General features: G+C 46.8%; 1 protein-coding gene and 2 long non-coding RNA genes across 25 annotated transcripts; 2 read left to right on the plus strand and 1 right to left on the minus strand.

The window, feature by feature from the left end:
• The first annotated feature begins 17,554 nt into the window (after window positions 1–17,554).
• FGFR2 (fibroblast growth factor receptor 2) lies at window positions 17,555–122,921 on the plus strand. Of its 22 annotated transcripts, none has more exons than XM_077877397.1 (19): window positions 17,555–17,776; window positions 21,777–22,038; window positions 22,677–22,751; window positions 45,050–45,316; window positions 46,195–46,272; window positions 56,833–57,002; window positions 68,189–68,312; window positions 85,379–85,569; window positions 86,693–86,840; window positions 90,265–90,467; window positions 99,775–99,926; window positions 103,247–103,368; window positions 105,695–105,805; window positions 107,412–107,602; window positions 114,832–114,954; window positions 115,507–115,577; window positions 117,244–117,381; window positions 118,978–119,083; window positions 122,322–122,921. In XM_077877397.1, exons 2-19 carry the CDS (start codon window positions 21,870–21,872, stop codon window positions 122,484–122,486), a joined length of 2,604 nt encoding a protein of 867 aa, XP_077733523.1. In that variant the 5' UTR covers window positions 17,555–17,776; window positions 21,777–21,869; the 3' UTR covers window positions 122,487–122,921. The 22 variants fall into 22 exon arrangements, with proteins under 22 accessions (XP_077733523.1, XP_077733522.1, XP_077733516.1 ...); XM_077877396.1 differs by lacking the exon at window positions 17,555–17,776 and adding an exon at window positions 20,990–21,137 and having other exon boundaries at window positions 122,230–122,367; XM_077877390.1 differs by lacking the exon at window positions 17,555–17,776 and adding an exon at window positions 20,992–21,137 and having other exon boundaries at window positions 90,265–90,461.
• A 43,981-nt stretch (window positions 122,922–166,902) lies between these two features.
• Window positions 166,903–172,347, minus strand: LOC144300770 (uncharacterized). Of its 2 annotated transcripts, none has more exons than XR_013367548.1 (4): window positions 172,279–172,347; window positions 169,751–169,937; window positions 169,394–169,597; window positions 166,903–167,758 (listed from the first exon to the last, which is right to left on the minus strand). It is a non-coding gene; the product is annotated as an uncharacterized LOC144300770 (long non-coding RNA). The 2 variants fall into 2 exon arrangements; XR_013367549.1 differs by lacking the exon at window positions 172,279–172,347 and adding an exon at window positions 171,986–172,268.
• A 110,890-nt stretch (window positions 172,348–283,237) lies between these two features.
• On the plus strand, window positions 283,238–285,679 carry LOC144300771 (uncharacterized). The gene is made up of 2 exons (XR_013367550.1): window positions 283,238–283,448; window positions 283,918–285,679. It is a non-coding gene; the product is annotated as an uncharacterized LOC144300771 (long non-coding RNA).
• Window positions 285,680–287,471: the final 1,792 nt, after the last annotated feature.

The following is a 287,471-nucleotide window of genomic DNA, read 5'->3' on the forward strand; positions in this document are numbered from 1 at the left end:
ATTAGTCACTGTGGAGAGGGGGACACATGGCTGCTGTGGCTGTCCCCGCACCCCTGGGCTGCAGTCAGCAGCTTTGTCTTTATGTGCTCTGGAATTGCCTTGTGGATGAGAAATCGCTTTCTGGAAATCTAGTGTGGTTTTCACATTACCGTTTCGGAGTCCTTTGAAGCTATTTCTGATACCCACACCCATCCCCCCTGCTCTTCCCAGGAATTGATTGGATTGGCCTCCTGGGCATGTGGGGCGGGGGGGAGGTCCTCAGGGGCCCAGCTCAGAGATCCCTGCCGAGCTTAAAGTCGTATCTGTAGTCCGGGTACGTGAAATCGGGCAGGGATGGGAGAAAGGAGGTTTTTTTTAAAAAAAAAAAAAAAAAAAAGGAAGTGTGTGTCTCTTTCTGAGTGTTCTTTCTCAACGCAGATTTAAATTTACGCGTGTATCCAACCCTAGGCTTCAGCTTCACTTGATTTAGATCACAGCACTGCCACATAGAAAATGGCTACTGGAACTCGTGTTTGGAGCTTGGGACTGGAAGGTGTGGAGAGCAGTGGGGTGCGGTCACTAGCAGACCAAAGTGGGCATTGACAATCAGTGAGAGCTCCTCGTTTGCATCAGGAACCTCCAGATCTAACGGAAAAGAGAAAAAGTGGCAAGGCCAGGACAGTGGGGCTTCAAAGCCAAGCCATCTCTCCCCCATTGAGGGAAAGGTGGAATGTTTCCTTGTTTCCATGACTTTGTGCCTCCAGCCATTGGTCTCCCAGCCACTTCAGTGTCAGTCCAGGACAGCTGTGTGTCTGATCCTTCCACCCAGGCTGCTGTGAGTCCTCAGCCACCAGTGGTGTCTTTCGCACCATAACAGCATGGCCAACGTGGAGTATCACTCTCCATCCCCCAACAGCGGCCTCCTGCAGTGGATTGAAGATGGCCTCAAATTCTCTGCCATTCCTCCCATCAAGGGGTGAAGTCCCTTCCCACTCCCCTTGGCTTTGGGCTGGCCTGACTGCCTTGGATGGAAGGAGGGTGATGGAACCTCTGGGGCTGGGCTTCCACAGGTCTGGAGCTCCTGCTCAGAACCTAGCACTGCACCATGAGAAGCTCAAGCCCGATGGGAGTGAGTGTAGAGAGGGAAACTGAGGCTCTCTGTTGACAGCCCACCTGAGCTCCTGAACACACTGCCATCTGTGTGAGTGAATGGGAGGGTGGGCTTTCCAGCCCAGTGAAGCTTCCGGATGAGTCCACCCCTGGTGACACCACTGGAGAGCAAAAGACCCCCCAGCTGAGCCCAGCCAACCCACACAACTGTGAGGATAGCAACCAGCTACTGTTTAAGCCACGGCATGTTGGGACTGTGTGTCCTGTAACAATGGATCACTGAGAAACCCAAAGATGGGCTTGCTAAGAGGATTTCTGAAGGCTGGCAAAGGATTTTCCCCATTTCTTACAAAGGGCAGTGTGTGGCCAGGATATACATTTCCTTTATTTTTTTATTTTTTTATTTTTTTCATGATATACATTTCCAATGAAAACCATACCTGGATGGTGAGTTCTTCAAAGTCAGAGCCAAGGGGGTCTTTGTAGACCTCATCGTCCATCTTTCACTTCACAGGCAGCAACATTCCCGGTCCCCGTGCCACTTGGCAACCTCTGTCCCCACTTTGACATCAAGAAGCCTTTCTTTTACTTGGTGATCCCCTCCAGCTATTTTTGTGATATGGATTGCACGGTACTTTCATACCTTCCTCCCCCTCCCTCCAATCAGCCAGCAACACCCGGATGCTCTTGTCAGCTGCACCATGGTGCCTATGACCACAAAATGCCAGAGGTTGTCTTTATTCATCTTTGACATGAGGGAAAGTTGGGGGAGGCTCGGGGGGAACCAGGACCTCAGTGCTGTCTCCTCTCGGTTGCACGTCTTGGGGTCCTCTTTTAGCAACAGCCCAGATGTCTCTGCCAATTCAGGGATGACCCAGAGTCCCCAGAGCTAAATGGATATTAATCCAGTTTCGTATCGAATTAGCCTGCATGGGCAGGATGCCTGGGAAGGGGAACAGCAGGCTGGGCATCTTGCCTTCCTTCTTGCCCCTGGGTGAGCCTCCCTATGATATCTGTTGTATGACCTCGACCTTGATGAGCCCCTCGACTAGCCCTATGCTGCCAGACCCAAATGCAACTTTTGCTGTTGTCTTAGGTTGGATTCCTGGTGCACAGGAAGCTTACTTTGGCATGTCCTTGGGACTCACATCCATGGAGGAGTGTAGGCAGTAGGACCAGAAAAGTCAACCGTGATGTGGTCACGGCAAATCCCTCAGCCAATGGCTCACGTGACCCTGGAGGTAGGTGACTCCTCATAGTCTCTCACTGGGTGAGGGGCTGGGCCTTCCTGGGGCCCGCTCCAACAACTAGGGTAGCCAATTGTTACAGGACTGAGGGGCTTCCTGGCATGTGGGCCTTTCAGTCCCTAAAGGAGTTGGTCACCCTGCCAATGACCAGCCATCGGATATGGGCTTCCCAGGAAGTGTCATGGCCTTGGGAGGAGAAGGGATTCATGTCTTCAGCACCATGAGGGGCCTGGTTGAGGGTCATGGCCACCAGCACTCACAGCACAGGCTCCTGGGTCCTGAGGGAGGACCAGGCACCCCTGCAGTCCCCACCATGGCCATTTGTTGCCTCACAGTGCTCCTGGCTGAGTTCGAGGAGCAGGTGAAGATAAAGTAAGAGCTGTAGCAGCCCAGGCTTCTCTCTAGGAGTTGGTGATAGTGGCCCTTCTGTGGGCACGTGTGGAGGGGTGGGAGTCAGGGTCTAGGTTAGCAGAAAGGTGAAAATCTCTGTCAAAATCATCCTTGGAAATCTCTGGACAAGGGTCTGTCAGCTGGTCTTCCAGCACCAGGCTTTCCTCTGACGGGAGCCGACCTCCAGTTGTCTGAGCACCAGAGGCAGTGGTCAGTTTACATCTTGGAGCCACATTGTCAAAAAAGGAAAAAAGAATGTGAGGCTCTTCTCAGGGCCCTGAGGTACTGTGATGTGGCGCTCAGGAGCTGGAGGTAGCGCTTCTGGTCTCTCACCTTCTGGCCCAACACCTGGAAGGGTGGGGCATAGGGCCTGCATCATTCAAACCCTCTTCCCTCCCTCCTACTCTCTTTTCTCCTTTCTTTCCTCCAACCCCCTTTCCAACACAAAACGCCGACTCCTAGGTTAGCAGGTGGGTAGGATGCGATTCTGCTGAGTGGTGGGAAGACCCTCCATACAGGCAGCAGACCCAGACTCGGGGGCTCTTCCTACCACCGACTAGGTGAGACCTTAGCCAAAACTCCCAAGACTTCTCTGGGTTTCTGTTTCCTGAAAGCTGGACTCTCTACCCCTTGAAGGCAGCCACTGTCTACAGCCAAGAGCAGCCAGGAGCAGGGTCAGGTCCCACTCAGGTCCTCAATAACCTGATGACCCCATGAATGAATGAATGAATGAATGAATGGCTGCCCTATAGGGTTCCCGGGGACTCCGTAGGGAAAACGCACTCTGCAATCTGGTGCTGTAGGAATAAATGCACTGTCTTCACGATGGCTCAACTCAAGGCAGGAGGTGATGAAATCTCCAGGTGCGTTCTTCTGGCCTGAGACTGAAAAGGAGTAAAACCCAAGGCTGAATCTCTCCCCTCCTCCTCTGAGTGGAGGTCCCACAAGGGAACAGAGGCAGGCGAGGCAGGCAGATGTGGTCAGAGATGTCTCAGGGTCGCGATAAAGACGAGGCCCCGGCTCAAAAGCCCCAGGTGGCCCCTCACCTGGCTTACCCGACCTCACCTGCTTTCAGCGGAGCTGAGGCCATCGGCAGCAGATGTTGATGATCACCTCCTGGATCGTGTGAAGAGTCACCTGGCCTGCCTGGATTGTGCCTGGAGATATACTGGAAGGATCTGGGGCTGGGACTCTCCCTCCCCCACATCCTAACAGGGAGTATTTCCTCTGAGCGGAACTTCCACACACAGGCCCATAGGAGGGGATCCATAAACTAGGTTTATTAACCAGCTGAAAGGCGAGCAGCTCAGGACCCCGGGCTCTGACGCTAGGAAGATTCAAACATCACCACGTTTGTTTATTTTTTTTAAGTTTCTGAGCGAATGTATATTTCTTTATGTTTAGAGATTGGCAGCCCTGGAAAATGAAGTTTATTTATCTACCAGATACACATCATATAAACAGCTGCAAACGGCCCCCCCCGACCCCCCGAGGCTGTGGCTCTCGGCTCTGACCCATGGGACCCCACGCTCTTGCAGCTGAAAGGTGCTTGCCTTTTCTCCCGGGCTCTGCCCTTGGCCCGGCCTTGGGACGGGGGGAGCCTGCATGCGTGGACCCAGGTAGCAGGGAGAGCAGGTCTCTGCTGCAAGTGGGGGCGGCTTCTAGAATCTTATCCGGTTGCCTCAAGTCACTTCCATGTCTACACTTACTTGTTCATTCTACAAACTGATGTGGATCTTTCTTGGGCTCTGAGCAAGCCCCTGGGGGATACAGAGATGACCAGCCCAGACCCCGGGATAGGGGGGGACCCTTACCCCAAAGGTGAGAGCCTCGGGGTGCAGCATCTTGGGGGAAATGGTGACTTCCCTCTGCGGCATCTTTTGACCCCAAGCAAGCCCACCCGCCTCTTTTACTTCCCCAGCAGCGACAGCTGTCCCATGTCCTCCCAGCCCCGTTCCCATCTGCGCTGGGGGAAGTGAGCTTAAAGACGTTTCCGGAAATGAGGAGAGGTCAGGATGCTGAAGTGTTTGGAAGTCATCCTAGAGGACGCCCGCTGAGGCCCCTGCTCTCCACTAAACTTCGCTTGTGGGACTGCTCTGGCTTTGCACGTGTTCCGATTTATTAAATGTGGAGCCCTCAACAACGGGGTGAGCTCCCCGGGCTGCTGATGGGATCCATCAAACCTTCCTCCGCTGCATTCGGAGGCAGGCGGACAGAGCAAGTGCGCGAGGGCGGTAAGCAGCCAATACCCAGAGCCTTGCATGCAATGCAGATCCCCAAAGAATTATGGCTCCTGGAAGGCTAACTTGGCAAGAGTGTTTGGATGTTATTGTTTTTCTTTCTAGGAAGAGCAGTTCACGTTTACAAGATGGATTATTATCGGGCCAGGAGCGGCAGAGGGTGCAATTTCTTGCCTGAAAATTACTCGTCTTCTGAACCTTTCAGCCACTGAGTCAGCACCTTGCTTTGTCTTTGCTTCTCCCTGGTGGGGCGGGGCTTTCCCTATCTGCATTTCCTAATAGGAAGGCTCTTTTCTTGGCCAGCTGAGCAGTGGGATTTCCAGGCTGGTGCAACCTCTCCAATCTCCCTCTTTCACCAGCACAACCTGCCCATGGGCTCAGCACCTGAGGAGTGGCCTTCCAGAACATGTGGCATTTGAAGAGTGGCCGAGATGTGGGTTTGGACAGCCCCAGAGAAGGGAGGGGGGCGTCACAGGCAAGGCGGCAGCCTGGGTAAGGGGCTGGAGGGACTGCTGAACCCCTGATGGGAAAGAAACAGTCGGGAAGGCAGGATGGAAGGAGGTGTAACTTCTCTAGCTCTTCCCACATGTGCACCAGCCAGCCCCATCTGTGCCCACTGGGACCCAGAGCCTATGACAAGACAGTGGCCCAGTGCCAACTGCCCTGCTGATTAAGCACCAGGAGAGGTCTGGCCCCACCCTGCGTGCTTTTCTGCCATTACCTTGTGTTTTGGGTTGAATTATGTCATGTTGAAGTCCTAACCCCAATATCTATGAACGTGACCTTATTTGGAAATAGGATCTTTGCTGACGGAATCAAGTTAAAATGAGGGTCAGTAGGGACGACCCTCCTGCAGTAGGACTGGTATCCTCAGGAGAAGAGAGAAATTTGGACCCAGACACACAGGGAGAAGGCTGACTTGTGACAGAGGCAAAGCTGCAGGCCCAGGACTCCGATGACTGTCAGCCAGGAGAGGAGAGAAAGGATTCTCCTCTAAGGTTTCAGAGGGGGCATGGCCCTGCTGACACCTTGATTCGGGACTTCTAGAAACCAGAACTGTGAGACAAGTCACCTGGTTGGTGGCACTTGGCCAACAAGCCTGGTTTTACGTGACAACTTCGTTATCTGACCTGTGGTTAGCAAATAATGGCCCCTGCCCTGAGATGGCCATTCTCAATCCCCAGAATCTGGTGACAGGACTTGTAGGGGACATGACATTAGAGTCACTGAGGTTCAGGTATGGCGAGCACCTGGGTGGACCCAATCTGATCTCAGAAGCCCCTGACCGTGCTCTCCAGCTGGAGCAGAAGAGACGAAGCAGAGGGTGAGGTCACAGAGACCCAGGGGGCTGCGGGCGCTGGACACGTGTGGCTCTGAAAATGGGGGTTGGGGGAGGCTACTGGGTGCCGGCCAGGCCAGGAAACAGCATCTGAGTCCTGCAGCCACAGGCAACCGCCTTCTGCCAACAGCCCGAATGCACCTGGAGCAGCTTCTTCCCCTAGAGTCTCCAGAAAGGAGCACAGCTCTGTCGGTGCCTTGATTTCAACCTGAGCCCTCCTAGACCTCTGACCTTCCAGAACTGTGACCTGCGAAATGTGTGTTGCTTCAAGCCACTGGGTTTGTGGTCGCTTGTTCCGGCAGCCCTAGGACACTCATGTACCATTTATAAAACAGACAGAAGAACCATAAGCATACAGAGAGAGGTTAGTGACCTTGCCCAAGTTCAGACGGAGGTTCAGGGGAGAAGCCAGCATGGGGACGCAGCTCCGACTGGAACCAATGTCCACGACTTACCTGTTGGAAGCCGAAGAAATTTGTGGCAAAGGTGGATGACAGGTAAAGTGAGTCCAGAGACAGTGTCACCTGATGTGACGTGACAGGGGCTTGGCAGGGGGACCATGATCCCCAGGCTGGTGGAGGGGGTGGTACCCACAGCAGATGGCCACACTGACAGGGTCAGAGAAATTGCTGGGAACCCAGCAGGCTCGAGCAGAGAGCTGGCCCCTGACAATCAGAACCAGGTAGAGTGGCAGGAACGCAGCCAGAAAAATGGGCCAAGTGTGTGAGGGCAGCACTTCCAGCAGGAGGGTTGTCTGCCTCCATCCTGCACCAGAGTTCTGTTTTCCCCATAAAGGAACTCCCCGCAGGATAGCTGAGACCAGGTGGGAAACCACAGTGATGGGAGGGCTGTTATCACAGGCTTTGTGGCCACGTCCTCCTGGATCCACGCTAACCCTGGGCAGGAAGGCGGGAGCCAGGATGGCCAATGAAGTACCATTCCTTGGTGACATGGTCACTGGGTTCTGAGAAGTGGATGGTGGCCAGGATTTCTCCCCAGGGGCGGCCACGAGAGCCTGGCTGCTGAGGACCTGCCAGGAATGACTTCTCTGTCTGGCTCATGGTGAAACTGCCTGGTGCCTTAAATGTTTGGGGACTCATGGAGATTGTTCACTGTGGCAAGACTCTGCCCAGGGAACTGACCACAGCCACACATTTCATGTACACACTAGATGACCAAACACCATAGCATCCTCATACCGCAGTCGACACCCTGCTTACTACTTCATTCAAGAGGAAACATGCCCGGGGCACCTGGAGGTCAGTAGGGAGAGCCTGCAACTCTTTTTTTTTTTTTTTTTTTTAAGATTTATTTATTTATTTATGATAGACAGAGAGAGAGAGAGAGAGAGAGAGAGAGAGATTGGCAGAGACACAGGAGGCGGGAGAAGCAGGCTCCATGCAAGGAGCCTGATGTGGGACTTGATCCCGGGTCTCCAGGATCACGCCCTGGACTGAAGGTGGCACTAAACCGCTGAGCCACCCGGGTTGCCCAAAGCAGTAATTTTTAATGTGGGTATGTCCCATGGAATACTTGTTCATACAATATTGGGGAATGGTTCTACTTAAAAAAAGTGCCTGTGTTTATCTGAAATTCTAATTTAATGGAGTGTCCTGCATATTATTAGCTCAATCTGGTACCCCACCCCAGGTGTTCTGGGTATCTTATTTGGAGGAGACAAGGCAAACAAATATCTTGATTCCTATTTTGAAGCAGAGAGGATTTTTTTTTTTAACAAAGAAAATGTCCTTGTCCTCAGAGGATAGAACAAAACAATACTTCAGTTGGATAAATGCAGAATCTGCCTATCATCATGATGAGCTAACACTGGAATGAATCTGTGATATTTAGAAGACTTTTATTAGAAAGTGAGCAGGGCACTTGGGTGGCTCAGTCAGTTCATGGTCTGCCTTCAGGTCAGGTCATGATCCCAGGGTCCTGGGGTCGAGCCCCGCGGTGGGCTCTCTGCTCAGCGGGGAGCCTGCTTCTCCCTCTCCCTTGGCCTGCCACTCTGCCTACTTGTGCTCTCTCTCTCTGTCAAATAAATAAATAAAATCTTTAAAAAAGAAAAAAGAAAAAGAAAAAGAAAGTAAACAAATCCTCTGCCCTCGATAGCTCCAGCATCTGCTGGAATCAAGACTCTTCAAGGTGAGTCTGGGATATGGTTACAACCAATACTCACAACCTATGAATAAGGTCACAGAGAGTCAGAAAGGCCAAGTAACTTACCCTGGTCACTAAGCAAAGGTAAGCAGTGGGAACTAAGGCCAGGGTTAGGACAGGGCTACAGAGAGGGAGGTCTGAATGCCTCTAGTCTGGAAATAGTGATACCAGCTAACACATACTGATCATTTGCCATGAACCAAGCACCTTACGTGAAGCTGCCCATTGGATCCACAAAAACTCTGGTAAACACATTAAACGGGTATTATTCCAGTTTACAGAGGAAGATGTGGTAAGAAGGGACAGACACGAGGCCCCTTAGCAGGTGACCTGGCCGACAAATCCCATGTTCTTAGCCACCTCAGGACAGCAGAGGATATGACCTGCAGACCCACAGATCTCAAAAAGCTACTGTCTAAAATTTGAGACAATTACCATAATCTAGATGGGATGGCCAACTTCTCTAGAAGGATCGGAAGAATGGACCCCACTGGCCTACATTCCCAGTCCTCAGCTGCTGCACCACCCTGGACCTTCCCCCAGCCCATACCACCTGCTCCGGGAAAACGGACAACATAGCTAAGGGAAAAGCACAAGCTCTGAGGTCAAGCTCCCTCCGTCATGACCCTATGACCTTGGGCAAGCTCTGAATGTTCTCACTCCCCAATTTGGAAAATTGGGGTCATAGTGGTATCTACTTCACAGAATCCTTGTAATCAATATGTGATAATTCATTAAAGGTCATGATCACAGTTGTTTGGAACATAATAAAAACCCAATAAATGTCAGTCTCCACGCACCCACTCTGTGCCGGGACCACTTGTCATGGTTCTTGCAAAGGGGGAGCCACCAAAGCTCTGAGTGACCTGATGGAGGAGCAGGGTTGTGGTCCCCCCTCTGGACAGAGTGGCTGGCAAGGAACAAAGATTAGACACAGAAGCTGCCCTCGAAGCCTGAATGACGGTCCCTAGGGAGCCAGGACAGCTTCAGGGATACTAGGGAAAAAGCCCAAAAGGATGGGGGTGCGTGGCTTTCAAAAGTCAGCCCAGATCTAGGCATGGACTGGCCTTGGTGGGAGGGAAGCTGGTCATCCTCCGCCTGGAGGGTGAAGGTAGCTCCCTGGCTTGAGGATCCAGGTGGAGAGACGCCCCGAGCTGGGGACAGAGAGGAGCCGGAGATGGCTTGGGGCCGGGCCACCCCACGCCCTGCAGGACGGCCTCCCAGCTGCGCTTCCGGAGGCACCAGGGTTCCTGCTGCGGACGCGCCTCCGCACTGATGGCTCATCACCTGCGCAGCCCGAACGAGTTGGGGGAGGGGAGGCCGGGGGCAGATGGATCGCCCCCCCCACCGCCTCCCCCCACCGCCTCCCCCCACCCCCCACCCGGGTCCCCGCCCCCGCCGCGCGCGCTCCCCGGACCCCGCGGCCACACGGGGGCGCTGACGCCCGCCGCGCGCGTACCTGCGCGGATCCCGGAGAACAAAGGGCCCCCTGGGGATGGAGCTCGGCCTCCCTCACCTGGAGCCACCTGCTCCGCACCCGGCATCTGGCCCCCGCGAAGGAGTTAATTTTTTTTGCTCAATGCTGCTCTTAGAAATCTGTTAAAGAAATCGCTCCTCCCTTGATGGCCTTTCTCCCCAGCTTGGGGACAAAATATAAGAGCTCTGGGACTCTAAAAGGGTTACTGGGTTTGTGGTTTTATGATGCGTCCTGCTCTGTATTCTCCGTCTCCTTCCCGGAGTTTACCAGGATCCTGGCAGCATCATTTTTCTCCCCTTTGGTTTATTAAAGTGAACTTCTTTTCACGTTTGGACCAAGTAGACACAGGCTGTGGGGAAATGGTCTAACAAACTAAACACAGAAATGCGGGGTGGGGGGGCGGGTTGTGGAGGGGAGGGAGGAATGCACCGTGGAAATCGGGTCATTGCAAGGAAGAGAAATGTCCACCACGCAGCTCGGTCAGCCTTGCCCTAACACGGCTTTTTATTCTCTAACTTCAAAATATACCTCATCGACTAGGTGCAAAGCCCTGAGCTAACGTACCCGGCTGCCTTAATTGGGAAACCCCAAAAGAGGCTAAGTTACAATCACCATCAATCAAGTATCTATTGAGGGCCTGTGAGCACAAAAGGAGCTTAATAAACTGCCAGAGGCTAGCCAGGCAGTGTGCCCGGCCCTGGAACAGCAAGATGGGGGTGGCAGGCTAAGCTTTCTGGGTGTTATAATTTAGTGGTCCCCGATTAACCCCTCTCCCCCCAAACTGATGCCCGTGGTCAAATTCAAAGGGCTTTTTCCAAGGGCATTGCTGTCTTGGCTCAACCAGCCTTTCTCACTCTGGGTTCACGGCTCTGAGCATACAACTGTGAGTTCCTGAGGACTTGAGGGAGCAGGAGGCCTCCCAGAGAGGAACTGAGGCCCTCCCCCTACAGTAACCCCCACTGCTTCGAGTGGACCCCAGAATCAGGAGGTGATACTACAGACACCATATCACTGACATTCAGTCAACAGAAATATTGCAGTTGTCCAACGAAGACCTTTCCTGGGAATGTCCAGTCCATGCTGAGGAGTGGAGTTCCTGCTCCTAAATTCCTCAGGTAGCATGATAAAACAGCAGGAATACATGGGAATGTGTGTGTGTGGGGGTGGGGGGTGGGGGGGGAGTGTGGGGCTTGGGAGGCAGAAGCAGTTTCTGGAGACCCTCCTAGTTAAGGAGATCCCGGAGGAGAAGAGGAAGTCAGGCGCACTCTCCAGTGACAATTGCCTGTAGTACCAGCACCACGCAATTTGGTGGCCCTAGCCACGGGGTGAAATGTGGTTGGTGTTCCTGAAAGGCTGAAGTGTAAGTTTTGTTTAGTTTTAATTGATTTAACTTGAAATAACCACACTGGCCAGTGGCCACCGTATCAGATAGTATCAGTACAGCTCTAGGTGGGGGCGGTGGGCGGAGGGTGGGAATGGAGCAAAAATTGACAATAGGACATCATTGTTAATCTCGTCTCAAATGCCCCACATCGGCTAAAAGCACCTGCATATTTTCTCTCCAGTCTGCTGGGAGCCATTGTCCTGGTGGAGGTGGTGGTTGAGTGCAGGCTGGGGGTGGCAGGAAGGCACAGAGTCTTGCAGCCAAGCAGTGACATGCCATAAATTGTCCTTAAGCAGCAATGGGCCAGGGATTAGAGGACTTGACCCGGTAGATACCTACCGTTACCAGTAGGTGACTCCCCCTGGGGTCAACAGCAAGGTTCCTAGACTATGGTTTCAAAATACTTTATAGAGGATGTTGACTTCCTCTAACCTGGTTGCTGTTTGGTGATGGGTGAATGACAACTTTTTAGTTTCTCTGGAGGCAGCGAATGTTCAGCGCTTGGAGGGGCTAGAGATCTTAGACAAATTCATTTCTAAAAGGGAGACCTTAATTATGCAAAAGAGGGTGAGGCCAAGGAGTGCGAGTGCTTAGGGGGCACGTTCAAGGACCTTCCCAGAATTGTATGGTTCTTGGCAGCATTGGGGTAAAAACCCAGGTCTTGGATGCCCTGGCCTGGTGCTGTTTCTACTGCACAATGTTGCTGGTCAAATACCCTGTGACTTTGGGCAGTGTAGACATTACATGTGGCTGGTTTGGCCAACCAGTGAACTGACCAATCAATTTTGCTTCACAGATGGGCAGGTGCCTGGTAAGAACTCGCAGCATTGGGTGAGGGGGTGGAGGTGGGGTGTACCTGGGGGCAGTGTTGAGGCCAGAGTAAAATTTCCCCAATTATTCCCCCTCCCACTACTTTTATAGCAGTGTTTGCTTTTCTTGAACCAGAATGCAGTCAGAGTTCTGGAATTGCCCGTTCATTGCTCTTTGAGTAACAGACCTGGTTACTCAGTTTTATGTAGCAAATATGGGCAGATTTTTAAGCCTTAATTCCTCAAACACAATTCTTTAGAATTTTCCATTTCTGTTTGTTTTCATAATATCACTGTTAAGAGTCATTTTATGAACCACAAACTTTGGCCCTTACCTCTCCCCCTATTTTGAAGACTGCAAATTCAGTTGACGAACTATAGGTGTGTGAAAGAGGTATAACAATCTTACGTACCTGAACTTGAAGGTTCTTGGAAACGTTAATATCAACAATGGCCCTAACCAAATTCTTAAATCATTTAAAGTAGGCCGAACCCATGGTGAGTGGGTAACTGTTCTCTTGAAATATTAACATTTGGGGAGGCAATAAATTCTAATCAACATATTTCAACTCTGCACTGGGTTGAAACCACCTAAAAGAAGCCATCACCTGGCATGGATAGATGAAAATGGTTGACTTGAGCTGATGACGATTGCAATGAATCCAGCCCCATTAGGAGACCAGACTTTGAGTTTCTCTGCCCTTAACTGTGGTGAGACCTTGAGCCCACCACTACCCCTTTCTGTACCCCACCCTTCTCCCCTGTAAAATGTGAGGTGTCAACGTGATGGTTTAACACATACTTCCTCACCTTTGGGTCTGGTTTCCTTAGGAAAACCTATGGATGTCACGGAAGCCACTTGGAAATCAAATGAACTGTGTAAGCAGAACATAGGGGCAATTTTAATTCAGGTGCTTCTCACGTTTATTTTATTTATTTATTATTTTTTTTAAAGATTTTATTTATTTATTCACGAGAGAGAGAGAGAGAGAGAGAGAGAGAGGCAGAGACACAGGCAGAGGGAGAAGTAGGCTCCACGCAGGGAGCCCGACGCGGGACTCAATCCCGGGACCCCAGGGACACACCCTGGGCTGAAGGCAGGCACTAAACTGCTGAGCCACCCAGGGATCCCCCAGCTTCCTCATGTTTATAAAGAAATTCTTTCTTTGGGGCTGAATTGTTCACCAGTGTTAAAACATCTTCTATCTGACCTTACCCCTGCCTCTCTTGCCACCCCCACTGCTGGGGAGCACTGGGTACCAAGAAGCATCGCGCTGTCTTCCATTTGGATAATGGTTTGTAGGACTCAGGCTGCCTGCCCAGGCCACATTCCATCTCAGGAATCTCCAGGTAGGCACCACCAGGTCCTTCAGCCAGGGCAGAAGGTGAGGATGGGGAATTCAGAAGTCACGGCTCCAGACTGTGTTAAAACCAACTCCATAATAATATCCTGGTGGTGCCAATGGGTTCTAGACCCTTCAATGAAACACTTGAATCCTTCCAATAGACCCAGGACGGAAATATTAAGAATGGCTAATAATAATCATAGAAAACACGTTGCATTTCCAGAACCATGAGGAGTATTTAAATAAAAACAGGTTTTATCACACTTTCATTCACTTAAGCTTCTCAGTGACCCTATTAAATAACTACAAGATAGGTACCACCATTGTCCTCTTTTATCTGAGAAAATGGAAAACTCAGAGAACTTAAGTAACTTGTCCAAGGTCACACAGTCACTGAGCAGAGAGAGCTGCACCTGGCCTATTAGAACCAAAGCTCCTTCACCTCAAAGTGAGGCAGGTGATCTGGAAAGACTTTGTCCCCAGGGAAGTCTTAGCTTTAAGATTCTGTTCTAAGTTTAGGAGCACTGCGGATGTTCGATATTCGATGCTGGGATTTATGATGTTGCTTGAGTTAAATGCCATAAGCTCCCTGAAGATGGGACCGAGCTGTCAGGGGATCAGGCCTCTCTCCTCCTCCCAGGAGTTAACTATGCTAAGCACCGTCCTTGGACTATTCTATATTTCTCCTTTCAAACGTTTCTTTTATGCTACGGACATTATTGAGATGTAGCCTAAAGAATGAAATTCATAGTTTTGCAGGGAGCTCAGAACAACATCAGAAGGGCTCATTAGCACTTAACACCAGCGGCCTTTATTCATCTAACTTTTCTATAGGGTGAAGGAACAGCCACCCATTAAAAAACAAATTATTAAAAAAAAAAAATTCAGAATCTTTAGAGGAGAATGGCCCGTGGCTGCGAGGGCTCCTACCACCTCCCCCTCTCTTCCCCTCCCCTCTCCCATTCTCCCCTCCCCTCCCATAACTGATGGGTTAGCGACACAATTTGTTTCTTGAAAGTCATGGGGCATCGGAGTTCTGGTGTCCTCATTTTTCTTCCTTCCATTGATGTATCATTACTAGAGTGAAAGAAAGAAGGGCGTCTCGAGGGCTTTTGAAAAAAAAAAAAAGGTGGCTACTCAAGACATTTTGTAAAGGGGGAAAAATTGTGAAGAAAAGGGACCCCGGTGGGGGGTGGAGGGGTGGTGAATGTGGCCTTGTCTGGCGGTTCTTTCAGCAGAAACCTGGTGCTAGCGTTGGTAGTTCAGTGCAAACTGTCACCTTTAGTTCTCGCTGGCTTTTCTGCCCTCGGCCCTGAACCTCAACAGATTGGGGCTTATTTACCTATTCACACTCGGCCGGGGAAGCTCATTAATAGGCTTATTAGCAACACCATTCACGGGAGGCCATTGACAAAAGGGGTTCCAGCCACTTGAAGAGGGAAGAGAAAAAAAAAAACTGTCCAGAGATTATTTTCTCATTCAGAAGCCTCACTGGTGTGAAAGCTTTCCTAGACCCTCTGAGGTCACTTGAAGCCTAAATATGATGACAGAATTGGTTTTTGTAAAAAAAAAAAAAAGAAAAGAAAAAAATTCCAAACATGCTTTTGCTTCTCTCAAAACTGAAGAGTTTGCTGCTGTGGGCCTGTGGGCTTTGCTCCCTTAAAAATGAACACTCTTAAGGGAATAAGGGTCTTGTGATGGATTGGTGTCTTTTCATCCCTATAAAGAATAAATTCTGCAGACTGCATCTGGACATGAAAGTAGGTGTTCTGATTTGTCATTTTCGGCGGAAGCCTGCCTTTTTATTCAGTGTACATAAAGCTATTGATGAATGGGGTTAGGGACGATGGCTTCCTGCACCAGTAATTTATGTGAGAATGTGTTAACAGCATTTTCAATGGCTGACGGATGGGTCGCAGGCTGAGAAGGGAATCAGTCCCGAGACTCTTGATTTTCCCATCGGGGGAGAATATAAAGATGTAAGGGCCAGTGCCGGGAGCCCGCAGACAGTCAGCCACCCTGCTTCCTTGTGACCACGGGTCTGAGAACTGGAAAAGGTACTGGTGGGCGTGTTCAGAACCATCCAGGTGTGAGTGGGCAGCTGAGGCTCACCTGGCTGAGGTGTCAGTTAATTAAAAGGCTTTTTTTGGGGGGGGGGGTGCAGCTGGGTGGCTCAGTGGTTGAGCGTCTGCCTTTGGCTCAGGTCCTGATTCCAGGGTCCTTCATCGGATCTCTGCAGGATGGCTGCTTCTCCCTCTGCCTATGTCTCTGCCTCTCTCTGTGTGTCTCTCATGAATAAATCAGTAAGATCTTATAAATAAATAAATAAATAAATAAATAAATAAATAAATAAATAAATAAATAGGCTTTTGGGACGGATCCAGGTTAGAAGACTTGACCTGGTTAAAAAACATAACCCAGCAGATGGACCGATAATTTTGCTTGAGATTCTATTATTTTTACTGTCGGATTTCCAAAATATAATTTCACAGCCATTTGCCCGAAGCATTTCAATGGAGTTGGTACTCCCAGCATATGTCATTTACATAAAAGTTTTCTGCGATGTAGTGTGAAGCATTATTTTCTCACGACCCGGCACCTTCAAAAAAAATTTTTTTTCCCCATCAATGTTATTGAAGTGCTCTATGTCGGTGACCCAGGAGCAACTGAATTTCTAAATGCTGGAAAAGTCGATTTTCCAGGTCAGTTTTGTACTCACTGCTCCATCTATCTCCAGGCCTCAAAAGCATTCTGAAGCACTTCTGGGCTTAATGACCTTTTCCAAGGAAAAATAATTAAGGTCTTTATCTATATTGTCTTGGACTTAAGCACCAAAGCTTAGGAGCTGGATGAGCAAGGAGAAGAGAAAGTATATTAAAAAATAAATTATCCCATAGACACAGCCACGTGAGAAAGGTAAATGGAAAATATGAACTTTAACCAATTGCAGCCTGCCATTCAGTCGAAGAATCTGATTTTGCAGTTGAAGAATCTAAGATTCAGAAGGAGGAACTGCTTTGCTCAAGGCCACACAGCTATTTATAGCAGAGTTGAGTCTTTAGAATCTTTCCAATTTCTTTTTATTGCTCCAAATATATATTACTACACACCCCCCTCCTCCTTTTTCTTTTTTTTCTTTTTCTTTTTTTTTTTTGGTTGCAGTTTTTGACTGCCGGATTTCAAAGTCAGCCTCTGCAGATAACCAGCTGTGTGGCCCTGGACACATTACTCAACCTCTCTCCTCCCGTTTCTTTTATCAGAAACTGGGACTATTACTCTGCAGGGCGGTCGTGCCGAGAAAAATACCCTGCCCCGGGGGTGCCCTGCCCAGAGCAGGGCCTCCGTTTAGTGAGTGCTGGTTTCTTCTCTCACTGCTATTGTTTTTGCAGGACAGAAAAATGCAACGCCCTGCAGACGTTCCCAGGTTGCTTCCTCTCCTGCAAAAGTTTCAGTTGCATAAAATTTCCCCGCGCACCCCCCTCCGCCGCCGCCCCCCACGGCCGTGCAGTGGCTCCGGGGGCAGGGCAGGGCAGGGCAGGGCAGGGAGGCAGGGAGGCAGGCATCCGTTTTTGGGGACTTGAACTAACACCAGGCAGCGCGACCGGCCGGCGGGGCCGTCGGTCCCCGTCCCCCGGGGAGAAGGGGCCGCGGCCGCACCTCTCGGGGCCGGGCTGCCGCGGTCTCGGGCGGCGCGCGGGCGTCGGGAGCCGCGCGGAGTCGGGGCTGCGGGGCGCGCGGCGCTGATTGGCCGAGCGGGCGCCGCCGTCCAGGAAACGGCTCGGGTTTCAGCGGGGGCGTGACCCGCGCGGAGGGGGCGGCGGCGGCGGCGGCGAGCGCGGCGAGAGCCGAGCGGGCGGGCGGCGGGTGCGCAGCGGGCAGCGGGGAGCGCGGCCGCCTCGGAGCTCGGGCGCCGCGGGGTGTGCGCGGCGGCTGCTCTGCGGGCCGGCGGGGCCGGGCGCCCCGAGGCCGCGGCTTCGCGGGCCGCTCGGAGCCTTCGCGAGTTGCAGCAAAGTTTGGCGGCGGAGGCGCGGCGGCGCGGGGGCGCGGAGCCTGCGTGCTTCTTCCTCGCGCTCCCGGACCCGAGGGCAGCCGGCGCCGTCATGCCCGCGCTCCTCCGCAGCCCGCGGTGCGCCTGAAGCCTCGGAGCCTGGGCGCGCGCAGGACCCGAGGAACGAACACTCCCCCCTTTTTCCCCCTTTTTTTGGAGTTTCCCCCGACTTCGTCGCTTGCTCCATCCCGACTCACGCCGGGCGCGGGGACAGACCGGCCGCCGAGGAGCGTTGCCATTCAAGGTAATCGCCGCGTCGGGAGCCCCGGGGAGCCCCGGGGAGCCTCGGGGAGCCTCGGAGCATCGGCCGCCGGGGAGGCAGGCGCCGCGGGAGCCCCGTCCCCGGAGCGGAGGGCGCGGGGGGCCGGCACGGTGCAGCCCGGTCCCTGCCCTCCCTCCTGGGCTGCGCGGGGGACGGGGGCGCAGGGAGCGTGCTGACGGCGGGCACGGCCAGGTCTGCCTCCCACGCATCACCCCCGTCCAGATGTTGACATCTGCCTGTGGCGCTGACACCCACCCCCCTCCCTGTCAAACTCCGGCCGGCGCGATCCCGCGACCCGGGGCGAGCTGGTGGTTCGGCCCCGCAGGTCCGGGGCCCCGGGGCGGGGGGCGCATCCTCGGGGTGCCTCATTCCGGGGTCCGCGCGCCCTGTCCCACCCGGGCCGGGCGGGGGCGGGGACCCGTCTCCACCCCCCCCCCCCACCCCGGAGGGAGCCGCTGCAGGGGGGGGCGGCGACCCCTCCGTAGGGCCGGCTGGGCACGGGGTGGGGGCACCCTTGGGGCAGGAGGCCGCTGGGGTTCCCGGGCTACAGGACCGGCGCCCCTCGCCGCCGCCGCGGCCGTCGGTGCTCCTGGCGGGAGCGCAGCGCGCCTGGGGCTAGGGGGCGAGCTGGACCGACTTTTTCCAGCTCAGCCGGCGGCAGCTCGCGGGGGTTGAAAGCGCAGGCGAGTTCGAACTTGCGCGCTCGTCCTTGCAGCGCCGGAGCCGCGCCGGGGAGCCAGGCCGGGCCCCGGGAGGCGCCGGTGGGGCTCGGGGGGTCCCGGCCGGGCGCGCCCCGCCGCCGCCGCCGCCGCCGCTCCCCTCCAAGCCGCGCTCTCGCCAAACCCTCCTGCGGGCCTGCCTTCCTCCGGCCCGATTCAATAAAACCTAGCCTTAAAAGCCAACCTGCTTTCACACTCGGGGCACCCATTATGTGTTTGGTGTGAAACGCTATCAACATTTAAAACCCCATTGTCCCCCTGGTCCCAAATCCCTGTAAATCTTCTACTGGCCGCAACTCATTTTCATCTGAAAAGCCTGTTTAGTTTGAATAGAAAAGCAATCAGGCGCCCCTCTCCCTCTCCCTCTCTCTCCCTCTCCCTCTCCCTGGAATGTCAATTAAAATGCAGATTTCTCTGAGCTCTTTAGCGCCCCAAGAAGGGGGAGAAAAACAGGATATTCCAGGCCAACAAATGAAAGAAATGCTACAATGGGAGCGGACCTGCTGGTGGTTAGGAGTTCCCCAAAGCTGCTGCAAGTTCTCACTGGCTTGCTGGCGTTAACCGAGGGGTGGGTTGTCGCCGGGGTCAGCCTGTATGTTGTGTTTTTTTGAGATTTCGGTATGTTGAGGACCCTCCTCTCCACCCCCTCTCGCCTCCGCCGCCCAGATTTGACCCCTTGATAGCTCCCTCCATTACTCAGCTCAAAAGACAAGGGGAGCAGTAGGGAGGCTTTGAGCTGGGAGATAGGTCTGCCCCCTGGGGGGGACCCCGGCATCCCAACCTTGCTTGGCACTGTTGACTTTCCTGATGTAAAATCTGCCGGGAACAAAGCGCCCAAGTGCTCAGCGCGGCTGAGCCAGCAGAGGCCAGATCACCGCTCAGTGGTAGAAGCTCAGTTGAAGCAGGCGCTGCGTCGGTTTGCCTTCTTGGAGCGTGGGGGCTTTGGGGATATTTTGGCTAATTGAGGAGCCCAGCACAAACCTGGCACGGGGACCACTTGGCCCCCCAGGCTCTCTTGCTTGTCACTTTGCCTGTCTTTGGGGGCAGGCTTGTGCCCAGGTGAAAACGGACCAGGGGAGCGGGTGGCCGTCAAGAGCCAGCCGTCCATCATAGGGAGGGTGACAGCTCCTCCCGGGGCCCAGGCTGAGAAGAGAGTTCCCTTTCAAGGGGAAAAATAAACACGCTGGGGCTTTCACTGAGGCTCAGACTCCAGGAAGGATTATGGTATTGAAGGCAGGAAGCCGAGATTGTGGCCGCCAGCAGCCTGCTGGGCCTGTGTTCCCAACACCGAGCCTCGGGACCTAATTATCCTGCCTAGGAGGTCCCTCCGTGCCTGTGTCCACTCCGGTGAGGAGTTGTGCAGACCTCTTGCCTTAGGCCTCTGCCTCCTAGAGGTTTGGGAAGGGGGCGGCCTGGGGCCTGGACCTGGTAGTGGCTAAAACTCAAGTTTCTGGTGCAAACTGATGGGCTGAATGAATGGGCTGAGATTTAGCTGATTTGGGTCACTGGCCAGCTTTCTCTGCCTGGAGCAGAGGAAGCCCCTCTGGGCTGGGACAGGTGGGTGATGAGGCCAGGGAAGCAGCCTGGGATGAAATCTACTAGGATTTAAGATTGTGCACAAAGTTGTGTCAGAGGCAGAATGTTCCCATGCATTCTGGAAATGCTTAGTAAATCAATGAGAGCGCTTGTGTACTCTCCTCCCACACGTATGTAGAAATAGATACGAGTTATCTTTTGAGGCTCTTAACTTCAAGAGGAAAGAAGATTTAGGGGAAAACAACATCCTTCAAGCAATCTGAAAATAAGAGGGTGTGCTCACATGCACATGCACACGCTTTCCTTGCTTTTCCTGTGAATCACACCGTTTCACATGTGCTCTCTTCTGAAGGCGAGGTGTTTTTTTTTTTTTTTTTTTTTCTCCTTTTCAGGAACTGGTTACAGCATTCTCTTTTCCCATTCTAATCCCTAGTCAAGGCTAACAGGAACAGTTTTTCTGATGTAGCTTCGGAGAGGCTCAGGCAATGATGAAATCTTACAGCAGGATTTGAAACATCAAGTTGGCATGCCAAAAGCCCGGGCTTTAGAGATTATTATATTAGAGGTCTCACCCTCAACACCCCCCCCACCTCTCCCACCCCTCCCACCCAGATCTTAAAATGTAGTTCACAGAATCTGTGATTCTTTTCAGCTTTTCTCAAGTTTGTGCATTTCGGTTCTGCACCTAGTAATTGCGGATAATGAACACATTTAAAGTTATTTGGAATCCTTAAGCTTGGACGATTCTCTTTGCTTTTGGGTCACATGGGTGAACAGACCAGCAAGTGGAGCAGCACCCCCTGTAACATCTACTCTGAGGTTTTAGCCAATTGGTGAGCGTTTTGAAAGTTGTCGGCCCAATCACGCACCACGACAGTAATTTACATATCACCATCCTCGCTAATAAACACCTGCGTCAGTCCTCAGAGTTCGCACCCGCTCCTCTCCTTTCGGTAACCCAGCCTGTATGGGCTGAAGACATTTTCGAGGCCCGGGCTGCCAGTAGTGACAGTGGAAGGGGATTCAGGCTCTGATCCTCTTTTGGGAATCCGCCGCCTTGAATGTATTTGCCGTCCCGCTCATTCTCCGTAAGTGGCTGCTTGGCGAACGATTGCAATACGTTTCCGCATTGGAAAATGAATCCTGACCAGTGTAAACTGGTGGGGCTTTTTGGTAGCCTTCCTGGGGTCCCTTTTATTTCGCCGGTCCCCTTTCTTGCTGGGTACTACGGTGCAGCCCCAGGAAGAAGTCTGCAAGCAGCCGCCTCCGCCGTCCCCATCCAGCTGTCTGAAACGGCCCACTTGGCCTAAGAGAGGTTAGCAGGGCCGGCTCTGCCAACCCGAGCCTTGGTCACTTGCCTTTGTAGTTGCCCTTGAAACTAAGGTCACGTTGCTTCTGCGTTCGGAGGGCTGTGGAGGTGACAGCGGATGGCAGAAGAGAGTGCACTTTGCCTAAGTGAAGTGGCCGCTCGGAGCCGCGTCCCGGGGCTACTCTTTCATCTCCGCTTCTGAAAAGTCTGCTTCCTGGAGATCAGCCCGACCCGGGGTGGGCCGGCCTGGTGGGAGCACCCGCGACCCCGAGGCACGCGTGCATTTGCCGCTGATGCAGAGGAACTGCTGGCGCATATCTATTTGAAGAGGCCCAGAAACTGTTTTAGCCCCTTGGGTTTCAATGAATTGGCCTCGGGGAGGAGGATTTCACTGACTCGCCGACTCTGTCTCCCCTAGAGGCTGCAGCGGCTGCGGCAGCACCTTGGCTCCGTAGCCCACCGCAGGCTGGAGGCGTTGCTGGCGGTCCATGCTCGCAGAGGAGGTGTGCAGATGGGAGTGACGTCCACATGGAGATACGGAAGAGGACGGGGGATTGGCACCGCCGCGGCCATGGTCAGCTGGGCCCGCTTCGTCTGCCTGGCCGCGGTCACCATGGCAACCTTGTCCCTGGCCCGGCCCTCCTTCAATTTAGTGGAGGACACCACGTTAGAGCCGGAAGGTAAGTTGCTTCGCCCCACCTTTCGGGGTGCCAAGTTTGTTTGGGGAGGTGTCTGCAGAAGTGGCACTTTAGGTCAAGGCCTGTTTGGGAATCAGCTGCCCTTGCATTGGAAGTGAGTCTCTGTAGAGCAAGGAGAGGGGGCTCTCTTCTCCCCTGCAAGTCCGAGATTGCTGCCTGCCTCCCCCCCCACCCCCAACCCCTAAGTCAGAGATTGTGAGAAAAGGTTCCTTGCTGTGACACTGCAGGCAAAACGGTAGAGTTTGGTGGTTTCTTGGTGTGTGCGTTTCTCTGCACTGGGTGAGGGAGGCAGCCGGCACTTCAGCTTTTTCCAGTGGCCCGGGAGAGCTGTGGGAGGGGAGCCTGCAGGTGAATGCCATCTAGAGCCTTCCTGCAGGAGCATTCTTAGTGGAGGGAGAGTCTTGCTTAGGATGTAAAGAATTGCTGTTTTCCTGCAAAAGGAGCCATGAAGGGAAATTGCCATCATCTGAAATGCTGACGTTTTATTTTCATTGTCTAAGGAGAAAAAAGAGGCTTCTGAAGTTCACAGAGATGCTTGACCTATTACTTTTTTTTTTTTAAGTCATTGTAATTCCCAATACCTAAGCAATACGTCACAGAAGCTGCAAATTCTGTTTTAGGTAAATTTGCAAGTGGAGGTGCATGGGCGTCTCCCACGTCTGTGAGAACTTCCAGATCGAAGAGGCCACACGCTGGTATTTCAGCTTTGGAAATTTTAATTGTAAAGGCAGAAAGCCAGTTGTGAACACTCAATGGGGCTGAATTACTCAGCTGGGCAGGTTTGGAACCTCCTTCCCGGGTCTTTGGGGGGAGACGATAGTAGCCAAGCCTCCACTTGGGGCGGCATTGAAATCTGTCATCAGCAGGGAATATTGGTAGCTGAGTTATTTTTCGAGTGGTAATCCGAGAATAAAACGGCAGATCCCAGCACTCATCGCCACTTAATGAACCTGTTTGCTGAGCGCCCACCTGGTGCTTGCTTAGCTTTGGGGGCCGCCGTGGGTCCTGAGTGGTCTGGGGTCAGCTCAGCTGTTCTGGCCAAGCACCCCGTGCCACAGGCCAGAGAAGGACAGAGAGCTGCTTGGGGACAACAGGGGAAGGAGGGCTGCGTTCCCCTTTAGATGAGAGCACTGAGAAGGGGGCTTCCAGTGAGACCCTGCACACAGGTTGTGAAAAGATAGGTTAGGGTAGCTGTTTTCCTAAAATAGCTGTGATTACCCAAAGCGGTCAAGCACCGGTGAGATTTGAGGCTGGGGGGCCCTGTGTCACGCAGAGGCTTGGCGGCTTTACCAGAACAGGTGCGGTGATGTCACAGATGTCTCCGGGAGGGGGAGTCTGGCGAGGGTTTCTGTCTGTGGCACTTACAGGCTCCAGCTACGGCGATAATGGGACAGCCACCTTGTGACATGCGCTGTGACTTGAACACGCATATGATTTGCAAAGGCGATGTTTTTAAAGGGCTTCATGTGAGAGAAAAGGGTCCTGGTTTCTGAAAGTCATGCCTGTACTTCTTTAATTTTGCTAATAATTAAAATAGATGTGCTTCCTAATTGCTGGTTTTCCCTTGAGTGCATGGCTCAGCACATAGCGAGGCAGCTGAGCCAGGATTTCCTACCGGGGGAGCCCAGGAATGGCCCAGGTTAGGAAGAAACTGTCATTTTTCATTTTTACCTTCAGGGCGGCATTATTGGGAGTTTATCTCAACAAAGTGCGAAAGGGTCCTGGAGGACTTTTTTTTATCGTCCTTAATTACTGAAGAAAGTCTAAAATCTTCAGGAAGAAAGAGGTGGGGCAGAGAGGGGAAGAAACTGTGCACAGTGATAAAGTCCCCCCAACGGTTCTTTGTGTGGAAAAAAATCATGACCAACAATGGGAGTATTGTTGAAAGCAGGTCTTCCCAACCGGGATCTGTGGATACTCTGGGGGGTTGTGGGGGAGGGGGGTTTGCGAATTCCCCCAAATTATAGGAAATAACTTTGCAAAAGTCATTTCGTGCATTTTTCTGGGTTCACAGCTTCTGTGAGGTTTGTGTCCAGGGTTGTGAGACGTTTTAAACGGAAGATGCGGACCTGCAGAGGGGTGGCTTCGGAAAAGCATGCGAACCCCTGTACCCATTTGCCTTTCTGTCATCCAATGGTTTGCTAAGATGACCATGAAGGTCTTCATTAATGTTAAATGTATATTAATGTCCTTGGGAGCTTTTCTGGTTCCTCACCTCAAAAGGTCACCAGGAGATTTCAGGGTCCCTGGTAGCAGACAGCAGTCAGCACTCGGCCTGGCATCTCCTGAGCACCCGGGACACCTTATCATCCTTGTTCCCGGTGACATGGGCACATGTGTCTGCTCTGTCCCGTGGGGGCCAGGTGTGCCAGTTGCTACAACATCAGGAAATGTGGAGGCTTTGGGGGACAGCTGAGAAGAAAGTTCTAACAGAGAAGGCCCTTGGTGTCTGCAGGCAGCTGTGTTTGCTTTCTGTAGGGTCTGTGCTGTCCTGGTCTGCTAGCACCATATTGGCAACCCATTTGACTTCTTCCATTGCAGGAGTTTTGCTTTGGTGTCAGTCTAATTCCAGATGAAAAAGGAGTTAAGTGGAAGCCGACCAACTGACTGGGACCGCTCCAGTTTAGGCCATGGTCCTGCCGAACTGGGGGGAAAGAGGGTGGGAGGGAGGATGGATGGATGAGTGTGTGTTAATCCCAGTGTGTCCTGTGTGGCCAGTATAACGATAGCTTTGGGTAACATAAATTCAGCCTTAAACTTCTACTGTGCCAGGCCCCATCTTGGAAGACTTTTTGGTTTGTTAATTTGGAGGCTCATATTAGATGATGTCTATTGGGCTGGACCAAAGGAAAATGTGTCCAGAGAAAAATGCGAGTAAGTTCCAGGAAGGAGCCTGGAGCCCTAATACTGGAGGATCCTTTTGGAGTCTTCTCGGCTTTGTACAATATTATCCTATATCATCCTATCATATCATCTATCACATACCATTTGTCTTCTGGACACTGTGAAGTGATAACAGTAGGGTTGGATCTACTCAACTGACTTGACAAGAAAATAATCTCCAGGAGATTTTAGTTAATATCCCAGATTAAAAAAGAATATTTTCAGTTGGTCATTCATTTGTTGGAGGGGAATGGCTGAAGGCTATAAACTCAGTTATTGACTCAAAGGGCGGGGTGGGGGGGCAGTCGTCAATGCCAAGTACTGTTCTGTTGATTAATATTCTAATTATTTAAAGAATAGTCAAGCTTGATTATCCTGGGGAGGAGGTGACTCTTTCAAGTTCTTTCTGACGTTGTCACCTACTCCGGTTAATTAAGTCCTTGTTGACATTAATGATATCTTTGTTTACACCAGCCCAGTAGGAGCTAAAATAAAAGGGCTTTTCCAACCCCAAACCCCTAATTACTTTCCCACCCTCCACAAAGTGTGATTCTGGAAAGCAACAACCTGGGAAGAAAGTAGTTTGCATTTTTTTCTTTTTTTAAACCAATTTTTTGGCCACCTTCTAAGAGGTGATGCTGTCCCGGCCCAATGCGAGTTGGTCCAAAGCTCAGTGGCAGAGTGGGTGAGCGAAGGATGCACACGGAGAACTTTCTAAGTCCGATTTTTCCAGCATGGCTTAGTCCTTTGTTAGAAGTCTTGTACATGCCGTAACATCAGCCATACGCATTTAATTGCAAGTTAAAAGAAAAAAAGGATATATCCGCATACCAAGAGTGAATGATTTAGAATAATCTTCTGTTTTGTATTATCTGCATCTTTGTTTCTCAGTACGAGTGTTAATATTTAAGAGTTGACTAGAACTTGAGAGTTAGTCGAGGAACGAGGACTGAGCTCTTGGTCAGCTAAACCAAATGCAGGCTTATGCAGTTACAGACACAGTGAAGTACACATTCTTTATTTGTGTATAAAGTATTTCACAATTCAGAGACAAAGAACTGTGCTTAATATTACTTCGAGAGCTATAATTGGGCAAGCTGAGAGAACTGGCGTTTGTGTACTTTCTATACTTGCTCTCTGATCTGAATTCAGTGTGTGTGTGTGTGTGTGTGTGTGTTCTGTTTATTTTAACCAATCAAAACAGTGAATACCTACTATGGGGACAAGCCCCCCCTTCATCCCCCCCACCAAGGAACCGTGAGTGGTTCTGTTCCAAGTCCTTGGGACCCAGCTGAGGGTGAGAATTCAGATAACCAGAGCCATCCAATAGGAGATGTTTCCAGTATCAGACTGAGTGAAGGATTAGTGGTTATGGAATACCTAGGCTCGCCTTTAGACAGGAAGAGTCTTGTTCAGTGTTCACATTCTGCATAAAATGTATCCAGTAGCCCTGCAGCCTGCAGTCTTCTTGTTTGGGTGTTGACTTACCCAGGGTAATTGTTAAAAGGCTACCATTCTTTCTCATCAGGGCCTGGCTTGATTTTCCATTTCTGTGGAAGCTGTCTGAATTTAGTCTTTCAAGGAGAACATGAGAAATTGGCTTTTGGGTGCCAGGTAGGAAGTACAGCCAGTGTGCTCATTGGATTCCGCTGTCCTGATTGGATTCTTAGCATGGTGACTTGCCTCGGTAGGCAAATCAGATTATTTTTGGCAAGTTTTTCAGGTGATCCCACAAACGATTCCCATCCGTTGGTTTTTACGTCGCTGTGCGGAAATACCCATGATTTTATTATTTGTTTTCTTTGAGGAGGAGGGATGACTTTAGCCTCAGGTTCTGTATTCTTTTTATCTATTTATCTATTTGCTTTATATCTTTTTATCTATTTGCTGTGTCCACTTAGATTTAGCCATGGCTCTGCTTTTCCAGCTTTAATGGCACAGAAATGCTTGATGTTGCACACCCTGCCACACCTTTGCCCCAGGTTCCTCGCTCTGATTTGCCCTTGTAGAGGGGTTTCTTTTAATTGACGGTGACCCTGTTCAAGCCTGTACATGGCTGAGCAGTGAACCTGATGTAGGGGCTGAACCTTTGGCCTCCACTAAAAAGGGGAGTTGGTCTGAGCAGCTACACTGCAGCGTCGTCATATCCAAGGTGAGCATTGTTGTATCCAAGATGAGCAAACGCCTAAGAACACAGCTTTGACATGTTAGAGGCTCTTGGACTTGAGATTTTTATCTTTATTTTATTATTTATTTTATTATTATTATTATTGTTTTAATGTAAGCTCTAGACCCAACATAGGCCTTGAACTCATGACCTTGAGATCAAGAGTCATGTGTTCTACACATTGAGCCAACTAAGGGTCCCGGATGTGAGATTTTAAAGCTATGTATAACTCATGTTCCATTTTGGGGAAAATGTTTATCTTCACACGAAGCCTTAAGGCTTTCTGGCAGCCGTGGAGTCTCCACAAATCGGCCACTTCCTTCTGCTTCCCCAGGTAGACCTGGAGTGACCCTGCTGGTTCAGCTGTGGCCTCCTTGAATTTGAGAATGTGTCAAGGGGAGGGAGGGTATGGAGCCTGAGGCCAGGCTCTTTAATGAAGTCTGGTTGAACAAGCTGTTGGCCACTTTACTATAATGATCCCATGTGTCTTGGAGGTGTCTCCTTCTGAAATTAACAAAGGTCACACTTTTCCCAAGTGTTTTTTTTTTTTTTTTCTTTTCCCCTTCCTTGCTCTGATCTGTGACTACTCTTTTCTAAAAGGCCAGGATAGAAAATCCAAAATGGTAGCCGGCTCAATGCTGTGTGATGCTTTTGGGCTTTCACTAGGCTTTATGAAAGTTATGTAACTTCAAGGTTTTACTATTTACATATTCATGCAAAAGGATATTTAATTATTGGGACAGACTGTGGTTGTGTCCTTGAAGTGTGTATGTTATGTAAAATAGGCATGCTTTAGGTTTTCCGTGATTTTGGTTCTGGGAAACTTTGCACCATGATGGAGTTGTAAGATGTTGGGTGTGAACCGTTGTCATTTATTCCACTTTGGAATACATAAGTAATTACGCCCCATTCTGGATTTTTGCCACTTCATGTGAATATTGAAAATCTCAGATTCTTTTTAGACTGAGTCAGGGAGCTAAGCTGTGACATATTCTTTCTTTTAACCCTTTGTCCAACTGAAGAATGGCGAATTCCAAGTCCTGTACGAATGGAATGCACATATTTGAAATTTCAGGTTCTAGTGAATATGTTTTATGAGGAGGTAAAAAAGCAGCCTATAAGGAAAGTTCTGATCTATTCAGGAATGAGGACAAGGGACATATTTGTATGATTTATGTATCACCTTTCTTAGAAAGAAAGAAACTCTGTTCTGACTCTGATACTGAGAAACTCTCCATGAATTGTCATATTTATATTCTAACAGAAGAAGTCCTTTTTTGTTCTATGTGGTCTCTTTTTACATATGGCTGTTTACCGTTCAGGTGTTCATACATGACCAGTTGTAATGCTTTAAGAATATGTAGACCCCATCAAGGCCAGCTTGGTGTGTTGGGTGGGGAGCGGGGTGGGCAGGGGCCATAGAATGAAAATAGGATCTTTGCTATTTTCAGTATCTTTACTGTGATAAGTCTTTGGTTTAAACTCTTTTGGAAAACTCAAACTTCAGATTCTTAGTTGACAGTTAACGGTGAGATTGCCCCATAGGAGTGTGCCTGCCTTTAAGGGCCACCTCTTTGTCTGTCAAGCCTCCTGGGTTTCCACCAAAACATGTTGCATTCCTAGCTGTGGGAGAGGTAGGTGCACAATTGATTATGGATCCTAAATGTTATGGATGTTTCAAATTTAAAATCATTCAGATCTTTAAAAGACCAAAAAGCCTCTATAAAATTAACTTAAAATTTTCAGCTGACATTGTTTCCCCCATAAAAATGAATGAAATAATTTTGAATAGCATGTATTGTGCTTTCTGGAGACAAGGAATTTGGCCTAGAGTTGGGTAACTCAGGCTTGAATCACTGCCTTATCTACTGATGCTGTGACCTTGGATCAGATAGATAATTTCTCTGAGCTTCCTTTTATCTAAAATGGTGCTGATAATGTCTATGTGAAGGCGAGATATGAAGATTAAATGCAAATAGACGTAGAATCCTTACTGTAGTTCCTGGCCTAGAAGAGGTGAGGTGCTTAGTAAATGCTACTTTTTTCTCTACCCATCCCCACTTTCTTGGCAATGTAAAAACCTGATACAGGATTAAAAAAAAAAAAAATTCAAATGTTTTATTTCTTAAAGTGGGAGGGAGAAGGCCAGAGGGAGAGGGAGAGAATCTTATGCAGGAGCCATGCCCAGTGTGGAGCCCAGTGATGTGGGGCTCCATCTCATGACTCTGAGATCATGACCTGAGCTGAGACCAAGAGTTGGACACTTAACCAGCTGAGCCCCCTAGGAGCCACTGATAGAGGATTTAAAACTAATATTTCAGGTATAGTTACCCTGCAACGTACAATGATAAATCTGATGAGAGACATTTACCTTAATTATGATCCAGGCCCTGCTTTATCCATCCCTTGTTATTATCTTGGGTCTTTGTGAGTCTGGACTTGAGAAATGTGATCTGATCACTTTGCTGAGGGCAGTCCAGATGGTTCAGGGTTGACCTATTTTTTTCCCCATTGAAAAAACACAGTTGTAGCTCTGCAGTCATGGTGGGACCCGCGCTTTGTGGAGAGCAGTATATTTTGGCAAGGAGAGAGTTTTCTGTTGGAGGCCTCCAAAAGATTGTCATTAGGCCCTGTGAAGAACGATGGAGACTGGGTTTTGGGGTCAGGGGGTGGGGTTGGGGTGTAGCATGCTCTGCCTTTGCTCAAGCCAGTGAGGGGAGCACCATTATGGACTTCCTGCCATGTTTGCCCATAGTGACTTCCCCTGGACAGCCTGCTGGGCATTGCTTGGTGCACAGGTAGCTGGGCTTCCAGAACTTAGGGAAGGTAAGGAAATTGTGAGGGGACCCTACTGCTAAGGGAGAGGAACTGAACAGTCCTTTGCATTGTTACGCCCTGATGGGGTCACTTGATAGGACAGGTGGGGGTGTGAGGGGGAAGTGGTCAGTTGGATGGATGGGGTCATATTCTTTAGCCCATTCCTCGAGAGGATAAGGATGAAGATGGTAACAGTAACTCAGTACCATTTATTAAGTGCCTGCCATGTGTCAGACACAGTGCTAGCTAGGTACCTTGACCTGCACTGTGTCTCATCTTTTCTTCCCCCCCGTTTTATTGAGATACAATAGACACAGAGCACTGTGTAAGTGTAAGGCATACAGCATGATGATTTGACTTATTTATATCATGAAATGATGATCACAGTAACTTTAATATCTGTTATCTCCTCTAGACACACACAAAATATTTTTCATTGTGATGAGAACTCCTAAGATCTATTCCCTGATCCACAGGCACATGCACGGAACAGCCTGGTGATTACAGCTGTCATGCTTGTGTTATGTGCCTAGTGCTTGTGTTACAACTAGAAGTTTGTACCTTGTGAACACTTTCCTCCACCCTCATCTCTAATCTTAATAATCCAGCTGGCCCCAGGTACCCATAGTCCCATTTTATGGAGGAGACCCTTGACCAAGACTCTTGGAGATGAAATGTTTCTTCCAAGACCTCATTGTTAGCTTGGGCCCAGGCATTTGGGTGAATTTATTTGTGTCAGTCACCAAGACTTTATCATTGGATTTTCCTTCTTTTTCCTGAGCAGGAGAATCTTTTGTGGGATATGTGGTGGCTCCCTCGTTCTTTCCTAGATCTGTCATTTGACTATTAAACGTGCAAGGAACACGCTGCTGGTCAGTTGCACTTCTCCATTGTCACTTCTCCAGACATCCACATCTATCTTCCTAAAGCTATTTAAAGAAAAGTCATGGGCGATAAAACCTCTCCAATAATTACCCCTTTGTCATTCTTCTAGAATGGCCTCCAGTGGTTATGTAGCTTATTAGTGAAAACTCAACTCTTCTCCTGCCCAGTAGACTGGAGGGAGATGCTGAGAGTCCTGGTTAGTGACCCAGGCTGAGTCACACGGCAGGAGTCTGGGCAGGTAGGGCTGGCCGCCCTGGTATTTGCCCATTTTCTGGCAGTTTGCCCTGGCACTGCTAACTGTTTGCCTTTTTGGTTGTCACTTTGATAGTATGTCAAGCTTTTCTTCAGCATGTCTGATTTTCGACTGGGTCAAGACCCACCTGCGCAGACTGGTGTACCCGAGGCTCCTACCACCTGCAGTCAGGGAAATGACAAATTCCAAGGCCTACCTACCTGGCCCTTAGGATGTCAGAAACTAGGAAAGAAAAAAAAAAGTGGGAAAGGGGGAAAAAAAATCTAAGAATGAAAGGCCAGAAGGAATAATACCTATACCTTCTGTGGCTATGAGGGGCAGCCCAAAGGGAGGAAGAGGCTGAGGAGTAGAGGATCTTGAAAGCAAACAAAGTTCATTTTGGGTGGTTAAAAAAAGGTAATTTCTGAGACGCCTGGGTGGCTCTGTGGTTGAGCGTCTGCGTTGGCTCAGGGCATGATCCCAGGGTCCTGGGATGGAGTCCCACATCGGGCTCCCCACAGGGAGCCTGCTTCTCCCTCTGCCTATGTCTCTGCCCCTCTTTCTGTGTCTCTCATGAATAAATAAATAATAAAAAATATCTTAAAATATATTTAAAAAGAACTTCTGAGTGGAGCTTGCTGGACATGGAGGTGAATTGGGGCTGGTTTTAGTCTGCTGGACTTTGCAGTGAACTTGTACAGTGACTGCAGAAGGCCCAGGGGTCGTGGCATTGAGAAGAGGGCCTCAGTGTACGACAGAAGGTTCTGAGAACTTGGCCGGAGGAGACCGTGCAGCTTTCCCTCTCAGCCTCGCAGCCCTGGTGGGGTGACACCTCTCAGAGCCTGGCAGAGACAACAGGAGCATAATTGCCGTGGCTTCTTTGACTGTCCCCCCAGATATATTTTTTGAATCCCTACTGTGTGCTGGGTTCTGTGGGGAGAGCACGGCAAGCCAGAAGTAGTCTCAAGTGCTGTTGAGTGGGTGGACACAGACCTTTGTCACGTAACTACAAAAATGGGGCTCCAGTTCCAATCTGGGATGCAGGTGCCCTGAAGAGCAGCGTGGGGAGTCTCACAGGGAGGCAGGAACCCTAAGGAGGCCTGAGTGCTGCTGCGATGGGGGCCAGGGGCTCGTGTGAGGCTAGAGAAGGAGGCCGCGCTAGGCTGGGAGGCCTGTGGGCCATGTTGAGGATTTTTCTGGGTCCTCCGACTATGCAGCTTCCTGAGGCTACTCTTCCTGGGGAGGTGGGCACCACCTTGATTGATCAGCATCCCCCCTGAACCCCACTTCAGCCCTAGTCAGTATCAGCCAGATGCTTCCTGCACAGCTCGAGAACTGTCCGGGGCTTGGCCCCTCTGCTGTCCGCTGAGGCTGTCCGCCAGCCTTCACGTGTTGCTGAGAGGTGCTCACCCTTAAAGGTAGGGCCTGTGAACAGGTGGTCAGGGCTAGCTCTCAGCCTCTTCCTCGTGTGTCTTTTCTGGAGCTGTGGTTTCTTACCAGGCTAACGTGGAAGCAGGGAGATGGTGGAGGGTAGGGGAGCCCAGTGGACCTGGCCTGGGTAGTGAACACTGATTGTGGGGCCTCCCCTGATGACCCCCGGGTGTGTCCTCCACAGCAAGCCAAGATGCTTGGGGTCCCAGCACAGATGAGATGCTCTGGTGGGTTTTGCCAGGGGCTCTGCCTGGAGAAGCGGGATCTCTTCCAGGTTTGTTTTGGAGAAGGTTTTATTTCTATGCAAATATACAGCTTAGGGCCTAGGAGTAAGGTTAATAACCCTGGTGACACCTGTCTTAATTTGGAATTTCCTGAATGAATGTGGTTTCAGTCCTGGGGCACAGGGCACAGGATCGCCCTAGGGGAACATTTCCTTTTCTCTGTCAATCACTGGAGGAAAGTATCCCAGGGCCGTGGACCTGTAGTTCTTGGTCCTGTGGGCCGAAGCCCCCTGGGGATGGGCCCCGCCCGCCGCGGAGGCTCCCTGCCCCCTCTGACTTGAGCAAACCTCCAAGAGGTCATTCGGACCCAGCTGCCTGCTAAAGAGCCCTCGGGCTATGAATCTGTGCCTTCAGCCTGAGCAGGATTTCTGCCCCGGCTGGGCCCGAACTTGCTGAGGCCTGCGTTGCCAGATCAAACCCATTCAAATGAGGAGGGCCATCTGTTTCCCCGTATGCAGCTGCTGTCTCTTCATTTGTAAATGGCCGGGATGCTGCTGGTTGGGGGGGACCGACCAGTCCTGGGACACAGCTGCAGACTCTGAACAAGTGTTGGAGCTGGGGTCCTGCTGAGAGGGAAGGGTCCAGCCCTTTAAGTAAACTTGCTGACCGGTACCAGCAAAGGCAAAGGCTCCCCCACCCCGCTCCCCCCAGCTGAGCAGGAGGCGGCCAGGCCCTCATGGAGTAACTCTTATTCCACCCTCTTTGCCTTTTCTTTTGTCCCTGGGGAACTATACTCACATATCCCAGAGTACTCCCGGAGAGAAGGCCTGGGCGAAAATGTCACATAGGATTTGGCCTCTATCTGACTTTCCAGGGACTCGCAGGGCAAATGTACCCATTTTAATGTGTACCGTGGGCTCTTGATGCCCATGTCCGCACGTGACCTGGTCCCAGAGAAGCTTCTAGGAGCCAGGGGTAACTCACGGGAGTGTGGAAAGGTGACTTGCCACCCCCGAACTCTTGCTTCTGGAATGTGATCAGCATGCTGGCTTTGGGGCATGCTCTCTGGAAAGCCGGCCAATTACCCCACTTGCTGTAACCTGGCTCCTCAGGCTCGGGAGCTGTGCAGGGCTCGGCTTGGGCCCCTTGCCCGAGGGGTTTGCTGTTCAGGGTGGGTGACACCTGGCATGCTGTGGGCTTGTGATGAGGCATCTTGGGAAGGGAGCCCTGCTGGGGCTTCTGTGCCCTGCATGTAAATATCAAATATCCCCGATTTGTTGGATGGATGAACAGTAGATGCTATTTTAATAAGCAGCGGGCCTCTTCCCTCAGTAAAGCCATCAAACAGGTGTCATTGGTGTTGCTCTTTTGCAAGGTGCTTCGGGGTTTAGTTCCATTAGAGAACATTCTAGAAATCCCCACTTAGGTAACCTATATAGATACCAGGTGACAGATTTGCGCATTTGAAAGAAAACCTGTCTTTAGGTCTGAGGACTGCAAATCAGGGTTCCCATGTGGCTGGGGAGGAAACCAGATCTGCTGCTCAGTTAGGATCAAGCTGCAACCCACCTGGAGGCACCCAGGCTGGCCCTGGCCAGAGCCCGGGGAAGAGGTGCTTTTGCTCACATGTCCCATGTCCCCCAAGCCCCAACCCGGCTTTAGGATTTACAAAGGCTTTCCTAGGCGGCCTCTTGGTTTGTCCTCCATGATGACCTTGACCAGCAACAGGCTAGCCCGGAGGTGTTTTCCTGTAAACTAGGACTCAGGCTCCACAATGGGAAGTCCATGTGGCTTCATCACTGCAAAACCGGAGTTCAGACTTGTCCTTGGACACTGGCACCGAACTTCTCCCAGGGTGGGCTTTGGACCAGCCGCATGTATGACCACTATCTGGGAGCTTGTGGGAAATTCAGTAGACCCCACTCCACGTCTACTGATGCAGAAATTGTGGAAATGGGGGCCAAGGAGCTGTGTTTTAATACTCCATCCAAGTGGTCTTTATGCAAAATAAAGTCTGAGAAGCACAGCCCTGATCCCCTCCTGCAAGAAGCTCAGTTGGAGAGGGTGGGTGGGGAGGCAGGCTGTATTTGGCTGGGTAGGTACAGATGTATAAACAAAGGCTGTAGTGTCTTGGAGATGAGAGCGGTGTTAGTGGGGATCAGGAATTTTCACAGAGGAGATGATATTCGAGCTGGGCTTTGAAGGCTAAATAGGAGCTTGCCAGGCAGAGTAGTGGAGGTAGGGTGTACAGGTCGAGGAGAGAGTGCCCATTAGAACAGACAAGTCTAGGATGTGAGGGAGAAGGTGGAGAAGGATCTGGGGCCTGGGCCAAGGCCTTATTGTGGATGATGTTCTTTGGGTTTCACTCTGTCAGAGTGGAGAGTGGTCTCTGCCTCCTCCCCCTCCTCCCCCTCTTCCTCCCCCTTTCCTCTGTCAGATTTGCTTTCAGAAGCTTACTCTGGACCATGGCGGGGAGTTGTAGAGGTCTTGGCCTTGCTCTCTTTTCAGAGCTGTTTCAAAAAAAATTTTTTTTTTTTAAGATTTTATTTATCCATGAGAGACACAGAGAGAGGCAGAGACACAGGCAGAGGGAGAATCAGGCTCCCTGCAGGGAGCCTGATGTGGGACTCAATCCCAGGACCCCAGGATCACTCCCTGAGCCGAAGGCAGAAGCTCAACCCTTGAGGCACCCAGGCGTCCCAGAGCTGTTTCAGAATTATTATTATTATTATTATTATTATTATTATTATTTAAAGATTTTATTTATTCATGAGAGACACAGAGAAGGGCAGAGACACAGGCAGAGGGAGAAGCAGACTCCCTGCAGGGATCCCGATGTGGGACTCGATCCCAGGATGGCAGGATCACGCCCTGGGCCAAAGGCAGGTGCTCAACCACCGAGCCATCCAGGCGTCCTTGTTTCAGAATTAACAGGAGAGCAGATGTGGGGCCTAATAGATGGAAGGCAGGACGGAGAAGTAGGGCTTGAGGGCCTACTTGGAGCTTGAGTCCACATTATGTGGTGATTCTATTCAGCAAGAGGCTGCAGGAGGGGAGCAAGTGGCAGGGCCCTTCCTTGATTTGGGTAGCACCTCTGTAGACATGCAGGTGATGTGCTCCCTCAGGCAGGTGGGAGTGGGAACCTGTGAGCAGGGTCCTGAGTGTCATTGACCTGGAGTGGGTGGGAAAAGCCGCAGAGATGGAGGGGAATGGAGTGTAGGGAAGGGACCACAGGAGCCAGGAGTGGGATTGTGCACATATTCGTAGATATAAGGGGTGTGGAAGGAGGAGGTCCCAGGAAGGCAAGAACTCCACCCCAGGGCTCTGTTCTTAGGAGCACTGACACATGCACATAAGCAGAAAACTGAAGGACACTATAGATGCTTAACACTAAACTAGGGTGTCAAGCGCACTAGAAATATAATAGAAGGTTCCCCTCTGTTTTCTTCCATCCCCATCCTTGCATGTTGAGAGCACCTGGTTAGGTGGCTTTTCTGTCTTTCATGCTGCGTCAGGAGCGGTGATTTCGGCTGGGAGGTCTTCCTGCTGGCGGATACACTCACGTTCTTGCTGCGTGCCGGTGCCGAGCTGGATGCTTTTTGCCTGCTCTCTCTTTTATTATGTTCTTGGTTTGCAGGTGAAGAAACAGGAAGTGATGACAAAAGCAGAGAGGCTCCTCTCAGGTCACACAGTTTGTAAGTGGCAAATGGGGACTTAGGTCTGTGCTCACTGTGTCCTTTTAACATCTCCAGCATGTCCTTGTGTGAAGAGTCACCAGGGAGGGGACAGAGATGGGCCCGGAGCCTAAATGCCAGGGCTCCAGGAAGCGCTCAGGGACCAGCTATGGGAATTGAGTATCCAGTTAGGAAGGTGGCTTAACCCCTTTATATGAGGAACAGGGCTGTGCTGTTGTCAGGGCTCGGGGGTGCTGAAAACACTGTGGAGGCAGAGAGGTTTTCAGAGCCGGAGATGATGTGCTCATTTTAGAGGCGATACCTCTGCAAGGCCACTCCTGATTTTTTTTTTTTTTAAGATTTCCTTTATTTATTCATGAGAGATAGAGAGGCAGAGGGAGAAACCGGATCCCTGTGGGGACCCCGATGAGGGACTCAATCCCAGGACCCCGGGATCACACCCTGAGCCAAAGGCAGACGCTCCACCACTGAGCCACCCGTGAGGTGCCCAAGGCCACTTGTAATCTTAAAGATTGTGTTGATAAATGATAAAGGTCAGGCAAATCCCATTCATTCCTTTACTCATTACCTTCTCCTGAAGCCCTTTTCCCCCCATTGCCCCCTGTTTCCCTTCCTGATCCAGGGAGTACAAACCGCCCCCCCTCCCCCAAGAAATGTCCTAGGATTCTGGGTCAGTCGGTAGGGCCACCAGCATCATCATGCCCAAGGAAGCCCTGAAGATCTTGAGAAACGCCTGGCAAGTGTGCTTCCGGAAGGCAGGAGGCTCGGGCCCGATGACCAGGCGGTCGAGCACGTAGACTCCTCGTTGTACATCCGACTGGGGGGTGCGGGCTCCTGTGACATAACTTGTAGTGCCAGTTTCTGCTTCAGATAATCTAATGGCATGTTTGGGAAGTGCTTTTTGACCAGAGGGCTCAGTTTTGAGGCTCTTGCTCAAGCAGAGCTGCTGGGACCTTGATGCAGATGACCTCAATCGTACCTGCATCCTAGTGGTCTGGTGGAAACTGCTCTCCCGAACAGAAGACTTTGCTGTATGTGTTGTGACTGGGGAGAAAACCTTCCTTTGGGTGTCCCCCAAATATGAAGGAAGGTGACTTCCTCTGTCTCCCCTTTGGAGAACGTGACAATTAGCAGCCTAAAACATCGGGATCAAAAGGAGAGGAGCTGCAGACAACAAAACGGGGAGTGTGACCATTTCCGCTTTGGGTCCAAATCTTGGGTGATGGTGATGACTCCGGAGATGAGTGCATTCCTAGGCACTTCGCTGTTTCTACATTTTGATTTTTCTCATGGGCACCAAACAGCATTTCTTTTCAAGCTTGGAAAGCTGTTCGCCGGGTATCTCCAAGATACAGCTAAATTATATGAGGGGTGTGCCTAAATATATAATTTTTAATGGTTACCATATTGGAACCATATGCCATCATCCCATCTGATCATGAGGAATGTGAGCCAGTCCAGAATTTCTGGAACAGGCGAGCTACTGTGGCAGAGGTAGCTATTAGTGGTTGTTACGGCCCCCGTGGAACCGACAAGGAGAGTTTTAAGTGCTGACGTGTGTCTCTAAGACACCCCGACAATTGGTCGGAGGGAGGAATCTGCAGCCTTCCAGACTGTTTACGTATCTGCGTTCCGTTGCCGTGACTTCCTCGTACCCCCCGTTTTTATGTTGGCAGTATTTCCCGAGGTAGGGAACTTTCATCTTTATATTGTGCAGCCTACTCGGCTCTCCCTCCTGCCTCTTAAAGAACAAGTAGTACCCATGCCTTATAAGGTCTCCGCTGGATGCCCCGAGTTTTGTCTTCTGCTGTTCTTGCGGACGGGAAGCTCTGAGGATGTCCGCGCCTTGGCTGTGTGTGCAGGGGTCTGCACAGGCCCCCGGGCTGGGGCCCGCAGGGGCGGCCGTTCCCGACGTCACTGGCCGCGGGGGGGACCCCGGTACCTTTATGTCGTCCCGTGGGTGCGTCTCGGCGCCAGGCAGACTGGTCTGTGCCATCGCCCTCCGGGGCTCGCGGAAAAGCTGTGCCGTGGTGCCCAGCGTCCTGACTGCCCAGACTCCCCGATTCCAGCTTGTAAAAATACTTGAGGAGTCCTGTCTCACACGAGGGGCTTGTGTTCCATTCCCGTGGACAGAAAGTTGGGTTCGGGCCAGTTACAGCTCCTTCCCCGGACCACAGCGTGGCCCTCCAGGCCATCCGAGACCCCGAGGGCGAGCCCGGGCGAACCGGAACGGACGGGCTCAGCCGCCACTTAACTTCCACGTGTCTCGTGCCCTGTGACGTTGCGGTGACATTTGCAGCTTCGGTCTGTGTGCGGTGTCCTGTCCGTGATTCTCCCTCCTCCTGCGCGGGCGGAGGGCTGTCTGGGAGAGGCCACCAGGAAGCCCGGGCTCTTTTACTGCTCTTGCCCCCAGGGCTGCTGTGACCTTCCCCGGGAGAGCCTGGAGCTGAGCCCAGCGGGGTGGGTTTGTCCCTGCAGCCCGCCCCCTGCCCCCCGCCCCCCCCAGGCCTCTGCTTGGGCCACACCCCCGGGGGTGGGGTGGGATCTGATTCTGCAGTTTGTTCTCTCTCTCTCTCTCTGTCCCTTTTTAACCCTTTCTGGGGGATGTGTTTGGGGCTCAGCCACCCGGGACTATCGGAAATGCGGGGGGCTGCGATCCAGGGGTTGCCCCTGCGCATCCTCAGAGCCGGGTTCCTGTCTCTTAGCCACGATTATCCTTTTTTTTTTTTTTTTAAGATTTTATTTATTTATTCATAAGAGACACACAGAGAGAGAGAGAGAGGCAGAGACACAGGCAGAGGGAGAAGCAGCTCCACGCAGGGAGCCCGATGCGGGACTCGACCCCGGGACCCCCCCCCGGGACCACACCCTGGGCCGACGCAGGCGCTCCACCGCTGAGCCCCCCGGGGACCCCCATTTGACTGCAGCCGCGATGATCTTGACATCGGGGAAGCCACCGTCCCGCGGACACCCCACGAAAGGCTTAACTGGCGCCGTGTGACGTCGTGGTCCTCCCGCTGGCAGAAGCCGCCTTGTTGGCCCGTCGGAGTTGACGTCCGCGTCCACCCTGCGCGCCCCGGGCGGCCGAGCGGGCCCCCATCTGTTCCCTGTTGGCCTCCGGGCGCCATTTCAAAAACCACACGGGCAAGTTTATAGGCAAACGTTATAAAAAGTGACAGTCTGAAGTGCTGCTACGGCTGGCTTGGCAACAGCGCGTTACCTGAAATAGCTCACTGTTCCAAACTCCCTCCCCGTCAGCGGTCCCCAGACGGGCCTGCTGGTGACCCTGCGAGGGGTCCAGGGACGGGCACTGGAGCACCGGGGAGTCGTGAAAGTCCCGGCCTACCTGACTTTCACGGGATGTGTCGTCCCCCCCCTCCCCTTAGGCTCTAAGCACATTCAGCCGGGATTTGCTTCCCTGGGCTTACTTACCCAGGGGTTGACACCTGTGGCCTGTGGCTAGTGACGTCAGCTGATGCTGCTGCCGAAGCCCGCGGCCCCTGCCCTGACCTGCTGAGCGCTGGCCCCTGCCTCAGTTTCCTTCTCTGCCCAGAGGAGGCCCCTCAGCTCCCCAGGAGTGAGGGCACGAGGCCTTCCTGAGGGTGGGGATGGCACAGACTGCACGCGGGGGACACCGCTCGTTTGGTGGCAAGCTGCAGGAAATGAGCAAGCTGCTCATTTCTTACCATCCCAGTGGTCATTTTATGGAGAAGAAGCCTTGTGACCACCTGCTGCTGACACTTCTCAGGGTTTGAAACTTGAGGGGAGCAAGTTGACATCGGTGCACCCACAGTGTGCATGGGGTGCGTAGAAACCAGCACGGTGAGCCATCCCAGGGCCTCATCTCATCCTCTTGCCCTTTTAGGTGACAGTGACAAACAGTGTGCGGCGCTAGAGTGTGGGTCTGTGCTCGCTTTCTCACGTCCTTGTGAACTTGAACTTCTATCCTGAAAGTTAGGTGGGAACGTTCCCTGTCTGTGAAAGAGTATTCGGTGTATGTGGAGCGGAATGGCTTCTGGAACCTTCCCCCTGTTGTGTTTTGGCAAGATCAGATGAGGGACAGCATTGGGCTGTGCGCTCCAGGTGGCTCCCCCGCCCCCCCCCCCCCCCCCAAGAAAGGTTAAAAGTAAGCTGTAGCACCAGGAAAAAAAAAATTGAGGAAATGTTAATATGACTATAAAAGGTATTGTTTAAGTCTCCCGGGGAATACTTTGCCCTATGTCAACTGTCGTGTTTTACAGACCAGGCCAAGCAGCTTGTTGGGAGTCAAGGGGAGGCACCGGATCGTGTCCGTGGAAGCTGATCGACCTCAGTGGGAGGCTACCAGGGCATCACAGATGCATCATCGAGGGTGTCAGAGGACTTGGCTCCCCACAGAGCCGTGTCAGGGAGATGCCCTGTGCAGGTGTGGGCAGAGCGGGCAGGGAGCATGTGTGCAGGGTGCGGGCAAGAAGGTCACCTGTAGGATTCAGGCACAGAAGAGAAGCCCAAGCCCCCAGTGGCCTCTTGGGGATGGGCAGGGACAGAGTGGCCTCCACAGTGCCAGCTATTGGGGTTCCAGGCAAAGCACCCATGACCTTGGCACCTTGTCCCAAGGTGTGTTTGATGCAGGAGCCCACAAGCCGGGCGGGGGTGCTCCTGGGTGGTGTGGCAGTGCCTGTGTGGCACCCCTTCCCTCCCCGTGCTCACCTCCTGCTCCCTCCCCCAACGGGGTCTTTCTTTTGGTATTGTTTCTACCCAGACTTCTTCCACCCTCCCCTTTTTATTCACCTGTTCTTTCTCCCTGAGCCTTGCCTGCAGTCCTCCTGGTGGACAGCCCCCCCCTTCCCCCCATGAACTTTCTGTGACCTGATCCTCAGGTGAGGGAGGAGCCTGTGCTTTCTGAATTTCCTGTGTGGTAGTTAGGGGTTCAGCATTGAAGTCAGGTGGCTTAATCTTACGGGTGAACATTGTTCTTGATGTATTGGGGGAGGGGTTATTTTACTATCCTTGAAGCTTTTCACCCACCTGGAAAACTGGGTGATGGTTTTGACCTGGTTTTACTAGAAATAAAAACCACTTTTAGGAGAAGTCCTCTTCCATTGAGATGGGAGCCTGTCAGTAAAACTGTCCTGCGTTCTGTGGAGATCCACTCATCTAGATGGTCTCTGAGTAGCCTCTGGGAACACTGGTGCTCGAGTCACTGCGAGCGCCTTCAGCCTTGAAGGGTGACAGCAGTTGTGCCCGTCACGGGCCCCACCAGTTAGAGTTTGGACAGTGAGGTTCCTGTTTGTTGTCTCGTTGGGTCCTCGCAGGTGACACTGTGTTCTGTGGGCCTTCCTGCTTTTCAATGGCTGAGGGACCCAGGGTGGGGAGAGGAAGCAGGAACAGAGTGGAATGGGGCCTCAGGGCTCCATCCCCTTCGCATGCAGGGTGGCACCCGTGTGCCCAACAGCTCCTGTGGCCCTTGCGGCCTCACTGTGTCCTGTTCCTCCTACAACTGGCACCTCTGGTTTCAACGACACTTAAGTGATTTACCTATTTCCGATGACACAAAGGATTCTCAGTGAAGATGCATTCCTTTAGAGACGGAGAAATCATAACTCTACCTTTGCCAGGGGAGAGATTTTTCTGCATCATACGTGCAGGTATCTTGCTTATTATTATTATTTTTTAAGCTGTGTCAGCGCATTCCACTGCCTGCATGAGATGAGGGCCAGGGCAGAGGCAGGCTGGCCGCATGGGTCCCAGTCTTTCCTGAAGAGGGGATGGGGGAGCACTGAGGTTTGGGTCCAGCTTCTCTTGCTCAGTCATCTCCTGATGACCAGTTCTGGCTCACAGGAAAGCAGATTTTGTAATATTCTCAGTGACTTGCTGATGATAAATATTGGTCATAATCATAAACATTGATTATTTTATGACCCAGGCTAATCCGCTGTCAGTTTGTTCTAACGCTGTGGGTGCTGCTTGTTAAGTATTTTTGGGTTATAGGGGACCCAGATGACACCCGATCCTTGCTCTGACCAGCTCCGAAGGGGCGTCGGGCCAGATGGCCTTTGGGACACCATCAGTTCTGTGACTCCAGGGGCCAAGCTGAATTGCTTTTTCCTCCTCCTCTTCCTCCCCCCCCCTTTCCCACATTTTTCCTCCTTTTCCTTTCCTGCTCAGGCCTCAGAGCTCAAGAACTTTCTATCAGTCCCCCCATTTAGCTGCAGGAGGCCTTCCGCAGCCTCAGGAAGAGTGGCCCAAGGACCGTCCAGCAGAGTTCCCAGCAACGTCACTTTGCCCGTCACTCCCTAGAGCATCCTCCTCTGAGCATCCCCTTAAGCAGGGGTTGGCCGTCTTTCTGTAAAGGGCAAGGCTTTACAGGACATAGGGTATCTGTCACCGTAACGCATCAGCTGCCCAGGAGATGCTTCTGGAATGAACATGGCTGAGTGCCAGCGAAACGGTTCACGAAGTCGGGCGATGGCTGGGTTTGGCCTGGGGGCCGTAGGCAGCTCCTGCTTTAGAACGAGCGCTCCCCGACCGAGTGTGCTTGTGCCGCTGTCTTGCTGTGTTTGGCTTCCTGACACTTAGGACCACCTCCTGTACTTCAGATTTTTTTTTTTGGTGATTTTTAAAAAAAATTTATTGTCTGTCGTCCCCGCTGTAAGTAAAGTTCCGCCAGCGTTGCCAGGATTTCATCGTCCCTGTTGCATCCTGAGCCTCCAGAGTGAAGCGTGGCCCATAGTCGGGGTTCAGTAGGTGTTGAACGAGAAAAACAAACTTACTTGGAAAATGTAACCTGCCTGTGAGCTGGGGTTTTCTGCCTTTGTTTCCAGGTGTGTTGATTGTTGTTAAATTTGACTTCCATTTTCTTTCTTTCTTTCTTTTTTATTTTTTAAAGATTTTTATTTTTTCATGAGAGACACACAGATTAAGGCAGAGACACAGGCAGAGGGAAAAGCAGGCACCCTGTTGGTCCTGGGTCTCGATCCTAGGACCTCAGGATCATGCTCTGAGCTGAAGGCAGACGCTCAACCACTGAGCCACCCAGGTGCCCCTGACTTCTGTTTTCTTATTTTTTTGCTGGGATTATCTTTTTATGTCTCTGTCCTATTCAATGTCTGGGCCCATCTTGGCGTGTATGTGCTTTTGGAGACACCCCTTTGTGGGGCCCTCGCCCTCCCATGTTGGCTAGTGATGGTGGTGTGGAGGAGGATTTCTAGAACCAGATGCACACGGTCCTCACTGTTACTTCAACAGTGGGCCTAAGGCACAAAGGGACTTTATTCCATCGTTACATGGGAGATGTGTCCAGACGATACACGAAAGGACAAAACAGTTGCCTTGTGAGATTTGGAGGCAGCAAATGGAAGAGCTTCCCAGAGCGGGGAAGCTTGATGTTTCCTGGGCCTGGGACTCTGGGTACCATTCATAGTTCCCATTGTGAAGGATGAAAACCCATTCATGGGTCCTCGTGGGTCCCAGCCAGTGCCTCTAGCAACTCTCCATATAGTAGGCCTGTGGCTTTCTCTCACCTCTGCTTGCACACACTGCCTGGGTGCCCTCTTGTCCTGGGGATGCAGTCATGTTCAGCACGGACCCCTTCCATGTGTATGCTTTGGGGTGGGGAGGGACGCTCAAGGACACCTGAACTCTCCGTCTAGATCTTGCCATCTCCCTGGGAGTCAGGACATGGCTGTGTGATATGTGGTGCTTCCCCAGAAGCGGGCGAAGCTGGCAGGTGAATGAAGAGGGGAGATCCACTTCACCCCAGGCCGGGGGATGGATGGCAAACTCACATCCAGCAGGATGATACGAGCCTGGAAGGATGAGTTGGGTAAATGGGGAGATGAGGGAGGAAGGAGTACCACTAAAAGGACAAGAGAGGCAGAGGCCTGAGGAGGCTGGAACCGAGGATGCGTGGTGGGGGCCTGGTGGGCAGGAAGGGACCCAGCTATGACTGTGTTGGAGGGTCAGGTGTGCGGGGCTCAGCAGCTTCCATTTCTGTGCAATATGGAAGCTACCTCTTGGCTGTCTGGTGGGCGTTTTGTTCTTTTTGGTCTTAAGAAAAAAAAAAAAAAAAACCCATGAGCGATCCAACTTACCTAGCACAGAATTAAGTCTCCAGACAGCAAAGTACTCTGAGTTTGAGAGTTTTGTAGAAGGAGCCATTAGTTTCCCTTGAGTTTGAGGCATTTCATGTTAAGAAACTCAGTTTTGAGATGACAAAGTCTAGCAAAAAATAAACACGTGTGTGTGTGCGTGTGTGTGCATAGATGTAGACACACAGCCATGCAATCGCATCGAGTGAAAAAAATGGTAAAACACACGTCCTTATGAATTAAAAAAAAAAAAAAAGCCACACAAATAGAACTTCCCGGGTGTGACAGTTGCGAGCAAGCTTTGGATGAGCAGTCAACTGCAAAGTTCTCTTGTACGCTCTCATTCCATGCTGGGTGTCGGGTCCCGTGCACACTCGGTGGGGCAGCTTCTGCTGGGGGCCTCCTCTGGTCACGTCTCAGACGCAGCCCGCTCTGTGCACGAGGTTGCTTCCTGGCTTCCCGGGTACCATTTGCAAACCAAGAACTGCCTCTCGGAGGAATAAACTGGGCCGCCACTGACCTTTGTTGGACGTTCTCTCCTTTTCCTCCTTCCCATCTGTCTCCATCTTCTCTCTCCTACCTTTCTGCAGAGCCGCCAACCAAATACCAAATCTCCCAACCTGAAGTTTACGTGGCCGCGCCTGGGGAATCGCTAGAGTTGCGCTGTCTGTTGAGAGATGCCGCCACGATCATTTGGACTAAGGATGGGGTACACTTGGGGCCCAACAATAGGACAGTGCTTATTGGGGAATACTTGCAGATAAAAGGTGCCACGCCTAGAGACTCCGGCCTCTATGCTTGCACGGCGGCTAGGCCGGTAGACAGCGAGGCTGTCTACTTCATGGTGAATGTCACAGGTGAGTTGGCCTGCGCGCCCTCTGCTCTCTCTCCTCTGTAGCCAGTTTTCTGGGTCAAATTGTATCGGACAAGCAAAATCATAGCAGGAGCTGCTAATCGGATGCCACGCACAGAGCTTCATAGTTGAAGTTCTTTCCCCGGACCAGCTCAACCAGAGGGGCTGGTCGTTAAAAATGACACGATTCTCATGTGCAAAATATAACATTCTCCGTTTAAGGCAGTATGCTTTTCTAGAAGTAAAAACCCAGCTTTCTGCCCCCGTGCCCCCTGCCCATACTGCCTGGCATCCTTGGCATTTAGAATACAGGATTAAAATTCAATGTGGAAGATTTCCGATTCCGTTTGTTAAAATTTGAGTTTCTCTCCTTGATTTTTAATTTTTTTTCTGCCGTGCAGTTGGGGGGAACTGCACGGGCCCCCTTTGTGGCCGGGGTTCAAGGTTTGCTTTCAGAAGTTAGTAAACGGATGGAAGGCCACACAGGGGCTGAGTTTGGCTAGGGACTAATCCCCTTCTCGAAGGGGGATCCTGAGCACTGAAGGGTGGTGTTGGAAAGAATCTTTGGATAATAGCACAATCAGTGAGTCTGCTGGGGACTTGAATGTTGTTTGAAGCTGAAAACCCAGTTTCAATATATCCAACTTGACAGTATGTTTAAAGAACGTGAAAGCAGAAAGCCTGGCGAATCGTAATACAGACCAACTGTCACCACGGAGAGAAAATTTAAGCCATTAAAACCATCTTCACTAAACACGGTCTCAGACTTTTTGCGTGGGCTCCTGGGTTGCGGAATGCCCTATCCAGAAGAACTAAGTTGTACGTGATTGCAGCCTTTTGCCTTGCAAAAACACAACCATGGATATATTCTTTTGAATACAGATGCCATCTCATCCGGAGATGATGAGGACGACACAGATGGCTCCGAGGATTTTGTCAGTGAGAACAGTAACAACAAGAGTAAGTAGTGGCCGTCTCGGAAGGTCCCCGAGAGAGCAGAGCCTGGTGGGAAGTCCGGACTCTAACCTGTCGTCTTGCCCACTCTTCGGGATGCTGTGTCCTGCGGCCCTCGCCTTTCTCCGCTGTGTCTACTCTCCTGACTTTCTAATCTGAGAATAAACCAGTGTTACTGTACACCCTTTTCTACTGTTTGTCCTTTCTTATTGTGTCGGAAGCCCCTCTCTTCGGAAAGCAGTCACGATTTCTCTTTCCTCGATTTTCTTTTTCTCTCTGGTTTCTCACGGTTCGGTTCGGAGACATGACCCGAGTAGAACCACATGCCATCTTGGTTTGCTTTGACGGTCTGCGGCTTGGCTTCGTGGTTCTCCCTCCCCTGGGGGACATTGGGCAATGTTTGGTTATCTCAACAGGGGGAGGAGGGATGCCAGTGACATCCAGTGGGTGGAAGCCGGGGGTGCTGCTCATAAACATCCTGCGATGTACAGGACAGCCTATAACAAAGAAGGATCTGGTCCAAAATGTCAGTAGTGCTGAGGTTGGGAAACTGTGGCCTTTTTAAACATTACTTCGTGTCGAGAGGAAGTATGGGGGAGTGTGCCTTATTTTGCAGACAGTGATAGAGAAGCGAGTCTGCAAGTGCTGTTTGCTTTTTAAAGGCGGGTAATGCCGAGCAGTGACACAGGGCGGCCTTGGGGTAGAAGCACGTGGCCTAACTTTATCACTTCTGAGTTGGGTGTCAAGTACTTCAACTTCATGCCTCAGTTTCTTCAGCTGTAAAATGGGAATAGTAACAGTGTCTGATGGGGTTGCTACAAGGATTAGATGAGTTTGTATTTGTCCAGCACTCAGAAGAGTGTGTGAGTTTGTTCAATAAAGAAGATAAAACAGAGCCTTAGATGTATTTCCAATAACATGGCTTGCGTGCTCCCAAAGTGATCTTAACACCGGTCACCAGCATTCTTGGCTCAGGTGTTAGAGTCTACATTTTTTCAAAAGGATTTTAGTCAGTTCAATACATTTAAACAAGGCCTAAACAATAAGACAATTAGTTGCTAAAATAGGCGCAGAGCTGTTTGAGGGAAGACAACGAAACTGATGCTGTTAGGGACCTGGTTAATGTGGTAAGTGGGGAATTGCATTTGTCCCCGAGTCTCCTAGTACCTTAGGCAAAAAGGGAAATATTTTGGTCTGTAGTTTTCATTGTTTTGGCAAGAGAAAACTTAGGACCTGGACCACTAACATTAGCATCATCTCTAAGAGCTTATTAGAAATGCATATGCCAAGGCCCCACCCCAGATGCACTAAATTAGAAACTCTGGGGGTGGTTCTCTTATACAGTGAAGAATGAGAAGCTCTGACTTAGGGATTCACATGTTGATGTGCCTTGAGCAGGAGTTTACTGTTAGAGCTCTTCTTTATAAAGCAGTGGGTGAGTGAAATGGTCTTCTGCTGTGATTTGTACCAACCCTCTAACAAAGTTATTATGGTTAGTACTTAATAATTAAATCCTGGTACGTCCTCACTCCCTATTAGTTCTTAGGCTATAGCAGGGGAGGCAGTGAATGACCCGGCTTTGGAGGTCCTGCTTTGGGCAGGCTCTGTGCTGGTTGCTGGCTCAGGCAGTGCCCCCCACACCCCCGACACCATAAGGTAGAGAGAGGTGCTATTCCTGTTTAATTGATCGGAAATCCATGATTCAGTGAGCAGAAGGCAAAGCTACCATTCGCTTGTAGGCTTTGTTGCATGTCGAATCACAACAGCCCTCTTCGGGTCCCCAGGGTGACGACTGGGGTGCAGTGAGATGCTTGCCTGCTGTTTACAGCTCTCAAGTGGTGCCCCCATGTCAGAATCTGGAGGCAGCTGGGTTGTGTTGGCATGCCTGCGAATTGCATTGTCCTGGTCATCAGTACCGTGTCGGATAGCATGTTACCAGGAATACTTGGGAAGGAGTAACATGTAACAGCAAGGTATAGGTTACGTAACAAGTAGGCTGAGTGACCTGAAGCTCTTTCTGGTGATTGGGAAGGATTACCTGCCATGAACCTCCAGGTTTATATCCTGAACACTGCTCCTAACTGCCCCCAGTGCCTGTGCAGACGGTCCAGGGAGTGGAGCGCGCTTAACGAATGCCATGCCTTCACCCTGCGACCAGGGTTCTATGTAATTAGCTCTCGAATGACACCAAGTCCGCCCCGAGTTGGGTGCTCTGCAGTGATTAAGGGCTGGTGTTAGCTGTACCAGGGAGATACTGCTGTCGGGAACTGCCTCTGTTTGGTGCCTGTGAAACATTAGATGCGATTTAAAGTGATAGCAGTTCTTAGCTGGCTACTTGGCCTCTGCCATCTGTTAGTGTGATTAGGCTGGTCTGATTCACAGGTGCAGCCTGGGGCAGCAGAGATTAAGCAGCTGTGGCCTGTGTGGACAGAGGAATGCCATGGCCAGGGTAATTGGCAAGGCGGGGAAGGGGATGTTGCCATTAAAACAATTTTTTGCCACCTCCAGTGTCAAATGCCTGACCTGATTAATAGGGAAAATTGTAGAAGCACCGAATTCCATGCATTTTCAGCCACCTGGAAAACACCCATGTGTCCAGATCGATTCCTTTGGTGCCTTCTGATTGTCTGGAAATGCCACTGGGGTGTGTTTGAAAGTTCCTCTTCATTGAAGTTAACAAATGATGCTCCAGTGACCCTGTGCTGACAGGGACATTTCTGGGCTTGTCTGAAGTTTTTTTTCTCTTTTTGGGTTGCTAGACGTTAGTTCTGCAGCCGATGGCTTGAAAACTACATTGCGTGGGTCATTCCCTCTGCTGGTGTGCTAGATTTTTGTTTATCTAATTTGGGTGGTTAGCTGTAAGAAGGTAAGCTTATCTGCCTGGTGGGGTTCTTAAATTTTGTACAGAGTACAAAAAGCACCGTGGCCAAATACAATGGCAAAATTAAGCCCCAAATGACGGCAAGATTGTTGAATGTTGGCCATGAAAGTAGGTCTGATCTGATTTTCATAGGAATGTTTTGCAATACTCAGGTTGACCTTACAGACTCTCACACCATTGTACAAAACACAGCTCAGCTCAAAAGTGGGCTCCCCTGTAGAGATTTCCCCGCTTACACAAGCTGATTGAGTGGCTTGATTTTGAAAATCCACCTGTCCTGTTCCCTAGTGTCTCTAGCGTCACGGGCTGGTATCACGTTGTATCTCAGACCCGCCTTTCCTGGTAGACCACTTTGGGAGGCAGGGATTAGCTTGGATGTTGAGGGAATATTTTATGAAATTACAGTCCTCACATACATCTTTTACAGGTCTCATTACAAACAGTAATGCTCCGGTCTGATCTGCACATTAAGAGAATCAGCTGGTGTTCCCCAAAGTCTGTCCCATGGAGCTCTAGTGCAGAATAATTCCGTGCCAAAAAGGAGTTGTATTTTGAAGTGAATTTGAAAAATGCCTCCTACTCTGACCCTTTCTCAGGGACTTACAGTGTCCATCAGCTAATACAAACTCTGCAGTGTTCAATGGTAAAACATCTGTTTAACTTTGGCCTTACCCAGGGTTTTCCAAACTCATTGACCATAAGATCCTTTTTAAAATACAGCATTTATTAACATCCTGTTGTACATGCTTTGAAAATCCCTGCAATGGGCAGATTTGATTGACCTGACTTTTCTCTTGCCTTTTAAGTCAAGTTCTTCCATCACAGATGTGAAGGGCATTCTCAGGTCATATTTTAGCAGCTGACTAGCTGATGACCTCACACCTTACCAGCGCTAGACGTTTCCCTGAGCGGAACAATCCCGTGATGTCATTACAAGCCTGGCTGCCAGGAAATAATGCTGCTTACATATGCCCTTTAGTGAAACAGACTTTCTCGGACAGAAAGTTAACAATTTCAAATGCTAATTTTTGAAATGCATCCAGGTTGAGGGTTTTGAAAAGTTCAGAGTTTATATGTCAGCAGGAAAAGCATAACTTAATCAGTCCTTGCCTCCCCTAGGTACAGGTAGCTTAATGGGTTATCTGGCAGCCAATGAGTAGACACTCATGTCCATTTTTTTTTTTTTCCTCCGAGTGATTTTTTATTACCCCAACCTTGTGTTGAAGTGATTAATGTTTCTGAAGAGCTTGAGACTTCGTTCTTGGGAAGGCCATGATTGACACAGTTCAGGTTAACTGCTGAACTAGAGGGAATTGATGGTGAGGCAGCTTTATCAAGATTTTTTGCTCCTGGAGTTGTTCTTTGAGTGAAGACATAGACAAGCGCAATTTTCTATTTTGGTTTCACTCCTGTTGAGACCTGCAGATAGATGCCCATCCTCCGTGTCAGGGAGAAAGGCATTTTTTTTTTTTTTTTTTGGAACTTGCTAGGGAAAATGAAGGGACTTGGCTTGAGATTCCATACTCCTTTCATTGATAAACTTGCTGATAATAACATGTTACAGTTACCTTTGGTCTAATTGGGATTTTTACTTGGTAGAGATTATATCTAAGTTGGTGAATGTTGTGTTGCAGTTTCCAGGAATTGAAAATAATAGTAGTAGTAGCAGTAATAATAATAATGATAATTTTAAACTTAACCCAAAGCACACAGGATTCCTCAATTTTTTGATGTTCCTTTGTAATGAAAATTTCATCCTGAATTGGTTGGAGTGTTTTATCACACAAGCCAGGGATGGTGTTCAGTCTGGAAGGTTGGATTGAATTATCTCTTTTGGCCTCCCCTGTGGTCAACCAGCATAACCAACAAGTGGAGGGGTGGGGGTGGGGGGTTTCTTTTGAAGGCAGATCCTAGGAGCTCCCACAGGCAGCTGGTCTCCCAGTGGGCTCAGGCATTTCTAATGAGGGTCACTTGCCTGGTTTGTTGTAATGTGTTTCTTATCAAGTGTCTCACTGGTCAGCAAGTTGTTGTTTTTAATGAGATTCTCAAATAAAGCCCGCTGCCCCCATAATCACGCACTCACTCACATCTCTGTATTTTGTTAGAGTTGTTTTCTCTTAGTGTATGCAAAACTGAAAACAGATGAACCTCAGTCTACTGGAAGGATGGGGGTAGAGCTCAGAGACATCCTCCCACCCCTACCCCAGTCAGGGTCAAAGCATTCAAATGTCCTGATTAGTGATATTTTTAAAGGCCCTAATTATAGACTTAAGACAGAGGCCTTAGTAGGGCTTTAGGGAGTTTGTGAGACTTAATCTAGGAGCTGAAACAGGCTATGTTTTTTTATTTTTGCATCAATAAAAATACAGTTGGCAGTCATCAGTGTCCACAGCTCACATAAATCTTGAACTTTTGACTTAATTACCATGGGAGAGTTCAAAGGGCAGGCTGGAATGGTTGAAAGAGCATTGCCCAGGGAGCTGGAGGCCTGGTTCTAGCCTCAGCCTGGCCTTGGCCATGCAACCTTGATCAGATCACTTGACCTTTCTGGGTGACATTGATCACATCAGCCATTAGACCAGATGGTCACTGAGGCCTGTTGGTACAGTGGTAATGTGACTCTTTGTTTTTCCTTTAAACCGCTGGGCTGTGTTCTCTTTTTGATTCCAGAAAGAGAGGAGACCATAGATCTTAGATGTCAATATTGGGATACGTAGTGGGGCATGTAAGGGCTACTGTGGGGGTAGCCCATGTTTTCATTTACATGGTCAAAAGAAACCCTCTAATCCTACCATTTGTTGACACAATCAATATCTGCCTAGAGAATACCTAGACATAATGTTAGGAGGGTGAGGGACCTTACTAGAACATTCAGTTCAACTCCCTCATTATATAGCTCAAGCTTTTAACAGTTATCTGGCTGGTACATATGTCGGTCTGTCCATCCATCCATCCATGCATCCATCCTTCCAATAAACACTTGAGCGTCTTCTCCATGGGCCAAACACAACTCGAGCTGTACCCTCCAGGTGCTCTACTCTTGTTGGTCAGCAGACCTTGAAACGGATACATTTCAGTATGGAGACAGCCTGGTGATGGAAACACATAAATGACAAAGAAGTGGCCCAGCGAAGGAATATGATGTATCTTCACTGTGAGGTGGAGGTGATGTGTCAAAGAGACTTCAAGGGAAGTTTTGTGGAGTTATACATCTCTGTTTAACCAGCACATCTTGAGAGACTACTGCTATATTAAAAGTAAAGTTTTATTAGCATTTTCACTAATAGACAATAACTGTATGGAAAATGATATTGAGTAGGTATAGTATTCCTTGATGGGATTATTTATTTATGTATGTATGTATGTATGTATTATTATTTTTTTTTTGGCTGAGTTTTACTGTTCCTTTAAACTCGCTGTTAGTATTCAATGACTAGGAGAGCATCATTCTTCTGTTACATGTTACATTGGAAGATCTGAGAAGGTCAGAGCAGAAAGGACCCACATATACTATAGTTCAATTTGTTTACCTCTGATTTAGCAGAATTCATTTTTTTATGCCATCTGAGATTTATATCACCATTCCTTTTCTGTTGAGAGAGTTTATTTTTATTTTTATTTTTTTATTTTTTTGTTGAGAGAGTTTAAATTCATTCCTCTTATCATCCCTAAGATGATGCCAGGGAAGAAGACCCATTAAGTGGGATCAAAGAAGACACTTCTTTGAAACATGTTGTAGCCTTTGCTTGCAGTTTCATCTTTTATGAAGTTGTTGAGGAAATGTTTGTACTGAACACCTACTATGTGCAAGGGTCATCTTGCTTTTGTAAATCATTGATTTGTGAAGTGAGTTCCTTCTCCAAATGAAAGTTAACACTGTTCACCAGCCACTGTATGAAAAGAGGCTGCCTCAGGTAGAAGAGCCTGGTCCTGGCGTCTTACCAGCTGCTTTATTGTGCTTGGTGTATATGTGTGTGTGTGTGTGTGTGTTGGGGGGGGCGGAGAGCAGTGGTGTCTGGCGTTTCCGTGTATCCAGACTGCAAAAATGGCAGGAAATCTCGAATACAAAGTTCGCAGAGGACATGAGGCCACTGATGAAGGAAGCGCACCTAGGGCTAGTCACAGTCTCATTATTTTTCTAGACCTTCTCGATTGTTCAGACTTCACATAAAACTAGTTTATTTCAGGAGGAGCCAGTATAAAATAATTCCTCCCTTCCAGCATCATGCTCATTAAAAACAATTCGTGAGCTCAACACCTTCTAGGAAAGCCTAGTCACAGAAGTGTGTTGTCCCGTGTGATGTTAGCACTCAGCCAGAGTGGGACGGAGCAGAGCGTTGGGGTGGCCCATCACTGCCTCTCAGAACTTCGAAAACTTGACAGCTTATCTGTTGAGTCACTATTTACAGGTATTCAGGGAAAGAGAGTGTTGCAGATGTAGGTTTAAATAGGTAACCCTGTAGGCGGTCTGCTTCTACTCTGTTGATTGGCTCGTATACTGCCCTGCCCACCTTGCATCTCTGTGGCTTTTTTCTTCTTTTCTCTCTCTCTCTCTCTCTCTCTCTCTCTCTCTCTCCTCTGTGGCTTTAGATGACAAGCTTGGTGCCCATACTCTGCTTCATGGCCGTGTGTCTATTTTGCACGAGCAGATTTTATAGGTGCAGTTTTGACGATTGAAATTTTACCGCAGGGAAGTGGCTTCCTGCCAGAAATTCCAGCAAAATTCTTTCACCCTTGTCCTTAAATCATTTCTTAGGTGCCAAGACAAAGGTGTTGGTTGCCAGTGTGCTGTTGCCACAGGCCATGACCGTACGGGCTCATGTGGTCTGGGCTGATCCCCATGTGGGTTACAGCCTCCCTGACAGCTTAGCCCAGTGAGGGAGGAACACAGCAACATTCCTAGTTCCTTTAACTAAATCCTACTTTTTAACATTTTAGGGAATGTAAAAATCCTGCCCCGTGGAATGTAAGCACATATCTGTTGATTTCTTTTATATAAAAAAGAAAAGACATTCCAAAGGATCAACTCAGCCATAATTGATGTTATCTCAAAGAGTTATTACATTAATATTTAGCTAATTCATATGAATAGGCTATTGTGTTTACTTAAACAAATGACATGAGTACAGACACCTGACAGCATGAGGTATGCTTTTCATTTAGGTCAGATTTATAAAAGTCTTTGTGTAGCGACAAAGCTCATTATTTATTTTGTGCTCTTAATGGTTTCTTTTTAGTGGCTGTGGCTGTGGATGGATTTTTCTAAGTAGAAGCTTTTAAAATGAAAGATTATTGAAATTGTTCCAGTATATGCCAGGCTCTGGGAGTCTTGTGATGAATAGCAATCAAGTACTCCCTGGTAAACCCTCAGAAGAATGAGTGTGTTCATGGGCATTTGACAGCCAAAGCCAATGGCTACCAAGTTGCCTACCTCATTGCAGATACAACTGGATTCAGAGGAAAGTGTGCAGCTCCATTCTTATTCCCTTGGCTCTCCTCCTGGCTCCACTCTGGCTTTCTCTCCTACACATGACCGACCACCTCAGTTTTGTCTTGCTTGCACTGTCTTGGCATTGAGTAGACACCATCTATATCCTACCTTGATACTTAGATAAACAAGGATAAAGAAGATACAACATGCTCTTCTTAAGAAATCTCGGCCCCACCTTTTATAGCCAGGTTTCAAGAGCAAGGGTGAGGCAAACAGGATTGGATTTTTAAAAAAATTTTATTTATTTATTCATGAGAGACATAGAGAGAGGCAGAGACACAGGCAGAGGGAGGAGAAGCAGGCCCCATGCAGGAGCCCAATGTGGGACTCAATCCCAGAACTCCAGAATCACATCCTGAGCCGAAGGCAGACGCTCAGCCGCCGAGCCACCCAGGCGTCCCGGGTTGGGTGTTTTGAATGCGTTTTTCCAATTTCTAATTCTGCCGTGGAAGTCTGGCTATTAAGAAGGGGATTGTTACCCCGCCCCCGGGAGCAGGCTGTGTCATCCACAGAATAGAGGAGACTTGTAAATCCACATCACAGGCACAACCCCTGTCTGGACCTGTTTGCCTCTGGCTTGTGAAGTGTGCGTGCTGCTGCTCAGTCTAAGCCTCATCAGCAGTAAACACAGTTATGAATCTGTCTTCTAGAGTTCCAGTGTTCTAGAATGTTCTAGAACATCCAAGGCCCTGTTGAAGTTTGTTTTAGGGAAATTTTGGCTACTAGTTTGCTGAGACAGAAACATACATGTGAAAAGTTAAATAGGTATACAAGATTTCTCTGGAACTTTTGGGCAGGTAATAAAGAAGGTGGTGTGCCTTTGGCCCGGGCTGGCTGTTCTGAACTCTGGTCTTTAACATCAGAGTGGCCGAAGGTATGGATTCCGACCCCTTGGAGCAGCTGGTTCTTACCAGCCATGGAGAGTAGGGGCAAAGACTGTGGGCTCTGGAATCGGACTGCTTTGGCTCAAATCTGCCCACACCTCTTCCCAGCTTTGTAGCTTCTCTGTGCGTCAGTTTCCTTGTCTGTAAACAAGGATTATAATAATGCCTTTCTCATCAGATTGGTGTCAGGGATAATATGTTAAACACGGGAGAGTTTTTAGAGCTCTGTTTGCAAATAAGCCCTCGGTCAATAGTGCTCGTTAGCCATTGTTGGCGGGCATAAAGAATTTATGGTGGTATTCTGGATCCATGCTGTGGTTCTTACTTAGATAAAATGTCCTTCATTTGGCAATTTAAAAAGTTCTCTCTTCTCTTGAGTTTAAAGATTTTATTTTTTTAAATTTTTATTTATTTATGATAGTCACACACACAGAGAGAGAGAGAGGCAGAGACACAGGCAGAGGGAGAAGCAGGCTCCATGCACCGGGAGCCCAACGTGGGATTCGATCCCGGGTCTCCAGGATCGCGCCCTGGGCCAAAGGCAGGGGCTAAACCGCTGCGCCACCCAGGGATCCCTTCTCTTGAGTTTAAAGAATCACTTGTATCCAGGACTTTGCAGGCCATTTAGAGGGCTCAACCTGACCTAACATGTAATCAGCAGGAATCTGTTAAATTTGATCTGTTTAGATACACGATGATAGAATTAGGGCATCCACAACCACCGAAAAATCTTTTCTCCATTTAAAAAATTAATACCTACTTAGTGATAGGGTGCTGGGAAATTAATGATGCCTCCTTGAATCATTGATCATATCAGTATGGGAAGTAATATTATTGATTATCCTTTACAACTTCAGTGGGTAAGTTGACTTGGCCTCAAGAGCGCACTTGGTGTGTGTATGTGGTCACTGTGTGTTTGTGACCACTTGCTAGGTGTGCTGATCTAAAATGATACATTTTGGAGGACTCTGCTGTTGTTAGTTACTGTATGTGTTGTCACTGTTTATAGAAAGTAGCATTTGAAAACATGATTTCCCCACGAATTTATATTCTGGCACCAGGAAGGAGGGAGAGAAGGTACCTCAAACACTTTTTTCCCCGTTAAGAGACACAGACTAACGAGCAGTGCATCTCCAGGGACCTTCTGCTGGGCCATCTGCTAGACTTCAGAAAATTTTTTTCCTAATGTAAATATTACCCAAGGATTTTTGAGGCTGTCAGCTCGCTCACATACAAAATAACATTATCTTCCCTGTTATGGAAATGAAGCTCTCCTTCTCTGTACATTGTAACGTTGTTTTCCACCCCAGGGGCGCCTTACTGGACCAACACAGAAAAGATGGAAAAGCGTCTGCACGCTGTCCCTGCGGCCAATACTGTCAAGTTTCGCTGTCCAGCTGGGGGGAATCCAACACCAACTATGAGGTGGCTGAAGAACGGAAAGGAGTTTAAGCAGGAACATCGCATTGGAGGCTATAAGGTAGAATGAAGTTTTCACAATGTTCTGTGTCTCCCATTTTTATTAATCCATTTTTTAAGGAGTTGCAAGGTAACAGGAACCAGAAGGAGTATTTAAAAAAAAACCCCAAAAAACAGTGATTATCCTAATTGGTCATTTCCATGGTTGATATTTTTAAAAAGTTTTCCTGGACTCGCACGTTCTTGAAAAGCATAATCTCCATTTGCATTGTTCTTTATGTGAGAAGCGTTTAATAACAGAAGGGTAGAAAGTTGAGAGTCTGTTTTCTATATGCTTTATAGTCTGTAAAACTGAAACTGGAGCAGAATCGGAGAAGAGTAAGGGTACTTGCCCTGATTGAGCAGGATTGTACGAGTGTGGATGGACTTGGTGTGGACGCTGGGTATGAAATGTTACTTCTTAAGAGAGAGTGCTTCTGTGGTGACAGAGGCGATCTCTCTGTCCCCATCTGCAAGGGTCTGGAGGGCCCATCACAGAATGTGGTGAAGTTTAGTCTCATCACTCGAGCGGGAGGTGGAAACGGACAACCATCTCCCTAAAGAGGCCTGTAAATGCTCCATTCAGGGTCTTGTTTATGCATTTGGACATTGCTGAGCATCCTCTGTGGCTGGCACGGTCCAAGGCGCTGGACGAGGCACAGCCCTATCTCACAGGGGTTCCTCGCCCTTGGGAAGGCCGACCAGACAGCTGTGATCTGAATGCGCCGAGGCCAGAAGAGCATGTTGTCCTGTGGATGTGCAGGGAGGGAATATGTTGGCTATCTGGGATGCCAAGGATGATAGAGGTCAGGAAGGGTTCCTGGGCTGAGTTTGAAGGAAGGGGAAGAGAGACCTGGATTCTCTACATTACTTAGCGTGGAAGGGGAGGCCTTGAGGAATTTAGTCTATGAGGAAGGCTTATGGAACTTCACTATGACATTCTTTGGTGTGTTTGGAAAGCAAGCGTAGGTGCATTAGTTACCTATTACTGTGTAACAAACTACCCCCACGGCGCAGTGGTTTTAAACAACATTTATTATCTCACAGTTTCTGTGGGGCAGGAATCCAAGAGTGGCTTAGTTGTGCCTTCCATGGCCAGGTCTGTCCTGGGACTAAGATTTCAGCTAAGTCTGGAGTCTGATTTGTAGGATCAGCCTCGGGGAAGGACCTGCTCCCAGACTCGTTCCTGTGGTTGTTGGATTCACTAATTTGCAGGTTGTTGGGCCGAGGGCTTTAGTTCCTCCCTGACTGTGGGCTGGAGGCTGCCCTCAGCTCCTTGCCCTGCAGGCCTCTTGGTCTGGTAGCTGGCTCCCTCAGGGAGAGCAGACACGAAGAGGTAGTGTGTGAACAAGACAAGTCACAGCCTTTGGTAACCTAATCGTGGAAGTGACCTCCTACCACTTTGGCTGTTTTCTCTTATTAAGCAGATCATTAGGGGAGGAGACAAATTCCCCAAGGGCATGAACATCAGAAGACCGGGGGTCAGGGAGCCATTTGGGCAATCTGCAGTGGGGCTAAAATAGATAGAGGATGCTCTAGCCCAGACTCCAGGTCATTAAGAACCAGGTAGAAGAGGATTTCTTGGTGGATGAACTTCTCTGCTACAGCTGTGTCCACCACACTGTTGTCACTTGGGAGGGCACGTGAGCCCTGACCCCATAACTCGTGTGATTAAATGGGCCTCCTCTCCACAAAAGCATGCCCTGGAGCCCTTTCCTAACACACCATCCCCAATTCTCATCTTGAAAGTGTTGTTTGCTTCAAAAATGTTTGACTTTTGTTTTAACATTTGAAAATACCAGAAGCTGAAGCCTAGTGGACCACGGGAGGAAAGCCTATGAGTAAATTTCTAAGTGCGTGCATGGGGCAGTTTGTGCGTGCAAACAGATGTGAGGCACATCTGCTGCTAGGTTCGTGCCTTGGAAGCTGTGGAAGGAGACACAGTCGTGCCTGTCTTGCATGACTCCTGCTTGTTGGCGGGAGCAGTAGGCAGGAGGGTGCTTTGTCTCTTTGCTCTTAGATCAACGCTTACACCAGGCACGGTGAGATCGGAGGGTTAGCTTGCTCTTTTCTTTCTTTCTTTTTTTTTTTTTTTCTTTTTCATAAAGGATGATTAGACAGCGATTTCCTTAGGTGGGTGCTGGTTGGAAAGGAGGAGTTAAAACCACTACAGTTGTGGCCTCAGGACTGTTCTAAGAGGCACATGCTCTCCGAGAACATACTTGATGCAGTTCCAATGGTTCATTTCAATACAACTGAAGTATAAGATCCTGGTGGTTGATGAGTTTCCTCACTTAAGACAGCCTTGGAAATAAGGAATAAGAATTGATGAGCTCCCAGAAAGAAACTCCTGGTCTCAAAATAAATAGGACCAACATCATTATTATGGGTAAGGAGCTTTTTGCAAATCTGAATTAGTGATTATAAATGCGCTAGAAGACTAAGGGTGCCTGATGAGGAAATGCTGCTTGATTTTTAACAGGTGCAGTTCAATTTTAATTATCAAGGGCGATACTGCGCTAACGGAAGAGCACTGTTCTAAAAGCAGACCTTCAGTGGAATACCTTTAGCCTGTTTCCTTGGAGGTGCAGATGATGGAATGATTTTTCTTATTTCCCATTTGAGCCATTTCCGGGGTGAGAGAGAATGGGAATTTGAGTGCATGGGAACAAAAATCTCAAGTATTTTTTGCCTTAGGGGCACCTGGCTGGCTAAGTTGGTGGAGCATAGAACTCTTGATCTTGGGGTTGTGGGTTTGAGTCCCACACTGAATGTAGAGATTACCTAAAAGATAAGATCTTAAAAAAATAAAGTATGTATTTCCATTGAGAAAAAAAGAGCAAGTTGGGCAGAGTATTGACCTTTGGACTGTGGTATGCTGGCTTGCAGTGATGAGGGCACATTTCTGGTCCTGCTGGACTTTCTCTGGAGAAGGGTCTATGAAAATGCTTAAGCACCCCTAGGGTGTGATGGGGGTGTCACTCCATCAAATGCAAAGGTGGTCAACCTGGGTTTAGGAAAGGGTTTTCACAACAATTGTGGCATTATTGGACATTGATTTGGGGATGCTGGTTCCCTCAGGAATCCATTGAGCTTCTGGGACTCGAAAGGGAAAGAGATTGCTCATCTCCTGGGAAAACATAGTTACCTAAAGCCTAAGCCTTACTATTGATGTGTTGGACTCACCACAGGTCCCCAGGTCTTGAGTCCTGGGTGGTCACAGAGGCCGGCAGCCCTGCTCCCACCATGAGTTCAAGCTGTCTGACTGGTGCTGGCCTCTTCAGGGCCTGACTGGGACAGTTGGGAGCATGGTTGCTACAGGTGGGTCTTTGTTACCTACAGAGACTTCTGCTTCTCCCAACATTCGACCTGAGGGAATCAGGGTACAGTGCAGTCCCCACAAAGCAGAGACCCCATTGACATGTGGACAGCCTGATGTCCAAATGTCCCTCTCCCCTGCCTCCCATCCCTTTGCCACTTTATTTAACGAAGAAGCAAAGTGTCAAGTTTTCCAAGATATATTTTTCCAGAAAGCAAGACCTGAAAGTTTCCACAAACAGATGTGTGTTATTTCTGTGATTTTTTTTTTCCTTCATAAATCTCATTCCATAAACCGTGGTTGCTCTGTCTAGCTCAGCTGTCGGTCTAGCTCTTTCTGCATGTTTATGGATCAGCCACCTTGGCCCTTGTACACTGTGTTACAGCTTGTTTTGAAATGGTGTGCATATGGGGGCCAGTGAAGGGAGGAGGGAACAAACATAAACATCAAAACAAAATGAAAGGGAATTATGAAATGGGACAAAGCTCATTTTAATTAAAATGACCAGTAGAGCTCTTTGGTATTCTGTGGTTCAGTCTGATTTATCAAAGACCTCATGCTGAGCCTTCTAAGGTGATTTAACAGTCATATTATTGTTTTCTTAGTATGTGGGCAAAGGCTGGTGGGATGTTATTATTTACAGTGATAAGGGTTGACTTGAAGCATAACTATATCTCCCTAATTGTAGTCATGCCTGGGCTCTTTCATCAATCTTGACTGTGGGCGAGTTGTTTAAGCTCTCCTTGTTTTAGGTCGCCTAGCCTTAATATGAAGTTTGGATGGATAGTCTTGAACATCTGATCCCTTCCAACTGTGATTTAGTAGCATAACCACCAACCATTTTTTTTTTTATCATAAACAAGAACACAGATTTTTTTTTTTTAAAGAAAGCGGTTACCTTTAAGGCTAGATATTTCAAAGGGCTCTGAACAGTAATTACAATCTAATGCAGAAAAGCAAGAAGACCAAGGTAATTAGTAGACCACCTCAGTTCCCAACTCATTCCTAGGTAATGACTCAAGCATAGAGGGCAAGAGTAGTCTTAAAACTGCCTTGCGTGCTGCTAACTGCAGAAGAACCCAGAGAGATCACAGAACACAGCACCCCCTCAAGCTGGCCATGGAAGTGGCACCTGAGCAGGTGAGCTTCAGGCATCCTGGAGCTGAGAACTCCCATGGAGCCCCTGAGCAGAGTAGGGCATTGTAGGGTCTGTACTGTCTGTTCCCTGGTATGTTTCAGGTCCAAGGAGAGATGAGGTGAAACCCGTTTCAATCACAACTAAACTGGTGGTTTTGCTGGGTAGGTTAATGAGATTTACATTTTCCAGGTTACTTAGATGTCGTATTAGAGACTTTTGATTAAATGTTATGCCTAATCCTGGGGTGCCTGAGTGACTCAGACGGTTAAGTGTCTGCCTTCAGTGCAGGTCGTGATCCCAGGGTCCTGGGATCAAGCCCCATGTGCCCCCCTGCCTGCTTCTCTCCCTGGTTTTGCTCTCTCTTTCTCTCTCTCAGATGAATAAATAAAATCTTTTAAAAAAAATGTTATCCCAAAGTGTGTTTATTTGGAAAAATCACTATTGATGTCCTTATCAATATATTTATATCTTGTTGAGCTCTTTTTCTCAGCCAAGGCATTTCAGCTTTGATCCCAGATCAGGCCATCTGTGATGAGGAAGCTGATATGTGTTGTTTTCAGCCAGCAGGCACTGACTGCTCACCTATCTTGTGATTGTACTGGGTGCCTCCCTCCCGTCTGCCATGGGTTTGGGTCCCCGTGCAGCCCAAAGAGGGGGGCACTGTTATTTCGTCCCTTTTACAGATGAGGCTTGTCACGTGGCTCCTCAGTGGCGGAGCTGCCATATGGACCCAGGTGGTTTTCCTCCAAAGTTCATGCTCTTACTAAACTGTTTTCTTCAAATGTGGTTCCATGTTTTTATTTAAAAAAACAAAAACAAAACAAAAAACAACTGTGATCTCTTAGAAACATGGAGGTAGTAGTGGCATCCTAAAGCACATGTAAGTGTCCGCCCAAGGTACACTGTTGGGAGCAAAGTGCAGCATGTAGTCCATGATCTGTGTAGGATTTTTCAAAATCGCGGTAAAATACAATATAAATTTTGTCATTTATTTTTCACCTGAAGCAAAACATTCTCCATTAAGCAATAATTTTCTATTCCTCTTCCTGCCAATCATCCCCCCGCTTCCCCGGCCCTGGTCCCTCTAATTTTTCTGTCTCTCAATTTGCCTGCTGCAGGTATTTCCTGCAAGTGGGATCCTAGGATATTTGTCCTTCCATCTGGGTTCAGATGTGTTGTAGCAAAAATCATACCTTTATTCCTTTTTAGGGCTGGATAATGTTCCATTATATGGATAGGCTCCTTTGATTTATCCATTCATCTGTTGATGGGATTTTCCCACCTGTTGGCTCTTGTGAATGATTCAGCTATGAACATGGGGGCACAGGTATCAGAGTCCTTGCTTGCAGTTCCTTTGGGTGTATACCTAGCAGAGTGATTGCTGGGTCATTGGGTGATTCTTCATTTAGCTTTTTGAGGAAGATCATGAGATTTTTATTATTTTTTTTATTTTTATTTTTTAAAGATTTTATTTATTCATGAGACACACACAGAGAGAGTCAGAGACATAGGCAGAGGAGGAAGGGAAGAAGCAGGCTCCCTCAGGGGAGCCCAGTGTGGGACTCTATCCCAGGACCCTGGGATCACGACCTGAGCCTAAGGCAGATGCTCAACCTCTGAGCCACTCAGGTGCCCCGGTCATGACGTTTTTAGAGTTAAATTTGAAAGGCAGTGACCCTGTTGGCAGTCTGCCCTCCCCCCCCCGCTCCCCCTTGCCCAGCCTCTTCCAGAGCCCCTTTCAGGCATCTGAGGACAGCCTTGCATTTTGTAATTCTCTTCTGACTCCTCTGGGAGACCCATGCATTGTTCACTGAGTGCAGGAAAGTTTCTGCAGTTGGGTGTTAGAGGGTCAGAGCTCACCTCGCCCTGTTCTGTGGACACCTCCTGAAAAGCAAACTTCGGGAGTTTAAGCATTAATCAGATTGGCATTTGCCTCCACATCTGCCTGGTGATAAGCAACAGTGAGTGCCACAAGCCCTTGAAACATGTAAGCTCGGTTTGTGCACACCTCCAGAGCCCTGGTTTAGAGACCCCAGGAACCTGCTAGAAAATGGGGTCTGACATGGGATAGTAGGGCTCTCTGCATCCTAATGACTACTGGCTTATGTCGTTTATGGGCTGCCTTTATAAAGGCCAGGGTTCAAAGGGATTGCTGCCTTTCTTTATAAATTGGGCCCTGGTACTGGTGAAAGGAAGTCTTGGGGGTATTGGCCATCACATGGGCATAGTATTCATTGACTTGGCATAGAGCAAAACTTTCCATCCAGCTTCTGGATGTTTATTCTGCTTATTATCGAACACCTAGGTATTTGGAAATGTCCAGATTTTTTTTTTCTTTTTTTTTTTTTTTTTGTTTTGTTTTGTTTTGCACTGTGGAAACCAAACATCCAGGTGACAGCCTGGGTCTTTGGCCTTTCACCTTTCACCAAGGTGTTTTGGTATCGTATCAAACTAAATCTACATTCCCAGTTGTCACCTGAAGATAGCTGGGGTTTAGACATGCACCTTGGAAGACTTAGGTAGCAGAGGAATTCTGAAAAAACCTGTCTGGGCCACCTTTGGTCTTTGTGACCACGGGTGTGGAATGTTTGTGGAATCCACTTTTTGTGTTAGGAGCAAAAGAGTTTAGGCCATTCGCTTCAATCTGCTTTGTTTCAGTATTGAAATGTTATTTTTACAAGTCTTTAGTGAACATAGTTTTGAAGCCTCATGCTCTCTAATTCTGTTCCTTGGCAGATGAAAAATAATGATGAATTCCACAAAGATTTGGCCATGGGCAGGAATGAGAAGAAAGGACTGTGCATGTGGCCGCTGGTGCAGGATTTCTCTCCTCCCTGGCCCTCGTGCTCAGTCTGCCAGAGAGTTCCAGACACGGTGGTTTTGCAGCATAGCGGTTACTACTGAAAAGGGGAGGTGGGGGGTGGGGAGCAGTTTTATTTTACTTTTTTGTCAACTGTGTGATTTCTGTTTAAATGCAAAAAGTGAAAATGAGAAAAAAGTCAACACATGCGTAATCCTACCACTTCATTATATAAAATGTACTGCTAACAGTTTAGTACATTTTTGTTCTGATTTTAGCTATGTTTAGACAGTCATGCTTATAAATTCAGGGCTTTAGGCACCTGTAGGGTTGTGTGTGTGTATTTCTATAAAACAGGATCCTGAATACACTTCTTTTTAATCCCACGTATTTCCCCCATCCCCGCCCCCCCGCTCCATGTAGCAATAACTACTAATGATATCTTACCAGGTTGAATTTAAGAATACCTTGCTCTTTTTAATGACTGTATGCTATTTTGTTGGAATGAATTAAGTACACATTCGTTCATATAGGATGAGCTGTATATTATTAATGACTCTCTTCCTGATGGGTTCATTTTTGCTGTTACAAACAGTGCTCAAAGCAACAGTCTTGTTCATGTGCCTTGAAGTAATCCTGCTGTTTTCTGTGTAGGCTAGATTTCTAGAAGTGGAATTAACTGGGTAGAAAGAAAAAAAAATGCGTTGCTAATTTTAATAGGCCCTGCCAAATTATTTTACAGGGAGGTTTTTCTCTCTGTTCCTGTTCTCACTTTGAGTCTCTGTCTCCCTACACCCTCACTAAGTACTCAATGACGTGGATCTTCCTAATTTTTGTTAATCAGCTGGTGAATAACAGTGTCTCATTATTGTTTTAATTTGCATTTCCCTGATTGTTAATGAGGTGAAGCATCTTTTCATATGTTTATTGGGGATTTACATTCCCTCTTCTGTGAAAGCAAAGAAGTGCCTTCTACCAAACTGGGACCTAACTGGCAGTAGGATTGTTGCACTAAGAAGATGAGGCATATTAAAAAAAAAAAAAAAGAAAAGAAAAAAAAATATATATATTGGAGAGGACGTCTTATGTTTTTGTTGGAAGGATAGAGTCTTTAGGTTGACACTGAATCGTGGTATGGAGATGGAGAACTTAGAAGAGAAACTCAAGAAGTCGTCTTTGTTCCCCATCTTGATAGAGTTACTGTTTGTACTCTTTGAGCTTGTCATTAAGCAACCGCTAATTAATGGTAGGATATCCCCTGTGAAAGTGTCAGACATTCCCACTGTTGGCAGCTTCGAAGGGTGTCCATTTGGAAAATGCCACAGCTCATAAAATTTGGGACTGGTGGTATGTCAAGTAATCAAATACTGGAATGATGGTGTAAGAAAATAAATATTAACAGCATCGCATGGGGCAGTATTGATCGAGTACCAAGGTCTCTGAAAGGGCAGAAGCACCTTGTTTGGTAAATGTGTCTCTCATTGTGAAAGCATTTTATAAATGTTAACTTATTAATATTTGTAGTGCATCTCCAGGAAGTAAATAATATTCAGGGAGCGCACGCTCTTGAGTGGGGAATCTTATGTGGAATGCCACAGCCCCGACGAGAGATTGGATCTGACCATATGATGCCCTGGGGTTAAAAACAGCAGTGGTATGCCGAGCGGCATATGCCAAGATTTAATGTCTTGGGCAGAGGCAGATGATGCCCTCCCTGGGCAGTTCAGGTTCAGCTCCATTTGGAGTGCGCTGTGTGCCAAATCTGGATCCAGGCGCAAGAAAGACATTGACAGTTTGGATGGGGTCCAGAGACAGGCACTAGTCATGATTAAGGGCTTACGGGCATGACATTTGAGCGGGGGCTCAAAGAACTGAATATTTACAGCAGGGCTAAATGCTGGATTACGTGGCTTGGTGACGTTAGGGCCTGTGGCTTCATCCCTAAGTTACTCTCCGTGTGATTAGCTCTTCAGAGTCCAGGAAAGTCCCATTTCTGATGCCCCTGAGAGCTTAGAGAGGGAGGGTCTCAGTGTGTGACCGTCTGCCTCAAGTTGAATCAAAGAGTTACTGCCAGCATCTTTCATGCTCTTAGCACACAGCTCCCGGGTAACACTCAGGGGGCCGGGATTTGGGCAGAGAATTCTCATTGCCCTGGAAGGCTTGGCAACCGGGTCTTCTCCTTCACAGCGTTCCCTCTATATGCTGTGCATGCAAGGCTCATTCCTCCTAAGTGGAGACCTGGCCTCTTGGTTTGGTTCTCCTACAAGTCTACGGCCCGGCCACGAGCAGTGAGCACGTCTTCAATGGAGAGGACAGACTCTCTCCTTTGGGGTCTGATGCCTTCAGATTGAGTTTACCGCCAGACTTTTCACCTGTGACAGTGAGAATGCACGTCCCATCATCAACCCCATGACATTCGATAGAAACAGTCGTCAGGGTTATTTATGTAGGGGAGGCGGTGAGAGGGTAACAGCGAGAACAAAGTGACTGTCTGCCCAGAACTCACTCTTCAGTGCTTGCACAAGAAGAGTCCAGCCCTCACCCCGTGATCCTGCATAAGACTGTCCGTGATGAGCAGTGGTCTCGGTTTTGAACTCAGCGTCAGGAACTGTCCTCTGTCACAGTGGCTCCCACAGAGCTGAACATCTGACGGGACACGAGTTGGGTGGTAACAGGCTCTGATAACCTCTTACCTCTGCTGGTGCCACTTTTCAACGTGGACAGCTGCTCTGCTCTCCCCCGTTTTTATCGTGGAGCATTCATGAGATGGTTTTCTTTATTCTCCAGTTCCTTGACTCACTCATGTGCTTGCAGAGGCTCTGCTGGCATTATCGGTTTTTATGTGATTAAGGCAGAAAACACTTGCAGTGCTCAGGGAATCATTCAGAAGGTCAGTTGAAATTCCTGAAATCATAGTTAAGACTAGTAGGGCCCTGGCTTTTTATTTTTTCTCTCCATTTCTTTAGAGTGCCTTGCCCAGAATACCTTTAAAACGTGATTTGGAGTTGGAGAACCGGCAAGATAAAATCTGCATTTTGACCTTAGTCAGGAAAAGTCATGCTTGCTTGAAAGTTTGAGTCTATTAAAATATTTTAAAAGCAAGGTGGGAATGTTAGAGTCTAGTCTGTTTGCATGTTGACAGAACTGTGGGTGGGAGTCACAATAACTTATTTTCACATATGCTGCTTATCTTTGAAAAGTCTCAAGGAGTTTGTAAGCAGATGGATATACAACTTAGGTTTCCTGAGGATTCATTGCTCCCATATTTGGAATTCTGAGTATATCTCTCAGGAATATGTAGCATCTATTTGGCCACTGCCAGAGATGGGAGGGGCAGACCTTTGTTCCCAGTTGAGACTTCTTGAGACTTCTAGACAGCATCTGAGGGCCATGGGGAAAGAAATGACAGGCTTGCAAACTGGAAGGCTCGAGGAACAATACAGAATCTAGCTTGTGGGCTCCTTGGGGGAATCACATTTGCTAAGGCTGGATGGGGGTGCTCAGAGCAGTGCCTGGCATACAGTAGTGCTCATTGGTGTTGGCCCTAAGTGGATCATTGGTGCTCTGGGGCCTGAAGGTATCTAGTGGTTGGGCAACCTTTTAGCCCCTGTGCTCTGGGGCACTGATGGGGTCGCAGGCTAATGTGCAGGTTCCTCCGGCCATTTGGTAGCTCCTGGAGGAACCCTCAAACCATGACGGTGACAGACCCACTCCACGCACTTACGTATCTAAACACATTTGTATCCCCTTGCTAGACATTCACCTTGATGATAATGATCATTTTCCTTTGTCTACATTCCGAGTACTCAGTATCTGAGGGCAATCTAGAATAAAGGTGATTCTTCTCTACCTTCCTTGTCTCTCCCAGCTTCTGGTTAAATCAAGGAAGCAAAGCATCTGGTATTTTGTGCCAAGATTGTGAAATAAGCACCTTTACTTTGATCTTTGCAGGTACGAAACCAGCACTGGAGCCTTATTATGGAGAGCGTGGTCCCATCCGACAAAGGAAATTACACCTGTGTGGTAGAGAATGAGTATGGCTCCATTAATCACACGTACCACCTCGACGTCGTCGGTGAGTGTGCTTCTCCCAGAGGGGCGGCTGTATGCCAGCCTGCTATAGCCTGACTCCTTTGACATCGTGAAAGTGAGTCTTGTTTCTCCCCGTGGTTTAAGGAGAGTTGGTCTTTTTCCTTCTTTCTTAAATACAAGCTGTCATTTGAGGAGGATTGACAATGTTCTGTTTCCCGATGAGCCATGTTTTATGCATTTTGTGTGATCCTCTTAGTTTCCTCGTGTTGGTTTCATCTTGTGCAAAATGGACATGATATGAAATGTGCTGGTGTTCTGGAAGCTGAGATTTACTCTGAGAAATGTTGGTGTCTTCAGGGAAAGGGTATAGATATGCTCTAGGAGAGCTTTGTCTTTTTTTTTTAAGTTCTTTATTTGAGAGAGAGTGAGAGATTGAGTGCAGGGGGGAGCGGGAGAGGGAGAGAGAATCTTCAGCAGATTCCATGCAAAGTGTAGAGCCCGATGTGGGGTGCAGTCCCACACCCCTGAGATTGTGACCTGAGCCAAAACTAAGAGTTGGATGCTTAACCTACTGAGTTACCCAGGCGCCCCTAGAACTTTGTTTTTTAAAAGAAAGACAACATGATCTAAAGAAGGGCAATTGTACTAGCCAGCTACAGAGTAAAGGGGAAGGTATCGCGATGCCTGAGCTCATAGCTGGCTGGAGGAAGGTCAGTGTCAAGGCGCCCTTCACTTCCATCAGAAGGAAGTCATTCAATACTGTAGGTTCAGCATTTGTTCCTAGAAACGATGTCTTCTGTGAAAAGAGAACTGTTATGTGGGGTTGTGAATACCTTTTTATCTAAGTGCTCAGATAGACTGTTTTAATTAAATATCTTAGGACCACATAGCCTGTTGTCCTGCTATACAAATTTCTTCCTGTCTTGCCTATTGTGATGGGTTTTGTTGTAACTGATAAAGGATGTTTCTCTGTCATGTTGGAAGGTTGGTGATACGTAGGGTGTATCTCACTGCTGCAGGAATGGTGGGCTAAGGTCTTTTCTTTGTATAATCCATTTTTTTTCTCTGTATTGTCATCTACCCGGACTCTCAGAATAACCGTCAGAATCACCACTTGACTTTGAGTCCTGGCTGGGGGTTAGCTAACCAGTTTGTCCTTCTCCACTTGCAGATTGCCAGCTCCTGCTAACGGTCTCCACTCCAGGCTCTCCCTGCTGGATTTTCCCTGAATGCGACCCTATGTAACTTCACAGATTCATGCCCACCCAACATGTCTATGAACAAAGGGTTTCCTCCATCATTTTCTATGCATGGGTCCCTACCATTATTTCACATGTGGGCATTTCTTCTCCTTCAAGAAACTATAAACTCTTTGAAGAGAGGCTCCACAGCAATTTGAATTTCCCAAAAAAACCATTAAAAAACCTTCCAAAAGCTTGATTAACCAATTACATAGACTTTGGTTAAGTGAAGTTTTAGGTTAACTGAATATTAAATGGAAAACCATTTTGATTGTCTATCGTAAGTCCAATGAAATCCATAAGAAACTCTTAGAAAACATGAGATCGTGTTCATTTCCATGTGTATATGAGGATTCAGTGAAAAGAGTATTTGTGACATTTTATTTTTGTTATTCAGGAGCCTTAATGTGAAATTTGGTAGCCTTGACATTATGTAGATCCTGTGGACATTCATAAAAGACTGAGTTTTGGAACATTCTTTTTGCACAGAGGTGTTTGTGGAAGGTTTCTTAGTGGGAATTACTATGTACGGATATTTTACGAATCAGACAGAAAGAAGTAACACTCAAATATGAGAAGAGAACAGTGAACATTTATTTTGGCATTGACGTGCCATAAATCTATTGATGAAGCACACAACGTGGAGTTCACATTGGGCCTCACATCTCCTGAATTTGACATCAGAGTGTTTCTATTTAAGGAAAGAGAGATTTGGGGCTAAAAGTTCTAAACACTTAAATTTGAAACTAAGTAATTGATCGTGTGAATAAAATAATTGTGTTGTAGCAGTCGGCGAGGATTCTGGCTGTGGATAGGTCCACAGATTGTTCCCTGGGATTGGTTGGGGACCGTTCCAGGAATCGGGAGTCGGCTGAGATGCCATCTCAGCCAAGGGCTCTTGCTCATAGCAGGTTTTAGGTTGAGTTGTTATGTAAAACATTCAAAAGCCCCTCACCCACCTCTCCTTTGAGCTTTCTGGCAGCTCATCTCTGTGAAGCCCTGAAATCTCTCTTACAGTTTAGGGCTGGATTTGAATCGGGCTGCTGAATAATGGAATTGTGCTGTCTAATGTTAATCCCCTGGCAATCAGTCTTGTTGAAAAGAGCGAATGATTCAGTGGTGTAATGTAGAGGGAGCATAGAGCGTATGGAGTAATGCAGAGAAAGGCCCGATTATGTCACAAATTTGGGAGATTGCCCAGCCAGACGTGAGCCAATAATGACACAATGCTGGTTGGGAATATCCATTAAAGCTCAACCCCTAATAATTTTCCAAGCCTTGAACCTTCTTTATAAATAGAAGCCAAGAGTCAGTGGAGTATAAGACATTTTCAGGAGAGATGGAGGTGTGAAATACTCTCATCTTTGCTCAAAACCCCAGTAATTGCTTTGAGAAGCACTAATAAAATAAGAATTGAGTCAGCTCGAGAGCCTCATGCAGACTTACAGGGTTGGCAGGCGGGCGTTCTGAACATCTCAGCAAGTGGCAACAAAAGGGATTCGGGCTTGAACCACGATTTTCTGGTGGCCCACAGTCCAAGGGTAATACACCGCCACATGATAACAAGCTTCCCAGCTACAGCTGTGTTTCACAGAAAATCAGAGACTCTATCCCAGTGAAAGTGAGGTCCTGCTCTCGTTCACATTCTTCGAGGGTTTATTTTTGTTGCTATGATACATAGATTGGCGGTTCAGATATTACGAAGCATCAAAATGGGTGAGATCTTTTTATTGAAATTCTTCCTTGGAAAGGCATTCCCATAAGCACTTTAATGTAAAAGCCGTGTAATTTAAGTGACATTCTTGTGTTCTGGAATTAAACAGCCAGCCATTGTTGGGTGTGAGGGAAATGCTCTCGTTTATGGGAGCCCTTTTAGGAGCCTTGCTTGCTTGATCCTCATTAAAATTGACACCATTACTTTTCAGCCATTTACTTGCAAGGGAAAATTAGTGTGAAGCTCCGCATCTCAGTAATTGTGACTGTAATAAAACAGGCTCCCCCGAAAGAGCTGGCTCCGGGAGGTGGCGAGTCTTGGCCATCGTTCATCAGCGAATGAGGCTGAAGTGCTGGATTCTGATTGCTGTGCCACCAAGAAGCCGCAACCTGGGACACGTCCCGTAACTTTTGGTGTCACGGTCCTTGTTTCTGCAGATGAGAAGGGGCCAAGACTCACCCAGCCTTCGCCAAAGGCAGCCTGGTGTCCTGGGGAGAGTGGCAAGTCGGCCAGCCCGCATGCTGGGGCACCGAGTGAATTGTGACAAGTCGGTTAGCTTTTCTGAGCCTCTCTGTCCTCCTCAGGGAAGTTGCAGTGATGGTACTTGGCTCATTCCTGTGATGGTGGTGTCTGTTTCCTAGGGGCTGCTGTGACAAGTGAGCACAAACTGGATGGCTTAAAACAACGGAAGTTTATTCTGTTTCTGTTCTGGAAGCCAGACATTTGAAGTCAGGGTGTCAGCGGGGTGGGTTCCTTCTGGAGACTCTGGTGGCGGCGGGGGGGGGGGAGGGGGTCTGTTTCACGCCTCTTCCCCAGCTTCTGGTGGCTGGTGCCTGCCCTCGACTTGTGGATATGACACCCCAGTCTGTGCCTCCCTCTTCCTGTGATCTTCCTGTCTGTGTGTCTCTTACAGGGACACCTGCCATTGGATTTAGGGCCACCCTCAATCTGGATGGTCTCATCTCAAGATCCCTAACTTAGTTACAAACACCTTCTTTCCAAATAGGGTCACATTCCCAGGCTCCAGCATTAGGACGTGGACTTATCTTTTGGGGGGGGGGGGCACAGTTCAACCCACTATAATGGTTATGAGGAATCTGTTTGGGTTACCAGATTAAAAAAAAAAAAAAGCACCAAATTGGCATCAGGTGGCCGACAACATATATCTGGTTTTCTCCCTTCAAATCTGGACTCTGGAGAGTTAGAAGGCATTTTTGTTTTTTTAAAGACTTTATTTATTTGAGAGATAAAGAGAGAGCTCAGAGGGAGAGGGAGAGGCAGGCCAGCGGGGAGCCCGATATGAGGCTCGACCCCAGACCCCAGGACCAAGACCTGAGCCCGAAGCCAGACGCTTAACCAACTGAGCCACCCAGGCACCCCTAGAAGACATTTTTAATAGCTTTTATTAGACTCCATCAGAAGTTTTGTTAAGTAAACTAGAGGCCGTGTTGGGACCGACAGAAGGGGCCAGTGGCTGCCGTTCATGTGTCCTGCTAGATTTACACCTTTGGTTAATGCGGTGGTCAAGGCCACCCCAGGACCCATCTGGTCACAGAAGAGGATTGTGGCATTTGAGAGTTCCAAGTACCTGAAGCTGGCCTCCACCCTCCCCTCTCACCCTACTGATAATTGAGGAACATCAGGTTTAGGGTGAGGGGGCAGGATGAAGGATTTATTTGCCAAGGACTTAACACCAGAGCCAGGGCCTCCACCTGAGTGTCCTGGAAACCTAGATTAATGCTCCGTGCACCTCACATGGAGGTCTCTGTTTTAGGTGTCCTGTGCTGTGGACCAGCAGGGACCCCTGCAAGACACTGAAAAGAGTGCTGCTGTTACCCCGCCCCATGCTCAAAACAACAGAGAGAGAGAGAGAGATGAAAATATTTAATGGACCGGTTGCTCCTCCTCCCTCCTAGAGACCCTTTGGCTTTGATTTATGAACTTTTTCTCCCTTTGGAGGCTCCAATTCGGGAATTCCAGAGACCATGAGATAATTTTTAGCTTTTCACCTGGCATTGGCTATTGGAGGGCAGAGTGCAGGGGAGGTTGGAAACAATGGCTCCGGATTTGCTGAGGCCGGCCATGCCCTGTCCTCTATCAGTCTGACTTGCAGAGGTTTGTCCTTCCCGGGACAAGAGCTGTAAGCACCAGAGCAGGTCTCAGTAGATGGTTGGGAGCCAGTCAACGGCCAGGCATCCCTCTGGCTGGGTCGGGGTTCCTCAGGCCTCCTCACCAGCCCTGACTTGCTCAGTGGCAGACCAGCATGGTGCTGTTGACTAGTCCTTGACAAAAATCTGCTGTAACTGGGCCCTGGACATGATGGGACGGAGCCTGAAAGCACGAAGGAATCTGTCCCGGTGCTAACCCACCCCTCTGGTGTGTGCTCACCAGGAATGAAGAGTCTTTTATTCCAAGCACAGATTGAGAAGCCTGGCTGTGGGGTTGACACCTGGCACTGAGCTTTTGGCAGCCCATCCTCAGTGGGAGAAGGAGAAATTGCATAAATTGCTTACTGCTTGGGGCAGCCTCTGTCCGCAAAGACAAAGCCTCCAGTGTGATCCCTGAGCAGAAGAGGGGCTGATGCAGGTTAGAGCCCCTCGAGCCACACTTCTCCAGGGTGAAATTTGGTCTCTTCTTTTTGGTGGTGGGCGGGGGGGAGGAGGGGTTGGAACAAAGTCACATTTAAGTAAATGAAGATGTGGAGGCCTCATTAATTAACTGGTTGTTACTGAAACTGTCAACATTAGGATCATGCCTGTTCACTCGCTCCTCACGGAAGACACCTGTCTGTCCTAGTTTCCGTCACACCAGGGCTTCTAGGCAGAGCTTTTGTTTCTGTCTGATGAGGGGTGGCCGTGATGGTGTAGATAGTGTTACACTACATGAAACCGTGCACCCAGAGATTTTAACGCCTGGAACCCTTGACTCTCATGATCAAGAGTTGCCACACTTGTGCATTTCCCTGGCATCCACCAGCCTCAGCTCCACAGAGCCCCCGACAGTTCTGCACCTGAAGCCTCTGGTTCTAGAGGTTTCCTGGCCAGGCCTTATTCATCTTCTTGCTGCCAACTGATTCTTTCCCTTTCTTGCTCTGAGTTTAAGACTTGGTGTGTTTACCCTGATGTTGGACCTGTATGCCAGCTCTAGAGTTGTGAAATCTCATTTGGGGGGGAGATAGAAAGCCCCCTTGTTGACACTGGGTTGGGGTACCATGCCAGGTAATAGGTGCCAGTGAGTGCTAAGTATGTAACCTTGTTTAGTTACCTTAGAATTAAGGGATTGGGCAGGATTGAGTAGGAAGCAAAGTCCTGCTGCTGCTTTAGTGGCCCCAGAGCCATTTCTCCCTTTTTTCCCCACCGGAGCCACTGTGTCAACCCTCATGGGACTCCACCCCTTACTGGAAGCACCTCTAGAGGTCCTCATGGGAATTACATGGTGGAGGGGGTTCCCATTCCATTTCTAGCTTGGGTAGTAGCTCCGCGGCCTTGGAAGGTGTGGAACCTCTGAGCCTCAGTTCTGTAAAGTGGGGGGAATGACCTTGTCCCACTGTGGGGTGGGGTGCGGTGAGGTAGTAAGGGGCAGTGCTTTTAAATAGCAGAACCATGTGATGGATTGTTAGCCACTCCTGTTAGGTGGTCCCATACCTCCTCTTGGATCCCTAGGCTGAGGCACCTGCACTCAGCACAGCCCTGGTTAAAGGAAGTGGTCTGTCCTCTTCTTTCCTCCGGGACAGAGATTTCAAAACTTCCTTTGAGCTACTGTTTAATGAGCAGATTTTTATACCTGTTTCACAACAGGGATTCCAGGGGCAAAAGCTGGTCAGTGAGTGGCTACGTCACTCCAGATGTACTGACCGGCAAGTAAGTGCTTTCCCAAAGGACCAAAACCAGCCAGAAGTTTCCTCCTGCCAGGCGCTGCGAGCAGGTGGTGTCTTGTGTGCTCGCACTTGAGGTTGGGGCCAGACACAAGCCGACGTGGACGGGGCATGTCAGAACCTTGCGGTGTCAGCAGTTTTGCCACGTTCCCTACAAGCCATCAATTGCCCTCTGCCCCGTACTTGAGGAAGGAAGCCTTATTGATTGCTTGAATTTCTGGCAGGGGTCCCGGCCGAGGTGGCTGGGGAGAAGGCTAATATTTGATCGCTTGTCTCATCTTTGGCATTGAGTCTATGGTGTGGGCAAAGAGGATGTGGAAGTGTCACAGACCAGTTAGTGCCTTTTGTAAGAAGATGGTGTCCCCCCCCCACCCCCCCCCCACACACACACCCATACCTGGCGGTGTTATAGGTCGGGGCAGGGGCTGGACAGAAAGCTGCTGCTGTCCAAGAGTGGGCGAGTGGTCTTGGCATGAAAATGGAAGGCGCCGATCGTAGTCACGGTGCCCAGGATGAGCTAGAACTTTCTGAGATTTCTATCTGTGCGTGCTGAGTTGGAAAAATGAAGAAAAGCAGTTTAACATGTGACTTTTTTTTTTCCTTAAAGATTTTATTTATTTATTTGAGAGAGGAGAGAGCACAAGCAGGGGGGAGAGAGGCAGAGAGAGAGGGAGAAGTAGGCTCCCCACTGAGCAGGAAGCCTGATGTGAGGCTCCATCCCAGGACCCCGAGATCATGACTTGAGCCGAGCGCAGATGCTTAACTGACTGAGCCACGCAGGTGCCACTAATGCAGGACGTATTTTTTAGAGCTCGTGGTTCTTAATCTGGTGACTCCTGAAGCAAGTCCTCATCAGAGCTTCTCTCTAAACACGTAATACAGCTTCAATTTCCAGTCACCTTTATAAACCAGAGGACCCCAGTTGGGAAGTATTATGTCAACTTTCCTTAAAATGTGAATATAGAAATGCCGTGAGATTTTCTTTCTTTTTTCAATGATACTCCAACCAGCGTGCCTTTATGGACTCCTCCTCCCTCAGAACAGCCCACTGCTGTGTGCCCTGACTTCGTATTCAGTATATTTTCACATCAAGGACCCGGGAGGCAGAATGACCTAGTATTGTAAGAAGAATGTGCTCCCAATCTAGGGAGCAGGCTTGATTAGGAAAGGGAGCTTCTGGAGTTCTGTCAACATCCTTCCACCATCTTTCCACCGTTCGTGACATCAAATGCAGGAGGAGGTGGGGAAGAGATGGCTGGGCACTGGGATTGTAATGGGATGATTTCTTGTTTCTCTTTCTGAGAAGAGAGAGGTGAGGAGGTGAGAACCTCATTGGCTTGAGCAGAGTACTCTAGAAGGGACTATCCATGTTAACTCTATTGCTCTGATGAGCCCTTGGTCTGTGAAGCAGCCTGTAGTTGGCCTAAGGGCTGGCAGGCAGTTGACTGAGACAGGGACTCTCTCATGTCATGGCACAGAAGACCCTAATACTGCCACAGTGAGATGATGATAGATAGGAATGGAGATTTCAGGATCTTTTTTTTTTTTTTTTTTTTTAATGTATTTATTTCTAAGACACACACACACAGAGGCAGAGACATAGGCAGAGGGAGAGGCAGGCTCTATGCAGGGAGCCTGATGTGGGACTCCATCCGGAAACTCCAGGATCATCCCCTGAGCTGAAGGCAGATGCTTAACTGTTGAGCCACCCAGGTGTCCCGAGATTTCTGGATCTTGATAGAACTATGTTTTCTCTCTCTCTCCCAGAGCCTCCCCCTTAGAGGGTTCTCTCACATAAGGATTCCTGTAGGAATCCTTTCCATCCCAAATAAGTGTAGAGATCAACAGGTCAGATTGTGCCCCAGACATATTTCCCCTCATATCAGGTTGAAGGTGATATTTTTTTTTAAACTTTTTTTTATGATAGTCACAGAGAGAGAGAGAGAGAGAGAGAGAGAGAGGCAGAGACACAGGCAGAGGGAGAAGCAGGCTCCATGCACCGGGAGCCCGACGTGGGATTCCATCCCGGGTCTCCAGGATCGCGCCCTGGGCCAAAGGCAGGCACCAAACCGCTGCACCACCCAGGGGTCCCAAAGGTGATATTTTGTAAGACAGGCACTGGATAGTATCTGGAAGGATCATTTGGCAGTTGTGCTTTCTTTGAAAAAAGAAGTTAAGTCCTTTTTTTTTTTTTTTTTTTTTGAGAGAAAGAGAGAGAGTGCTTGAGCAGGTTGCGGGGGCAAGTAGAGGGGCAGAGGGAGAGAGAATCTTAAGCAGGCTCCATGCCCAGCAAAGAGCCAAAAACGGGGCTCAACCTTCTGACCCTGAGATCATGACCTTAGCTGAAACCAAGATTGGACACTTAACCGACTAAGCCACCCAGGTGCCCCTAAGGGAGTCCTCATTATTTTTGGGTACTCTGGACTGGGGCTAAAAAGTAAAGGATTCAGTCCTTTGCATTTACATTTTGGCCAACAAAAAGAAAACCGTTCTGTGTATGAAACCATCACTGAATGTTCAGTAGGGAGTGGGCTGGGTGGCTTGAGGCATCCCAGCAGGGTCAGACAGTGAGAAGCAGGCAGAGCCTTTCGTGAGCTGGGTGACGATTTGGAAGCTTCTTCTTTAGGTGACGCTTACAGCAAGGAGTATCAAGAATCACTTCTATTTTCACTGTCTGAGTTTGCATCTAAGAAAACAAATGAGGTTTTACCGTTTGACTTCTCATGTGGTTTGTACTAACGGGGAGGCATTTCTTGTTTGCCCAGATGGCCGAAAGCTTTTACTTCTGCTTGAACCACCCTGGGGAGCAAAATAAAGCATCTAAGAGATTAGTGTGATAGATTTTTCTAGACTTCCTCTAGAAGGAAGGCGTTTTCATGGTGGAAGGTGATTAACTTGTGAACCTTATTCTTGTAGATCTCTTTCCATGCCTGTACATGTTGATGATCTCATTCTTATTCGTGACCCGTATGTTCTTTGGTCATGGAGATAGTGTAATTTATTTAATCACATCCCCCCTGGGTGGGCGTCCAGGTTGTTTTCCAGTTACAAAAGAGGCCAGGTCCCTGGGAGGCTCAGTCGGTTAGGTGTCCGCCTTCAGCTTCAGTCATGATCCCAGGGACCTGCGATCCAGCTCTTGCTTTGAGCCCCCTGCACAGCAGGGAGTCCGCTTCTCTGTCTCCCTCCACCGCTCCTCTGCTTGTGTGCACCTTCTCTCTCTCAAATAAATAAGTAGTATCTTTAAAAAACAAAACCGAGGCTACCATGGCAGGCTTTGTGCACACCTATTTGTTGGCCACCCGGGTGACTATTTTTCTGGGATGGATTTCTAGAGGTGGATAACTGGATCCTCCTGATGTCAGTGAAGAGCTTCATTTTCAGTCGTGCTGTCTTTGGGGGCTCCCCAGTGATTTGGTTTTTAGCTTCTTTGCAAATCATTTGAGAGAAAGTATTCTGATTTGGAGTCTAGCAGAAAGGTATGTTTAATTCCGGGACTTTAAAAAAACACTTCCAGCATGCTCTTCCCATGGAAGCAACCCAGTTCTGCAGACACTAGCTGATAATCGTACATTCCTGAAGGATGTTGCACCCCCCGTGGCAAGTGGCGGGGTGCTGAGGCCTTGTGCTGTGGCTCCCAGCGTGACCGCTCTCAGCTGTGTTTACCCCAGCGCCGTCGGAGCGCGCCTGGGGAGATTGACGTTTGAGTTTTACATCAGCGTGGAAGCCAGGCCCAGGCCCAAGACAGGGAGGGACTTTGTGCGGAGTCTTTGTGTCAGAACGGAGGAAAGCTCTCGGTAAACGCGACAAGATAAATACACGTGACTAATTGAGGAGGCAGGTTTTCCGTGACCCTAGAAATAGATCTTGTTCATTCTGTGATAGTGTCCCCTTAAAAAAAAAAAAGTGGCAAAGTATATATAACAAAATGTACCATTTCAGTCGATTTTGAAGGTGTAGTTTAGTGGCATTAAATACATTCACGTGGTTATACGACGATCAACACCGTCTATCCCCAGAACTTTCCATCGCCCCAAAGCCACGTCTTTCTTGAACTAAAGGAAAGGCACTTTTTTTTTTTAAGATTTATTTATTTATTTATGACAGACATAGAGAGAGAGAGAGAGAGAGAGAGAGGCAGAGACACAGGAGGATGGAGAAGCAGGCCCCATGCACCGGGAGCCTGACGTGGGACTCGATCCCGGGACCCCAGAATTGCGCCCTGGGCCAAAGGCAGGCGCTAAACCGCCGAGCCACCCAGGGATTCCCGGAAAGGCACTTTTGAATCTAAACTTTGACATAACTTTGTGGTCACCTCAGAGTCTTCAGTTCTGGTTTAACTTTCGAAGGCACAGAGTTCAGGGTATGGTAAACATTTGGGGTGTAAATAACACACAGCCCTGCTCCTGTAATTTGCCCAAGAAGACCTAAATTGACACCCAGCTGGTAGAAGCCACTCAGGCCCCAGCCACATAATACAGTCTATGACATTAATTAGGGAAGGCACTTTGCCTACACCTGCTTTGGTCTTCCCAGGCCGCCCAGCCTCGGCCAGCACTTCACTCCGCTCTCCACCTCATCGAGCAAGCACAAAGGAATTAGTGGTGTTTTGCTTCTAGCATTTCACATGGTGCAGCCTCCATAAGTCACTGAGGGACTTCAGCGCTGGAGGGAAGACACTTTGGCTTTCCCCAAACCGGCTCGGTCTGCAGACGTTGCTCTCTCTATAGGAAAAATGTGTATGTTTTGGGGGAAGCTGGATCCCCACCCAGCCCAGTTCCGCAAGACTTTCAGAGTCAAATGTCCAGGCAGGAGGAAAATGAGGCTCAGCAAAGCTTAGGACAGAGAAAGAGCAACAAACCAGTGACCCTCTGCAAAAAGGCATTTTGCCTTGTTTTTTTTTTTTTTTTTTTTTTTTTTTTAAGTTATTCTGGGTGCTCAGTATCCCAGGCCACTCCCATCTGTTCTAGAAGGTGACAGGCCCAGAATATCAGCTACCAGGTACTTGGACTCTCTAAAAGTGTGCTACTTCCTCTTGTCTTGCATCCAGACCTTACCTTTTCCCACTGATCATTTTTAATTCTGACCTCCTTTTGTGCTAGTTTCTAGAGGCTGGAGGAAGTTTAGGGGAAACAAAACTCAGAACCCAACTAGATCTCTCCTGTCTGTGCTGAGTGCATTAGGTAGAGTCTTGACAAGGCAATGAACTCATTCTACTAATTGTAATTAGTGTGAGGTCTTTGGCAGGTTATTGGGTTCCTCAGACTTCAGAGGGCTTTGATCGCCTCTTGCTAACTGGTTTAGTGCGTTTTTATGCAACAAAAGCAACCACTACCTACTCTTTGGAAAACAAGCTAGGCCGGGAATTCTTTTAGAAAAAGATTTCTCTGTTGTTTTCACTTGTCCTCCAAATCGTAGAACGTTCTTTCCCTATTCAGTGCCTCGGAGTTGCTAAGAAACTGCCATTTTAGAGGAAGGGTAATTAAATTTTGATTTCAATTTAAGGACAGGGCAGACAAGGTTCTCTGCACTCCTTAAATGAATGGGTGCCCCAGAGCAGGAGACGTGCTCTTTCCAGATCAATACTGGGCACTCAGTGTGATTCAAGTCTCTTGGTGTTTGGCTGCCGAGAGAACGGCTTTGAAATGGTTCTTTGTGGCCAGCTCTGCTGAACTTTTGGGGAGAAATGCTCAGGAGACCAATGTGTGCTGGGAAACCAGCAACTCTGGGCTTGATTAATTTATAGGTGTAATTTAAGAACCCGGTCTCCTTCTGATCCCCGGGATGCGTATTTACTGAGCCTGTAGACATGAGGCCTCTCTGCTCCACGGACGTTTTTTATGGCCTTTGCTATGTCAGAGCAAAAGTTGTAGATCTCTTATGAGCCAAGCATATTATTATGTCCAGAGGAGGACTGGCATGTTATAAAGTTTCAGTGGTCAATTAACAAAGATTTATTCTTTGTCACTCAGGTATTTTTCTCTTGCTCAATAATTACCTCTTGGAACGAAGCAGGCTGCTTTCTGCCTGCTTTTTTCTGTTTGTGGCTCCCAGCTTCAGGGCAGGACTTGAGAGGGTCAGTCCTGAAATTTAGACTTATAGCAGCTGGGCCTTCTGCTTTCAGAACGTGGACTTGCTTGGAGCTCTTGACAAAAGGGACACACACACACACAGAGAGAGAGGAGAGAGAGAGAGAAATCTCAGGGGAGAGAATGTGTTTTTTAAAGCACTTCAGTCTGTGTTTACTACGCATCGATTCGGTGGAACCTCATTCCAGCAGGGCAGCCAACTTGCCCCATCGGCAGCAACCGCACCCTCTGGGCTTCTTTCCCTTCTGTCTCGAGTTGGAATTCGCGCAGGGGCCTGAGTGTCGCTCTGTTAAAGGTGTGCAGGCACTGTCCTCCTGCAACCTGCTCGCTCACAGTGTGTGTTTTGAAACTCGCAGTAAGTTCGCAGGGGTTGAGCTGCTTGTCAGCTTTTCTGCTTTCCATATATTTATTTCCCGGCCCCTGGAAAGAGAAAAATCTGTTTTCTATCAGATCTGAGAGTTAAACATGCCGTAGGAGAACCTTGCCTGAAACTGTCAAGGCTTCCTGGTGGAGAAGCTGTGATTTTTGGTATCACGAAGATGGCCGAGAGATGGGCCAGCTCGGAGTGTTATTTCATAATCCAGAGATAATTCACCGGCCTCTTCTTTTTATATCAGTTTGTCGCCCGGCACTTTGGGAACCTGAGGGGTTTGCTCTGCCCAGGGTCTGGGCAGGTTCCAGGGGGAGCACGTTGGCTGTTGGGGTGGGAGTGGGGGTCGCCCATCATCACCACCCTGTTCCTGCTGTTTTCCAGGGTCCCTTGGGGAGCTGGCCACAGAGGTCCCACCCCCCGTGCAGGAGCTGCCGCCTGCACCCTGCTCTCACCCCAGGGGTTCAGGAGTTCTAAGTTCCGTCATCCCCTTACTGCTGATCACTGTTCTTTCGGGTCTGGCCGACCCCAGGGGAGCGTGATCGCCCAAGGATTTGAGAAGAGGCACACGGTGCTCTGCAGATGCTGGCATCCCGGGACCCTTTCCAAAATGTTTGGGGCCTGGTCTCTGACTTGTTTAAGGGCAGAGAATAAGGTTGCAAAGGAAATCAGAGCCTGATGTGGAGAAACGAAACATGAGGCCTACTGACTTTTTAAAAACATTTTAAATAACATTCTCTAAGGTTTCATTTTATACCGAAGGCAGCTGTAATAAGTTTTTGGAAGACGGTGTAAGGTTTCGATTACAGAGCAATCCGACTTGCAGTTTTTGTACCAAAAGTGAGAAAGGGCTGAGGGAGGGTGGGGGGTGGCTAAGAGGTTATTTTGTATAAGGTGAGAAAATTTGAAAGGATACATTCAGGACTGCGAGTGGTAACATTTGGGAAGCTGTAATTTGCAAATGCAATAACATGAAACCATTGCAGTGGCCTTTTTTTTGGGGGGGGGGGGGATAGTCGGGATAGCAATGGCCTAACTTAATAACTGGAACGTAGCAGCACGCTGACCACAAGTAAAACAAGGCCGCAGCTCTGTAGTGGGTCCTGCCAGTGTTGCCCCAGTGACTATGTTCCCTGCTGCAGGCTGGCGCAGGCCAGAGATGTCGGCGGTATGAAAGCACTCATTGTTCCCAGGGCATCATTATTTGGTATTACATGCACAATGTTTGCTTGTGAAACGATTTATTGGAAACAAGTATGTTTAAGAAGGAGAACTTGGTTTGAAATTCAGTTGATCTGGCTTATGACATTTAAGATTTTATAGTACCTTTGTTTCTAAGAATAAATGCTGAGGTCCACTGTAAATATTTATCTTAAAACACACCAACTCACACACACAAAACTGGAGAACCGAGCCAGAGAAGGAATTGATACCGAAAATTCACTTTTCTATGGGAAAGCGTAAACCACCTCAGTACGAGGTACGTATAAAGGAGTGTTATTTTGTGAGCTTGGCCGGCAGCATCCAGCCCAGAGGACAGATCCTCCACACATACACCCCACCCCCACCCCAACTGAGTCTCTTGGGAAGAGGCCTGGTGAGGACAGTTTGTGTCTGGACTTAACTCTGTTCTTCTCACGTGGATGGGGCTAGCCAGGATTAAACTGGACCTGTCCCTGCCAGCTGCAAGCTGGGTCCCCGGGGCATCCAGCTGGCTGCCAGACCAGACCAGGAGCCTCACAGTGGTCCATCTCAGGGATGGCGCGTCAGCCGAAGGGTGAGAGGCTTTCTGGTGATGTTTGAAGGGACCCTAGGTTTGAGATTTTCTGCCCACAAAAGTAGGACTTCTGGGTTCTCTGCTCAGCCTACAGGGTAATGTCGGGCAAACGAGTGACTTCTTTGGAGGCTCTGAAATCCTTATCTTTTTAACGTGAAAGTGTAGATGTCTGTAAAGTGATGGGAAGTTCTGGAAGGAAAGGTGCTAAGGGTAACCCACTAGCTTTCTTTCTTTTTTCTTTTCTTTTCTTTTCTTTTCTTTTCTTTTCTTTTCTTTTCTTTTCTTTTCTTTTCTTTTTTCTTGTCTCCTCTCCTTTCCTTTTCTTTCTTTCTTTCTTTCTTTCTTTCTTTCTTTCTTTCTTTCTTTCTTTCTTTCTTTCTTTCTTCTTTCTTCTTTCTTCTTTCTTTTTCTTTCTTGTTTTTAAAGACCAACAGGCTTTTGCAGTAAAATCAATTTGCACATGGTTTGGCTTGTGTCCAACAAATTCCACTAAATGATATTTTAATCTGAAAAGCCCAAATATAGAAGGGTTTAGATATCTATCATTGTAATCTACTGTTTCCAGCCCAGTGCATGGGGATACTCAGGTACAGGGTGGAGGCATCCTTGGAGTGTTGGGTTGGCTGAGATCTCCTTCTTTCCTTAGATCATTTTTTAAAAAATATTTAATTTATTTATTCATGAGAATACACAGAGAGGAGAGAGAGGCGAGAGGCAGAGACACAGGCGAAAGAGAAGCAGGCTCCATGCAGGGAGCCTGACATGGGATTCGATCCTGGGTCTCCAGGATCAGGCCCTGGGCTATAGGCGGCGCTAAACCACCGAGCCACCAGGGCTGCCCCTTTAGGTCATTTTTTAAGGTGGGGGTTAAAGGCAGTGGGATCTGCAGGGTGGGGAGATAGATAGGGAGGCTGGCTTGTACATGCAGGTACGTGGGGATGGGATGATACATTGTTGGGTGGCTGGCTGACTGGTTATGTGTGGCTCTTGACCCAACTGCCACATAGGAAGATGGCAGTTGGCTTGTGATTCTAGTGCCTTTGTGGACAGGATCACGCAGCAGGCTGGTCTGTTAGCAGATTCTTGAGGACTCTGGTGTGCAGTTTCTCATGTCCCTTGACGTGGCTGCCTCTACAAAATTTTTGTAGAGACCACCTCTAAACCAGAGAGGAACTTTTTTTAGGTGTAAGACAAGAGGTGTCGTTTGTTGAGAACTTTTTGCCTAGAGAGAGAGAGAGAGAGAGAGAGAGAGAGAGGCAAGGCAAGCAAGGGTGGGAAGTCATTGCTAGCATACCCTCTATGGGGCTTCCTTGAACATGGCCTAGAGCACCACCAGGATTGGGCAATTGGTGTCTGGTTGTGTTTCTTTCAGTGCCACATCCGAATAAGGATTGTCTATTTGTGCATCTAGCATTTGGCAGGTGGTAACACGTAATATGTATCAAGGAGATGAATGGGTGAATGATGAATAAAAAGAGTGAATTCCATAGTAAGATGAATCCACTTGTTCAAGTCAGGCTGTTCATAACCTTGAGCTCCATCTTTCAGTTTTTCTTTTCAAAGCAAGAAACGGAGGTCTTGTCCGAGCAGCTTAGAGATATTTCTGGAGACACCGTGTATGGGAGCCATCGTGGTGTTCAGAGTGCCCTAAATCTTGTCCCCTGCCCTCCATGTTACGCTCATGGTCAATGGGAGTCTCTGATGTTATGCCACGTGGGACAAATAAAGGGGCCCCCTTTCCCCTGCCATTTGTCTTCTCGATCGTCAAAATAACGTCTTTCCCCTTGTTCGGTAGGTGGCCACAGACAACCAATAACTTGAGATATCAGAAGTTCTTCTCTCTGTTTTCTAAATAAGTATTCTTTTTACAAGGGTCGCGCTCCAGCAGTCTCCTTTGAAGTCGGTTTTGTTATGCATTGGGCCGCAGTGTTATTTCAAAGGAGTCAGCCAGCAGACTTGAGGCCTTTTTGGCTTATGTTCACGAGCAGCCTTCTGGACAACACAACTTATTTATTCGTCTCCCCCCTTCCCTCCCTCTCTTCCCCAGAGCGATCGCCACACCGGCCCATCCTCCAAGCTGGGCTGCCGGCAAACGCCTCCACCGTGGTCGGAGGCGACGTGGAGTTTGTCTGCAAAGTTTACAGCGATGCCCAGCCCCACATTCAGTGGATCAAACACGTAGAAAAGAACGGGAGCAAATACGGGCCCGATGGGTTGCCGTACCTCAAGGTTCTCAAGGTGAGGACTTTCTGAATCTGAAGTGACCCACGCCTGGGGTCTCCGCCGTGGACTTGGGGACAGGTTCTTTGATTTCCTGTCGGATCTGTGAGAAGATGATTCTCTTTCTTGGACCGGCCAGGAGGGAGTGTGTTAGGGAATTAGCGGATTATTGGGCTCACTGGTAAAATTGCAGCAGCGAGCTCTGGGGTGGTGGAGGGGCTATTAAAGTGGGGGTCAGGATAATTCAACTGTCCGGCAAGACATGCAGACTTAGTGGCCCATCCATAAAAGTGGGGATTGTGATGCCGTTCCCCCCTACGGGGCGGCTGTGCAGAGTCCACCGGATGGCATGCACTGGGAGACCTCTGCAAACTTGAGGCACAGTACCAGTGTCTACTGTTAGGCCAATGTCGCCTTCGTCCGATGTCAGGCTCAAACTGGAGCAGCCACTGGTCAGAAATGATTTACATTTTACTTTTAAAAGAAATCTTTTAGCCTTTGAAATGGACTCCCATGTGGCTTAGACGATAAACTTGAAGAAAATGTTCTTGCACTGGTGAAATGTTGAACAAGGAAACTTTCTTTCTCCTGGTATTTCTTATTTGGTTCCTTGCAAATCCCCATTTAAGAGGGGCCTTGGTGATCACATCGGCCTCTTTAATTTTTAGATCTGTCTTGCTCTTCAGGACGGTGAGAGCAAGCAGCAGCTAAGTCCGTACAGCCTCTTCTTAGCCATTGCCTGCCACGTCTGCTGCATCTAGGTGCTCGTGGAGAACGTCCTTTAAAAGAACGGTCTTCCAGTAGAACCATAGGCAGCTCCACTAAAAACTCTCAACCAATGAGGTATTCTTCTCAGCTGAGAATGCCGATGATCAAAAGAGCTGGAAAAAGAGGACCAGCTTGCTAGGTATTGAGTACACCGTTCCGTCCCTCTCCACTGGGTCACTTCCTTTGCCATCAGTTGGCATATTTTGTTCTATCGAAACCCACAACCCTTGAAGGCAGCTGCTTAGACCTAATGGAGGATGTTTTTGTTTTTGTTTTTGTTTTTGTTTTTTTGTGGTATGTTGGTGGTGGGACCCTAGGCAGTGCAAAGTCCTTCCTGGTTGGCCGTTATATTGTTCTCCTGTGTCTGTTCCAGCACTCGGGAATAAATAGTTCCAATGCAGAAGTGCTGGCTCTGTTCAATGTGACTGAGGAGGATGCTGGGGAGTATATATGTAAGGTCTCCAATTATATAGGGCAGGCCAACCAGTCTGCCTGGCTCACTGTCCTGCCAAAACAGCAAGGTAACAATGTTTTGTGTTTTTTTTTTTTTTTTCTTTTTTTTTAAAAGAAGGCTGGATATAGAAGCTGAAAAGACTTGGTGCTTTGGGAGACGGCAGGCAGCTTATAGGATGACTCTGTGGCCTTGGTATATTTGTAATAATCTCTCTTCGGTGATGCGGCTGGTGTGATGCCAGCAGCCATGGAAAAATGCCCACGATGTTCAAAGTGCTTGCTCAGATTTTTTCTAAAGATTACACTCCACCCCTCCCCCACCCAGTTTTTAAGTGGTTCCTTCTGGTTTATCTTGTTTGGGCTGCACATTCCCCATCATTACTGCACATCATCAGCATTTTAAATGCACACAGGGATGCCTGTTGAATTTGGGACATTTGCATATTAGCAGAATTCTGATCGAATACCTTCTTCTGCCCCCAAATTGGTAGAGAAATATTGGCACTATGTAATTTTTCCAACGATATTTTTTCCTCGATTGCATAATTGAGGCATAGGAGATACTGTCCTTGACCTTGCAATCTCCAAATTGGAACACAATCCATTTAATGAACATGAACACTATTGAAGGCAACAGGTTGGCGTTCTTAGTTTGTCACGACTCACGTTCAAATGTTTCTATAGAAGGAAACAAACAAACCCAATTTCTTTGCTACCATGATCATACTTCTGTTTTCTTTCATGCAACGTGAGTCTAAATGGTTACACGGGAGTGAAAATCAGTCTGCTGGCTGACACAATATTCCACCCTGGTTGGCTCCCACAGGGCTGGAAGGATGTGCAGGTGTCCGCTGGGGCGTGTCTCCAGGGTTTTGCTTTATAACCCAGTAATTCAGACAGAACCGTCCTTTTTTTTTTTTTTTTTTTTTTTTTTCCCCCAAGGTGGGAGTCTGCAGCCAACAGGACAGAACCCAGCTGGGGCTTTGGGTGCCATACTTTTGGAAAACCACCCCCAAATCCAAAGCAAAACAAAGGCCAAGAGAACGGATCTCTGTGGGTCGATTTTTCCATGCGTCTGATTGCATGCATGTCTAGGTGGTGAAGCCGGTGTGGTGACGGGCCTGTGGAGGCGAGCTGCTCAGTGTCGCTCAGTGTCTCTCGGTTGTGGGCTTTGTGGACGGGCTGCGATCGGAATCTTCTGGTGGCCAGCACCTGCCGGAGCCCCCGGTGCGATGCCTCATGGTTCCACGGCCCCCTCCACGATCATCCCTGTGTTGTCTAGCCTTTTCTCTTGCTTCCCTGTTTTCTAGGCCGCCGGTGTTAATACCACGGACAAAGAGATTGAGGTTCTCTATATTCGGAATGTAACTTTTGAGGATGCTGGGGAATATACGTGCTTGGCGGGTAATTCTATTGGGATATCCTTTCACTCTGCATGGTTGACAGTTCTTCCAGGTATATACTGCTCTTTCTCTCCATGGTTTTTTTCCCTTTTCTTGGTTGATTGCTATAAAATTAACACGGCTTCTGTTCTCAGAAATGGCCCCTTTTATCCTGGCATAAAGATTTTTAAAAATGTTGGAAATTATCCCCCGGGGATAAGAAAGTTGCCTTTGGAAATTCACTTACAATGAGATCCCACACTCAACGTTTATGATCAAGTGAAATTTCATCCCGAAAACCCAAAGGGATCTTATATTTTTACTGAGTCACTGAGTCGATGATGTATAAATTCGCCCATCGTGTTTCTCTTAAGGAAGAAGTTGAAATTACTTTGTAAAATTCAAAGTAATTTTTTTTTCTCATTTCGAATTCCATTTCATTAAAATCCCATATGTACTTTTATTACTTTGTTCCACTTTTCTCTTTTTAATGCTATGTAAATAGATGGATGTATGTTGAGGTACCAGGGGAGAAGCCCCTCTGCATGTAGGGCGTACAGAAGCAGTGTGTTACCTACCTCGGGAATCGGTGGCTTGCCGCATGTCGCAATAAAACGGACCCCTTTCCTGCAAAGCATGCTCTTGCCATCTTGGGCTTGATGTTATTTCCGCCCTGTGGGGAAATCGTCAGCAAAGCCCTGTTGCCTAAATACTGCTGCCTGTCTGAATCTTTAACTGACATCTCTGTCCTGGTCGAACTCTTCCTGATAATCACGTTCTACTTTGATGCGTCTGTCTCTGTCATTACCTTTGTGAAACTGCATTAGACTGGTTTGCTAGCTCATGATGTTCCACTCCAGTTATTAATTCCTGATTTTTTTTAGATTACAGTGTCTACCTGCATGCTTATTTTATATCTAGTAAAAAGAAATTGATCATTTCATTTTGTGCTGTGCTGCTAGGAGTTTTGACTATCTTGCAAGTATTTTTCCGATTAAAATGTATAAGCTTTAAATAATACCATCGCATCCATTTTTCCTTTTGGCGTGAGTCTGCTCTGTGAATATTTGCTTTGAGACAATGAGATGCCTCTTACGTTGAGCTTGCTTTTTACTTGCAGTACTGCATTCTGCAGGTGCCTCATTGGCCCTTCTTAACCAATTTGCCTGACAGTACTAGCAACTAAGGATGCAGTTCGAGGAAAATACTGTTTGGAAATACACTGCTTGTAGCTTGATGACCATTGAGGACTGAGGAGGGAGCAGATATTATTGGAAGTTGATCTAAGAGCATGCTACCTTAAGTAATTTTATGGCTACTCACATGTAATACCATTTCTATTTTTTCTTTAAGAGAAAAGTTATAGTGACATCAGTATAACCAAAAACATAAATCTTAAATGGTCATTGATTAAGGAATGTTACAAACTTTCCGTGGCACGGACACAATGATTCTATATTAAAGACGATTTGGTCTTTAAATCAAATGCATTTGTTTATTTAGTTGGATAATAGGCTGGACTGTATTAAGAAATTTGAAACCTTTCCGGACCAGCCTACTAGAGGAATATTTATTTCATTTCATATGGAAGTGTGTTCATGTGGGGTAAATCACCCTGTCACATCTTCCTCTGGAAGAGCTTACCCAAATAAGAGTGAGGTACCATCTCTTCCGATGGAAAGTGGGCATTATTTATACTTAAGAATTTTTAGTTTGGTTTGCATCAGAGACTACCACAGAAGACAGTCCTTTTTTTGGAGATATGGTTGACTGTCCTGCTCTGCCCAAATGTCTGACAGAATGTGGCCTTGTAGCCTGCCCTTTGTGTCTTAGTGGCAGCCGACCTATCACAATGACTGGATTGCAGAGGCCCATTGAGGCTAGAGATAGCGGCCGCTTGGGCTCTGGTGGTCAAGTGAGGAGCCCTTGGTTACTCACCTTCATTTGGGAGAGGTGCATGGCAGGCCCATAGCCCATGCCATTTTGCAGGATGGAGTCATTGGGAAGGGTCATCACCTTGTGATTCGTTAGCTCTGCCAGTATGCATCAAGCCCATGTCCTAACCTTGTGGCCTGCTTACCTGTTCTTCCCCTGTGATCTTACACTCTAGCTCCTGTAAGAGAAAAGGAGATTACGGCTTCCCCAGACTACCTGGAGATAGCCATTTACTGCATAGGGGTCTTCCTAATTGCCTGTATGGTGGTGACAGTCATCCTGTGCCGAATGAAGACCACAACCAAGAAGCCAGACTTCAGCAGCCAGCCAGCTGTGCACAAGCTGACCAAGCGCATCCCCTTGCGGAGACAGGTAACAGAAAGTAGATAAAGAGTTTGAAGAAATTTATTCCTCTCCCATGCCCCAGCCAGCTCTCCTCGGGTCTTTTGCTCGGCTACAATGCCATCTACTTCTGTGAACTTCACTGTGCAAGCAATCCCGACGTGCCTCTCTAATCAGTCATTGGGGCCCAGAGAGTCCCGTCTCCCGCCTTGGGGCATCAGTGGGGTCAACTGAGTCAAGTTCTAAGGGCAAGAAAGCATGACAGTATGAGACTCTGGGAGCTAATCGGTAGGACTGGCAATGACACGGGGAGGCAATGCCCTTGTGTGTTTGAGGCTCAAGTGCAGCGGTCTTTTTGAATCATAGACCATTTGTCCCCTGTGATCTAATGCTGTTTTTGAGACAGGCTTATGCCACTAGTTGGAAAGGGAGGGACTCTAGTTCTCTTTGACTTATTTTTTTAAATCAAGGTCAGAAACTTATGCTCTGGAGATGAATCTGAACTACTGCTTGATTTAAACCAGACTATGATGTCTTTCTTAACTGGGTTTTGGCTCGACCTCTCTGATTCTTAAAATAGAAATATATGCATATATTATGTTATTGTTAATTGTTCGCAAGTGTGGCTCTGGATTTGGTGGTAGAATGATTTTTATATTGAACGAGCAACAGATTGTTCTTAACCCCATGTCTGGTCTTTTTTGCTCACATGTGCCTCCTGATTGGGTTAATTTTGCTTTGGGGAGACAGGGCTTTAAACCAAAGCAACAAAGCTGAGTGGGATAGGATATGCTTTGCCTCCTTTCTCTGTGCTCGTGAAGGTGGAAGGGGAAGGTAGATGTGAACGGAAAGTGTTTACAAGTAAAGTGTACTGGGAACTTTGTTCAGGTAAAGGTATTTCTATTGAAAGAAGTGAAATGGCTAACTCACTGGCTCTGTTGCAGTGTGTGCTTTAGTAAAATTTACAGGGCATTTGTTAAAATCGCAGATTCCATAGTCTTAGCCCCAGGGATTCTGGTTCAGTAGACCTTGAATGGGACCAGGAATCTGTATTTTAAGCAGGTCTTTAGGTGATTCTGAAATGCACTCTGAGAAACTCTGGGTTAATCCCAGCGCAGTCCCTCCTGGGACTTCAGGTGGCGATGACATTTTCTGGATCAGGCATTAGCACGGATTAGGAACCAGTTGGCCAGCCGCAGTTTTGGCATGGCTCTGAGTGTTCTCAATCCAGCTCCAGCCTCTGAGCTGAATGGGTCCTTGTTGACTTCTTTGAAGTCATGTATTAAGCAGCTTTTTATTCTCTTAGGGGCTACGGATAGCATTTGGAGTGTGTGTCAAGTGCAGGTGATTGCCCAAATTGTGTTGGACCACTCCTGCCACCTAGAATGCTATTGTTACTAAAATGACACCACTATCATTCTTGGGGCCTTCTAGAGAAGCAGTGATGGGGCCACTTGCCTGACTCTAGTGGAGAGTCCAGTGTGAAGGTGATTCTTAACATGGCCAGGTGGGGCCCTTCAGGTGCTATGGCCAACCCTCCCCGCCCCTCCTCCTTTCCAGTTACTTCTGGGCCATTCTTCTAGCCACCATCTTGAGAACCTGACCTCGGGGAGCTGAAAAGGGGAATGGTTCCGATCTCTATTATTCATTTTTTTTTTTCTAATAGGGGAAAATGCTACGTTCTGGAGGAAAGCTGCAATTTGGTGTAGCTAGACCATTGGCCCATCATGATTTCATCATCTTTTCTCCTGCAACTGTTACAAGTGCTCTTCTTTTTACTCAAATATAAAAGACATAGCCGCCCTTAAAATCTCCTTGACTCAACCCCAGTCATCGTACTTTCGTTTCTCTTTGGCTGACTGGCCTTTCTTCTTTGTCTCCACATCGGTTGGGCATTCTTCCTATACAGAGGTCTTGCCCTGTGTAACCAAAGGGAACAGTAGGTTTTCTCCTTTGTTCTCCCTTTCTTCACTCCTTTATCATAATTTCCTGAGTGCTTGGTATAACCCAGGTTCCATGCAAGATATAGCCTGTCACCTTCACCAATGGTTCCAAGGTTATTTGGGGGTCATCATTTGGAATGTGGTTGTCTTGGGTTTTCATAGGGTCAAGTAGAGTAAGAGAAGCAGAAGAAAGTGGTCAAATACCAGTCCCTTGGAAGAAAACAGATCTCTGAGAGATTAATTTATTTGGGGGAATGTGGATACACCTCAGCTTCTCATATATGTCAAAATGGATGTGTGATTCTTTACAAAGAGCACACTCACTCCATCAGTAAGCACGGCCCCTTTGGCGGGGCAGGAGATGTCTATCAGGTATCTGGATAAAAGAGGGTTATTGGACTGTAGCTGGAATGAAAAGCCCCAACAGATATGTTGATGACAGAGAAAATACCACAGGGATGCCAGGCATGCCTTTACCTGGCGACAGGTGAACCTGTAATCAGATGTCTTGAAGATGGCTTCTTCCTAGTTTTTTGCAAGGCCACTTTTCATGCTGTATTTGCCCAACCTCCTCTACCACACAGGTAACTGAGTGTTTTCATGATGGAGTTGGAGGGTTATCTTCTTGGCCCTGACCCTCGCCCCTCCCCCAACACATACACACAACATCTCACTCAACTCAATCCATCATTGTTCTCTTTTTAGAACAAGAGGAGTTGTGTTTTTTCTTTTCCTTCTTTTCTTTTTTTCTTTCTTTCTCTCTCTCTTTCTCTCTCCTACTGTGAATTTTTCCTTCTTGACATTTACTAATTTGTACTGGACTTACTGTCATAAGATAGACATTTTAGGTTTTTTTGGTTTTTTTTTTTTTGGTTTTTTTTTGAGTCAAAAATACTTTTCTCTGGTAGCTAAGAAATTCCTTGTGTTCATGTCCCAGTGAGCGTGAGTTTTTTGAGGCTCTTTATGCATTTTGATGCTTGAGGAAAGAGAAAAGAACTTTTTGGTTGGGGGAGGCAGGTGGCACACAGCGTCTCTCTTTGTCCCTTGACAGGAGCTCCTCGTGCTTTCAGTGCTGGGGCTTGGATACCATGCCAGCCACTGGCTTACCTGCTCCTGCTCCTTTGGCATCAGTGTGATCAAGGAGGCCAGGAGGGCTAGGCCAGAGAGGGTGTCCTCATGAGCTTATCAGCTCTTGTGTAGGAGTCCAGGGCTGCCGGTGGACAGCCACAGTCACTGGGAAGCAGCCTGTGCACATCCATGAGTTTGAGAGAGGGCCTCAACCTCTCGCGTGCTGCAACACATCACCAGTTGGGTATTGGTGGGAGAGATGTAGAGGAGGTCAAAGATGTTTGCTCAGGAAGCATGCGGTATTGCTGGGTTCAGTGGATCCGTTTTTTAGGGGGTACAGCAGCTTCCTTCCCTGGAACCAGAAGTTTCCATAGGGCAGGATGGAGATTTAACTCTTGCCATAAACAGATAAACCCATCTGCTGGGTAGGGGCGCACATGCATGCAGCACCCACTTGTACCGCCACTGGCCTCTGAGAAGGGCCCAGAGGGTGATTTTTTTTCTGAGACTTTAGTTTCATCCTCTTGGTTGCTGTTTTGGGTAGATCAAGATTATCTTTTATAACAGTGTCTTTGAGGCGAGTGGCATGTTCCCAGGCACCTCCAGAACGAGACAGAAGATGTGGGGGTACCGGCTGGGTGCAGGTGGTTCAGGAGCCAGTTCTTGGGGCTGCGCATTCTTGGTTATGAAACACACTGGATCCTGTGAGGAGGGAGGGTTCTACTCCTAGAAGCTTATTTGCTGTCTAGCAGCCAAATACCATGATCTTGGAACATTCTCCATGTTTTGGCTAGTCAGGTGGTCTAATGAAGCCTCCCTGGTTCCAGAACATACTTGGGTAATGAGGGCAGCTCTGGATGGCTAACTGGGTTCCGCCCTTCCATGTGGGTGCTTCATCCTCCCTGGCCTCCCCATTGGGCTGCTCCCTCCTCTCAGCCTTCCACAGACAGGGCAGTATGAGATCTGATTTGGATTTGGGCTACTGGGATCTTCTAGGAAGACCCAGCCTGTCCAGGACTGGTGGGTGAGCCATTGATCCAATGGGTTTATTCATGGGGGAGGCAGAGACCTGTTGGAGAAAAGTGATAAACCACCTCGTCTGATGACTTCAATTATGTTATGGAGGGAAACAGAATCCAACCCTAGAAACCCCTTCAACCTTTATCCCAGCCACCTGGTTGGAAGTGGTGAAAGCATTTTGTTTGGATGTCAAGGGGAGTGGTGGGCAGGGCTTAGAGCTAAAAGTATGTTAGCGCGGGGCCTTAGTTCTGGCTTGGGAACGTGGATCCACAGCCTCAGAATCAGGAATTAGTGTGGCCATTCGTCACCCCTCCCCTCTTTGCCTCTGCCTGCCCTGTTCTCTGTGAGGTCCCCTACCTTGGTCCTAACCCAGTGTGCAGAGATAACACTATTTCTTGGTGGCCCTTTAAAAAGAAAAGGGGGAAAAAAAAAGCCCTATTCCCTACTCCCTTGCTTAATCTCCCACATACACTGTAGAAGTATACAAAATGCACAATTCATTAAAAGCTTGATTTATGGCACGTGTTAAAGAGATTCCGGAGAGTGAGGAGTTGAGACTGCAAATACACAGTAGAAACGCGCCTGCTGGGATGGAGGGGTGCTTTATTTTAGGGGGCTCGCATTCATTCTTTATTGGTAATTTAATTATCACCACCAGTGGAATATTTTTTAGACTAGATAGAACATGTGATAGGGAAGATCATGATTTTGTGCCAAAAAAAAAAAAAAAAGTGATAATTTAATAGTGCTGAGTTAGTCAAGGGGTTCACGGGTGGGCAGTGGAATTACTCGAGGGACATATTCGGAAGGAAAGACACTCCAGCAAGATGCAGCGTTTCATGGAGGAGTCGCCAGCAGAGGATGGCGGTGCCAAGCCCCGGAAACACGTTAGCTCTCGGCAGAAGCGGAGTGAAGAGAAAGCCAGCCACGGTTTACAGTCCCAGAGGGGATTTTAAAAGCTCAGTAAAAATGCATGGAGGTAAAATTAAGATATACCTCCATGGACAGAGTGACCAGATTCTAGTTTCTTATACTTCTGGCATCTTCTTACCTTTTTTTTTTTCACCCCCCTTTGTGCAAAAGTATTTTCCACATTTGTGCCTTGAATCTAAACCTCCACATCGAATCTGGACAGAACTCTCCTAAGTAATCCTTTTTTGCAAGCACGATTTTCAAGTTTTCATAAGTAATGATAACGGCAGGGTTTGCCAAGGGTTTCTGTTTTAAAAGCTTTCACGTTAAAACCTCGTTGAGATTGTTTGGAGGGGGATGTGAACTTTTGCCATGGGTTTGTGGGCAGAGATTCCTCTCGGGTCATAGGCTAGCCGCAGAGCAGTTAACGTCCGGCTCAACGTTAAGTCTTTCTGTTCTTAAGCAGCCTCTAAGCCACATTCATCATGAGGACGTTCTCACGCACCAGCTCTCCCCCTGCCCTGGGACCGACCCCTGACACCCCGATCCTTAATTTCTTAGCTTTGCTCTTTCACTTGCTGGAGCCGCAGCCCATGCTGGCTGGGAGCAGAGGGTGTCCTCTTCCAAACCCATCAGGCCTGTCCTGTTGTACAGTCAGCCCTTAATGCCAGCGGAGCTTCGTTCTTCCCCGAGCACACAGTAGGACAGCATCACCCACACAAAAGCAGCTGCGTGCTCCAGATCTCCTGGATTCCCCAGAGGCAGGTGCCAGTCATAAACTCCCTTGGATCTGGGCAGCACAGGATTCTAAAAAGGTGCTAGGAAAAACAGTTGTGGTGTCGACAGCAAATACTAACTGAGCCCTTCACAAGGGCCCAGCTCAGCACTGAAGGCTTTATGGGTGTGACCTCATTTTACCCTCAAGGTCACTCTGTGGAGCGGAAACTTTCCTAGTTTCCTTTTAACAGGTAGGAAACTCTAGTTTAGGATGGATAAATGACTTCCTGAAGCTCTCACGGTTGGCCAGCATGGGAACTGGGGCTTGGCCCCCGACCTGCCTGGGGCCCCGTGTCATGAACAGGTAGCAGAGGAAAGGTACCATCTCGGGTTAGCTGCTTGGCCAGGGCCGGTCGCTAGGTGCCCACGCAGGAGGGTGCAGAGATGCAGCAAAACCCAGCCCGGTAGCCCAGGGAAAGGGGCAGGGGCCGTGTCCTCGTCATTCCTGACTCCTCGTAGAAGTCACTGTGTTTCAAGCCTGTGTGCTTTGCTTTTTCCCCCTCCCCTCCTGTGGCGGTTTCACCTTCCTCAGTTCTGATCCCTGCTCTTCTAAAAAATATTTTTATGTTAAAGAAGTGCTTCTTCTAAAATAAAAAAGAACTACATATGCAGGGTAATGAAATTCAAGTGGCTTGGAAAGTTCTGAGGTAAGACGAATTTTGCCCCTTCCCTCAGCTGTGAGTCTGTCTTCTCTGAAGGTAACCACTGTTAGATGTCTTCTGTATCCTTCCTGAAAGTTCAGAAACAATGCTATGTTTCCCCCCCCACCCCCCCAAGGGAAGGCTGCTTTCCCACATCAGACTCTCTAAGCCTTGCGCATATGAGCAGAGGTTTTGGAAGACCTGCTGTTTCACCCAGAACCCTGCCCCTGTTTTTTTCCCCATTGGGTTGCCCCTCCTCTCCACTGATGGCAGCCCATCTGGTACTGATAGTGGAATTCTGGACATCCCATGGGTCCAGTGGTGATAGGCTACCCAGCTGTCCTTGCAGAGAGTCATGGCAGCATACTGTGCCAGACCACAGCCATTTGGGGTCTGTATCATCAGCGAGGCTGACTTACTAGTGTGGCCGCTCCTTGTTGCCTGTGATCCTCAGGTCCAAGTTCTCGTGGCAGTGAATGGTGATTTTTGCCTCTCTACATGGGAGAACTTTCCAGAAGACCTTCTTGTCTTTGAAAACACCAGCTTCCTTTTGTGTGCATAGCACACGGCCTTGATGCGGGACGTTAGGATTTGGGGAAACATCTTTGGCCAAACTCAGTCCTGAATCTTTTGTGTCTTCTCTATGGATGGAGCACAAAATGTTTGTATGGTCACTGGAGACTGTGTAGATCTTGATGCTCTTTGAAAGGCCGGGTTTTGGATGAGTCCTACAGCTGAGTCAGTGTCGTGCAGTGTGTTGGGCCCCAGGTGGATTCTGGAGGGGTGTTCCAAGTTGTCTGTTGGCCAGGGTGGGGTCCCTTGCCTAGTCCCTGGTGTTAGTGGGGAGCAGAGGTGGGTTCTCTGGGAGTCCACACAGTTAACCTTTTGTGCTTTCCTCCTTCTGCCATTTTTTTAAATATAAGATTTTATTTATTTATTCATGAGAGACAGAGAAAGAGGCAGAGACATAGGCAGAGGGAGAAGCAGGCTCCCTGAGGGGACTCCACTGTGGGAATCGATCCCAGGACCCCGGATCATGCCCTGAGCTGAAGGCAGATGCACTACCACTGAGCCTCCCAGGCGTGCCCTTGCTTCTGCCATTTGAGCGTGTGGACACCTGGGTGTGAGGCCTCAGCCTCTTGGAGCCTAATCTATAGACAAGGTTCTCTCAGTTCCAAAATTAAAGATTCTTTAGCTTATTTTTAAAGAAAATGTTTATAGTGCTCTTGTTAACACTGCTCATGCTGTCTGCATAGTAAAATTTAGGAGTGACTCCCCCATCAGAAGGTTGCTCAGAAATGTTCTCTTGTACGTTTTATTTTTATTTTTAAAGATTTATGTATTTATTTTAAAAAGAGAACAAGAGTATGGGAGGGAGGGCAGAGGGGGAGGAGAGCATCCTCAAAGCAAACTGGGCTGAGTGGGAAACCCAGTGTGGGGCTCCATCTCATGGCCTGGAACTCATAACCTGAGCCAAAATCAAGAGTCAGGTGCTTAACCAACTGAGCCATACAGGTGCCCATTCTCTCGTGCAGTTTAAAAGGTAATAGAAATCCTGGATTAAACAGCACATACAACTAGATTTTAATACGGAAACCGGCTTCTGATTCCTAAACTGATTCTTCCCCCAGTTCATTCTTGGGCATCTTCTTGGGTTTCTGTTTGCCTTAAGGAGACTTTGGCCTTCCAAAGGAGAGAATGAAGGGATTCCAAGCAGGACGTTCCCCGGGAAGTAAGTACAGGTCTTCTGGTTCCCAGTGGGAATGGTTCAGGCTCTACTTTGTGAGTGGTGACCCCAACTAAGTTTATTCTGCGTTCCATCTTTGCCACCTTAATTTAAAAGGTGTTTGTCAGCACAGCTGGGGAATCCCATTTACCAGGGCAGTCACGCAGGGGACAGAACCAGGGAGGGAGGGTGGGCCACCTTCTTGGGCCACGTTAAGCCTGAGGCTCCAACTTCTGTGAACTCCAAGTCTCGTTCATGGTTTTGAATAACGTAGTGGTCAAGCAGCCGATGATGGTACCAGGATTGTGAGTAATTCTCAAAATTAGTCTTCAGGTAGGCTCCGCGTGTGTTTTCCTTTACAGAAACCAGCACAGGAAAGACGCTCTGTTTAAGAAGTAACCATTTTATCAGATGCAGATGGAAACGAGTGAGGGTGAATGAGAAAACTCGGGGCAGCCCTTGCGTGCTGCAGGTGGGAGAGGCGCTTTCCCACAAGATGATAAAGCAAGGATGTGGGGGTTTTTTTGTTTTCGTTTTTTCTTTTTTGCTCCTTGACTCTTCATCCCATACGTTCAGTCCACTAGTTTCTGAAAGCAAAATTAACAAGAGGTAGTTGATGTCCACCGAATGGCCTGGGCATCCACCAGTTCTTGGAAGGACTGGGGAGCAGCAGAGAACGGCCCCTGGTGCCTGGGTCTCCAGTTACCTGGAATTAAGGCACTTGGAGCTCCTGGCCCTTCACATTCAAATCCTAGAGCTGACATTCGGCTTTTCCTTCCAAAAGGCAGACAACATATTGAAGAGCTGATTTTCTAAAATGTTTTCATGGAGTTTCATAGGCACAGAATTGATTCACGATCTGAGCTAGTCTCCAGGGAGATTGATTGGTCATGCAGGGCTCTGGGACAGTTCTAGGCGAAAAGGCAATAATGAATCCCGTGGGGTTGATGCTCTGTCCTCAGCTGCTTGTTTTGAGGAATTAGGTCAGAAAGCTGACTTCTGTTTTGCTCAGATCCTATCTAAAAATGTTTGCAGACCTGGTCTTAGGAATGTAGGATGTGGGTGAAATCTGGTAGCGCCTAGATGGGAACAGAGGAGTTGAAATCCAAAGGTTTTGGTCCGAAATTCTTGACTTTGGCCAGCACTCCCACTTCTCTTCCTTTCTAAGAATCGAACATCTGGCTGGGCTTTGGCCGGCCGCCAAGCTTCTCAGGTGGAGCCAGGATTACACCTGTGTCTTTGCATTTTGTATCCAGGTGTCTGCTGAGTCCAGCTCCTCTATGAACTCTAACACTCCGCTGGTGAGGATAACCACGCGCCTCTCCTCAACAGCAGACACCCCCATGCTGGCAGGGGTCTCCGAGTATGAACTGCCGGAAGATCCAAAGTGGGAGTTTCCCAGAGATAAGTGAGTACTTCTATTGGACGCATCCTCAAATGGAATCTTGGTACAAATGTTGGATTGACATTTTCTTTTTCTGATCCTTAACTGCAAAGATCACGTCTGACGGTGGTAACAGGAGTGAGTGAGATTGTATTTCTAAATAGCCAATTCCTGAAAAAGGAAAGAATTTATTTTCTCTCTCTCTTTTACTAGCTCCTTTAAAATAGCAACTAGGCATGGCTAGTCCCCAAACTAGATAGTACCTGGTTAGTACTTTTTCACTTTTTTAGATAATTAAAACCCAGTCACATGGACTAAAAGGACAATATCCCGTTTGTAAAACAGATATATCATTCCAGCTTCTGCTTATGACATGACTGTTCTGTAGTTCATTTCTTTGGAGAAATTGGGTATAAAATACAAACGGCCTTAAGAATCTTCAGTCCATGTTGCTGTTTTAAGGGTTGTTAATGTAATATAGGGCTGCAGAAGGTTTGACTGTGGTACCTGCCATCAGATTTCCAGTGGTCCATATATTCTTCATTGGATGATGTGGAGGTGTTTCAGTTATATGCTCAAAGCACAGCCTCCAGGCCCTGTTGAAGGCATTACTGGGAGCTGTTTATCTCTTGATCTGGCTTCAGTTCCATGTATTTGGGCTCTCCTGGACTGGATTTGAATCTTGGCTTAGCTTGCCCCAGTGGCTGGGCAACCTTGATTCTCTGAATTTCGTTTTTGTAAAGTGATGATCATGGTACAGGCCTCCCAGGACTGAGTACAAATCTTAGCTCTTGAGTTTCCCTGTCTTCTGTTTTCCTCCCTGCAGTGGTGAGCTGGGAGCTCTGAACTGCAGACCTGACAACTTGGTGGCGCTAGGAGGAGAGTGTGTGAGGCAGATCTTGTGCTCCCAGCCCTCCCACTGCTGGGCGGGACCAGTTCCCAGACCTACCTTCTGAAATAAAGCATGATGGTCCTCGAAGACTGTTGGCTCACTTCCGGGGTACCACTTGTAGCCCCTCGAATTTGAACCTTGGGAGTAGTGGAAGGTGGAAATCACGGACTGTCCATCTACATCACATCAACCGGAATAAGCTTTTGCTTTGCTTCTTTATAGCTTCTCCTCCTGCTTTGTCTTGACATCTGTAGTATCTCCTGAGATTATGTCAGAGAGGTGTTTTGATTACAATAGAAGAGACTCATACACAAATTTAGAGGTACCAAGATGAGCTTTTCTAGAGACCCAAGTATTATTTTAAATTAAAAAGGTTTTAAAAATTTTGTATTGTTTTTTAAAGATTTTATTTATTTATTCTTGAGAGATACAGAGAGAGAGGCAGAGACATAGGCAGAGGGAGAAGCAGGCTCCCTGAAGGGGGCCTGTTGTGGGACTCGATCCCAGGACCCCTGGATCGTGACCTGAGCCAAAGGCAGACGGTCAACCGCTGAGCCACCCAGATGCCCTTAGAGACCAAGTCTGATGAGCTCTATTTGGGAGAGGTAGCTTACGTGGCCCCCTGTGATTTTGATTTCCCGCAACTCTACGCCAGTTTTGTCTCCCAAAGGCTGATTTGGAGATACTGGTGTGCACCATAAGCCAGGACCAAATAATTGTACAGGTACCTCTCTGTCAAGAGAGTTAATGGAGGTAATTTCCAGTGTATTTGTGTGCCCTAGTGAAAACATCATTCATTCATTCATTCAGGATTTGCTTATTGAACAACTGGGAGGAGGCATCGGAGAAAACAGAAAGAATGGTTTCTTTACCTGGAGAATGTGGAAAGAGAACGGAACGAGGTTGTTTCTCATGGAGTCACCTTGGTCCCAACTTTGAGTGTACAAGTAGGAGGGTTCGTGTGCACATGCGTGTGCATGCACAGGGCTGAACTCGGAGTTTTAAGAAATTATGCTCTCAGGATGCCTGGGTGGCTCAGTGGTTTAGTGCCTGCCTTTGGCCCAGGGCGTGATCCCGGAGTCCGGGATCAAGTCCCACATCGGTGTTCCTGCAGGGAGCCCGCTTCTCCCTCTGCCTGTGTCTCTGCCTCCCTCTGTGTGTCTCTCATGAAAGAATGAATGAATGAATGAATGAATAAATAAATAAATCTTAAAAAAAAAAAAAAAGCAGTTACTGCTCTCTCAGGTTCAGTCCACAGTTTTTGCTGCTGTGACACTGCAGTCAACAGTGGAAGTCTGTATGTGCCTAACTGTTAGCTCCCACCTGGCAGGGGGTGGGGGTCCCTGAGTGCGGAAAATCTGAGTGCTAAGCATTTCAGAACAGAGTTGAGCACAAACGTAGGTGGAGCCGATTTCCAGTGAATGAAGGCTATTTAGAAGCAGTTTATTAGATTGGAGGCAGAAGTGGTACAAAGAAAGGATTGTTATGCTTGTAGTAGCAGGGCAATAGGACATAAATTAGCCATTTTTCCAATGCAAATGTTTATTTTCTGCCAAGATATGAAATTTAATTTTAGTTCAGGAGAGAAACAGAATGACCTCAGCACAGCCTACACTGCCCTAAGTCTTTATTTAGCTTTTGTAAACCATTGTGTACTTACCACAAATACGGTTTATTTACGAAGGGCTACAAAATACTTGGTTGCGTCGTGCTTAAGTGGAAAAAAGAACCCCACATTCATGAGTATTCCAAAGATTTCTCCATTCTGTCAGCTTCTAGGATATCCAAAGACAATATATGGCTATGAGTATGACATTGCACCGAGCTTTCTGAGCTTAGAAATACAGTTTCACTCTGGATTTTCTTCATTATTAATTTTGGGTAGTTCAAGAGTTTCTAAGCTGTTAGGTCAAAAAACGATTCCCCTCGATTTCTAGAATTTTCTTTGTTCTCTAGGGAAAAATTAGGGATTCCTTGAAATGTGTTTAAGATTCATATCATGTAACTTGGCCAGGAACATGACCGTAAAATCCATTGGTATTTGAATAATAGTGATTTTTAAAGACGTCACTTCACAGAGACAAAAAAATAAGAGCAGCTTTAACATTTTTTCTTCGAGACATTCTAAATTGCGAATATTCAACTGGCTCAAGATCAAAAGCTCCTCATTGTTAGCACTTAAGAACCCTGACCACCTCACTAGCAAGGATACCTTCCACAAAGAAAATAAATCGTGAACACAAATGTGAAATTTAATAGCTGTCCCGCCTGTAATTGACATTCTCTACAACGTCACTAAGAAAATACTCGAGCGCGTGTATACCCCGGGTCTCATTAGTTCCATATGATAAATGCTCCATGCTTTTGCAAGCCGCTGAAAGATTTTTATATTTAGTTCTGGAATTTCCCCTTCACCAGATGCTGTGTGCTAATCCCCTATTTACACATTTAGGCTGACGCTGGGCAAACCTCTGGGGGAAGGTTGCTTTGGGCAAGTGGTCATGGCCGAAGCGGTGGGAATTGACAAAGAGAAGCCCAAGGAAGCAGTCACGGTGGCGGTGAAGATGTTGAAAGGTGCGTGGGGAGGGGGACGGGGGACGGGTAGGGGTGGGAACGGGGTGGGAAGTCTTATCAAGAATGTTCCTTTTGTGGCATGTGAACTCTATCATGGCAGGGGGTCAGAGAGCACATAGTTGACCTAGGGGTTGAGGAGTTTTCAGTATAAATCAGCATCCTGGACAGACGATTTATCTTGAGCTGTGTGTACTTACAAGAAAGAAAAGCCGGTTTTGGTAGACAGTGGTAGCCTTCCAGATTGTCCTTCATCAGCTCCTTATAGATGACCGTGATTTTTTATTCCCTCTGTATTTGTATGTGCTTAGAGGTATCAGCTCACCTTGATTGGTTCATTTAGATGCCTGCTGGTATGTTGCATTTGGGGACCCGAGCCTTAACTTACAAATAAAGGAAGGTTGGCCTTGTGGAGGGAGTGAGGAGGCGAAGGGCGAGGGGGACACACCTTCTCCTTTGTAAGAGACTGAGCAGAATGGACACGGGGCTGGGAGAGTCCCTTAGAAAGCTAAAAGGGAAAGGAGCGGGATCGGTGACAGGATCGGAGGCCGGGCACGTTCTGGGATGTGTGAATAGTCACCCCGAAATGCGAGCATCACATGATGTTTGTGTGACGACTGTGCAGCTCTGCTTCATGCCGGTGTCCGAGGAGCTTACAGCTCTTCAACCTCTAACTTTCTCCTCCGCAATGTTCTTTTGTGAGCAGAGCTCCAGGGGACGGTTGCGTTCCAAGTCCTGCGGTAGGGCTCTTAGAAAGGACAGAGTTAAAAAAAAAAAAAATGGACAGAGTTTTCTCCGTGTGTCTGGGCAGAGACACCTGCTCTTGGATGGGGGTGACTGACTGGCTGTGGATTCTCCTGGAGTTGGGCTTTTTTCTGTTTCATGGGCCGCCATGCGATGGTCTTTCTGTCCTCGAGTGGGGAGGTAGCAGGGTGGAAATAGTCAAGAAGATGAATTTTTGTTAGCTGTTGAATGGCTCCCAGGGAAAACTTGGGTGTTTTGAGCTCCTCCCCTTGGGATTTGATGCCATGGAGGACTGTGTTCGCTCACCCCGTGTGTCTCAGCTCCACCTCCACCGACAGAGGTGACCCTCTGGCTTTTGTCCTGCGCGGCCAGGGCCTGCCTCGTGTGCCTTCACCCTCCTGCGGGGCAGGTGTGCTGGGCTGTGTGCCCTGCAACAGCCGACCTCAGCAGCCCCTGGCCACGTACCGGGGCAAGCGTGGGGAAGGCCCGGGCTTCTAGCCTCTTTTGGCAGAACTTTTGTTTGGTTTTTGGAGCTCCAAACTGGAGATCTGGGTGTTTATCTCTCTGGATATACTCAGGCTGGCCTTCCCTTTCAGGATGGAGAGGGACATTAGCCCCAGAGCCCTGGGAGGGCCCTGGCTATTTTTACAGCCAATGGGTGGCTCATAGCACAAGTACAGCCCTCCTCGGTCGCTGTGTGGATCTTGCCTTCCAGCCAATTGCATTGCTCTTCCTTTTGTGAAGTGAAAGAGCTTTTTTTGCAACATGGCCCCTGTGCATTTCCTTATTTCATTTTTTTAGTACATGCAGATTTTTCTATATTGGATTAACTCGAAGGGAGGCACATGGGAAAGAGTCTTGCCACTTTCTAGAAGCTACATGTCCATGAATGTGGAATCTAGCCTTTTTTCTTGCAATTACAGAACAGAGGTTTATAAGACTTTTATTTTTTTTTAGGTTTGGAATCACAGCCCCCCTTTGAGAAAGCCCGCCATGGAGGGCACGAATCTTTGCCTGCTCAAAATGCACGTGTACACACACACTTTTGTAAACAGTTATGAGGTGCCCCCTGAACCTGCCTATAGATTCTGTACGGGCTCAGATTAGCAGTATTTGGTCTGGAGAAAGCCTGTAGTGATTTGAGGTGCCTCCTTCTGCTTCTTCTCCTCTGCTGCCTCTTCCTTTGTGTTGTACTCACAGTTGCTTCCAGACACTCGAAGGGTGATACGGTTTTTTTGAGGCAGCTTAGACCTGCCAGAGGATGGACTTATTTCACAATAAAGTTAAAACACCCCCACATTTGTGAGGTTTGCTGGAAAAGAATTGGCCTTAGCATCAGACGCCTATATGCTAGTTCTGACTTTTGACCCCATTGGCCCCAAATTAGCTATTTGACACGGATCAGGGCAGTTCCCCAGCTGGGCCTTTGCCCCCTTACCAATAAAATGAGGGAGGTGATTTGGAAAGTGTTTTCTGGTTCTAAAATTCAATTTCATGGTCTTTCAACTAAGTTTTTGGCAACTAGCAGCAGCAGCTGATGGGTGAGAGAAAACTAACTCGTTTTTAATTTACCTCATGTTTGTAGACGATGCCACAGAGAAAGATCTTTCTGATCTAGTGTCAGAGATGGAGATGATGAAGATGATTGGAAAACACAAAAATATCATAAATCTCCTTGGAGCCTGTACTCAGGATGGTGAGTAGGAGGAAAAAATGCTTTCATCTAAATAATTTACGCTTCAATGTTAACATCATTTTAGAAACGGTTGGACTCTTGGATCTTGCTCCTAGGGCACCTCAAGTGCATGTTTAAAGTTCTCTTTAAAATCCCCTTAGGAAGATGTTCCTGGCTGTGAACACAAAGGGGGCTTTGTGGCTGCACTGGGGGGCTGGGGAAAGGTAGGCGTTGGGTGACTTGGATGGGAGGGCCTTATAGAGTCCTTCTGTTCTTAGGGCCTAACCCGGAGGGTGCTGGGAAAAGACAGTCTCCTTGTTTTTGTTTTGTAGCGTTAAGAGGGGATTTCTCAAAATAAGACTATGGGGGTGCCTGGGTGGCTCAGTCGAGTAAGCGTATGACTTGGGCTCAGGTCATGATCCTGGGGTCCTGGGATCGAGCCCCACATCAGGCCCTCTGCTCAGCGGGGAGTTTGCTTGTCCCTCTCCTTTCGGTTTTCCTCCTGCTCATGCTCTCTGTCTTTCTCTCTTTCTCTCAAACAAATAAAATCTTAAAAAAAAAAAAGGAGGTGGGGAAAGACCCTATGTTTTGGTTGATGAATCCCTCAAAATGATGATTGAAGAAGTCGTGTCTTGCTATGAGCAGTGATGGGTTACCAAGAATAGGGAAGGAGAGAGAGAGAGCGTGGAATGAAGGGACACTTTATCTTCCTTAAGAGAGAGAGAGAGCCCTGACTTCTCTTGATAATTAATGAACTAGAAAACGCCTCTCTTTGCCTCAGCAACTCCTGTTTTAGGTCTGTACCAGAAGTTGGGAGACTTTCTGTGAAGGGGGACTGTAAATATTTTTGGGTTTTGTGGCGACGACTCCTCTTTGCCATTGTAGTGAGAAAGCAGCCACAGACAATACAGAAGTGAATGGGCCTGGCTGTGTGCCAATACAATTTAATTACAAAAACAGGCGGTGGGCAGGATTTGGCCCTGCAGGCTGTAGTTTGCCAACCTCTGGTCTACACCACGGAGAAAGGATTGCACGTGTGTGTAAGGAGGCAGACAGAAATGTTCGCTGTGTGCTGTTACAGCCCAATCCTGGAAGCAATGTAAAGGGAGATGAGTAAATAAAGTGTGGTATGTTTATAGGATAGGATACACATAGCTCTTAAAAGGAATGATCTAGATTTATTTTTATCAGCCTAGCTGGGTTCCACAAAGATAATAAGTCGGGGGAAAATGCTGCAAAGCTGTCTTTATTATTCATTTATGCGATTAAAAATAATAACATTTGTTGATACTTATATGTATGTAAAATCATTAAAATGAACTGGAAAAGGCAAATTGGTGATGACCATTGCTCTGCAGGAGGGCACAGGCGAGCACGAGAGTGATTGGGGAAGGACACTCATTGTGTGTCTGTTTCTCTAAGACTTTTGAGGCTCTCTTGACCCAAGTGTCTATTATCATTTTGGGGAGATTAGAATGCAGGTGTTCTATTTTTGTGTGTGCTTTTCTGTATGTTGAAATAAAAAAAAAAAAAAAAAAAAAGGACTGGGTTGTAAGAAAGAATACTGGGCTTCCCAATGGTAGATCTGGGCGCGTAGCCTCAGTGAGCTTGTCCTCTCCATCCACAGGCCCACTCTACGTCATTGTGGAGTATGCCTCGAAAGGCAACCTCCGTGAATACCTCCGAGCCCGGAGGCCGCCTGGGATGGAGTATTCCTATGACATTAACCGCGTTCCTGAGGAGCAGATGACCTTTAAGGACTTGGTGTCGTGTACCTACCAGCTGGCGAGAGGCATGGAGTACTTGGCTTCCCAGAAAGTGAGTCCTTCACATTCTCCTCAGTTGGGTGCATTCCAGTTAAAAAGGTCTGTGAAGAAAACAGGCAGTTTGGATGTGCTCATTTGCTAAATCAAGCCCTTGCATGTCCTGTACAACCTGGAAAATATGTATTGCGTTATTCACATTGGGGTTTAGTGAACTCTTCAAGAGCCGGGGCAGCCTCAGAAGTCTATAGTGACACTGCATAGATGGGCAGAAAAGATCTCCTGGGAATTCAGCTCTCGGTAGACAACAGCTGGTTTAGGGGGTGCTACCTTTAATTCTGATGGGTTTTGGGGGGGCTTTATTTGCTTTGTGATGAGTTTTTGGACATAGACTTTCTTGTGTTTATGGTTTTCAGTTTGAAAGGGCATTAAATTCTAAGAATAAAGGTCAAGCGGAGGGATATTTTAGTAACACTGAGTCCTGGGTATCCTCTGGGTTTATTTTGTCTCATTTAGCGGGGTGACCCTCTGGTTAGAAGTTGGCCAGGTCCCCTGAGGTGAACTGTCTGCATTCCAAGCATGCCACTTGCAATGGAACTTTAAACATCTGAGTTATTCTGAAAGCAGTTAGACAGGTGCCCCGATGTCCTCTGGGGCATTTTGGATGACCCAAGGCACCCTTCTGTAGCTCACACTTCCGAGGGGAGGGTTGCAGAACTTCCTCCTTGGGCAGAGGTGGGGTCACTTCCTACCTGCAGCGGAGCTGGATGCTGATGATTGGGCTCCCCAAAGAAGTGAGATTCTCTTGTGGGCATGGAGCCCTTGTCACTGGGGGGCCCAGCTGGGTCATGGCCATGCCCAGTCACGTGGGTGAGTGAGGCAGCCCATATCCGACCACGTGGTGTCAGGGATTCAGGGAGGGGTGGCTATACCTCAGCCCCTTCTTCTGTGGCCACATTAGAACATGGCCAGAACTACCACACGTTCTGCTTTTTGTTTTCTTTTTAGTTTCCTTTTTTTATTTGTTTCTTATTTGTAAGACAGTCCAGAGTTGAAGACTTTTTCAGATTCTTTTTCCCCCCTGGGAAAGCTCTTAATGCATAGATTTTAGAAAACAAATGGTTTTGTGTGCATATGCACGTACACAGGGGAGTCTGCCCACTGAAAGGTCTTTGACATGAGGAAATGGATCAGATCCAGAAGGTGAGACATTTGACAAGCCTTCGCTTCTAAATGTCCGTGTCATGAGAGACAAAAAAAAGCACCGAGGAAACTGTTCCAGATTAAGGGAGGCTTAAGAGACAGGACAGCTATGTGTCCACGTGTGACCCTGGACTGGGCCTTATTCAGGGTTGGGGCAGGCAGCTTTTATAAATTTTTTATTTTATTTTTTTATTTATCTATGATAGTCACAGAGAGAGAGAGAGAGAGAGAGAGAGGCAGAGACACAGGCAGAGGGAGAAGCAGGCTCCATGCACCGGGAGCCCGACGTGGGATTCGATCCTGGGTCTCCAGGATCGCGCCCTGGGCCAAAGGCAGGCGCCAAACCGCTGCGCCACCCAGGGATCCCTTATAAAGAACATTTTTACGAACAACTGAAGTTTGAGTATGGTCAACGTTAGCTAATACGACTGGATCAATGTTAAATCTATAGGTGGTGATCGTGGTCTTGTGTTAGGGTAGGAGATCTTTGCTCAAGTGTTTAGGTGTGAAGTATCAGTGAGGTCTGCAATTCACTCTTATTTTATTTATTTATTTGTTTGTTTTTAAAGATTTTATTTATTTACTCGAGAGTGAGAGCATGCACATGGGCAGGGGGGAGGCTCAGAGGGAGAAGCAGACTCCCTGTTCAGCAGGAAGCCCAACATGGGACTCGATCCCAGGACCCCGGGATTGTGACCTGACCTGAAGGCAGACGCTTAGCCAGCCGAGCCACCCCGGTGCCCTGCAGCTCAGTTTTAAATAGTTTAGGCAGAAAAAAGTATGTGTGTTGGGGGCTGAGATTGTGTGTGAAGAGAAAGGGCCAGCGTGACAAGCGATCCATGGACCTTCCTTGTTCTACTTCATCTCTGCTGTAGCTTTCACATATCCCTCGCTAAGACCCTGGGGAGCATGGCCTGCCTGCAGGCTGCCTGCTGTGACCCTCAGCCCGGGTCACTCTGTGTCCTTCCTGATACGGGAGCGGGGAAGTGGTTTTTGGACTCTGCATGGCTCAGTTACTAATAGAAAAGTGGTGGGCGAGCTGGCTTGGTCATTTTATTAATCCTTAAGTGAATATCCCTGAGCACTCTGGACTCTGGTGCCTTGTGCCCTAGGTCAGGCTCCCTTAGCGGGAGTTGTCCTGGACTTCTTGGAGCAGGAACCTCGCGTGACAGCAGGAGAGACCAACAATCAGTGTGGGAATAAAAATAAGTATGGAGGGGCACCTGGGTGGCTCAGTCGGTTAAGCGTCTGCCTCCAACTCAGGTCATGATCTTGGGGTCCTGGGATCAAGCCCGTAGCAGTCTTCCTACTCAGTGGGGAGTCTGCTTCTCCCTTTCCCCTGCCCCCTCCCCATTGCTCATGCTCTGTTTTTGTCTCTGTCTCTCTTTCAAATAAATAATATCTTTAAAAAAAAAATAGGGAAAGGTTAAGCATGCTGTGCAGGAAACAAATTATGTGAGGTCAGTGTGGGTGGTGGTGGTGGTGGGGGGGGTGGTTCGGGGGCAAAGGTGGCTGGTGAGCACTCCCGCAGAGGGATAGCATGTGCAGCGTCTAGGGAGGGACACAGTGTGCAGAGAGCAGGGCGTGAGATGTGGCTGGACACAGGCCGGCCCTGCTCATTGAGGGCCTCGCGGACCCAAGGCCAAGGCCTCTAGACTGTTCCCCTGGTGCGTGGCAAGCCACCCAGGGAGAGTGATAGGATCAGGTTTGTGCTGTAAAGCTCCCTGGCTCTGGCGCTGCTTGCAGCTGGTGGGTTGGAAGTTGGGTGCTGGTGTTTCGGGCTAGGGCTTGTTGGCTCCCATGGGCACTGGAGAAGAAGACGGATTTGGATATATTTTGCTATTGGAATTGTTAGTGATTCCCAGCTTGAGAGGTCTGGTGGTGGTGCAGCTGATCAGGATGAGGAAGGCTCCCGGGCGGGAGGTGGGTGGGGGAGGGGGAGGGGAATAGATTCTGGTGGACAATTCAGGATGCACTTTGAATATGTGTGCGAGCTGTTCAAGGGCCCATGCCGGGCAGGAAGCGCAGGGCGGAGTGCAGCTCTGGGGGCTGGGTAAGACCTTGGGAGCCAGCAAAGGAAGTACCAGGGCTTGGGAGGTCATCTAGCAGGGGAGAGGCGGAGAAAAGGGGGAGTAAGAAAAACTCTCAATTCCTAGAGCTTGGCTCAAAGCACCTGATGGCAGCAGAGGCTGAAGGGACATGGTTAGGAGGCCAGGCAGGATGTGGTTCACAGGGGCACCAGAACGGGTTTCTGGAAGGCGGAGTATCTCTCTGCTCAGAATAGGAGAGAAGGATGTGCATTGCACCTGGCTCTCGGAGGCCGTGTAGAACCTCCCCCCCCCCCCCCCCCCCGATGCCCCAGCCCTGAGGACTCTGGGGTCCTTCCTCTCTTGGAGCTGTTCAGTATAGTGATGAGGGAGCCAAGAGTCAGATGAACTTTGTGAAAGGGGGCAGATGGAAACCTTTGAGGATGACAGACGGCCAGTGCCCTTATTAATGCTGTGATAATAGCCACTCTTGGCATTAGTCATCAGCACTGATTTTTGGGAGCTCAACATTGACGAGGCCTAGGACAAGCATTTTACATACGGTATCCTCCTTAACCTGAGAGCACCTCTGACGTAGGTGCGATGTTAGGCTAAGGATGCTGAGGACCTTTAGGAGTTGCCAGGAAACCTTTGAGCCCGGTGTGTCTGCGTCACTGTCCTCGTTTCCAAGATGGGCACTCCTGGGTCTCTAGAGAAAAGTACTGGCCCCAGACCAGGCCCTTTGGTTCTCCACTCACCCACACTGCTCCGCAGCCTCCCCCCTGTTCTCGGGTAATCCCTGCCTCACCCCAGATGGAGGGGGAACCGGGAAGATGCCCTGTGCCAGGGCTTTGTTCACTAACGGAGTGGGCTGCAAGGGACAGAGCTGTTTCGTTAGGGCTTGAAGGGTTCCAAAGCCCTTTGCAGAAGATCGCCTGCTAATTAAAGACTTGGCACGGGTTTGAAGCTGGTGGTAGATGAAGATCTTAAAAATGGTCCCCTGCCTCCAAAAATGGAGGGTTTATTCCTGACCGTTGGGGATGAGGAAGCAGGGCAAGGACCAGATTCGGGCCTGCTCACACTCAGCCTCCCCGCCGCTAGCGATGAGCTTGCTGGAGGCCTGCTTAAAAACTGTCAAGTGAGCTCTCTGGCTCATTATGATGGAATGCAATTATGAATTCGGCTCGGCAAACGTTTACTGGGTTGAGGTCCATGCTCGGTGCTGGGAATATAGGGATGAACGTATAGGGCCGTGTAGCCTGGGTGGCTCAGCGGTTTAGCACCGCCTTCAGCCCAGGGCCTGATCCTGGAGACCCGGGGTCGAGTCCCGGTTTGGGCTCCCTGCATGGAGCCTGCTTCTCCCTCTGACTCTCTTTCTCTCTCTTTCTTTCCTGAATAAATAAGTAAAATCTTTAAAAAAAAAAAAACAAAAAACATACATGTAGGGCCTGTCCTTAAGCTGCGTGTGTGTGTGTGTGTGTGTGTGTGTGTGGAGAACCAGGGGGATGGATAATTAAAGAAACACGGTGATGTACACAGAATCCAACAAGGTAACATGGGGTATTTGAGCCTTCTATAAATCATGAAAGCTCTTCCTGGTTTTAGTTCAAAGCACACTAATTTTTCTTCTTCCCAGACCCCAAAACCAGTTAAAACTCATTCTAAGATGTTATGCGTAAGTGGGTGTTTTTTGTTTTTTAAAGCAGGTGCCAGCTTCCCCATCTGTAAAATGGGTGCAGTCGTACCCATCTCATGGGTTGCCATGGGACTTGAACTCGATCAGCCCCGCAGAGCACCCATCACACTGTCTGGGCCGCAGGGGGAGTTAGTCGTCTTCCCTTAGTGACCCATTACTCTCCACTCACTTAAGAAACGGATACCAAACGGGCTGAGGGCCCTAGTTATGTAAATGGGCTGCTCTGCGCTGGAAAACAGCTCCAATTTCTGCAGATGATGGGAATTTGGCTTGATGTTAATTATTTTCTTTCTCTTGCGTGTTGGTTCCAAGTCTCTTACTGTTCAGCCCCGAGGGTGGGCGTTAGTGTCTGCTAGCGTCGAGGGATGTGGGAGGTTGGTGCTGGATCCCGGCTCCCGCCAAGAGGATGATGGAGGTCGCTGTCGTGGTATCTCTGAGTCGGGCCCTCCTGTGCGGTGGGAGCCCAGCGTGTGGGAATCCAGATTCTTCTGACCACACAGCTTGCCAAACGCACAGAGCTCGTGTCGGCAGGGAGCACGCCGCCGGGAGAGTTTGGCCGAGGGCTTGGAAGTTCAATTTGAAGAGGCCTCCAAACTAGGAACATGGCTCCCGCCCCGGCCGGATCCCCAGGCGGCTTCTGGGAGCTCTCACATTTCCTGCTTCCGTTCTGGCCAAGCACAGGCCTACTTACTTGCGGCGCTTTCCTGCTCCCCCTTTCCTGGTCTTCGCCCATCCAGGGGGCCACAGAAGCGTCTGAAAAACAAGGAATCGTTGGGCACTGGGCAGGAGCAAATAATCCCTAATTTCTTCTTCAGAGAGAGTTGGGCTCGCTGCCTTTCCCTGGCCATTTCGTGGCGAGCCTGTCTACGACCAGCCCCATTTCACCCTTGTCAGGTGGCCTGATCAGACCTCCTTCATCTAGTAGTTGACTGGGCCAGGAGCCTATGTAAAAGCATTTGGTAGGGATATTCGTTCACTCCCTTAGACCTTGCCTTTTCCAAAAATAGGGGATGATGATGTGGGATTGTCGTTACCATGTGTCATGATGAAATCTTGTTATATTGAGGTGTAACACTGTGCAAAAGTCTACCATTTGTAGAAAGGACAAAATGGGGAGTTCTAATGACTATGTCTTTCTTGAGACCAGAGTGAGTAACAGAACTATAAATTAGCTGTCCTGTAGTGAGCACGTCCGCATCACCCCCCCCCACACACACCCCGCCCCACCCACTCAGGTGTTTTGCAGACCTAGGTTGGGCCCTTTGTGTGGGCTGGTGTCCTCCAGGCCTGGGCGTGGGTAGACGGGCGTTGGTCATGATATGAGTCGGGGAAGGACGTGGTCAGTTCTTTGAGAGACTCAACTTGTGGGAAGCATAGCAGGTACTGTAGGGCTGAGTTTGGAGGTGTGAAGACCAGTTAGGCAGGTGGTGAGGCTCTCCGTGGGGATGGGGGTGGGCAGTGGCGATGTCCTGGGCTCCGTGGTTAGCAGTGGGGACAGAGCTGGGTAGACAAATTGCAGAGGTATTTGGGAGCCAACATCAACAGAACTGGGGAGGAGTGTGCAGAGAACTCTGGTGACTACCTCTCGGGACTGAGAGAGACCAAGAGGATAAGGATTAGGGGAGCAGAGACCTTGGATTTGAGGTGCCAAAGGGATGTCAATGTCGAAATGTCCCGTAGCCTGTGGAAGATGACAACGAGGGTCCTGGGAGAGTAGTTAGGAAAGGGGTAAGGATTTGCAGATCTTTTGTGTGTATCTAAGAATGGAAGCTCTGGGGATATGTGGGAATACACACAATTAATGGGACATTTCTCCTATTTCGAGGGACAGGGGAGGAGAGGAGCTAGATGGAGAAGGTGAGCCAGGAGAAGGGATGAGGGGGACCGTTTTCTTAAAGGAGCACCGTGTCCAGAGCTGCAGAGGGAAACATTGAGGCATCAGAAGCGCTCACTTAGGTCTGACATAAACTTCTGGAGGGGCAGGGATGGACTCACAATATTTGCGGACTGACCAGGAGGGAAAGACAATGTGGTGTTGGAGTTTAACCAGCTCCGTTGAATGTTTGGCTGTAAAGGGCAGGAGAGCAAGTGTTGAGAGAAAAGATTTTAGAATAATCTAGTACAGATCTCGTAGGAAGGACTCCGTATTGACAGTCGATGGTGCGTAAAAGAGAATTGGCTGCTTGCTGTAGCTTTGCTCTTTGAAATGATTGGGGCCTTGTTTTTTTAGTTACTTCTAATTAGAACAGAAATACCAGTTTTTGATTAAGATATATTTTCTTTCTCTATTCTTAGAAGTGAGTATGTTTTCCCCTTTACTCTTGAAACATTCTGAAATGTGTCCTTTCTTGATTTCAGTGTATTCATCGGGATTTAGCAGCCAGAAATGTTTTGGTAACAGAAAACAATGTGATGAAAATAGCAGACTTTGGACTGGCCAGAGATATCAACAATATAGACTATTACAAAAAGACCACAAATGTAAGTCCATGGCAGCAATGTGGTGGAAGGGAGGGGGTGGTGGTGGTGGCACGGAATGTTCCAGATGAAAGATAATACGCGCTCATTCCTCTGCCCTTTATCCCTGTTCTTTTGCCATACTCTCGACAAACTTCTCAATAAGCAAATTGAAGCTCTATTTAAGAGACTTTTAGTAAATGGGAAACAGTCTTCTGTATAGAATAATCAGCACCCTCTCTGGTCTTCATCGGGCTCTTTGCCAAGGACTTCTCTAGCCAAGACTAGAGCTTGGGAGTTTCTGGATTAATCTTTGCCCAGAAGGCGGTCAGGGTGTGTTTGTGTGCTTGGGAGGTTGATAAGAATGAGAATCCGAAGAAATGGCGTCTTACTAACCTGCCCAAATCTGTGCATCTTGCACATTAGGTGTAGGCCCCCTTGGAGCTTATTTCTGCTCTGAGGACTGAGCAGTGAAAAATCATGAGTCAGTCAGCTCTAAATAGGGCACAGCCTCTCAAGCCAGCTAAAGGAAACTGGTTTAATATAGTGGTTTTTACCTGTTTTCCACACTTGCAGGGGCGACTTCCGGTCAAGTGGATGGCTCCAGAAGCCCTTTTCGATCGAGTGTACACCCATCAGAGTGACGTGTAAGTAACTCCCTTTTCTCTCTGGCTTCTCCATCGGGTTGAGTTGCAAAAATATTGTATTCACCTTTCATCATTCTTTGCGGCCTGCCGTATTTCACACAATTCTAGAAGGTGCAGGAGCCGGCCCTAGAAAGGACGGATTTTATGGTAGGCTGGTAACCAGTGCTCTGTTACTAATCTGCCTGGCTTCAAAGTACATGGGAGGTGCAACTGCAGACCTCCTCCTGCCAGAGCGGAAGTACCGCCCCCCACCCTAAACCCCCCTACCCCAATTCACAGACGTCTGACTACAAGGCCGCTATCTAATTTGCTAGGCTGTTGGCATGTTCTTTGCTCCCTGAAAGAAGGAATTTTGAAACTTCTCCTACCCGAGGGTGGTTCGTCATACCTCATCATAGGTTTGCCCTTGTGGGGAGAAGCTGAGTGGGGCACAGTCTCTATTATGATACACTTAAAAATATTATCATGGTTAGGCTCCAACTGATATTTTAGGATTTTAGGTTTAGAAAATAGGTTGGGACATGTTACCATTGTGGGAAACTGGGTGGAAGGTACAGAGCATCTCTCTGTAACTGTTTTTTTCCAAGTTCCTGTGAGTCTATAATTAGTCCAAAATAAATAGTTTAAGAAAAAAATCAGTGGATCTATTTTTTATTTATGTGAACGGGAGGCTCTCTGGGGTGGGCACTGATTCCGTTGCTGTCACAGCCGGTCATGTTTAGAAGGAATGAATTAGGAGTCCCGTTTTTGTAATGAGTCAGCTGCCCGCATTATGCTGCCACTTTTGCTCTATACAAAACTGGTTAGAGTTTCATGTCTCACCCTAAACCTGAATAGAGTCCGTGAGGCTGTTTTTCCAAAGCCACAGTGACATAGGTCCATGCAGGAGTCTTGGCTTGATTATATCAGGAGTTGTGAGTGTCCTGAACGAGGCTCAGAAAGCCCAACCGTGGGTCTCCACAGGGTCAGGTGCACATGGGACCCTGAGAGATGTTTTCAGTTTCTGCTCTGAGAAGCTTGTCTGGGGCACAGGATTCCTTGATCCTCATCCCAGCCTGATGCTCACTCCCATCGTGACCTTAGTAAGTCACAGACCTGTGTCCTCAGACGTTCCACCGGCCTCACTGGGCAGCTGTTACTCGCAGAATTTGCTTTCTGGGCTTAGTCTGTCAACCGCCCATACTGGTGGGTCACAGCCTGGGCGGGTGGGGTCAGGCACCCAGGCTGGTGGAAGAGCTGGAACAGGAGGAGCATGAGGAGTTTTGCAGCTTAGGAGTGGAGATCCTCACATGGCTCACATCACACTGCCTTTAAGGCGGAGTAACCTCATTCAGTGTCCGAATAAAAATAGCAACCCCCCCAAGCCTACACCCCCCCCAAAAAAGAGGGATGGCTTCCCTTCCCTACTCTGTTGTCTGGTGATGGGAAATTCCGTGGGAACATGTCTCAGGTTGTCATCACTGCGGGGGGGGGGGGGGGGGGGGGAGGCGGGCAGGGAAGATACTCCTTCGGGGCAGGGAGGGGCACGTGGGATGACCTGCAGGAGACTTCAGGCCATTAGTCTTGGAACAGGAGAAGCGAGTGGGCGTTTGCTGTATTAACTGGGCACACTGAGGTTTTTGTGATTCGGGTGGGTCAGTAACCCTGTTTCCCCTCTTCCTTGCAGTTGGTCCTTCGGGGTGTTAATGTGGGAGATCTTCACGCTGGGGGGCTCACCATACCCAGGGATTCCGGTGGAGGAACTATTTAAGCTGCTCAAGGAGGGGCACAGGATGGACAAGCCAGCAAACTGCACCAATGAACTGTAAGGCCCGTTGTCTCTCCTGGTTCAGTGCGGGCCCCCATGCCATTAACTCTTCTCCTGACTTTTTGGGTTTCCCAAGGCCCCAGGCTTCCTATACAGGCCCCAGGAACCATTTTTGCTAATAAGGTTTTTCTGGGCCCGATCCCAGGACAGAGGTGGATGGCTACTCTGATGGCTGTAACTGCCCGAGAGGGAGAGCATCGTGGCAAGGTGTACAGAGTGAGCTTTCACTCAGGGCATTGGGCTGCCCAGGCCCCAGGGCTCCTGACTTGAGAGCCTGAGCTGGGCTGATCTTCCCAGGCCTCTGTGCTGTGCTATTATCTCTGCTCAGAGAGGCAGGGAGATAGATCTGGCCTTTTCTCCTACACAAGCTAGCAAGCCGTGGCCCTGCCCCCACCGAGCGTAGCATTAAAGAACCAGCACGGCCTTTCTTCACTGCTGGAGTCGACCCCCAGCACGGCCAGTGGGAATGGATGCTTTAGAACTTGTTCGTGACCATTGAAAATTACTCTTCGGGATTAACGTTTCCCACATCTCTTCAGAGAAGCTAGTGTCTGGTTACCTATATTTTGCCCCTACACAGAGAATTAAAAATGTGTCCAGGTGCCATCCATAGAGTCCCAGATCGGACTGTAAAAACCATAAGCCAGTTTCTGGAAGAACCGAGCCCACACTTCAAGTGGAATTATGTTGTGTTGGTGACATACGTCTTGTGCAGTAGAACCAGTGCTTTGAAAAGGAGTCTCTCTTCCCAACCCCCCAGGATTAGCTAAGAGTGATTGTCCCGGAGACTGTGGTCTATTGTGTGTCGTTTCATGGGGATTTTCTATCCATAATCCTATGAGTGCTTTTCACTGTACAGTGGACATCTGATGAATGGCACATTTTATAGTATATTATATAAAGGTATTTATTGTGCTGCCTGTCATTCCTATTGCTTTTTCTAATATGGAGGGTCTGTCGAAACCCGTAATCAAGATAAGGCCTGGGACCCTAGGCCTGTCCAAGAGTTAATCAGGAAGTTAATGTTCAGCCCAGTGATGGCAGATTAATTCTTAAAAACCTTACCTTAAAGTTGTGGTTTTCAAAAAAAATTTTTTTTTTTTTAAACGGAAGAACCTTTGCTGCAGTCATTAAAATAAAACTCAAAGTGTCAGGGAGAAGAATGTGTCGTGGCTTCGATGGGGGCAGGAGTGGGGGTAAGGAAGGGTGTGCTGGGGACAGACTGGAGACCCAAAAAGGCTTTTCCTGCAGCGTCCAAAAGTGCCATAAAGGTGTGAGACCACTGTGCTGTGTCACTGTCACAGGAATGCAGAAGTCAGCAGCGATGACATGTAGAAAAAATGGCTTTCCCGATGGCATAGATACTGTCCTCAAAGCTTTGGGATAAAGTGATGTTTTTGTAGCTGCAAGTGCCTTTCAGAGGAACCGAGCAGTGAATTTTGGGGGAAGGCAAATAACTGCCTTCTCATTTAGAAAGTTCTGATACATTTTCATCATTTAGGACCTATTCTTGTAGTGCCTTTTAGCGCTGGCTTATAGCCGTGTGCACCTAGTGCTTAGAAAATTAATTCACCAGGAAATCCATTTCCTCAGGTATATGATGATGAGGGACTGTTGGCATGCTGTGCCCTCACAGAGGCCGACGTTCAAGCAGTTGGTAGAGGACTTGGATCGGATTCTCACTCTCACAACCAATGAGGTAAGAACCCTCTTCCAGAAGCCTGTGGTCCTTTCTTGGGAGGCCAGTGCGGCTTTTTCAATGCAACCTCCCCTGTCGGAGTCTGTGGTATAGATGATCATTTTTCCACAGGGGTCACGCAGAGTTAAAATATGTGTTTCTCCTCAATCTTGATTTTTCTCAGAACTGCATTTTGAGAGTCTGACTCATGAAACCAGACGGAGGGCCCTACTTGAGGCTCTCTGTGGCCTTCGAGTGGTGGGCCTCGGCTGTGGTCTGTTGGAGAGTCGGGAGGGAAAAAAATGTCCAACAGCAGCATTTGGGTTTGCACATGAGGAGCTTGGGCTCTTGTGCTGGTTGGATTCTGAGCTCTAGTGATTAGTGGAGGAGCAGTTGGTGTTCCATTACTGGGCTCCATTGGAAGCAGTGAAGTTCTGCCATGACCCTCCTGTCTGGTAATGGCATGTGGCATGTGGTCTTCATCTATGTGTATATGAACGTATACACAATTTCCTATAATGAAGGACTTAGGTTTTTTTTTTTTTTTTTTAAAGATTTATTTATTTATTTTAAAGAGAAAGAGCAAGAGAATGAGAGTGAGGAGAGGCAGAGGGGGAGAGAGAGAGAGAGAGAGAAAACCTCAAGCAGACTTGGCCCTGATATGAGGCTGGATCTCATGACCCTGAGATCATGATCTGAGATGAAATCAAGAGTCAGACCCTTAACTGACTGAGTCACCCAGGCTCCCCTGGACTTGTGATTTTTTTTTAGTATATGGGCTGCTGAAGTGAGCAATGGACTTGTGATTTTTTTAATGAAAACATGGACTTTTTGTTAAAATATTTTTCTATAAAAGATTTATAATCCATACCAAAGAAAGAAACGCTCTGTCACCCACTGACCAAATTCGACCGTGGTAGTGCTTCAGCATGTCGATAGAGTGGTCTCTGTGGTTGTGGAGAGTAGATGATCTGAGCAGGAAAGATGATAAAACCCATCAAGTTCAAAAAAATCCCAAGGAAAAAGATTGTTAATGAATGACTTTGAGAGATTTAATGAGGGTGTAGAGAGCAGCCTTCCTTCAAACAGGAAAAAAAGAAGTCCCCCAAACCCACCGTTGTCTTAACAACAAAAAGAGGTTAAGATCGTTTGAATAAAAATAATACATCTAACGTATTTTAAAATACATTTAATAGTTTTAGAAAGAGTTAAATAATCAAATGTTGTGATGGGAAGCCTTAAGCCAGCAACATTATCTTGTGCGTCTAACTGTAGCTGATAAAAGGAGAGATTGCATTTAAATGAATACAGCTGACCTTCAGAAGTTGAAAGGAAAGGAACAGTTCAAGGGGAAAAAAGCAACTTTCTTCTCTTGCCAAAATTGTTGTTTCTCGTGTAAGTTCCTTTAACCCTAGACTTGGAATCCACTGATACCCCTATTCTTTGCCCTATCAGATCTGAACATTTAAGTGGCTGCATTTAGAAACTGGGAAAGCACTAATGTTCCATTTTAATGGTCCTATGTCCATGCTCAATGCTCTTTATTTATATGCCTGTATTTAAAGTGGGCCCATTCATACTGAAATTTTCATCGAGCATCCTAAAATAAAAAAGCAGAATGCCATATTGTCTAACGGATATAAAAATCGAAGTTTCTTTCCTTCTGAAAATCATTACCATATGCTTGAGAAAAATGGTTCCATTTAGGACAAAATTTCATTTTTATCATTGTAAGCAAAAAGTTCTCTTTTGATGTGGTGGGCGTGTTTGTTTCCAGGCGTGTGGTTAATGCTGATGTTGTTGGAACTGACACATCCCCCATTCTGGGATGGGGACTCTTTCTCTTGCCAACCCTGGTGATGAATTATAGTGCTTTATATTTAAAAAAAAATTTTTTTTGGAGGGGGTCTTTCAAAATGTATAGTCGCCAACATTCTGTGGGCTCTTTTCTGATAACACCGGGGCTGGTTGTGCTGTGGTCTGCACTTTTTGCCTCCCCTCTCAGCAAAACCACACGTCCTGGAATGTCACTGGCTTCAGGGTGTGTGAGCAGAACAAGCCCAGTGAGTGAGCTCTGGGGAGGCAGCGAGACCCAGAAGTTCCTCAGTTTAGAAATCTTTTCCGTAGTTTCAGACCAAGGGTCTGTGAATCCCTTCAGTAAAAGGCCAGATAGGGAATATTTTTCTTTGTGAGCTAAATTATTCAGTTCTGCCGTCAAGGCAAGAAAGCGGTTATGGACAGTGCATACACGAGTAGTGCATCTGTGTTCTGCATAAAATTTGATGGATCCCAATATTTAAATTTTATGTGAATTTTATATCATCTTATGTACTTTTAATGCCATGGGGTAGTATTCTTCTTTTGACTCCCCCCCCCCCCCCCAACCCTTGAAAAATGTTTAAAGCCATTTTTGCTCATGGGCGGTACCAGACCAGGCAGTGGACTCTCACCCCTAAGTGCCATAAGCTGGAAGATATGTTATCCCGGGTCACCCAGTGGGCTCTCTTCCCTAGCGACCCCAGCAGATGCTGGTAGGGAGCAGAAGAGCCCCTTTTGAATTTCAAACTCTTCTTTAAACAGTCCATTATGGATTTAATATACACGAGTATATCCGAACCTTTTCTGAACCTGTTTACATTTTCAACTCCGAGAGCTTCTGAGAGTAATGAATTACATCTGTGAAATTACCCGCTGAATGGAGACATATTCCCCTTAAATTATCCTAGAAACTGCAAGAGTAAAATGTAATTTGCAAAATAAATATTCATGGTGTCAACTATTTAAAGGGGGTCCCAGGAATCCCTAACACGTTACATTTTGCCGGAGCTCGGATTTGAACCCTGTGCGCGCTCGCTCGCTCGCTCTCTCGCTCTCTCTCTCTCTCGGAGGCATGTAGCAAGCCGCTTGTTTGGTCTGTGTCAGTGGACTTGACTGCCCAGCCTTTTCACGTTCCCTCCTTGCCACTAGTTTATTCATGATGGATCGTAAGAGAAGAGTTAAGGGCGGCAATCTAGAGTAAACCAAGGCGGGGGGCTCGAGGAGGCCTGCGGGAGCTGGGAGGGCCGGGTCCCTGAACCTTCCAAGGGTGCCCCTGTCCCATCTCAGCTCTGATAGAGCATCTCGAGAGCCTACATTTGAAATAAAAGTCTTCTCTTCCCTTCTTTCAGGAATACTTGGACCTCAGTCAACCTCTCGAACCGTATTCACCTTGTTATCCTGACCCGAGATGAAATAAAACGTCTCTCTTCCCTTCTTTCAGGAATACTTGGACCTCAGTCAGCCTCTCGAACAGTATTCACCTAGTTATCCTGACACAAGGAGTTCGTGTTCTTCAGGAGACGATTCTGTTTTCTCTCCAGACCCCATGCCTTACGAACCATGCCTTCCTCAGTATCCACATGTAAACGGCAGTGTTAAAACATGAATGAGCTTGTCCTTCTGTCCCCACACGGGACAGCACCAGGGACCTAGCCACACTGAGCAACGGGGCCAGGCCTCCAGGAGCCGGTTGGCTCCGCTTGTATATATGGATCAGAGGAGTAAATAATTGGAAAAGTAATCGGCACACGTGTAAAGAATTTATACGGTTGGAAACTTATAATCTTCACCAGGAGAAGAAGAATGTTTCTGGGGCAATGGACTGCCATGGGCCACCACGCGCCCATGACCCGCTGTGGGTACTGGCTGTGGACCAGCTGGACTCAAGGCAAACCTACTTTCTTGCCTTCCTTGTGAATTTTGTAATAATTGGAGAAAATATATGTCAGCACACACTTACAGAGCACAATTGCAGTATATAGGTGCTGGATGTATGTAAATATATTCAAATTATGTATAAATATATATTATATATTTACAAGGAATTATTTTTTGTATTGATTTTAAATGGATGTCCCAGTGCACCTAGAAAATCGGTCTCTCTTTTGTTTTTAATAGCTATTTGCTAAATGCTGTTCTTACACAGAATTTCTTAATTTTCACCGAGCAGGGGTGGAAAAGTACTTTTGCTTTCAGGGAAAAAAAAATGGTATAACGTTAATTTATTAATGAATTGGTAATATACAAAACAATTAATCATTTATAGTTTTTGTTTTGTTTTTATTTTGTAATTTAAGCGGCATTTCTATGCAGGCAGCACATCGGACTAGTTAATCTGTTGCTTGGACTTAACTAGTTGTCAGATTCTTTGAAAAGAGAAATATTTACAGAATATGACTAATTTGGGGGAAAATGAAGTTTTGATTTATTTGTTTAAACTCTGCTGTCAGATGATTGTTCTTCTGCCACCAAAATGCCAGTAGTAAACAAACCCATCGATAGGAAAGTATTTTGTTTTGCTGTGCAGCTCTGTCATTGGGCCCATGGAGCGCGGAACTGGACTTCCCAAGACAAATGGTACCAGCGTTCTCTTAAAAAGATGCCTTAATCCATTCCTCGAGGGTGGACCTTAGTTGAGATGATAGCAGACTGTACTCCCCTCTGGCAGCTGGCCTTCTGCCCTGAGTTGCACGTTAATCAGATTAGCCTGTATTCTCTTCAGTGGATTTTGATGATGGCTTCCAGATTCATTGGCGTTAGGGAAGCCTTTTAGAATCTTCACGTGTCATCGTCGAAATTGAAACACTGAGTTGTTCTGCTGATGGTTTTGGAGATACTTCCATCTTTTTAAGGGTTTGCTTCTGTCTAATTCTGGCAGGACCTCACCAAAAGATCGGGCCTCGTACCAACGTCAGACACGATGTCGCCGTGTTGTGCGTTCTGTATTTAAAGTATTGTGTTTTGCTTCGGAAACACCTACTCACTTTGCTATAGCCATGCAACATGAACGCAGATTACACTGATTCTACTTGTTACGAAATTGGAGAAAGTATTTAATAAAACCTGTTAATTTTTATACTGACAATAAAAATGTTTCTACAGATATTAATGTTAACAAGACAAAATAAATGTCACGCAGCTTATTTTTTTAATACTCGTGTCTCACCAAATGGTTTCCTGTGCTTGGAGGTATTGACTCAGTGCTGTTTGGTGTGATTGCATGAAAGGCAGAGCTGTGAAGGTCCCTCGTTTGCTACACACCGGTGACTTGCCACAGGGATTGCCCGGGACCAGTGGTACTTGGGACAGGTGAATCCAGTGGAAAATCAGGGGAGCTCTGTTGCTTAAGCTCTGGCTCTGTTGCTTCTTGGGGCCCCAAAGGTATCGTTGTATCTTTCTGGGCTTTAACTTCTAGAAAAGCAAACGAGAGATGGCGTGGGCGAAGCTTTGCAAATGGGGGAAGTGTCCTGAGGATGGCAGGTGCTGGGTGAGAGAGGTTCAGATCTGGATACTGGGGAGGGACCTTGAAGCCTTTTAGGCTGGCTCCTCATACACAGAGAGTAGAATGTGCCTCAACATTTCAAAAAGATAGCTTGAACAAATTCTAAAATAATTTGACCTATTTCCATGCTACCAAGAATCTAAAGAGGGAAATGGTGTCTTGCCTGCTAACAATGTGAATTTATGACTCAAGGTCCCATTATACCTGCTTGCCGGTCTCCGTATCAGGAAGGGGAGACAGAAGTAGCTCAAATTCATCCAAATGTCAGGTCTCAGAACTTGATGGTTAAAAAAGTGCCATGTTTAGGCTCTTTATGGTGTTTGAGGCTGTTACTAGTGGAGTGAGGGTCTTGCCATCTATCTGGAGGTGGCCTACTGTCCTGGTTCTGTGTTTGCCAATCTCTGGTGCTACCCACCATTTATTCACAGGCAGAGCAGAGTTATATAATCCCACCCAAGACAGTGTGACTTTGGGCAATAATTGAAAGCAGCTTTTTGTTGTTGTTTTTAAAGATTTATTTATTCATGAGAGACACAGAGAGAGAGGCAGAGACACAGGCAGAGGGAGAAGCAGGCTTCATGCAGGGAGCCCGACGTGGGGGACTCGATCCCAGGTCTCCAGGATCAGGCCCTGGGCTGAAGGCAGCGCTAAAGTGCTGAGCCACCCAGGCTGCCCTGAAAGCAGCTTTGAATCACCTGTGTACAGGGTGATGCTTCTGCAGCCCACTGGGCATTTTCGCTGGTGGGACTGCCTTGGCCAGGGTGGAGGGAGGACTAGCTGGTGCTGCAGTTTGAAGCCAGGCTCCATGTCTGCGTGCTTCTCAAGATCAGTGGTGCACGTTTTATGCCTTTGAGACCGAAGGGGCAGTTTATGGCTTTCTAGGAGATAATGTAGGTTAGAATCCCATGCTGGCTCTTGGCCATTTGGATTTTTGAATTATTTTGAAAGATTGGATATCAAGGGGAAGAAGGCAGTATGGTGCATGAGAAGAACGAGAAATACTTCTTTTTTGAGCCCTGCTCCAACTTAAATAGATGGAAGCAGGGTGTGATAGGATCCTGGAGCTTATGTGTGTCATCCATCCCCCCACCCCCACCATATGACCTAAGGAAAGCACTGGAGGTTGGTTGAACCACAGTGTGATTTGGCTTCATGAGGTGCATAGCAGTTCATTTACTTAGAACCAAAAGTCTCAGGCGTCTTGGTGAGAAGTGAGTAGTGTCTGGCTCTGCTGTCTCCCAACTGGGAAGGGTGCATTCAAGAAGCCGTACCTCACAAAGTAGCTGGTGGTGGGCTGGGCTGGGCTGGGGAGGACAGAGGAGCAGGGTGGAAGAGTGGGGCCTTCCAGAGAGTTCTGTGGATTCCCTTGAGACTGGGTCCCCTTCTCCACTGCTCAGCCTCTCAATCCCTCTTTCCCTCAGGGAGCTTCCCACCATCAGATCTTGTGGAAAGGTCCTTGATCCCACACACACAGGAAACTAAAACATGCAGTTAGTCAAACATCTGGCAGATTGGAACGGCCGCGGATTGAGGACCCAACCAACCAGCCGGAAACAAGTTGGTCTGCTAGCTCCTACTGCACAGCCGAGGTTCCAGAAGGCGAGAGTCCAGAGGTCTCTGCTGTTACTACAGATCAGGAACTTGTGGTTCCTGAGGGTCACCTGGCTGGGAATGGTCTAAGTAAGGCTGCAGCCTCATGGAGCCGATGGGGGATTCGGACAGCATTGGATTGGTTTACTCCTTAAAGCTGGGTGACGTTGGGCAAGTCCGGGATTCTATCTGGGCTGTGATTTCTTAGACTGTAAAACGAGTGATCACCAACCTTGTGGTCTGAACGAGGAGCTACCTCTAGGAGCTTAGCTCAGCTCTGGGATGCCGTAGTGTCCTAAGAATTTGTTTTTGTACATTTGTGTTTCTGTGGGTTTTTTAGTATATGCGCAGTGTTACGCAACCATCACCACCACCTAATTCCAGAATATTTTCATTACTCCAAAAGGAAGCCCTGTACCAATTAGCAGTCACTTCCTATTTTCCTTTTCCCCTGGAGCCCTGACAACCATCAATCTTCTTCCTATCCATAGATTTGCCTCTTCTAGCCATTTTATAGGCATGGAATGGTACCAGAGATGGTCTTTTGTGTTTGGCCATTCTTCCACTTAGCGTAATGTTTTCAAGATTCGCCCATTTTATAGCATGTATCAGTACTTCCTTCTCTCTTTTTTAAGATTGTATTCATTGAGAAAAAAAAAAAAAAGATTGTATTCATTGGTTGGAGAAAGTGCACCAGTGGGGGGGGAAGGGCAGACTCCATTCCTTTTTTTTTTATTGCCAGATTATATTCTATTGTGTGGAAATACACATATTTTGTTTTTCTGTTCCTTGGTTGATGGACATTTGGGTCCCCACTTTGTGGCTGTTAGGAATAGTGCTGCTATGCACACTCAGGTACACGTTTTTGTGTAGACGCACCTTTTCCTTTCTCTTGGGTGTACACCTGGCAGTGGAATTGCTGGGTCATAGGGTAACTCTGTGTTTAACCTTTTGAAGAACTGCCAGGTTGTTTCCAAAGTGGTTACACTGTTGTACATTCCCCACTAGCAATGTATGAGGGTTCCAATTTCTACGCGTCCTTGCCAACATTTGTTACTGGCCATATTTTTTATTATAGCCATCCTAGTGGGTGTAAAGTGTCTTCCTAAGGATTTAATAGCTGAAGAGATGTCATGCAGATCATGAATCAAAGATACATAATACCTTACCGGGTTTTCTAGAGCAAAATGCTTTACTGCAAATAATTGGCCGGCTTTTGCACTCATAAGATGGCCAAGATGCTGAGGGGGCTTCAGTGGAGTGGAGGGAGGCTGAGAAATGGATCGTTCTCGTTCTCCTCTTGGCTGGGACAGGAAGGTGTGGGACAAAATGTGTGGGAAATATCAGAAAGGGAGACAGAACGTAAAGACTGCTAACTCTGGGAAACGAACTAGGGGTGGTAGAAGGGGAGGAGGGCGGGGGGTGGGAGTGAATGGGTGACGGGCACTGGGTGTTATTCTGTATGTTAGTAAATTGAACACCAATAAAAAATAAATTAAAAAAAAAAAAAAAAAAAGGAAGGAAGCACTGCCACGTGATACGAAGGCGTAGACGTGCTTTCTGGCTGGAATCCTTGACTCTATCTCTGTCCCGTGTCCCCAGTTTTATGAAGTCTGGTGAGCTTGAGCAATCCACTGGGACTGATTAATGCACCATTACTTATGTATGCGCATCGGAGCCCTCCTTATCCAGCCTGCGTTTTGATGTTATTTATTTTTTGATGTTTTTAAAGATGAAAGCAAAGTTTATCTTCTCTCACATTTCATCCCCAGGAAGCCTTGAAGTGACTTGGCGGGGCACGGGCTGCAGAAGGCGTCTAGGGCTTAAGTGACATTCTGGAAAGGGGCCTTTCTTGTGTCCTTTCTTCCTGAGGGTCCTGGGGGTTTTGATGGGCTGCCCAAAATTGCCTCTAAGTCCCCGCTCCGAGGTCACACGAGGTGCTGTAGGAAGAAGACAGTGGCTGTGAGAATGATCAGTGTTGACCACCTTGCCATTATCTGGGGACGTTTGAAATAACAAGCTGTGGGGTTCTTCTGATTTGCAAAGCTGAATCCTGGAGTTTGTTACCAGCTGAGAGACAGAATGCGGGGCTTAAGCTAACAGGCAGGTGAGTGAGCTTTCCTCCTCTGGCTCAGAACACTGCCTCCTCTGGGCCGTGTCTCTTTAGTTGCTTTCTGTCTTCTAACTCCCTCTTCTAGGGCGCCTAACCAAACCTTGCCTGAATCCCTTTCAAGTCAAAGTCCGCACCATGACGTGTTTGGAAAGGGACAGAGAACGCTGAGGGATTTATAAATTCAGAATAGAGGAGGAAATGTATTCCTGTTGTGTAAATGGATGACAAATACCTCTTTCTCAAATGATTGTTGAATTAAATGAGATTTTACCTGGGAAGCCCTGAACCCAGTGCCTGCTATAGCCCTCAAATGCTGGCAGCTGTTTATTTATTTATTTTTTAAAGATGTACTTCTTTGTTAGAGATGGAGGCCGAGGGAGAGAGAATCTCAAGCAGACTCCCTGCTGAGCATGGAGCCCAACCCGGGCTTGATCCCACAACCCTAAGATCATGACCTGAGCTGAAACCAAGGGTCGGGTGCTTAACCGACTGAGCCACCTAGGTGCCCCTTAGCAGCTGTTTATATCTATCATTTTTTTAATGGACACAGATGTAAACGAACACAGATGTCGATCAACAGACAGAAAAGTAAACCTGTGTGTATAGGTTTATAGTTAGCACTGAAGAAACTGATCCATGAAATTGCTAGACAATTGTGGATTTTAGGAGGGCAATGTCTCTTCCCGCTTTGGTAAACAAACACCATGTAAGTTTTAAGTCACTGAAAATGGTCAAAAATTTTTTAAATGGAATTATACTTAAAACATTCAACCTGTTATGTTCCCCTTTTATTTATTTATTTTTAAAAGATTTTATTTATTCATGAGAGACACAGAGAGAGAGGCGGAGACACAGGCAGAGGGAGAAGCAGGCAGGGAGCCCAATGTGGGACTCGATCCCAGGTCTCCAGGATCACACGCTGGGCCGAAGGCGGGCGCTTAAACTGCTGAGCCACCCAGGCATCCCATATGTTCCCCTTTTAAACAAGAATCTGCTCTATAAACACTGCCAGGCAATGCCCTGTATGTGCTTAAGGGACAATTCAACATGCGTAGAACTGTATGGCCCAAGCTAGCGGATGGTTGAACTACCATGGTCTGAAAGGCAGACCAGATCAGAAGCAAACGGTCAGGAGGATTTTTGCAAGGGAAGCTCCTCTCTAGCTCTGCATGTGATGTTGTCACAAGCAAATCCAAATGGGTTCCGTGACAAAAGGAAATATCACATGGAAAAAAACAGAAGAGGCCAGATGCAGAGTTCTCCTGGGGTTAAGGTTGTACATTGTTTAGGGGCTGTCCCACTGAATCTTTGGGAATTGTGAAACGAGTGTAAGTTACCCAACAGGGTTGGAGAGGTTGAAAGACACTCTGTTCTGTTCCGTGGGCACGTTCATTAAGGGTTCTGGTCGACTCCGGGCCTATCTCGTTCCTGCGGTGAGTGCGGGGAGAGTGGAATGGGAGATGGCTGGATAGTTTCTGCAGGATGAGAGCTGCCCTTGCAAACTATGCTGTGACTTGATTGCCTCTTCTGGAAAGAGGCTAAGTGTGTCTGTGTAGACACTAACCCAGCAGGAGAGGAAGTCACAACCTAGTTTCCTTCCTGGCATCGTCGTTACGCCCCCATGAGACTAGCTGCCCTTTGGTTGCTTTGTATGGGATTTAGATTTAATCAAAATGCAGAAGTCCCTCCTTTATTGCTGCCCATCACTCAGTAGCTGCCAGAGCTGTGAAGGAAAAAAAAAAAAGGCAAAGTGGAGACATTAAATCACAAAATGGGCAGCGATATCACTAGGATTCTGGGTGTGGTTGGTGGGGGAGCTTTCCTGCTCTTGAGTAGGTCAAGGTGGACAAACTGTGGCCCACAGACCCAATCCAGCCTGCCACCCGCTTTTGTACTGCCTGTGAGCTGTAAGAAAGCGCTTTTACATTGTTAAATGGTTGAAAGAAAATAAAAAAGCGGGACGCCTGGGTGGCTCAGTTGGTTGAGTGTTGGCCTTCGGCTCAGGTCATGATCTTAGGGTCCTGGGATCGAGTCCTGCATCTGGTTCCCCGCTCAGTGGGGAGTCTGCTTCTCCCTCTCCTGCTCCCCCTGCTTCTGCTCTCTCAAATAAATAAATAAATAAAATCGTTTTAAAAATTAAATTAAAAAATAAAAGAGATACATCTTGTGACACAAGAAAACGAGATAAACCTTGAATTTCAATGTCCATTCCATAAATATTTTTTGGATTATAGCCACGCACCTTCATTTACGCCTCATATGCAGCTGCTTTAGCACCATGACAGCAATTGAAGAGTTTCGGTGAAACTGCACGGCCCGGCAAGGCTGAAAATATTTACTGTCTGTTATCCTTTACCAAAAGGTTTGCTGACCCCTGGTTAAGATAACGATATACGTTAGATGCCAGGCTTCACGCAGGTGGCTTGTGAGCAAGGACAGTAGCAGATAACAGGGTCCTGAAATTGATGTGTTTGAGAATGGGGTCCACTTGAAAGAGAGGCCTGAGGGTGTGGATGAAAATCATGAAAAACACCCTTTGGCCAAGCAGGGTGTTGTTCCAAGTTCCTTTGGAGACAGTGGCCACTGCGATGTGTCTAAACGAGCCTTCCTGGCGCCGTTTCTCCCCTGGAGCGCCGTGTAGCAACATGCCCAGTGCTCTTCCAAACAAGGTTGCCACAGAGATCCACACACCGAAGGCTAAATAGTGTGGTTCTTCCAGAAGGAGGGAAGGTGAGAGGTTGACATTCGGATTTGCATGATGCTCGTTTGGCAGGGAGTAAATCTGATCTCTTCCAGCTAAGGAGCACCTTTGTATCGCAACGCTCTATGCCTCGGCAGGGCTGGGAACACCAAGGTCAGGGGGCGGGATGGCCCTCTCCATAATCCCGTTGGCCCGGTTTTATTTTCCATCACTCTGGTGTTCTTGTGTGATTTAGGATCTTCATGGAAGAGATGGTGGGCACACATCCTTGTCCAAATTGTTCTCTGAACACAAAGGCAATCGCAGGACAGATCACGTTGGGGCTGCCCTAGCTCACCTGTAAGCACACAACCAGGTGCGACTTCTATTTGCTGCCCAATAACTGGAATTCAAAACATTTCGAAAGGTCAGGCTTGACCTGACAGGGCCACTCGCCCCATGCATCAGCATGCAACTCCCCCACGTATACAGATCCAGGAAAAATCTACATATGTGATAAATGCATACAGGTCATGGAGACTGGTAATAAAGACGCGTGGATCTGGTTTCAGCGATTCCCTTGTCTTCTGAATGAGGGCTAAAGCAAATCAAACACTAAGTCGTTATTTTTCTGACCCGAAAGCAGGTGAGTTTAGTCAAGTACAGGAGACTCGAGATGAGGGGAAAGGCAGGATGGGTGTGCATAGCTGTTTGGGCAAGCCGAGCCTTTGGTAGATCCCCAGGGTGAAAACCTAGACCTTTTTCAAGCGCTGGGACGAGTGTGAGGGAGAAGGCAAGGGTGTAAGGGGTGTTCCTTGAAAGGTACACATTGTTGGCCTGGCCTGATTTACATGGCACCTGTGGACACAAGGAGAACCCGAGAAGGGGCTCCCGGGCAGGGTCCGGGCGGGTACGTGAGGTTGTGTGTATGTGTGCACACGTACCCTTGTAGACTCGGCTTTCACAGCTTTCCAGAACAATAACAGCATTCAGAATCCCCCCTGGTTATTTAAGATCTCCAGCACATCTTCGAAGGAGAGCTCAGATCAGCCCCACACCTACAGCAGAGCACGCCAGCTATCGAGGAAGAAGAGGCTGGTCTGGGTGGTTCCAGAATGTCTTCGTTGGATGAGTTGAGGGTCTGGAGTTGGCGTGGAAGGGGTTTGGGGACTTGGATAAATGACTTGGAATTGCTGGACGTAGTAAACATGCTCCTTTTATGCAAATCCAGTGGTTTGGTTGTTTTTGCTGCATTTGAGGAATTGGAGGTTGGCGGGGAGTGTCGCAAACTACCAAGCCACCCCACACCCACCCTGGCCCGCCACTCCCAAGACTCCTATTAGCCGGAGCAGTTTCCTTCCCAAGCCCTTCTCCCCAGGAGCCGGCCACCATCTACCCTCTTCCGACCACCCCACCTCCCCCACCCCGCAGGTAGGAAGGAGCATTGGAGTATCTTTCCTCCTCCCTTAAGAAGTCGTGCCTCACCTGTGCCTGGAGCCGCAGCTGCTGGACCCAGCTCCACGTGATGAGCCCAGGACCCCGTCTGTCCTGAAAGCTGGAGGACTAACGAGTCCGTGCAAAGGGAGGCTCCGGCGGAGTGTTTAACCTAGCTCCCACGAGGCAGGTGTTTGGACATTTGGCAGAGCCGAGGGTCATGGTGCCTTCCGGAAATGTGTAGTCACACCCACCTTCCGGCGGGAGGAAAGGCCATTTGGGACAAGTTGGCATTAATTAGGTAAGGAGAAAGGGGGACAGTGCCTTCAGAAATGGCTCTGTAAGCCAGTTTGTGAAGTCACTTTGTCAGGGGACGACCTCGGGGACAATTTCCAGGCTCATTCTTTCATTCTCGACCAAACCAGCCAGTCAAGTTATGTACTAGGGGGCCCAGTCCTGCACTAGGGATTGGAGGGCGTATTAGTTATTATTCATTAACGAAATGGCCCTATAGGGTGCTATATTTTCCTATGGCTCTTGTAAGAAATTGCCACGGGCTTGGTGGCTTAACACAACCCAAGTTTATTCTGTGGCCATTCTGAGGACCAGAGTCCCAATTCAAGGTCTCAGCAAGGGAAGAATCTGTCTTTGCTTCTTCTAGCTTCTGGTAGCTCCAGAAATTCTTTGGCTTATGGCTTGTCACTCTGTCTCTGCCTTCACATGGCCTCTCCTCTTCTCCACGGTGGCTCTCTTCCTGTGTGTTTCTGATAAGGACCCTTGTCATCAATTTTAGGGACCACCGCATGATTCAGGATGATCTCATCTTGAGACCCTTAGTTTCATGATATCTGCAAAGACCCTGTTTCCCCTCAAATTCAGATTCACAGTTTTGGGGGTTAGGACACGGACATACTTTCGTGGGGGCCACTATTCAACATGCTACATAAGTGGAGGGTGAGGTATTTGATACTTGACGGCACTCTCAAATAATTTTACAATCAGGTTGGCGGAGAACAAGGCTGGTACTCATGAACTAATTTGCTGGGAGCTTCCACTTAATCCAAGAGGTTCTATGTGCCAGGTACTGGCTGGACGTGAGCAGCAGGACCCATTCCCTCCCTGGCCCTGATGAGAAGGGAACTCAGCTGTGGGGGGCGGGGGGGCGGGGGGGGCGGCCAGGGGAGGGTGTCTTCCAAGCATCCTCTCCCACTTCCCCATCACGACACTGCCCTGGGGCAGGTGCCTGGGGTCACTGAGCCTGTTCGCTGTCACCCGCTGCTGGGGCAGAGCTGGACTGCAAACCGCCTGCTGGGTTCCAGATCCCCAAGTCCCCTCCAGCCCTGCACCTCTGATGACTGCCCCACACTCGGTCCCTCTCTGATGGGCGAGGTCAGGGTGACGGGGGACCCACGCCGGCTTTCTCCAAGGTAGAACAGGCTGAGGGCCGTGGCCTCAGCTCAGAGGAACACTCGAGGGTCATTCTCCCGTGGGCAGCAGCGATAGGACCCCTAGCCCCGCCCACGGAGGGCAACTGAGCAATCTGCTCGCCTGGAGGTCAGTTTTTAAGGAGAGTTAGTCACCTGAGTTGACGGGCCGGACCTCAGCCAGGTCTCCGTGGAGTGGGCCGAGGATCCCTTGTCACCCTGAAGGTGGAAGAGGTTTGGGGGGGGGTGTTAGGCATGGAAACCCAAGGCAACGTCACGCGCCCTGGGTGGCAACCAGCCACGGGGAGGTTGTCCTTTCTCCCTCTCCTCCTGGGTTTGTGTGGTCTCAGCTCGGGGGTGGGGGCTACACACCACGGATGGGCGGCTTGAACGGCAGCATCTTATTTCCCACAGCTCCGGAGGCTGGACTCCCAAGTCGGGGCTTCAGCGGACTGGGTTTCTCGGAAGAGCTCGCTTGCTGGCTGGTAGATGGGCGCCTTCTGTGACCTTTCCTCAGTGCCTGGGCAGACAATGGGGAGAGGGGAGGAGGGAGAGTGGGAGGAGGAAGCTGGGGGGAGAGGGGAGGAGGGAGGGGAGAGGGGAGGAAGGAGAAGGGAGGAGGGAGAGTGGGAGGAGGGAGCAGGGGGAGAGAGGAGGAGGGAGAGTGGGAGGAGGAAGCTGGGGGAGAGGGGAGGGGGAGGGGGGAAGGAGCTGGGAGGAGAGGGGAGGTGGGAGGGGGAGAGGGAAGGAAGGAGAAGGGAGGAGGAAGAGTGGGAGGAGGAAGCTGGGGGGAGAGGGGAGGAGGGAGAGTGGGAGGAGGGAAAGGGGAAGAAGGAGAGTGGGAGGGAGCTGGGGGAGAGGGGAAGAGGGGGAGGGGAAGAGGGAGATTGGAGGGAGGGAGCTGGGGAGAGAGGGGAGGAGGGAGAGGGAGAGGGGAGGAAGGAGAAGGGAGGAGGGAGAGTGGGAGGAGAGAGCAGGGGGAGAGGAGAGGAGGGAGAGTGGGAGGAGGGAAAGGGGAGGAAGGAGAGTGGAGGGAGCTGAGGGAGAGGGGAGGAGGGAGAGTGGGAGGAGGAAGCGGGGGGGGGGAGAGGGGAGGGGGAGAGGGGAGGAAGGAGCTGGGAGGAGAGGGGAGGTGGGAGGGGGAGAGGGAAGGAAGGAGAAGGGAGGAGGAAGAGTGGGAGGAGGGAGCAGGGGGAGAGGAGAGGAGGGAGAGTGGGAGGAGGGAAAGGGGAGGAAGGAGAGTGGAGGGAGCTGAGGGAGAGGGGAGGAGGGAGAGTGGGAGGAGGAAGCGGGGGGGAGAGGGGAGGAGGGAGAGGGAGAGGGGAGGAAGGAGGAGGGAGAGTAGGAGGAGGGAGCTGGGGGGAGAGGGGAGGAGGGAGAGTGGGAGGAGGGAAAGGGGAGGAAGGAGAGTGGAGGGAGCTGAGGGAGAGGGGAGGAGGGAGAGTGGGAGGAGGAAGCGGGGGGGGGGGAGAGGGGAGGAGGGAGGGGGAGAGGGGAGGACGGAGGAGGGAGAGTAGGAGGAGGGAGCTGGGGGGAGAGGGGAGGAGGGAGAGTGGGAGGAGGGGAAGGGGAGGAAGAGGAGTGGGAGGGAGCTGGGGAGAAGGGAGGAGGGAGAGGGGAGGAAGGAGAGCGGGAGGAGGGAGCTGGGGGGAGAGGGGAGGAGGGAGCTGGGAGGAGAGGAGAGGAGAAGAGCGGGTTCATATGAACCCGCCAGTCCTACCGAATGAGGCCCCTACCCTCATGACTTCATTTACCTTCAGTGACCTCCTCCCTAAAGGCCCCATCTCCAAATAGGGTCACGTGAGGGAACAGGGCCTCCACGTAGGAGTTTGGGAGGGACACAGTCCCGTCCATAGCAGCTCTTGTGTCCTCGTCTCTCCTTGTCTTCCCGGCCTCACGTCCGGCCCTCAGACATTGTCCAGCAGAGACACGAGGGCTGGGTTCCTCCTCGGGCCACCGCCAGGGCCGTAGGCCCTAAAGGTCTCTCCAAGCTGGCGGGTGGCCTCCTCCCAAGCCCGGGCTGGCACCTCCTGGCCGCCCGCACAGAGCAGTGCCCAGGGACCCCCGCCCCCGGCTTCAGGTGCGGTGGCACGAGGTCACTGGGCGAGCGGGCGGCCCGGCCCGTGGGGTGGGAAACAGGCCTTCGGAGCCAGCTCAGCCTCCCCAGCCACAGGGCCCTGGGCGAGCCCCTGGGTCCCCTTGAGCCCCAGGTTGTCCTCAGCGGCCTCGGGGCCCTAACACAGGCCCTGGCCCCGCCTCCCCGGCACAACAGTCACCAGGTGACTTTGGGAAAGCCCTGGGAGGGGGCTAAACAGAACCGGGCTGAAGGGTAACCGTGAGCATGTGTGTAAACGAATAAGAAACCCCTGGATCTGGGCCACGGAGAAGACGCCTCCGCCCTGACCCGGGTTCCCGGCCGAGCTTCGGGCCCCCGGGGCTGAGGCTTGGGGCGCCGCGGTCAGTGCACAGGCCGTGGCCGGGGCTCCCTGCGGCACACACGGCACCGGCAGCCCCTCCAGCTCCTGGTTGTTGGAGGCACGAGGTTCTGGAGAAGCCCAGGCAGCTCATTCCGTTTTCCCTGGAGACACAGGCAGGCTTGCGAGGTCTTCTCTGCGGCCTGGGCGCTGCGGGGCCGGGGTGCTGGGGTGGGGGGCCCTGCAGACATCACAGGGGCACAGACGGTATCCTGTCTTCTTTCACATCTGGGCTTCTGAAGGAAAATGCCATCAAAGAGAAAGGAGAAAAACTCACTTTCCAGGTAATGAATCTCATTTGTATTTGAGCAGATTTACGCAGGCAGGAGGGCTACTTGGCTGAAGGAAGTCCTTCGACACTCCAGAACGTGGCCCAGGATGGGGTTGACCGCCCACCGCTGTCTTCCGTGTCAGGGCAGGTGGGGAAGGCGCTGACGATGATGATGGCCCGTTTTTTTGTTTTTTTGCTGTTTTTCTTTTTTGTTTGTTTAACATGGATGCTCATGCATCTCTTTAAGACAAGAGATGCGGTATTTGGATTCCTAGGGCCTAGAAAAGGGTGGCCTTTCCTCCCAGAGACCGACCTCAGTTTGCCATGGCCTCCTACTTGCAGTGTGACCTCGGGTACGATGCCTAACACTTCTGAGCCTCCACCTCCGCATCTTCAAAACGTAGACAGAGAACTGGACCAGGGCTGATTGTGAGGATGGGGAGCGGTGGTGGAGCAGGGAGTCTCAACGCCTCCAGAAACCCGTGTGGGGTCCGTAAGGTGGGAAAACAGGTCACTGTATCCCTGGCACCCAGTGTGACTTCAGCGTGTGGTTTTTTCCTTCCTCACAAGAAATCACTGGAAACCGAGGGTGGTACAGAGGCCCTCACCTCCCTGAATTCACCATTAGTCCAAGATTGCCTCTGTGTTCCAGAACATACCTTTTACTCACAGGATGGCTTCTATCAGCCAAGGGCTCAGATTCCTAGGCTGTAGAAGGACGAGCCCTGGGAGCCCATGTTGTCAGACGCCCTCATTTCAGAGAAGGGGGAATCAAGGCCCAGAGACCAGGGCAGGCGGCTGGCCCCCTGACACACAGAGGAGTAGGTCAAAGCCCTAAGCCCGGAAGCTGCGTTTCCTGACTTCTGGCATCAAGATCGTGAACAGCACATGTGTCCTCTCTTTTCTTCCCTCCTCTTGATGTTGAAATTCTCCCTTGATAATGATCGGACACAGCAGAGCACGGATCCCAAACGGCGCCAGTGAGCTGGGCAGTGTTGGGCCTATGTTGTCTTTAAAATTTTTTGGAATTGTTTCTCAATGTTAAAATTCAGAAGATTTCACATAAACCTGCACATTTCAAGCTTCTCTTCGAAATTCAGATATTGGCGACATTGGCACTGCCCGGCCGCAGGTGCTGGAGAGGAGTTGCATTTGCTCCCTTTAGACCAGGCACATGAGCCCCACCTGGTCAGCCTCCACCTCGCTCCTTGATGCACCTGCCTGGGCTCGGTGGGGACCTCGGCTGGGACGTCTGGGAAAAAAAGTTGCTTACTGGGCATCATTAATTCTCCTCGTTCATCAGACATCATGTCTGGACAACAGATGGTTCCTGTTTTTCTGCCTCTCGGGTCTCTCGACCAGTTAACCTGGCTGCAGGTAAAAGCGAAACCATTAAGACGTCCCATCCCGTAATGGAGTTATTTCCCTAATGTCCATTTGAAAACTGCAAACTTTCCAGAAGAAATTCTTGCTTTCTTTCCCAGCTGACCTAGCTGTAAAGGAAAGTCTTATTTTCTTAAAGAGATCTTGCTGGGATGGTGTGTGGACAGGCTGGTCAGCGTTTCCATTAGGAACACTTTCCTGGGCTTTAAAACCCAGCCATAAAGATGTGTTTTGGACAAAATTGGTCCTCCCCCAGTGGAACCTGGGAATCTTTATTTCAAGGACGCTTTCAAAAGATCTTTCACTCTTGAAGTGCAAATATGTGTGGTTTGCGGCTCACTAGACCACATTTGGGGTTTGGATTTTGCTGTATGACATTTTTCCAACCTTTAAGTTTCAAGCCATCAAGTCCTATATTTATTTCCATGGTTAAAGTTGGTATTTTCTCTTTTTTTTTTTTTTTCTAGTGGGGAGGAGGGTTACATAAAAGGGGACTTTGTCTCTCTTTCCCAGTTGGGGTGCATGCTGACATGAGGCCTTGGCAGGGTCCTAGGGTGGATGTCTCCTAAGTGTGTTGATTTCTGCTAACCGACCAAAGTGAGTGGGCATGATTCAATTATGAATTAAGGGGGGGGTTGCATTCCCAGTAGGGCTTTGCCTGTTGCTCTCGTTTTGACGCTTGCCCGGCCTCTTGCAGATATTCAGGATTATCTTGATTGTTTTAATTATCGGGAAATGGGGCTCCAGGCTTGATACGATTGTCCTCGGGAAAATTCTGAACTCCGCTCTATATTGCTGGTTCATTTTCTTTTTTCAAGGATAACTTGACATTTTAAGTAAAGAGAGGAGGCCTGCATATGCAACTCACCCCATATGTCTCTATTTGTTCCATTCATGCCGGCCTACTCAAGCCTGCTCTTCTTCTTGGCTTTTCTTGGTCTTGGTCAAAACCATCCACGCCCTTCCTCCAAGCTGGAGACTAGATGCTACCCTGATTCCTCCTTCCTCTCCTTCTCAACATCCAGTTAGCTACCATTTCCTATCCCTTGTCCCCATAAAAATACCTTGACTTTGGCTCCCCCACCTTTCCACTTCCACACCACCACCTTATCTCATCCTCACCATCCCTTGCCTGGGCTCAGCCTCCTGAGAGCCTGGCCCTCTCAGTCTCTCTCGCCAGCCAACAGCCAAGCCAACCTCCAGCCCTACTACCAGTTTGAGTCCTAAAAAAGTCACATCTTATCCCATTCCATCCTCTTGCTAAAAAAGTTTAGTTGGCTCCTGCTGTCTCAGGATAAAGTCCAAACTGCAGCATGACGTACTAACCAACTTTCCAGACCTGTCATGCACGACTCCCTCCTTGGGAACCTTATGTTCCTACCACCCTGAACCCATTATTCCATGGACAACCAGTCCCTTTGCTAGAATCAGCATTCTGGTCTCTATATCTAGAATGGCTTCCCCCAGATTCCTTTCCTTGACAGATGGATTCAAGGCTCAGGTTAAATTTCACATCCCTTGGAAAACTGTCTGGTCTCTTCTAGGTGGAATTAGTACTTTCTTCAAAGCTCAGCAACAGGATTCGTCATAATGTATTGTGGATTATCTTTCTTTGGATCTTATCTTCCCCTACATCCTGAACACTTGGAAGAATAGTGTCTGGCCTATACAAGGTGCTCCATCCGTGTCTCATGAATTGAATAATCAGAGTTAATATTTTTTAATTAAGGGCTTAGCATGCACCAGGTACCATTTCAAGTGCTTTACACATTTTTTTTTTAATTTTTTTTTTTAATTTTTATTTATTTATGATAGTCACAGAGAGAGAGAGAGAGAGGCAGAGACACAGTCAGAGGGAGAAGCAGGCTCCATGCACCGGGAGCCCGATGTGGGACTCGATCCCGGGTCTCCAGGATCGCGCCCTGGGCCAAAGGCAGGCGCCAAACCGCTGCGCCACCCAGGGATCCCTGCTTTACACATTTTAATTTTCACAACCGCCTTTGAGGTATAAGCGCTTTTAGAATTCTGTTTGCTGACGAGACACCTGGAGGCACAGAGAGATTATGTGAGTGACTCAAGTCACACAGCCTGGATTGAATTCAGGCTACTGGAGCACAGAGCCTGCCTGCTGGCTGAATCCTGACATTATTCTGTTTTCTAGTAAATGAATCCCAAGTCAAGTGCCCTGATCAACCACCAGATAAATTTGAGGTGAGGGCCACAGGAGGCACTCAAACCCAGGATCCAGTTGTGGCCCTGAGATTTTCATCTCGGACTGCAGCCCAAAGGGTCCCTCCTAGGGAGTGTCAGAACCGCAGGAACAAAGGCAGAGACACAGTGACCCCCTCATCATCATCTTCATCATCACCCTCATTATTCGGGAGTCTTTCTGAGGTCAGGAAATAGACACGGTGCCAGTCAGGTAGCCCAAGTGTGAATGATACGTTTCTGTACATTTGTCCGGAACCCAAGCTTATACACGAATGACTCGGCATGACTGTACCGTGTGGCTGAAGTTTCCCTAGGAACACCAGTCAGGATCACCGAGGTAAATGCCTCCTTCCCAGAAGGATGTGGATGAGATTCAGCTGTCTGGAATGTTTAGGTACAGTCTTCCCTGGAGGTGGGGACCTGAACTCGGACTCTTCCCAGATCTGTTCCACCCAACCACAGAAACCTGGATCTGGTGAACAATGCCAAGAGTTGGCCTCTTAAATAGAGGGCCTACTGGTAAATAGCCAGGTGCTGGAAAGAACAGGAATTGGGAGCAGGTCTCACCTGGGCTCCCATGGTGGCTCCAATACCAAGGTAGGTGTCTCTCCGGCATAATTCCCACTTTTGATGCCTCTTCACAATCCCTACCCTTGGGGATGTCACAATCTGGGTGACTCTGGGGAAATGGATTCACCTCCTGGCCCCAGAGACGGAGCCCATGATCTAGGCAGGCCAGTTGGCACATTCTGGCTCCCCCGGCTGCAGTCATCGGTTGACTCATTGGACCTGAGGCTTTAATGAGTCCAATCAGTGCTTTTACTGCAGGACAGCGGGACTCCCTTTTCCCTCCGAATAACTTGAGGAATCCTGTAGCTCCGGAGGCTTGCTAAAAATGCAAATTCTTAGGCCCTACCCCTGACCTCCTGAATCAGAGTGTCTGAGCCAGAGCCCGGGGAAACAAGCCGTCCAGATAATCCTGATGAACATTCCAGTTGGAGAGCCACTTCTCTACTTCACTCAATTTAGAGATGATTAAGAAAGCAAAAACAAACCAACAAAACAGGTCCAAAGAGGCAAGGTGGCTTGCCCAAGGTCCTAGCTAGAGAGGAGACAAGCCCAGGACTAGAATTCAGGTTTTGCTTCCACCCACACCGTGTAAGAGGCATTTGTGTTTTCATTAAGCTGTGAAGCTATTGGAGCAACAGAAGCTTGCTCCTCATCTTTTGAAGGTCCTGCCCTACCCGGTCCTTCTCTCCAGAGATGAAAATAAATGTCATGCACTCTGAGGTTACGTGGGGTGAAGCCTCCCTATTACTCACATGTTTATGTGCCATACCGCAGACTCAATGCTGGCTGCACTTAAAAGACAGTAGGGTCAACAGAGACCACGTCCTGCCCAACGAGACAGGTCCACCTTTGGCTCAAGACCGAGGGCGCGCTGGGAGAAAGGGGGGTTGCTGTCGCTTCTGGGGTCAAGCTGCTGGTTTCTTGGCTGGCTCCTTCCGGCATGATTTGGCTTCCACCCCACCCACCCCGGTGCTTTGCCACCCAAGGCTCTGCTCCATGTGTGTGCGAGGGTAGGTGGGGGTGGGGGCACGGCTGGTCCCAGGCCAGCGTCGTCGTGGCTCCGGTCTGAAAGTCCAGGCATACCTAAGTCGTCTCTCATGGCTCCCCAATGCCATATTAGGCTGCCCCCTCTGAAGGGTGGAATCTCTGACTCATCCTCCCCCTCCCCCACACCCCCTCACTCTTGCCAGTTTTGGCCAAGATTAGAATTCCCTCAAATCTGTGGGTTCTAAGGTTTATGCGCTATTGCAGTTTGGCAATTGCCTCATTTTTTGTGTCGAGTCAGAAAGAGAAGCACTTTCCCTAAAGGGGCTTGGGAAGGCTTTTCTGGGTGCCTCACCGTTTTGTGCAACCGCAAACGTGATGACTGCAGTGCACGGGACTCAGGATGAAGCTGACCCGATTTACATCCTGGGGTTAACGGATGAGAAGCAAGGAGACTTTGTCGTCCACACGACAGGGATGACAACAGTCCACCTTCCCTAAGTGTCCTGCTGGTGTCCAGTCCCAAGCGAGGCACTCTGTGCATTTTACTAACCGCCCCCCCCCGACCCCCACTGCCGATCCCACCTGGTAGGCACATTCCCCTATTTTAGGGATGAGGAAACCGGGCTTCAGAGAAGTCCAGCCTGGAGCCCGTTGCCACACGACTGAGAGGCAGCAGCACGACTGGGGGCTCTGGTCTCACCGGTGGTTTTGCTGCACCGGTGGTCCTGGTTCTCGGAGGAGGCAGGGTGTTTGCTGCCCCGAGATACATGGAGGTGTATGGCCTCTGTCCCTTCGCCCTGGGAGCTGGATGGTGAATTAGATAGGGCTGTTTGGATGTGGCCATCAGAACAGGACATTGAGAACATGGGCATAGAACCAGATGGAAGATGCAGGAGTTAAGGCAAAGGACAGGGTCCCGGGCTGTCCCAAGAGTCTTGGTGGAAGCCGGTAGATCATTCTTGGTGCTGCCACTGTACCAAGAGCCCTGTCAAGTCCCACTTTGGGTCTCGCTGCTCATGATGCAGATTCAGATCCAAGGAACACTTGTGTGGTGCACTCTGCTGGACTCAGGTGCCCGTCTCTTGGCTTGGGCAGGGCGGGCCATCTTGAAGGAGAGCTCATCAGATTATACCCAAGTTTCCAAAGGAAGTCAGGACTCTACCACTGGAGGCAGTGGACGTTGGTTTGGATGCCAGCGAGGCAGAGCAGCACACAGATGGGTGCTGGGGAGCCTGGGAGCCCTGATCCTCCTGGCTGTGGGGTGGGTCTTTCTCCTCTTCCTCCGGGGGGCCCACATGCATTTTTAAGCAGACAGCCCAGAAGACCTCGTCGTTGCGGGCCACCGGGTCACCCCGGAAGGTGGCATGGAGAGACAAGCCAGGGGTGGTGACAGGGCTGAGAGACGACAGTGCCAGAGAGCTCAGGTCCCTCCTTCAGCGCCCAGCCCCCATCCTGCTGAACCCCAGACTGCAGGGGCTGTGGGGGGGTCACTCATGCCAATTCCGAGGGTCCTCTGCTCACTGTCCGAACTTTGGAGCTCTGGGGCAGGAAGGGCCAGGAGAGGACGAGCAGGAGCTGAACAAATCTACTCTCCCCCAGCCTGCTGAGGAGCACTCCTGGGGTGAAGAGGGAAGAAGCCACCTGAGGGCTCTCGGGGGCCTGAGCTGAGCTGGGTCTTAGAGGTGACCCGAGCCACATTTTTACTTTAAGAGGGAAATTGAACCCAGAGAGGGGAAGGCAGTGCCCAAGGCGGTCCCGTCAGCTCACCCACAGTGTCCTCCCAGCCACCGCCCTGGCCAGCCTCCCTTCCATTCCCCCACTCCCAGCCTGCGTTTATTAAGCACTTACTGTATGGCAGCTCTGCGGACCCTCCAGCACTCATGATCCTACTCCCTGTACCAGGGAGGAGACGAGGACAGAGAATAATACAAAGCTGTAGGTGAAGGGACTCGGGGGGGGGGGGGAGCACCTCTCTGGCCTCCTATGGACTCAAGGCCTTCCTTGCATCTTTGCAGAAAAGCAGTCAAGCCAGGATTTTCGAAAGGGGCAGAAACTGCAGAAGAGGCTGAGGGAAGTTGGGGTGTGGGCTCCCACACACGTGTGTGCATGTGTGAGCAGGCATGGCCGAGGTCTCCAGTTCTGTCTTTCTCTTCCTCCCTGTCAGGTGTTGCTCGCAGCTGGGCTTTTCCATGGGGCACCTGCTTCTAGGGCGGGTGGTGGATATTCATGGTGCTTTCTGGGGTCACATGTTCTCATGTTCTTGGCCAAAGTTATGAAGAATGAAGAATTTCATGCAATTTATTTATTTTTAAAATATTTTATTTATTCATGAGAGACAGAGAGAGAGAGAGAGAGAGAGGCAGAGACACAGGCAGAGGGAGAAGCAGGCTCCATGCAGGGAGCCCGATGCGGGACTCGATCTCAGGAGCCTGGGATCACGCCCTGAGCCAAAGACAGACACTCAACCACTGAGCCACCCAGGTGCCCAAGAATGAAGACTTTTAATTCTTGGGCAATGCCCTTCCCACCTGGGCCTTGGCTGCTGTTTACCCAGCAGCCTTCCTTGATGGCTGTTCAAAACTTCATCCCGTCTCCTCTCCAAAGTCCCAGCTCAAAGGCCTGAGCACCCTGCTCCTTTCCTGCATCCCCGTCCCAGGATCCCTCTCTGCAGACCCAGAGTGAACTGCCCAGGGCCCACCCAGGCGGTTAGCACTTCAGTTGGGCTACTGTGCCTACTGTCAGGATACATGGCGAATGCACCCTCCCTCCATTGCCCCCCGTGTTTGCCCACCCACTGAACCTTTCTAAGCTCACCCCTAAATAGCACCGGCCCAGAAATCCTTTATATGCTGGTCGAGCAAACATCCTGCTTCCATCTAGGGCCATCAAATCATTAAACGATGCTTCCTTGAAATAGAATTTGGCAAGCACATGGGGACCGTGGCAACACGATAGGTTTGAACTTGAGGCTCAAGCCCCAGCTCTTGCAAGTAAAGGCTGTGTGACATTGGGCCGGCTCCTGAACTTCCCCGAGCCTTAGTTTACTGATCTGTACAATGGATAGAATTCTGATGTTTATTCTCACTAGGAGGACGTGAGGATAGAAGAAAAGAGTATAAATGTAAAAGGATGAAAAAAAATATAAAAGGATGAGGCGTGTCTCATTGTATCTCAGAGCACTGAGCAAATATAGCTATCGTGATTGCATGGCCCCTTGACACAGCCCATTTGAGAAACGATACAATAATTCAAATCTTAGTGCCTGGGCCTCCTCTTTATGATAAAAAGGACGTGGGGGAAAAAAAGGAAAAGAAAAGAAAGAAATTTAGTAACCTGTGGTCCCTGGCTGTTTTCTCTTAAAGACAAAGTTACAATACCAGAGGGAAGACCTGAGAGATTTGAGCTGATGAGATAATTCTCCCAGGGGGGTCTGCGATCCTCTTCCAGGAGGGCAGGCACACGTTATCACAGGGCACAGACAGGGGTGTTGACCTCTCTGTGTCTCCACCTGGCCTGGGGGGATGGCCTGCCTGATATCGCCTACGAGGTGTACCTGCTGCGGAGGCCAGGCGTGGGGACCAGGGAGATGGGCATCTAGGGCATTAGCAGCAGAAGCAGCGTGGAGGCAGCCACATGGAGGCCAGGCCGGCGAACGCCAGAACTTTGTCTTCTTTACAGAAACTCATTCTTTCCAGGAGCAGCATGGGGCATTCAAAACATTGTCGCCTGATCTGATTTCTATCCAAAGAACATGGTAACACTTTCCAGGACGGGGAGATCAAAGGCTCGACGCTATGGACCGCTGAGCTGTCCCCAGAGAGAAAAGGAGTATTGACACAAGGACTCCAGGCCCCCCGGGAGGAGGAGGGGCTGGTGCAGAGAGTCCCCCCAATACATGAAATGAAGATGAGATGGGGGGCATTTAGAGTTGGGTTCTTCCTTGTCTTTTTCCAGCTTTGGAATTTGGGGTTAAAATCCTAACAGTGCCTTAAAAAGATGAAATCCATCAGAACCCATGGTCCTCCACACTGTAGTTCCACCTGCAAAGGGACTTTGGCTCTCCGGACCTCCACTGGGTCCTCAGTAGTTGGGTGGTCAATAAATGATCAGAGTCCAGTGGTGAAATGTGTTGGACTGCTTGGATTCGGATTCAAATTCAAATTTCCTGCTACCTGTGTGACCTTGGCAGATTATTCAACTTCCCCGTGTCTCGTGAAGTGCAGCTATAAATACACTGTACCTCGCAGGTTGTATACAAATGACATGATACCGGTAAACTGCCTGGCATGATGCTGGCCTGTGGTAAGAATCCAAAGTTAACGTGGAGGCCGTTAGGACACGGTAGCTGGGAGGACAGGGCTTCCCGACCTGTGACAGTCCGTGGGACCATGTGATTGGCCAATATAACATGTATAGAAGCGATCGGATCTTTGCAACTAAGAAGGCTTCATGTAGCTAGACTGCCTGCCCCTTTCTATGGCAGCTGTGGAAGCCCCGCGGGGGTGGATCCCTGTGCTCCCCACCGGTTGCAATGAGCAGAGGCCCCTGCCTCCCTGCATGAGACGCCCGGCAGGAGCAAGAGTTAAAGTTTTAGGAATTAAGCCTCTAGAACACTTTTTTATTTTTTACTGCATCACAGCCTAACTCCTCCTGACTGGTACAATCACTAATCATGAGTTGATCCTTGCACAACGCAAATTTGAACTGTGCAGATTCATCTACTTATGCGTGGATTTTTATTTTTATTTTTATTTTTTTAACATTAATTTTTTTTTTAAACTTTTATTTATTTATGATAGTCACACAGGGAGAGAGAGAGAGAGGCAGAGACATAGGCAGAGGGAGAAGCAGGCTCCGTGCACCGGGAGCCTGACGTGGGATTCGATCCTGGGTCTCCAGGATCACGCCCTGGGCCAAAGGCAGGCGCCAAACCGCTGCGCCACCCAGGGATCCCGTTTTAATATAATAGTGCTGTGAATGTATTTTCTCTTATGATTTTCTTTCCTTTTTTTTTTTTTAAAAAAAAGATTATTTATTTGAGAGAGAGAGAGAGCTGGGGGGAGCAGCAGAGGGAGAGAGAGAATCTCTGCGCCGAGCATGGAGCCTGATGTGGGGCTCGATCCCATGGCCCTGAGATCATGATCTGAGCTGAAACCAAGAGTTGGGCCCTCAACCAACTGTGTGACCCAGTACAATCTCTCCTTATGATTTTCTAGTAGTGTTTTCCTCTCTCTAGCTTACTTTATTGTAAGTGTACAGTATATAATACTATGCACGAAATATGCGCCAACAGTTAAGCTATTAGGATTTCAGTTTGGGGGAACTATAACTCAAAAGTCACAGGCATATTTTTAACTGCTTGGGGGTCAGTGCCCGTCATCCCTGCATTGTTCATGGATCGAATGCATTTCAACTTTAGGATGCCTGAGGAAAATTCTCCTTATTCCACGCTCACACACCTTCTCTTCTGGGAGGAGGCAGGTGATAGAGCCCAAGCTCTCATTCTTTAGACCTGGGTTTGAATCCTGCGTGGTGGTGGCTCTGCATGTTCGGGCAGACTGCTTAATTTCTCAGAGCCTCAGTGTCCACACATGACACTTTCCACTTGGTTTGGGTTGTGGGAGCTCCAGGGGCCGTGGGAGAAGTGCCTGGCGCAGGCTGGCAAGTCTTGTGTGTTCCGCACTCGTGGGCTGTGATCAGGTTTGCTAATAGCCCTTTTAGTATTGGCAGCAGCACATCACCTTCTCCAGAGCTGGGCAAACGTGTAATAATTGTTCAGAATCCTTCTCTGACCATTGGAGATGGGCTGACATCTCCCATTTGCTCCCAGGAACCACTCTCCACCCTGTCCCCCTGCTTCTGCCCCAGAGGCTAACATGTATGGATACACAAGCAGGCCATTGGTTTCCATTGAGTTTGAGACCAGAGGGAAGGAAGAAAGAATTTGGGATATTTATGTCTTCCATTTACATCTCTAGCTACCTCCTTGTGAGGTCACCTCAGACTGGCATTGCCACTTGATTCCAGGTTCCTGGTCCTCTCAAGGTGGCCTCACCACGTGAGGCTCCCCTGGGGTGCAGTGACTGCTCCTGGGGGGTGGTGAGGGTGCCGTTGCCATGGTCCTGCACTGTTCCTGGTGTTCCCCTCATGCCACCTCACAGCCCTTCTGGAACGATTCTACCTCAGTGTGCCATCTTGTTCCTTCTGAGACCCCAGTGATGCCTCAAGGCACAGCATCTCTTCTTTTGTCACTCCCTGTGATATTTCTGGTCAGTCTTGCTTCCCCTGGCCATGGCTTTCCACACACATAGCAGAGTGGCATGGCCATCTCTGTCTAGGCCTCATCTTTCCAGTTATGTTACCGACATGCTCCTGAAGCAGAAACTCTCAGGTCTTTCTTGGGTGCCTGCCCAGGATGCCCTGGAGGGCTCTTGTCTGGTTGCACATCTGGAGCGTGTATAAAAACACAGAAGTCTGGATTCTGCGTCAGACCTGGTGTATCCAGATCCCTGGGCGGGACCTGGGATTTGGATGAGCAGACAAGGGATGAGGAGGAACAGAGAGGAGGGTTGGCAACTGCGTGTCCATGAGGCCGTGGTTGTGTGAGAAGCTTGATCTGGGATGTGATCCCTTTCATGACTATCTGCTGTGTGCAAGGAGGTGTCTGGGTGTGCACACGAGCCAGTTGGCTAGTCTGCTCAACGTCCCCTGGAGTGGCTCTGCTCACCGCTCCTTCCGAGCCTCCGTCATGCCATACCCCTGCGACAGCAGAAGACGAATGTCCTTCCCTCTGGCTCTTTAAGCCCCCCTTCCCTCAAGACTCCACTTGGCCTACCATTGCTTGTAGCTCAGAGAGGGGGAGAGGGCCCCTTTGGTTATGTTCCTGCACAGTGTGAGCAGAACATGAGCCGCCCACTGTGTGTACATTTTGAGAACGAGAACTAAGTTTTAAACTCTCTTCCTCCTCCTTCTCCTACTGCCTGTTGCCTGCCTCGTCTCTGCCAGGGACCAGGCAGGGTGCTCCTTCGTGTGTCAGGTCATTAATCTTTGCAACCTCCTCATGAAGTAAAACATTATCATCATCATTTACGGATAAAGCAGCCAAGGCTCTAGGTGTGTGTTGGGGGGAGGGTGGGAAGGGGGTAAATAACTCATCCAAATGGCAGAACTGGGTTTTTAGCCCAGGTCTGTCTGACTCCAAATCCTTTGCTGTAAATCAGTGGTTCTCAAACTCCGGTCTCGGGACTCCTATACTCTCTCTCTCTCTCTTTTCTTCTGCCAAATTTTTATTTAAATTCAAGTTAGTTAACATATAGTGTAGTATTGGTTTCAGGAGCAGAATTCCGAGATTTATCGCTTACATGTCACACCCTGTGCTCATCACAACAAATGCCCTCCTTAACCCCTGTCACCCATTTAGCCCAGCGGCCCCCCCACCCCTCCTGCAACCCTTAGTTTTCCCTATTGTTCAAAATCTCTTATGATGTGCCTCCCTCTCTGTTTGTATCTTAGTTTATCTTTCCCTCCCTTCCCCTATGTGCATCTGTTTTGTTGCTTAAATCCTATATATGAGTGAACTCCTATGGTGTTTGTCATTTTCTGCCTGACTTGTTTCACATAGGACTCCTATACTCTCTTAAAAATTATTGAGGGTTCCAAAAAAAAGCTCTTTTCAGCATGGGTTCTAGCTATCGATATTTATCATATTAGAAATTAAGACTGAGAAAGACAAAAGCATTTTTTTCGCATAAAATAGCAATAGTAAACCTATCACGTATGACACCCGTAACTTTGAAAATGAAAGTTAACGATGTTTTCCAACATGAAAGGATGGTGAAAAGTGGCATTATTTCACATTCTCCAGCTCTTTATTACCTGCCTTCAGAGAAGGCAGCTGGATTCTTGTATCTGCTTATGCCTTCGATGTGTCACAATAGCACAAATCACATGGCCTCTGGAAAACACCATACACTGCTGAGACAATGAGGGTGAAAAAAGGCAAATACCTTCTGAGTGTTGTTAGGGAAATCATTTTGAACCCATGAACCCCCAGAAAGGTCTCGGGGACCCCCGCAGGGGTGCCTGGGCAATACTTTGGGAACCACAGCTCTAAGTTGGTAGGCTCTGCTTCCCGGCATTCTCACTGCCTCGGGGCACTGCTTGTCCTCAGCATCATCTGGACTCCTTGTGTTCCCACCTGTTGTTAGGTAACACGAGGGTTAGAATGTGGGCAGCCATCGAGCTTGGCTCTGCCACTGAGAGAGGCTGCTCTGGTCTAGCGAGTAGGCCTTGTTCTCCACACTGTAGAGGGACACGGGAGGTGCTGTGCTGCCTTGAGCAATCCTCACAAGAATTTGCTAGCTCAGCTTTATGACGCTCCTATGGCCTAAATGAATCACCAACATTTACGTTCAAGGGAAAATAAATCATAAATAAATTTGTATAAATAAAATATACAGATTTCTCTAATAAGTTTGGGATCAAAAAATATCCCCATTGGTTTGGGGGGAGAGGGGATATAAATGGGGAGAGCACGGGATTTATAGGGCACTGAAACTCTTCTGTATGATTCTCTAATGGTGGATGTAGTCATTACGCATTTGCCGCATCCAGCATCCAGAGTGAGCCCGGATGTGAGCTTAGTTAATAATGTATCAGTATCAGTGCATCAGTTCTACCAAATGAACCACATTAATTCAAGATATTAATAATAGGGGGAAGGAAAGAGGGAGGGTCCGTGGTTAGATGGAACTCTGTACTTCCCAATCATTTTGCTGTAAAGTTAAAGCTTCTCTTCAAAATGCAACACAAAATAAAACATCAGCGCTGCCAGTCTGGATTTTAGCCAGAGGCTCCGTGGTTTGGGGGCTGGGATGGTTCTGCAGAAACCCCTGAGCTGCTGGCTGGCCTGACTGAAGCTGTACCCGCTCCCACATCATGACCCCAGACGAGCTGTCCTCTTGGGATCTTTCTCCCAGCGTCTGTAGCTCCCAAAAGTCTACAGTAGCATCAGCCAGGCTTTGGAGGGTGTAATTCTGGTGCTAAGACTGGTAATTAGAGGATTGTGTAAAAGACTCCTGGCGTTGTTTAATTGCTTGAGAACTATCAGCTCCTCATCACGGGGATAATGGGCCCTCTGCATCCAGCACAGGGAAGCAGGCGCACTGAGCCCACGGCTGGGGAGCCTCCTGGAGGGGGGTCTGGGCGGGAGCCCCAGCTCTTCTCTCCAGGCCACTTGGGGCGGGAATCAGCAGGAAGGTGTCTGGTGATTGTGGGACGGGTTGGAGGACGTGGCTGGCCCAGGTGTGAGAACTGCTAGTTTATCGCCGACTCAGGCAGACAGGCCCGGGCTTGCTGTGACGCGCCCCCTGGGCCCCCACCCTTGCCCCCGCCCCAAGCCTTCTTTTAGACGGGTCATGTCGGGAGAATGGAACCTGTTTTTGCTGTCCTTGGTCCCTGGGCTTCGGTGGATCTAGGGCTGGGACTAAGGCGAGGCCAGAGAGGCGCCTTGGGCACCGGTTTCAAGGAAATGCAGGGAGGGCGGGCTTGACACCTGAAGTGGGGGGCTTTGGCGCCCTACTGCTGGCCTGGTCCCTACAAGGTGCCTTACCTTCAGGCTATTTTCACCTCCAGGCGGATCACCTGACTTCACCACACCTGAGTTCCATGCATTATGAATCCTTCTCAGTGCGATCTCAATTTCTTCACCGGGCACCCATCTTCCTCCCCAGCTCCTTCCTGGCTGGCAGTCTCAGGAAATGCGCTTGAGTCTGGAAGGTTCTTTCCACAGTCCAATGAGCACACAGGCTCTGAGGGGGGAAAAGTGTGCTTGGGAGACAATAAGTGGTTGTTCTGAGTTTGAAAGCGGAGACCCTAGTGATGAGGCACGGGGGAGGCTTTCTCAAACGCTTTCATGAAACTGTCTGCTTTTGGGTGGGGGGTGGCAGGGGTGCTGATTGTCAGGACAGGTGCTGCATGACCCTCTCAAAGAATTTGTTTGTTTGTTTGGGGTGGTTTTTTTTTCTCTTGGTTCTCTCTTTGCTCAAACTTAATTAGTGATATTATAACTTTCAATTTAATCATTGACCTAAATGAGTTGCATTTTTATCTCAGCAGGAGTCTGGCTGGGCTGAAAGAAGCAGCCGTGGCAGCTGAGTGAGAGGGGAAACTCTTAGTAGAGTATTTGGGCTGGCAAGTGACACCACTTCTGCTCCGAGATAAGATGGAGACATTTTCAAGCTATGTCTTAAAATCATAAAAAACAGAGTCTCCTGCTGGAGATAAGATATATGTTGGTGTGGAGCATCTGGGAGCAGTAAAAGAGGAAGGTTATACCAGCATTACTGAGATTAGTGCTGAAACCAAGATTATAAGTAATTAAGGTTTTGAAAGTTTTGTCCAGGTGCACAATAGACGACTCAGTATCTTGGATTCCTGAGCTGGGGTCAGGTTAACTATTAAAAGAGGACAAAAGTATTTCCAACAAACACTGCAGGTTGCTTAAAGCCTATATGGCACGTCTGCTGCTTTAGCAGGTCCTGCTTTGAGCCTTACCCCTTTTCTCGGCTCTCAGGAGATCTCATGTTGATTCATTCCATGCTTAGATTAATGCTGTTTTGCTCACGTGTGATGTGAAATTGGCCTGCTCATTCTCTCCCGCCCCCCGGGATGGATGTCCCTCACCGCGATGTTCACTGTGATCAAACAGACTCAGGGCTATAGGATAAACGGGGACCGACGGTCATTGCATTTCTTCTCCGCCTCGAACTGCCTCTGCTAGGACTAAGTGCTGGGTCTGCCCAGGAGATTTTGGCTTGCTTGCTTCCTCAGGAAGAACAGATTGTGGAAGCATGCAAGCCCTAACTGTCATATACCTAGAATCTTCCTTTTAGGCATCCTGAGGATGTAATCACATTTTCCCTGAAATCATCTAGAAAAACACAGAAGAACATGCCCTTAAATAACTCCTCAAACTGAATTTAAAACGTAAATTCATTATTTTGAATTATTCCATAATTGTCCCTTCTCTATCTCCTGGTCTCATCTTGCCTTTGAGTGGGAAGTTTCCAGAGCTGTACAGAGTGCTAAGCATCATCTGTGCTGGCCCCTCTGTATCTCTGAGGAGACACTTCATTCACAGAGGACAACTTTTCATCTGGTTTAAATTGACGTGGAATGACTTCTCTCAGGATCAGAGGGTTTAAATCCTTTTTTTTTTTCTTTCTGATCTTCACAATGTCTGTTGACACATGGATAGAGAAAATGTGAGCCACACACACAGTGAATATTATTTAGCCTTATAAAAGAAGGAAATCTTGCCATTTGTGACAACGTGGTTAAGTCCAGAGGACATTATGCTAAGTGACATCAACTAGATGTAGAAGAACAAATGTTTCACGACTTCACTCATATGTGGGATCGAAAGAGTAGTCAAACTTACAGAAGCACAGAGCAGGATGGTGGTTGCCAGGGTTGTGTAATGGGGAAAATGGGGAGAGGTTGGTCAAAGGCTGCAAACTTTTAGTTATGCAAGATGAGTAAGTTCCAGGGATCTAGTGTAGTGTATGGCCACTATAGTTAATACTTTTTTGTGTGTATTTGCATTTGCTAAGAGGGTAGATGCTAAGTATTCTCACCACACACACACACAAGTAACTATGTAAAGTGATGAATATTTTAATTAGCTTGATTGTGGTTTCACAATGTGTATGTATATCAAACAACTGTACATCCTAAGTATATATGATTTTCATTTGTCATTTATATCTCAATAAAGCTAAAAATCTTTTTACAAAAAAGAAGTTTTACCAATCATTTGACCAAATGCATACCATAGTCATCAGGATTCTTCACATTGCAGGTGCCATAAACCTGCACCAAAAACAGACGCTATCCAAAGGGTGGGGGGGTAAGCCCCAGAACTGAAGAGCCACGCAGCTGCGGGGTCTCAGGAACAGACTAACTTCATCCCTATGTGCCAAAATGCTCCCCGCCTGTCTTTGTCTTAGGAAGAGTGAGCTAGGAGCAACATACAGTGATGCCATGACCAACTGGAACCTTCAATTAACCAGAAATATGTTTTTTGTCCAACGTTAGGGGCAAGTAGAAGACAGTCTCAGGGGCTTACTTTCTGTCCTACTCCTAGTCTAAGTTCCAGAGGGAATAAATATATGGCTTCATCTCCCATCACTCCCGGATGTCTTTTACATGCCTTTTTATTGTGATAAGATACATATCACAAAATATGTACTATTTTTTAAGTGCAAAATTCAGTGACACCAAGTACATTCACAGTGTTATATAACATCACCACCACTCATGATCCTAAACAGAAACCCTGTGCCCTTTAAGTAGTAATTCTCCATCCCCTTGGCCCCCGCCCCAAGTATCCTCTCTCTGTCTCTACGGATTTGTGCATTCTAGATACCTCATAGGAGTGGAATCATATGATATCTGAACTTTTGTGTCTGACGTATTTCCCTAGCATAATGTTTTCAAGGCTCATCCATGTTGTAGCATCTGTCAGTTTCATTCCTTTATATGGAGGAATTACGTACACACACATATATTATATATATAATAATAATTATATATATATAATATATAATATAGTAGAATATGTATGTATTCCACTCATCTTGTGGCACTTGGGTTGTTTTGCATCTGGGCTGTCATGAATAATGCAGCTATGAATATTAGTGTACACCAAATGTCTTTTGGCAGTGCTGAATATTCATTTTCATAAAAATGAGGTATTCCAAGTACAACAACCAAAATTAAGTTTCCCATCAAAATGGAGGCTCTGTGGAATCATGGAGAGAGGATGAGCTCCAGAATCCTATAGACTCATCTTTAAGGTTCGGCTTTACTGTTCCTCATCCTTGATGTTGGGCAAATTATTTAAGCTCTCTGGGTTCTAGTTTCCTCATCCAACAAATGACTGATGAAAACGGCTGAAATGGACATTCCTGGGCTGCTTTGAGAAGTCGGTGCTTCCCAAATTCACTTAGTAATCAAGAAACGGCCTATGACACTTTTGAAGAACAGATTTCTGAGCTTCAGCCCGGAGCCACTGATTTAGAAAATCTGGGAGTGAGGTCTGGAGGGCTGCAGCTTTACCAAAATCTTCAGGTGATGCTCATGAAGCCACATTTAAAACATCACTGAAATCAAGCATATGAAGCCAACCCCTCACTCAGGACTGGATACAGAGGTGGAGCTGAAGAAATGCTAATCTTCCTTCATCCATTGGACCTATGAAGAAAGGATAGAGGATGATTGCATTTTATGCAACAGTGACCATTTCGTGTGATGATAACAAAATTCAAATACTAAGTCGTTTCTGAAGAACTCACCGGTCACCTCTAGCTGTAAGTGGTGTCGACAGTTCAAGTTATAAAACCATCCACTTTGTTCATTTATTTTTTTGCAAAGATTTTTTTTATTATTCATTTGAAAGAGAGACAGAGAGCACAAGCAGGGGGAGAGGCAGAGGGAGAGGGAGAAGCAGACTCCCCGCTGAGCTGGGAGTCCTATGCGGGGCTCCATCCCAGTTCTGGAGATTATGATCCGAGCCGAAGGCAGATGCTTAACCATCTGAGCCACCCAAGTGCCCTCACTTTATTCATTTATATCTTTGGTTACGCATTTGGGTACAATTGTGTCGTGTGCATTTCAGATCTGCTAATGAGGGTGCTGGGGCAAGGAGGGGCTGGAGAAGAAGCCATATCATGCTATGTGGCAGAGGGAACTCCTTAGAGACAGTCACACAAACCTGAGACCTCAAGAAACAGAGGTGAATTTGTATCAGACAAACCAGACTGATGGTTCTTTCTTTCTTTTCTTTCTTTCTTTCTTTCTTTCTTTCTTTCTTTCTTTCTTTCTTTCTTTTCTTCTTTTATTTTTTTTGGGGGGGTTATTCTTCAAATTATAAAAGAAGTGGACAGAGGGAATGTAGTAGATGTCATTTGTTCCAGGTTCGAAAAAGCGTATTTGTGTCTTATGATATCTTATGAGAAAAATGTAATTCAAATTGGCTTGGAGATGAGAGCTGTCAAATAGATTGAAAACTGGATTATAAACCAAGACTAATGAGAGCCTGCAATGTGCACAAAGTTAGGGATGAGGTCCAAGAGAATCACTACAAGGTCTTACAGGGGAGGTAAACAGCCTATTAATTAAGGGAGCAGATGGTAGTAAATTGGGAGATGTTTCAGATTCCAAGGACAGAGAAAGAAATGAAAGCATGGGATCTGTATTGGTTAGTTAGAAACCCCGGCACGAAATCAATGACAGGAAAGTAATAAGAGCCGCAGGTAGTCTTGGGAGCGAGCAGGATTTGGAATACCATGGGAGTTAGAGAGAGACTAGAAATGTTAGTGGAATGACTTAGAAGCTATTGGAGAAAGAGATTTGTGCTGCAGGAGCATTGTTACAGGGACTCAGCAGGTTGGCTTGGGTACATGTGGTAACGAGTTTCTGGGTAAGTGTGGTCTTAAGATCTCCCCAGTGAGCATTTGCAGACAAGGAAGTTGTCTGAGTAGAAGGAGCTAAATTGCATATAAATTGAAGAAGAAAATTAGTGTTGGGGGGAAAAAAAACAGGCAAATGAGATAATCAGTGTGATCTGGTCAGCCTAAGAAGGCCTAGTGGTGAAGTAGATAGATGGCGGGCTTTGGATCTCTCAGACTGGGGACCATCATTGACTTCCATTTACCTTCACTTAATATGAGCCTGTGTCCCCATTAATAAAACGAGGATGTTATTTCCTTCCTACAGATATTGTCATCTGGATGAGATTTGTCTATAGGTCACCAGGAACATTGAAAGTGTTGAACACATGCAGGCTCTTCCTTGCGCTACTTGCATGACGAACATTGTAGTACGTTACTTGCAGGATGGGGTGGTGAGAGGTACTTGGGGAAAGTTTGGGAAGCAAATGTCCCCATTTCTTATCTTCTACATGCAGAGAAGTTGATTGCACTCTGTTCTTCTGATAATGGAGTCATATCTAACTCAGGGGTAAGATTCAAAAGCCATCGCATGATGTGATGAAGGATCGCACAGGGTCAAATTTATCCTTGAAAATCTCCAAAAGTGCCCATGAAGTATAGTACTGTGCTGTCTTTCAAAAAGTTCCCTTAAGCCAGTTTTGGAACTGATTGGATTTTTTATTTTGCGGTTTGGCCCCACATGAAGTTGTTGGCTTGTACTTTGGGCCATGATATACAAAAACTGCTTATTTTTTGACATGAAAATGGCACTTGGCATGGTAGGACACTCACACCAGAGGGACACCCAGGAACGGAGGCAGGGCTGGGGCTCCCAGTTCATGCTGACTCCACACGTGTGCTGGACATATGCAATTTTGCCCCTTTTGTTCTCTCTCTGGGCCACTCTTAGAGGATGTCTTGGTCTATGCAGGCTGATATGCAAAATTAGCTGAGTGGCTTAAACAACAGACATTTATTTCTCACTGATCCAGAACCTACACATCCAAGAATAGGATGATGGCAGGTTCTGTATTCAGTGTGGGCCCGTTTCCTGCGGCATCTTCTGGCTGTGGTCTCATGGGGGTGGAGAGAGCAACTCTAGCTCCTTTCTCTTTATAAGGACACTAATCTCTTCATGGGGCCCCATCCTCATGACCTCATCAGAACCTAATCACCTCCCAAAGGCCCCACATCCTAAGACCATCCCATTGTGAGTGAGGGCTTCAGCACATGAATTTGGCGGCGGGGTGGGGGATGGTGGTGGTGGTGGTGGTGGTGGTGATGGTGCAAGCATGCAGTCCAGAACAGAGCTGTGTTTGCACCTTTTGTGAGCCGAAGCAACTGCACTGGATCAGACCGGCTGTCTGGCAGTCAGTTTTGCTTGTGGAGAAAGAAAATGTACACAACACGGCTCCATGTTGGTCAGCTTGCCAGGTGCCTCTGCTCAGCTGGTTATGATAGATTCTCTGGGGATGTATCAGAGGGCATGAGCCCCAGCCGGTGCTGCCTGCTGCGGCCCAGCGTGAGTATGGGAGAGTGGAGGCCGCATGGCCGATTGTGCACCCGGGTAAACAAGGCAGACCAGCCTTGGCAAGGCCTCTGCTGGAGGCTACACTGCCCTTGGGGGAGGGTGTATTATTCCCCGAAGTCTGGAGATGGCCCAGGTGTGGATCTGTTTCTCTGCTGCTACTCCCACAGTGGTGGGTTATCTTAAAACTTGGTCAATCAGGGACACCTGGCTGGCCCAGTCATTGGAGTATGTGACTCTTGATCTAGGGGTTGTGAGTTCAAGCCCCACGCTGGCTGTAGAGCCAACTTTAAAAAACAAAAAAACCCCAAATAACCTGGTCAGTTAATTAATTAATTAATTAATTAATTAATTTAGTTAGTTATTTAGTTATTTATTTAGTTAGTTAGTTAGTAGTCTGCACCCAGCATGGAGCCCAGAGCAAGGCTCAAACTCACAACCCTGAGATCAAGACCTGATCTGAGATCAAGGGTTGGACATTTAACCAACTGAGCTACCCAGGTGCATTTAAAGTAAAGTAAATGATACCATGGACACCTAATGTTCTGCAGTGGTATACTTGCCTATTTTTTTTTTTAACTTAAAAATATATCTTGGAGATTATTTCGATTGGTACAGAAAAGACTTCCTCATCCTTCTTTTTTTTTTTTTAATTGAGGTAAAATTTATATAACCTAAAATTTCTTGCCTTAATCATTTAACAATATACAATTCAGTGGCTTCTGTATATTCACAGAGCTCTGCAGCCACCACCAGCAACTAATCCCAGAAAGTATCCCCTCAGGATGAAAATCATAACTATTAAGCAGTCACTACCCAGCCCCCAACAAACCTTGATCTTCCTTCCTTCTCCATGGATTTGCCTATCCCGGACATTTCATATACGTGAAATCATACACTATGTGGCCCTTTTTGTCTGCTTCCTCACTTGCATAATGTTTACAAGCTTCACTCATGTCGTAGCTGATGTCTGAACTTCATTCCCTTTTAATGCCAAATCACATGCCATTGTATAGATAGACCACATTTTGTTTTCCCATTCATCCACTGATTGACATTTGGGTTGTTGTCACTTTTTGGGCTATTATGAATAATGCTCCTATATACCTTCATATATAAAAGTTTATATGAACAACTGTTTTCAAGTCTCTTGGGTATCACCTAGGAGTGGAATTGCTGGGTCACACGGTATTTCGATGTTTTACTTTTTGAGGAACCATTGAACTATTTTCCAAAGCAGTTGTATCATTTCGCATTTCACTAGCAGTGTATCAGGGTTCCAAATTTTTCACCTCCTTGCTAAACACTTGTTTTCCATTTTTCTTACTATTACAGCCACCCTAGTAGTGGTGGGAAGTAGATTCTTGTGGCTTTAATTTATATTTCCTTAATGACTAATGATGCTGAATATCTTTCTGTGTGCTTATTGGCCATCTGTGTTTCTTCTTTGGAGAAATGTCTATTCAGATTCTTGCCCATGTTTTTTTTTTTTTTTTTCCCATGTTTTTAATTTTTTAAATTGGGTTGTTGCTTTTGTTGTTGTTGAGCTGTGAGAGTTCTTTATATATTCAGCCTATGGGACTCTTATCAGATAGATGATTGGTAAATATTTTCTCCCATTCTGTGAATTGTCACTTCACTTTCTTGATAATATTCTATGATGCACAAACATTTTTAATTTTGGTGAAGTCCAATTTATTTAGTTTTGTTGGTGTTGGTTGTGCTTTTAGTGCCACGTCTGAGAATCCATTGCCAAATCCAAGATCATGAAAAGTTACTCCTGTGTCTTCTTTTAAGAGATTGTTTTAGCTCTTACAGTTAGGTCTTTGATCTATTTTGAGATAATATTTGTATATAATGTGAGGTAAGGATCCAACTTCATTGTTTTGAATCCTTTAAAATATCTGCATAGCAATCTGTTCCATAATTTATTTGACCAGGTTTCTACTCAGATATTTGGGTTACTTCCAATCTTTCACCACTAAAAACAATAATACAATAAGCATTCTTGTATTTAGTCATTTCCTACATATCTGGGCATATTCGTAGGCTAAATTCCTAAAAATGGAATTGCAGGATCAAAGGTTGATTGCCTTATTGCTCTCCCTAGGGGCTGAGTGGATGGCTTCCAGCACTGGATGAGGATATGTTTCTCTACATCCTTGCTAATCTTTGTAGATCTTTGCCAACCAGATGGGTAATTTTAATTTGGAATGTTCTTATTATGAGCAGGGTTGAACACCTTTTAATATATCTTAAGAGCCTTTTAGAATTTCTTTGCTATGAATTTTTCATATCCTTTGCTTTTTTTCCCTATTGGATGATTGTTCTTTTTTTTTTTTTTAATAGGAGTTATTTGTAAAGCAAATGAGGCTTCTGTCTGTAATATGCTCATCATTTACCTTTTAGCTCTATCAGTGATGTTGTTTTTCTTCTCCAGATAATGTGCTTCACTCTTTTTAAGATTTTTGAGCTAAGTGACTACTTAAACCAGCCTTCCCTACTCCATTATTGTAATATTATCTTCTGGTGTTTTTATGATTTCAGTATATTGTTTATTTTTGGTATAACTGGAATTTATTTAGTTATATGGTGTGAGGTAGGGATTCACTTTCCCCTCTAGGTAATTGAGATGGTTGTTTTTGAGGTCAGATATCCTTAGTTTCTCATAGCAAGCAAAGCAGTAAAAGTTCAGTCGTGACCTGAGGGAAACCCTAATCCACTTCATTGTTTGGTCCAGCCTGGAAAGGGGCATCTCTGTGCACTGGAACCAGAAGGTGGCTCATTCTCAGCTTTACCTGCTTGAGGAAGCATGGAGCGGTGGTGAAGAGCAAGACTCTGGAGGCAGGCAGACAGTATAGAAATGCTGCTCTCTTAATACCTAGTTGTATGACACTGCTCAAACTTTCAATCTCTCTATTGTGTTTTTCCCTTACCTGCAAAATAAGGATGGCAAGAGTACCTCTCTCATAGAATGATGCTGAGAGCCCTGCAGGGAAACTGCTCAGCTCAGTGCCCGGCAGGAAGCGAACACAGCAGAGCTGGTGCTATCATCATTGCTACTGTGGTCATCATCTCATCATCTGGACACTTAATGGTGGCTCCAACTGCAGGGCTGCCCTTTCCGACATCAAGGGGCTGGCTGTGGGCTCTTCCACCTGGAGTGGCACCATCATTTCTCCAGTCTTCTTCCAGAGGAGCAGATGGTGACCTAGGCCATCTTTGGGGGGGGGGGGGGGGTTCTGAGTTCTTTTGTGCCTTATGCATTTCTCAGTCTTTAAAATTAGATAAACTCAAATAAAAATATAAATCAAATATCACCCTCAAGGGAGACGAGATTTCACAAAGTGTTAGTACCAAGCAAGCTTGGTGATTTGTACGTAGTAAACTGAGATTTAGAGTGAGAAAGTGAATAAATAACCCCAAATGGATGATTTTCTGGTTGACCAGGACCCAGGGCCCTGCTGCCCTAAGTAAGGTTTTGACCACACAGGCACAGCCCCTGGCTCCACTGTCATCAGATTGCGGTGGCAGGGAGACAGGGCCCCAGGGCTTGCTTCAGTCACCTCCCTCCCCAAATTTTAAAGATGGATAATACAACCACCTTCTTATTTAGGGAGATGGCATCATTCTCAAGGAAGGTCCCTTGGCATCACCTGCTGCAAGATCACTTGGCACCATACCTAGCCCTCTTCTGTCTTAGAAGTGTCTGGGCAGTGAGAGACCTTTAAGCTCTTACAGACTGGAGCTGTGTTGTTTCCGGAGTCTCAGGTCAGTAGTTGGATTTCAGTAACCCCTACTTTCGGTTATTTTGTGACCTTTGGTGAAGCAGGTACTGCTTTCTCTTCCCAGCCTCAGGGAAGGGAGATGCAATTCAGAGAACAAAAGAAGCAAATTCTTGCCTTTTGAGTTTAAAAGAAGAAATAGATGAACAGATAGGGCCTCCGTGGTTCTCAGGTCTGGGAAAGCGCCCCCAGGGAAGAAAAAGAGAGTTTAGGCTCTGGTGGGTCCTTCAGAAGGGACTCCAGGCTCCCATTGTCCTTGGGTAAAGGGTGGCAAATCCCAAAATCCCAGCTGGGCTGGGCATCTGAGTTCCGGGGGATCTCTGTCTCGCCTCACCCAGTGTATCTGGCTCTGGACTAGAGAATACTGCGTTTGGGAGGCTGGCCTGAGGTTGCTTTGCAGGAGGTCTCTGATCTGGGGGTGGATTTAGTTTTTATGGGGCTTGAAGCTTAAGCAATATGGGACCCTCTTTATTATTTATTTTCTTAAAAGATTTTTATTTATTTATCCATGAGAGACACAGAGAGAGAGAGGCAGAGAGGCAGGGACACAGTCCTGCAGGGAGCTGATGCAGGACTCTATCCCAGGACACCAGGATCACAACTTAAGCCGAAGGCAGATGCTCAACCACTGAGCCACCCAGGTGCCCCTGGGACCCTCTTTAGGACACAATTCAAAAGGATGAGTTCAAAATTAGGTATAGGCGAGATTTCTTTTGGGGGTGATGAAATGTTCTGGAATTCGATAGTGATGATACTTGCACAACTTTGCAAATATAACTAAAACCACCAAATCATATCCTTTTAAAGGGTGGATTGTATGGTATGCGAATTAGATCTCAATTAGAAAAATATGCTAAAAAAAATTAGGCACAGGGTTCTAGAAAAGCCAAACAAGAGAGGGCCCCAAATGAAGCTGCGTTTGCCTGAGTCTTTATGCACCCCAGTACGACCAAGAGTGGTGTGGACGGAGGGCCAGCAAAGGCAGTCCTGCTAGGAGCTGTGGTCTGGGGACAGGGCCCCCTTGCGGACCAGATCTTCCCTCCTCCCTGGCCTGCCTCCCATACCAGGGCCTGAGTGAGCTTCCAGGAACTTTTATACAATCCTGGAGGAAGAGTGGGAATTAGCGGTGACAAGGCTTCAAGGTTGTGGGATGGCACCAGGAAAATAAAAACATATTTCCTGTGCTCCTGACTTGAAAAACTGAGGGTAGAACCCGCTGTATGTGTGCAAACCCTGGTTTGGAGGAGCTCAAGGAGGAGGAGTCCCTCAGGCAGGGCAGGTGATGGTGGAGCTGGGAGGGCCTACAAGCCATGTCTTCTGTGCTGAGAGTTGGGGGGTGTGGGGGGCGGGAGCAGGTGGGGTTGGGTCTCACCAGAGGGGACCCCGCTTTTACCCTCTATAGTGTTGGGTAGAGAAACAACTGCAGTCTGGGCAAGCAGACGAGGCCCTTTGGAGGCCAGGGATATGCCACTGTCGTATTTATAATCGGATCTTTGTTTATCTTGAATCAGACCGGGCTCTCTGCATAACTTCTGTTCCTCACATTTTGAAGATTTGGGCCCAAAACACATTTCAGGGAATAAGGAGAAAGCTCATGTTTGAAAATGAACCAGCAAAATAAATCATTGTGTTTCTGACATGATGCCCATTGAATACTTTTCAATTCTTAGCTTTGGCAGCCACGTTTGAAAAAAGCACACACACACACACTCACACACTCACACACTCACATACACACACAAAACCTATCACATAATTCTTTCTGAAAGGCTCATTCAGCAGGCCTATCCCTTTCGGTTCCCAGCCCCCCCTTCCCTTTCCTTCTCTCTCCCTCTTTTTTTTTTTTCTTTTAAATCAGCCCCTCTGGTAAGAGGGCAAGTGTACATACAGTCTTCCTTTGTGTTTGTAAAACAGAGCCATATCAGTTGAGCAGTAATGATAACATTTGTAGTTATGCAAGCAGAGATAACAGTAATCAGATCTCCTGCTCTTGGCAAAAACCAATGGCCACAACCTCACCATGGGGTGGGGTGTTCTGCTGAAAGGGGAGGGGAACGTGTCTGTGTGTTTTTGTTTTACCAAAGCCCCCAGCACACTTTTTCCCCCAGCATACTTTTTCCTGCCAGAGGCTCTCCAGTTAAAGCCCTCCAGAAGTTGTCCAAGGAAGGGGACCCTACCCTAACCGGAGATCTGAAGTTCCCCTCCTTCCTCAGAGTCTCCTGGCTATTCCCCCAAACAGCCCCCCAACCCCAGCATCAAATGATTTAGGGCTTCCTTTGCTTCCCAGCAGGTAATCTGACCTCTCTATATTGGAAGGAGTAAAGGCTAATGTATTCACTCAAGCAGAGGCCTGGGGAATGGCTGAACCAGAGCATCAGTTTGCAATGCCATTTGGATTTTTTTAAAAGAAAGGTGTTGTTCTGGAGTTGCCCTGATACCTTCCAAATCTGATTTCCCTGAGGGGGTTTCTGTTGCACTGTTACCCAAACAACATGCAAATATATTGATTTCTGGGAATTTAGACGGTGGCAGAGGACTAGAAGCTGCAATTGCCAACGTATGCCAGGCCAAAACCGGAACCCAGGCACGTGTGGGTTTGATACCGTGGAGGCCAGGATCCTCAAAATGTGAGCTCTGTTTGGGGATGGTGAAGTGAACTCCTTATTAGGTGTTGGGTGTCTGAGCTTCTCTGCTGGTTGGTTTCTCTTATTTTGTTCTGAGGTTGTCATCCAGTTATTCTGGGGAGAAGAAAATAGTGTTGAGTTCTCCAACTAATGTCTCCGTGTGGCCCACATGCCCCATCCTGGGGCAGTTGTCAAGGGACATATCTCAGTTCTTATCTGACCCGGGTGGGGAAACGTGAATCCACACCAATCACAATTTTCAACAAAAGGGAGACCCAACTATTTCTCTCTTCTGTCGGGAGGCCTTCCTAATTATGTGTAAAGTGAAATGTGGGTCTCCCCACTTTCCTCCTGGACACCTGAAGAACTACTGCACTTTCTTCCCACCTTCTACTCATCTCTACTGCCCCCCCGCCACACCGACCCTCCAAGAAACCCCAAAGTAGGAATCATGAAAAGCAGCAACAGAAACCATGAATTGCTTGGGAGTGGGGATGGGTGGGGGGGGGAGTGGGGATAGGGGGGTGGGGAGTGGGGATGGGGGGACCGACATAAGGGAATACATTTTGTTTGATTGATTGATTGATTGATTGATTGAAGTTCGATTTGCCAACATATAGTATAACACTCAGTGCTCATCCCATCAAGTGCCCCCCCCTCAGTGGAGTCTTCTTTTTTTTTTAAGGATGCATTTCCCTCCCCGTCTCCAGACATAAGTGTTTGAATTAAAAATTATACTTGGAATGCTGTGCAGATGTTGGCATTTGCAAACCAAATACTATTGGCCTGAGGGTTGCTAGGCAACCCGTGCAACCCAATCAGCGTGGGCTTTTACACGAAATCTGTTCCAAGAGACCAAACCAAGCACCCATCCCTGCTGTCTGGTGCAGGGGGCTGAGGCGGGGGCTCTCTGGGGGCCTCAGTTAGGAGCTCAGCTCTCCTGGCTTTCTTCGCCCGAACACGCATTTTAATTTCACTGTGTCATTTCTCATTATCTGTCTGCACAGAATCCCCTTTTTGGTTTTCAGAAATAATTAAGTAAAAAGCCCTTTCACTCACTGCATTTTTGGCAGCGATAAAGACATTTGAGGCATTTCAGACCAGGCGGGGGCCGGTATCAGAGCAGACTTTGAAGATGTTCGTTAAAGGCGGTTCTGACAAACAGTGGCAAACAGACCAATTAACCCTAGAATCGAAGTCCTGGCGGCTTTAAACTCCCTTCAAAAGAAATTATCCCTAATGTTAATAAAGTGGGTGTTAGACCATTTCAAAATACCAACTTCAGCAGACTGAGTCCACTGGAATGGAATTATTACGTTGTCTTGCCAAAAGAGGAGTCTTGGGCTGGTGTGAATTTTTGTTACAGTTGCTGTCTGGAAGTTAGAGAAGAAAAAAAAAAAAAAGTCCAAACCACAGTGGGAACAAAACTTCCAAGCGGGGTAGTATACAGGTTTGTTGAAGAAATAAAGACCTTGCTGGCTTTGGGAAAGAAGGAGAGTCAGGAAAGGAAGTGCCCAGAAGTGTGTCCTCCGATGTGGGGATTTGTGGTCAGAATCAGGATTATGATCAGGCCTCCGGCTCCCCAGTGATAAGCCTCACTAATACTTCTCCCCTGGCCGAGGAGGACGGGTAGCTTAGCTGTTGATTCCTTATTGATTTTTCAGATCTCATGGGAGACAGGCCCGGAGCGTCAGGCCCCGCAGGTAGTGCTAGTGAATTGTCAAGACCCGGGGTATCTCTTTGTATTGTCCTGACACTTGCTCATAAGAGAAAAAGGAAATTATCCGCCTGGGCGATCGTTTTCATCGGCGGGGGACGGTACAAGTCGATTTTTGGTTATATTTCCATTTTTGGCGCTTGTGTCTTCCTTACCCTGGTCTTTTTGCTCAGAAGAGAGAAATAAACCTTTTAATCCATGTATTCTCCGAGGAAAGAATATTTGCAGTCTTGCCCTGCCAGCAAGAACTGTGACAGCTCGGGGGAGGAGCCCGCAGCCCCAGTGCCGGTCGGGCAGGGGGAGAGGGAGCAGTGTCCCCGGGGTGGGGGCAGCCTGGGGGTCTGAGCCCTGGTGGGACGAGGCTCTACCCAAGCCCTTTCCGTCCAGGTGTGGGTGGATGCGGCCGGGGCCTGGCTTGACAGGTCTGAGAGGGAATCAGGGCTCCCTTTCTGCAGAATGGTACTGAAGATCTATGCTTGCCCTCATCCCACTCTCCCTACCGTGCCCAGCAGTTTCCAGGGGGGGATCCCAGGCTGGGAGAGGTGACTTGCCCAGAGGCACGTGATTATTGAGCACCCCACTTCTCTGCCTTTAATTGGTTTCAACCTGCTGGGACCCAGGATTTCGTTGGAGGTTGGTCACGGAAGGGTCAGGCTCCCGGAGCCCTGCATGCTGCTCGGGGCTCACGCTGGCTGTGGGTTGGGGCTGGGATCCCGCCGGGCCAGGGCCACTGGGATGGGGTGAGGCTGTGGCCCGGGCCAGGCAGGCGGTCGAGGCATCTCCCTCCACACCGTCTCCAGCTCGGTTCTATCTCCACTTTCTCAGGCCCTGCCTTATCTCCCCCAGATAATGCGCTCCTCTCCCGGCTGCCACATTCTCTGGCACCCAGCAAGGATGAAGCACTGACTTGGTGGGGAAAGGGAAAAACCCTCAGTGCTGAGCACTGACTCTCTTTGTTGCTTTAAGAGGCTCCTATGTTGTTTCTCCATGTTAATCTAGGAAAAACAAAGTTCCTGGGTTAGTTTATTCACTTGGGAGAGCTGGGGTAGTTGTCCCATGGGGGGGAGGGGGCGGCTCTCCCTCTTTGCTTACCCTGTGGGTGATGCCCAGTTCTCTGCATAGAGGATCCTCAACTCAAACATCCAAAGGCAAATTCCTCTATTTAGCTAAATTCTCAGTTTAATGTCTAGTTCGAACCTCAGAATTGGCAGAAATCCAATCAGTCAGCATGGGGAAATGTTCCTCTTTTCTTGGGGTTGGGTCTGAAAATCCAGCAGGTGGGGGGTGATGAGACCCCAAGGTGATGAGGCTGCAGAAGCCAGGCTTTTACTAGCCATCTGTTCATACTGACTTCCGCTGAACTGTCCATCATCCTCATTCCCTTCCCTGAGCCTCCTCCAGGTGTCATGCTTTTCTGTCAGGGCACCCAGAAACTTCTGCTGCTCTCACACTAGGGGCAGGGGACTTTTCCGGGGATTGGGGGATGAAACTGCTTACACACGGTGCAGTCATTTTCTTACTGGAGTTGAGCCATGTTCTTGGGGGCTCTGCCTAGGAGGGGGTGCATAGGTCCCTCCAGTCCAGGGTTCCAGAAATCATCCTTGAATTTTCTCATTTTCCTGCCACACTTGAATCTTGGGGTGGGGAGGTTGTAATTTGGGACTCCTTCTTAGGGACCTGCTATTTTTGACTCTCCCTCCCTCCCAACTTGGGAATGTTTTTTTCATAATTGAAGCATAATTGATATTCAATATTGTATCAGTTGGAGGTGTACAACATAGTGATTCAACTTTTGTATGTGTTGGCAGATGACCGCCTCCATAGATTAGTTACCATCCGTCACCATATAAAGTCAATACGAGATTATTGACTGTGTTCCCCATCCTCTTCATGACACCCCCATGACATATTTATTTTTTACCTGGAAGTTTGTATTTCTTGATCTCCTTCACCCATTTTGCAACCCTAGTCTTCCCCTCATCCCCCATCCGCTTGGGACTCTTCATCCAGTGTGAGGGGCAGGACTCATCTTGTTTCTGTGCAAACTCCCTGTTTATGCCCTAGCTTGGTCCTCTTAGACCTCTGCCTTCTGGCTGAAAAAAAAATCACACACACACACACACACACACACACACACACACACACAAAACACACTTTTACTTAGATGTAATTTACACATCATAGAATTCAACCATTTTAAGTATATAGTTTGCTGAACTTTTGTAAATTTATAGGGTTGTGCAGCCATCACCACAACCTAGGTTTAGAAATTTCCCATGACCCTAAAAGGTTTCCTTCTGCCCATTCATAGTTAATCCCTGCTCATCTATGGTCCCAGGCCACCACTGACCTACTTTTTGTTTCTATAGTTTTGTCTTTTCTAGAAATTTCATATAAGTGGAATCATACAATATATAACCTTCAGTATCTGGCTTCTCTCTCTCTCTATATATATATCTATGTATTTATCTATATATAAAATAAACAGAATATTATGTATGTACAGAATATACATAAAATATATGTCTCTATATTTGTCTGTGTATCTTAAACATACATATACATGTGTGTATACATATACATGTATATGAATATTTTAAACTTCCTGGATGCCTGTGATTCACATGATCTGCAGATGAGGGTTGGGAAACACGAGTCTCCATTTAAGAAATCTGGCCATGATTGGAGGCTATGGGTCTGGTGGTGGCTGGCAGGGATGAGTTGCTGGGGAACTTGTTTGATCTAAGGCATAAGAGCCTTGAGAGGCTTAAACACTGTTAGAAGGGTCACTAGTGAAGGAGAGGTTGAAGATGCAGGGCGGGTGCTGGGTGATGAGCTGACCGATAGCATGGGTCTTTAAGATGAGGAAGAGGCTAGAGCCCAGATCTTGGGGAAAGAGGCTCCCCTTGGGTGGGAAGAGGGATGGTGGGAAGGACAGGCAGGTTTGGAGATTTTGTGGACTTTGAAGACATTCCCCTCTTACTAAGTCGTCTTCTTTCTCTGTTACCTACCAAGAGTCAGGAGGGTATAGTGTAGATGGGAAGTTTGCCCAGAATGCAAGTTTGAAAAAATTCTTGCAGAGACTGGAAAGTTGAACCATTCAGGGACTCCAGGCAGAATGAAAGACCCAGGCGGTGGTGCTGAGTGTGACTTCATGATGGCACCACCCTGGGTATGCCATTTGCTCCAACTATGCTCTGTGGTCTGAGTGCGTGTGGGAAGAAGCCAGCATTGGGTGGATTTGGTGTTTAAGTTTCACCTGGTGACAGAGGTGGAGGAACGGGTGAGGAATGTAGGTTGTGGGTAGGAGAAAGCGTGAATAAAGCATTGAACTCAGGTTGAATATGGAAAGCAGTGGAAAGATGGAGAAAAGTGAGGTGGGTCTGGGACCCACAATGGGACCCACTGAGGGCGAATCAATGGGGTGCTGAGAGTCCTTGAAAGAGAAAGCCGAAATGAAGGGAAGCTCCCATCTCATCTGGAATTTGTAATCAGAGGGGGAGCCTCCTGTGGTGAAGGCCATCTGGTGGCTGAATGGGAGTGAGGAAAAATGATGGAGATGAGGGGTCAGGTATTTGGGGAGACGGGTGTAGGAGGGCTGTTCATGGGCATGGCGAAGCTTCTTCCAGGTAACGGGACTGCAGTAGAGAGGGAGTGTGCTGGAATGACCGGGGGGCTGTTGGATGGGAAGAGGCAGCAAGGATGGAAGGTGCAATTAACCTATTTACCTGAGACCCCTCAGGTAAGGTGGTCTGAACACCTCGAGAGGGTCAAGTTGTTCTCAAGAAAGCTGTATTGGGCCTGGAAGATGATCAACCTTTATTGGAGATGACGCTGTTGGGAGCAGTGGTTTCAATGGAGACCAGGCCTCAGATAGGGCCAGCAGATCCCAGCTGGGGATGAGTCGGAACTCGCCGGCACCTCCTTCCCACCTGTTCAGGCAAATTGGGGTGAAGAGGAGAAACCAATCACAGGTGTAATCTACCCTCACAGTTTCTCTAAAAGGAACAGCTCATCCATGTTTTAAACCACTTAGGGCAATTGCCTGTTTCCCCAGCTACAGTAAGGAAAGGAACTAAAATTACCCGTGACGCTTTTCTGGTCCAATCTGTATTCCACCATTCAAGCTTCCTCTCTGTTGTCCTGAATTCCTGCTGTGTGTGCTGCCGTCCGAAGGGCTGGAGGTGGGAATGAATGATGTGCCTTCACCCAACAGGATGGGCTTTCACTATCCTTACTGTTTGCATAGGTTTTTGGTGGTGGTCACTTGTTCTGATGAATGATATAAAATAACCAGTGGAAAGTCTTCTTTATGAAAAGGGCAAAACACCCCACCCCCAAAAAACCCCACAAAGAAATCTTTGTTTTGTGGAGGATAAAGGCTCCATTTCATCCATCTAATGATTTTTTATTTCTGAAGGTTGCATGCTACTTAATGCTTCTGTTTGTCCCTCTCAGATCCTACAGCCTTAATCTTTCCTGTATATCTCATAACCTCCCAGCATCTGAAATCACCATGTTGCCTGCGACTTCTAGACAAGGGAGAAATAACGATTTCGGTTGTGTGGGCTAGTCCACCACCTTTCATCCAATGAATCCATGTCCCAGAGTGACTTTGTGATGGATGGTGAAAACCTGTTCTTCCTATGGTGGCCCCAGGTCCAGCACACTTCTCTTAAGTGAGCATCGCACTGTGTTGAGTGAGAGTACAAGGCTCATAGGTAGGTATGTAGTTTGATTCTATGTGACTTTTACCTTATGCTCTGACTTTGAAGCACAGATTGTAAATGCAAATCCATTGCATTTTTTTTCTGGGATCAAAAGATTCCACTGAGTTCTTGAGTGTTGTCTTATAGACATCTTGAAATGGGGCTGTTTTAATGCATGTTGAATGAAAGAATACAGGACCCTTCACTGAGTCCCTACCCTGGGTCCATGGTGCATATTTATGGGATTCTCTGCCTGGTGCCCTCCTGTCCTATCAACCTGGGGCATGGACGCACCCCAAATTCTTATGACTATTGCAGGGGCTAACATGTTCTAGTGTGACCAGCACTGTTGGCCACTGTCAGGTGGTATTGGGTAGCCGCTGACCCAGGCTGGGCCAATCAGTCCCTTACTTTTGGATTTGGGAATGGATGAGGGTGGCCAACTTGTCCCAGTTTGTCCAGGACTTTTTCAGTTCTGGCACAAAAAGTTCCATGTCCTGGCTAACCCCGCCATCCCCAGTTAGTCGCCCTAGGCTGGACAGAACATTAAAGCCAGTTTCTCTCCATCACTGAAGCTCTAAATTAGTCTGTAGTGAGGGAGAATGTGCTGATGTGTGTGGAAGCCCTGGCAGAGAAAGGAAATGGAGAGATACTAGCCTCATCTTTGAACTTACTGTGTGCCCTGTGTATGAACCCTCCTTACAGCCCACTAACCACTTAGTGGCATCACACTTTTTGCTCATTTATGTTGAATGGAGCTTTGTCACCTCAACCAAAGGAAGCCTGATGGCTGAAATGCTCTGTTCTCAAGCTGTGCTAGGTCTTTCCTTCTCATTTAACCCGAGGACAACCCCTGAGCTAGACGGTAATGTGAATTTTTACACACAAAGAGACAAAGGCTCAAAGATTTCAAGGGACTGAGGGTCAAGTTCGCCAAAGTAGAAAGATATAGAATTGGGAGTGACATCCAGGCCCAGAGACTTCAAGTTTGGGGTCTTACTGTCACACTGTGGCTGCTTTTGCCATTGATGCCTGAATCTGTTAATACTGGCCAGTCTGACATCTTATTCTGAACACCAGCATGTCTGGAAAGGGGCAAGAGACTAGTTTACACACATATTAAAATCCAACTTGCCCTTTATGATGGCAGAAATCTTTGGTGGCAGCTAATGGTTCTCTCACATTTGCCCCTCACCAGCATTTTACATATATATGAGCTAATTGAACCTCTACAGCAATCCTATGAGTTATGGACTATTTTATCCTCACTTTATAGGTAAGGAAGCCAAGATGCAAAGAAGTTAAGTAATTTGCTAATAAGTGATAGGGTTGGAAGTAGGAGTCCAGGCAATGTTGTTCAGGGGTCCCCGTACCCCCATCGCTTCAGGGCATTTGATGATCATCCCAACCCTGAAACCAGGTTAGGAATCAGGTGTGTCACTTCTCTGGCTCTTGGTGAGTGTTCAGTAGTGAGGGGTACATCAGTCTAGGTCCCCCTCTCTAGATGTATCACTCACATTTCAGTTACAGAGAATAGAATCAATTCATGTTGTTTAAGCAAGAAGTGTCTTTGGTTTTGCTATGTTTCTCCCAAAGTATTAAATGGCTTACAGAATCGTGGAGAAGGCTGAGGAAGCAGGCTAGGTTGAGCATCCAAGGACCAATATCAAATCTGGAGTGCAGAAGACTGCCAAAGAAATATGGGCTCTTCTATGAAAAGGAAATCACTGGCTCCTGCAATCCAGAAGCCCCTCCAAGCAGGAGGCCACCGCTGCTTCCACCAGCTCCAGAACCGGCCCATATGTGCCATAATCCACAGCAGCAAAATAGATGCCCTTACACTTATGAAGCTCGAGACCTAGCACGGCTACAGGAAAGCTAAATGGCTCTAAGGCTACGCTTACCAGTAGAGAGAGTCAGTAGAAGTACTACTTCCACCTCCTTCTACCTACTTCTACTTCCCCAAACATACATGCTTGCATCTGATTGGCTGAGACTAAGTGACATCTGCAACCCTAGTTGCACAGGAGTCTGGGAAATGTAGTTTGTAGCTTTCTAGCCTCTACCACTCAAGTAGGCATTCTAAGAAGGGGAGTAGAATGGTGTTGGGTACCAGTGGTCACTGGGTACCAATCTGCCACCCTAGGGCTGCTCTACTGGCAGGGCTATCTGCAGGATGCTGATTGGAGCTTCTGGGTAGAACTACTAATGTTCTGGGTGCCCAGGTGAGGAGTAGGGGATGGGCATGACTGAAAGCCAAACTCTCCTAACCTCCTCTGCCTTTATAGAACTGTGAGCACGTCCGCTGGGCAACATGCCCCCTCTGGGAAGCAGCCTTCTTTGCATGTCTGGTGCTAAGTGGAGTGGGCAATGTGGCATGGTTTGAGGCACTCTGGACAGAGGTTCTGGGTACCCTTTGCCACGGACAACGTGTGACACTGAGCATGCTTCTTCTTTAGTAAATGAGGGGACTGGTTGAGGCCTCTCGTCGCACTTAACAACCTCTAAATTTATAAGAAACAGACTCACTTGTGGTCACTTCATTCCAGAGCTACATCGGAGAAATAACATATTTCTTTTCAATATCAACGTTGTCAAAACCACAGTATCTGGGTTTGCCTGGTTTCTGGTAAAACAGTGGCCGTTAAAACTATGTCAGTGCAGACGTGGACATAAATAGATAATAAATCCTGATAGGTATATAGGACTGCTATATTTGGATTCAAACCTGTTAACCCTCACAAGATAAAGCTCAGTCTGATGGCTCAGCTTCCAAACTGGGCAAAGGTTCAGAAGTGAAACGTTTGTGGATTTCATTGCTAAGAAAACAGAAAGTAGGAGCAGTAATCTCGAGTGTCAACACTGATGCTGAATTTTTCTGTTGGAGTCCAGGCCAAAATTGGTCCCCTAGTCTTTGGCCTTGTGGAGGTCAGCTGTGAATTCCTAGTGTGAATAGCCTGACATTTTAAGGGCCTAGGGCCATTTTTTAAAAAGCTGAATATTCATACAAAGACTAACGTGTAAGGGCCAACATTTAGCTTCTGTTTAAGAATTCCTAGCAGTCAAAGTGACTTTCCTAAGTATAGGCAAGCCCTAGTTGAAGAGAGCCCAAATATGCAAATTTTTGATCAGGGGCTTTACATGAGAGTATTTACATGGAAAAATCTCTAGTATCATAGCAGTTAGCTTCCTTCTGCATTTTACATGAATAAGTCACTCTTGACTCTCCAGACATCCTTCCTTTCCAGAGCATGAAGCCCCCCAGTGCAGGCAAAGCTCTTCTCCAGGAATGTGTATTTTTTTGGTTGCTTGTGATAGTTGCCATTTATTTTCTGAATTAAGAAGCTCCTGAGAACAAGAGGGAAGCTTCAGGGTCATCTCGCTCAGCTCTCCAGTTGGAGAGAGGCAGTCGGGGAATGAAGTCAGAGTAGGAGAGCCTTGTAGGGGATCCTGACTGCCAGTCCTGCCGCGTCCCTCTGATGCTGTTGTCTCTTGGCCAACTGTACCTCCCACTCACCTCTTGGACACTGAGTTTCTGCCGTTCAATCAAGTCCTCCCCAATCCCTCTGCATCCCCCAGTTTTTCTGTCTTTCTTAAACAATGTGTATTGTGTTTCCTGGGAAGATTTTTCCCTAGAGGATCAGCACCTTGGACATTTGACTCAGTTGGTTTTCGCAGTTGTCCAGCTTCGCTTAGCTTCTGAATCGAATTGGTGCTTAATTGTTGATTTGTCATTTGACCGAATTCCCTTCTCTCTTCTCTCTATCTGCCTCCACACCACTCCTGGAAACGGAGAGGTCTTGGCCGGGCCAGGGGTGAGGAGGACACCTCCATCGGTGTGAGCAGTTTCTCACCCAGAGGAGCCAGTGGAGGAGAGGACAAACAGAAGGCTGTAGGTCCTCCAATCAAGGAGCCCCTGGCAGGTGTTGAAGGCAGGAGAGTAGACTTTGAGATAGAAGAGCGCAGCCTCAAAGGCCGGGCCAGGGAGCTCAGCTCCAGCAGGATCACTCCTTTATGTTACCAGAGCCAGTGAGGGACTCTCGGTCTGGTGCACAGGCCAAGATGAGCTGATGGCATCTATTGTGATTTTAGCGCGTGTGTGTGTGTGTGTGTGTGCGTGCACATGTGAGCATGTGTGTGCAGGGACCTAGGAATGGCATGAAGCTTAAGACACTTTCCTTAGTGATGGTTCCCAAACCATTTGGAAGCATTCAAGACCCATGTCACACAGCAGGCCACGTAGTAAGTATTAAATTTTGGTGGATAGAGAGCATGCTGGTAACGAGGGTGCCCAGATCTAGCCCTATGCCTGCTCCGTAACTTGGCCATGGGGGTCTCCGTTTGCTCTCTTGTAATGTGAAGGGATGGGACCGAACAATTAAAAACAAGACAAATTAGAAAAGAAAGGTAACGCTGTTGCAGGAGTGTGCACAGAACAGGCGAATTTCTACAAAGCAGACACTTGAATTTGTGGTGTCAGAACCACCTGGGTCCAGAAATAGAACAGTGCCAGCACCCAGAGGAGACCTTGCATCCCCCTCCAGATCATTCCCACCTTTCTCTCCAGAGGCAGCCACTGTGGTCTCAACAGTTTGGGAGTCTCTTTCCGCCATCACACGGAGTAACTCTTGCCATAACTGCCACGGACAGAAGACCGCCAGGGCCCTGGCCACAGCTGTTAAAAACTGCAACTCTGTTGACAAAATTCTTTCACATCTTTTTTTTTTTTTTTTTTTGAAGATTTTATTTATTTATTTATCTGAGAGAGAGTCAGAGAATGGGGAGGAGAGGGAGACGGGATCTGAGGCAGACTCTGCTGGGTACAGAACTGGATGAGGGGCTTGATCCCCTGACTGTGAGATCATGACGCAGCCAAAACCGAGAGTTGGACACTTAACTGACCGAGCCACCCAGGTGACCCCCCACCCCTCCTTTAACGTAGTTTTATAACAACGAGTATGTGGGGCCTGGAGTTTTCCTTTGGCCATCATCTTTTCTTTTTTCTTCTTTTTTCTTTCTTTCTTTCTTTCTTTCTTTCTTTCTTTCTTTCTTTCTTTCTTTCTTTCTTTCTTTCTTTCTTTCTTTCTTTTTTTCCTTTCCTTTCCTTTCCTTTCCTTTCCTTTCCTTTCCTTTCCTTTCCTTTCCTTTCCTTTCCTTTCCTTTCCTTTCCTTTCCTTTCCTTTCCTCTCCTTTCCTTTTCTTTCTTTTAATAACTGAGGATGATCAACTGAGTTTCTGTATCTGTGCTCTCCCCTGGGTCCTTGCCACTATGTTTCTGATATTGTACTCTGGGTCAGAAAATTCCTGCTTTCATCCCAAAGCTCTGCACCAAGTATAGAGATATTTTTTTCTGGTGCAAAATTGAGTTGGGTGGGTACATTATGGTACTAAGCTGTTCCTCAGGGCTGCCAAATTGTGACTTGGCTTGTGTACTTATGCCCGTAAAAGGTTGCCTTAAACACAGAAAAGGGCAAGCATCATGATTAAACACATACACGTGCACGCATGCGCGCATGCGCACGCACACACACACGCCCAGAAAGTGTGGCCACCGGCATAATACCCACACGATGCACCCATTCAAACGATGTTTGCAAAAGGAAATGGATTTGAAAATTCTTTGAATGGAAAAAACGGGGCTGGATACTGTTCAGAGACAAATTTGTATGCGAGGTTTTACTGAAAAGCTGGCTTCCAGCAAAGCTTAGGATCATTTCGCTGCGGCTTTCACTGTGTTAGAGGTTCCTAACCTCTTCCAGTTAGTGATGCAGCTGGAACTTCTGATCGCTCATGGGGGAATGAGTGACCTTTGTCTCTTTCAATCCACCCATCAGCTCAACCTTGTTGGGTCATGCCTACCCATGGGCTCCCTGCCTTGGCACCAGAGTCTATCTGCTTGCATGCCCACACAGGTACACACACATACACGTGTGCACACACATACTCCAGCCGCCTTCGCTCTCTCTCCATTCCAGCCAAGGATACTTCTGCTTAGCAATCAAGACTGGTCTGCTGGTTGGAAAAATGTTGAAGATGATCCTAGGGGTTTCCTTCTGACCCCGAAGCATGGAGACATGTTTGTAATGAACTGAAGCTCACACTCCATTTCCTCCCTGCTAGGGCAGATACAATTTTCACCACGTGGTGCCTTTCATGGGAGTGGATCACACGTGGAGCTGGAGAAGGTGATAGTTGTGACTTGAGGAGCAGGGAGGTGCCCGGCTCCTAAACCTGTTCTCTTTTGTCCATCCCACCTGCCTGTCACAGTGACCAAAGTGTGCCTGCTTTGCTCCACTGCTAAGGGCTGTGAAAGATTTTTGGTCATCAGGAGTTTCCTATTAAGAACTGTGCATCCTGGGACGCCTGGGTCACTCAGTGGTTGAGCATCTGACTTCAGCTCAGGGTCGTGATCCTGGGGTCCTGAGATCGAGTCCCGCATCGGTCTCCCTGCAGGGAGCCTGCTTCTCCCTCTGCCTTCTCTGCCTCTCTCTGTGTGTCATGAATAAATAAATAAAATCTTACCAAAAAAAAAAAAGTGTGCATACCAGTCTTTATGGCCAATCCTTTGTAGAGATCAGACTGGTGAGGAGCCATGGAGAGGGGTGGCAAGGGGCTAAGGACCACTTTGCTCGGTAAGACCCAGGTGGAATGCTGGACTTCGGTATCACAACAAGTAAAAGGGGACATCCTCGTTCCAGGCAAGCACCGGTGACAGATGGGTATGGTCTCCCACCCGGCCGTGAATTCACTGGTAGTCGGTCTGAGTCTTTCTGGAGGCTCCATCAGGTACTGATGACAGTCGGTTGAGGGCCTCCCATGGGTGGTGTCCTGCCTGTTTGTCACTTGGTGCTTCTATTTCTCCGTGGTGAGAAAGAAGGCACAATCCCGGACTGGCGTGCTCCCAGGTACAGACGATGACCCGTAGGGACACACCACACCTTGGTGGGTGTCCTTGATCTGCACAGAGGAGCGCGCCTCCCCCAGGCCGCGAGGGAGCTGCAGAAACCGGGAATCCACAAAGCCACGCAACCTCCTGAAAGGCTCCACACAAGCCCTTACAAAAACATGCAGATTTTTAGCAGAGGTAAAGCCTAGTCGTTCTCGAATGTGAGTCCACGCAAGACTGCAAACGAAAATACAGGGTGAAACCCGATCAAACCTGGCCCCTCTCTCCCGGGCTTCCTCGGGGCGGAGGAGATGTCTGTAGACTGGAAAATGTAATTTCAAGGGGGCCTGGAGAGAGACAGCAATAAAGACCCGGGTGTTTTATTGCCCATTCTGAGGGGGAAAGGCTTAGGAAGTGCCTTCCTTAATGGATGAAATGAGAGATGGTTCTAGAGGACGGAGCTTGATAAAAGGAAGGCGGCCGAGCTCTCCATGGGAGGGGCCGTGCTTCTTGAATTAGTTGGACTCCACGAAGGGGTTACTGTAAGAGGACTCGTGGGCTGTTGGAGTTTCTATTGATCCGCGGCGACAAGCAGAGATGAGAGAAGCCTGGGGCTGGTTATCAGCTGGATGGGGGCGTGCTGGGAAGTGCCCGACCAGTGGCTCCGACGGGGGTGCACAGAGGCCCCATCTGCAGGGCCTGCCCATTTCCGTGGTGTAAATACCCTGGCCCTGAGGGACTTTGGGTTCCCAACGTGACGTCATGGGACACTGGACAGAGACACAGGGTGCGCTCTCCTGGACTGGGGCGAGCTGGCTCCAGCCCAGCCCAGCCCTGCTTGAGCCCCTCCCTGCCCCCCTCCTCCCCCGATCAGGGGTTTCTCTGGTGTTGATGGGGGGGGGGGGTGAGGGAGCGGGGAACAGCTGGGCGGCTGGTACTTCCCCAGCCAGGAGCTGCTGGCCAGCTGCAGGGTGGCAGGCCAAGCCTCGGGCCGGGGAGGAGAGCCAGATGCAGGCCCCTCTCTCCCGAAGCTGGGATGTCAAGGTGTGATGTTTGAAGATGATTCCTGAAGAACCTGAAATGGCTCAGAGAAATTCCAGGAAGCCCAGAAGATTCGGAGCAACATGGGATGCGCACTGCAGAGGGTCTTTCGGGGGTCGGGGGGTGGTGGGGGGAGTGCCCATTACTTGAAATGGACTCTTCAGGGATGTGTGAGCTGACGCCAGGGAGCGGGATCAACGGGGGTCGCGGGGTCACCCCTCTCTTGGGCGGCGGAGACTGTTTGGAAAGACCGGCCCTGGCTTCCCTTGGAGCTCCTCTCTGCACTCCATATGTCTTGCATTTTACAAAAGAGCAGCCCTGAATTAAAATGCTCTGTCCTATTACCCCAGAAGTACAATCATACTTGTCAGACCAAATGTGCTATGTTTAGGCCACTTATGAGGCACCTTTCCTTTGAGTGTAGGGTTTCAGTTCTCCGGGCTGAGGAGTACTGGGGAGCTGCCCTCTTCCCTCACCAGAAGCCATGCGAGTCCCTTGACCCTTGGATGTGGAGCAGCCCTACATTTTGAGGGTGTCTCAGGGGAGATTTTGATTGGACAAAGGTTGCTGTAGCTAATGATAAATAAATTATCAGAAACCTAAGATACAGCCATCTCCCCAACACTAAACAAGAAGAAGAAGAACAACAACAACAACAAAACTACAAAAAAGGGAAATCTGTGGTTTAATGGCTTTTTCCTGTTTGCTATTTTTCTCTAATTGATCCCATGCTTACAGGACACTTATGTCTTTTGAATCTAAAGACGAGAGAGCTAGGAGGTCCATTATGCAATTTATTGTACATGAATTTTTTGCTAAGTGCTGGAAAAATGAGTAAGAAAATGAATAAGAAATAAGAATCTCTCTCTCCTTAGGATCGCCACTACTGAACAAGGCTTCACTATAGGAGGATTTCCATGGATGATAATGGCCAGTAGATCTAGTGAATGGTATCCATGCCAGCCAGGCGCCCTTCTAGAAGCTCTATGAGCACTTACATTTCATTAAAACCCTTTCTATCCTAATTTCAAGTTTGGCGATGAGGAAACAGAGACAGATAGACAACATGCAGCATGTTGGGGCAGTTGGCACTTAGGTCAGGAGGCAGAGGGGAGCCACGGGCAGTGTTCGGTCAGGGTCATGATGCAATCAGAGCTATGTTCCCAGAAAGTGATGTAGAGGAAGGTGGATTGGGAAGAGAGAGCATGAGTAGTGCCTGCTCCAGTTTCAGGGTAGAGGTCACGCAGGTGGAGGTAGTGGGAAGGGAAAGGAAGTTAATAGGGTGTGAGGAGTCTCATGAAGAAAAACATGAATGTCAAGAGGAAGTGTTCTGAAAGGCAGGATGGTGAGCCCAAGTAGAGCTTGAGAGGAGGCAGGAAGAAATGGGTGTATTCTCCATGGGTCTCTGGTGTTTCCGCACATCTGTGAGCATGGCCACTGAGAGTTCTGGTTTCAGACTATCTCCTCAAGGGTGTTTGTCCAGCAGATAGCCTTGGAGGCTGGAGGTAGTGTTGTCCTCTGGAGCAGAAGGTAAGTTCGTTTGCTGTCCGGTAAAATAATGATAATGTCCACCTCGCAGGTCAGGCAGCTTGCTGGCAGCCCATCCTCAGCGTGAAGCTCGCCCCGCCTGCTATGCCGGGAACAATAGCATCCTTAGGCTCTGACCCAGGAGTCTCGTGTCTCCTTCCAACATTCGTGAACTGGTGGCAGGCTAATGAGTCAGCTTGCAGCTGGGGTGACGTCTCAGACCCTTCACAGCTCTTGACACATGGCAATAGACATTTAGGTCTAGGAAGGCCAAGGTGACTTGTTCCACGATGGAGCGAGTTGATAGCCAAGATAAGACTTTTTATTTTTTTAAAGATTTTATTTATTTATTCATGAGAGACGGGGGGTGGGTGATGGAGAGACAGAGAGAGAGAGAGAGAGAGAGAGAGAGAGAGAGATGGAGAAGCAGGCTCCATGCAGGGAGCCTGACATGGGATTTGATCCGGGGTCTTCACGATCAGGCTCTGGGCTGAAGGTGGCACTAAACCGCTGAGCCACCTGGGCTGCCCCCAAGATAAGACTTTGTCTGAGATGCTCCCAACTCCTTCTCTAGAATTTTCTCCACTGTTGCATGTTGTACCTTGGCTTCGCTATAGGAGGATTTCCATGGATGATAATGGCCAGTAGATCTAGTGAATGGTATCCACGCCAGCCAGGCGCCCTTCTAGAAACTCTATGAGTACTTGCATTTCATTAAAACCCTTTCTATCCTAATTTCAAGTTTGGCGATGAGGAAACTGAGACACACAGACATGGAGTGCTGGGTCTGAAGTCACGTAGCCTGGTTCCTGAATTCCTCTATCACCTCCTATGCTGTCATGGGCTCATCAAAGTTGGAGAGTCCCATTTCTAGAAGTGAGCAAGGACAACTTTCAGAGTTTATATTTGCACTGGATGGGTCATAATAGAGAGGAAGGCCTACAATGTCTTTTGATCGTAGAGTCATGATGACATCCAATAGGATTATTGTGGTTTATAAATATGTATGTATTTCATTTCTGATTTCCTTCTGAGCTGAAAAAAGTGCATATCAGTAAGTTGACAGAAAATATCATCTGTGGAGAGAGAGAGGGGGAGAGGAGAGGGTCAGGAACACAGGCCAGCAGGGACAATTCCCTCAAGCGAGAAGGAGTAGGAATTCAGTTTTGGCTTTTCTTCTGAGTCATACCTAACATGTCCTGGGCTCTTACTGCTTGCCAGTGACCATGCAAAGCATTTCACATGTATGGTCTCATATGAACCCCCGGGACTCTGTTCATCTTGCCGATTTTACTGATGATGAAACCAAAGGCAGAGAGGTAACGTCAGACGGCAGCTATATGTCATAAACCAGGATTTAATCCCATGCAGCCTCCCTTCAGAGTCTGTGCCCTCAACATTGCCTTGGCTGTGTGATCAGGGAAGCCTCCATGGAGGAGGTGGTTTCCAAAGACTAAGCCGACTTGTGGTAGGAGAGTGGAGAGGGCATCCAGGGTAGAGGGAATAATGCCAACAAGGGCACAGGTAGGTATCTGATTGACATTGGGTAGTGGGGGCTAGAGTCCGAAAGAGGGCTGGATCACACTGGGAGAGTGAGAAGCTAAGGAGGGGGCTTGAGATGGTTTTCAAGGAGGAGGAGCATATAATTAATATGCTATAATAATATAATTAATGCTGCTGTTCAAGACATCACAAAGTGGCCAGAAGACGAGGACCTCAACTAGGCTCCAGGTTGGTTATGGAATCCTGCCTCTTGCTTTGTCCTGCCTCCCTCCTTGCTCGCTTGCTGTCTGTGTGCTGCCAGCTGTGGGCCCATTAGCCAGGAATCCTCTGTGGTCTCCAACAAGGCTTACAGTGCTTCAGCCTAGACTATTAGGTCTGAATGTGTGCCCCAGGTAGATGGAACCTTTGCTCGAGGCGCAATCAGCTGCTCCACTCGGGAAGGTACCCCTGCAGGTGATCAGCTCATATCTGAAACATTATTCCAAAGGGCGCTCTGGCAACGTACCAGCTGCAGGGCTTCAGCCGTACACCTGCAATCAAAACCAGGGGCTTTTGTCACTAGCGTAACAGGTGAGGAAAATGACTTTCCATTTGTCCCCGCTGTATGGGGATTGGCCTGCAGCATGAAGCCGAAACATCCCCACTTGTGTGAGCACGTAGAAGAATGCACAGGGAGTCCAACAGTCTATACCCTTTGGAATGATGCCCCGGGCTTGATGTGGAACCAGCCCAGTCCAGCCAATGCTTCGGAGGATCTTTATTGCCCACGTCCAAAGCTTGAATATTTGTAACATTGACCTTGAGTGACATTAGCCCTTCATGCAAGTGGGATTGAAGCACCTAAAAGGGGGACTGCTGAGATGTCCTCTTGCTCACAGAACAGGAGACCATTTTTGTGCCAGTTTTCTAATAAATGTCTGTGTGTAGAGCAGAATTTGGTCTGGAATTAGTTTCCGTTGTAAGCTGGAAGGGAAGTCATGGGGAGGAGAACACAGCCCCACCTATGTCCAATCATTGGAGGCTACTGATATTTACCCAAAAGATCCTAATCATTGGGAAGGACCAAATTCGACTCGTGTCCATTGGGCACCCTCATGGAGGAGGCAGACATGACTAACATGTTTTTCTTATAGGTAAGGAAACTGAGGCACAGAGGGGCAAGCCAGCTCATCCCAGGCCACATAACCAGGAAATGCTCGCTCCAAGATTCCAAATGTCAGCCTCACTTGTTCTGCTAACGCAAAATGTATCTGTCATTCCTTCCTGGTCATGAAAAATTAATCTGTAGGAAGGAAAGAGTGGAGATTATATATGTGGAGTTGCTATTTAAAATCCATGACAGTCAAAGGTCTGTATTTTTAGAATTCATTGCCGGGGGCAGGTGAAATCATGCATAGGCCAGGCCCAGCCCTGTGGCTTCACTCATCCCTTCCCACTCTAGGGGATCCAAATATAGTTGTTTTTTTTTTTTTAACATTGGTGCTTTTCCCTCCGGCTTATTCTGATCTGATTTTAAGGGCAAGGAAAAACACTGAGACTGGCTTGGGTAAAATTGGAATTCACCTGCCTGGTATTTTTTTCTTCTTATAATCTAATATTAGTCTTGGTTCAGAGAAGGTGGATTGATGAGGCCGGCGTGGTAGAAGTCTCCAAAGAACTGATGTCCCTTTTTCCTCAATAAGGCTTAGGCCAATTAAGCTTGGTCAGAGCCATCCATGGAAATTCCATCCTTCTTTGCTGATGAGTCATGTATGGGGGACTGCAACCCCATCCTAGCCAATAATGGGGCGTTAGGGGAGCAATTTTGGGAAAGATTTCCTTCCTGATCAAAGGTAGGGAGCATTATGATGAGAAAGTGCCTTTGTTCCTACCCTCTTCCTTCTTGCTTGGATGGGGCACTGTCATGTGAGGACATGATGTCTGGTGCTGAAGCAATCATCTTGTGACCTTGAGGGGGGACCCACCAACATGTGAGGATGACAGGGTAGAAAGAACTGGGGTGTTTGGTGGTGGTGTTGAGCCACCTAACTAATTCTGGGGAGGCTAAACCTTCAGTTTCCCATATTGTTATATGAAACTAATAATTTAAGCCACTTTCAGTTGGACAGTCTGTTAGTGTAGCTAAAAGACTAGTGTAGCTTTCCTAACTGCAAGATTGTTAATTAGTAAAGAACAAAACAAGGGAAGAATGACTAATTCTCTGATGGAAGACTCAACCCTGATGTTCATGAAATACCCTGAGAACTTAACTAATCCCATATTCATAAATCTGTGATAGGCCCATAAAATGTGACAAAGTATTATTAAAAAACTGAAGAGACGCCTTGTCTACCTAATAAGAGATGTTCTGTTTATAAGTAACTGAAAAATCAGTGAAAGGAATCTACTGGCCCCTCAAGTGAACGGTGAGAAAGTAAGCTTCAGATATGGCTTGATCCAGGGCTTGATATGGTGATGCTATGAAGCCCTAGTTCCTCTTCATCACTCAGTTCTGCTCTTCGTAGAGCTGACTTTATGTTCAGACTCCAAGCAGCAGCAGAAAGGCTGTCACCAGCCTCGACGCACATTCTCCATTGTTTAAGTCCAGCGTGAAAGGAGGAGTTCCCTCCAGGACACCGGCAGGAGTCACTGTTTTGGTGGCCCTACCCGGGCCATGTGTCCCTGGGGGAATGCGATGCTTTGACTTAGGCCCTCGTTGCCTGCCTCTCCTCAGTACACGGGTAGAGGCAACTTCGCCTGAAGGTCCAGAGGCTGAAAATGGGAAGAGGCTGCATTTCCAGAAGAATCTGGGGACTGATACGGAAGGTGAATGAATGTTGAATGGCCCAAACTGGAGATGTCTTCTCTGCCTCTGTAGGTCCTTTAAAAAGTCTGCTTCCTGCTCCAGTGCCGTCGATCTCTTCACCATTCTCATTTTTAAACACACACGTGCACACACACGCATACACACACCCAGAGTGAAATGCCATCACATGCACATTACCAATCACCTTCCTTTTCTGTGTCATTTTTCTTGACATTTTTATATGCAACAAGCAGAGAACACTCCAGCCATGGGAAGAATGAATGCAGAGAGGTCTTCTCAGACCCTGCCAGCCTCACAGCGTACCTAATTAAAACGCATGCCTTGGAGAATTACAGCACAGGGCACGCAACCTCTAGTTTTTCTCTTGAGTGATTGGAAGCATAAGCTCACGAAGTGACCAGGAGCTACAATGATGAACGTTTTACTGTGGGTGACAAAAGAGCTTGGAGGAAGACAAATGCTGGAATGACCCTAGTTGTGACTCCATTTATCACAGTTTAGCTGGAAACAATGGATGCTCTTTCCTGGACAGCTGTAACAAGGCCTAGGTTGCGTCCGGGGGAGGCCACTGAGACCCTCCAAACAGCTGCTGAAGGCAGCGGTGTCACCCATCCATTCTGCAGTGTCTTCTGGAATGTGGGGTCTCACACGGGGAGGGAGATAAGCCATGCCATTAGGGGTAACGCAGATAAGGCCCTTTTCACTTTCGTGGCTATCAAAGTATTTGTTTGTATTAGGTTAAAAGAAAAACCAAGCTAGCGTGCTGAGCTTTGATCTTATGGGGTTGTTGCTGAAGAGGGGGCCCAGGCGAGCTGCTCTCTGCATCCACTTTGCACAGGCCTCCCGGACCACCAAGTGTAGCACCCAAGTGTCATGTGCATGTGGCAAAAGTTTCCTCTTCCTGAGCTCGGGGTTCCCTTCTCAGCTCATGGTGTTGTCAGCGGAGTTCAGCTCCTTGTGGCCGAGGGGCTGAGGCCTCTGCTTTCTTGCTGACTGCCCTTGGGGGTCCTGAGTGCAGAACCTGGTCATGCGGTCGCCTTGAGGGTGACCTCCCTCACCCTGCAGCTCTCTCCTTGAAGGGCGACTCTCTCTCCAGTCTGCTGAGATGGAGTTGTACACAGTGATGGGATAATAGGAGCGACTGTCCCATCCCCTCTGTTGTGTAATGTCATCTCTTCAAGGGGGTGGCACCTCACGTTCAGTGGTCTCACTTGCCACGGAGGGCAGGGCTCACCCTGAGCGAGTACAGCAGGGGGTGGGAATCTGGGGACCATTTCGGAATCCTACCTCCCTGAATTTCTCCCTGTGCTGGTCGATTTTGTGTCGTCAGCCCAATGGGGCCGGAGTGGGGACACCCAGATGTTTGGTTAGCTGTTATTCCTGGGAATGTCTGTGAGGGTGTCCCTGGAGGATATGTATCCACAGACACGTCTCTGTATATGAGCGATCCCATTGGCGCTCATGTAATTATGGAGCTAAGGAACCTGGGCTCAGGAGGGCTGGGGGTACAGATTCAGTCTGAGTCTGAGTCAGAGGGCAAGACCGATAGATGTCCCAGCTCAAAGAGAGTCATGTCCAGGGAGAAAATTCTTTCTTACTCAGCCTTTCATTCTCTTCAGGCCTTAAGGTCTCCCCAGTGAGGACCACCCACGTGGGGAGGGCAATCTGCCTTACTCAGGCTACTGGTTCAAATGTTAATCTCACCCAGAAGCCATCACAGACACACCCAGAATCATGTTTAACCCCCAAATTTGGCATCCCATGGCCTGGTTAAGTGGACGTTATAAAATTAACCATCAAAGGGAAAAATCTCTCTCTCTTTCTGTACGCACACACACTCTTTCTTTCCCTCTCTCTCACTATTCTGTTTTTCTGGAGAATTCTGACCCTCCCTCCTTGTGTTCATTCACCAGCTACTCCTTTCACGTCCCATGCCACATGTCATGCTAGGTCCTGGACGTGCCGAAGTGATAAATTACGTAGAGACCTGCTTCCTACCTTTATGACATTTAGACTAAATTGAAAGATAATCACTGGGGGGGCATTCCTAGGCCAGGTCCTCCCTGGCAGGATCTATGGAAACCAAGATGAATCCGGTCCCAGTCCTGCCCTCATGGCATTTACCACCACAGGGCCAACCTGGGGGCAGTGTTCCACATGTGCCGTGGACACGGGGTGTGTCTGCTGTGCGTGTGGGGTGGGGTGGGGACTGGTGATGGTTTTCCATTGAGGGGATGGTGGGAAGGAGGGATCTGAGCGGGGCAATGGGGCCCCAGGGGATGTATGGGCAAACATGTGGGTCTCGCTTCGATTTTAGGTAGCACGTATAAGACAGGCCTAGCACTGTTTCCCAGAGGTCCTTTTAGATTTGTGTAAGCTTGAGCAGGTCAGTTGTCTGTCTCATGGTGTGCGGGCTTCTGGGGGTTGTGATGCAGGGGTTGGTGGGCAAGACCCCATCGGAGCCCCCCTGGCACTGCCCGGGCTGGCCCTGGAGGAGGAGGCCGTCTGATGGGCAGGGAGGGCAGAGAGGGTCCTCTCTTGGAGACGCAGGTCAGGAGCTCTCCTAGTTTGCTACCTTCCGAAACCAGAATGTGTTTGTGTGTGGCGAAGTAAGACCTGAGTCCATTTGGAGAATTTAAAACACGTAGCCCACAAACTCATGCCAGTTCAAATGTGAAAATGTAGATTCCTCGGCCGGGTATACGGTTTTGACCTGAACGGTGGCATTGGCTCCGGGCCGAGGTGGAGGAGGAGAGGACCAGGCCCAGGAGGGTGAGCCCTGCTTGTCGTGGCCGAGAACCACAGGGACAGCTGGAGGAGGAGGGACGCCTCTCACCCCTCCCCAACCCCAGAGTCCCCTCCGCTTTCCTGTGGACCCTGGCAGGGCTGGCAGGGGGTCTGCTGAGCCCAAAATCAGGCCTCTTCTTGGCTTGTCTCCTCCCTCGAGCCGCCTCCTGTCTGCTTCCATCCCTGGGGGTCTGTGTTGGGCTGCTCCAGGCTCATTTCTTTCTCTCTCTCTCTCTCTCTTTTTATCATGAGATCATCACTGACCCCATCACATCAATATGATATGAGTTTCAGGTGTACCAAGTGATTTGATATTTGTGTATATCGGGGGAGCGGCACCGCAATTAGTTACCATCCATCACCATACTTGGTTACTCCCTCAGCAACTTTCAAATATACAGCATGGTGTATTGACCATGGTCGTCGTGCGCCCTGCCTCACGTTACATCCCCAGGGCTTACTGATTCTAAAACTGAGAGTTTGTACCTTTAGGTGCCTTTCACCCATTTTGCCTGCTCCCCACCCCCCTCTCTCTGGCAACCCCAATCTGTTCTCTATCCATGAGCTTGGCTTTTCTTACTATTGTTGATGGTGATTTAAGGCTCCATTCTTGTTGATTTTATATTTATTTATTTATTTATTTATTTATTTATTTATTTATTCATTTTTTTAAAAGATTTTATTTATTTATTCATGAAAGTCACACACACAGAGAGAGAGAGAGAGAGAGAGAGAGAGAGAGGCAGAGACATAGGCAGAGGGAGAAGCAGGCTCCATGCAGGGAGCTCGACGTGGGATTCGATCCCGGGTCTCCAGAATCACGCCCTGGGCCAAAGGCAGGCACCAAACCGCTGCACCACCCAGGGATCCCCTTATTTGTTTATTCATAAGAGACACACACAGAGAGGTAGAGACATAGACAGAGGGAGAAGCAGGCTCCTTGTAGGGAGCCAGATGTGGGACTTGATCCTTGGACCCTGGGATCACACCTGAGCCAAAGGCAGATGCTCAATCCCTGAGCCACCCAGGCATCCCTTGATGATATATTTTTTTAAAGATTTTATTTATTTATTCATGAGAGTGAGAGAGAGAGAGGCAGAGACACAGGCAGAGAGAGAAGCAGGCTCCAGGCAGAGAGCCCGACATGGGACTCGATGCTGGGACTCCAGGATCATGCTCTGCACCAAAGGCACTAAACTGCTGAGCCACCCAGGGATCCCCAGCCTTGATGATATTTAAAATGAAGCAAGAGAGACACACACAGAGCCTTCCTGCTCAACAGGCCCTACGGGAGTCTGGCCTGATCCCATGTGCTCTTCTAGGGCTCCTAGGGCTGGGTGTCTTCTCTGAGTGGGCCCTCCTGGCCTCTCTCTCTTTGGTTCTTATGAGAACTAGAAGGAGAAAAGGCATTAGAGCCAGATGATCAGAGTTTAGACGCCAGCCCTGTGATTCGCTAATGTCTGGGTGACCTTGGCTAGTTGGTCATGTGTGTGGAGCCCTTTCGCTGTCACTTGTCCCAAAGGGGGTTAAGACTGAGTGAGACAATGAGCCCAAAGTGACGATTATACTGTCACTGCAGGGAGGCCAGCCCCTCTCCATCTGCTACAAGGCTGAGAATGATGTATATTGGATTTTTCCAACAGGAGCATCGGAGCTGCATGGTGGGCCAACAACCTTTGGGCAGCTGCTACTAGGTATCATTTCATCTTAGGATCAGAAAGTTCTCCAGTACCTTCTGGCCTGTTACTTGGCCAGGGTGTGCCGTTGGTGAGAAATGGAGTCATCTCCTCCTGACAGTGAGTGGTTAGCAGAATGTAGATTATTCTGAGAGCAGGATGTTTGTTGTGTCTGGGGGTGATGCCCACATGGGCGTGTAAGACAAGTGGTGTGCTTCAGAGTGTGGGCTGTGGGCTAGCTCTCAGGCTCAGATCAAGATGGTCAGGGCAGAGCTGGGGCTGTGGGCAGAGGTTTACTCTGACTCTCCAAGGGCAATACCCATTCTCTTTTACCCTTTATCTTAAACCATGAAGTCTTTTTAGATTGCTTGCCTCTCCTGGTCCTTAAATATAGAGTTTGGTTTTGCTTGTCTGCTGCTTCTGGCCGAGTCAGGGGTGGGGATGGCTGGCAAGAGCTTTTTGTCCCTTGGTCTCACACTACTGCATTTGTAATGGACTGTGTTCTCTTTTGTCCAATAGACTTGAAACTGTTGATAACAGTGCTTGGTTTCTCTGTAATCACCATCGAACACTATTTCAGAGCTCATCACATGTGAAGCCCTGCAGAAAGTCTCAATAATGGCACCCAGGATGTTGGAACAGGCAGGTCCCAGAAATTGCTGTGGCTTGGTGTAGACTCAGAAGGCTGAATATTGTAGACATTAGGTGCATGGCACTTCATGCAGCCCATTGGAAAGCATAGACTCAGTTGGGCTTCGTGGGTCTGTGGTCTGTGCTGCCACCAGGTTCCCACACTGAGAAAAGGCTAGTACTTGGTTTCGTCCTCTGCTTTCATCATCTTGAGATTCTGGATAATTTTTGAACAAGCAGCCCTGCATTTTCATTTTGCAATGAGATGTGCACATTTTATAGTCTGTCTTGCAGACTGGTATTTAGTAGCTTGTAGCATTCAGGTAAATAGCACGGGGAAGAAGGGGGCAAATGTGTAAAATATAATGAGTTTCTTTCTTTCTTTCTTTCTTTCTTTCTTTCTTTCTTTCTTTCTTTCTTTCTTTCTCTTTCTTCTTTCAGATTTGTTTATTTTAGAGAGCAAGAGTACAAGTAGGGGAAGGACAGAGGGAGAGGGAGAAAGAGAATCCTCAAGCAGATTCCCCACTGAGTGAAAAGCTCCACTCAGGGCTTGATTCCAGGACACTGAGATCATGACCTGAGCCGAAATCAGGAATCAGATGGTTAACCAATCTGAGCTATCCAGGCACCCTTAGAATGAATTTCTTTAGAAGTTGAAAGCTAAGCACATTTCTGACAGTGGAAGTCCCTGGAGTCCCATGGGCTTGGAGACAAGCCACTGAGTTCTCCTACCCAGAGTAGTTGATTCTGGGTAAAAATTCAACAAATGTACAGCCAAACACTGTATTGGCAATAAAAAGATGAGTAGGACCAAAGGCTCCAATGGGGAGGATAGACCCCTCAAGAGAAGAGTATAGTGAAGAACAATGTGGTGAGTGCAAGGGTTGTAGGAGAGTAGAAGAGCTATCTCTAACCCCCACTGGGCCAGGGGGGTGGAAGAGTGAAGTTGGGGAAGGCTTCTTGGAGGAGTTGATGCCAGAACCAAGTCTTGAAGGGTTAAGAGAAGCCAGCCCGCCAAAGGTGGGAATGTGTGTGCATGTGTGTGTGCACACATGTGTGGACAGGGAAAATACTCTAGGCAAATGTAACTGCATGAGCAAAAGCACAGAGGTAAGAGAACATGGTGTGCAAGGAGCTCTACGAGCATCTTGTAGCCCACATACTAGAAGGTAGCAAGAGATGCAGCTGGAAGAATTGATTACAGGGACGCTTGTAGCTTTGCTTTGCTGACTGAGTCACTACCCTGTCGATGGTGGGAATTATCTACATTGCACAGCAAAGGAAATAGACTCTTCAGAGAGGTGAGCTACCTGCTGGAGTTTGCATGGTTAATTAGTAGTAGAAAAGGTATGCAAATCCAGGTCTGGCTGACTCGCAACTAGATTTGCCAGATTTAGCAAAGAAAAATGTAGGATGTCCAGTTAAATTTGAATTTCAGATAAACGATGAATAATTTTTAAAGCATAAGTATGTCCCATGCACTATTTGGGATATACTTAACCTTAAAAGTATTTGTTGGTATGTGGAATTCAAATTTAAGTGGGCATCCTGTAGTTTTCTTTGCTAAATCTGGCAATCCTTTCCCCAAACCCCTCTTCTTCCTATTCCATGATAGTCTACCACTGTTAATGCTCCTCCATCCAAGGAAGGTTCCATGAAAAAGGTGGAAGATAATACAAAATATGGGATGAGGAGAAAGGAATGTCCAGAATTTTAAGAATTGCCATTTAAATAGATATCTAAAAATTTAAGTCCCCCCTGGTTTTCTATGCCATTGAACTAGGACTTAAAGTAACCAGTGCTAAGTTGTACCTCTCCATTATCCTGAGCGCTAAATGAGAGATTCTCCAATTTCATGCACAGATGGGGAGACAGAGAAGCAGGTTTTTTGACAACCAGGATTATTTTGTCTTTTTTAATCTATTATATTTCAGGAGCTTTAAAACCTTTAAAGACAACCTCGGGTGCCAGTAGAGATGTCACTTACAGTTTTAAGCATTTTCTATTGTGTAGAAGAAAAAGAAGAATTCTAAATATGGGAAGACCATACTTTCCAGTGCTCCAGCCACTTTAAATATTCTTCAAAGAAAGTGCCAACAAGAACGAGAAGGAGGAAAAGTTTTTTTTTTTTGATGTCTCCCTTATTATGTTTTTGCCTTCTTAAGATCTTAACATGCCTGTGTCAGATGCAAGTAGCTTTTTACTATCATCTTGAAACGGAATCATGAGACATTTACTCTAGAAAAATGTAGACTATTTTTCTTCTTCTGTAAGTAGAAATAGCACATTATGGTTAGCATATGTGCCTCCCCCTTTCATGTGCTCTTTTTGATTACGTGTCCTGTCTCTCTGGGTCTTTGTAGTTGAAAAGGTGAGGCTTTCCTTATAAACACTGGAGTCCTGCAGACATGTCTTGGGCGGCAGCGCACTGAGAAGCGTTGTCTCCCTGTCCTGGCTGGTGTATAACGTCAGGGCTACACAATTTAGGAGGGTGTCTAGGGCAGTCCCATCTCCAGGCTGTATCCCATCCATCTCTGCCTTGCTGCCATGCACTGACGCTTTTCCCCTTGTTTGGAGTCATCTTTCACTGGGGCAGGAGAGCAATGACTCTTGGATTCCTGTCCCCGGTTATGTCAACTTGAGGGACACTCTTAAGCTGCTTGCAGGATTCCTTTCCTTTCTTGTAAACCAGGGGGAGTGATAGCCACCTCTCAGGTTGTTGGGAGCATTGAACCCCACATGCGTGGTGGCTTGGATTGGTTTTCTAGGGCCGCTGTTGCAAATGGCAGCCAACTTAGTGGCTTCCAACAACCAAAGTTTATACTTTTACAAGATCGTGAGGCTAGAAGTCTGAAATCAAGGCGCCAGCAGAGCCAGCCTTCCTGAAGGCTCTAGGGGAGACCCTTGCCTTGCCTCTTCCAGCTTCTTGTGGGTCTGCATATTCCTTGGCTTGAGGATGCATCACTCCTCCCTGCCCTCATTGCATGGCCTTCTCTCTGAGTCTCCGAGTCTCTGAGACTCTCTGAGTCTCTAAGGAAAGGACACCCTCATGGGCTAAGGGCCCACCTTAATCCAGTATGATCTCATCTCCATCCTGACCTCATTTACATGGGCAAAGACCACCCTATTTCCAAATAAGGTCCCATGCAGAGGTGGCCGTGAATTTTTGGAGGAAACAGTTCATCCCACTCCACAGCTTGTTGTGCAGTGCTGGGCTTTCAGAGACTGGAAGTTCCCTGTTTCACCTTTGCCGTCTGGGCACACGTTAACTTCGCCAGGGTTTTATGTAACTCTCTCAATCCCTTCTAAAGAATAGGCTATTTACATAAGGCCTCAGAAAACGTCTTGTAGTCACTGGCCAGGTGGTTCCTGCCAGCTGGTCTGTGCCAGATGCTGGGAGCCTGGGGCTAGGTGCCCACAGTCCCAGCCTTTTAGGAGCCCATGGTCTAGAGGAGGGCAGTGACATGTAAATAAGTAATTACAATACTCCTATTTATTAGGCTGGTGTGAGCTCAGGACTCCATCCAGAACAATGCTTCCAGAGCTGTTGGCGTCGCACGTGGTTCAAGGAGCCAATCCTGGGCTGGCTCTTACTGCCTGCTTCCCGGGCCTCACCCTGCGGCCTCCACTCTGGGGTTGCCAGGTTCCTTACAGGTTAATCTCAATCACTGCGCTCATCTAAACCCTTGTCTACTCTCTGGTTTTGGCCTTTACCGTTGTTGGAAGCATCTCAGCTGGCTTACTGCGATTTCATTTTTTTTTTTTTCCCTGGTGATGAATTTCTACACCTCTTTTCAAGAGACAAAACAAATTGTTTGTTTAACCTCCTCAGGAATAAGTGGGCCAGGGGGTGGCGTGGGAAGGGAAGCACACTTATTATTCTCTTGGGCAGACCTTCTCGGGTATTTCCAAAGAGATTCCTGACTGACTCACCTTCTTTAACTTTTTCCATTGGGTAGATTGATATGCATATTCGTTTCCCCCCACTTCCTCCTCCCATCCTGTGCTCTCTGATTATGCAATATGGACATCATGTCATTTCATACTGCTCACTTTTGTATTTTTAAGAGGTTGCTGCATGGGCCCCAGTGGGCACTCAAGATGTCATTAGTTGACTGACAAACGACTGTCAACATTGGTTGAATGGAGCCCCGGGTTATGTTAGATGTTTAGGTCTGTTTGGCAAGGCTTGGAAGAACGAGTCTTTTGGGCAAATTACCCAGGTGATGGTTCACCAAACCAGTGAGTACATTGGAATCACATGGGCAGAAGGCCCTTGCTACACATAGGAATCTCCACCCCTTTCACCCTGGAGATTCTGATTCCTTATGGCCAGGAGGAGGGCCCTGCCATGGTATGTTTTACAAGCTCCCCCAGGTTCCTGACATGTCACCAGGTTTGAAATTCTGATGCCCAGGGGGTACCCCAGACCCATCACATCCGAATCTCCAGTGTGAGTGCCAGGCATCACCTGCTGGGTTTGAAAGCTCCCCAGGTGATGCTAATGTGTAACCAAGGCTGAGAACCACTGCCCGTGCTCAGACTTGCACTAGCAGGCAGGTTAAAAACAGATGCTAGGCCCCATCCTCAGGCTCAGGTGAGACGGACACGGCAGGTCTGCAGTGCAAGTTGACACTCAGGCAAGTTTCCTGGTGCCTCTGCCCCCACTGCTTGGCTGAGACCACACTCTGGGGACTGCGGTCCTAAAGCAAAGTCGCTTTCCCCAGGTGAGTCGCGTCATTCCTCCTTCCTCGCCCCTGCCTCCCTTCGCTTCATCCTTCCTCATCTACTCAGGGAGAGGATTTCTCCTGTGGGTTTGCTGGCTCCCTGCTGTTGTCTGGCATCAGGATCTGCTGTGTTTGCCGAGGAAGGGACGCCTGCTTTTCCTGCATGCCTGGCTTTGGGTTTTCTTTCTCTGGACATCATGCTGGGTATAGGTACGGTGAGTTCTCTTGCAGCCAGATTCCCCTTATATCTGCTTACTGTCCCCAGAGGAAGGGGCTGGGCTGTGTCCCCCGGGCCCAGTGGGGACGACTCTTAGCACAGCTCAGAGATCTAGTCCAGATTGGGTGCCAGGGAGCAGGTTGTGACAGGTATGGGACACTGATGACAATCCGGGGGCTAGGTGGTGAAGGGAAGGTGGGGCGCCCTGGGCTGCAGAGTCCACCAACCTGGAACTGCAGGAAACCAGGAGTACAGGAGCCCAGCATTCGTGGATATTTTGCAGGCTTTAAGGCAGGGAGAAGGCGCTACAATCTGGATCGAGATTTTAGCAGGCCTTGCTCGCCACAGGAAGGAGTGGTCTCTCTCTCTTTCCTACCCTAGAGCCGATGATGTGCCATCCAGGCCTGTGGCCCAGGAGCCACTTAATTTAATGGACATGATCCCGCAGTAATAATAGAGGCTTCTGGAATCCACCCCGCTCTGCCTGTGGGACAAAAGCAGTAAATGTCAAAAGCTGCCCTCCCAGTGGGACATAAGGCGCTCTTTGTTAAGGGCCCGGCTTATCTGTGAGCACTTTACAATCTTAAGGCAACACGCCCACTCCTCCTGACTCTTTTTCTTGGGCCAGGTAAGCCTGAGCCTGAAGCCCTGGTGGAGTTATCTGTTGAGAAGGTGGACTGTGTTTAAGGGGAGGGAAGGATGCCTGGGGGGCGCATGGCCAGGAGGTGAGCCATTCCCTTTGAGGGACAGGTAAGGACAGTTAAGGACATTGGGGTGTCTCTGGGCTCCCAGGTCATGGTGCATTCAAGGATGTTTTGCTCAGTTTTCTATTCTGCTGGGATCTCAATGTCCCTTACAGTGGCCATAGCTAGCATATGGCACCCTGTGCCGGCTTGGGCAGAGGATCTGGCTTTACTGTGGGGAGAGCCCTTTCATCCTGAGCCAGCAGGGAGGAGAGCTTCCCAGAAATCAGGCCCACATTCCCTTCCCTTCCCTTAGAAGAGCTGATACTCAAGGGGAATGGCTTTAAAGGGCATCTCTCCTTGACTGTAAGAGATCAGTCTCTCTGCTTTTCCATACCGTCGTCCCTGTGAGCCAGTGAAGGATGGAAGGATTATAAACAACTCGATGTAGTCACTTAGTCCCCCTGTAGACACCAACGGGGGCTGGCAGGGGCCCAGTCTTGTATCTGCTACTGGTGATGCTGAGGGAGGTGGAGAGATGGGATCTCTCTCCCTTGGACAGTGGTTCTCAAATTTTTGGTCTGAAGGTACTTTAGACTTAAAAAAAAAAAAAATTGAGGCCTTCTAAGAATTTTTGTTTGAGGGTTAGATCTATCAATATTAATAACCACATTAGAAATTAAACCAGAAATCTTTAACATTTATTTTTCGTAACTCATTAGAGAAAGGCTGGTATATCTTAACATAAATAACACTTAACGGAGAAAATTATATTGGCTTTATTCTAAACAGGTTTATTAACTTTATGCACATTATGTCACATCCTACAAACTCTCTTTGGTAATTAAATTGCAGGGCTCCCCTTGTTTGTCTTTTTCTCAGGGGTCGCTGTTCTTCACCACCTAATGCCTCATGTCATGCTAACCATTGTCTCAGATATCTTGTCTGGGTTTTTTGTTCTTTCGGATGAGAACATAAATCCGATCCCTGTTACTCCATCTTGATTGGAATATCTGGAGAATTTCAAAAACATGCTCATGCTTAGATCCTAGATGTGGGGATTCTGATTCATTAGTAGGTTTGAGGTGAACAGTGAACATTCAAGTTTCTGAGTTTAGAAAGCAAAAATCATCACAGTTTGGGGTGCCCGGCCAGCTCATTTGATAGAGACTCTTGATCTCAGGGTTCGAGCCCCATGTTGGGTATAGAGATTATTTAGTAAAATCTTTTTTTAAAAGTCCTAACAATAGCAACCAACTAACATTGATGATTCTTCTGCATTGCCACACCCCCCGCCCCCCCAAATTGAGAACTCTACCAAGCCTGACAGTGATAATTATTGTTTATGGGACACTTCCCATGCAGCATGTGCCATGCTAGCTCTTTACACATTTTGTGTGATTTCATTTTTGTAGCCAACCATTAGCCAAGGTATTCTTATCAGTATATCACAGAAGAGGAGATGAACACTCAGAATAAGGAGGAGAAAAACCTTAGTCTTTAGTCTGGCCAGATTTCTAATCCTGGTGAAGTTTTTTTGTTTTTTTTTTTAACGATTTTATTTATTTATTCATGAGAGACACAGAGGCAGAGAGAGAAGCAGGCCCCATGCAAGAAGCCTGACGCGGGACTCGATCCCGGGACCCCAGGATCACATCCTGGGCTGAAGGCAGGCGCTAAACCACTGAGTCACCCAGGGATCCCCCCCTGGTGAAGTTTTGATCCCAGCTCTCCCCTATCTGCAAAGTGTGCACTCCGATATTTGACCAAGGAGGCAGCTGCTTTCAGAATCATTTTTATTCCTTATGATGATTTACTGGGCTTTACTAGCTCCATCGTTGTGCAATTACTTTGCTGTTTAGAGATATCTTTTCCTTTCTTGGTTATTATATTGTTGTTGTTTCAGTCCTTTTAAAGAAAAAATTAAAGGAACAAATATTAAACACAAACAGAAGAACAGTTACAACATGTGTAAGAAATAGAGCATGACCGTGAACTCACTAGTCAGCTTAAAGAGTTGAATGCCTCTTTACAGACCTTTCAAGTGAGACTAAGATGCTTTGACTCCGTGCATGGATCTTGAGCTGCACCACTCCGATCTCTAGTTGTTCTCATCTTTATCTCGAGCAAGCTCTCCAAAATGTTTTATTTAATAAGGTTCAGAGATCAGGGCCCCTTAGACTGGGGCATGCTACCTCACACATCCCAAGGAATAGATTTTCTCAAAGGAATCATTTAGCTGTTTGCAAAAGAAGGAACAGTCCCGGCAATCGTGTAGCAAAATGCATAGTTAATAAAAATGGAAATACCCCTGAGGGAAGAATGGAGCATGTGTTGTAGTCTCAGGGAAGCAATATCTCATTTTCTTTGCCAGAACTCAAAAACTGCTTAGAGATTGCATCAGGGACTTCTCTACACTGGTGTTCCAGCCAAAACCCAAACTGCCCTTGACCACCTCTCTCACAGAAGGTAAAACGTGGCATCTATTTTCTTTATGCTTCTCTCCAAAGAAATTTACCTGTAGGCACCATAAGTGTAAGGACAGCCGTGTTACTTTCTGGATGACACCTACTCTCCCACGCTCATGGAGTGAATTTTGTTCATACCGTGAAGACCTACGGTTCCCATGTGTGGCAGCTGTGGCATCCTGGAGGTGCTGTGGGAGGAGGTCTTGGAGTCAAAAGAATCCTTGAATTCATACCTACACCAAAGCTCAAGTGCTCATGTCCTACTAGTTATCAGATACACACAGGTGCTTTTAGAATTAAAAGTGCAAATCAATTCAGTTTCTGAATGAATGGCAACTTTTTATCACACTTCTTTTTCCCCCCCCAATCAAGAGATTAAAAACTATTATCAACGGGGGTTTGTGAAGTATTCTGACATTGAAATGGGCCTCGTACTCAAAGTTGAGGATAGCTGGACTATATCATTTCTCACCCTTCTTGTCCCAAATCGTGTGATTTTTTTTTTTTTTTTTTTTTTTTGTGACCTTGGGACATGGCCTCTGTTTGTTCTGGGCTTTTTGTACTTTCAATCCCTAGGATTCTATCTCTTGTGTGGGACTGCATCTTGGTTTTATTTTTTGAGCAGGCTATTTCCACAGATGGCAGGCAGAGGTGCTCTCCCAAAGTTCTCTGTTTGCACCCCACCATGCCTGAACCATTGTGCCCTAGTTAACCCTCTGTGGGTTTCTGTGTTCTTCTACTCAATCATTTCATAATCTCCTAATTTCCTGACTGTAGCATTTTATCCATCCTTCCCTAGTTCCCCCCAAGTGGCCTCTGAACTGAAATTATTACATCACTCCTTCTCCCACCACATATTAAAATGCCTCCTAGTGCAAATGATCTCAATTAGCTAGGGGTTAGGAGGAATGCAATCTGATTTAATAAATTCGTAAAATTCATGCAGATGTGACTGAGAGCCCCATAGGAGACTCATCTCTCCACCCCAGTCATATTATCTTTTTAAAGGGGGATACTTATTAATCTAAATTATCCTTTAACTTGTAACTTTCAATAGTAAGAAAACAAAAAACCCTGAAAAGTATGGACACCTGGAAATGGAAGAGGAGATGAGCTCATCAGACAGGTGGACCCATCTTGGCTGAGAGCCTTTTGTCAAGGGCAGCATCCCTCTTTCCCCTCTTCTGTCCCCTTCATTCTTCAAAAACCCTACAAGTGTTCACAGGTGCCAATAGTTTTTTATAGTGGCTCACCTATCAGGGAGGACGGAGGAGGAAAGAACAGCCGTAGGTAATGACAATAGTAATAGATTTTTATATAATAATTTGCTTGTGTGAACCCAGGACTTCCTTATTGTGAGTGGGAGCAAAGCAGTCATAATGATGAAAAATTAATGTTAAAGCATGCCTGAAGATGTGAATATTCCATAGCACTTGTATCCTATATTCATTTAGAAGATTTGTAGATTATGGAGCTCTTTCCTATTCTGTGTGAAACAGGGAACCAGGTGGATTTGGGTCACTAAGTCTGATTTCTAGATAATGTTTATCCCAGAAGAGTGGCAGCGGTGGGAGGTGGGTGGAAGGAGAGAGTTTGGGTAGAGGTGTGGGTGGGAAAGGGTGCTGTATAGTAAGAAGCTGAGTCAGAGAGGTGGGGGAGGGGGAACCTGGGCATCATGAATCCTTGTCTACAAGAAAACAGGGCTGCAGCTTCTACCGGAGACCTGGGACCAGGCTTCTGGTTTCCAGCAGTGGATGGGGTATGATAAACCAGAGTCATGTCACTGGAATAAAGATTTGGAAACCTGGAGCAGGTCAGGCTGAGGAGCAAAGCAAAAGCTCCAGGATCAGAATGGAGGAGCCATGGAGATGGTGGGGACAAGGCTACTGGAAGCACAAGCATTCCTACACCGTGAACTCCATATTCCTGGTCAGCCTAATGGAAAGCTTGACCCAAAGCCAAGACCCTTGTGGATGGGGGGCTAGAGAATGTTGGCATTACTTGTCACGACTCAGGCTTGGTTTGAAAGGATTCTAGCTTTTATAGAGCTTGGTCTGAGGAGCCAGCAGCGGGAGCAGACATTTAGAGTATAACCTGGTGTAACACGGTTACGGAGTCAGTATGAGCGAGTTCCAAGGGAATTGTGTGAGACCAGGAAAAGGTAAAGGCTAATTCTGCCTAGAGGCTGTTGGGAAAGGTTTTTGTGAGGGAAATCTCTGCCAAGCATTGAAGAACACGGAGAACAGGTCGAAGAAAAGGCATTGTTGACAAAGATTTGGGGAGAGAGGTAGCTCTGGTCCTGCCAGGGCATGATGGAGAGAGTGAGTGTGCTGGGAACTGGGAGGGCAAGGCTGGGGGTTCCACTGGGGATGGGGTGCATTTATGGCTGTTCATGTAGATTTAGGATTGTGCCCTTTCCTACTCTGAGTGACTGCAGGAGACTGGATTTGAGCAATAAAAGTTTTATTCCTACAGAAAATTCTTACTGAAATCAATTCTTTCTCTGAGGAGCTCTTGTCCTTTTAATTGGAGAATAACATTCAGAAACCAGTGTCTGAATGCTAAGTGTGCTGGTTGCTGCTGCAGTGTCTGCATGGAGCAGTCTCAGTAGACACAGCTAGGAAATCTGTGTTTTAACCCACACGTATTCATGCGTCTATACTCTAGTGTCTCTCTGCAGCATTGATGTAATACCATGGGTTCTGTGATCTGTTTTTTACTCACAACACTTCTGAGATCAAATCTATGGGTTATTTTTTCCCCCAACTAATGAATAATCCAACTCTCCAGGTGCCAAGGGGGTGTCCTACAATTTAATTAAATTCTGATACCAACTACCTGGAGTTTGTGCAGACCCCACAGGTTAAGGCTCAGTCTTATAAAACTCTCCCCCACTTTGAATCCCTAGTCCCAAATCTGGGTCTTTGGGGCTTCTGATAGATTGGCTATAAATTTAGGATTTCCCATGATCCCCTCCTTAGGTTCCATAATTTTTCAGGATGGTTCACAGGACTCAGGAAAGCACTTACAATTCCCAGTTTATTATAAAAGCTGTGACTTAGGAACAACCGAATAGAAGAGATGTTCAGGGTAAGAGTGGGAGGTGGGAGGTGGGCTTAGAGCGTGCATGTCCTCTTGGGCAGACCACCCTTCCAGCACCTCCATGTGTTCACCAACATAGACACTCTCCAAACCTCATCATTTAGGGTTTTCTAGAGGTTTTGTTGTGTTGATGTGGTTGATTAAATCATTGGCTGTTGATTAACTCAATCTCCAGCTCTCTTTCCTTCCTATAGTTTGGGGGGTGGGGCTGAAAGTTCTGACCCTTTTATCTCATGGCCGGTCAGTCGCTCTGGCAACCAGCCTCATCTGGAAACTAGGGGCCCACCAAGAGTCCCCTCACTAATAGAAACTCGGGTGTGGTGTTACGAACAACAAAAGATACCCCTCTCACCCCTTAACACTCAGGGAATTGCAGGTGTTTCAGAAAATCCTGTTCTAGGAACTAGGGATAAAGACCAGATATATATTATTATGTCAGTCTCCAGGTTCTCACTAATACCTCTAACTCCGGTCCAACACCAGGGGGTTTATTCTAGCCTTCCCTCTGCCTTTATTTAACTTTTTTCTCCAACAATAAGAAACTCCCTCTTAGGTGTTCCATTGGCTCACTTCTAATATGCCACATAGTTATTTGAAATTGCTAACCCATATCCCTCTGAGAAACACATTTACTAACTAGATTACAGCATTTACACACAGTTCCTTTTGTCAATAGCCTTACAATATCCAGTCAAGATATTTGTTTTCAAAGTGACTTAGCTGAGCTCTGTTCCCCTCCATCCATTCTGTGTGGTTATGTGGTTTTATTTGTCATACAGTTAGGCTCATTTGTTGCTGTTTATATTCAATTTGGATTCCTAGCACATTTTGGTTGGTTTTATTTTTATTTTTTTTCAGGATGGGGAGGGCATTTGAAATATTACTGTGACTCTCACATTGTTATGCAAAAAAAAAAAAAAAAAAAAATCCAGAGGCTCTGGGTGGCTCAGTTGGTTAAGCATCCGACTCTTGATTTCAGCTCAGGTCATGATGTCAGCATCATGAGATTGAGCCGTGCAGGGGGCTCTGTGCTAAGTGGGGAGTCGGCTTGAAATTCTCTCCCTCTGCCCTGCCCCCCGCCCCCCCGCTCTCTCTTTCTCTAAATACATCAATAAATCTTTAAAAGAAATACAGAGGTATCATCTCTCCTTGTCCCTGGTACGCCAACCCCTCCTTCCCTCCCTCCATGTTTTCCTACCTCTTTTGTACCCATCCCTGGTAACCAGGCTCTTTGGTTTCTAGTTTCACCCCCACCCCCCACCCTTAGTTTTCTTTTTTCCTTACAAATGCACAAATACCTAAGCATATATTTTCTTATAATTGCTTTTATGGGTTGAATTGTGTCCCTCCTCCCTAATTCACATGTGGACATCCCTGTCCTCCCTCCCCCACCCTGTGTACCTCAGAATGTTACTTTATTTGGAAATAGGGTCATTGTACATATAATTATTTAAGATAAGGTCTTTAGAGTAGCTGGTCATCCACTATGACTGGGGTCCTTATATAAAGGGAAAATACCAACCCAGACACACAGGGAGAACCCCATGTGGTTATAATAGGAGCTCAAGGGTGCAAGAGTCCCTGGCTCTGGGGGGCCCAAGCAGACCAGGTTTGTCACTTACTACTGACCTAATTAATCCAAGGGCAGAGATGGATGATGGTGGAACAATAAGCAAGTTTATTTCAGTGAGGGCAACACTGGGGAGACAGTGGGCTAATGTCTCAAAGACTGTGTCCAAAGTGCTGAAAATACTTCTAGGTTTCTGTAAGGAAAATGTGAGACAAAGTCAGCAGACATGCAGGTGGGCAGTAAAGGTGATGTTGATCCTTGTCCTGGGGCCAGTCATGCTGGGTCTTGCTGGTGTCAGGGCAGTCCTTGCTTGAGGGGCTAGCTTCAGTTCCCATCATGGGATGCTTGGCCTTCAGGTCCTTTAGCCTGGGTTAAGAGAGAAGCTGGAAAGAACTTAATAAGAACATAGAGAAGGAGGTGAGAATAGAGGTGCTCAAAGTCCTCTTTCATAGAGATGAAGGCAGAGATCAGGGTGATGCTTCTGTGAGCCAGTGAAAACCAGTTTCCTACAGATGCTGGGGGAGGGGTGTGGAGCAGATTCTCCCTCATGGTCCTGAGAAGGAACCGACCCTGCCCATACCTTGATCTTGGACTTCTGGCCTCCAGATCTGTGAGACGATTCATTTGTGTTGTTTAAAAACTACTCGGTTTGAGGTATTTTGTTAGAGCAGCCTTAGAAAACTAATACCTCCTTGCTCTTTTTTTTATACACCAGGTGTCTTACTGTAGGTACTCTTGTGCATTGTTTGCCTACATCCCAGGAATCGGCCCATATAGAAGCTGCATGCATTTTTTTTTTTTAAAAAGAAAACGAGAGCATGCATGCAAGCAAGGGGGAGGGGCAGAGGAAGAGAGAGAGAGAGAGAGAAGTTTAAGTGGGCTCCATGCTCAGCATGGATCCTGACTCAGGGCTCGATTCCATGACCCTGAGATCGTGGCCTGAGCCAAAATCAAGAGTCGGATGCTTAACTGACTGAGCCACCCAGGTGCCTCTGTCTTCATTCTTTTTAAAAATAATAGCTGCATAATACTTCAGTGAGTGGATGCACCAAGTCTACTCAACTACTCTCCTCTGTATAAGCATTTAGGTTGCTTCCAAAATTTTGCAATTACAAATGATACTGCAACTCATGCCCTTGTATGTATGTAGTCTTTTTTTTTTTTTTTTAATGCATTTTTATACTGTTGGAAGTGTATCTTCAAGATGGATTGCTAGCAGTGGGACTGCTCGGTAAGGAAGGTTAAGTCCACATGCAGCTTTGTTAGGTAATGCCAAATTCCCTCCAGGAGAGTCCCACCAATTTGCATTCCCACCCAAAGTGTGGGAGGGTACTGATTTTTCCCACAGCCTCCTGTATGGACTCTGTTGCCCTATTTTGAAATTTTTACCAGTCTGACAGGTGAGAAATAGTATCTCAGGAACGTTTTAATTTGATTTTCTCTAACTATGAATGAGTTTGAAATTTTTTTTAATTTGTGGATCATTGTTATCTTTTTAGTGAGTTGTCTATTCATGTCTTTTCTCTTGTTTTTGTATTGAGTTTTATTCCTTTGCTCCACAAATTTTAAGGCTTCTTTATATATAAGGATATTAGCTTTTTGTCAATGCTGTATATTGTGGATTTTCTGTCAGTTGATTTTGCATAACATCATAAACACTTTTTTTAAAACTTGTATTCATCCAAATCTGTCATTTTTTTTAATTGCACCTAGGCTTGGATCATAGATAGAAAGCTTTTTCCTGTGCCAAGACTAATCCTGTTTAATGTCAGTTTAGATATTCAGGTAGAGCATCAACAGAGTGGATTAGGCCATTGGTTGGAAGTGGATTGCACAGTTTCATGGGATCCGTGCATAGTCTAGCCAGCCAACTGAAGCAGACTTCCAATTATTTATAACTAATTTTTATAACAATTTCTTATTCACATACCCAGTGAGCAACTGCGTATGATCCATAGATGTTCATTTATCAAGAGGCTCTAAGGCATGACATTAAGTCCCAAGGGGCCACAGTTGCCTGAACTGGAAGGCATGTTCGGCTTTGGGTAGGACTTGTTCCTAGGGGTAGATGAGTGAGTTCTCCTCTGTGTGGGCAAGGAATTGAGGGAAAGGATTAGTTGTCTATAGACAGGGAAGATTTAAAGGTGTTTTTTTTTTTTTTTTTAAACTTTCAGTCTCTAAGTCTGGGGTTATAACTCTGAGAATATGTTAAGCTCTACTTTCTTAAAACTTTTTTTTTTTTTTAATCTCTGCAGTTGACAGTCAGTGCTCTCTAAATCTCTTCTCAATCTCCTAATCATCTTCTGCTTCCTCCCTCATCAAATTAGTGAAGCCAGATAGAGGCACAGTTTCAGCAATTGAACGTGTGTTTCAATTAGGTCATTGGTGTGGTTCGTTCAGTAAATATTTGTCTGAACTTCCAGGCAGAGTGTGTGTGTGTGTGTGTGTGTGTGTGTGTGTGTGTGTGTGAGGGGGGGGCACGCATGTGTGTTAGTGTGCATGTGCATTCACACATGTGTGCACATGTGTATTTTAACTGATGTCTGTACCTTACCAAGTCCAGTAGGAACCTCTGGGATTGGAGCCTGCACATCAATATTAAATAATTTCCACCAAGGCTTCCCAGGTGATTGTCATATGCAGCCAGTGGTGAGGATAACTGTTCTGCATCATGTTTTGCAAATGTAATCTTGTCAGCCTGCATGCAGACTCAGTAGATCTGGGTTGGTGCAGAGAGGAGGTCTGCGATTCTGCATTTCTAACAGGCTCCCACAGGAGGCAGATGCTGCTGATCCCTGCCGCACTGAGTAGCCAGGCTAGACCACACCAGAAAGCAAGTTTGTGGTTGTGTTTGTTGAATAGTTTCAGCTGTTAGGACTGAGTGACTGGTTGTCTTCAGGCGGGAGGACCCTTCCCTAGAGACGTGCTTTTTCCTTTTTTTTTTTTTCTTTCTTTCTTTCTTTTTTTCTTTTGTTAATCCCCAAAGCTGAGAAAGTCTTTACCCAGGAGGCTTGAGGCTATGGCTCAAGTCTGTGAAATGCAACCCCATAGAAGGTGTAACTCAACTGTGTAATCCATACTGGTGCAGCCAGCAAGCTCTTTTCAGGAATGATATCTATCCTGTTTCCCTTTGTTGTTGCTCTGTGGAGTCTGCACTATTATGAACCGTGTAATTGTAGGTTGGAAGAAGCTCTGCAGTCCACACCGTGGAGCACATGTTTAGGCCCTCTACAAGATGCTCCATCCGCCACCCCCCAACCCAACTGGCAGCCAAAACAATGGAAGTTTCTCCAACAAGAAACAAACCCAGGATTGCCCTCATTTGATTCTTAGGATGAGCCCAATGGCAGCTCCTTCAAACAGCGCTGGGAGCTGTTCTGCTAGTTTTGATCCAAGATGTGATTAGTGGTTAATGGGCCTTGAAAAGACATCTTTATTTATTACTGTTGCAGAGCACTGTTGCCTTGATATTGATCTTTTCCAATTTTCTATTTTGTCCTTTGAAATGCTAAGAACCCAGCAGGACGACCCATTGCCTGCAGCACTCACTTTGTTTAAAGCTCATTTCCTTTTGCAATTAATGTAGTGATATTTCATTGTAATTGTTATTTGGTGCGCTTTTCTTTTAGACCAGAGGCTTGAAATGAATGAGGACCTGCCATTTGAAAGGCAGGTGGCAGGTAGAGGAGAGCCTATTTTGAAAATAAATTCAAACTTCTAATGAGGCATCAGGACCAGATTTGATCAGTGTGCTTATCAAGAAATTGTAATTCTTCATATAACACTGGGGAAAAAAGTTCAGTGTCCTCATTGGGAATCTTAGAAAGCTGATAGTTTTGTTGATCAGAAAGTATATTATCTAAAGTATTTTTAGGAGGTCAATATTCATGTTCAGAAAAGAGGAGTTAAATAGTATTGTCTATTCAATGGATAGTGTTTGTATCTTTGATCCCTTTGCCCCTATAGGGGGACATATGGCTGAATGACAGATTGCTGTGCTCTATGGACTGAGTCTAGGGGAGGAAGCAAGTAGATTAGAGAGGCAAACACCTCTCAGGAGCAGGTGGGGTTCTAAGGTTAGTCCGCAGACAAAAACTGCATAAAGTCAAACCAAGACAGAGTTAGAGGTCATTTCAACAAACCCCCCTCAAGCCCAATGTCCTTTGGCTTCAGAGTAGATTCCCTTCTTTCACTTATGCTCTGGCTAGAGAAGTTGGCTTGTTTCGGAACCACATGGCCCCAGAAAGTATGGGTCCTTAAATGCCAAGATGATTCCCAGTGAAGAAAGATGCCCACGGGACAAAGGCATGTATGTGTGAGCAGCAGATGTGTGTGTCTCCCCCTGAGACAAACACGCCTAGTGAGTGGACCAGCAGGTGGATTCTTGTGAATTCCTATATGTACTTATGTTTGATGCACAGAGCTGGTGGGAGGTACTTGATATATGTTGTGATTCTGGTGTATGAAGCCAGGAGGCCTTAGAGATGCTGGAAGGACCTTGGGGGAAGGAGAGATGAATTCCAACCAGGAGATGGGGGGGAGGAGTATTTTGGAAGCAGTGGAGATGGGAGTGAGGCTTTAGAGGAAGTGTAACTTTGGCCGACAGAGTGTAGGGAGCTTGAGGCCTGGGTGGAAAACACAGAGGATGCCGAGTCTGGACTCGGGGAAGCAGATGTGGGAAAGTGTGGGTGCACACCGAGGGTGATGCTGTATGCCTGTCAGGAGGAGTCTCTATTCTGTAGGTGGTATTAGAGTGAGATTAGGGTGACAAGATCATGGGCAGCAGGGAGATAGAACTGGAGTAGCAGAGCTCAGGGGGGCAGAATTCCTGAGGTGTCGGTGGTGGGCTTCTCAGAGGCCTGCAGGGGAAGTAGAACAGAGACTCAGGGAGGGGGTGTGGGTGACCAGAAGGGGCAGCCTGATGGCAGGGGGGGCGTGGTAGGTTTGGAAGGACCTGAAGATAAAGGGGCAGTGGGCTATACCAGAATCCCCAGGAGGTAAGAGGTAGCCATGAGTAGTTTTAAAAAAGCACATTCAGTATATTTTATATTTGGAAAAAAATCAAGTTTTAAAAAATATTTTATTTATTCATGAAAGACACCGAGACAAAGGCAGAGACACAGGCAGAGGGAGAGAAGCAGGCTCCCTGTGGGGAGCCCAGTGTGGGACTCCATCCCACGGCCCCAGGATCATGACCTGAGCCAAAGGCAGACACTCAACAACTGAGCCACCCAGGTGACCCCCAAAATTGATTTTTTTAAAAAAATAAAATGATACAAAAATGGGGAGCAGAATGCTAGTGTCATTCGGGGTCAGGAGATGGGGAGGGAGAGTAGCACGTCTTACTGGCTGGGCAAGCCGGTTTCTGCAGAGGAACCGGGCAAATCTGAGAGCAAGGGAGAGGCCAGAGAGAAATGATTTTTCCCAGAGAATCTGGTGGGGGTGAAGCAGGAATCCTACAAGGTGTGTGATGTCTGTACTGCTGAGTTGGGCTTGAGGGTCTGTTCAGTGAGGGGGTTCCTAGTTTTGTGCACGGACCCCCCCTTGGCAACCTCGGAATGGTGTTCTTAAACGCATGAAACAAAGTGCATAGGAATATATAGGAAATGAATTATACCAAAGTAAAATGCCAAAATAGTTAATATATGAACTTTTAATCAAGACATTGAATAATAACTAGAGGCAGGTCCACCCCATTAGTGTAATTTTGCAATAGGGATGGATATAAATAACATTTTGAGACCTGCAACAACTTTAACGTGGTGTGGAATATTTTTGATTATCTCATCTTAACTAATATTGCAGTGGTGTGTGGCCTACCTTCATAATTACAGGAAGTGCCCAGTCTCAGGTAGAGGTCAGGGAAAGCTAGAGAGGTACGGTTTTTCCCATCTTAGTTCACAGACCCTGTGGATTCAGATTAAGATCCCCTGGAATCCCACAGCTAGCCCATGCCGTTCTCTGAACTCTGGAGTGTGGGAGTAGAGACAGAAATAGTCAACCATCACTGCTCATGGCATTGAGTGGGTGAACCCAGAAAGGTAACCACCCTCTTGCTGGATCCTGGATGGTGGGAAGGTGAATTCAGCAGAGGTTTGTATGGGGATGTGGGAGGGCCCTGAGGAAGACGGCCCTGGGCTCTGAATAGAATTAGAGAATTGTGCCCCTCATGGCAACTGTGCAAGCCTTAGGGGCTGTAGAACAAGGAGGAGCTCTAGGCATGTCCTGAGGCACGCAGAACATTCTAGAAGGCCATACACATTTAATACAAGGACCCATCCAACATTTGGTATAGAAGATTTAGTTTTCATGGAGTTTCAGGGAAGAGCATTGCATCTCTGGATTTTTGAGATAAGTGAAATATTTTTTTGATGATCATGCTCTCATTCAGTAAACCTCACCCAAAGTCTATTTTGGGTGCAAAAACATCATTCGCAGCTTGACTGTCATTAAAGATTCCCTCACTTAATGACCTGACACCTCATTAAGGATGTGAGAAAATGTCAAGAAGACACTTGTTTTCAAATGACTATGACTATTTTCATTTAGACTATGGAAATGTAATCTGCCATTATGACAAGTGACCATGGTTACCGCTGAGCCCATTTCTGTTGATTTGCTGAAGCAGGCTGGCCCCACAAGGCTCTCATTCCTTAAGAGGATGGCAACTGTCACTTGGGCCATAGTGGAAGAAGAGCTTGGGGTGACTTGAACTGTTTTCTTAAGAGCTAATTCCAAGTTGGCCACTTGGCCTGACCATGGAAATCAGACTCCTCTTGTGTTTTTCTTTTTTCTTTTCTTTTCTTCTCTTCTCTTTTCTCTTTTCTTTTCTTTCTCTCTCTCTGTCTCTCTCTTTTTTTCTTTTCTTTTCTTTTTTTTTTTTTATAGCACGGAGCTCACCACAAAGCCATGATGTGTAACCATGTGGATTTGATGGAATTCAAAAGCTGTCTGAAAGTCCTGCAGATAATGCCTGAAAGTTTCAGAATGTGATAGGAGGAAAATGTGTCATCATGCTTACAAATCAGTGTATCTCCCCCTCTTTTGTTGTGGGGTGGAGACGGCAGGAGAGATCTATGCACTTTGCTGCTGCACCTTAGCAGACAGGCTCCTAAGTCAGATTGTCCCCGTGTCGGCATTCTGGTCCTTGAAAACGGAGCCCCAAACCACACCAAAGTGTGACTCTTTTGTATGGAAATTTCAAGCTCTTGGAGAAATGCACACTTTCTGTTGTGCTCTCCTTTGTCTTCCAGAGTCTAAAGAGCAAAATTATTGGCCTTCCTATGAAGAGTCAGCTGGGACTTAGTGTCCGGAAGCTTGCTGCCTTCAGTGGCTGTTGGCAGGATTTTGTGATGAAGCATATAGGCTGTAACAGTTTCGTGGTGGTTTCCTGGGGCAGGTGCAACAAATCAGCACAAATTTGGTGGCTTTAAACAACGAAATTCATCTTCTCACAGTTTTAGGGCCCAGGAATCCACAATCAAGGTGTTGGCAGGATTGGCTCCTTGCGGAAGCCCCCAGGCAGACTCTGTTGCATGCTTTTCTCACAGCTTCTGGTGTCTCCTAGTGTCCCTGGCTTGTGGCAACATCCCCCCAATCTGTTTCTGTCATCACATGGCCACCTCCCCTGTGTCTGTGGGGGAGCTCACTCTCCTTTCTCTTATTGGGATGCCAGTCACTGGAGTTAGTGCATGCATTTGGACACCGTAAATCTGGTGTGAGCTCATCTGGAGATCTTTAACTTCATTACAGTCACAGAGACTATTTCCAAATAAGGTCCTATTGGTAGGTGTCAGGAGTTGGGACTTAGTATCCCCCCAAAAGATACATCTATTTGACCCAGTAACTCACAGAGCCAGTAAGATATGGATATGGAATTAGAGTGACTGGTTCGAAGCCCAGCTCTGCCACTGTGAGGCTCTGCAAATTATTTAAACTTCTGAGCTGCAATTCTTCATCTGTCACATGGAGATAATGGTGGCAGACTTGTAGGTTTTCTGTGATTAAGGGAGCTAAGGTAAGGCACATACCCGGTACAGTGCCTGAGACCTAGAAAAGGGCCCAATAAATGGTGCCTATTCTTACTGTTTTTAAGATTAGAGTGTGGGGCAGCCCAAATTTGGCTCCTTACCTGGTCCTCGTGTGGAGCAGTGGTATTTGGATGTGATACGGCTACTATTTGGATCTTTCCAGCAGGTTATAAATGTGAAAAATTGGCATCATCTAGACTAAAAGTTGGAGCCCCTGCCCTCCCTGGGGTAGTTGCTGCTACCCTTTCTGGTGCTTAGGAGTGGGGCTGGCCATGGAGCCTAACCCTTGTATCAATCTAGACCCAAGTATGGAGCAGATTGTAAGGAAAATGAACCTGTGTACTAAACATTAGGACAGACAGTGTCCAGTATGTGAAAACTCAAATCCTCAGTTGTGACTTTCTATAACCTCCCGGTAGATAAAATATAAAGAACTTGGTCAACAGTTCATCCTATTTGGTTATAGCTCTGTGAATGGAAGGGATGAAAGATTTTTTGGGGCTAACATCTTGATAGGATCATCAATAGGATTTTGCCACTATTACCAGCTATGTGACCCTGGACAAGTGACTTAACCGCTCTGTGCCTCAGTTTCCCCACTTGTTATAGAGGAATAATTAAAGGACCTAATGAAGGCAAAGCACTTGGGCCATATGGGATAGTTATTCACCATGATGTCAGTATGACCTTTTTACACCTACCAAGGGAGTTTTTGCTTGCTCTGGTTTTAAAAAGTCAAAAAGAGACCCAGGTTTCATGTTTTCTCAGATCCCATTCCCACGAATCACTTATTTTGTAGGCTGAGCATGGTCAGAATTGATAATCAAGTTTTCTGGATTTGTTTTCAGGTAGAACTGATAGGCTGGGGTAAATATAGTCAGTTATGGAATCTGGGGCTGAGGGGACTAAGAAAGTAGAAACTCTCATCAGTAGAGACATTGTCTTGTTCTAGGCTGGGAAAACAACTTTGAAACTTGGCTTTAAGTTGGAGCTTTAAAACACTTAAAAACATTTTTATTCCTTGGAAAAGATAAAAGAGCACAGGAAACAATAGAACTATTACTTCTATGTCAATATCAAAAGTAAATATTATGAAATTGGCTTCAGATCCCATTAAAAACTAAAGGACCAGTCACAGATGTAGCTGAAGTTTGGTCCTTTCTCCATCTCCCCTCCCAGTTGACATGTTATATAAACGTCAGCTGTTGTTTCATATTGATATGGCTGCTATTATTCATGCCTCCAGACAGCAGTTAGGTCTTAAAATTGATACGGGTTATTCTTGTGTCTGTTTTTGAATGTTCTTAACCACGTGTGTACGTATCCATAACAATAAATATGTGCTTTAAAATTTTATCTGAATGGTGTTGATACACGTAAATCTTGTTCATTTGAATTGCTAAATGGAGTCCTATTATATGATTAAAACATAGTTGAGTTACCCCTATGCTTCCTGAGGGGTGGTTTGGTTGTTTCCACTCTTCCACTCTTGCAGAGCTGGAGCGGACAGCTTTGTACATGGTACATGGCATGCGCATGTGTGACCACTATCTGTAGAGGTGGAATTCGGGTATGTAGAATGTGTGTGTAAGGAAGCACTTCTTCATTTTATTTTAAAAAAGATTTTATTTATTTATTCATGAAAGATAGGCAATAACACAGGCAGAGGGAGAAGCAGGTTCCCTGAGGGGAGCCTGATGTGGGACTTGGTCCCAGGATCCTGGGATCACAACCTGTGCCAATGGCAGACACTCGACGACTGAGCCATATTTCTTTATTAGGTACTCACAAATTGTTCTCAAATAATTTTGCCTTAGTTTGCACCTTTTTAGACTGGGAAGGTGGTAGCATTTAAAAATAACCTTAAGTATTTCTGTGAAATGGCTGGAACGTGTTGAGGAAGCATGCATTTTAGCAAACTTTGAACAGAAACACTACAAATCTCGCATTCTTGACTTTCAAGTAGCATCCTAACTTGTTGTCAAAAGTAATGTATGTGTGCCCATATTTTTACACCCTAGCTTCAATACGTTGCACCCATAATCCAAATCTCCAATTGCTAGTTTAGAATATGTTTTTCATTTATTGCTAAGATGCTAAATACCCCACACGCTTTAGTAAATTCTTTCAGTGTTTGACTTCAAAGAGAGAAGTGCTTCATATTAACAAAACAAATCTGGATTGTACGAAGAGTTTAACTCTTTCACAGCAAAGCTGGAGGAAAGGCGATAGGATGTCGAATACAGCTAGATAGAAAGCATTTCAATGATGGCCAGACACTATTTCTACTTCTAAGGAATTTATAATCTAGTTGTGGGTGATAGACTATTAAAGGTAAAATGATTAAGCAGTGGCTTTGTAATAATATATTAGCAAGTATGTGGAGGACATGTTTTCCATATTTTATGATGGAGGAAATAAGGACTGAAAGAGGTAGAGCAGAGTAGAGTTAGCTTGGAAGGATCTGGTAGGAAATTAATGGCCAGAGAGGGAAATTCACATAGCATGATGGAAAATGCCATTTATTATCTTCACCTCAGTTGATTAATAGGTCCTGGTGATGTTGAGTGATTCTAAATCATTCACCTAAATGAAGAAAGGAATAGAACACCATTGGTGTTGACTACATTTCAAGGGGGAAGCTTGCCTTCTTTCACTAAGTGAAATCAATGGGCTGGCTATAGCCAGAGTTTTTAACTTCCCTTTCAACCCTGGAGGCAGATTTCCTGCCTGTGAATTATTGCCAGGGCATCTGAGTCCATCCCCAGAACCAAGTTGTAAACCTGAAAGAATATCTTGGCCATTTACATTTTCAACCCTTTTCAACAACCTGTGTGGAGCTCAAATGTCACTTAGAATTGAGAACAGAGTCCACATTTGCCAGAGGAACATGGCCAATGGGGCCAAGAAATGAAGTGATGCCAAGCTGGCTGCCACCCCAGGAAGCTTGGTCTTTGGTGGTATCTATGCTTGGGGACTTCTTGGGAATGGGAATGTGGCACCAAGATGTTTCTAGGCTTTCTTCCAGAATCGGAACAAATGTTCTCTTCAGCATGTTAACATTTCAAGGTGATCGGTGATGAGTTTCGTATCACATTTTGCTTTCTAGAATTTTCTTTGTGTACTATCATGTCACTTCTCTGATTGAATCTTCCCGTTGCTTTCCCACTACATGTGTAGCAGGGTTTCTGAATGTCAGCACTATTGACATTTTGGGTCAGATAATTTTTTGTTGCTGGGGTTGTTCTGTACCTTGTAGGATGTTTAGCAGTATTCTCGGTCTCTATCTACTAGATGCCAGTGGTGCCAACTTCTCCACCTGTAATTGTGAGAACCAAGATTGCCTCCAGATATTGCCAAATGTCCCATGGGGGACAGGATAGCCTCCTGTTGAGAACTATTGACTTAGAGGAACATCTGAACTCCTTTCCATGGCCAACAAAGCTATTAGCTTCCTCTTTGACATCTCTAGCTGTCTTCTCTGATTCATTATGTCCCCCTGTTCTTTGAACCAAGATCATTCCCTCAGTTTCTGCTTGAATGCTCTTTGCTCGGATCTTTGCATGGCTGGCTGGCTCCTAATTATCCTTCTTTCAAGGCTCAAGTCTGGGGCCTTTTCTGGCTTTCCTATCTAAAATCACCTACCTTACCACTCTATTCACTCTCTATTACATCCCTCTATTTTCTTCATTCTACTTGTCCCTATCAGAACAATCTAGTATATTCCAGTATTTTCTTGTTTATTACGTATCTCCTGATAGACCACAAACTTCCAAGAATAAAAGCCAAGTCTATCTTGCTTGTTACCATATTCTGGAATGTAACACCTCCTTGGCATTCAATAAATTTTAGTTGAATGAAATGATGAAAACGGTTGGCTAAAGAGGTAGACCAGATGACCACTTCCATACCAGGTTGAGACCTTACCTGAAAATGGTGCTGAAAGTAGGTTGAATGGGGCTAGACTTGGCTGAATGATTTTTTGGGAAGTGACTTTAAGTTTTATAAACTCCTAGATTCTGGCAGACCTCTTCCCTTGCTCCCTGCCATATTGCCTCCATTCTTATTCGCAGCTCCCGAACAGATCATCGTCCTGCTGAAGGCCAGAGGTCACTGCCAAGGCCTAACTCATAAACTCAACTGGTGATAGGTTGGCACAGGGGCAGGTTCCAGGTCCTTCCCAAGCTCCCTCTTCTCCCTGGTTCTTCTCCACAGATAATTCCCTAACTGAGCTTCAAGCTTACAGCATGAAGACCAGTGAGGTCATCGTTGTCCGCTTGGAACTCTCAGAGGTTCGAGCCAGCGTGTGGAGGCTGTGGCGTAGGCTTTTCCACACCAGGCGGAGGAGGCCCGATGGCTTCAGGTCGAGGTGCAGAAGTGGGGCAGGCAGAGAGTCGTGTTAATAAAAGCAGCGAAAATGAAACGGGCGGTGAAAGGGCTCGCTTTTATTTTGTTTTCACACATTAGGTTCTGCTTATAGCAGACAAGTACCAGTGGAAATGTTCTGAAAAGAGCCTTTGTGTAGGAGCTGGATGTTGCTCCATCAGAGTTGTCATTTCAGGAATGTCGCCAGATGTATTGACTTACTAGCAATTGCTTTGGTGCCATCTGGCCTCATGGAGGCCGTGCTCGGGATGGAAAAAGCTGAACAGAAGAAATGAAATTTGTTCATCATGCCATTACCCTTGCTGCTTATTTAAAGAAGGGAAAAAATGTAACTTCTTGGCAGGGGGGGATGCCATTTGAAAATAAAATATAAGGTTTTTAGGAGTAAGAGTTCCAGAACTCCAAAGTCAGCCGTGATGTTTACACAGAGACTTGAAAGCTGGCCCCCCTCGCTGTCATATTGTATATATATGTTTTGTTCAATGTAAAACTTCTTTGCGACCCTACTGTTCTGTAGGTAAAAATGTTAACCCCTTGGATCCCGAGCATGTGAGTAAGCTTTCTTTTAATGCTGCTTGGAATGTCACCAGTAAACTAACCCTGTGGCTTTTATCCCATGACAGGGATTTCTGCTTTATCGCCAGCTTATAGTAAATAGCTTAGTTGTCACCTGGTATAAACTGTTTTCCTGCATAAAGGGGACTCTCCAGGCAAATCAGATTCAAATTGCTTTTTCTCCACTTGTCCATGATCCTTCTCCCTGTCATAGTGAAGGTTTCTTTCTGGGCATTACATCTATTCAAGCTGGCGTTGAGTAGGCTGATTAACATATCAGACATTTGAATTAGTAGGGTTTCTGAACTATTAGTGGTGACAACACTGTTGTAAATCCAGAGCCATCTACATAATCTGCGGGATTCAGTGTAAAAGGATGACATGGGATCCTTAATTCAAAAAGTATTAAGAGTTGGGGTGCTTGGGTGGCTCAGTGGTTGTCTGCCTTTGCTGAGATCGTGATCCTGGGGTCCTGGGATGGGTCCTGCATCGGGCTCCCCCCAGGGAGCCTGCTTCTCCCTCTACCTGTGTCTCTGCCTCTCTCTGTGCCTCTCATGAATAAATAAATGTTAAAAAAATTTATTAAGAATTACAGGATGGCGATAGCAAAGCGGTAAGCCAAGCGTGGTGCCCTTCTGAGCACGAGGCCCGGTGTGAACATGTAGATTACACACTCACAAAGCCTGTATGTGTGTTCATTACTCACCTTTACCCTTGTGTGAAGTTTCTAGGACCCATCCCTGTGACTCCCTCCGTTTCCTCATTCTGTCCCAATCATCCTGTTGGAGTTGGCTCACTTAGCCTTAAAAGTTCAGCTCAATTTCCTCCTCTTCTCTGGGTCTGCCTGCCTCCTCCCCAAGCCTCTATTCCCCTTTAGCATTGTACGTTTAATTCTTGTTTCTAACCTTTAATTCTTGTTTTTTCCCTGAATAAAACTAATAAGTGCCTACTATGTGGCAGCCACCGAGGATCCAGAGTTGAATTTTTAATTCATTTTTTTCACTCAATTTTTTTCCCCCATCTCCTTCTCCCTACCCTTATCCTTACCATGCTGACTCAGATAGTGCTATCTAAGGGGCAGATAGTCTGAAGGCAGGGATTTAACCAAAATTACAAATACACAGCTGAGAAAATAGCCGTCGCCACGCTGGTGTGATTTTTATTAGTATGGGCCGTTAACGAAGTAGGAAGGTAAAGCATTGAAGGAAGTCATGATGTAAACTCAATGAATTTTGGATTTGCTAGTTTAATTCTTAAAAACAATAGTTATTGTCTCCATTTTATAGATGAGAAAACAAAGTCTCAGGGAATGTAAGCTAGGTCATATAACTACTAAAAGGCAGAACCAAGATTTGAATCCAGGTGGCATTGACTCCCAAAGCAGCTCTGGCATTTTATTTTTTTTTAATTCATAAGAGACCCATAGAGAGAGGCAGAGACATAGGCAGCGGGAGAAGCAGGCTGCCTGCCTGCGGAGAATCCGATGTGAGACTCGATCCCAGGATACTGGGATCACAACCTGAGCCAAAGGCAGATGCTCAACCACTGAGCCACCCAGACACCCCCAATGCCATTTTTATTGATGAGAAGACAGTAGGCAGTATAGAACAAAGCCTGGAGTTGGAGGCCTGCATTCTGTTCCCAGTTTTGTGGACTCCTGAGGGTGTGACTTTGGACAAAATACTTGGGTGCGTGCCTTAATGTCCCTTCCCTGTAAAGTGCGCTCTATGATCTCTCCTAGCTCTGACATTCCAGTCTTCTAAGGAATGTATTGATGGGCTAAAGATGAATTTAAACAGAAATAGGAGATTAGTCACTGGCAGGTCTTGGTATTCTGGATTCTATAGGAGAATAGGGTAAGTGATTTGTGGTAGATAAATGAGTGCTTTTCCTTCCTCAATAGTTTATTTAGAAAACTGTCCCTCTGATTGGAAGCACAGATGTCTTCTCAAGCCAGCTGGGCTGGCTTTATCAGGGAAGACCGAGACCAAGAGCCGTCATCTTGACAGAAGGGCCAGACTTCTTTATTTACTATGGTGCCAAAGGATGAAACCAGGATAAATGGGCAGAAGCTATAGGACCAATGCCAACTCAGTAAAGAATGAGATGCTTTGGCCTCTGGTAGGGAAGTCACCTGAGGTATGGGAGCAGAAGGTGGCCTGTGTACGTGCGTATGTACTTTAAACATTTGATAAGGAGCTATTTTAAGGACTTGAAAAGCTCTGGGATTTTTTATTTTAAGAGCTTCAAGAAAGCCCTAGGGACAAGTAGATACCCCCTTAGCCCTGCTAGGAGCTCTAAATAATCTCTATAGGAATAAAGACTCCCAATATTATAAACTTATAAGCAAAGAGCTCTTGATAAGCCCTTCATGACATAGACCCCAACAATAAAGACAAATGTGGAAAAAGATGCCTGAGGATTCCAGATGGAGTGCAAAGCCCATTCCATCCCATTGTTCCAGATTTATGATCCTTTCTCCCCCCATGAGCTGCAGCCTATTTTGTGCTGTCAGTGCAGTGGTGGGGATAGTGTGGGAAGGGAGGGAGAGAGGTTTTACCTTCGGATCTTTCCCTGCCTGCAGTCCTATCAGCAATGTGGGTTTCGTGTCCTGGGGCCCTGTATCTGCTGGGGGTAGGTCCTTAGGCTGGGAAGTGATGCATGCTCCTGGCAGGGATGCAGGGCCAAATTTCCCCGGTCTCTCCAGTACAGTTCCTCAAAGTGACACCAGGCCGTCACACACTGGATCATACGAGAAAATGCGGTGGCCTGGAAAAACTGGGCCTTCCATTTCAGATCCAATAAAATGGAAAATCCTCTCCATGTGTTTATACTCTGGGTAATCCCAGTTCAGGTGCTTCTGCTGGAGCACTAGTGGTTAGGGGAAAAAGTCTTCCTTTGGTGCCAGGGTCAGATGACTCTTGTTGGCTGGCGTGTGAAGTTTGCTCACATGGAAATGCCCAACTTGATGGGGAACGGTCACTGTGAGGGTCTGTGATAGAAGTAAATCCCTGCAAGTGGGAGGGCTTGGGATGTGGGGGCCAACTGCAATCTCGCCTGCTGACCAGGAAGGCTTCCAAACTTTCTCTTGTGGGAAAGTTGTTTTATGATTGTTGAATCTTTCCTGATGGCACGGTATAATGAGTGTGATGGAACAGAACAGAACAAAACTGTAGCCCGCCTATGGCCTCATGGACTTCAGGCCCTGTCACAGTTGTGTCGGTGGGCACAGTGTAGGACACAGACTGGATGCACCTGCAAGTTGCCTTCTGGCACAAGCTTGCCATGCCTCTACTGTGGAGCTAAGTGGGCAGTCACCACGTAAAGGGCTTTGAAGCCTGACTCCTCTACTTACTATGTATTTTTAACCAGTCATTTGTAACCTCTCTATTCATTTTCCTTGTTTATAAAGTGGCAGTGATAATGGTGGCAGCCTCAGAGGGTGATATGAGCATTGAATCTGTGTGTGGCACTGTCTGGGCCATGTCCAGGGTTGCATATGGGCTAAGAGCTCAAAAACATTCATGTTTTTGTTCATTCCGTATTTTTTTTAAAGATTTTATGTATTCATGAGAGAGACACACAGAGAAAGGCAGAGACACAGGCAGAGGGAGAAGCAGGCTCCATGCAGGGAGCCCCACGTTGGACTTGATCCTGGGTCTCCAGGATCAGGCCCTGGGCCGAAGGCAGCGCTAAACTGCTGAGCCAGGGATCCCTGGGTGGCGCAGCGGTTTGGCGCCTGCCTTTGGCCCAGGGCGCGATCCTGAAGACCCAGGATCAAATCCCACGTCAGGCTCCCGGTGCATGGAGCCTGCTTCTCCCTCTGCCTGTGTCTCTGCCTCTCTCTCTCTCTCTCTGTGTGACTATCATAAATAAATAAAAATTAAAAAAAAAAATAAACTACTGAGCCACCCAGGCTGCTCTCATTTCTTATTTTTTAAAAAATATTTACTTATTTGAGAGAAGGGGGGTGGGCAGGGAAGGGAGAGGCAGAGAGAGAACCTCTAGCAGACTCCCTGGTAAGTGCAGAGCCTGGACCTTTGACTCGATCCCATGATCCTGAGATCATGTCCTGAGCTGAAATCAAGAATTGGAGGCTGAACTGACGGAGCCCCCCATGTGCCCCAACATTCATGTTTTATTATCCACATCATGCTATTTGTCACAACCACACCAACCCTTTAAAAATGAAAGTGGCAGGTAGGCAGGAAGCCTTGTAAGTTGAGAATTTGGTAGTTGGGTCCTAGGGGTCCAAGTTGTGGGCCACTTTAGGACCATAGAAATGCCCTGCTGGTGGGGAGGGAGGAAGGGGTCCAGGACTGTGCTCAGAGGAGCTCTCTGGGGAGGGCCCTCACTTCGGTCCGTCTTTAGTGTATAAAAGTGAGCTTCCGTGAAGCACCCAAAACCCGAGGACATCACCTGACCTTTATCTAAATCTCTCGGGTTTGCAAATGGAGCTTTGCTTTCATAAGAAGGCTTTCTGGAACTTCCTGCTCTTGGTCCGGCAGCACCGTGAGAACAGGCCTTCCCTGTGTATTTTGGCAGGGGTTGGCCGGAACAGGGAAACAAAGTGATGTGCAGAACTCAAGAATAATATGAGTGAAGTGATACTCTCTGAATCTCAAAATTTTTTGTTTGGGTTCATTTCAAATTTGGGGCAAAGAATCATAGGGATGGTTCCCCTGTACGCAGGGAGGGCTCTGCTGGTTACATCTGGGGAGTTATGCAACCCTCTCCTTCATGTGTTAAGCCTCTACGTCTACACAATGGTTATTGAATCATTTTTTCTCTCTTTCTCTCTCTCTCCCTCCCTCTCATTTTTTTCCCAAGTAAAATCCTTGTGTTTTTCAATTCTCTTAGAACATCCAGTGGGAGTTCTCAAGGAGACCCACGTAGAGCGCAGTTACAGAGTTGGTCTTCTGGAGGGACTGACCCTGTTTCATTCTTTCCCTTCACAGAGCACACAGTGAGCCACCATATTGTTCATGGGGGCCTTGTCTGAGTTTGGCTGATAGAACAGTTATGAAATGTTTTCTGGGGTCTATTTTTACTGATGTATATTCAGGTCAAATCTATAATGAAACCGTGATGAAGTGGAATTTACAGTAGGTTTTGACTCCTGGTGTATAGCACTTTAGAAAGCTTTTTCCGAGAAAGTTTAAGTGAGTCAGTCTTTTAGGTATTGATTTATCATTTTCAATGAACCCTCCGAATTTTCTAAGCATTGGAACACTGGGTGCTTCCCTTGGTGATAAGAGAAGAATGTGCCCTTTATTCAACACAGATGTCTGGAGTGCCTACCATGTGCTACGAGGAGTGTTTCCTTTGTTACTTCTATATAGAATGTTCTCCCTCAACTACCTAGAAGTCTTAAATTCTAAGTGAATTTCCCCCTGTCCCTTAAGGCCCAGTTTTTAAAGCTCACTTCCTCTGAGAAGGTATCGCACATTCGTTTCCTGCTTGGGTGCTCCTTGGAGACTTACCTTCCTTCGAGATGATTCTTACTTCAGGTTCTAGCACGTACACGCTTCTCAGCTTGGTATTCCCTAGAATGGGGGGCTTCTTTACAGCAGGAAACTTCTCTTTTCCCTCCTGTCTTCACTTTGGACTTCCTAGGTGCTCGGAAAATATTTTATTGAATACATGTTAAATGATCTTCCAAACATGAGTCGAATGAATAGATTGTTACCTTCTGAAAGGATGGGTCATCTTAGTGATCGAGAAGATAAAGACTCACACCGGACAAGGGGCTTTGGCTGCCTCTGCAGAGTGGCCTTTGTCTACAGACTTTGTGGATCTGGCGAGGCAGCAAGTCAACCACTCTGCTGCTCAACACACATATTGCCTCTCTGCAGTGGTGAAGGTGGTCTGCCTGCCATAACGCTTGCTGTCATTCAGTTTGGCTGTGTGCTGAAAGAATTAGTGGCTGAGTTTATTTTCCTATTGGGTGGTCTGCAACACAGATCACCACAATGCGTAAGCCCCAGCGGTGGCGTGAAGTATGGACCTAGAAGCCATTCCTGCATTTGGTTAGCATAGTCTCTTTCCAGTGAGCGATGCGTAAGTGAATTCCAATCGCATTTCTTTGTGAATTATCCTGAATCCATAGTAGGTCAGATTCAAAGTAATGACCTTTCACCATGACAAATGAACAAAACCAATAGTCAAGGGGCTGGGTGGAAAAATTATGCTCTTTAAAAGAAAGAACAAATTCCTAGATTTGTTTTTCATTTCTTTACCTTAAAATTTTAATATTTTTTTTTTTGCTGTTTATATTACATTCAAGAAAGAACGAGAAGGAAGGAATGCATGACTCTCTCAAGGTGCTGTGTTGACCACCTCTGAGATCAAAGCCCTCTCCACCCTGACCCCCGCCCAGAGCTATTTTTCTAAGCCTGCCAGGAAATTCCTCAGACACCCTACATGACAACTGCCTGACCCTGAGACTGTCCTCACTGGGGGTGACAGGCTGATTCAAGCCTTACCCAGATACATTCTGTGGTCAGTTATGACCTTGACGGTGGATTTTAGAAATGAGGTAAACAATGCTTTCAATCTGTCCAGCCATGTTGGCTCACAGGCTCCAGGACAGAAGCCACATCCTACACTGGCATCTGCAGGAGTCCCAGAGAGGATAGAGGACATCGGGCAAAGTGGGCAGTCCTTCAGAACTTTCCTGGCCTGGCCAGATCAGGACCCCGTGTGGCCCCACTCAGGTCAGCCCTGTGCCCTCAGCACTTTCAGGCTTGGCAGGTAGCAGTCCAGGGTTTCTGCAGACTGACCTCAGCCCGGAGATGGCCCAGCATCAGCACCATAATTGGGGAGTTTTGCCTTCATGTGGCAAAGCAGAGTAAAATCTCAAGTAATGTCATACAAGCATATATAGTATATGTGAATTTTAATAATTATAAAGATCTTTCTTATATATATGTAGATACATATACCTGCATGTACAAAGTACATACATATAGCTTCGGTGTAAGATTTTATTTAAAGCAATAATTCTTTGCCTTTAGAGAAAAATTTAAAATCACTGTTATATTTAACACTGTTATATTTCTTTATCCATCTGATGCTGTAGTGCCTCTAAAGCATTGGTCTCTGTTCTGAGGGTGTCACTGTCCTACATGATAGGGACTACTGTTGTGTCCATTTTGCTAATGAGGATATGGGTTCAGAAGAGTTAGGGTGCTCCAGCTTTCTAGCGGAGTCTGTACTCAGCCCCACACTTGGTGACCCTCCTGGTTACTCCCCTCCATGTGCCTGGAGCCCTGGGATGAATGGCTTCATCTCTCCTGTCCCCGGCTGCTCCGCCCTATGCTCTCTGGGGTTTTCTTTAGTTCTGCGGCCTGAGACTCCGAAGTCCCCGTGTACCTGTGACACTGGGGCAGCCAGCGAGGAAGTCTCCAGGGTGGGGATCCGGAGACCCCACAGCAGATGGGGGTGTTGGGCCTCAAGCTGAACTCTAGGCAGCCCTGACAAAGGCCAAGTGGCGATTAGATGATAATGGACGTGGGCCCCCGGGGACTGTTAGCCCCTGAACCAAATGTGGCACAGCGCTCAGACACCCAGGGTCTCTGTGTTCGATCACCCATCAGCAGGACAGGAGAGACAGCAGCAGTGGTGCTTTATTTGAACTGCAACTTCAAACAGTTATGTTTCTGTTGAATTTACACCTACACGGAACGATGCTCAGAGATAAATGATTGACTAACTGCTTAGTCAGGTGGGTTTATAAGCTGCCTGAGATTTTATTAAAAATCATAGCAGGTTTTATGAACCTAATGAAAAAGAAAATAGGGAATCAGTAAGCGTCTCACCCATTTTCCTATAGAAGGGATCACTTCCATTGTTGCAATAAGCGGCCTTATGGGGGCAAAAAGATGATGCTTTTAAGAGAGAAAGAAGCCTTTAACTGGTATATTTTTCAAGGCTCTCATGATCAGAAATGTCTTAGGATGACTTCTGTGCATTAATATAAGTTTTGTGATGTTGCTGCAATAGAGAGCTACACAGAGCATGGCTTTTATTGTAAACCAGCGCACTGCCCCTTCCTGTGTGACTCTTGAGAGTTTGAAATTGTACTCCAGTGTGATTTAGGGGAGAGGGGTGCAGGGCTCCAGAGAAGGGAGTTTGAGGAAAAGAGAAAGTTGAGATTTACTCTTCAGGCGAACATCCCCTTCCAGGCACTGTGTGGAGCTGGGCTTGCCCCCACAGGAGTCGCTCACGTGGCTTTGGAGATCTTTATGTAGCCTCGACCCGACCCAGTTTGAAGCAGGAGCTCAGGGAGGCCTCAGGGGCTGGGGAAGTCCCTGCAGGGCTGGCCTGGAGAGCTTGTGCATGGGGAGGTGATGGACAGATGGAGAGGGCTTCACAGTAGTTGATACCACCTTCCTGTTCATCTGGGAAGTGCTCTAGTGCCACTCAAGAGCTGAGCCTTGGAGCTGGGTATTTACTAGAGGGACAAAACCCTCAAACCCCAACAATTACACTTGTATATAAAAGGTGCCACAGAGGAGTTCAGTAATGGGGAGGGCAGAGACTAGCTGGGATTCGGTGAGCTGGGAAATCATTCACAGACAGGTTGTGGGATGTTTGAGCTGGACCTGAGGGGTGAGCAGGGTTTGAAGGATACGGGTAGTTAGGAAAAGGCATTCTGTCTCTGGTCTAAGGACTGAAGATGTATTTCTTGCACAGAAAGGGGAAGGGCCATTTGATCCCTCAGGCAACTTTTAGGTGTGGAAATGAGGTCAGATGAAGGGAACTCCATGAATCCCCTGTTCTCGAGCAGCTTCTCCAGACTGAAGCTGGCAGCCCAAATCCTCCTTTGATGGGAGGAGGGCAGCTAGCTTCCGCTGTGCCTGTCCCCTGCTATGTCCTTCTGCGGGTCGTCCCTTCCCACGCTGTGCCATGGTCTGTGGGACCAGTAGCCTATGGCAGAAGTGATAGCAAGTCACTTCTGAGATTCGATCTTAAAAAAAGACCAAAGTTCCACCTCGGCTGTGTTCTCATGCTCCCTGGATCACTTGCTCTGGGGGAACCACCTGCTATGTCATGAGAACACTCCTGCAGCTTATGGAGAGGTCCATGAGGTAAGGAATAGAATTTTCTAGATAAAAGTTTATGAGAGACTTGAGGCCTGATAACAACCTATGTGAGCCTGGAGACAGAGTTCACACCCTCCCTCGAGGCTTCTCATGAAACTGCAGCCCCGGTCAACGTCCTGACTGAAGCCTCATGAGCGTTCTTGACCCAAACTACCGGACTCAGCTGCTCCTATGTCCTGACCCAGAGAAATCTGCTTTAATCAATGTTTGTTGTTTCAATCTGCTAAATATTGGACTAATTAGTACTATATATTAGCACTATGTAATTACTATATAGTCCCTTAACTATAGCAATTATCTATTGCTGTATCTATATAGGTAAGGTTGCCTTCTTACATTGCCATTCACTTTCCTGTTCCTACTCTCTAAAGTCTACACTAGCTAATCAGGAATATGACTGTTTGGAGTATTGGTCTTGGATTTGGGCAAGGGATGCTTTGTACCAGCCCTGTGTGTCAGTGGGTCATGCTCTGGCCACCTTCCAGTCCCATGTCTTTCCTTGGGCTAAGAACCTGTAGGGGCTGAGAGGACTGCAGCCTGCATTAGCTGGTTTCCCCACACGGCAACCATCCAGATACCTGAGACTCTCTGCCCAAAGGTACCCAAACCTGGCCTCATCCCTGAGTGGACTTCTTAATGGGTGATCTGTACTGCTAGAAATAGACCCAGGTCTGTGGGTTGCAAAGGGACGGCTATTCTTGAGGATGTGTGTAGATCTTGGATGTGTGGGCTAGAATGTCCATATGTGTGCTCATGGAGACCCCCATGGCTCTTCTTCAACATTCTGTCCAAAAACTAAGAAAATTTTAAATTTGAACCTGGCCTTATAAGTCACTATGAAGATACATTTGTCAAGTTAGGAGTCCAGATGGGTTTTATTCAACAGTCTGTGACTGTGATCTATCACTTAAATGTAAGTATATGGATCTCCATTTTTTTCTTGTTTTGAGCCCGATAAATGTTAAAGTCAGTTATGGCTACTTGTTTTCAAAAAAGATTTGTAGAAAATAATTCTTTGCAACCAGAGCTGGTCAACCTCCAGGTAAGAAAACCTTTCTCTTAGAATCTAAAATAAAATGGAAATGAATCAAGCTTACATTTTTATCTTTAGCTCTATTTATCTAAATAGGTAGTTAGATTACCTATTTACTATCCATCCACCAGCCATCTACCTACCTACCTAAATACCTAAAAGTATCTTTCTCTTTTAGGACATTTTTTTCCTCTAAAAGATTTTTCTGCTCTATACAATCCTTTTTATTTCCTATGTGGCCACCTCTTCTATTTCCCTTGGGACATTCTTCTTAGGGATTGCTTTTTAACATTCTGCTTATTGGCCAAAGCTGTTAGACACACTGGTGAATTTGTGGGATTATTGGATTTCGGAACTCAGTATCTCTGTCATTCCCAATTAGAAGAAAACTTTTGACTTCTCTACCATTTCTCATGCTGGAAAAATGCTTCCTTTTCGACCTGTTCTTCCACTGTAGTCTCTCCATACTAGTTCAGGAGGTGACACATTTTAGTGACAGAAGAAAGCAATGGGATCTAGATATATCTGTTTATATTTTGTTGACTTGTGAAGCTCTTTGTCTAAGTTATTTGTGTGTGGGAATTCTAGCCACTGGGGGGAAAGATCTAGAAAGGGAGTCCTTCTCTGTTCCAGCTGGAACTGGGACCTTAAACATAAACCATATTGCGTTTGAAAATGGCCTTGTAGCTTTATCATGCTCCTAGGAATCTTATCGCATTCTTGTGTTCTAATGAAATCCAAAAGAGACTGGCTGGCCATTAGTAAAATCAGTGACCATTAAACAATGCTCAGGTTACCCAAGCCATATCTTTCCTTCCCCAAAGTATGTGATAGCACCATTTTAGTAAATATGATACAGGAAAGCAATTTTCAAGTTATTTCCTGATATCTAAGTACATTGAATAATCTACAAGTTCAGGATTGTTTTGGGGTTGCTTTCTCAATCAGTATATATGTATTTATGTTCATGTACATGTACCCATGTGTGAATTAATATTTAGAAAGACTGACTTTTATTCTGGCTAGGTCAGAATGGGTTTGTCTATGAGAAATGCTGGTTCTCCCAGCAGTTGTAGCATCAAACAGTCAGCACAGACGGAGTGTTCCAAGTTATCAGTGTAACTCTAAAAGACACGTTTATTTAATCCTGACTCGTAGGACTTAGGCCATCAAGACCCTCCTTCTCCTTTGCCAGCAAAGTAATTGCTACCACATTTAACTTTATGAATGTGGTGCCATTTCCCTGCAATTGTGGTTAACTAAGGAGAAATCCTGAGACACATAAACCTTGGTTTCTATGAGACATATACGTATGTCATTGAAATATGAGAGCTCGCCTTTACAATGGTATCCTTTTAGAGAGCCAGAGTTGTCCGAGGCTCCTTGGAATGGTTCTTAAAAGACTTTGGCAGTGCTGCAATCTTTTCTTTCTTTTTCTTTTTTTTCTTTTTTCCTTTTTCTTACTTTCTTTTTTTTTTTTGACGAGCGGGGCTACAGATTGGGGAAGAAGGCAGGCAAATGGGTTGGGGGAGTGATTTTGTTTTTGTTTTTGTTTTTTGTTTTTTTTTGGTTAGGAATTTGGCATTATTCAATGGAAGCCATTTAGGCCCATTTTTAGGCAGGGGCCTTAGAGTCTGACCACATTTGAAACACTCACCCTGTAAATTTTCCAATTTGTTGATGGGCTTCCAAGGAGAACATCTCCAAAGTGTATTGACTGATGACAATTGGTATGTTGCGATCAAAGCCTCAGGGTTTGGTCTGTTGACACCTGAGAACATTATCAGAGGGAATATTGAACTGTCAGCAGCAGATGTACCGGAATTATTTACCAGAGATCTAGGGAATCATAGGGGACTAGAAACGCAATCATCTGTAGAAAACACAACATTTTAAAACTAGCTTCCAACCTTCTAAAGGCTTTGGTCTGGCCTTCCTGGTGGTGGCCATCTTGAACGTGTAGTTCCAGGGAGGCCATTGACTTGCCTCTAACCGTGGCTCAGTTGCACGTGTTTCCTGAGTGGGTGACAGTGGAGCAGCCATTTCCACATTTGATTTGCTACTTATTTGAGTTTCCCAAAAGAACCATAAAATTCAGGAAATAAACAGACACCAGGGAGAGCATTTCTGCTCCAACATACACATGTGTATGACCTCACATCCGTGTGATCATATTTTTGGAAATTTGGAAAGCACATTCATAATAACTGAACCCTCTGTGTGTCTCTGAGTTTTCCAGTCAACATAGAATGCCCAGGTAATGTGGGTGAAGTCTGTCTTCTTTCTAAATGTGTAGGTTAGGAAATTGAAATAGAAACTATCTGCTGGATAGAGCGGGTGGGTAGGAGGAGCAGCTCAGGGTGTCCGAGTCAGGTTTGGGGTGCTGTCCTCGAGTCTTCCATGCTGCACATGTTTCCTGAGCACCTTCTACCTGCCAGCCCCTAGGATGAACAAAACAAAGACTCCCACTTTCACATACCTCCCATCCTAGTGGGGCTGTCCGACTTCAAACGCACACTTGCACAAGCATGACTACAAGCTGTGACAACTGCTACTACAGCTAAGGGCAGGGTGCTCAATGGGAGTGAAACTAGGGAGCCTTGTTTAGATGGTCAGGGTTGGGGGGGACACTTAGGGATGTCCCCCTCCCACAAAGCAACATTTTTATTAAGGTTGAGCCACAGTTGGTCAGGGAAGAGAGAGGAAAGAATTTATAGGCTGAGGGAAGGGCATGTACAGAGGCGGTGATGTAGGGAAGCTCTTGACCTGTTGAGTCTCACCTGGATCCCGTGGGAAGGCTGTGGAGAGAGGGTGGGGAAGTCAGAGGGTTAGGGCTAGGATAGGAGGGCAGCTGAAAGCAACATGCCTGTCTCAGGGGAGAGCCCCACTTCCCATCTCCACCTCCCAAAGGATGGCACTACCTTTCAGTTCCTGGGGAGGTTCTGATTCAACTTTGCAAAAACAAAAATGTCCCTAAGGCAATTTAATAAAAATATCCCCCCTCTTTACTGCACTCAAACAGGATTTCGAAGCCTATTGTTGATATAAATCGCTTTGTGGAGTGTGTGGGTGGAGGCCTTTTGTCTGAACATCTCATAATCCCAGATCTACCATTGACTCTGCAGGGACAGCCCCCAGAAGACCAAGACTGTAGAAGAGGAGTTGATCTTCCTTTTTTTTTTTTTTAAGACTTTATTTATTTTATTCATGAGAGATACACACACACACACACACACACACACACAGAGAGGGACGCAGGCAGAGGGAGAAGCAGGCTCCATGCAGGGAGCCCGACATGGGACTCGATCCCAGGTCTCTAGGATCAGGCCCTGGGCTGAAGGCAGCGCTAAACTGCTGAGCCACCCAGGCTGCCCTGGAGTTGATCTTCCAAGAAGATTTGCAACATACCTATTTCCATTTTGTTTTGATGTACTTGTTCATGTCAATACATTTCTACAGATATTCTTTTAGTTATTTTGAAATACACGGATTTCAGAACAATAACAAAATAGTTGTTTAAATTCTAGTGTCAAATATCATCCTCGAACTTTTCGGACAGAAGCCTTCCCTGAGGCCATTATCAGAGAGGAGCTCAGTGAGGAACTAGGAATAAAATGCAGCTCCACATAACTCCCCACCTTTTCCACCAATGTGGCCAGGCCCGGAGGGAGCTTGGCCACATCACCCAGCGAGAAGGAATCACTGAGAAGTTGAGTCTCTGCATTGTCTACCATATGATGGGATAAAAGAAAATTTTATTCTGCCAAATTTCCAGAATGATTTTAAAAGGGACAGAAAATTGGCTGTGAAGAACTTTCTACTTGTCCATTTGACAAATCTGTAGCAAATGTTTGCTGTGTACCACACACCGGATTGGGTTTTCTAAGGGACTTCCCCACCCAGGAAAAAAATTTCACCCTGTCTTTACAGAACTTACAATCTATTGAGGACCTAATACCAAAATTCTTCTATCCAAAAAGTAGCATTAGGGAAGTATCACATGGGTAGTTCCAAGAGAAAAGGCCGCCAGAGTTCAAAGGATATAGAGATACTGTGGGCAGGGGGATCAGGGAAGGATAGGGAGGGAGGGCAAGGAATGTCAGTGAATGCTCATAGGGAGACTGGAGGAAGGGAAGGACCATGGTTGGGAGAGAGAAGTATAGAAGCCATAGTGAAGGGGGATATGTGGGAGAAACCATGGTCTTATTTCATGACAATGATCTGAGCCTGTATTTTATTTGGAAAATGGCTTCTGGAGAATGGGCAATTGCATGCAGTAGATGCAGTGAAGATGTATGAAGGAGAAGCTTGTAGGTCTCCAGTAAAGCTCTGGATGGGGAGAGGGTGGGATCAGTACCGCAGAGGCCATGTCTTTGTTGGTTTCCTACACATCTATTGACTTTTTTCTAATCCTAAGAGTCATGCCTATGCAATATAAGAACAGGGAAAATAGAGAAAATTGTAAAGAATAAGAAGAGCCTGCAATCCTGCTGTGCCTAGATGACCTCTGTTAGCATGGCGGGGTATACTTATACAGGCATGTGTACATTTATACAGCCATGCACATTTTTTAGGAGAAATATGTTCGTAGTACTAAAAAAAGTTACAAGTTTTGCTGAATTGTATAACATGAGTGTTGTTTTATGGTTTCTGAGAATATTATCTTAATGGCTGCAGAGCATCTATGGAAAGGACATGCTGTCATTTCCTTGCCCTGCTCCTTTTTGTTAGGCATTTATGTAACTTTTAAATCTTTGCTAATGTCAATAACCACGTGATAAACATTCTGGAACATAACATTTGTTTTCACTTCTTGTTATTTCCTTAGGATAAATTCCTCCATGGGTAATTACTGGGTCAAGCGGTATAAACATATTCTAGGTCTTTGGCACACAGTATCAAGTTGTTAGGGCCCACTGGTAACCTGTTCTGTGTGGGGAGTAAACATTGCCTCATTTGGTTAGCTTGCTTCTGTCCCAGGGATACCATTTTTATGCTTTTCTCCCAAATATTTCAAACCAGGGATGGATTCCAATGTCCAAGAGGGTGATGGCTCTGCACTCATGAGAGAGAACTACCTGGAGTGATGGGTAGACAAAATGTGGTATATCCACCCGATGGAGTATTATTTGACTGTAAAAAGGAATGAAGGACTGATACACACTATAATGTGTATGAGCTTTGAAACATTATGCTAAGTGAAGGAAGCCAGACACAGCAGATCATGTATTGCATGATTCCATTTATATAAAAAATGCAGAATAAGTAAGGAAGTGGGTTAAGGGGGAGTGATTGCTTCTTAGGTATGGAGTTTCCTTTAGGGGTGATGACAATGTTTTGGTGGAGGTGATTATTGCACAGCCTTGTGAATTACTAAATGCTACTGCATTGTATGCTTCAAATTAGCTAAGATGATAAATTTTGTAATGTGAATTTTGCCTCCATGGAAAAAAAGTTACCTGGTATATATAATGGCTCCGAAAAACAGAAAAGGGAGCTTAGTAGGGACCTCAAGGATCCTCTTCATCTGTTTTAGTAAATCTGGTCCAGGCAATCTGAGAAGCAAAGTACATTGCTTTTGGAAACAGAAGAAACTAGATCAAAGCTTTGATTCCAGGGGACAACTTTTCTGGTAATTATCCAAGTAAATTTAGATAGAGCACATTTCTCCTAGCATTTAATTTCCTTCAAAGAGTCTTTCTAATAGGACAAGATCTAGTTTTCTCAAAGGTTTTTTTAAGACCACTGGAAGTGCCAACATTTCAATATGGTGGTGGGGTGTGTTTAATGTAAAGACGATCCCCAGAGTCCACGTTACAGACTTGCTTGTAGAAGTTCATCTTAGTAAAAGTGCTCCCTGGTTCTTTAATTACTTATTTTGTGAGGGAATGAGTTATTAACTATAAAGTTGGCCAGATAGAGTCTCTGGGAATTAAAGTCTGAATGTAAATTGATAATTAGCTCACCTGGCCTCAATTTTCAGAAGCAAAATATATTCACGTATCTCTGTAAAAGTTGCCAAGTATCTTGCTCATTGGAGCCTCCTAATTATGGGGAAATGGCATTAATCTCTTCCTCTCACTATCTCTGAGATTTAAGATTTTTTTTTATGACAGTTTGGCTTTGGTTATGCATTAGAGCTGATGTTTCTGAATACTTAAAGTTATTGATATAAGGTAAAAATATTTTGTCTGAAAAAGTGAAGAAGGAAAGAAAATGTTTAGAAAATTTCAATCAGAAAGTAGCGATGATAGAAATGAAATTTCCATTAGCTTTATTAACAAAACCTGAGGGACCTCTGAAAGGCATTTTAATAGAAAAACCTAGCTTGAGAGACTTAAAATTAGACCCCAAAGATGAAGAAAAATTAACCCCTTCATTGTTATAGTTATTAGATTTGGGATGGAGAAAAACCTGTGCCAAAGATGAGCACTCCCAAACAAGGATCCATCCATCCATCCATCCATCCATCCATCCAATGAGCATTTACTTTGTAATGTCTATTTGCCTTGGATAATGCTAAGCCACACTGATATAATGACTATACAAGAGTTTTTGGCACAAGGGTTCTTATTGAGAATTCAAGGCGTGCAGATTAGTAATACTGATACAAACCTGATAGAAATATGCCCTATCATTAGCATAATGAATGCTATACAGAGGGAAAATATGCTTACTTGCTGGGAGATTTGAGATTTCATAGAGAAAATGACCATGAAGTTGCCCTTGAAAGGCAGATGGCCATTCACTAGGCAAAGATGAGACAGGGCATTTCATGGGGGAAGCAGCAAAGTATACAAGTAGCAGGGTGAGTGGGTAGAGGGATTATGATCTGTTTGAGGCATGATGACTGCTCTCGTTTGGCTTAAGCACAGATCCTGAAAGAGGAGAGTGGGGTGTGAGACCCAATGGGCAGGGGTATACCAGAAAGGCAGGTGGAGCTGGATGACAGAGGGTCATGGGGCAGAAATGGAGGATGGACATTGGAAGAGGTCCATCTGGTTGGGTGTTCCGGGTCTTCTCTTGTGGGGTTGGGTGAGGACACTAACTGTTGCCTTGATCAAGCCACTTTGCTATACTTGTCTCTCCTTTCCCTCTAACAAAAGCCCTTACATGGAGGGAGAAATATGACATGTTCTAAGAGCCCTTAGAAATCTTGGACTTAAAAGGCACTTTTTAAAATTTAAAAATAAAACAAAGCACTTCTCATTTTATTTGGAGCTGTGATTCTGTGGTGAGTTGAAAGAAGTAAACTATTCTCTGGCAGCACATTCCCCTCTAGCATCTGAGGATTTAAAGCCAAGTGCAGAAGAGCTACATTGACACCTAGGGAATTTCATCGCAAACACCTTATTTTGCGGGGAGGGGGTGGAGAAGGTACACACTGGATCCTGGAGAGGGTCCTAATGTAGATGGGGGGAGGCTTCTTGAGTACAGAGAGTAGGAAGAAGCACCCAGAAGGCATGTGGGGGACCATAAGGAGCCTGGGCAGGGCGGAAGGTTGATACCAGTGGTGGCAGCAGAAAGACCATCAAAGCAGGCAGTTATCAAGACCAGGGCACTGTCTTTTATTTCCAAAAAGGCTTTTGTATAAACCGAGAGTCTTTAAAGGCAGTGGTATTGTAAATAATGTCCATGATTGCCAACGAAGGACAAGTGAAGAGCTAGATTGATGGTTTGGTTTGCTTGGGCCCAAATGGGATGACTGGCAGGTCCTTTTTAAACTCGATTTAAAAATTCCTATTTGCCACCCATGCCTCCATCCTTCCTTCCATCCCTCTATCCATCTGTCCATTCATCTCTGAAGACTGTATATTATAATGCCCTCCCAAGTGAAAGTATCATTGTGTGCTTGCTGATCCATTGTCCTTACCCACACTCCCACGCGTCCCTTAGACTTTCACTTACATGAGAGTACAGTGTCTCTGTCTTGTTTACCTGGGAAGCTGCCTGGCACATGGTGCTGGTGCTAAGTAAAAATTTATCAAATAAATTCATTAACTCATTATCATGCTTGAATTCATTCACCGCACATTCTATACCTACTCTGCTCTAAGGATTCTACTAGATTCTGGACGTATGAAAATTAATAGAAGACCTACTCTTTGCACCCAAGGAGCTAACAGTGGGTAGCAGGTAAAAGAACACAGCAGAACATTTGTTTGGTAATGGTTCTACAGATAGAAGGGAAGAAGAAACCACCTTTATCTAATTCCCAGGATGCACTTGTTATTGTGCGTGTTGTCTCCACGAGATGGATTTTTCTCCTGTCACCTTTGTAAAGCATGGTCTCCATGCCAGTGGAAGAAACCAAGGCTCTGAGAGAGTGTTATTTCTCTCTTGGCAGTAAAAAGTATAAGAGTCCCGGAGTGCGGGGGCATGGTTCATTCTATTGGGAGACAGGAGGTAGAACTGGTCAAGGGTGACCCCTCAAAGGAGGTGACAAGTGCACAGAGACTTGAAGAAATGAGTGAGATTGTACTGTGGAGGGAGAGGAAAGGAGAGGGAGTGGGGGGGCCTTTCTGGTGCTGCTTTCTAGTAGAGACATGAAAGGGCAGCATCAATTTCAAATAGGAAAGTCGGTAAAATATAGATCATCAATAAATATGGCCCACAGACCAGTGCACCTGGCCATGAAAAACAAGCTGCCTGCCCCCTATGCACCTAACATTCTGTTTCCGTGGTGTCTCTCATGAAACCAAGAAATGACCAAATTGCTGTTCAGCTGCTTTTTAAGGACCATAGGGATGATGAAGAAGAGAAGACCCATTTGTCTTCCCAGAGTGGATTATGGTCTTAAAGTTAGCAGGCTGAGTCAACGTTCTCAGATGCTGGTGCCTGCCACCAACAGATCCTATTTTCCTTAAAGGATTCCTTATCTTTCAGAATAGAAGGATACCCAAAATGTTAGCAATTCATTAGTTTCCTGTAGCTCCTTTCTGCTTTGGACAGTGGAATGGACAGTAGCCTTGCTTTGGTGTTTAGCTATAAAATATACAGCCAAACAATCTTTTTCCTCCCCTGCCATCTCTAAATTATATGGGTCATTGCCTTGCCCTCAATTCCAATTTGACAATCCCACTCTGGTGTGAGAAGAGACTAACAGTATCAGGTTCCTTTGCCCTAAACAGTTAATTCATCTCACATGGTCGAGTGGCTCATTCCAGGAAGTGCCTGCCCAGGCTCAACGCAGGGTCAGCCCTCACTGTCACTGGGGGGTGAGGGCTATGGGTGGCAACAGATGCCCCTCCTTCCTGCTCTTCCCCCCCCCCACTAAGAACACCAACTATTCTGATCATTAAAAACAAAAAGGAGGGGAACTGAATGGGAAAAAGTAGAGAGGGAGATAAACCACGAGGGGCTCCTAACTCTGGGAAACAAACAAAGGGCTGCGGAAGGGGAGGCAGGCAGGGAGATGGTGTAACTGGGTGACGGGCACTGAGGGGGGCATGTGATGGGATGAGCACTGGGTATTACACTATATGTTGGCAAATTGAATTTCAATAAAAACGAATGAAAAACAAATATTTGTTTCACATGTTCCTCTTTTGTCATTTGAATACCTGACGCACTCTACCGTTGTTAGTTAAAAAAATGGAACCAGTATCAAGAATTTGGAGAGGCTTGATGATGTTATATTTGTTGGATGAGTCCCCCAAATTGAAAAGAGAGGAATCAACGTAGGATTGTCACTGGCAGATTGAAAAATCCCAACCCCCCAAGACAAAGCCATCTTTATGGCCCGCTCTCCAGGTTCTAGCTCTGCATATAAACGTAGATCCTCCAATATCTCTCTGCTCCTGGCAGCGGCTCAAATTTTACAATTGTTTTACTGAGGTGTCCATTGGTATTAGGCTCTGCTGCTTTTGATCACTCTGATTCGCTTTCTCCTTCTGAACTGCGTTTCTGTAACCAATTTACAGGACTCCGTATTCGATTTCAGCTGCCCCATGGCAGCTCACGCGGACAGCGCAGCCCGACGTTAGAATTCCTGGTGGCTCTTGCTCTCCTTTAGCCACCGAGCTGGCTTTTGTGTCATCGACTGGCCTCCCAGGTCATTCACAGGCTAGCTGATTACAGGCAGCGGAAGGCCCAGATAAAAGGGCCCGGGGGTCTTTCACAAGCTCACGTCTATTCACATCCCAACAAACGCACCCAGCAGAGTCACCCCAGTGTGGCCCTCTTGGGGTCTGTTCAAACAAAGAGAAAGGTGTCAGTAACCCTTGAAGAGTATCTGGCAAAGGGAGTCAGCCAGCCTTGGATCAGTGAGACGACGAGCTCTCCCTTTGCTCTCAATTTTCTGGGCAATCAGACAAAGCAAATTGACTATTTTTCTTTTAGAATCAGCAGGAATTTTGTAACCTGACAAGTGATAAATATCTATTTCTCTCTCTCTCTCTATTTAATAAAGACTTCTTTGCCAGAGGGAAACTCCTGAAAATCAATAATGCATTTATTCCCGGTTAACAATGAGGGTTTAGAATACTCTCAGGACCTATCGACTGTTTCCAACTTTACATTTGTAAAAACGCAAGTGCCAACCCAACATTAACCCAACATTAACCTTCACAAAACCCCTTCCAAGAGGACCCCTAGATGCACCCTCTTTTTGTGACCTGCACCCCAAAGAAGGGCTTATGGCTTTGGGATGGTTTGTCTCCCATTCACATGCTGGGGCTATCTCCCCATTCTCCCTCCTCTCCACCTCTCTCTTGTAACCAGAACTTCCACAAGAGATGAAGCAGGATCTGCCCCTCACCCCGTCCCCTTGTCTTTCCCCCTGTTGGGATCTGCAGCTCTGGCCAAGGGCCGTGGGGGGTAAAGAGCATCAGCATCTCATGCCCCCCTCCTGCTGTCCTCCACGCTGCCTCCTGGGAGAGCATAAAGAGATAATAAAGATGCCACAAACATTTAGCTCCCTTGACCAAACGAGTCCAGAGGGAGGCAGACACCCGACTTTAAAAGCCTACCGCCAGGACAGGGGCTTCAGGACAGGCTGGCTCTCTGCTTGTCCTATGTTCCGTCCTGCAGAGAGGGCGTGGAGCTGCTGGACCTTAGTCCCTGCGAACCTAAACATCCCTCCCACGAACCTAAACATCCCTCCCACGGCATTATGTGGGCCGCATGCCTGAGCCTTTCGGAGACAGAGGCGTGTGGGGTGGTGGGGATTGAGTAGTGGTGGGCGGGAGCTGGTGCTGGGGACAATGGGACGGGGGCTTTGTCCACCTCTCAGCTCTTCTCCTCTGGCCTCCCCAGATTGGACCTAACAATGGAATTGCGGGAATGCAGAATCTAAGCAGCTTTGCCAGGGGCTTTGCTTTCTTGCTTGAAGCCTTGTTTCCAGATGGGAGAAGTTGTAGAAGGGGGTGAGGGAGGGGGTCCTTCATGTAGAGTAATCCCTGTTAGGCCGCACCAAATGGGTGATGGTTTTGTCAGTGAGCGGTGGTCACGATCCTGAGTTTCTGATTTTCTTCTGAAGACTGGCACGAGCTCTGCCTCTACCCCAGCAGGCTTGGAAAGATGTTGCTTTGAAGCCGAATTAAGTCTGAGATCAAAACCACTTTTAGTCATCACTCAATGTGGGCAAAATTAAAGGAGTGTTGGATGGCCCCAAATCATTCTTATTAAAGAGCTGACACTCGAACTTCTCCCGACCCAAGTATTTGGGAGGGTGCAGGGGCCCTACTGGGTTATCTGTGTTTGGGTTTTCAGTGAGTTTAGCTTTTTCTCTCTTCACATCCAGTTTTGATTTGAGAACTGTAGAGAAGCGAGGTTTCAGATTAATTCCATTCATACGTTATGCTTGTTGGTGATGGGAGAACCGCTGAGGTTTGACTTTATTTGGAGAAGTAGACCCGAGACTTTCAAGGTCTCTGCCTGCATGAAAGTCCCCAACCACAGTGGAAATTGGGATGAAACGTATAGCCCTGCTTCTGATGTGTTTCCACGGCTCTTTGGTTTGGATGGAACAGAAAAACCTAGAGCAAATAGTCTTTCTGAGGACATAAACTTCCACTTCTCAAATCTTTCCAACCTAGAGAAATGCCAAAATTTTCCAGCCTCAAAAAGCATATTCTCATTCAGATCTGCTCAGAATTTGCTTGAAGAACTATGAACTTCTTATCTTTGGGGGGGGGGTTTGCTGCTCCTGGTGAATGTAAAAGTTTATTTCAGAGATCTCCGTGGGGATCACATTGCCTGCAAGTTACCTCTAGCAAAAGCTTAATCCCAGTTGACGTAAATTTTCTGCTTCTGGGCAGCACGTGTCAGTGAGCGCCTGCCCCAAGACTCGAGAAAGAAATTTCTTTCTACTGATAGCTTCAACCAGGTGGGATTCGGAGGCTAAATCGTGTAGAAAAAGAAACCAGACAACACATTTTTTTAAAAATAATCTGCTATTTTTGGTTTATTGTTGTTCTCATTCTTTAGCTCCTTATTAAAATTTGATTTATAATTCCAGTTGCATTTTCCGAAAGAAGGGAGTTGTTTTAGGGGCAAGTTGGAAAACAAATCCAACTGGGTCGTTAGTTGAATAAGACATTTGCCAATAATGAGACAGAGTCCCTGAAAACAAACCCCAATCGCCCCCAAGCCAGGAGAGTGCTGGGCCCTGGTGGGGAAAGAGGGTCTGCTCTGGGCTTGCCAGACCCCGTCTGGCTTAGCAGGTAACACACCGGAAGTGCATTTGAAGAGGAGCTTGGCCAAGCTGGAGTTGGTGGCCGAGAGGGCCTTCAGCCACTTGTTGTATTTGGCTTCACCTGCAGCGTGGTTTAAATGTTGAAGGCTTTTCACTGAGCATGGGCTCCTAGGAGTCCCCAGGCCTCCCTCTTGCCTTACACACCGTCCCCATCACTCACTGCCACCCCTTGCCTGACCCCTGAAGGCATCTGTGATCCTGCTGGGCACAGTTCTGGGCATTGGGGATGTATGCCTGTGGACGGACAGGACAGGGAAAGCCCTTTGCCATCACAAAGCTTTCATTCTAGGAGGGGAGACAGAAACAACAACCCAACAAATAATTACCCAGATCACTTTGGATAGTGATGTGTGCTCTACAGAAAACAGTAGAGATTAACTGGCTAGGGAGGTGATGGGAAAGAGACAATACATTGGGTGGTGAGGGTGATGTTGAGCTGGGCCCTCACTCTGAAGGAGTGGCGTTCCCGGCCCAGGGAATAGCAAGTGCCAAGGGAAGGAGATGACACAGGAGTCAGGACAGGGTGGGAGATGGGAGATGATAGCAGAGCAGTGGTCTTCGCTGGCTGGGACACGTTGTCGAGGCCATTGGGGGAGCCTGGAGTTGGCCCTGCATGTGGTCCCCAAGGTTGGAGGAGGTACCTGTTGGTATCCCTCCAAGTGTGATCCCGCAGCTCTGGCTGGCACCTGCCTGGGCTGCAAGAGACTGGCCACCAAACTCAACTGTGCAGAGGTGTAGTGGCTGCAAGTTAGTGCACACACAGTGGAGGGGACGGGATGGGGCATGGAGGAGCCAGGGTGACTCAACAGGCTGTGGGCAGCACCTGATATAAAGCCCCGCTGCCCTGCCTCCCTTTGCTGCAAGCTCCATACCGGGTCTTCTCCCCACATCGCCTCATTATTATTCACTTAAGTGGGTGTGATCTGAAAGGGAGCATTGTTTCAGAATCAATAAGGGGCTGAGTCCCGAGCAGCACAGTGAGTGTCTGGGCTTCAAGTACCTCCTTATCACCAGAGCCCAGCAGAGGATAGGTCCAAATAAAACACATTATCAGGCTTTGTTGACTTTCCAGGTCCAGCAGCTGTATTAATGGAGCTCTTTATATCCCTTCCCATTATGAACTGGGTTTTCTCACTTTCATTTCTCTGGGAACTTCTAAATAAAGCTCTTGCTGGAGAATGCCGAGGGTGTTTGAGTTGGATAATTGTGCAGAAACTATTTGCTCAGTGGAATTCATGCTTGCAGAGTGGGGGGAACATGTCGGGAAAGACCACCCCCATCCTAAGGAGGAGGAGTGGGGGTTAATTATTTGTGGCTTTCCATATCATATTTAAATGTATGATGCTGGATGGATGCCCTTCGCATTGATGTCTTAAGAATCTTTTCCCTAAATCTACATGTCTGCAATTAGAAACTTGAATTTTTTTTTACATATATATATGTATATATTTTTGCATTAGGGTCCTAGTAAATGTTCATTGAATTTAGCCTGTGGGTGGGTATATGATACTATAAAATTTTTGAGAAGATTTAGATTATCAGTAGCATACTATTACTTGAAATGCATGGAGCAGGGTTATTACTACTGCCAGGAGGAAACTTGTAGGGTAGATGGCGGGTTCAAGTAGTACTGGTCCTACCAGACTCAAAATGAGCGTGTTTAGGAATTCTCTTTCTCCTATCCCGTTTTATAAGCCTATAGGCCTGATCTTCCCTGTAAGGGTATTTTGCTTGGTCTATAAACTATTGAAATATTTTCTCACTCAACATAAAAAGATTTGAAGGATAAAATTCTAACGTCTAGGTTCTCTTGAAATATCAAAAAGATCTAATAGTACTGTGTCTACCCAAGGGCCTGTGCTCACCCCAAATCCATAGTCCCCACCACTCCCTATTGTCTTCCTGCCTCTGAGGCTGAGTGTCAGCTTATAATGTATCATAGCATTGATGTTTACCTTTAGAATAGAGAAATATTTCTCTGGATCCATGTCTTTTATTTTTTTTTTTTTTATTTGAGAAAGAGAGAGAGAGAGAAAGGGAGAGGATGAGTGCAAGGAAGGGCAGAGAGACAAGAAGACTCCCCATGAGCAGGGAGACTCAGTCCCAGGACTCTGAGATCATGACCTGAGCCAAAGGCAGATGCTTAACTGAGCCACCCAGGTGTCCCTGGACTCAAGTCTTTATCAAAAGTGGGCCTACGGAAAGTTATCAGATAGCTGAACACTTGGCAAAACGTGCAGGGCTGTGTGTTTCATATGCTGATATACAATGGCCAGGCTCATTTGAGTTGCTTCCTGGACCCCAGGTTCACTTGCATTTGTCACCTTCACGCTTAAGTCTTCTCTACTTGAAGTCACCTTCACTGCCCTTTCCTATAGCTCTCAGCCTAAGTATTGCCTCTCCACTCTCACTCTCTCTGGTTCCTCTGTTGGAGCAGGTGGTCTTTCTTTGGGCCTTTATCACAGCACCTGCCGTTGCTTTCTTGTAATTACACATTTAAATGTCAGCTTTTGACTTTAAGTATTATGAGGTCAGAATTATATTCACTGCTATATCCCTGACTGTAGGACATAGTATATGTGCAATAAATATCTTTTTTGAAAGGATGAAAAGGGCACGTGGGTGGTTCAATGGTTGGGCATCTGCCTTAGGCTCAGGTCGTGATCCTGGGATCGAGTCCCGCATCAAGCTCCATTCAGGGAACCTGCTTCTCCCACTGCCTGTGTCTCTGCCTCTCTCTCTGTGTCTCTCATGAATAAATAAATAAAATGTTTTTTTAAAAAATAAAAGGATGAATGATGTCACTGTAATCTGGATTTTGAATAAAAATAAAATGCAATGTCACTTGAGTCCTTGTAACAAGCCTTTAAATTCATTATAGTTTCAATACAGAGTGACTGCTTTGGAGATGAATTGCTCTTCTTTTAACTCTAGAGCAGAAATTGATTTGAATAATTGTCATAGGTTTAATTCTAGTTATGTAATACATGTTAATCGGGCACGATGTGCCAGGTGCCGTGCTATTCCCAATGCTGCAGATGTATTGGTCTCTCATGAAGTTTACTCCAGGGACACTTGGGGGATGTGTAGATAATAAGAATGTGAAAACAAATAAGATAAACTCCAGTATTGATAAACACTGTAAAGAAGCTAAAACAGGTGATTGGACATGAGATGATTAAGGGAGGCAAGTGGAGATAAGGGGCTCTCATAGCTGATGTTGGCAGAGAATGCCTTTTCCCTGACCTATTTGAACTGAAATTCAGATGATAAGAAAAAGTGCCACCCTTAGGAAGATCTCGGGGAAGACTGCTCCAGTTATAACAAAGAGCAAGTACAAAGGCCCTGGGGTAAGAGCAAGCTTGGTGTGTTTGGAATAGAAAGATGAGACTGATGAAGCCGAAAGCTACTGAGGAGCATGGTATGGAGTGAGGTCAAAAAAGAAGGCAGGGGCTAGAGCAGGGAGGATCTTAGAGGCCACGGTGGAGATGGATTCTTTCTGTTCCAAGGAGTGTTGGGCAGACTCCAGATTTCTCTTACCAAGAGAGATGGGTAGAGTGGTGTCCTGGAGAAATTGTGGACCTGAGAATGAACCAGACCTTGGTTTGAACCTCCTCTCCACCTCCCCCTAGCACAACCTTAAGCAGGTCTCGTTTCTCAGAGTCCAAGTTCCAGCTGTAAGATAGGATTAATGTGTTCAATATGATTTCTTCATTTGCTTGTCCCTTCATCCTACAAATACTTACTGCATTTCACCTGGGAAGCAGACCCCTGGGCATAGCTGTGGGAGTAGGACAGGGGAGGTTTCCCTGTCTTCCTGGACCTTCCAGTCTATATGAAGGTAGCAGTCAATCAACAACAAGCCATATGCCTACAATCACTTTAGGCCGTGGTGAGTTCCATGAAGAAAAGCCCTAGAAGATAGATGAGGGAGACTGGAAGGGGGTGACCTGATCCAGCCAGTTGCCTGAGTTTGACTTTTGAAGATTCTTAAGGATCAGAGAAGTTATGCGACTTGCTCAAGGTCATACTGCACTGAAGAGGCAGAAACAGAAATCAAAGCTTGCCTTTCTGGTTCCATAGTCTTAGGTTTTTGGAGATGCTTACATAGTGGTTGGTTTTATTCCCCCAGAAGTAGGATAAGAAATCACTTATTTTGTTTGGATGACTTCTATCAGAGAACTGAGAATTACTGCCCAAACCATCCTGGTAACTGTCCAACACTGGGCTCCCCTGTGCACACACTGAATTATGAGGCTGCGAACATGACCTGGGGCCCAGGACTCAGTGAGAAGGCCTGGGGCCCTGTTTCCATGGTCACCACCAGCTATTGTCACTTCCTGGTTTCCGGGGCACTTTCATGCTTACTCTCCATTTGATGCCCTGCCAACCCTTTGAAAAAGATGCTATTGATCTTGTTTTACAGATGGAGACAGTGAGGTTGTAAGGAGTAGTTGTGTGACCTCCCTGAGCTGCACACATATCAGGTGGTTGGAACGGGACGTGAAAGTGGTCTTCATGGTCTAAATCCTAAGCTCATTCTACCTGCCTACTTCCCAGGGTCCTTCCTACCTCTGTGTATTCTCCTTCTCCCCTAACATGGGTTCCTAGAAGAACACCGGAGAGGGGCATGTCCTCCGTAAAGACATGTTGATTGTAGGAGTTCACTACTGTCAGTAGGATCCCCTCTCAGCTGTTGAGCCCACTGTTTGACTTGAATCAAGAACTCATACTTAAGAGTAGTATTTGGACACGTTAAGCACCTTCTAGTAGGTGAGGGAAACTTTTGTTCAAGGAGCCTTTCACTTGGTAGCAAACGCTGCTTTGGTCTAAACAGGAAGTTGGTCCTGGTTTGAAAGAACTTACCTTATTCACCACTGCTATAACTCTTGAAAGATGTGCCATTATTGTATTTTGAAAGCTTGAAACAAATGAAGCAGATTCTGCAATGTGTGTGGTGGGGATTTGGGGGTGGGGTGGGCCAGGTGGAGTCCCCTCAGGAAAACATTCATATGTTCCTCCCACTCCCAGGTTTCCAGGCACAAACTCTTTCCAAGTTCCCCTTTGCCACTTGCTGACCCTCCCTGTCCCTTAGGAGGCTAATCTACTCCCTGTCCAGGAAATGTGGTATTTGGTAAGGCTGTCTCAGACCCTTTTAACGCCTTACTCTCTGCTCTCCTCCTGAAGCACCCCATTCTTCCCCACAGCTACCATTTCTACCCCTGAGTAGGTAAGTCACAACCTTCCTTCTTCCTTTCCTTTCCTTTCCTTTCCTTTCCTTTCCTTTCCTTTCCTTTCCTTTCCTTTCCTTTCCTTTCCTTTCCTTTCCTTTCCTTTCCTTTCCTTTCCTTTCCTTTCCTTTCCTTTCCTTTCCTTTCCTTTCCTTTCCTTTCCTTTCCTTTCCTTTCCTTTCCTTCCCTTCCCTTCCCTTTCCTTTCCTTTCCTTTCCACTCAAATATCTGCTTGATGTCTTTTCCTGGGTCTCTTGAAAGAAATGCAAACTTAACTGGTCCAAACAAATTTGCACTCCCCTTATTGTTCATCTAGTGTTTTCTATCTCAGTGAGTATCCTACTATCTATACCAACACATAAGCTAGGAAGTAGAATTTGTTGTTTATCTCTACCCCATATCTAGTTTGGCACCATCTTGCCTTCTAAATAGTTCTGGTACACACGCAGTTCTCTCCATATCTACCGTTACCATCTTAGCCCAAGCTACTCGAGGAACCATCTTCTCCTTGCTCCCATTCACCACATAACAGCCCCACCAGTCCTTTCAGAAGGCAGATCTGATCATGGGACCCCATGGCTTAAAACTCTCCAATTTCTTACTTAGTATAAAAATGGAATTCCTTGATTTGACCTACAGGGTCTTGTTGAGTCTGGCGTCCTTTCTCCTCTGCAGATTCATCTTGAACTATTACCCACACTCTCTCCTCTCCAGCTGTGTTGGTCTTCTTTTTTGCCTATCACACCATAGGCTTTTTTTTTACACTCTTCCTTCTCCCGAGAATCCTCTTTCACTATTTCTTTGCTTACTGAGTCACTTGTGGTTACCAATTTCTTATCACTGCTTGGGCATACCTTTCCCAGGTAAGAAAGGCTGAATTCCTTTCTTATAGACTCTGTGACCCCGTATTGCTATTTTGTAGCCCTTCTCATACTTACAACTTAAACTTTTATTCTCATAATTATTCACCTCTCCAGTAGCCTGTGACTTTTGTGAGCACAGGGATTCTGCTTCCTTTTGCCCCCATCACCAATATAATAGTTGGCTTTGCAGATTGAGTAGAGGTTTCCTGACCAGGAGCAGTCAGTATATGCCAATCCCCTAGAAGCGTTGAGGGCATGGTTGTGTCATTTCCAGGTAGCTAGGTTGGAATAGTTGACCAGAATTGCCGCCACCACCACCACCACCACCACCACCGTTACCATCATCACCATCACTACTACACTACTATCATCACTACCACCACTGTCGTCGTCGTTGTCGTCGTCATCATCATCATCATCATCATCATCATCATCATCATCATCATGGTGACCTTAATCCTGGTGCTACAGTAGGGCTAGTTGGTATTTTCCTATTACAGGACATAACCAATTGCTCATTGGTTCTTGATGAACATCTAGAGTTCTGATGATGTTGCCTCAGATATTGATGTTACATTGTTTGTTAGTTAATCTTTTTAATGAAAAAAATAAAGCTTTTGCTTTAGACCTCAGAGAGATTAGGTCTTCAACTTAGAAAACATACAAATCCTTCCAAAAGTTAAGAATTGGGATCTCATTTATTCATTTAACAAATATTTATAGAGTAGCTAATGTGTGTGAGGCACTGTATTAAAGGCTGGGAATACAGTGTCCTCATAGAACTTTTATTGGAAGGAAAGAAGCAATAGACAAATTAAAAAATATACATTAGGAATGTAAACAGTATAGTGAAAACAAAGTAACATAGCAGAGCCTGAGGGGGCTATTTTTGATTACATAGCATATTAGCTTTTTTTAAAAAAATATTTATTTGAGAGAGAGGGAAAGAGAGCATGAGCAGGGAGAGGAGAAAGGGATGAGAGAGAGAGAGACAGAGACTAGCAGACTCCCTGCTGAGCATGGGGCCCTACATAGGGCTCTATCCCAAGATCCCGAGATTATGACCTGAGCTGAAGTCAGATGCTTAATTGGCTCAGCCGCCCAGTTTTTTTTTTTCTTTTAAATGTAACAAGCATCATTAGTATCCCATTGGCTTAGGATAATAAGGATTTATTTTGAGTTTCCTCATTTATTTATGGGCCTTTATTCACTTTGGACTGGTGAGTATCTGAGCATACTCCTCTCAGCAAAGCAGGTGGTTGAGGGGAGACCTGTAGTAGCTCTTGGGGCCTCGGCTCAGACCTGGCTCACTGTCACCTCCACCCACATTTCTTTGGCCACAGCCACCCATGTGACCTTATCAAGGGCAAGAAGCTGCTCTGCCAACAGTAAGAAGCAGTGAGACGGCACCTGGCATCTGTGCAGGTATTTCATCCTCTTCCTGGGGAGTGGAGAGTTGGAGCAATAATCTCACCCACCCCAGAGAGCTTGGGAACGCTCAGAGTAGGTGGCATGGAGCTGACATATAGAGAGAAGGAGCTGTCTGTGGGATGATCTTGAGGAGGAGTCCAGGCACAGGGCCCAGCTGGGAGAAGGCCCCAAAGCAGAATAGGCTTGGAAGGTTGGACAAAATAGAAAAGAGGCTAGTGTGGCTGGAGGGGCAGTAAGAGAGCAGCTTGGAGAGTAAACTGATGCCTGGTCACATGAGGTCTTGTAGGTCATGATGAGGGTTTGGGTTTGGTGGTGGGAAGAATGGGGGTGACATATGTACTTTTATTGTCTTTTTTTAAAAAAGATTTTATTTATTCATGAGAGACACACACACACAGGTAGAGAGCTAGGCAGAGGGAGAAGCAGGCTCCCTGTGGTGAGCCTGATACAGGACTCGATCCCAGGACTCCAGGATCATGACGTGAGCTGAAGGCATATGCTCAACCACTGAGCTACCCAGGTGTCTGTACTTTTGTTTTCAAAAGAAAACTCTGGCCGTAGGTAGCATCTGTCTTGTGGCAAGTGGACAAGTGTGGCAGGTCAGCTTTGCAAACCTTTGAGAAGGATGCCCTGAAGCCCCAGAGGCTTCTTTTCAAAGGCTTTAAAGGCGAGCCCAGGGAACTACAGGACAACACTGCCCAAGCTCTGGCCTTCACCCTGTTGTCGAGTGTGGACTCTCTGTTTCTGGGGCTGCACTTCCCCAGGGAGTCATGACTTAGCCTGGAAAGGAGAATTCAGGGTGGGCCCCAGATATGTACAGCACTCTGACACAACCTCCTAATTCAGAGCAGAAGCCTCAATGAGGAATCACTTTAGAAGAAAGGCTGTGCTTTAATTTATTGTTTTTTCCCTAAAGTTTAAACATTCTCTGCAATTGAGTGGCTGTTGCTTATGCATCTGACTTATTTAGGCAATTTGCTATTGTGTGTGTGGTCCGATCCAGCCTGTTTCAGTAAAGTGTATGTTAGACGCTTGGAAATTGTCCAGTGGGCATTGTGTGTGTGTGTGTGTGTGTGTGTGTGTGTGTGTGTATGAAGGGGGTGGAGGAGAGAGAGAGGAGGAGGAAAGCAAAGAGAGAGAGTGGGCAAGAGAATTTTTGACTAGCAACTCAAGCATGATGTTCACAGATGAATAGTATACATTTAATTGAAGAATGGATTTTTTTTTAAAACTTTGGCTATTGTCAGTCATATGGTAAGCACACTGACATGGTTTAAATTAGTATTGTGGAAGCAATATACTGCAGAGGAGTGCGTGACTAAATTATTAAAAGCAAGCCGTGAGGACCAAGCACGAAACCATCTCAGCGAATAGAGAAACTGTATATGGAGGTTTTTTTGCCAGCTGTGTCCCTGGTCATTGAGCACAATGTGTAACAGTTTGCCCAGGGACTATTTTGGGAAAAGCAGTCATTTCATTAAGGGGACAGCTTAGGTTTGAAATTTTGTTTGGATCGCTTGCCAAGAAATCAGCGTCCAAAAATTAAATATGAAAAATGTTAAGAGAAATGGAAACTAAGGCAGGGAATTCAGCTCACCCAATTTTAACTCTTACTAACCTGTGAGAAAAGAATATTGCTGAGTAATTATACCATGTTAATAATACATAATTTGCTCCTACACTGTAATTTCTGTCATGCTCTTATGGTTAAGTGGAAATATCAGGAACTTTAAATGCAAAAGAGCTAAAGTGAGATCTTGGCTTCATCACTTATAGGCAGTATGAGCTTGGGCAAGTCATCTCCCTTCGTTGTGCCTAACTGGCCACATCTGCACACCCATAGGGGTTCTGAGAATAAATGAGATCATGTTGTGATCATGTTTTCAAAATTGCAATTATGTGCAAATATGCATTATAACTTTTATTGAGCTAAGGGTCACCAGTGAGCACCACGGTTATGAAGAGTTAGCAATATGAACTTCAAATTTCAACATTTTTTTTTGTTTTCTTCTAAAGATTTTATTTAATAGAGAGTCTGTGCACAAGTTGGGGGGAAGAATAGAGGGAGAAGGAGAAGCAGACTTCCCACTGAGCAGGGGGCCTGACACAGGGCTCGATCCCAGGATCCTGGGATCATGACCTGAGCCAAAGGCAGATGCTCAGCAGACTGAGCCACCCAGGCGCCCCAGGATTTCAACATTTCTGAAAATTCCTGAGACTACTTAATTGAGTAATCAAAGAAAAAAGCTGAGGGCAAATATTTCAGCTCTGACTCTGGGAGACTGGATTTAGAATATGGTGGGAAGCAGATTGTGACCAAAGGCAAGGAAAAATAAAATGAGAACAAATCTGCAACAGGCTTAAATCTGATGTTTCTCTGGACTTCATAAACCAATAAAGGACTTTGAGTCCCTCATCTTGTTCTCATTTCCACATATTATAGGTCCATCAGCTTGGGATGATAAACAGTGCCCTCAACAGAGAGAAATATCAGATGGCTAGGGACAGCGACAGGTGAGGGGTACTAGGAGGGTGCAGGATGAATCCCTTGCAGCATGGACCTACAGCGGGATGATGTCTCTAGGGCAGGTGCTCCCTATCCCCCCAATTCACATAGGAGCCCAGCCAGGCTCCCAGCAGGACATAATTATTCAAGATCTGTTTACTGTATTCAAAACCAAATGAATTAATGGAGATAAAGGAGGAGCTGTGGACCTAGAATTAACTTTGGTTCATTCTTCAAGTCTTAGATCGAATCGCACCTCATCTGTATGGTCTTCCTCCAGGTAGGTATCTTTTCACCGATTCTTAGAGCTTCTACCCGTGTGGGGTATGCTTTGGGCCTCTCTTTACTCATGTCTTGAGGTTCTTTCTTCACTCAGTTCAGTTTTTTATTTTTCCTGGAGTGTTGGCTGCATACCTGGGACTGTCCTTTGCACTGAAGACTCAAAGAAGAAATGTCATCTTCTACTATCATTGAGTTCACAGCCTGAAGGGAAGATCAGTATAAAAAGCCAATAACCAGCATTTTTTCAAAGAAGATATACAAATGGCCAACTAACTCATGAAAAGATGCTCAACATCTTTAGTTATTAAGGAAATACAAATTGAAACCATAATGAGCTACTACCTCATACCTACCAGGATGGATATAGTGAAACGAACAGACAGTAACAAGCGTTGGCGAGGTTGTAGAGAAATGGAACCCCTCATACATTGCCAGCAGGTATGAAAAATAATGCAGTCACTAGGGAAAACAGCTTGGAGGTTCCTCAAAAGGATAAATACAGAATTAGCAAATGATCTAGCAATTTTACTTCTAAGTATACATCTTAAAGAATTGAAAATGGGTGTTCAGACAAAAACGTATACATGAATGTTCATAGCAGCACTGTTTGTGATAGCCAACGAGAAAGGAAATCACCCCAAATGGCTATCAACTATGAATGGATAAACAAAATGTGGTGTAGAGCCATAAAAGGGAATATTATTCAGTCATCAAAAGGAATGAAGTATAGATACATACTTGAACCTTGAAAACATGATGCATGAGTGCATGAGTGAACCTTGAAAACATCAGGTTGGGTAAAAGGTTTAAGACACAAAAGCCACCTATTGAATGATTCCATTACACAAAATATCAAGGCTAGGCAAATCTATAAAGACAGAGAGGCAAGTGGTGAGCAGGGGCTGAGGGGAGGTGAGCAGGGGGCATGACTGCTTAATGGGTGCAGGCTTTCCTCATAGATGAAAATGCCTAGAATTAGTGGCGCCATTGTGAATGCACTTAATGCCACTGAATTGTATACTTTAAGTGGCTAATTTTATGTTATGTGAATTATACCCCAATAAAGATAAGTTAAAGGCATCAACAACTATTGATGGCTTAACAAGGGCTGTAAGAGATGTGTGGCTTCTGCCCCGAGGTAACATGGTAGAGAGAGACTGCCTCTGGGGCATCAGGTGGGCAGGTTGGCCGAAGAAGGCAGCTTCATCCTTATCCATGTAGCATCCAGGAGAGTTAGGGAGTGTGCTGTAGGCAGAGGGAGCAATGCAGGCAAGACAGGGAAATCTGAACAAACATGGTTTATTTGGGGAACATGAATCTTCTTGCAGGGCTAGTGAGTAGGACAAGCTGGAAATAGTGTAATGGAGGGGGGCGGGGAGCCAAGCATTTATTGAACACTTACTATGTGCCAGGTGGTGTGCTAAGGGCTTTGCCTCAATTAGGTCATTTCCTCCTCCCAGTAACATGGGTTTTTGTCCAGTCTGACCCGTGATGAAACTGAGCATGCAAAAAAGTGATTTTTCCAGTGTTGTATGGAACCTGTTTCTGTATGACTACATGAAGAGGATGTACAGAGTCGGGAGTTTATAAGAAGATGAGCATGAAGCTCCATCTCTCCTGATTAATGGCACTTTATAAGATGTTCAAAGATGTATCCAGGGTGGTAGGAGAAGCTTTGTTCTTGTAACCAAATGTAAATGCCCTTTGTATTAGCATTCTCTAGATATGTGTAGACACACACACATACATACACATATGTACATGTGTAGATAATGGAATATAGAGATATAGATGTGTATATAAAGTATATATTTAGTGTGTGTGTGTGTGTGTGTGAATTAAGAGATTTAGTATAAAGAATTGGCTCATAGTTTATGGAGACTGAGACGTCCCATGACCTGACATGTGTCACCAGGAGGCTCACGAAAGCTGGTGATAGAATCAACTCTAGGCCTGAGAACAGGGGTACCAAGGGAAGGAGATGAATGTCCCAGCTTAAGCAACCAGGCAGGAAGGGCCAAATTGTGTCTTCCTCCTCCTCTGTTCCGTTGAGCCCCTTAATGGATTGGACAGTGCCCACCCACCTGGGGAGGGCAAATCACTTTCGTCAGTTCACTGATTCAAATGCTAATTTCATCAGCAAACACCCCCACAGACACACCAGGAATCACATTGAGCCAAATATCTAGGCGTCCTGTGATCCAGTCAAGTTGACACATAAAGTTAACTACCACACACATGCTATTGATCTCTTGTGTGTTAGGTTATAGAGACAGTTGGAAGATTGTGTTGCTTTTTTATTATGGTTTTGAAAATAGTTAAAATATGCTTAAACATATCAGGACCCGACTTTTGGGGGTAGCTTGGGTTCAACAGCACACAGTTTGAACACCGCAGCTCACATTATCAGAAGCTATTTCGCCCTGTTCAGTCATATCACGTGCGCCTCCTGTGTCTTTGAGCAGATCAATATCTTCCTGTGGCATACTTTTATTACATGTTGCATGTACCATGTGGTCAAAAAACAGTTCCATCAGCGACAAGCCTGTCCTCAGAGCATTGCCGTAAATCAGACGTGATGAATGATCGTTTGTCTGGTTCATTACATATTTCTGTAATGTCTCTTTATGAGCAATTTCATTTTTCACCTTTGAAACTGCTGGAAAGTTCCTTATAGTTCTACATCCCTTATTTCATCTTTAAAAAAATAAACATCTCACCTTAGAATAATTTTAGATTTACAGAAAATCTGCAAAGACAATAGAGGTCTTATGGATGCCACACCCTGTTTCCCCCACCATGAACATCTTCCAATAGGGTGGCCCATTCATCACAATGAATGAATCAATACATTGTCATTAAAGAAGTCTATACTTTATTCCGATTTTCTTTGTTTTTACTCAGTATCCTTTTTCATCCCAGGATCCCATCCGCGACACCACATTACATTTACTTGTCATGTCTCCTTAGGCTCCTCTTGGCTATGACAGTTTTTCAGAGTTCGCTAGTTTTTTTATGACTTTGAGGGGTACTCGTCAGGCATATTTTGTAGAATGTCCATCAACTGTGGTTTTCCTGATGTTTTTCTTATAAGACTAAGGTTATGGGTTTAGGGAGGTAAAGTGCCAGGTAATCACATCACATCAAGGGCACATACTGTCAACATACCTTGTTATTACTGATGTTCAACTTGACCACCTGAATGAGATAGTATTTGTCAGGTTTCTCTACTGAAAGTTACTCTTTTCCCTCCTTTCATACTGTCTTCTCAGAAAGGAAGCCACTATATGCTGTCTGTAAGGAAGGGGTAGAAAGTTATTCTCCATCTTCTTGAGCTTTATGCTGTCTTCAACTTCTTCTCTTTTCCATTCTCAGTGAAAGAGAGTATTTAGTCAGTATAAAATGAGAATTATATATATGAACATGGCTGTATTTCCCTTCAGCCTTATCTTAAGTCATAGTTTCTCAACAGTGGCACGTTTGACATTTGGGGCAGGATAATCCTTTGTTGTGGGGCCTTCTTGTGCATTGTGTGATGTTTACCAGCATCCCTGACCTGTACTTACTAGATAATGGCATCAAGATTCCTACTCCTTGCCCCCGTTGAGAGCCACCACCTTATAGTACATCAACACTTTGATGGCACCGTGAAGAAAGAGCTTTCTCAAAAATTAAAAAAAAAAGTTTAATATATTATTCCTTCTCCAGGCATAAAACTGTTATACTCCAGTAAGAATGTTCCCATTCATGAGTTAAACTGGATGGAGAACTCAGGAAACACATGTATTTATTCAGTGCCAAAGTGCTGTCTAGTTCCAGGGGTGGCACCGGTACAGGGGCATAGCACACAGAGGGTGTTCTCATAACATGCAGCATTGAGTGGTGCCTCCTGGAGTTGTGCAAGGCAGTGGCCTCAAATTTGCAGCTCTTAAAGGCCATACCTAACTTCAGGAAGGCAGGGAAGGGCAGTTTCACCACGCCCCTGGGAGGAAGTGACTATATATTAACAGTCCCCATGACCTGCACAGCTTTGAAATACCACCCCCCACCAAAGTACTATCATGACTAAGCTATTATTGATGAATCAGTATATATAAATAATTCATGGGCTGCTTTCCTACTTTGATGACAAGTTTTCAAAAACACTTTTTGAATAAAACAAGTATATTAAAACACCCAGAATTTTTTTTAGGGAGAGGAAAGTACACAAAGAGTCATCACCATAGTAAATGTTCCAGCCAAGTCTAAACCAAATTTAGGGCTTGGTTGTGTCTGGATTGCATCTTGTCCATGCCTCCTCCCAGATATACTATCTACAATAACTTAATATCTACCCATATTGCAGAGGGTTCTGGAATCAGGGTGTTGTGTGGAGGTTTTTGTACATATATATCTCTGGGAGGAGAGGTGGAGATTGTAGTGACCACCATTTCCTGGCCTGCCTTCAAGGACCAAGAGTTCTGAGCCCTGGGGAGAGAGAAGGTTGCAAATAAATAACTGAAGGAGCTGTCTTAACAAAATACTTTGCAAGATTCTGGATATAAGAGTAGTTCCATGTGGGTACCTTGATGTGATGATGATGCAGCAGTATGGAATAGAGAAGAGGACATGCCTCCTCATCCTCTATAGGTAGATATGCAGGGAAGTCCTACCAAAGTAAGCATGGCATCATCCTGGGAGTAGAGGAGAAAGGATTATGTGCCTTCCTCATGTGGTTTCATGGGCAGTGGGGACTTACAGGGAGACTGGAGTGTAGAAATCAGTGAGGTGCTCCTGTGGTTCCTGCAGAAGTAACCAGGGAAGACCAAGGCAGAAGGCTCATCTCTTACAGACAAGCAACTGAAGTTTCAGAGCCAGAAGAATCTGGGCATTAATTTGATGTAGTCTCATTTATATCCAAAGGCTTGTGAGGTCTAGGGAAATTCCAGTTACGTAAGGATTTAAAAAAAATGTTAAGGAACACACAGAGGGGAAGGACTGGGCTAAACAAGTTGGTTAATGTGAAGATCTGTGAAGTGCATCCATAGAAAAAAGATGGATCTTTGATTTAGGTGTTTGTTCTCCTTGAGAAGAAGTTTTTGTTTGCTATTAAATCACAGTGTTTGGAGTGCCTGGGTGGCTCAGTCAGTTAAGTGTCTAACTTTGGCTCAGGTCATGATCTCAGGGTCCTGGGATCGAGGCCCCTTTTAGGCTCCCTGCTCAGTGAGGAGTCTGCCTGTTCCTCTCCCTCTGCCCCTCCCCCTGCTTGTGTGTACTTGCTTGTTCTCGCTCTCTTTCTTTCTCAAATAAATAAAAAATAGAATCTTCAAAAAATTCATCATGTTAGCACTAATATTGATATGTTAAAAATATATACTTAATAACTTGGTTTGATTACAGTATTCTGAAAGTATGGTTTAGAGTGTGTGTGTCTGTAGAAACACACCTATAACTACCAGTGAGATATATTGCATCCCAGTATGCATGTGTGAGATTATATACTGTGGGCATGGCTTGACTCAGTGAGTATTTCCTTAATGTGTGCCTTCTACTTAGAACTCCTTATGAACAGAAAAGCCCTGCTGTTTAGAGGAATGTGGTGTGGTTCTTGGGTCAAGCAGCATCCTTCGGCTATTGTCAAGCAATGAGGTGGATCACTTGTTTCCTGGGAATGGTGTAACATTCCCTTCTCACCCATAAAGTTTCCAAGGCTAAAGTGTTGTTTGTGATGATTTGATGTTCATTCATGTGGTAAAGTTTATTTTTGTTAATTGCCTGTGAGTCAACATCTATACCACGCTCTTCCAGGAGAAAGCGGCCCACTCTCTAGTGTACACACTTTCAAGTTTCTTTAAATAAAGAAGGAATTGCTTAGAGAAGCACCTTTGAAGTCCTCAACCTCCAAAAAAGAGACTGCTGCGTGTCCCCAGAACTATCATCATGGACATGCATAACAACACAGAACCAAAATCTGAGACACGAGGGCACCTGGGTGGCTCAGTTGGTTGAGCCTCTGCTTTGGCTCAGGTCACAATAACGGGGTCCTGGGATCCAGCCCTGGGTTGGGCTCCCTACTCAGCAGGGAGTCTGCTTCTCCCTCTTCCTCTCCCTGCTCATGCTCTCTCTCTCTTACTCTAAGTAAATAAATAAAATCTTAAAAAAAAATCTGAACCTAGTTAGACCTACAAGCTGTTAGGCTAGAGGAAGAAAGTAAGAGCACAGCTGATGAAGCTACGCCATGGTACTTTTGTTTTGTTAAATATAAGTGGTTTGTGTTGATAACTTAAAAAATGGACAAGGGTAAAACACTATTGTTAATCCTAATAAATAGAGTGACTATCAGAAGACAAAAATAGAATGTACCACTTTCACACAAAGAGCTTGATCCTATCCAGTGAAAAGCAGGAAAGGTGAAGGAAAACCAAAAGAAAGCATGGTAATAGGGGAAAAAAATAAAATAAGATGGTGGAAATAAATCTTAATGTAGCAAAAAGTAATTACAATGAAAATTAACTCCCCAGTCAAAAGACAGAAATACTCAGATTGGATATAGAACATAAATGTGGCAATATTTTTTCAGTAAGAGAGTAGTGAAAGGAAAGAATCTGGCTAGACTAAGGACAAAAAGATAGAAAAGTATATATATATATTAGAAAAATGTGAACCAAAGAAAGCTGTAATAGCAATGTTAATATCTGATGAAATAGGACTAAAAGGAAAAACCATTAAGGGTGAAGAGGGATGTGATATACCTACAAGTGTTACAATAGAGTAGGAATAATTAGTCATAATGAATGTAAATTCACCCAATAGCGTCACCCTAAAATATACAAAATGGCAATTGAGAGCTATGGGTGGAAAGAGTTAAGTCAACAATCGTTGGCAGTAATTTTAAAACAGCTCTGTCAAACTGATGGGTTAAGCAGACCAAAGATAAAAAAGATCCAAGTGAGACATTAAGGTGGGAAAATAATAGATGTGTGAAATTCGATGCCCAACAAATAGTAAAGGTACACTTTTTTTTTTTTTTTTTTTTGAGACTGGATCATTCACAAGTGAATGTTTACTAGTTTACTATGTCACCCAGGAAGTTTCTGATTCCAAAGAATGCTATTTAATGTAGAATGTTTTCTGATGAAAACATAATAAAATGAGAAACCAAGATCAAAGAAAATTAAAATATCTCATATATCTAGAGCCTAATTGAGGTTAAAACAGAAATCATAGGGGAAATTATCAAATACATAGAATTAAACATTAATTTATCAAAATTTGTGAGATAGCTAAGGTAGCATAGAGAAAAAGTATAGCTGTAGATACAGTTATTTGAGAACAAGAAAAACTGAAAACAACTGATCTAAAGATTCTTGAGAAGAGGTTGGAAAAAGAGCAAACACAAAAAAACAAGGAGACCTATAAGAAATTTAAGAAATATCTAATAGAGGAAATTAATAAAACACAAATCTGACACTTTGAAAACGCTGTAAGAGAAGCATCCTCTGGCCAGACTGATCAGGATAAGGAGAGGATAATCAAATAACAAAAATGCAGAATGAAAAATGGGGAAATAAAGTAGATAAAGCTGAGGAAAAAAATGAATATTAGGAATAACTATAAATGGATTTGAATACCTCATGAAATAGGTACTCTTATGGAAAAATATTACAGTGCCAAATAGCGTAAGAGAAACCGAAAAATACTGAATAGATCGATAAGTAATAATGACATTAAAATGGTAATCAAGCCCTTTCTCTGACAAAAGCCCTAGATCCAGTGGTTTTATAGGCAAGTTCTACCCAACATCAAAAAAGTTAGACAACTCTGGGGAATAGAAAAAGAGTGAAGGCATTAGAAATCATTTTATGATACTACTGTGTTAGTCACCTCAAATTTTGTCAGGATCAGTACAATGGGCCATTTGACATTTAAGTACAGGTATAAAAATGCAAAGTGAAATATAGGTCAAAATATAAAAGGGTAAAAGTAATAGATGATCATAGAGAATTTAGCCCAGAAAAGCAAAGATGGTTTAACTTCAGAAAAATGTATTGCTACATTAATCCAAAGAAGAAAAATTGCTTGATCATCTCAGATATTTGAAAACACATTCTTATAAAATTTAACATCAATATATGATAAAGTATCTTTCATATGATGTCCAGAAGGGCACTTCCGTAATTTGGGAAAGATTTATGCCTCTGACCTACACCAATAACATACTTAGGAGAAACTTTGGACTCATCCACATTAGGATTAAGAACATATGCTGTTGGTTTTAATGTAGTATCAAAGGTCCCGGACAACTCTATAAGATAAAGCCCAAACAAAACAATGACAGTCTCATGACTGGAAGAGAGGCCATTCAATTGTCATCTACTGATGGATGATATGATCTAAAGAGAAATCTGTAAGCTTCACCAGAAAAAGAATAAGTTAGCTCAGAAAATGTACAATTGTGTCTTTCCATACTACCAGTAACTAATCAGAAAATAAAATAGAAAACAAGGTGCCTTCATACTGGCAACAAAATTTTAAATTGTCTAGGAGTTAATAAAGAATATATATAATATCCAAAGATAATATTTTAAGAAAATGACTAAACGGAGAGCTACTCCATGTTTCTGGAGTGCTTTAACATTATGAAGATACCAGTTCTCTCCAAACTAATGCACATTTCAGCGATCCAAACCAAAATTCCAGTTAGATTTTTTAAGGATGTGCCAACATTAGTCTACAAAGAGAAGAATGTGGGTTGATGAATAGCTATGTCACTTTAGAAGAGGAAGAAGGCAGACTTCCATTACTAGTTATTAAGACACAGTACAGACACATTGAAATAAAAACAATGTATTATTGGTATAAGAACAGAGAAGTAGAATGCCTGAACAGGGAGGTCATATAGACTGATACCTCTCTCTACATATAACAACTTGATAGGATAAAGGTCACTGGGCAATAGGGCAAATTACTTAATAGAAGGTGTTGAGAAAATTGGCTCTCCACAGAGATAACAAAGCTAGATCCCTGCCTCACACCCTATATAAAGTGGATTCCGGATGGATGGAAAGCCTAAATATGAAATGTAAAATTGGAATGCTGATAGGACAACACATAGGACCTAGGAGAAATCTCTCAAAAGAACAAAGCCTTAGGTGAGTATTGATGTTTCTGATTACACAGAACTTAGAGTTAGATTTTTAAAAAGACAACATAGACAAATTAATAGATAAGAGATTAAGAAATTGCATCTGTAATGTCTAAGACCAAAAGAGATCAAGACACAGAATATAAGGAATGTTGCCAATAAACAAGAAAAAAGAGGAGTCTACAGAGAAACATGGACAGAGGATATGAATAGCAGTTCACCAAAGGAGTAAACTGGTGTTGCTGACAAATATATGAAATGATGATCAAACTCAGTTAATAATCAGAGAAGTATAGACTAAAAGACTAGAGTAACATTCTATTCCCATTTTAATTGGCAAAAATTTTACTCGATTTAATTGGATTATGTGGGGGTTGGTGGGATATGGGGAACAGGATGTCATCTTGATGGGAATGGAAACTGTTCAGGCATCCAAAAACAGAACTGCGGCAGCGCTCACTCAAATGATGTATGTATTTACCCACTCATGGGTAATCTCAGAGAAAAACCTTTGCATGAATCCAGAGGAAGACAAAGATGCAAATGTCTGATGCTTACTGTTTGTAGAGTTGATCTGTGTGTCAGAGGAGAAACAGTTGGTAAAACGTGGTGGGCAGATATCATGAAACACTATGAAGTCCCAAAGTAATGTTCTCTTTGCAGCAGGGATAGAGCTTTAAAACATAGCGCTGAATTAAAAAAGGACAAAAAAGTGTTCACAGCCCATTGCCACTTATGGAAATTAAAATATACACATACACAACACAGTTTTGCATTTGTTACAGAGATACCTACAAATTTGAGAATACGTATTAAATACATTGGAACTGTTGCCTGGGGGTAGGTGGGGGTGGGGTGGGGTGAGGCATGAGAGCCAGAGAAGTGAGAAAAAACAAAAGGCAATAAGGCAATAAGTAAATGAGAGTGCAGACTTGCCTGGATGGATGCTAATAATAGCCTATGAGCTGAGGTATAAGATAAATTCAACCATCTGCCTCTGAAATCCAGAAAGCGAGGCAAATTAACTACATTTGGAAATTTCTGACCATGTGTGTTTTCTCTTGTTTGCCACCAAACATGGGCAGCTTCAGATAGGTGGTTTTTAAGCTTTGAAGTCACCCTTGAAAGCAAGAATTAAATTTCCGGTGGCCGCAGTTTGGAGGAAGAAGTAGTTCACATCCTGAATCTAGAGAGGGCCCGGCTAGCGCTCCTCACCTGTCCCCGCACCTGGCTTCAGCTGGCCCTTCCACTGTAGCCTGTAGAAACATTCCATGGAGGCCTTCTGTTTTCCGAATCAAGGCCTTGGAGCAGACGCCTCCCACCCCACACAGACTTCCTAATGGATTGAAGCCCTCCCTCCCATCAAGCCGCATCGGTTATATTAGCAACTTTATGGTCTGATATCTGATCCCCTGGCAATCCCACCAGGCAAATGCAGGTTGTTACAGGCAACTGGGACCTCAGACAATGTCCAGGTTTCCCAGATAATAACTTCTCAAGATTTATTTTTTTCATTAAGAGGCCGTTAGATTCCTTAAATTTTATTTGTAACATGGTACAAAGCAGATTAATTGAATGTCAGGGACTTTCTCCTCTGAGGTGGCCTTTGTCCTCTCCTAAAGTAAAAATACAGCCCTCCCCCCACCCCCATCGGCCAGCCCATCCACCTCCTGCCTTAGGTGTAGGTGACAACTATCCTGGTATATGAGTCCTCTTTTCAGAAAACTCGTGGCCAGAGTTTTTTCCCACTTTCATTTGGTCCCCCTCACAAGAGAATTCTCCTTTATAGCGATCCCACATCCTCCAGGAGACAGATTTCAGTTATTATTTCTGTGAAAACACAGAGCATCTGGAAAATATCCTTTGTTCAATAAATGCTCCCGAACCTAAGCGTATTAATAGTTCCCCAAGCGGTCTTTATTGCTCTCCCTAATCAATTTTTGTTATATCAACCTTTCTGACGGTGATAATACTGGGGAAGGTTGTAATTCTAGGTACTTAGCACATTTCCTAATAATAACTCATTTTGTTATTCTGCGCGTACGTGGGATTTACCGTAGTATACGGTTCACCTGGGGGACCCCAGTGTTCTTCCTCTGGGTGTGGTGTTGACTCGGTCTCCGTCATTCCAAGAGGATTAGTAGTAGTAGGTGGTACTTCCCAACGGGTGACCCCTCTCTGAAGTTGTAGAAACATGCCATTAAGGTCAAATATTCCATCTATTAAAAGTATTAATGTTGCTGTATCGTAGGTGACAAGTTCAGGGGTCACGGAGGTTGGGGCCTTTAGTAAGCGCACCTGTGCTACATGGACCGTGGGCAGAATAAGTGGGAATCTTGACAGTTTCCAATTCCCTTGCTCTTGAGCACATCTCTGTATCTATGCACTTATAAAACTGTACCTGTGTTTGCAAGGCCACTTGACCTCTGATTAGTTGGATGACCTTGAATAAAGGAATGGCTAGTTGGCTGGTCTCCCTAAGCCTCAGCTTCCTCACCTATGAGACAAGAATGTCTTCATTCACTTAGCAAGCACTCACTAACTACCTCATATGCATGAGGTACTGTTTCAGGAGGTGGGAGTAGAGCTGCAAAGAAGAGAGGTCCGTGGGTGTGGTGAGAGGGTGCAGTTGATAATCTCAAAGTGGGACTGGAAAGTCCATGGGAACTTCATGGGAGAATGTTGTGGGAAAAGTACCAGGGTACCTGGGCGTCCAGACAGGGTGCATGGGAACGCATAGGGTGGTGGGTATAAACACTAGTCTGTGCAGATCTCCCACCTGGCATCTCCCCCCACCCCTCCCTTACTTCACTTGACCTGAGGAAGGCCCTGGGATCATTTTCCAGCAAGCATCAGGACGGTCTCCGGCTGTGGTTTCAGGTTCATGGAGATTAGGGGGGCTGGAGGGAGAACAGGGTAGCATTCCCCAGGTCCATGTTCTTCCTCGCCTGCTGTCCAGGCTCGTTGAGGCATTGAGGATCTCGGACAATTCTCTTTATCTTGGTCCAGGCTCGGCTTCCTGAGGCCAAAGTAGGGGACTCCATTGGGGCCTCTCCGGCTGAGACCCACTGCCATGCTAAATTCAAGGAGGCTCTCGTCTGCTTCATTTCTGTGGGGCTCACACTTTGGGAAGGGAAGATGCTACTCTGGTGGGTGGGACTGAACTGGCTTTGGCCATTCACTGTGGCCTGGACCAGTCCTCATCGAGCCCTGACTTTTCCTCAGCATCATACAGAAGCTTGGCTCGCATTCCCCGCTTCATAAAACTACTTAATATGGAGTCACTTGATAGACTGAGAATATTTCTGGTGCTATACTTTGTGGTCCTTTTGGAAGGGACTGTGAAATATGATTGAAAGTCACAGAGGAGGAGGGTAAAGAGAAGCGGTATGGCTAAACAAGTCAGCAGAAATCCAGTTTGAATTGGTGAACCACTCAGTAAAGTGAAAGCCAAGACATTGGAAATAAATCAAAATGAGCAAATACATTTTTATATTATCCTTATTTAAATATTTGTTACATCCATTACAACGCTGAGTCCTAGTGACCTTTTCCTGGGGATGGCGATTCTTGCATTGTTGGCTTCTGTTTTCCTAAAGCAAGTAATCACGTGAACTCCCTGGCATCACTCTTGACCGTGAAGCCTGCAGGGTAGATACGTGGGGGAAACTAATGCCTTCTCCGGCTGCCGATCTGTGCCGGAGTGGGCTAAGTCTATGAGCCCTAAAGGCCTAGCAAGCCAACACAAACACACCAATTCCCCTGAACTCGTCAAAAGGAGTTTAGCTGGGTTACAGAAAATTCCAATTATTGCTCCTGGAAAACATGGTCAGGTCTAACAGTTCAGATGTGTCACAACAGATAGGCAGTGAATGTTCCGTTTGAAAAGAAGAGAAGAAGAAGAAGAAAAGAACCCCCCGAAATGCTGACTTTCCTGTAGGAAGTAAAAAATGTTACTGATGTGAAACTGTTCAGCACAGAGATTTTCACGGTGGGTATCCCAACCGGTACCTGGGATGGGAAGAAGGTAAATTCATTAACTGGATCGTATTTCAAGCCTGAAGAGGAACGTCCTACATGAACGTGATTTAACAGCCCAGAGCCACGTGGATTTCTTGAAGCAGCCGTGTCAGACATGCAAGTCAAGTTGGGGCATGAGTGACCTCTAACATCTAAAGGAGTGTTTACTCCTTGTAAGTTTATCCTCCAATTTTTAAAAAATAGTGTTTGCTGACATACAGCCTTCATTAAGCTGCCAGAGACTTAAGATAATAGCAGGAAGTTCTGCTCAGATAAACCCAATATGGTAGTGAGGGAAGAAGGGGCCTTAGTCAACTAAACCATTAATGGATATTTGAAATGCCTTCATAATGGGGCGCCAAGGCAATCCACACATTAAAATAAAGAAGAAACCCCATCTTATCTCATTCCATGGCTCTTTTGGGGGCCAAAAGCTTCTCCCTTGAACTTACTCTGTTTATAGATGGCAAGGAACAAGGTTTATTTGAACCGGTTTTGTTTTGAGTTTGTGTGGGTTTTTCCTCTCAACTGCAAAATATATTCTTCAAGTTCCTGCATCTCTGAGCCTGGTTTTCCTTTTTTTTGTAGCAGTGCCAGAGTTTATCACCACTCACTTCTGGATAGTGTTAATGCTGCAGTCACTTCCTGTCTGCAAAACAATCGTAACATTCACCAGAGTGCTGGGTGTTAAGGCCACGTGGGGGATTGTTGCCTGAAACGGCTGAAAAAGTTTTTAAGAAGTCAGTGCAAGATGCTGACACTGTTTATAGAGAAATATTGTTTTAGGTTCCACATGCGCCCATCAAATAAAACGGGGGGAATAAAGCACACCCGTAAACAGACCAAAAGGAAAACCCAACTGTTAGCATTTACCCAAGAGCACGTTATGGGACCATCCCTCCCTTGGCCTCACTGCAGCGAGAGTTAGTCTATAAGGAGTGGGTGTTCCAAAGAGGGAAGTCTGATCATGGAGAGCAGGGGCTCTCGTACTTCAGCGATCATCCCCAGCAGAATTGGTGCGAACATGCATCGTGGGGCCCGGCCCCAGAGAGAGTCTCTGAATGAGTCAGGTATGACTGGTGGGGCCTAGGGTCCTGAGAATTTGCATTTCGAACAAGTTCCCAGGTGATGCTAATGCTGCTGGTCCAGGGGGTGCATTTTGAAAACTCCTGGTATCTGTGAGGTCAGAAGGGAAGGGGGCTGAAATTCCTTGCTTGGGCTTAAAGCTTCACTTCTCTCATCCCATGAAAAGAAGAAAACATCTCATGAAAGATAATTTTGTTGTTTTCAACGTGAATACAGACATTTCTGGCTTCCTGGAGTGGATGCGTTCCCACAAAGCAATGTACCAATGAACAAAATACGAGCGAACGAGAGATCGTACGAATGAACAAAGTACACATGAATCTTATTTGCTTCTATGATGTCAGGGACTTGTGACCTTAAAGTGGAATTTGCTGGGGAACGCTAAGCAGGAGCCCCTGCGTAAGGAAGCGGCTCGGCGTCACACTCCTGGCATGCTGGATTGGTGCTGTATCATTTTTGTGGTTCCATGTGCTCCCCTCCCAGCCTCTTGGCACCTTGTGATTCCATCTCCACCCTTGGCACTTCCCTCATCAATAGAAATGTCTCCTGTTCCCGTAGACTAATTCTGCATGACGCACTCTTAGAGGACAGCTCCTCTCTTGTCACCTGAGTTGTTAAATGCCTGGTGTTGGTCAAATTTAATGTCTGACTTCATCTGTAGAAACTGCTTTAAGTCTTCAGGTTATGGAAAATAGACCAGTGCTCTAGTTTATTGATCCCACCACCCCCCTTCCAACCCCTGTTTGAAATTGCCTCACATACACACACACACACACACACACACACACACACACGGTTGAAATGTGTGAGGCTTTTCATGTACCAGGGTTTTTAAGCGGGAACACATAGTGAGATCACGTAATGGTGAAAGCAGCAGAGAATTTTGCGGCCTTGTCTCCTCTGTTCAAACTGGGGAGTTACTGGGGACATATGGAAACAGGAAACAGGACGTTTGCTTCCAAAACTGGGGGGTGGCACTCGTGAATCATTTCTTTGGACAGGTTTTAAAGGAATTTGCAGAATGTAAAGGATGCGCTATCTTAATGATCCAAAACATGTCAGAGGTGTCAGGAATACTTCTCCTGTTCAATATAGGATTGAGCTACAGATAAACTTGCAGGTGTTGCTGCCTGAGGCTTAGAAATTGGAGAGGATGGGAAGAGGCAGGCTGAGCTGGAGGGGTAACTCGTCTGGTACAAGAGGGGCAAGAAAAAAGAGGAGAAACAAGGGTTTTTTTTTTTTTTTTTTTAAATCACTCCAGGGTTATGTCTGTGGCTCAAAGACTTATCAGTCTTTGGAAGCTGCTGGCATTTCTAAAGAAGTCAGTGATTGTCGTCTGGTCCCCTCCAACTTCATCTCCTTTTCTCCCTGCCTCTCCTCGGCCTGTCCCTTTCAGAGTGAGGGCTGCCTTCTGGCCTCCCTTCCCCTCCCCTGCGGGGAGGCACAGGTGACAATCCTCCCGCGTTGCCCCAACCCACCTGCTCTAAATAGGCTCCCCCATAACGCCCCGGGCTCCCCTGTGCTTCCTTGTAAATGTGCTCTAAAGGATAATTGTGGTTTCTCAGTTACAAGCTCGATAGGAGGCGACAGTTTAGTGGTCAGTGCAGCTGTATTCGGAGTTAAAATTATCCACGCTTGTCTGCACTCAGCTTACCCCACGGCGCGACTCTACCTTTTTCCGGCTGGTTTAGCCTTCCCTGCCCTGAGGGTGTGCAGCCTGAACCCCCTTGGGCCTGCTCAGAGATCGGCTCCCATTGTCATGGGGAGGCTGTTAGACCTCGGGGACAATGACAAGGTCTGGCCAGGTCAGGATGATCTCTGTGTTGAGTTGCAAGAAACCAATGTTTTTCACGTGGCAAAATGACCACTTGTTCTCCTCGTAGGAGCAGCAGTATTTCCAAATTATATTCTTTCTCTGGGCTGGTGCCGCCCCAGTTTTCCTCTGGGTCTTGCTCCAGGTAACTTCTCGGTATTTGAGCCTCGTTGTGCAGTCTTTTGGTGAAGGAGACAGAGGGAGTGGACACACTAGTAAGGGACCTGGTGGATCCGTGGGTTATCCGGAACTCTGTGGATTCCAAAGAGGTCATGTTTTGGATCAAAATGTGCTTTCTCTCTCCAAGGCTCTCCCAGGAGGAATATTTTCAGAACTTGCAGAGACTCCAAAGTTACCATCCGAATGCTTTTCCTCATCTTCCCCATTCATCTATCTGAACTATGTTTTTTTTTTATTTTTTTGAAAAAGATTTTATGTATCTATTCATGAGAGATACAGAGAGAGAGGCAGAGACATAGGCAGAAGGAGAAGCAGGCTCCCTGTGGGGAGCCCAATGCGGGACTTGATCCTGAGTCCTGAGCGGAAGGCAGACACTCAACCACTAAGCCACCCAGGTGTCCTTCAACTATGTTTTTCTGCCAGAATGCAGTGTATGTTTTGATCAGGAACTGAGGGACACAAGGAACAGCCCAGGCAGGAAGACTGTGTAGACGTCAGCTTGAGTCGGGGAGGCCTCTGCCATCTGGCTGACCATGTTTCCTCCCTGGCTTTATCAGGACTTTCTGTGCAATCTTCTGGAGTCTATAGATGAATGTAGCCCAGAATGTTTCCAAATGTTTGCCCAGGAAGCAATTTTCCAGTATTTTCTCACTTTCTCAAGAAATCACACCACCTCCAATAAATATCAGTTTTGGATTGCCTGGGTGGCTCAGTGGTTTAGTGCCGCCTTCAGCCCAGGGCCTGATCCTGGAGACCCGGGATTGAGTCCCACGTTGGGCTCCCTGTATGGAACCTGTTTCTCCCTCTGCCTGTGTCTCTGCCCTCCCCCCTCTCTATTTCTCTCATGAATAAATAAATAAAATATTAAAAAAAAAGAAGAAAAAATCAGTTCCTTGAATCATAACACATACTGTGTGCTCGAGGTTGTGCTAATGGTGAAGATAGAGACATGAGCCTGGCACCTTCTACCTCTCATGGAATTGGCTTCCTGGGACTATGGGCTATGACATGGAAGGGTGGACAGGGTACACTGGGAAGACACAGAGGAGAGGGACAAATCTATTTCCAAGTGGGAAAGCACGAGTGGAAAATCTCTGAGAGAAGACGAACCAGGAGCTGTGTCATGACCAATGAGGAGCTGTTGACCCTGGAGACAAGGAGAGAGAGAGTGGCATCTTGGGTGGAGAGCATGACAGGCCAACCCATAGAAGCACAGAGCCAGCTGGAACATGCAGGGACCGCCCTGGGTGCCATGCTCACGATCACATCTTCCCATTTCAGTTTGGGGAACTTAAGTCACCAGCTAGGATTCATGCATTTAATGGCAGCAACCCCACCCCTGCCCTGCCCTGCCCAGGAGACATTGGTATCCTCTTTTGAAGCAAAGAAACCCAGAGTCTCTCTAAGGCTCACCTGTAAACTTGTGAAAACCCAAAGTTGGGATGCATGTCATCCCCGACCCCACCCATGCTGGAACTCCACGGAAACCGCCCTTATGTGGGACTCCCTGGGCTTCTGGCCCTGCCCGTGTGTGGGGGCAGCTGTGTGGGGGGCCGATGGCAGTGGCAGCAGTTCCCATGGCAGCCGACGAATGAGTCCTTCACGGCCTTGATCACGACGTGCCTTGCCAGAGCCTGAGCCCGAGCCTGTCTCTGCACAGTGAGAGCTCGGCCCCCGTTCTTGCAGATTTAATAGCTCCTCATCTATTTTTCCAGTCTTCATCAGCATGCTTCCATGTAATTGTCTCCACATCCCACTGCCACTTTCTAGAATCTTTCCTGCAGAGGAAAACCAACACACCAACCCGCCACTCTGGTTAAGCGTTGGCAGATGCCTTGTAAAGTTTTTATAAAACATACATTAAGCAATTTAGCTGAAAGCCTGTTAGAACAAGCCATTTGATTCAAATGAACTATCTGCACTGAAGAGGTTTTGCCATATTTACACTATGTCTTTAACTAGTTTCCTTTTAAGCCAAAAAAAAAAAAAAGAAAAAAAAAGAAAGAAAGAAAAAAAAAGAAAGAAAGGAAAAGAAAAAGGAAGGGCGAGTTACTTCTGAAGATAATGACAGAAATATAAATATAAAGGGCACAATTCCTTGCTTGAAAATATTTTCCTGGAGCCACATATGCTCTGCATCATATATACAGAAGATGAACGAAGAAGGAATATGCAAGCCCTGAGACCTAGACCTGCTTTTGCTTCTGAAGAGTACTCCCTCATTTTTGTGCAACAAGGTGGTATTAGATACAGAAGGAAGGAAAGAAGAAAGAAAAGGAAAGAAAAGGAAAAGAAAAGAAAAAAGAAAAGGAAAAGAAAAGAAGAAAAGAGAAAAGAAAAGAAAAGAAAAGAACCCTGCTTTGTGGTGGTTGAAGACTGGCCAGGCCATAGAACCTAATAAGAGACAGAAACAATGGGTACTTGCCACATGTTTGATTTTTCAGTCCTGGGTTGATACTTCACTATAATTCACTATACATGAGAAAAAGAATCATTCAAAAATGAAAATCTTAAGTTTTAAGTTTTTTTTTTTTCTTTGACAAGATAGCTACCCCCTGGAAGCCATATTATCCCATAGATCATCTAGTGATTAGTCAGTGGCAGCAGAAGCCCTGGTACAACCCCAGTGACCACACACTCCTGGAGTTAAATTTGGCCCAGAGATGGATTCGCTATTTACGTAGAAAGGCAGTGGTGATGGCGTGGATGCTGGGTAATGATTCTTGTTATGTTTCCTATCAAGGTGTGTATTTAGCAAGAGCTGCCTCTGTTAGCGGGAGGCCATCGATCTCTTTTTGAGTTTATACCAGGGACAGCATTCCAGGCAAGCAGCCAGTCGAATAGGGGTCTGTGTTATACAAGGTTTTGGGACCCAGGGAAGCATGTGTATACGGAGATGCGTATTTCTGTAGGTATATACTCACAAGCCTTGTCGAGCTGTAGTTCCCCTGAAAGCTGGGCCTTAGACAAAGACTTGCACACAAGTGGTTTATTTGGAAAGTGATCCTAGGCAGCAGGGGTGAGGGATGGAGTGAATAAACAAAGGAGTCCAAGGCAGTAAAGGGTTATGGCACTGAGTTGACCACTGTGTGGGCAACTGGTGCTTCATCCCAAGGGACCTTCTGAGGAGCTTAGGACGTGCATCACACAGGAACAGAGGAATGCACTGGCCCACCCGCTTGTGCCCAGTACTGGCCAAAAGTAGCCCCAAGGATTTTAACCCACTTGCACCTCTTGGATATACTCCAGTGTTCTGGATCCTTCCCCAGGGTCCTAGAGAAGCTTCAGAGGGTGAAAACTGTGTGGTGTGGGGCATGGTGAGGCACCATCAGGCTGCCCCGGGGGGAAGCCAGCCTGAGCCTGTGCTGAACTAGTCATCACAAAGGTGCCTATAGTAAGAACTCAACTGGAAAGTTTTGAAGAGACACACAGGTGTCTGACCCCGGCCTTAGTCTAACTGATGCCGTCAGAAGTGTGCAATCACTGGGGTTGGTGAGTCGGTGAGTCTCTTCATTCTATCCTGCCCTGGTCCAAGGCTGCAAATTAGTTGAAGAAAAACACCCTGCCACCTCCCCTGGTCTGGGCGAGGCCTTGGTTTCCCTTGTTTCTTGGGCTCTTTTAGAGGGCTGTTCTTAGCCTTGGCCTAAAATAGAAGGGATCCTTTCCTCATCTAATGCTTTTTAGAAATCAAAGGATTATTTTCCATGGAGTGAAAATGTACAGATTTCAAGTGTTCATTTCTATCAGTTTTGATAAATGTCTGTGCTTATATAATCCAAACCCCTCGCTAGATATAGAGTATTTCCAGCATCCCAGAAGCATCCTTCTACCCCTTCCCAACCAACCTCTCCCCACGCACTCTAGAACCAACCACTGCTTTGAGTTCCATCACCATGTATTAATTTTCTCATGTTGAAAAAACTCCATATAGGTGGAATCATCTAGTATCTTTTTACTGCCATGTAGCCTTCCGCAGTATGAATCTACCACATTTTGTTTATCCATTCTACTACTGATTGACACTTGAGTGGTTTCCAGTATGTAGCTATTGTGAATAAAGCTGCTACGGACAAGTCTTTTCGTGGACATATGTTTTCATTTCTCTTGGAAATTTCTCTAGGAGACTGCTGGGTCATAGGATAGCTATATATTTAACTATATAACAAAAGTGGTTGTAACATTTTATACTCCCACCAGCAATGTATTAGAGATCTGATAGCTCCGTATCCTTGCCAATATCTGGTGTTTTCTGTCTTATTCATTTTAGCCATTGTGGTGGGTATTAACAGTATTTCATTGTAGTTTTAATTGACATTTCCCTGGTGACTTATGATGTTGAATACTCTTTCATGTACTTATTGGCTATTTGAATATTTTCTCGTTGAATATTTCTCGGCTAATATCTGCTTAAATCTCTTGCTCATTTTTTTAATTGGGTTGTTTGTCTTTTTCACTATTGGATTACAGGAATTCTTTACATATCCCAGAATCCAGTCTTTTTATCAGGTCTATGTGTTACACATGTTTTCTCCCAGTCTCTGGCTTGCCTATTCATTTTCTCAGCAGTGTCTGGTTGACCAGCAGAAATGTAAAATTTTGACTTTGTTCAATAGTTGTTTTTTTCTTTGATGTTTAGTACTTTCTGGGTCCCCTCTAAATCATCTTTGCCTATTCCAAGGTCATAAAGATGTGCTCTTAAGTTTTTGTGCAGGAGCTTTGTAGTTTTACGAGGCATATGCTGGATTGTTCTGAACAGTCTGCGCCAACTTACATTTTTTACCAAAAAAGTTGGTAGTCCTTTTCATTACCTACGAGCACTGCTGGAGACGCTACCTTGCAGGCTGATGAATTGTGGAGACCTCTAAAAATCCAGACTACATTTCCAATATTTACATCAAGCTCCGTCCCTGAGATGGTATGTGAGTTGGGTCTGGGATGGAGGAATGGTTTCTATATTTTTCTATATTTATTTTGGTGATGCTGCTTAGCTAATCCCAGCCCGCATATGCCTGTCACCACACAGACGGTCACTCTGCTGTTGAAACCTGACTTACGTTAAATGCCTGTGTTGACATTTCTTTTCTTAAATGAATGGGCTTTTTATTTAACTGGTGGCTGCTGAATTTGTGAGGGCTGCCATCATTAAAATGATGTTTGTTTGAATTTGGCAGAATGAAAAATTGGACTTATATTTACTTTTTTTGTTGTTTGTTTTTGTTCCCAAGGCTGTTCTCACCACTCACCCCTAACAATACTCTTTTGATTTTATGAAGAAGCCTCTGCAAAACAGAGTGAAATGCAGTAGAGGTTCATGGCATGTTCTGGGCTTCACTGGTGGGGAGCCCCTCTACTCTCCAATGCTTGCAAAGTGAAGACGTTAAGAGGCCCCAGATTATACAGACACATTAGGAATGGAGGTGGCTTTTTTGAAATTGCACATTAATTATACAGATTGTCACTGAATACCAGCTGGTCATTAATTTATGCATTCAGACAGCATTTTAACTTTTGCATCTTCAGGGAAAAAGCATGAAATCAGAAGTTTCCAGTTATAGTCTGGGCCATGCTACTTGTTATCAATATGACTTTCAACACGTCATAGATCCTCTGCGAGTCTGTCTTTTCATCTGTAAGACATAAAAGACAATCGCTAGTGTATGAAAATGAGCTAAGCTATATTGAAGTCCCCAGTACAAGTCCAAATCTTTGTGGCTTAGTCATTAAATCTACCTTTTTTCTTGGGCAACATTTAATTCTTGAGCATCTCATGTTGGGCCTCAGCCTCTCTCTTCCACTTGGTGACTCAGAGGTCTCAGATCCTGTCATCTTGTCCTAAGCCATCACGGGGCTTTCAGAATTGCCACAACAGTGGCGGAGACACACTGCCTGCTAACTGGCTTGACTTGGGAGTGACACCCATCATCCCTGCTCACAGTCCCTTGTGAGTCACAGTCCCCTCAAGGGAGGCTGGGATGTGCAAGGGAGCACATTCCCATGTTAAATATCAAAATTCCACCAAGTAAGTGGGAAGATCTAATTGGCTTTATTAAGCGATTCATGCATAGGGCAGCATACCATCTAGCAAGTAGAGGGGAGCTTCCAGTGGTTGAGCACATCTTATCTGCCATTAAAAAAAAAATTTATTTGAGAGACAGCATGCATGCAGGGAGGAGAGGCAGAGGGAGAGGGTCTTCAGCAGACTCCTCTCTGAGTGCAGAGCCTGAAGCAAGACTCGATCCCAGGACTCTGAGATCATGACCTGAGCTGAAATCATGAATTGGATGCTTAACTGACTGAGACACCCAGGGTCAAAGATCCTGGTCTTTGCCATTTGTGCCTCAGTGTTCTCTGATGCTTGGATGAGATTACAGATGAAAGCACATTATAAATAATTTACTCTCTTTATAACAGGATTATATTAATTTCTATTTCATCCAAGATGTGCCGATTCAGATATATTTGCTGGCTTTTGTATACACTTAGCATTTTTTATCGTTGCCTCACTTCAGGACTTTAGCAGCTAAGACTTTTTTAAAGGCTGGTTGGCAAACAAGTTTGTTCCTCTCTGACTTTTCCTACCTAAACCCATGGCCACCCATCACTTGATGAAACTAACGAAGTGAAAAATGCACAGGGATGAGCAGAAGATTGGAATTATAGAAGGGTTTTGGGGGAGATTCAGGGGGCTGTAGAAATATGAACTAGCTGCTAACAAGCCTGGCCAGTTCTGCTTCAAGGACCACCAAGATGCCTCCGTGAGGAGCAGCTGTGATTTGCATACAAACTGCTCACCCAAGCCTTCCTCAAGTAGCTTCCACAAGACTCCTAGCAATCTTATTTGTGTTATTGATTTGTTCAGGGAAACCACTCCTCAAAGAGAGTACAGAGGCAGGCTTCAAGCAGCCAAAGCCAAATTATTAGCATTCTGGAATGAGTGGAATCTGAAATAATGAGGTTTTATTTTACTTTGCCCTGGAGGTTTCTACATCGTGTTGGGAGAGGAAAAAAAAAAAATTTGTTTTCTTTAAAAAACACCACTTTCATTGTGTTCAAAGTACACTTAGAAAACAAGTCAATACAACAACCTCATGGTACGATGGGACTTGTTCTGTTATTAATTTCAAGGCATTTATCTTAAAAGAACTGTGCTGTTCCCTTTCCTCCCCTCCCATTATTTGGCTCATTTAATTTTGAACTCAGGGCTTATAAACATGACTGCAAAGTCACTGTCTTTGTTATTAATTTCTTGTTTGATTTTCTAAAGCTCTGAACCATGAATTGTGCATGTGAAGTGTGTACCCAAAGTCTTTTTCAGGCAGGGAGATCCATATGTCAGTGGTCACACACATGGCCTTACCTAGGGAAGCCTCCACAGAGCCCATTATAACTCTTGCACTTGTTTTCTTTCTGCACCACATTTGTATAAAACACTGCACATGGAAAATGTGTTCTTAGCCTTGGAACGTGAGGGGTCTTGATTTTCTTCCTGCCCTGGCATCTATTCCCTTTCTTAGGTGACATCCTTCCACCTCATGTGCAATAATGGAGGGACTTCCCGTTGACTTCCCATGGAGGTGCCCTGTCTTGTCTTGGCCAAGAGATGAGCATGTGACCAAGCTAAGCCAATCAGAATTCTCTCTCGGGGAAGTCTGCATGTTGACCACAAGGATATAAGCTGTTAGAATTGATTCTTCTGGACACTTGCCTCCTAAAGAAGTTGCCATTATTTCCTGCTACCTGAACTTCTGAAGGTTCTCTGATACTTTTCTCCCTGATACTTGGTATGTATGTATGTGTGTATGTATTTTTAGGATTTTATTTATTTATTCATGAGAGTCATACAGAGAGAAGCAGAGACATAGGCAGAGGGAGAAATAGGATCCCTGCAGGGAGACTGATGCGGTACTTGATCCCAGGATCCTGGGATCACTACCTGAGTCAAAAGTAGATGCTCAACAACTGAGCCACCCAAGTGCCCTCTGATACTTGGTATTTAATACTTTTCTTTAGTTCCATGTGCTCTTCCATTCCTTCCCCCAAATTTCTTTTCTTTTTTTTTGTTTAGATTGACCCTTTTTGGTTTTCTGTTACCTGCAAGCCAGAATTCCTTTTCAGCGTAATTATTTGCGTTTGCCTTAGAATCACAGAATTTCAATAGAATGGAACCTTAAAGATAAACTCAAAACATATCAAAGTAGATCCAGAAGGTTGGCTGAGCATCTTTATTCATTATAATTTCATCTATTAAGAGTGGTGAAAAGAACCATTGTATAGAGCTTGAAAATATGTTTGTCCCCTGGGTCCTCTGGTCATAATATTTAAAGGAAAAAAGAATCCTCTTCGTTATAGACTTACAGACTCAACTTCTCAATTGACATGGCCACTTGTGAGTCTCATAGACACCTTAGTGCCAAATTGCCCAAAACAGGACTCAATTTCCCCCAAACTTGTCTTCAGAGAGCCACAGAGGAGAATTCAGGATAAGAAATGGATTCTCATTTTCATCCTGTTGCAACTTCTCCCCTGACATCTTTACTAGAAAGATGATATCTAATAGAATAATTTAGAATTGTATTTTTTAATAAGCTTCTAAGAGCATTTATCTATCTATCTATCTATCTATCTATCTATCTATCTATCATCTATCTATCATCCATCCATCCACCCACCCACCCACCCATCCATGTAACTACCTAAAATTCTTCATTATAATTATGTTATTAAATTTGGACAATAGAGAAGAAAAAAAAATCTGACCGAATCCTGGTACTCAGAGAGAGCTCCTATTAACATTTTGGTGTGGTTCCTTTCTTGTAGATTTTAATGTTCTATTACTAATAGCGCATGTACCTTTTTAATCTGGCTTTTACTTAATATTATATAACGAGCGGTCTGTGTAGGGCAATACAGGCTTTATAATCATCTTCCAAAGGGCTCTATGTTATTCTATTAAGTGGCTTTTCTATATTTACTCAGCCATTTACCTTCTGGACATTTAGACAGGTTGAGTAAATATAGAATACTCACATTTTATACCTACACTTGCCCTGATAGGACAATTAAGACAGCTTCATGTTCTGCTTTGGTGAAGGATTTACAAAGCATTCGCAGGTCATTTGGTTCTTTTGTTACCAGAGACAAGATGGCTTGGATATAATATAATATAATCGCTTGTCACAACACAAATATCTGAAGTCATAAAACAGTGGAAGACTTTTAAATCCAAATTTGATGCTCGTCCTTAAAAGTTGGAAAGAACAATGACTTTTTTTGTTTGTTTTACTCCTAGCCTCTAGAATTGGTAAGATTTTAATAATTTGTATTTAATTTCTACCACTAAGTTTATTGGGTTTAAGTTTTGGATCTCAATCTCTTTGGATTTACTTTCTGCTCCTTCCCCTACATTTCAGCAGAAAGTGATTGTGTTTGGGTTTCCACTCTTGGAGGGCATTCCCTGGTCTGAACTGTTTTCATTTATTTTATTTTAACATTACAAAGACATTTCCAGTTATATTTGGTTTTGCAATTCATTCCTCCCTCTGTTTCACAAAAACCATAAAACCCACATTGTCTAAAAATGCTGTGTTGAGCAAAATGGATTCAGTCCTCCTTGGAGAGCAGAAAAGCATGGAGCCAGTATGTGTTATAAACATTTCCAGGGAGATTGCCTCTTTCCCAGAATTGGTTTTAGACAAAGGCTGCTGACCAGTTGTGTGATTTCATTTCGGGTTGCTGACCCCGGGCCTTACTTGAACTTGTCTCTGGATGTCATGTAGGCATCTACCCACATTGTATCCATGTCCTTTTAGCTCTCAGTTTTTCAGTCTCTCAGTTCCTGCTGGCTTGGCCCCTGCCATTATTTTTTAAGGATCATAGCCATGAAAAACCAAGGCTTCAGATTTTTGAATGAAGGTTTCTAATGTTAAACTTGGTGGTTTCCTGTCACAGAAGCACAGACCCTGTGGATTCTGATCACTCTGCAATGCGGATCTTTCTCTTCCGGTTAGATTAAACATCCTCATTCCCTTCGATTGCAACATTTGATCTTCCGTGCTCAGAGTCTGCAAATTCTTTGAACAGTTTATTTTCAGCAGATTATAACTAGCCTTTCATTTTCCAATCTGAGGAAGACCAAGTGGAAAGTGTGGGTTTTCTGTGGGATTTTTTTTCCTGTTTGCCCTCATATTTAATTGAGGACTGTGATAGATGGAACTCAGATGGAGGGCTTTCTCATGCAGGCCCTTGCTTCCGGTGGGTCCTTGTGTTTTAGATGTTATTAGACTGAATTCTACTTCCCCTTATGAACTTACAGGTATTAGCACCAGGCCACCATGTCAATGGCAGTTGTGGTCTCCACCCAAGGCTTAGAAGAGAATTTTGAAAGAACCTAAGTCTTGCTCACCCTACAGAGACTACTTCACAATCATCCTTACTGCCCTCCATCTTCTCCTTCCCTGCCCAGATTTAAGGAGAGAGAGAAGAAAAGGGAAGAAATATGTGGTAGGCATATTACTCATCTCACTGTATTCTTGAGTAGGAAGAACTGTCTATTCTTTAGGGAACTTAGGTAACCAACAGGCATGGTCTTTTTGGAGGCACCCGTGCATTTTGTATCCCCTTGGTGCTTACTCACAGTAGTCTTGATATTTTTGCACAAGCCTGCCTTCTCTGCTAAATGATGAACTAGCTGTAGAGAGACATCTTGATCAGCAAATGTTTACTGAATGTCTCCTGGGGGACCCTGTGCTAAGAGAAGAGGTGTCTTCCTAGTTGAATTTGAGGATGTTCACAGATATTCCATGAGTTGTCTTCCCTGGCAGCCCCCTGTATTAGTTTTCTGGGGCTGCTCTAATAAAATTACCACAACAGATGGCTTAAAACAATGGAAATTTATTTATTCTCTCCCAGTTCTGGAGTCTGGAAGTCCAAAATCAAGGTGTTGGCTAGGCGTCTTTCCCTCTGAAGACTAGGAAAGAATCCTTCCTTGCCTCTTCCAGGTTCTGGTGGCCTAAAGCATTCTTTGGCTTCTCACTGTAAAACTTGAATCTCTGTTTCCATCTTCACATGACCTTCTCGTCTCTCTATCTCCTTTTCTGTCCCTAAAAGGGCACCTGGCATTGGATTTAGGACCTACCTGTGTAATCCAGGATGCTCTCATCTTGAGATCCTTAACTGAATTACATCTGCAAAGATCTTTTCTCCTGAATAACATTCACAGATTCTAGACATGAATGTATTTTTTGGGGGGGGGGGCACCATTCCATCTATTACACCCAGGAATCTAAGTCATACAGAGAAAGACCGCATTTCAGAGGTTTGCAGTCCTCATCTGAAAGATGGATTGGATTTTGATTCTCTTAAGTAGGTAGTGAAGAACTGGGACTGTGTCATGCCTCTCCCTTCGATTGCATCTCCTTTTCCTCATTCACAAAGAGGAGGTGTCCAGCTTGGACTTCTTTTTCCCTGCCTTTTGTTTCTGGTCTGTCTTACTTGCTCTGACCTGGAGCCTCTTCCCAGAGGAACAGGGCCAAACATCCACATTAGTTGCTGATTACTTGTGCATGTGCAACCAAAAATATGCTTTCTTACTTGACAATTCATTTACTTAGTAACAAGTTAATTATTTACATAGAGCATTTGAAAAAAAAAAGTCTTTTCTAACTTCAGTCAGTATTTGAACTATCCCAAGCATTGATGAAAGAATACTGTCCTTCTCTTTTTCAAAGATGGTTCTTGTTTGTTCTGTGTCAAATCAAGGCCCCATCAGCAGTGAAATTCTAAGTACACCCCAGATGCAAGTGGGCAGCTTCTTTGGAGAAGCTATTACCTTTTGTTTGTTTCCCACATCACTTTACTTAGTGATTTTTATTTGGCGTAAGTCAAGTCCTGACAGTACAGAATCAACCATTAAATGGGTTTCCAAAGGTGTGGTTCATGAAGAATCCCCTGGAGCCACCTGGGGCCCCGCACTAGAAATAAACAGACCTGAGTCTCCCATTTCACTCCCACTTGAGAATCTAGGCTTTAGTTTTTGAGACTATGAAGGGGGAGGCTAGAACTGTTTGGAGTTGGAAGACAAGGATTCTGGCCCCTTTGTTGATTGGTGAGTGACTTCACATTTGTCACTTCAACTTCTCTTCACGTCGATGTCCCCCCTCTCAGTTTGGTCTAAAACTACCAACCCTCCTCTAGTTCTGAAAACCCAATTCTTCCTGTGACTCTACGGTTCATTTCTAGCTCTAAAATTAAACTTCTACAATTGGTATCTTTATTACTCACAAAATTAGTTCAGAAGTAGGAAATAGATCATCTATAAAGTTATTCAGCATCCTCTGTGTATTTAACCCTTCTCTACAAAGCAGAATTTGTTGTAGGTTGCAGCTTGGTGTTCAAGTTGCTTTGGATGGAAAAAAAGTCTTGGGTATCTTTCTCTGGGACTTAGCTACCTCCACCTCTTCATCTGGGTCTTTCATATCCAAGATGGCTTCTCTGAAACAGAAAGTTGTCTAAAACTTTTGTGGGAAGGCAATGATGTTAATCAATATGTTCACACCAACAGCAGCCCAAATGACTTAATGTAATAAAATTGGTTGGCTTATTCATACAAAGTCTCACGTAGATGTCTGGAGGCGCTGCTGGGGGGACAGCCTCCTCTCTAAGCTGTGACAGAGCTTCCCTCCATCACTGGCTTTCACTTCTGAGCCCATGTTTATGGCTTGGATGAGAGAGAGAAAGGGCGAAAGAATACAAACACATGCACAAACACGTGCACACGAAGATGACACTGGAAATCGTGTGGTCCCAACAAAACTGCAAAGGATGTTGACAATGCAGACTTCTGTGTAGACAGGAAGAGGACACAGGTTTGGTGAGCACACAGGATTATCTCTGCCACAGTAATTCTACTTCCTACTTCGGAGGGATGGAAAAGAAGAGGCCAAATGATTACTCTTAGCCCTCATGGGATAGCTGGGTAGATCTCAGAAGAAAATTTGTGGTTTCGGGGATCCCTGGGTGGCTCAGCGGTTTAGCGCCTGCCTTTGGCTCAGGGCATGATCCTGGAGTCCTGGGATTGAGTCCCACATTGGGCTTCTGCGTGGAGCCTGCTTCTCCCTCTGCCTGTGTCTTTGTCTCTGTCTCTCTCTCTCTGTCTCTCATGAATGAATAAATAAAATCTTAAAAAAAAAAAGAGAAAATTTCTGGTTTCTATTGTTCTCCTGAAGACAGACATTGACCCATGCTTTGTCATCATTTTTTTTTTTTTAACCATGGAAACATTATTTAACCCAAGACTGTGTTTTTATTCCTAAATTTGCATCATGTGTTGTCAGTACCTCATAGGAAGAAACGAGAAACAATTTGGGTGACTGACAGCCTCTACTCTTTGAGGCTTATACTTCCTTGTAAAAGGGCATCCAACCACATCTTAAGACTTTGGAAGGGTAATAGTCATGACAACAGTTAACATCTATTAAGGGCCCACTATATACTTAGCACCATGGTAGGCACGTGTTAGACCCACCTTGTTTAATTCTCTCATTGAATCTTCAAGATTTACCAAGTGACTTAGAAACTGACTTCTAAGGCTGGGTTTCCACGTTACTTTGAGGGAAAGAACAATTATAATTCCTTTTAAGGTGTTCCCCTTGAGAACGGCAATCATTTGGATGGATAAGTTCTGACGGGTTTGTGAAAACACTGGTCATATGACCATAAAGTCCCATCTCAAGTGACTTGGTGGGGGCCTGGGGCTGGCCTGTCATCACTTCTGCTGGCAGATGGAGTTGCCCATCTGCTCTTCATTTTCATTGTTACTTGCTCAGTCTGAAAGCTCGCAGTCAAAATGTTAGACAGATCTCCTTGTCCATCTAAGTGGACAGAACTGTTTGTCAAAGATGGAGGGTGTCAGTATTCTCTTAGGGTATCTTGGGGTCTGTTTTGGGGAGCTGTGCTCTGGGGGATCCTGACTGAAGAGCAACTACAATGGTTGGGAAACATAGTATTAATGTGCCCAGACACTTTCATGGATGAAATTAGCATCTCTGGATATCCTTCCTTCTTCTGGAGCTAGTGGCTAGATGTACTTCTTATCCAGCAAAAATCCTATGCTCCCTATGCATTACTTTATCCTAAATAAAAGTATGTGGTTAAGGAATGTCTGAATCCTTCCTTCTCTCCTCCATAGCTCTAGAGATGGCCCTAAAGATAAACTTCACAGGGACTTTTGTGGGGCTGGAGTAGAGTGAAGAAAGAGGTCATTAAGCTGTTATAATGAAGACCTAGTCTTTAGGGTACTGGTAGCACAAAAGATGTGCTATTTGGGATGGACATTCAAAAACATTTTTATTTTTAAATTATTATTTTTATTTATTTTTAAATTGAAGTTCGATTTGCCAACATATAGCATAACACCCAGTGCTCATCCCGTCAAGTGCCCTCCTCAGTGCCCGTCACCCAGTCACCCCATCCCCCCAACCTGCCTCCCCTTCCACTACCCCTTGTTCGTTTCCCAGAGTTAGGAGTCTCTCATGTTTTGTCACCCTCTCTAATTTTTCCCACCCAAAAAACATTTTTAGAACAGGTTTCTTTTTTTCTTAAAAAAAAAAAAAAGATTTATTTCTTTATTTTTTTATTTATTTGAGAGAGAGTGAGTGAGCACGAGTGGGGGAGAGGGGCAGAGGGAGAGAGAGAGAAACTCAAGCAGATTCTCCACTGAGTACAGAGCCTGGTGTGGTACTCGAACTCAGGACCCTGAGATAATGACCTAAGCCAAAATGAAGAGTTAGATACTCAACCAACTGAGCCCTCCAGGTGCCCCAAAAAGAGGTTTTCAAGAGAACTTTATGCCACCAAGACAATGGAAGACATTTCCTCACACCTCAAGTACGCTGTCTAGTGATGCCAAAGCCCTTGCTATGTAAAGGTCAGGTCAGAATCTGGACCAATAGGATTTTTAATTATGGCCTCTGTTTTAATATGTCATTAGGATTTCTGATGAAAATGAGCTAAAGCAAAGGGTCTTTTAAGGTATAAAGTAATAGGTTTTAGGTCCTGAAATACAGTTTTAAAATTTCTTGGTTCTACTCAAGTGTCCAAAAGGAGAAGGGAAAAGGCAACTGGGAAAATGCTTTGAAGCTCTTTTAGGAGAACAGGGCAGATTTGCACAGATGCTCTTCACTGCGTACACACACACACACACACACACACACACACTCCCCTGGGACCTTTCAGCTCATGGATTAGGCCATGGTGTCTTCATGGTACAGCCTCGGACATGGAGCTGCCAAAGGAGGTGAGCTCTGTCTCCTATCCATTCATGAGGTGCCCAGCTGCTGGGCTGGGGGATGTGAATATTCAGTAGATGATTAAACAATACAAGATTCAAGAACCGCCAGAGCAATTGACTTCACTTGACATTTTAGGAACATGCGGTTTGTGAGGGTGACATAGATCTTTCTCTCTGTTTTCTGATCATCTTTGGTCTCAGGCCTCGAACTTCTGTGCTCTGATAACACCATGGCCAACAACCCCATCTCTGCAATATGTATCCTGGCCCTGATATTTATAGGATAATCAAATTGAGCCACTAAACAACTATATAGCATGCTAGTAAGGTTTTTTTGATTCGAAAAGTCTTTTGCTAAATAACCATAATAGCCATAAACTGCTAGAGATAGGTTAATGATGATCATAAAATTTATTATTGCAAGTATCTGTTATCTTCTCGAGAGACGCCCTCTCTTTATCACAGTTGGGCTGATTACATTTCCATGGTGAACATTTCACTATGGCCTGTGCTTCACTCAGGGTCCCAGAATTTGTCAAGAGCTGAAGCCTGTCAGCTGGGAGCTCCTTTTGGGAATTTGATTTTATTAATACTTTACGGTTAGTGGCCTTTAATTAATGTTAAATGAAAATGGGATTTTAAAGCATTACAGGAGACTTTTTGCTTGGGTGTCAAAATAATTTATAGTGATTAATAAGCTTCAAATGACCATCATCAGAGATCGTTTAAATTCCATTTTGATGGTAAGACATTGATTGGAATATGTTTATAATTAAAAGAAAAATGTGTCCCTGGTGATCTTAGCAGTAAGAAATGTAGCACTTCTACTGAACAACAAGTGTGTCCTTAAGGGGCGGCTGTAGGAACATGCAGGAGCTGTGTTGGTGGCCTGCCCTGTGTTATTGTGGGATTCACTACGGGATGCTGGAATCAGCTTTATTTATCCATCCCCCTTCCCTTCCACCCACCCCACTCAACACACACACACACGCGTGCGCATGCACACACACTCCTATTCTGGAAAAAGGTGGAGTTGTAAACAAATAAAAGCTAACATTTACAGAGACTTTGTCGGGTGTCAGATGGCATGCTATTTATAGGCATCGTCTCATTTAATTCTCAGAGAAACTCCACGAGGTAGGTCTTATTCTATTTTACGAATAAGGAAACCAAGGCTCACAGTGGTTAAGGACTTGCCCGAGATGTTCTGCTAGTCAGTGACAGAATGGGACTGATAATAGGGGTTTTCAGAATTCAGAGTCAGTATCTTATACCGGTTTTCACGGGTAAACAGAAAAAAAAACCAAAAAACCTCAAACCCCAGTTTTCCTGCCAGCAAGGGTCAGTGGCTGAGAGTCAGGAAAGGTCTCCAGCTCCATAGGGAAGGAGGGCAGGCCAAGGGATCAGGGCAGAGGCCTCGGTGGAGGGAGAGGCTACATCACTGGCCACTGAGGCCCAGGAGCTGGTGGTTGCCCCTCCTACCTGGTGCTCCTGGGCTGGCAGCTGGGGGTCAGCAGGGAGAAGCCAACTGCTGGCAGAGGGCTGTGTTTAGAAAAGATAGTCCTGACTCCACTCTGTTTCATAAACATTGTTCAACATGTTTATTATAATGTCCTCCTGTCCCGAAGGCGGGGGGCATGTTGATCATGAGTCTTTCGATGGTCTGGGTGTGCTTCTCTCTGGGGTGTGGGGTATTAGAGTGCGCGATGGCAGTATCAATGAGACTAATACACCTGAGCCCCTCTGTGGGCCCATTATGTCCATAGCACCTGGCCCACATAGCTGTGGGGGCCCCCTTATGGGGGACCAGCACTCTTACCCAGTTTCCCCCATAAGGGGTTTAGAGCGCTTCTTCCAGCTGTCATTTTCCATCAGTAAATGTGATGCTTGGTTCCTGTCTGCCTCTGCCTCCCATGGCTGTTCACTAGGGTGCCACCAGGGCCCAGGGTGCCGGCTGGCCCTCAGGAGTGGTGTCCTGAGTGGGTACATGAGTGATGATCTTACAGGCCCTGGGACAGCCTTGTGGGGGGGCCCTTGCTGATTGTAGGAACCTCAAGGTCAGCGGATGCCCTCTCAGCCCCAGGTCTAATTTAAACAAAAGATGTTGGCCAGTTACCTGTGGAGGGTGGCCCACAGACGTGGGTCTTTCCGTGTGTCACACGTTGGCCACGACCTCCACTCACATCCTATCTGTGAGGACAGGAGCTGCTGAACTTCGGAGCTGAGAAGAGTAAACGTGGCCATAGAAACTGTCTGCTTGATTGGTTGAACTTTATCGTGGACCTTCCTGGAGACCATGGGATCAGGAACTGGTTTCTCCAGGTCCTGATGGGTGGGGAGGTCGCTAGGACAGTTCACCCTTTGATACCCCTGCCCTCCCCACCATGCAGACTGCACCCCCTGTGCAGTCTTTTCCTCCCATGGGTATTAGTGTGAGTGTCTATCTCAGTGTGTCTAGGAGCATACATGTCTGTGCACATGCAACTAGCTTTGTGAGAATGTGTGCACATGGGTGTCTATCTATGTATGTGTTGGCTGTGAATATGTCTGTGGTAGGTGAGTATACATGGGTGAACATGTGTCTGTGTGTGTGTTCATGGCTGTGCAAGTGACCGTGTTTGTGGCAGCGTGTTTACTAGTGTGTGCATGTGTATGTCTGTATGAACGCGTGGGGGTACACTGATGGGAATGTACCTGGCAGGATGTACAAGGGCATCTGTATGTATAAATGTGTGTGGGTGTCTGTGACACATGTGGTAGTACATTGGTGGGAATGCACCTGGCAGCGTGCACATGTGCATCTGTTTGTACGAGTGTGTGTATGAGGGTGGGAATGCACCTGGCAGTGTGCACATATGCATCTGTATGTACCTGTGTGTGTGTGTGTGTGTGTGTGTTTGCAGCGGTGTGCAGGTGGGAACACACCTGGCAGTGTGCACGTGTGCATCTGTACATACGAGTGTGGGTGTGTTTGCCTGCACAGCAGTACATGGGGGGAACACACCTGGCAGTGTGTGTGTGCATCTGTACATACGAGTGTGGGTATGTGTTTGCCCACACAGCAGTACGTGGGGGGAATGCGCCTGGCAGTGTGCGCGCATGCATCTGTATGTACGAGTGTGTTTGCACGCGCAGCAGTATGTGGGTGGGAATGCACCTGGCAATGTGCACATATGCATCTGTATGTACCAGTATGTGTGTGTGTGTTTGCACGTGCAGCGGTGTGCAGGTGGGAAGGCACCTGGCAGTGTGTGCACGTGCATCTGTACGTACGAGTGTGGGTGTGTGTTTGCCCGCGCAGCAGTACGTGGGGGGAATGCAGCTGGCAGTGTGCGCGCGTGCATCTGTCCGTACGAGTGTGCCTGCACGCGTGGCCCCGCTGGGAGGGAGAAGCACGGGTGCTGTGCCCCCGTCCCTGGCGTGTTGATGTTATCACTTCGGCTTCCCGAGTCTGGCAGGAGACGCAGAATTAAACGCAGACGCTCTGGTGCCAAAACAAAATCGTGAAAGATTTGAAGCCCCCGTTCCCTGAACTTGCAGCCTATCAAACTGGGAACAAGCCCGGCTTTGTTTCATTTCCTGCGTCGAATGGGGGTAGAACAGTCTGGAGCCGCATTGGTTCTGATAGTGGAGCTGACTCAAAGCCAGGGAATTTAAAATTGCTGAAACCCCAGGCAGAGTGGAGACAGCAAGATGCGACGGGAGGGCGAAAAGCCTGTGTGAACAGGGGAAAGGACACGGTTGCCTCGAGCTAGGAATGAGAAGTGGTGACCTGTCCTTGGGAGCCATAGAAGCATAAAGAGGCAAAGAAACGGGCAGAGGTAGGGCTGTCCCTGACCCTGCTTTGCCCTAGGCTTGGGGTCAGGTGGGCGGGACTGCCACTAAGCACCCAGGAAGCGGGGTCCGGGTGAAAGTGTTCTTCTGTCTGCATTTTATTTTGTGGCCGGGGAAACAGGGTGCAGCTGGGAAGCCACCTCCCCAAGCCCTAGGGAACCTGGGCCTCGCAGACTCCTGGCCCAGTGCTCCCTGCGGGGGCCCTAACAGGTGAGAGCCAGGGCCTCCTGGGGGTCTCCTCACATGCTCCAGGCTGCCTTGCCGTCTTGTTATTTCGCCTTCTGAAAACAAGTTGTTCCCTTCTCTCTGGAGCCTCTGATCTGGAACCAGCCTTACCTGAGTTTTCTGGTTTTCTGGTAACAATAGTGTTGGGCAGCGTGACATCGATCAGGTCACATTTTCACCAGTTATGACTAAAGTGTTTCTTTCTTCTTTTCTCCCTTTATCCACCCTAAGGGAATCGATGACACTCTCCTCCCAGACCTGTAGCTGCCAAGGTGGCTGGCCTGCAGGTCAGGTGTGAATATGGGGTTTGTGGGGTCACACCGGGCCATGGGAGGAATAGAGCGGAGGCGGCAGTGGGGGCAGGGGTTAAGGGAGAGTCATTGTGCTGCCAGGGTTGGGCATCTGAGGCATCTGTGTCCTGGAGTCTGGCTCAGACCAAGCCCATTAAGTGTGGATGGTTACCCCCAAAGCAGTGCTCCTGAGAGCAGGTTGGGACCAGAGCCTGGTTTCTACTCTTGCACTGAGCCTCTTGCATTAGAGAATCAGCAGGCCTGGGGGATGGGATCTCCCTTGCTCTCTACCCGTTCCTCCACGCTCACACTCCTGTAATGGGCACATCTGTATAGAAGACCAGCCTTCCCAGGAAGGGGCTCTTCCTCAGTCCAGAGAGCTGGAGGCTGTGGGCTTTTCAGCAGTGACAGTTAGCCACTGACCTCATCACTGTCGACTCTGTGCCAGAGGAGCACATTAATGGCCATTAAAGCCAAATTCCTAATCTTCCCAGGTTCAAATGACAGCTCGTCCCTCTGTTATCTTTTGCCAAGAACACTTTGGATAACAAATCTCCTTTATTGGGGTTTGTGAAATGAAGTGGGGTACATTTGTGCAGGAAAACACTTTGTAGCTGCTAAAAGGAATGGGGCAAATCTATACAAATCAAAGATAGCCACGATATTCTCCACTCTTTTTACTTTGATAAGTGAAAAAAGCCAGCTGTAGAAAAGCAGGAATTGTTTGATTCCATTTTCATTGCATAATGAGTGTATATGTCTGGAAAGTCATATACCAAACTGCTAATAGTAGTTATCTTGGGGGAGTGGAGCTTAAGAACTTGTGATTTTTGCTTTACGTGTGTCTTTGTTCTCTATTGAGCATAAACAATTTTTTAAATTAAAAGATTTCTTATTAATATGGCAGTAAATATACTGTCAGTCTAAGATGACAGGAGTTTGTGGTGAGGCCTTTATAGTGCATGTGGGAAGAATATGAGGGTTAAGAGTTTAGGAGACCTGGCTTTTCTCTTAACTGGGGGATTTTTCTTTTTTGTGCCACAGACCTTTTTGACAGCCTGATGAAATCTTTGGACCCCTTCTCAGAACAATGCTTTAAATACATAAAATGTATTTTATGTATATATATATAAAGGGAAGTCATGTAAAACACAATTATCAAAACATTAAAATACCAGATTTGTGATATAGTAATATATGTGCATCTTAATGCATCAAGATACAAGATCTAGCTGAAGTTCTAATAACTACTATGATTTAGCATTAGCAACCGAACATTCATGATATTTTAAGAAATCTGTAATGAGTGAATATTACATGAAAATATCTCTGATTGTCGTTGGTGACAGAGTCAGATATGCTAATACTACTACGGTTTGTGGCTTTCCTTCATAAATGAAGGAAATGCTAAATTACAGTTAGAGGTAGTGAAAATGAAGATGTCACTTTTCTCTCCATCTAGCACCACAGACTTGTGTTTGAATTTTCCAGGTTAAGAACTAATGCTCTGGGCAGCCCCGGTGGTGCAGCAGTTTAGCGCTGCCTTCAGCCCGGCGTGTGATCCTGGAGACCCAGGATTGAGTCCCGCGTCGGGCTCCTGCATGGGGCCTGCTTCTCCCTCTGCCTGTGTCTCTGCCTTTCTCTCTCTCTCTCTCTCTCTGTCTGTCATGAATAAATAAATAAAATATTTTTTAAAAAAAGAACTAATGCTCTTCACTAGCTGTGAGATACTGAATAATATTATTGCCTTTCTGAGAGTCGCAGGCTCCTCATCTGTAAAATGAAGGGCTTAGTTATGGCAAATGCATCTTGTCTTACATGTTAATTGATTAAGAATGACTTGGTGAGGAGTCGAAAATGTTACTGAGATTGCCCCTGAGATCATTTGGAAAGGATGCCATGGGGGATTGGCGATGTCTGCCATGGGCGCTAGATGAAAGAGAGAAGTATGGGCGTGTGTGGCACAAATTTCCATTCCTGGACTAGATGAGCCTGTGGTCCCTTCCAGTTCTGATATTCTAATAAGTCTGAAATCACTTATTCTCTTCTGATTCTAATTAAAAATATCTGCCGTACAACAACAACAGCACGAGGAATGTTAGTCCGTCCTGAGGGATTTGCGTGTGTGTGGCATTGGCACGACTCTACCCCTGTGGACCTAGTCTTCAGATAGACTTTTCATTAAATGAAATTGTAAGCATTACCTCCAGTTCCAATGATAAAATGGGTACTGGGAACAAATTGTCTAGAAAGAAAACAAGAATTAGTAAACACAATCTTACAAATGAGCCATCTGGAGATTTATTTACATAAGAAAAGAGGAAAGCCTTGGTATTTTCATGCTGGCGTTTATTTCTCTTGCAAGTAGCCACAGGGGTGTATTTATCATGAACACACATCGAGCTTTTTAGCAAAGATTGCTGAAAGCATGAAAAAAGTGATACTCATTTGGTTGGTTACTTGGGGACCGGGTAGAAGGAGAAGAGACAGAGTAGGAGCCACCAAAAAGAAAAAAAAAAAGTTTTTGAATGAATTTTAGCAGATGGGATTTCAAAATAGTTACAATGTGCTCACACCCTGGTTTTGAAATTACACATTATCCCCAAAGTGCCAAATGAGAACAATTTTCCCATAACAAGGTCAAATTTGGAGGCATTAAGCCATCAGGCAAATGCAGAGGGACTGCAGAATAGTGCTTGGGGCCTCAAACTTTGACACAATTTGTTCAGCTGTGGGGAGAGTGGTCTTTCCACCCCAGGGAGCCCCCCTGGGTGTCAGACCAGCTCTGCAGAACCACTTAACCCCCTCTGCTAGCTTGTACCTTTCCCCACTGTTCCCTCAGGAAGAGCACATGGAAACAGCCCTCTCTTCCCAGGGGTTCCAGCCACAGGACCTGTCCTCCCACCCACCAGGGGTGTTCTTCTGTGGGAGGAGGACGACACAGGGTAGATGAGAGGGATGAGCGTTGCCCAGAGGTGGTGGAGCTCACCACATCCCAGTCCCATGTTGGAGACCACACAGGCCCACGTTATGTTGCCCACCACGCTCGTGGAGTGATGGTCTGGGTAAAAAATAGCCTCATTGTGTCTGGACAAGCACTGTTTGGTCAATAAAATACAAATTAATAAGACAACAGTCGGGCTGACTTTACAGAAAGATAACACGCTGCTCCTGGACTGGGCTGGGTTGTAAAGTATCTTACATGTTTGCTCTGGAAAGTGTATAGCTTAGGGCGGCAATTCTTTATAGGGGCAAGAAGAGGCAAGCCTGGAAGGGCCTACCAGGTCTGCGGCCCCAGGGCTGCTGGAGTCAGAAACAGCTGCAAGAAGGATGGGAAGTGAAGCTTGAAGAGTGAACATAGCTGGAAGGCACCCAGCAATTCAGAGCCATCAGCACAGAAGATAATTACCCGCTGACAGGTCTCTGATGTGTACCTGGATGTGTGTGTTTGTGTGTGTGTATGTGTGCGTGCGTGCGTGTGCACAGGCTCTGATT

Source organism: Canis aureus, chromosome 29 (genome assembly GCF_053574225.1).
Source record: "Canis aureus isolate CA01 chromosome 29, VMU_Caureus_v.1.0, whole genome shotgun sequence".
Lineage (NCBI taxonomy): Eukaryota > Metazoa > Chordata > Mammalia > Carnivora > Canidae > Canis > Canis aureus.

Excerpts from the sequence above, each read along its gene's own strand:
- FGFR2 (XM_077877388.1), top strand. The coding sequence starts at position 21,111 with ATGTATTTGCCGTCCCGCTCATTCTCC. Across the intron at positions 114,955-115,506 it reads ATTACAAAAAGACCACAAAT|GGGCGACTTCCGGTCAAGTG; the intron begins GTAAGTCCATGG and ends CCACACTTGCAG. Across the intron at positions 117,382-118,977 it reads GCAAACTGCACCAATGAACT|GTATATGATGATGAGGGACT; the intron begins GTAAGGCCCGTT and ends CCATTTCCTCAG.